The sequence below is a fragment of the Sinohyriopsis cumingii genome, chromosome 11, assembly GCF_028554795.1.
Source record: "Sinohyriopsis cumingii isolate HCF-2022 chromosome 11, ASM2855479v2, whole genome shotgun sequence".
NCBI lineage: Eukaryota > Metazoa > Mollusca > Bivalvia > Unionida > Unionidae > Sinohyriopsis > Sinohyriopsis cumingii.
Window position 1 is genome coordinate 36,610,500 of NC_142971.1, and position 235,971 is coordinate 36,846,470.

A 235,971-nucleotide genomic window follows, 5' to 3' on the forward strand; every position below is an offset into this window, starting at 1 on the left:
ATCCATCACCCGAGTCAACAGCACCCTAACATCGAAGGAGACCGTTTAGGACCCTGGACAGACGAGCATCCCGACGACAAGATTTTAAGTTTCGTCAGTGGTGGTCCCAAAAATTACGGCTACGAATACCGGGACAAACAATGAGAAGTGCACACGACGTGCAAAGTGAAAGGACTGACTCTGAATTATCGTACCAGTCGAGTGGTCAACTTTGGGGCATTGAAAGAAGCCTTGCAATCGGGAGAGGATGGAAACTTTAAAGTGACCACTCACCAACCGAACAAGATTGCACGTTTACCCACTCACCACATCGTCAGTCGGCCCTTGGAAAAAGTCTATCAAATCGTGTACCAGAAGCGAGTTCGACTTCCCAATCATTTCACCTTACCGTATGGACACGTTGGTATAAAACATTGGTTGTAAGAGGATAGTCACACGCTAGAAGGATGACTTCGCTACAGCAAGAATCGAGTGAGAAACCCGATGAGAACTCCAAGTTCAAACTATACCATTTTCCAGTCTTCTTACCTGACTATTGTGATTGTGCCCGTCGATTGGACACGTTTCAGAAATGGCCTACGGATAGGGAAGGATTACCTTCTTCGCATGTTTTAGCTAGAACAGGATTTGTCTACTTGGGATACGAGGTACAGTGTTTCGCTTGCGGACTGAAGTTACGAATGGATCTATGTATCTATAAAGATTCAGCGATTCTGGAACATACTCGATGGTCTCCGCACTGCCCTTACCTTTCTATGGCCTTTCCACCCATCACACTACGGTACAATGTTGACGGTACCTTAGAGAACAAGACATAAAAAACATAAAAAAGGAAAGATGTACAAGCTGGAGACTGCATTGCGACTAGTATAAAAAGGGGGCTATGGTCAAGATCGATAGTTCATTGGGACTATCAAGACCGAGCGAACAAGATGAATACTTTCAGAGAAACACAAAACAAGTTGTTTAGAAAGGCACAATTCAAGTGTTAGGCTTCTGAAGTGGAATGCGATTGTGAGCCTTGCGATGGGTACGATGCTGTACGTTGTGACCTGAGCGATGCCGTAAAGCATCATGGGAACTTTGTTCTCACTACCCGTATCATGGAAAGGGATGCTGTGCGTGTCAAACCTGAGGGATGCGAAAGTGATGCCGCTCGTCCTCTTGGACATTTTACTGGGTTTCGTTTTAAAGAGGAATGTTCACCTTCACGTCTACCCCCCCCCCCCACGGATGTCATCCAGCCCTGAGCAAACTCCTGCCCATGTCACTCAACCCTCATCGAAACGAACCTGTGAAAGACGAATATTCGTTCCCTGTGCGTTTGTCGGAATACTGAGACTTTGAAAATCGTCTTCAATCGTTCAAAGGAAAATGGCATAAGTATCTGGGAGGACCGACCCCCGAAGAATTAGCCAGAGCCAGATTTTTCTACTTGGGCGAAGGAGATAAAGTCAAGTGCTTCAGTTGCGGTGTGTCACTTCACCACTGGGAACCGCAAGATTCGGCCTACGTAGAACATGCTCGATGGTCACCGAATTGTCATTACTTACCCTTAGTGGGACCGAGACATTGAAGTAACTTACCATAATCTGTTCATGGATACTTTACAAGAGAACATTCGTGCTTTGCCTGTGGAGTTGAGAGAACGCATTTACCGAGAGCTGGTGAAAATACAAGTGAAACGTAAAGAACAATTGCATCCGTTACGTCACCGGTGTTTGAACCACTGGTACCTGAAGGCTATACAAGGACTGATTCAATTGAAAGTGTTCCATTGGACAGACATTGATCAACGATCCCCTGGTTTTAAAAAGGATTGGTTTGTTATGGACGATTCTATCTACTACATCATTGTAAACTTACTGCATCGAATTCCAGAGGAAGAGTTAACGAATTACCAACATCTTGAACACAATGCCAACTTAGTGAAAGAGGAAGCTTCTGAACGAATTGTAATGTGTAGATTAGTGACTAAACGATTTAAATTCGACACTGAAGTAAAACCATGTTTGTGCAAAGAGTACATTTCTTGTGTCAGACCAAAGAGGATTTAGTATGACCTATTCATGGATACTTTGCTAGAGAACATTCGTGCTTTGCCTGTGGAATTGAGAGAACGCATTTACCGACAACTGATTAAAATACAAGTGAAACGCAAACGCAAAGTTATTCAACCGTTTTTAAATTATGCTCTGTTCCGAAGTACAAGAAGACTGATTATGAGTGGATATTACACGAGGCACAAAGTTAAACGAGGCTATTGGCCACCACCCAACGATTCCAAAAACAGTGTATATACTTATGGATACTTTACAAGAGAACATTTTGGGCTTGCCTGAGGAGTTGAGAGAAAGGATTTACCGAGAGCTGGTGAAAATACAAGTCAAACGTAAAGAACAATTGCATCCGTTACGTCACCAGATCTTTAACCACTGGTACCTGAATGGTATAAGAAAACTGATTCGTCAGAAATTGTTTCAGTGGTCAAGCATTGTTCAAAACTTTGAGGTCGCCAATGATGTACATGTTCATCATTTTGGTTACTTCGACATTCACTTACTGCAACGTATTGAGGAAGACGAGTTAAAGGATTACCAACATTTGTTACGTGGAATCTGCTTAGCGGAAGACGAAACTTCTAAACGAACTCTGACGTTTCGGTTACAGTATGTAACATTTAAATTCCCTACTGGAGAACGAAGATCTCTGGCTAGAAAGTACGTGTATTGCATCCGAAAAAAAGAGAATATAAAAACAGGCTGCCGTGCCACGACTTATGTCACATGTCATTGAACAGATTCCGTGGAAGGAACTCAATGACCATATTCAAACCGTGGATCATTACCATCGATTATTACAAGAACTGTATCCATTCAATTTGGGTCGACAAGTGGTGTGTGTCTTAGTGACTTGTTTTCTGGGATTTCGTTTACCAGCCGATTCCTTGTGGACTCTTTACGATCAGTACTTACCACCTCAATGGCCTTAAATGGTCACGAAAAACTCCTTTTGCTCAAAGCCTTGCGGTTTCATCTGGATACTTCTCGACCTCAACAGGAAAAAAAGATTCGTCAACTTTTAGCTACCCAAGACGTGTATGACGATGTGTGTGTAGCTTGTGACTTACATCCCCATTGGACAGATGTCCGTGCCTGGAAAGAATGGGGTTTTGAGGCTTGGACCCAAGAAGTGGCCCACTATGCACGAGAGTTGTTCAAGGAAAAAAGTTACTTTTCAACCCGTGTTAGTGACGGTGCCAGAAGAACCCGTCACCCAGGACAGGACTGTCGTGGACAGGCCTGAAAGACCCTTTCGGGAGGACACTTGTGTGACCTTACCTCCTACTATAGAACTGGTAAGAACATTACCCAAAACATGTTGTTGTACAGACACTTGTGTTTATTCCACGTTAATGGTTATCATGTGCCTTTTATCCTTGTACTTAAGCCTTTGGCTTTTATGTATTTTTGTCTTTCGTATTTATGTTTGAAAAAACATTCAATAAACGTGTTCTGAAAAAAGTATATAAACTCTTGTCTTGTTTGTTTTCGTGTCACAAGTGACATTTCTCACACTATGGCTACCTCTGCTGTCTCTGCTCCCTCTTCCTCTACTGTCAAAGTCATCGACGAACACTTAGATCGTGCCAGTTGGGAGGCTTTGTATCTTCGCCATCCCTTTAACATGCTCATTGCTGGACCTAGCGGTTCAGGCAACACCGATTTCGTCAAACGTTTGATCGAACATAAACATCATTTGATCGATCGACCACCTCAACGGATCGTGTGGTGTTACAAAGAGTGGCAATCGGCGTACAGCCTCTTGCGAGAAAGTCAAGGCGATTCCATCGTGTTTGTGGAAGGCATTCCTAAAGAAGACGACAGCATCGTCTCTGACTCCCGTCAAACCCATTTGGTCATTTTCGACGACATGTTAGGAGAAGACGAAGAAGAAATTAAACTGTGGTTCACGCGCAAAGGGCATCACCGTAATGCCAGTGTCGTTTACATCACCCAAAATTTGTTTCAACAAAGTAAAGCCCATCGCACCATCAGTCTCAATGCGCATTACGTGGTCTTGTTTAAAAGCCCTCGAGATAAATCGCAAGTGCAAGTCTTAGCCAAACAGTTAGGAACGCCTTGGCTGACTCAGGCGTACGACGATGCCACTCAAACACCACACGCCTATTTACTCGTCGATTTGAAACCTACGACCCTCGAGGATTTGCGATTTCGTACCCACTTGTTTCACCACTGGTGCCAAGACGGAGGGCCTGTCCTGTACACGTCTCCGTCCTCGACTTAATTTCACTCCACATAAAAAAATCTATAAAAACCTCAGACCCTTTTTCGTCTGTCTCACACAGTGTGAACATGACGTTCCTTCAGTCGCATCTTCCCGTCAAATTGATTCGTGCCTTGTATTGCATCAGTCGAGAAAAAAATCCACAAATACGAGCTCGTGTCTTAGAAGCTAGTCTCAAAGAAGTCTTACGATGGTTCACGGTGACGGCACGTCAAATACTCCAAGGAATCATTCAGATTCCTCATCAAACCAAACGCTTTTTCGATCGAAACAAAGTCGCTTTGGTCCAACTGGCCGATCCCCGCATCGACACTCAAACCAAAAAACAAATCATTTTGAAACCTGGAGGGAGCGGTACTCTACGAGGGGTCATCATTCGCTCTCTCTTAAGATGGGATCCTAATGCCCCCAAAGTTATACCCAAGAAAAAAGTCCAACGAAGCCCCAAGAAGAAAAAGACCAGGTCCCCAAGAAGAAGAAGAACTTCTCCAGTGGCGGGACCCTCCTCTGATCAGACACCACCACCCCGGAAAAAGAAAAGAAACCCCCAGAAAAAGAAACAGAGAAAAAGTCCCCAGAAAAAGAAAAGTCCACAGAAGAAAACTAGTCGCAAGAGAGGCACTTCTTCTTCGGCCAGGACGCAACCTTACACTCGCAAACCACGACCGGCCACGGCAGTGACTGCGTCTCCGGCATCCTCACGTTCATCCACTTCTCCGTTGATGACACTAAGAACTGAAGAGTACTTGGAGACGTTGATGACACCAAGAACGTCTCCGTTGATGACCCCCAAAAGAACCTCCCCAGTGGCAGGACCCTCCAATTTAGTGGCAGTGGCTGCTGCTCACAAAGTACCTTCTCCCAAAATCAAAGTCCAAGAAAGATCGGGCATGTTACAAAGTTTACTGGATTTGTCCAAGCAAGAACTGGCTCGATTTAGTCTGTTACGTACCCCTGCACGACGTGTCATGCCTGTCCTCAAACTGATACGACGTAAAGACAATCAGTGGCGACGCGTTCCAGTATAAAAAAAGGTGTGTGACCAAGTAGGGTATCAGTGTTTTTTGGTGCTCCTGAAGACTCAAAGATGTCACCCTCCAGAAAACCCCCAGGAAAGAAAAGGAAAGGACTACCACCACGTTTAGTCAAACATGGAGACATGTTATCTGTCCTGTCCAAAGCTTCTCCACCTTTACGAAAAAAACTCATTCAATCGGCCTCCAAAGAGGTCATCGAAACCGTGTGCGAATGTTGTTTGAACGTTTTGAAAGGCACGATCCCTTTGTCCAAACACCAGAAACAATGCTTAAGCAAACATCGTCACGTTCTTCGCCAAATGGTTCAAAAGAAAATTCCCATTCGTCAAAAGAAGAAGATGTTGGTCCAACGTGGAGGCATTTTGCCTCTCTTGTTAGGCCCCATACTAAAATGAGTCTTGGGAACCATGTTGGGAGGACTGGTGGGAGCAAGATAAAAAGGCCCTCGGAAGTCCCAAAATCTCAGAATCGACCGCTGACAACCCATGGAAGGACGAAAACTAGCTTTAGTGCCTTACAAACGATGGATGGAATACCATCGGTGGCAAGAACAACGCACCCCGCATTTACCTCCCAATCCCAATTTGAACGAGATGTCCCAGTTACAACACGAATTACAGTCCTTGATGGATCGCCAAGATTTGTCCGAAACAGAAAAATCGCAAAAGTACGGTCAACTCTTGCAACGACTGCAACTCTTTCACCAGAAAGCTTTAGACGAAACAGCTCTACCCACTCTGAAAGATTTTAAGACCTTGATGAAAAGTTCAGCACCATCATCACTACCACCACCACCACCACTACTACCATCCCCAGGGGTCACCAGAGATGCTACCCCACGAAGGCCTGAGGAAGAAGAGACGCGAGAAGTGTTTCAAACACCGTCAGCAGCTCCTATTTCGAGTAAGATTGCAGCCTACTTGTTGACCCCGTCCCCCACACCCCAACGAGAAGAAATGAAAGCTTGGGTTAAAAAGATGATGTCCACTCCTCCTTCGACAGAAGTGAAAAAGAAAGAAGGGAAACCAGAAGTGAAAAAAGAAAAGAAAACCAAAGCCATTCCATTGCCACCTCCACCACCAGCTCCACCACCACCACCACCACTACCTTCGACTTCTACTCCCGTAGCTCATCGGACACGTAAATCCGTTTCTAAACAACCCTTTCGACCCACCCAAAGTAGCATCACCGAAGAGTGGGTGACTTATTAACACACCAACCAACACAAAAAATGGAAAAAGTCTTAGCCAGCATTTACTACGATCCCTCCCATCCTGCAGGTTACGCAGGAGTTCAAAAATTGTATCGTGCTGCCAAAAGTCGACTGAAAAGTCTCCGTTTACCTCAAGTGCAACGATGGTTACAAGAACAAGCTACCTACACTTTACACAAACCCATTCGACGCAAGTTTGCCAGAAGTCGCACCCGAGTGGAAGCCATCGATCATCAATGGCAAGCCGATTTAGCCGATGTCTCTCATTTGGCCAGCTACAATCGTGGCTACAAATATTTGTTTTGTGTCATCGACGTCTTTTCCAAATTTGCCTGGGTCGTACCCTTGACTTCCAAATCGAGCAGCGAGTTAGTGCGAGCCCTGCAACGGGTGTTGAAACAAAGCGGTCGTCACCCTCTTCGATGGCAAACGGACAAAGGCACCGAATTTCTGAACCAAGCTTTCCAAAAAGAATTAAAGAAACGTGACATTCATTTTTTTACCACCGAGAATCCCGAAACCAAAGCCAGCATCGTGGAACGTTTTCAACGCACTTTGAAAGAACGCATGTGGAAATATTTTACGCATCACCACACTCTGAAGTACATCGACATCTTACCGCACCTGGTGCAAGCGTACAACCAATCTTACCATCGAAGCATCGGACGTGCCCCGCAAGAAGTGACTCCCGACAACGAAGTGTTGGTGTTTGAGCGCCTGTTTGGTACGTCCCCGACGAGGGCTGTCCCCAAGAAAAGTGGAGAGTTGGCCGTAGGAGATTGGGTGCGCATTGGCAAAACCAAACGCACTTTTGACAAAGGTTACTTACCTAACTGGACGACCGAATTGTTTCGCGTCACTGGACGAGTGCATGGCCGTGATCCTACCGTCTATAAATTGGAAGACATGAACGGAGAAGTGCTCAAAGGAACGTTTTATTTGCCCGAGTTACAACGTGTCACCAAAAAAGAAGACGACGTGTACGACATCGAAAGCATTCTCGAACGCAGAACCCGTAAAGTGGGCAAACGACGTGTCAAAGAAGTCAAAGTACGTTGGAAAGGATATCCACCCAGTTTTGATTCTTGGATCGACGCTTCGCAAGTCATCGACTATAAAAAGAAGTGACCATCATGCCCTTTCACACAGACGCAGCTACGTCGACCACTCCTCCTTCACCTAGTTCTTCTGTGCAAGATTTACAAAAACAACCCTTGTGGTTGTGGTGCGGAGAACGTGTGCCTAAAACGCAAATCGTCTTTTTCTGCCAAATCTTCGTGGTGTATTGTGTCATCGGGGCAGCCATCGCCAATTTGAGTTTGCAACAAGGAGACAAACAATTGTGGACCATTTTATTGAGCAGTTGCATCGGTTACCTGCTTCCCAATCCCTCCCTGAAATTCTCTTCCAACGGGAACCAGGGGAACCTTGTGTCCAGTGCCAGTGCCAGTCAACACTCCAACCACAACCAGAACCCCATTTTGGGCGGAGACACGCCTCTGACGTCCAGTAACCCCTCGGACAGCCACAGAACTCTGGAATTATGAGTCACCAAAACCAATTTTACTTAACCTTACCCAGTGACAGTTCCATGGAGGTGTTTCCCCACAACACGTTGTGCTGTTACACGGCCAAATTACCTTACGCCATCCCCTTAGATCACGAAGCCCATTGGGAAGTGGCTTTGGTAGAAATGATTCACCCAACACAAATCAAAAACATCACTGAAACTCAAAACACTTTTGACGTCGAAATTTTGGACCCAGCACTGCAGCAAACCATGACGTTCAGTTCTCAACATAACTCACATTTTGCAAAGGAGCTATTACCCCGCAGCAGTGACTCTTCTCCTCCTCTTTTCGTTTATCGCTTTAAAATTAATTCAGGCCATTATTTTAGTGGTCAACATCTGGTGGAGGCCATCGCTGACAAATTCTATGCAACCTTTGACAAAGTTCTGACCAAAGTAGATAAACGTGTCACCATGGAGTACCACAAACAGTCTCACCGTCTACTCATCAAATTTCAAAGTGAGGAAAAAAGTATACGTATTAAATTTTGCCCTGGATTGTATGACATTTTGGGTGGAGACCTCAATATGATCACGGATAAGCAGACCAAAAAAATTATTACAATGGCAGAGATTGACAACGACATGCATTTTGCAAGGTATTTTCGTTTCCCGGTAGAACTGAACCAAGGACTGAATTTGATGTTCTTGTACTCCGATGTGGTGGAGTACAACGTAGTGGGACACACCTCCGTGCCGTTACTGCGTGTTATTCCTTTCAAAGTAAATTCTGCCACGGCCACTGACGAGGAAGGTGGAAACACTTACCACGTCCACCGCGAATTTGTCCATCCTCACTATTTGCCTGTCAGCAAGTCTTATTTGGACACGGTCAACATTGCTATAAAAGGAGATCTGGGACAAAATATTCCATTCACCAAAGGAAAAGTCACGGTGAAACTCCATTTTCGAAAACGGTTTTCTCACGACTCGTAAGTCATGTATCCAGTGTACCGAGGGGTTGCACGACAGCGAGGACACGGTTTAGGAGATATGTTAAAATCGGCCTTTCGTTCGGTGGCCCCAGTGTTGAAACCGATGGTGACACGCGGATTGCACGCCTTGAAAGATGCGGCAGTGACACAAGGCAAAGAATTTCTCCAAAATGTCATCATCGACAAACAAAACCCTAAAGAAGCCTTCATGAGGGCAGGCAAAAATGTCTTGCTGCAAACGGGCAAAGACATTTTGGGTCGCCGAGACACACCTATAAATGCCCTGCACGCTACCGAGTCAGGCATTCAGCAAGGACAAGGCAGAAAGAGACGACGAAGAAAACACTCTTTCACCAGACTTCAAGCGAGAAAGATCAAGAAAAGAAGAACCGTTCGAGACTTAGACGTTTTCGATTATTGAGAAAGAACAGAACAAAATGATGCACCGAGAGTCTTGCGCCTGTTCCAAGACGGAACCGGATCTGTTTGCCATGCCCCCCACGATGATGACGATGCAAGAATCCCAATGGGTGGAATTTCATCCCGTCTCCTCATTGGCCGATTCCGCTCCCATCGAGTTTGAAATCAAGGGACAGCCCGAAGGTTACATCGATCTGAATAGCAGTTACTTGTACTTGAAAGTCAAAGTTCTAGATAAGGATAATGGTGCAGTAGCAGACACTGAGAATATAGCTCCCGTCAACAATTTCATGCATTCCTTGTTCAGCTCAGTGGACTTGTACTTGAATAACAAACTAGTCAGCAGTAGCATGGATACTTACCCTTACCGTGCCTACCAGGAAAATCCCTTGACGTACGGAATAGATGCCAAGAATACTCATCTCAATGCTTGTGTGCTGTGGGAACCTGACGAAGCGAAGGCGTTTGACGAACTAGATAAAGACAATGACGGCTTTGTGGAAAGACGAAGCAAAATCCTAGGTGAACAGAGTTTAGAACTGATGGATCGTTTGCATTTGGACATGTGGTTGCAAGAGAAATATTTGCTGAACGGGGTCAATGTCCGCTTGAGACTGAATCGTAGCAGTGCCGCTTTCCATTTGTTGGCTGATACTACTGCTGGCAATCCTAAAAGCAAAATCGAGGAGGCCAAACTCTACGTACGACGCGTGGAAGTGTTACCTAAAGTAAGTAACGACATCAGTCAGACGTTGAGCAGAACGACCGCCAAGTATCCGATACGACGCGTGGAAGTGAAAACGTTCACCATTCCCGCTAACCATCATTCCATGATCGAAGATCATCTGTTCCAAGGACAGTTACCCAAACGTTTAATCCTTGGTATGGTCTCGAATGAAGCCTTCAACGGAGCTATCGAGAAAAATCCTTTCAACTTTCAACACTTCAAAGTGAAGAAAATCTAAGTCAGTCACATGGCAAGACCTTGTGTACCCGACCTTTCGAACCCGACTTTGACAAGAAGAATTACTTGAGATCGTACTTGTCCCTGTACGAAGCCACCGGTCAGTTAGGAACCAACACCAGTCACGGCATTACGTACGAAGATTACGCAGGAGGCTATGCTTTGTGGGCTTTCGATTTCAATCCAGACCAAGGCAGCGACGAGGGACATTTCCACCCTATAAAATCCGGTCAGATTCGTGTGGAACTTCAGTTTGCAGAACAACTGTCAACAACAGTGAACGTCATCCTGTATGCAGAATTCGATAATACCATAGAAATCAACAGTTTGAGAGAAGTCATTCTAGATTACTAGAAACCATGGAAGATTGTTATCTCTCTTTACCTAGTGGAGAAACTTTAGACATGGAATGTGAGGAGACCGTGGAAAAAGAAGAAGTGATCATGATGAAGTCGAGATGGCCAGAACAAGAAGCCCATTTAGTCTGCTGTTTTGCCAAACACTTGGTCGAAAAAATGACGGAATTGATCAAGACAAATTGCTATGGATGTCAAAACGATCATCCCAGTCAAATTCAACACGATAAATGCCTGATGTTAAGTCAAGAAGAAAAATTGGACGAATATCTGGACGAAGCTTGGAGTCTCATCTCGGACGAAGACGTGTTGCACCAGTGGTATAAAGACTTGCGTGAACATTCTTGTCCACCATTAACCACTCAAGAGATCCATCGTATCGAAGCTCTCCTGAATCAAAGTGAGGAGACGAAACGAAGAAACGGTTACTTGTCAGACATTTTCAAGCAAAAAGTCAGGATCGAATTGACGACATATTATTACCTGTGAAGAAGAAAAAAAAAAAAAAAAACACACAAAACATGGATACCTGGGAACTTTATTACCTTTTGAACCACAGTTCGTATACGTCTTCTTGGAATCCTGTCGTCTGTGCTAAAGATGAACTCCCTCATCGCAAACCTAAAGATCATCAAGCTTACGTGATCAACACGGACGACAGTCATCTCCCAGGAACCCACTGGGTAGCCGTCTACTTTCCTCAAGAAGGATGTGTGGAATATTTCGATTCGTACGGATTGCCCCCTTTGGAAGACGATATCATCGACTTTATGAGAAGAAATGCTCAGACCACACGATTCAATAATGTGAAATTACAAAGCACAGATTCCTTGGTGTGTGGACAATATTGTGTGTATTTTCTGCATCATCGCAGCCTGGGCTATTCCTTAGAACATTTAGTGACTCATTTTGATCCTCGTTCTTCTTCAAGAAACGATGTGAAAGTAGATCGATGGTTTTGTGACCATTATGCTTATCTTTTGTCTCAAGCTAGGAAACGTAGTGTCCATCAATGGCCTAATGACTTCCAACAGTGGAAATCACAATTTCATTCACAACGTTGTCAGCCCTGTTTAAAGTAGACTGTCAATTGAGAAAAAAAATGTTTGATGTTATAATGTTGGATTATTGTTTAAAAAATGTTAGAGTTGTTGTTGGTTAGTGTTAAGTGATTATTGAATAAAAAAATGTTGTGCTTTGAAAAAGAAATGCCTTTGTGGTTTGTTTAGCTATAAGAATGTTTGATTCATGCTCTTTCATTTCTTACTATCCCTCTCATGACACTCATTGAACGTGGCGACTCGAAAACGGTGTGCGGGATGTTTTCCTTCACGTCCGCGCTTTGACTTTAAGAACCGGGGTTGTTTCCAGTCTAACCATCCATTGTCGACTCATCCTCCTACGAAGATGTGCTCCAAACTTGCTAAGCTCAACGAAGCCTACGTGAATTTGCATAGGGTCAGACACAGTCTGATACCGAAGCCAGAAGAAATAGAGAATGTGAGAATGTTAAAAGTCACTGAAGACCTGATAGAAGAGCTCTTCAGAGAAGAAGTGAACAGGGAGAAAGAAGAATGGACAGAGAAGTACAGACTTCAGAGACAGCAGCAACAGCAGCAACAGCAACAACAACAACAACAACAGCAGCAGCAGCAACCTGAACCTGACAGAGGCTTTGTCGATAATCGTATCGACACCAAAGAGTTCTTCTTCTCTTTCCGAAGAAGCAGACCTATCGCCAGAAAGTCTATCCTCAGAGGACATCGCATTCTTAGAAACTAAAAAAGATTGCCATAGCAAACAAACAAAACAAAAAAAACAGCCCTTTTCAGGGCTGCCCCAATACTCTAGAAAAGAAATAACCATCAATTTGCCAATGTGTAGGTAGAGTAGTGTGAAAATAAACACTAACTATTTTTTAAAAAATGTGAGGGTATGTGTTTGTGTATAGGATTGTGTGTTTGTAAGTGCTCAAGTAAGTTGGTGTGGATAGTAGATTAAAATAATGGGTTTTTTTATGCTCGACGTGTGGGAAGAGTAGATTTGGGATTTGATTGGATTGCTTTGCGTATGTAAATAGTCTATTGAAGTGATTTTTAAAAAAAAATTAAAATAGTGATGGGTAGCATAAAAAAGTGAGTGAGTGTTTCTTTTAGGTCCGCGCGTTGTTTTTTTTTTTTGGTCATGATCTAGGTAAGATCAATTTTATGTTTGTTAGGGTGATGTTTTCCTTCACGTCCGCGCTTTCACTATAAATTGAAACTCGTTCGGCAGTCTAGCTACCCTTGTTGATTGATCAACACCAAAATTGAACACGAGACTGGCGAAACTGTTGGAACTTCATGTGCATCTGGAATATGCCAGGCGCATACTAAATGAACTGGCCGCGGAAGCCATTGTGGAAGAGGGAAGGATAAGAGAGGAGGAGGAAAGAAGAAACAAAGAAGAGGAGGAGAGAAGATACAAAGAAGAGGAGGAGGAGAGAAGAAACAAAGAAGAGGAGGAGGAAAAGGAGAGAAGAAGAAGAAATTTCAGAATCCCAGAAACCGAAAATTGGGATTCTGAAGCCACATATCCTGCCTCTGCTCTCTCCCCCGAAAAAGTAAAAAGTAACTGGGGAACAAGATGTGTATGTGGCGCCAGGCCTGGAAGGTGCCACCATTAACCAGGTGTCCATGAAGTTCCAAAAAAAACCCAGCCCTTTTCAGGGCTACACAATACTCAAGAAAAGAAATAACTATCAATTTGCCAATGTGTGTAGGTAGAGTAGTGTGAATATAAACACTAACTCTTTATTAATAGTGCGAGTGTTTGTGTTTGTGTTTGTAACTGATCAAGTAAAGTTTGTGTGAATAGTAGTTTCTTTATTGTTTCTTAGCGTATGTGGAGAGTATAGTTTGGGTTTTATTATATGAAATGAGAAAAGTGGGGGATGTTTTCATTCACGTCCGCACGTTGTTAGGTCATGATCTAGGTAAGATCAATTTTATGTTCTAGGGGGATGTTTTCCTTCACGTACGCGCTTTCAGTATAAGAACCCACAGTATTCGTCGTTCAAACCATTCTACAAAGAAGATGGCTTCGAACCAACTGGACAAAATGGAAAAATTACAAGAGGTTTTAGACAATTTAGGAATGATGGAGCAGATGTTAGTAAGACTCAACGAAGACCACTATTCCTATAGTCCCCATCGTGTAAAGATGGAAATTAATAACGTAAGAAAAGGAAAGGACATAATAAGTGGTGTCATGAAAGAGATAAAGGAGGAGAAGGAGGATGAAGAGGAAAGGATAAGAATAAGAAAATGGAATGAAAAAATTGAAAAAGAAGAAGAAAATGAGAAGAGGAAGAAAGAAGAGGAGGAAGAGAAGAAGAAAGAAGAGGAGGAGAAAAAAAAGAAAGAAAAGAAGAGAAAGAGTGTAGGAGAGAAAATAAGAAGTTGGTTGAGAAAAAGAAGAAATTAGAAGCAGAAGAAGAAGAAAAACCAAAGGCCCTTTTCAGGGCCAGCCATATTTCTCGAAAAGAGAATGACTTTTCAATTGCCTACCCCTTTTTTTAAATTTTTTTTTTTTAAAAAAAAAAATCCCATGTTCAATTCCCCTTGTCCCTAGACAAGCCCAAACTCTATTCCCCCATGTTAATTTCCCTTGTCGCTAAACAGACCCACACTATAGTTCCATGTTAAATTCCCCTTGTCGGTAAAAGTGACCCACGATTTATTCCCATGTTAATTCCCTTTGTACGTAAAGTGGCCCACGATTTTTCGCCATGTTAAATTTCCATTGTACGTAAAGTGGCCCCGGGGGGGGGTCTGTAATGCTAATTCCCATTGTACGTAAAGTGGCCCCTTTCACTACTAAAGTAAATTCACTAATATGTTTCTTGACTGGATGGGATTTATATGATTGCTTGAATTCCTTTAAAAAGAAACCGGATCCAACTTGAAAACAAAATTTAACTCTCAGATGGGCATCCAAAAGACTTCGCATTTATTTTCCAGCCACTTGCGTCACGTATACTTTTAAATAATCGAATTTTTCCAGCTATTCGATCTTACGTTGCGTCAATTTATGATATCATAAGCGACAGCGAATAAATATTGCGGAAACAGATCAGATACAGGCATATAGGAGCTCACGTCATCCACCAACCCACTTATCTGTCACCTCAATGTGTGGTACATAAAGGTACAGATATATTTTGTGCAACGTCTCCAGGAGTGTCACTAACTCATTTGCTTTCTCACAACCACCCACTGCGGTGAAATAATCCCGAGTTGAGAAGGTCTTCGGACAAATTTAATGCTAACCAGCGATGGATACGTTACTTTTTTCAGTTTACTACAGGGAAAGCCTAATTCATTAAGGCTGGTGCACAACGGACACCCAGTATGGACCCTGACCTTCTTTCCCGAATCTCGCCAAAGCGTCTCTACACTAGGGATAATTCCTTGACAATGTGTCAGTCTGATGTCGGATTGCATGGGACAAGCCGACGGGCTGTACCCCGGTTGATACCAACACTTTTGTTTGTTTTGTTTTCGTTTCTGGAAGAATCCGCGTTTTATTCGTTGTTAAATAGTCTGTATTTCAGTCGTTGATAATATTTTTATCTGTGTGCAGCTGTCCTACAAATGACTTTGAAAGTGTTAGTGACATATTATTGAAAATATATATTCAAAAGAGAAAGATATCAGGATTTAAACATATACTTTGATGGCGTTAGCGATGCTGCAAGGAATACTGAAGAGTAAATATCATGGCGAAAACCACATCCATTGATGCAGTTCCTGCAAGCCTAGAACACGGTTGAATATTACGCCCAGAGAACCACTTGCCCATTAACTAAGTGCTGTTAATCCTACACTCTGAGAAAGAATTGTCAGATAAATCATCAGGGGAATCTCGAAGGCTTTACTTGCTCTTACTGGTAAATAGCGCGACACTTGGAGGTAAAACACATTGATATAATAAACAAACACGCACAAGAAGAGCTTAGTTTCCGAACGGGTTATATCCAAATATATTACAGTTCCAGCTGTTATTGGAAAGTTGAAGTTGCCGTTGAAACATTAGAGAGTGCGGCAACTACCACCATCTGGGTCTGCTCGAGAATGATTGGCAAAACAAATATTGTGGCAAATTTATTACCCGTACCAAAAAAGATTTCCCGTGGCTGGTTTGATGTGAGAACACCTAACGAAATTGATATGGCTGATCTTTTGTCATTCTTTCATGATTGGTATATCAAATGGCTTTATACCAACACTGTAAAAGTCATGTTATTATATATATATATATATATATATATATATATATATATATATATATATATATATATATATATATATATATATATATATATATATATATATATATAATTCTTGTTAGCCACGTTTCAGATTTAATTTACAAACCTTTATATTTCCCTGATCGTGTGAAGGAACTCAGTCTTTCCGATATTTAAAAAGAACAATCTTCTTGATAAAATTAACTATACACCTGTCAACTTTCTTCCTATCATGACCAAAATGTTTGATAAATCAACAGTCAGTTAACGTATATTTTTGAGAACTCTTCAACACATATGGTCATGGTTCCCAGACAACTCCTTTACATTTACTTGAAGGCTAAAGAAGTTCCTTGACGAACACAAACATGTAGCAGTTCTTGACGATATCTCTCATGCTATCCCAGGTTGCAAGTTAAGGAATTATGGTATGTCACAAGGCTAAGAAGGACTCTTACTGACCTATCAGTCAAATTAAAATCAGCAAATTGAAATCTGTCTTGAGTAGATCGATTGCATTGCAAAAGGGATTCCTTATGGGTCAATCCTGGAACCTTTACTCTTCAATCTTTTTATCAATGATGTTTTTAATTTATTAAATATTACTATTGGTGTAACTAAGCTGATGATAATTTCTCCTTTTCCTTAGAGGACTTTGCCACTCTGACTGACCCACATAAAAAGAATTCTAAAATTGTTCTCAGTTCTACGTACTCTTAGAATGATCCGAGCGGTTGTGGTTTGAATTTTCAATTTATTTAGTAGATACTAAGAAAAACCAGATAAAAGTGAATTACAGTAGCCCAGTACAATGGAACTAAGAATCTTTTAGTGGCATCAACTGAAAGAAAATTGCGAATAGAGCTGATGCGTCCCAGCTCCAGATATCAGCCTTGCATAGGTTCATGACATGTTGGTGTACTGAAAGAGTAGAGTCGAGTGACACCTAGGTAGATAGGCATGAGTGGGGTTTGAGAATGTAAACCCGTGTTTCATCACCTGTGACAATCGCACTCAAATATATCTGAACATTCTTTTCATATTTGGCGAGAAGTTGTTTGGCATATTCGACCTCAGTCGTTTTTTGTCAGATGTCGACAAATACAGGACCCAAAAGATGCTTTAATATACAGCTTTAAGAACAACTGACGAATTAATATCCGTACTAATGGAAATATCTGTCATTTAACTATGTTAAATCACACATATATCTGAAAGTGCAGTGCAGTGTACTTTTTAGAACGTTATTTTGTCGATCAGTCAGTAAAACGTTGATTGACAGGTTCAAAGAAGGAAGCAAATTATTCAGAACTGTTTAAATAGCCCACGTACAGAGACAACAGTTATCCATGCGCTATCGTGAATCATGGGTACCCGCCTAGTACCATGGAATACCATAAATACAAATCATGTGGAAACTTTGTAAGTTCGGAAACGGATGCATTGATGATATATATCCCACCGAGATACCCCCACCGAGATACCATCATCATACCTTACTAAGAATTCCTCATTAAGTGCTGTCCAGAGCATTTTTTCTAACAATCCTTCCAGAGCATTTTTTTTACATTCCTTCCTTTTATATATAGTGGATACAGGAGATATAGTGCATTACAGTTCATTTCAATTCTTTACTGTTGAGACACTGCTCTATCAGTTCACACAACACCAAAATAATTCAATAATGATGTGTACTAGTATTATGGTCGATTTTGATATTTACAGTCCGAGTCCGGTAATTATATTAAATAAATTGGCAGTAAATAAATTAACAACTTTAACAATTTGAATATCTTTTCATTTTAAAATGGTCTTCTTATCTTTATGCTCATATGTTTTCTACAGGGTTAGTATTTCTTTATAAGAAAATGAACTGAATGAAAGTTTTGAATATAGTTGAAATAAAGGACCCTTAAAGGACCTATCTTGATCAAGCCCATAGGCTAATTAGAGAGCCCCTAAAAACAGCGAGCAATAAGCGAAAATGGTGCTATGACTCGGGTACAAACTTTAAAACGTAACAGACTGGTGATGCTTTGTGCGTATAAACCAAGAAAGAGAAAATTGAGATTAGTCCTAAATTACAATCAAACTGGGATGGCCTCTATCTCATTGTGAAATATCTCAGTGACTTTGTATGACGCATTCAGAAATCTCCAACAAACAAGCCTAGTGTAGTTCATTATACCCGACTAAAGCCGTCCTTCGGCGACTGTACAAATTTATTGAAGGACGATGTTAACACGGAGAAGGAAATCGATAGCAGCGCTTCTAAAGATGAAAGTGATTTCGACAGGTATGAGAGTGCAATGACATTCCGAAAGTTATGGAGTACGGGCGCGGCAAGCGGGTACGACACCCAACGCAGAGATTTGACTCTGGAATGTCGAGTGATTTTGATATTTTCTGATGGAATTAAATAATTTACCGCCGAGTCTCCTACAAAGTGTTCCAAAGCCGTCATTTTTTAATTGCTTGTGTTTAATTTATAAACCAATAATGAGCGTTGTATCCTGTTATTGTTAAACCGGTTTGCAGTATCTTTAGTAATTTATGTATTTATCCACATTGGAATTTTTATCAAAACTGGGTTTCATAAGAAGAATAAACATGCGGTAGATTCCGCAAGACTTTGCTAAATTGGAAAATACGATCTAAATGATGAAACAAGAAAACAGAACACAGAAGCAACAAGCATATTGCAACCGTCTTCACACATATTTACATTAGTATTTAGTAAATTAAAGGTCAGCAGCAGCATTTTTAATTACTTTTCTAACATTGATGTTAATATTACCAATATTATTACTACTACAATAACATCAGCATCTACTAATACTACAACAATAACAACATCTATTGCTGCCATTGCTGCCATTATTACTTATATTTATATATCTGGACCAGTCAACATCAGTCAAATTAACAGTGAAAGCTAGCATAATGGTTGTGCCTTCTATTGTGAAACTAACCATTCTTCCACCTCATCAATATATAAATAAGAGCATTATCGGCGCTATTCTACCCAAGGTGTCTGCGAAAATGTGATGGACGCGAGCAGAGGAACAATTCAAATTATTCTGGCATTTTCTTCTATAAAAAGAAAGAAAATTTCAAAGTCTAAGAAGTACGTGCAATTCTTTTTTTTATCTGTTTGCGTCACTTAAGCAATTTATATTTAAATACATCCATGCTTAAAGTTGAATGCACGCCTCAAAACAATTAATAAAATACGAAATACTAAGACTGGATTTCCGTTGACTTGCATTTTTTTAACTTTTACTCCTTATTCATACCCTCTCAGCGTGTGGTGACTGCAATTTCTCTAGTCGCGGAGTTTTCAAAATAAAAGGAGTGTTTGCATTCTTGACCACCAAATATATTATTTCATCTTAAGTTTTAATAAGAATATTTCTGTTTCGATTAGTATTTCCATCCACATCATGCACACCTCTTCTTGGACGATATTACCTGAAGCATTCCGAACATGTATTTTCAAACATTTCACTTGCGGATGAATATACAGATGTCTGGGCCGAGTAGGTGGATATTAATGTAAAGGGTGCAAACAAGATAAAAGCCTGGGTTGTCGGGAGCTGTTTAAAGTGGGGGTCATATTTCGTGCCCAAAACACTAAGCACTATTTGAGGCAATACAGGACTCCTCATAATTAAGTGGAGTGAATGTATTAGCTACCTTTGATAAAGTCCTAAATCAAAGCAACTCCCACACTTTGGTCATAGTATAAGTAGAGCGTTTCTCTTCTACCAAAATCAGTGTCAATCCTCTTTCGTCTGCTTTTCATCGACAAGAACGTTTTCATTGCTTAAAGTAAAGAAGATGAATTCCTTTTTCCAACTTGCTGTTCTAGCAGTAGTATGCTTGCACGTTTTGTCTAAGCCTCAGTGTGAGTCTGGAGTATTCAACTTGATCCCAAAGGATGACTGCTCAGGGTACTATCTTTGCAACTGGGGCAGGGCCATAGAGATGCCAGACTGTCCAAAGGGATCCCTCTTTAGCACAATTAGCCATTCCTGTGTTCCTAAAGGGAGCATATACGACGTTTGCTCTTCAAAGTCGACACACGGGACCAGTAGCAAGAGTAATCTCTCTCTCTCTCTCTCTCTCTCTCGCTTGCTCGCTCGATCTCTCTCTCATACATACATACATACATACATACATACATACATACATACATACATACATACATACATACATACATACATACATACATAACAAGGATGACCCCATTTCTGCATGGATCTTATGTTCCCAAATACTTCGTTTTCCTTCTTTGATCCGGTGGAATCCCTTTGACTTCTGTCTTGACGTAAGAAGTATTTTCATGGTTACAAGAAAAGTGCACAATAACTGAGCGGGACTTGCGATAGTTATTTGTCTCCAACATATCAGTCTTACTTCGAAAACTCCCTTTAATCTTACCAGATATTTGCCTTTCTAGATGACAATGTTCACAAAATAATGTTGTCCATGATTTTGACTCCAATGGTTGATTATGATATTATCAGCCATATGAGAAACAGAAAAAAATAATATTCATACATTATTGTTCATACTAATTTTGCTTGTTTCTCTTGTTATCAACAATGCGTCAAATTTGGCCACATGGTACGTTACAGACGGTTTATTAATCTCGCATGTGACTTTCTCTGTGGAGACTTTTCAGAACCTGAGCTATATTTAATGTCTGACATTATTTATTTTATGTCTTGTAGGAAAGTAGATTAGTATATCTTTTATGGACAGTATTATTCTGTTAAACAAATAACATTTTTTGTGTGCAGAAGAACCTGAAACCATCGAGGAGAAATGCCTGACTGGTTCTAAGGTCATACCACATTTAGCTGAGTGTCAACTATACTACAACTGTAGTGTCAGGTACCAGACAATTCCTCGCTACTTTGAACAGCACATGGATGAATGTTCCTACCCCAGGCTGTTTTCAACCGTTACTAACCAGTGTGAGGACTTTGACAAGGTTGTTTGTGGCGAAAGAACTGAACATAAATCTGGTTGTAAGTAAATTGAATAAAAAGTGTTGCACATTAAAAGCATTGATATCCGTGTATCAGTTTACATCAAAATGAATTAAGGATTATCGCTGCTGTGTAGAACTAGTATTTGGTGCACATTCTTGTACTATACTACTTTGCAGTTCGATTTTAATGACAGCAAAATTATGAAGAAGAAAATTGAAATGTGTGCACATAAACCATTATGGATATGACAAAAGTCACTAGTTTTTACTACTGCATATCAAAGCATTTAAGAGTGATTATGGCTTTTGCACTTTCCAACACGTAAGCACTAATCGCGAGCATGGAAGCCAAATTTTTTTTTACACGGAAGTCAACAATTTGGTCGTAAAAACGTCAGAATATTTTATATATATTTTAAGATATTTTTAATGTGTGTTAGAACAACTGAGAGCCATCTTATAAGATATTACCTGGGGGGGGGGGGTCTGGAGTTCATGAATGCTGTATTTTTTCAGGTACCATTTATGGAGACTTTTGAAAAATTCTACCTCTACAAAAACAAAATTATAGCCTATCCTGTATCAAAGTGTAAAATCAAAGAATTTCAAGGTTAATGTTGTTGAAATGTTTCACGTCGCGTCCAGAAATTACTTTCTCATAGATTTTAAACTTTCTACTGGCTGATAAACCAGAAACAACAACATAACGAAATTGGTAGAATTTACTTACTCTGGAACATCTCGAAACTTGTAGGCAATGATATAATCGGAGGGGTTTCCATCGCATGAATTTTAACTCAGCTGAAGCACGTGAGACTGTTCTGAACAATGTAATACTAATTTGCAAAGTGTTCCACAAATAGTAAATCATGCCAATTTCGTTATGCATCGGTCTCTAGCGAAGTGGGGCTAGAAAGTTACGTGATTAATATCATTTAAATATGTGTGTGATATACCGTGGAATTTTACTAATAAACTTCTTTTTATATTCTTGTCATCACCAATCTCTATTTGTTTCTTAGGTGACTATCGTAAGAATAAATGCTCGGCCGCTAGTTGTGTCCCCTGTAGCTTGCGTTTCCCGAGCTGCGAGAATCTTCCAGAGGGTCCGAATGTGCATGAGCAGAAACTGTGGAGCCCCTTTTTCGTACATTGCTACAAAGGACGCACCATGGTTGAGAGCACATGCCCAAATGATCCTGAGGGGCAACCCCAGATTTTCCACCCCGAAACAAAGGAGTGCACAAGTTTGGATCGTATAGACAAAGCGCACGGAGGAATGATGCCAGACTGCACGGGAAAGCCAGATGGATTCTATTTGGACGATTTTGGTCGCTGTAACCAATACGTTGTATGCAAAGATGGCAAATTTCTTAACTCTGTTAAATGTACCGCTGGAGAGGTGTATGATTCTAAACTCGAGTATTGCAGGCCAAAGAAAGAAGCATGCAGTCCATGCGGGGAGAGAGTCGATTGGTAAGTTAACGAATCTGAGTAAAAGACTAAACGGTCTAATAATAAAAAAACTTGGCATGAAAACGAATTATAAAGATCGCGGAGAGTGATGCCTTGACAAGACCATTGGAACGTAAGAGAAAACAGGGTCATGACAAAATTAATCACAAATTTAGTTATTCTGTATGCTGATTTATTACATTTTTAAGTGTAAAACAGAGAAAATTATCGGTAAATTGGTTTATATTTATAAATTCCTATATATTTTCATAGGTGAAAATATTAGATTTCTCATCTTACCATGCGACGCATGATTGTGTGTGCCTATAGAAGTATTACCTGCAAAAGTAAAAATGAGCTTTTATTTATTTATTTATTTATTTATTTATTTATTTATTTATTATTATTATTATTATTATTATTATTATTATTATTATTATTATTATTATTTAGTTTTGTTTTTAATTATCAGTCAATAAACGCGATTAAATTTTGTTTTTTTTACAAAAGGGTGGTGAAGGTCTGTGCACAAGACTAATAATAATCTTCAAATCGCTTGGAAACAGAAACAAGATTGTTATATTTTAACAAATTTGGGGTATGCGCCATTTGTATATCCCTCTCTATTTTAAGGATTTATTAGACTTTTGTGATCACTTGTTTAATTATGGGAAGTCGGTGTTCGGGAAATATTCATTAACCCGAGTAATTATCCAATTGCTAGAAACAAACGTCAAAGAGTGCAGTGTTGATGAGAGTTCATGCTACACAAAGCGTTCTGTTTTAATTTTTCCTGAATCTTGAATAATTAGTTAGAACTGTTTAGGTATGGGGGTAGCATGCCCATGAAATTTAAGTTCATTTTCCTCTCCTAAGTAATTATTATGGGTAAATAATTTATACAAGGGAATTACTTTAAAGTTTCCTTTTGAACGGTTATGTAGATGTTTATTAACTTTCAATAATCTGAGATCTTATGTTGCTGTGTTCTATGTACTGTCGTTCTTATTTTAGTTCATTTTTCATCTGACCTATATAAAAGCTTAAAACCATTTCACACAAATCGGTGCATAAATCACATTTTATTAAAAATTGCAATCTATGTCATGCTTAACTATAAGTATCTAACCAATTTAAAATTTAATCAAGTTTCCTTATATTACCTTCAAATATGTTTTGCATCTACTTTTACAACATTTAGTTACTCAAGCTTTTCTTTCAATGAAGTTAAATTTAGACTTGGACAGATTTTGTTTCAATTTTTTTCTGGTGTCTCTTGCTATTATTAATTTTCATTCGTTTCAAAATATTTCTCATTTTATCACTACGTCGAATTAATTTTTCAAATGTTTGTACCATCAGGAGACATCATTGCTCCGTACGTTATTAGATATAATTAAAGGAATTTCCATTTGATGACGAGTTGACGCTTTTACGGTTGTCTCGCTTTATTTGTCCCTATCTTTTCGCCCCAGTATTTCTTGATTGATAATTTCCTCTGGATGTTTTTTCAAGTTCAGATATTGTTTTACTTCTGCAAGTCTGCTCTTGTCTATGTTTGTCCGTTGCAACGGATACCACTCTTGACGAAAGATTAAAAGGAATTTTCGATTTTATATGTTTTGCATTAAAAAATTTAAATCTGGGACAGCTATGATTTCCAAATATTTGGACGAGTAGGTCCGAACAAGGAATATTTATTTATCTGTCGTAGTCTGTGAATTGTATAGATGGATGTAAGTTATTCAGTTTCTGGAAGAATACTTAGGCTACCAGTTCAAGTGACTATATTATAAATGCTGTGATTGAATTGCGAATATATGCCTTCCATTTTTTGGCTTAGCGAAAATTTCTATTCCAAGGTAACATGGAATATTACTGTATAGTTTACTGTATCAAAAGCTGTTCATGTTCTGTTTTCCATAATTTTGCTCATTAAAATATCATACTTTTGTAAAAAGCAATTAAATGAATCCGATATGAACGTAGGAAAAGAAAAATATCCTCTATGTATACCTGAAGAGCATCCATGATGATGATGTGAAAGATATTAAGAATAAAAAATGAATATCTTGTTCAATTAAAACACACACACACACACACACACACACACACACGTATGCGGCTTTACAAGTGGTTACGGTCAGGGTGATATAGCTTTCTGTTTCTTTATTTCAGTTAAGAGTCAAAACATCGGAAAGACGGATGCTTCAGTTTCTGAAACCATATTAGAAGACTCAAAACAATTATTCATTCAGTGGATATAAATGACCAATGGCCTGCGCATTACGAGGAAAAATGAACATGTAATGTTATTCCGCTTTCTTGTCATGGACATTTATTTAGCTCGTAAATTTTGGTTACTTATGTTAACTGCATGTCGTAGCTTAATGTTGTTGAAGAATACACGGAAAATCGGTATACAGCACAACCGATCCGATGTCTATAAAACCGGACTTTCGACAAGTTTATAAATAGATGATCGTTGTGTGTTTTTTCTGTTGCCGATGATACCGGCTTATCTTTTTTCGTTCAGGTAATGACCTGTTTTAATACGGTGAATTGTATATACAATTAGTCAAATACATGCATGTTGATTTTGATTTATTACATGATTACCTTTGAAATTTCTGTAATATTTGCTCACAATGTCGAGCTTTTGGAATAAAATTGGCTAAACTTTAACCATTTAATCTCTTAAAATTATTATATGTCTTTCATAAACTTTATGAATTTAGTTGGCACTAAGATAATCCCTCGAGATCAAGGAAATGATCCACACAGACGCCTAGTGTATATATGTCTACCATTGATAAAGACTAATAAAACCATAAAGGGACCATTGGGACAATATATACAAACGCAAACTGCGTGGGGAAGTTATCAGACACTTATCATCAAAGGTGGCCCTCACTATAAACATGATGCTGCCAAAACAGATGTGCTCCAGACTAGTAAATCAGAGTCGCATTAGAGAGGTAACTTAGTCACCGCCAATATGATTAAATAAATCCGAAAGGGTGGGTTTGTCAACTTCTTCAATCATGCTGGTTCAGGACTTCAATAAGCCACTCTTTAAAAACGACAGCATATTGCTTTGAGATGGCTAGGATTTTGCTGATAGTGTCAAAGAATTTGCAATTAGTTTTCCCTGTCCGTTTAGAAAATTGGATCCGATTATCCGTAATATTGTGTTCCGTGATAGTTGACTTTGGAAACGTTTTAATACATATCAAATAATATAATCATTTGTTATGCATTTTCCTTATATAACACAGAAAATGAAAATCTCGCTGATTAACTCGTTCATTCATTAGGTAGCGCACACGACGCTACACCTACTTCGTTTTGAAGCGGTAGGCTTGTATAAATATGTACCTCAACACACGCGGACGTCTGTGAAAACAAAACAAAACAGCCTCCTTATCGCATTTAGTGTTGATAAATATACATCTTTATATACAAGAAAATGTACAGTACAAATTTAACATCTTTGTAAGTTTTATGAGTTTACTTTAACATAATTCAACAAAAGATTGAAGTATATAATGTTAGTTTTTAAATTAGCACAAGGTGATTCAGGATATGAAAATAGCTATAACATCTTTACTATGATCCTGAAAAACTAGCTTCAGAAACAGATATCAGCCAAATTGTGGCAAGAAATTACACAGGGCAAGAAGAAATGTAAATATCCTGAATTGAAAGATTGATTAACTGAATAATCTACCTACACATTCCACAAGGAAGCGAGATCTTTCTCTGCACAAGAATGCATGCAGGTTTATGAAATATACAACACTAGATGTAAGTACATTTTAACAGTGATGTATATTATCCCAAAATATGTTAGGGCAGAAAAGGTGAAAACTCAAAATGGTATATGGCAGCTTGCGAAATTGTTTGGTCAAGGAACAGAGTTCTACAACAGCAAAGTTAAGATTCTGCTTAACATGCAAACTTTTATGCTATCTCTTACTTAGATAATAAGCATATGTAGCAGAAACGTTTGACAGGAAATGTATGACAGATTGTGGAATACTTTCACTCTAAATAAAATGGAGCAACACTTATCACAGATAAATGGGCATGACCAGTCATAATCTTCTTTAAAGATCAAGGCAATGTAAAATTAAATTTATTGTACAGAAATATAACAAATGCAAAGAGAGTTTATTAATAGCATAGCTGTATATATTCCCCGTGCATTTAAGAGATGCAAGAAGTCAAATAATTAGTATGTATGTATGTATGGTTGTATGTATGTATGTATGTATGTATGTATGTATGTATGTATGTATGTATGTATGTATGTATGTCTATATGCATGCATGTTTGCATGCATGCATGTATGTATGTATGTATGTATACATGTATGTATGCATGCATTTTGTGGGTTGGTGGGTAGGTAGGCGCACATATACCAGATTTGAGAGATGCTAATATTATCACCCTACAAAAACAAGAATGACAGGAACGATTGCAACAACTATCCCGGCATCTACCTCCTTAGCATCATGGGCAGTGTGTTTGCCTGGATTATCCTGAACAGAACTCTTACCTTTGCGAATGGAGTTTACGCTGAGCCACAGTACAGCTTCAGAGTAGACTTGTTCACCAACGACTTGATTTTGTTATTTAGACACCTGCAAGAGAAGTACATGAAAAGAGAAGACCCCCCTAGATATCCCTCATTGATTTCACAAAGGCATTCGATCTTGTCAGCGGGGAAAAAATGCTCAAGCTGTTGGAAACAAATCAAATTTCCCCCACATATCCATATCATGATCCAGTCGTTCTATCAAAACATGCATGGCACAATTCAGTTTGGTGGCTTAGCCTCATGGGCGTTTGAAATACGCTCTGGAGTCAACCAAGTATGTGCGCTTGTCCCTACATTGTTTTGATATTCATCTCTCTCCTACTGAAACACTCCTTTGGCTCATCAACTGAGGGAATCTGCCTTCACACTAAGTCAGGTTTAAAAGTGTACAATCTCGCACGACTTAGAGCTAAAACCAAAATCCGCAAAGTTCTCATTCGTGACATATTGCTTACTGACGATTCGCTAGTGACAAGCCACACAGAGGCTCATCATCAAAACCTCATTGACTAATTTTCACAAGCTCGCCAGGACGTCGGGCTTACCATCAATCTGAAGAAAAAAACACGATACCTATTGGTATTGCTGCTGAGGAGACACCTTCCATCGACATCAATATTTACGAACTTGAGGTTTGTCAGCAAGTTCTTTGGTCTACCATCACTGACAACGTCTCTCTTGATGCAGAACTCATCTCCAGCGTTGAAAAGGCCGCTTTGGTGAAGTCTAAAGGGAGCAAGATGGTCTGGAGCTCAACGGGAACCTGACAGAGCAAACCAAAATACGAATGTACCAAGCCTGCGCCATCAGCACGCTTCCTCTTCGGCAGCGAGTCATGGCCATTATTCTTACATCAAGAAAAAAGGTTAAACAGCTTTCATACATGCTGCCTTTGATGCATCATCGACATCGTATGGAAGGATAAAGTTTTCAACACAGATCTTCTGGAGTGTGCACATATCCATAGTATGTTCACACTGCTATGACAACGTCGCCTGCGATAATTTAGACATGTACACCGACTGGATGATGGGCGCATTCCAAATTATATCCTCCACAGCGATCTAGCATCTAGCAAAAGGCAGCCAGGTTGCGCACACCTGCACTTCATAGACATGTGCAAGAGAGACGTCATGGTTTAAAAATAAATAAATATATATATATATATATATATATATATATATATATATATATATATATATATATATATATATATATATATATATATATATATATATATATATATATATATATATGAACAGCTGGGAACCAAGTGCACATGACCGAAGTTGCTGGAGGCATCAGCTCAAGAGGAAATTTCTTATGTGCGACAAAGAACAGTTGCAATTAGGACCAACAAAATGGGAGAACCCAAGACACCACCTTTAAGTGTGGCTGATGCAACAGAGACTGTCACTCCCTGGTGAGTCCGTACAACCACAACAGACTATTCTCGTGAGCTAACTAGCTGAGTGCTTCAGTGCGGAATTTCATAGTCGAAAAGTTGTAGTAATAGAAATAATGTTATTATTCATAATGAATATATGTTACAGGAAAAGTAGATCATGAAGTTGATTTGAAAAATTCATCATCATTAATTCTTTTATAAAACTGTAGTTTTCAGAATTGTTTCTTTATTGAACTAGGTGTTAAAGGTTCTGGACCTGAAACTTATTTCGTTTTCTTCTTTCAACACTCAGTTATGAAATCCCGGATATTATTCTTACCTATTTTTATATGGAAATTATTTGTGTTTATGACCTTCTTGATGAATAAGCTACTGTCATAAGAGGACAAGTTTTGAATAAACAGTTGTACGTATTTAAAATATTTAAATCCAAATCGCATTCTTGGTATGCTGGGTGTATATACTTCCCTGTTAAATTAGTGTGGTCTCCATTGTTGTGTTTATTTATTTAACTCTCAAAAATGTGATATTTACGTTTCTTCAGTTATCTATGGGAACACCATAGAGTTTGCGTTTCTCGGTCTTAATTGTCAATACACTAGTTGTGCAATTGTTCCCAACTCATAAAAAATACTTGAATTCCACTGCAAACTATTGATTTATGTCTCTTGTAAGGTTAATTTGAGATTTTAAAAAATAAAGCATCTTAATGGAATGTGTTTGTGTTTCATTGTTAAATATTCAATAAATGTCAGGCGTCCATGTTGCCCTTTCGCTCATTTCCTGTCCAGATTGTGGTTCTTACAATATCAAGTAAACCTCTAATGGCATTCTACATATCGTATCTATTCAGCATATTACTTGATCTGGTCCTGCAGTGACATTGCTGTATTCAAATTATTTCCACGCGCAGACGCCATTTTCTCTGACATGAAACACACTAGCTGTTAAATTGAAAGCGACATGTTGATCTCACGTAGAGAATTTTATCTCATTTCTTTATGTCGTTAAGCATTCTTTTCAACACTTAGTCTCAGATTTAAGCTTTGTGATGGATATGTTAGCTTAACAAATAATTTACTAGGAAAGCTATTGAGGATGTTTGAGTCTTTCACAGAATTTGTTTATAGAAGATTATTCTCGAACAATATTTCTTTCAGATTTCTTTATGACAGTATCACCGATCTTTGACCTTTATACCTATACACACATACATACATACGTACGTACATACATACATACATACATACATACATACATGCATGTATACATACATACATACATATATACATACATACATGCATGCATGCATGCATGCATGCATGCATACATACATACATACATACATACATACATACATACATACATACATAATCTTCTTAACGCAAATGAACTGGTTCCATTGTACGCAAAATGCATGGTAAAATCAAAGCGTGCGATTATCAAGACCTTGGCGATGAATGAGGAGTACTTTCCTCATTCATGATCTTACTGAGTTGGGAATCAACCAAATGTAAATCATTCATCACGACAATTATTCATTGCATTGTGGTCAGTAATGAAATTATAAAATAAATATAATACGACAAAAGACTAAAACAATTATACGACATCAAGCTTTAATTCTTCAGCTCACACAGATTGTGTGGGTGCCCTTGTTGTTGTCTACGTCATTGCAGTGCAATTTCCATTCTCCTCCCAGAAAAGCATTATTCGACCATCTGGGTCAGTAGGGCACACGTGGACACTGATTAACCTTGATTTATAACACTCTATATAATAGGGGCTGTCGCGTTTCATTGGATGGGCATGAAATCCGTCAGAGAGCCCCTCACATTTGGGGTAGTATATCTCACAAGGCTGGCAGTTGGGTCCATTGCATTTGTTCATGGTGTAATCGCCTGTGTGAGACAAATAATAATAATAATAATAATAATAATAATTGTGACCTGCTGTATATTCGGTGTGCTTGTGTTCCTTATTTACTCTCTGTAAGTTGACTTGACGTCAGTACAATATTAATATGTATTTCTAAAAGTCAATGATTGTCATAAAAGATCGGAAATTTAATAGCAGGACGACATCATGAATAATGGACCTTCGATACCAAAACACAAGTATTCCAGGATTATTTTCTTTTTCAAGAAATAATACCTCACACATATGTGGTCTCCTGGCCGTGAAAACGTATATTTCTGAAATGGGAGGTTTATAACTAAAATGTGTCTCATTTCAGACCAAATACCTATAACGTTATTATGTAGTGTCCACTATCGACAATGGAAAATATGTGAAGACCCCAAAAGTATCCCCAAAAAAGGAAAGCAAGGACAGATTTCCAAACGTTAAGAGGTATATGTGCATGCGTAACGTGTTCAGACACATAGGCACAGGAGATGTAGTCGGATTCCTAACTTTCGTCAACGTATGTAGATTTTACTTTTCTCTGCTTTCGTTTTCTCTTCTGTCTTTGCTATAGTTTTGGGTTGTTTTACGTATTTATCAATACGTTACATGCCATTGTATGACGATCATGTAATGGGTTGTTTTACGTATTTCTCAATACGTTATATGCCATTGTATCACCATCATGTAATGGTAAATGTGAATATTGAATTGTCATCTGAACTATAATATGAAATTATTGTACTAGGACAAAATTATTAAACTTTATAACAGTCCAAGAATACTTGCCATATCTTCGTACATATAGGTAATCTGCAACGTTAATATTTTCAGAAATAAAATTATCAGCATTTCCCAAGTCATTTTTATAGATTGCACAAATCTCACTCTGTTTCCTGAGATTTTAAATATTCTATAAAAACTAGGGGAAATCTGTAAAACCCTTGAATCGGCGTTTACTCTGAAATCATGCATTTATTGCATTCCGTTTGCATACACGCATACATATTCAAAAGTCTAATTCTGAAACAATCATCTTGTTTCAAAGTTTTTCCAATGATATTTCTTTTAAAATTAGGTTTCTTTTGGAGAATATTTAAGCATACCTTCTAAACCTTGCTATACTGAATTACATTTGAATCGGAGTTGTCTTACATATTTGGGTATAATGCGTACGAGCAACATAGTTCCAGACATGACGTGCTCTATGGGAAGGCACATTTAAGTCTGTGTTATTCGCTGTTGGGTTCACGTTATGTACTGCTATATATTTTACTTACACTTATTGACTGGTTCTATTCTGTCTGCACATTTAACCGTGTCAAATGTCTCACACTGGAAAGTTTCCTCTGAAAACAGATTGGGATAGGGGCACTCCGCCTGATGTTGTTCCAGTCCTGGTGGAACCTCATTGTAGACTACGTTACAGTCAAAGTACATCTGACAATGGATGGGGTCGGGAATTCTTCCTGTTCCTACCGAAGAACACCACTCGCTTGCAGAGAAATCGGGTCCTGTCGTAAAAAGTTATTTAGTTACATTTACTAATGAAGAATAAGGATCGTTAATCCCTTCAGCACAAAGAACATGCAATCGCAAAATAAACTTGCAAAAGAAACGTACTATCGCAAAGAAACATCCAATCGCAAAGAAATATGCCAGAGCAAAGAAATATGCAATTACCTAATATGTGTGTTGTCAGGCAATTAACATGATGGAGCAAATCTCTGAATATCTGGAATACTTGATAATATTTACCTCGTTTTGATAACGTCAGTATCTCCACCTTATGATCTATATGTGCGATACTTCCGGATGAAATAAGTTTTATCTCGGTTTTACACATTAAGGCAAATTCCGTTTAGCCCCTTTACAGAGCTCAGAAAGTCACAAAAAAGAAAAATCCATGACAAATAAATGCATACGATTAAACATTCAGTAAAGAGTTTGTCCCGAATGTTTACTTGTTGAATAATCTGTCACCTGCCGAAAATAGACCTTTTATGAATGATCAAATAATATTAGTATATTATGGGGTATCCGCCAGAGAAAAAAGGCAGCTTGAGTTTTTCACTCTTACGCCTTGGTTGTAAACAATTAAATCACTGGAGTAAAGTGTGTCACTATTAATGTATGCAATGTTACATGCCGTGAAAGGTACATGCATATTTTATCTGTTTTATGCTCAAATTGTACACAACTACATTCATGTTTAAAGGATCCGTTATGATTATATATATATATATATATATATATATATATATATATATATATATATATATATATATATATGAACATAAATGTTTTTTGAAAAACGTTGGTTCATGAAGTTATCTATTGGCATGACTAGGTATAACGTTTATCTCTTTGGATGACTCTAGTGAAAAGAAAATGCAGCAAAGCTCGAGTTTCCGCAACCTTTGATTTTCCGTCTTTTTTCTTCTCAAAGGAAAGTACACAAGAAAACAAGGGACAAGAAAAAGATTCGCCACTGTCGGTTTCAGGCGAGTTTTTCATAATCAAGATGGGACCTTGGAAGTTTCCTGCTGCTGACTTTTTACACGTATGTACACTATATGGCAATAGAAGGAACAGTGAAATAAAAAGGAGGAACTGAAGAAAAAATACAATTTGTAGAATTGCTTTCATAAATAAAGAAATGTATTGTGAGGGAAAAGAATATAGTGTATTGTGCTTGTGTTGAATGTATGTAAAAGATTGAAAAGGCTGTAAAAGTAAATATGTGTTCATGTATCTGACACAGAAAAGAGACAGAAGAAATGGAAAGAAAATACGAAAAAGGTTAAATAAGTTTGTAAGTAACTCTCAAAGGAAGTAGTCTACACTAGTATAGACTCAAATATTGTTCTAGTTTATCATAAAGAATTTCTTCACATTTTAACTCAAAACTTAAAACACTCTCCAGTTATGTACCTTTATGTAACGATTAATAACACTCTTTTTTATCCTTAAGCTCCGACGTTGCGAGTAAAGAAAGTGACTTTGATGGTAAATTATAAATAATGCGTGTGTAAGCAAATGCAGTGTCGAAAAGAAAAGACCAGACGCAGTTGTATTAATATAACACTTCTCAATCCATTCGCAAATGGTATAAGAGAAAATAAATTTCATTAAAGGTGGCGCAACGTATTGATGTGAGAATCAATCAATCAGTGCCATAGAGGGAGAGAGACAAACAGTCAGAGAGACGACAGAGAACAGGGAGAGAGTGTGTTTTGGTTTTGTTGTTTTTGGCTTGTCGTCAAATTCTGTACACTATAGGCAATACATGGCAGCATGTATAACTCTTGGAGGGAACCTGGTAAAAACACGGCAAGAACCAAGGACCCACGGGAATCTACTGGCAAGCTTTCTCACATACATTGACCAGGATCTAGATACTTACCCATACCGACAGAGGTGACTTGGAAGTGATCGGTTAAGCAGAGCGCTTTCACCAATCGGCTATCCGGGGCAGAGGGAGACAGACAGAAAAACAGAGAGCCAGATAGACAGAGTTACTTTGTTTTTGTCTGGTGCGTATATAATTCATACAGATAAAAAGCAAATTACACATTCATAGACACATTATATTCAATAGACAAAGAAACAGTTTTGAAACTATAGAACTTTTTTTTATTTATGTTGGAAAGAAAACTTCACCATGTACTAAAAATTCCACTGTTGTTATTAATGAAAAGATGAGGCATAGTACAAAAAGAAGTACAAACTTGTATGGTACATATGCGTCAATTTCAAACAAAAAATAAGAAGCATGCATAGAAAGTGGAAGAAATCACTTGAAACTCGTTTCACTTCTGCCCTTTCACACAGGTTACACTGCGTACCATCTTTTGATATATTTTCCTAACGCCCTTTTTATACTGGTAATTTATTGTTGCAAGTCCACAATTTCACTCGAGAAATTTATACCGTTTTGTAAACTGCAAAAGTCAGGTATTGCTTGAAAATGTTATAGTTTCTTCCGTTAAATTGTTTACCTTCGTTCTGCATGGCAATCATTTATATGCATTACATTCAATTTTTTTACAATTTGGTTTAAAAGATCTTATTGATCGACAGAAATCAATATGTTTTCCTGCACCACCATTTGAATTGTTAAATGTGATTTTATACAAAGATGTAGGGATATTACGGACTTTTGCATCTTATTTTTAAATCAAGAACTCATTCATGCTAGACTTTAAATACATATCAACGTATTCTATTCATAACTCACTATATCATGTAAATGCGTTTCCTTTTTTTGAGTTGTGCAATGATTCTTAGAAATTACTTACTAGCTAGAACAACGCATTGCGCTAAGAGAAGCGTGATCCACTTGCTTGACTTTCGAATTTAAAATCTGTGCACAAATGACAGTGTCGAAGTAGAACATTGAATGTTAAATATGACAGAATGAAATGATTCCCAATATTTCTGTCCGATGCAACTATATACAACTGAGGGGAAAAAAACTTGACAACGTGCAAAAATTACTTTCCTCCCAACTGGATAGCTTCACAACGCGCGAAAACTACTTACTTCCAGACTGAATAGCTTGACAAACTGCAAAAATGACTTACCTCCCAACCGGATAGCTTGACAAACTGCAAAACTTGCTTATCTCCCAACTGGATAACTTGACAACGTACAAAAACTACTTACTTCCAAAATGGATAGCTTGACAACCTGCAAAATTAAAAATTACTTACCTCCCAACTAGATAACTTGACAACCTTCAAAATATTCTTACCTCCCAACTGAATAGCTTGGCAACAGACGAACTTCAAGAATTAGGGTATCACTTCAACCCCAACAATTAAATTCAATAACAGTACATTCATAAATACTCACGATCAGACATGTGTGTCTCTGTATAGATCCATCAATGATGCAAGCTTCTGCATGGAAAAAAACCATACCAGCCCCAATTCTACAACTATTTTCAGTAATAAGTGTATCGAGTCTGTTAACGGACTGAAAATGAATAAATAGAACATAGTCTCTATTTTTAATTACAAGTAAGATAAGCTTTAAAAATATTCTTTTACTAAATTTTAGACTTTTCATTATCAGTCTATCATAACCTTCCAAACCTGTAATTTTATGTTCATCCAGTTTATAATGTGTAAAGAAAAAGACAGTATATACATGCGATTTTACAATATCATAACCTCTTTACTAGCGGCTCACTTACCAGAAATCTCGGTACCAGCAAATACCCCGGAAAATGATATGGTCAGTACAATAATTTTGTATGCAACAAACATTTTTGCTTAGTATAGGGTGCAAATTACTCCGTCCTGCAGCCTATCACATTTGAAACGCATCAAAGTAGATGAAGTATTAATACACCCTGCACAATGCCCTATAGCAATTATAGTTTTTTCGTAGTCTCGCCAACTCTGTCAAAATACTGACTGATGTAGCTGGCGGCAGGCGATATTGTCCCTCTAGCGTGACCATCTGCTACCAATGCGCAACCAGTGATCTAATCATTTAATATTGTATGCTGAATAAAGGAAAAACCTATCGCTGAATTACCAATTATGTCCAAAAGTTCTTTAGCGGGCACTTGAAGTACAAGAAAAGGGGAAAATTTGTATTTTGACTTCACTATGAAATTGACTTTTTGAGAGATGCGCCCTGGTATGGTACTGCAGCAAACAATGATATACTCTTTGTCAATACTTGTTTCATAAAATATCAAAACGGTCCAAAAGTTATAGACTGGTGGACATTTTAATAATTGAAAAGTTATAGAACTAATACAAAGAATGTTGTCGTACGAACAAACAGACTGGCAGACAGATGTATAAGGTATCCTAGTGCTCCTAAACCTTCATATCCTGAATCATAATAAAGGTGGAGGACTGTTCTAAATAATTATATCCAGACATATTTCATGTTTAGATAAGTTACGAAACTAGTTTTGTCAGTTATGCAAAATTAATTAACATTGTGTATGTGCTTGACTTTTGTCCGTGATTGGGGATAGAGTTTTGTGGTTACACGCGTCATGTTTCGATGTTATAAATAAACTGTTTACTGATATTTAAGTTCAATGTCTAACCTCATTTAAGAACTAAGGACGTTCCAGAACCCTGACCTTGTTTACAAGTTAGCGAGATTTTCTAGAAAATATGTATGCGTCAGGCGACATTTAGTATATAAGAATGAACTAAACAAAATTATAAATTCCTGTTTGCAATATCAGTCTTTATGAATCTATAATCAGAGATTTTAGTTGTGTTCAGATATTATCTGAGAGGAATCACTTATTTGCAAATTATGCATTGGAAATACAAAGTTATCATTGACATTTTTAACAAGAACACTACTTTGGGATTATTGTGAATTCAGTCAAAGACATTATGGATTATATCATTGTGATTATAGATTATATCATTGTGATACATCAAGACTACTGATGCACGAGCTCAAATAAGACTATTGGCACTTCAACACATTCAAGATAATTGGAATTCATTCAGAACATTCTATACTTTTGGATAAGTTATAGAACATTTAGGATTAGTTGGGATTAATTCACTATGCTGTCAGTTCTTTTTAAATTTTCACGTTGTAAGTTAGAAAAATAATTTGTTGATTGTATTTAACTTGTTGGCTTTGCTTTCTTCTGTTGCTTAGTTTAAGGCCATAGAATCGTAACACGGTGTGTGGATCAATAAATACGCACATGATGTCTGATTTATGCAGAGGTTTAAACAGGCTTTTGTACTGGATAAAATGTTTTCACACTATTTTATAGTTTTTTTACATCCATATTTGCTTTCAGAGACAGTTGGAATGAAAGTGAATTTCAGGCGAAAAAAATGTATGTTTCCTAAACCAGGTCAATTAGCAAAGCCAACAAATTAAGGAATACATAAATAAATTTCCGATGGAAGCTTTCAAGAAACGTCTAGATACGTATTATCTCCATGCTCTGTCAACCCGAACAGAAATAGCTGCCACAATTTATTATAATTAATCCATTAAATATTTCATCTCAGATTTAAGTTATTTCTGCATTAACAATCTCAAATGATTGACCATTTTTGAAAGCTAGTTTTAAAATAATGCTTCTACTCTCAAAATCAAAACATTCATATTTGAGTTAGATATAAATACAAGCGAAAGTAAAGCAAAATCAAATCGGATGGCACACTGAAGCACTCTGTTCTTGACACACTACATGTACTCGAGAGAAGAGGGAAATTGACTGAGATGATATCATTTTCTCAAAGTTTATGACCCTTCGGCAAATAAGTGACAAAGTCATTGGCCATTCAGCGTGAAGCACGTTCCCAGCTATGTGGAGTGTGTAGCCCAACCATTCAGAACATCCTCGTCTTTTTCGAATGCAAGTCTAATAAATTTGACAATGAAAGAGTCTCAGAGGAAGTTGTAGTGATACTTCTCAAATTGGTGTGTCTTGGATGGACGAACATCCGGCTAGATGTACGAAGACCAGAGTATTATAACATGCTAGGGCTTTTAAATAAACACTTGTCATCTTTTCAACAGTCTATGGAATACCTGTACATACAGTTTTCAATGTTCTTCCTGAAACTTTGTAATGAAAAATTCGAAGAACACATCCGGTTTCGATTGTCTGTAGCTACTGCTTAGTGATGACACATGATCTATTTCTTGTAACATTATGAAGTTATTATGACATAAAAACAACAACAGGATTGAGGGCAGCTCAAAGCTGTCATTATTTAATTCCGAAGTTATTTCTTGCAAAGAATGGAAAAATCCGAGGATGTTACAATGGTAGACTAACATCAACATTAGCTAGATACAAGACACAAGAGGACATTTATTTAATATTGGTGTGCGATTAGGATTGTTAACGTAGCTTTAACAATTGTTCAGTCATATCGCTACGATGTCTGCAGAGTGGCAGTTTATAGCGTTGGCTAGAGCACTGGGACATCATGCTGCAGACACATTATCCTGACTCTAGGCCGACCAGTCCTAACACTAACCTCTTAATGCTGAGCGCCGAGCGAAGCAGCTGTTAGTACCATTTTTGTAAGTCTTTGGTATGACTCGGCCGAGGTTCGAACCCACGACCTCCCGCTTCCGAAGCGGACGCTCTAAGCACTAGGCCACCGGAGGGGTTTTAATGTTGGTAGTCTGTGTAACTTAATAACATCAGCTCTGGACAAGATAAATTTACCAACGCGAAATAAAACGGCTACTACGTATTCAAAACGAACAGATAACAGCTGGTAACATATTTGCAATAAAACAGTACATATCGATTAAAATGTCAATCTTAACACGAGTTTAAAAATAACAATATATATAATATGTATATGCGCATACATTTTATTAATAAATGTATGTATACGTATGATTCATCACAAAATGCAAACATGAGAACATTTAGATAAGAAATATTACAATATTGTCAGTAAAATGCATACACAAAGACCATATCAGTAATTAAGATATCAAAATATCCGGTGCTATGATCCAATTTAAATTTAAAATAAATAAAGAAATAAGAAAATTACATAATAGTATGAGAACGGATTTAAAAGGGAAAGAATTCTTCGTCGAACTTTACACAGCTGATTGCCACTGTCCGCTAATGAAACGACACAAAACAAATTTACAGTGAGACGCTGACCATGTTCGAATCAGTCCGTTGAACTCTTTCAAAGCAGAGATTCTTCTTAATTCGTTGGTCAGGCTGTTTTATGCTCTGGAGGCCTCTAGTGTACTTTGCTTGGCAGGCTGTTCCAAGCTCTAGAGGATGTTCCAGGCTCTGGAGGCTTCTAATTTAATTCGTTGGAAGAACTGAGCTTTTGGGAACACTAATTTAATTTGTTGGTCAGTTTATTACAGGTTCTGGGAGCCTCTTATCTAATTTGTTGGGCATGATATTCCAGGCTCTATGGGCCTTTAATTTAATTTGTTGTGCAGGCTAGTCCAGGCTCTATATGCCTCTAAGTTAATTTGTTGGGCCGGCTATTCCAGCCTCTGTGAGCTTCTAAGTTAATTTGTTAGGCAGGCTATTCCAGGCTCTGGAGGTCTCTGATTTAATGTGTTGGGCAGGCTATTCCAGCGTCTGTGAGCCTTTTATTCAATGTGTTCGGCCGGCTATTCCAGGCTCTACGGGTCCGTAAGTTAATTTGTTGGGCAGGCTATTCCAGGCTATATGGGCCTCTGAGTTAATTTGTTGAGCAGGCTATTCCAGCCTCTGTGAGCCCCTAATTTAATGTGTTGGGCAGGCTTTTCCAGCCTCTGTGAGTCTCTAATTGAATGTGTTGTGCATGCTATTCCAGCCTCTGTGAGTCTCTAATTTAATGTGTTGGGCAGGCCATTCCAGCCTCTTGGAGCTTCTAAGTTAATTTGTTGGGCAGGCCATTCCAGCCTCTTGGAGCTTCTAAGTTAATGTGTTGGGCAGGCTATTCCAGTCTCTGTGAGCCTCTAATTTAATGTGTTGGGCAGGCTATTCCAGCCTCTGTGAGCCTCTAATTTAATGTGTTGGGCAGCTTATCCCAGGCTCTGGAACTTCTAATCTAATGGTCCTTATTGCCTCGTTAATGTAGCAGTATAAAAGTTATTATACGGAAATGGCTTAAATTAGCCATGGTATCAATTAAGAAACCGATCAGTTAAATGTTTGTATTTAAAGATTCCCAAGAACAGCATTCACTTTAAACCTTTTTTTATCTCTCTGAAAAATGCAGTATTTTGATAACGTTACATAGGCAGCCAAACAAACAAATGTTTGGCTTTATTTGGTTATGATTTCACAGCACTGCAACACTTTTAAGTTTTAATGTCATGTACCATAAAAAAAGTACAAGGATGATAAAAATGTTATGCGACTATATTTTGTTCAGTAATGTCTCACTGAAGCTTTTCTTACTGTAAACGGGAATCTATTTTTTGCAAACTCGGATTCTCATGGTTTCTATTTCAGGTATTCACTTATCTGTAAATGTAAGCCTCTGCTCTCCTTGTACTCTTTTCAAAATACCGGAGTACATCGGCATATGTGCTGGCTTTTCCACCTGTATCGGTGAACCAATCAGACGCGATTTCGTTCATTCGAAATGGTTACTTTGGTTGTGTGACTCGAAAATCTCTGAATTTGTAATTTGACTGTTAATTGATGAATATCTATAAATATAATTAATGTCACTGTTCAACAAGCGTCAAATTACAAAAAAGTATATGAGATTTTAGTAAACCAAAATTAAACCGATCACCGAGTCTATGTCAATAATTGCTGATTACCTTATGTCAATCATATAAGAAAATGAACATAAGATAACATGAAAGGAAAACAACCCAAAAGCACGTTATCTAACAAAAAAGTACACAATTCTTGATAAAAAGTTTTTCTTATGTCGACAGAGGACATTCAAACTAAATATGATTCAAACATGAGTGACATATTTCTGATAGCGTTAACAACACGTCTTACGAGATAAAGTGTATCACACACACATACACACACACACACACACACTCATGTGCACAAGTGTCACATAGTCACAAAATCATGAATATCTGTAACTTTGAGAAAAAAATTAAATTCTATAATTCTATAAAGTCCTTTGAAAGTACAATAAATATTCTCCTTCGAAATTAAGTCTACATATAAAAATGGTATCTCAAAATGTAGTAAGTACGGTGACAAAGACATCAGTATAATTAGCACTTTATAAATATGATACTGAAGTTAAGATCAAGCAATGTTTAATATAAAGAGGGTGAACTTGTATTATCCAGTTACCGACGTATGCTTCTTTTGAAGAAAACATGATCTTTGTTTTAGCATCATACAAATCATACAACGCTCTCTCTTACGATACTAAAGATACGTGTCATCTGATATAACCCTTCCTCTCTGTATGTCATATAATAAGCAATGTTATATGCAAGTATAAGGCAGCCACGAAAAGGCGTTCTTAACTCGAAAAACATTAATATCGTTCATGGATGGCGGCATATTCAATTAGAGTTACTGGAGACCTCGCTCTTTTTTGAGCTTTTCTTTCTGGTTCAGGCGTAGGTGGAAGAAGAACTACTTCATCCTCTGAAAATGAAATAGTTTAAAAGCATTTTAGCAATCGTCAGGCACTGACATGCGCACTGGTCTTTCTATCTACGAATTTGTCATAGTTCTAAGAAATTATGAAAATAAAACAAGTAAATTAAAAGGCAAACTATTCCAATAAGGTAGGTATGTGATCGAGTAAGTAAAAACATGTATTAATAGAACGGTATGTATGCATCGAACAGCGGTTATGTACAGATATCGTGTTTATTGGTCTTTTACTTAGTAACCTGATAGAAGCCAGTGTACCGTATACGGGTCTTACGTTTTCTATTCTGCTCCTGAACCCCTTGAGAGCCAAGTGCCCATGGGACTGGAGAATAGTTCTGAATTCGGGCGTGGTACTCGTATCTTGCTGCATCAGGTGACGGAGACCTCAAGTAACTGCCAGGGATAGGTGATGAAACGCCTTCTCCAATGCTTAAGATAAAATAAAAGTGGAATAATATACAATGGAACGTAATTATTTTTAATACAATCAACAATAACAAAACAAATTAGCAATGAAAAACCACTGTAAAAATGAAATTAAGAATAATTAATTGCTACTAAAGACGTGACTGATACATACAAATATTGTTAAACTTTCAGCTTGCAAAGTCTTTTTACTGTTATCATACTATGTTGATGCTTGTTTGTGGATTCTTGTGTGCTTTTCGATAGTTACGACAGGAATAGACAGACTTTTAGGTTTGGTGTACATTCGGCTGCAATTAGCATCATTATTTTGTAATTTTATTTTATTTATTTTTTCACTTGCGGTTTGCTGTCGTTGTTGAAAGAAGTTTACATGTACTTGGTATTCCCACTACAACATCTAAGAATTCAAATCAAGATTTGTACATGCCAAAGTATATAATTTAATAAACTTTGTATCAGTGTCATCACTTTCGTTTTCTTCTTATTGTTATGTTTTTAATAATAATAATAATAATAATAATAATAATAATAGTAATAATAATAATAATAATGTTATGGGGAGGAGTTGGATAAGATACGCACGTATGAATAGTTTGCTCTGCCTAAGCAATAGTCCTGGCCTCGCACTCCCCGAGAATTTTGAACACGAAACTTTAGATCAAGCTCAAAGTCCAAGAGTTTTAACATTCACATCTCCGAAAAGGAGTTACGTTAAAATCAATGAATTTTCATATTTTCCTCAAGTAGCGTATGAGCCATAAATGAAACGGGAGCAGTAATACAGCACTGGGAGTTTGAGATGTTTTCAGTGATCAGGGTCCGAAACTTCGTTACCCCACGATTTTACCATTATTTTTCAAACACGTGTGCAGCGCGGGAGTTACTCTTGAGCATACAAACACGGGGTCGCTCGACTTAGCGAACGGGTTAACTATGCATCGTGCAAGCACGATATCGGGTAACGGAACTGGTAACATTTTGTAAGGTTCAGAGCGGGTTTACAAGTTCAACCGTTCAATTCAGAGTTTATGAAAACCACTATGAGTTTATAACAGGTGCGTCAATGACCATCATTCGGCCACCCGAGCCCTGCAACAATAAAGTCTTGAGAATCAAATCATGACATCTATAACTGGCTCCAACGAAAAGTAATAAATCAGGTACAACGTAGTGAAGTCTTTTCAGGAAAATTTGCAGAGCTGTGTCGCTGTTTTGATCCTGGCCCGTGTATGACCACAACTTGTGATATGCACGTCATACTTCATTGTTCTTGAAGTCAAGCAAAATTACTCCGGAGGACTCCATATGACATCTTAACCACGGAGAAACTTCAGGCACTCCTAACCGGACTAATATCATCGCACAACTGACCTGTTTGGCTCAGAAAACAGCCTTGTGGACATCTCTGCAAAACCCAAGAAATCGCACACGAAAACAGCAATGTGTTTTCACGAAGTTGTGCTAGGTGCTAACAGCAATGAGTTTCCACGAAGTTGTGCTTGATGCTGCGCGAATCCATTGTCATACAAATCGTCATTAGCGACAAACAGTGTAGAGTCATCGCCAATATCAGGTATGCCGGACATACCAGGGTTAGCTGGTTCACTAAAGTAGGTTGTGCAAGTTTACAAAAGATATGCGAGCAATGATCTGCATTATCGACTTTATCCTTGAAAAATATCATAGTTGGGTCAGCAGATATCGCATAATCGTTGCTGTATATTGCGAGTCCGATAATTGTCGTGGCAACGTCAACGTTTTCCAAACGTGTGTTTCTATCTCCGTTCCGTCGATGAGATATTGTGCGCTCTTGAAAAACACCACGGTGTCGTTGTTGACAAATCCAACTTTGGTACCTCGGGTGTAATGGTTACCTTGACCTGAACAAGTTTTATCCCAATTTCCATGAAGTCCTCATACGGCAGAAAATACCTACACGTAAGCGCTTATACGTAATTCTATTCGTTGTTGTTGATAGTGGATCCTTGCTGCATACGAATAATACTGAAAATCTTGGATGCCTCAATCTCGCAACAGAGGCACATCCATGTTACACGCGGGACTGGATACATCTTTGAACTGAATCATCATTAATACATTATCAGTTTCGCTTAATACCTTTTTCGTAGCCATAATACGCTCCCCATTGCCAGATTTTCAACGCTCGAATCAGTACTGGCTTGCATTAACTCAGCCAGATGTCGCTGAGAAGCTTCACAAAGATTTATACTGACCGATACGGGTATTGCTGCCGTGGATGGAAGCGTAGCCACCTTTGGTTGCCGTGCTAAACGTCGTAGTCGAGATGGAATTAACAAAACCGCCTGCTCTCCCATATTTTTCGACCGACACTGTCAACGACACGCACTGTGACTTATTTAGCAATCAGTGCAGCGCACGAACCCAGGCCCACAAGTAGTCTTGGCGTGACTCTGAACAATCCCCAGATAATATAGCGGAGAAAGTTTTGGAAAAATATTGTGCAAAATGAGGTTTCTCAAGCTGACAACACAAGTAATTGTCACAGGTATCGTACAATCGTCGTAGCATACATTAAATCTCTGGTCGATCTCAATGTATAGTCATATTGTTAGAGTCTCCCAGCGCAGGTCTAACACGGGCTGAATGTGCCAGTGGTCGGTAATTGTATATTCACGTGAATTAATTATAATTCCTCTCGCACAAATGCTCTACTCGGTGGTTTTACCGCTCGTTTGCCCAATTATGCCAGATAACAGCGTGTTCGTTGCCCAGGAATATCAATCCGGTATGAGGTCGTAAACTCATCAACAGACCATACCGGGTAAGTGGCATTAAATTGTCGCCTCCCAGTTAACCAGGTACAAACACGCACCAAACCAAATTGTATCGACCAAATCCAACGCAAGTGGCAGCACCAACAAAGCATCTTTGCAATTGGAGGTGGAGCCTTTGCTTACAGTTTTCTTCCGCATCGCGTTAGCGGGCCTCAACCTACTCCCACTTGTGGTCTCGGTGTTCAACCTGCTATGACCGACAGAAGCTGCGTCACCTATTCTCGGAAGTGATCGTGAATAAAAATTCCTGTATGTATTAATGCGCAAAAAATCGTTTAGAGCGTGTGCGGTATAATCATTTCATAATGGCCGTGTCCTCAGCATGTCTACGGCAAACTCCCACATAGTGTTTTGTCAATAAAACAAGAACGGCTCCGAGAAATGTTTTACCTGGAACAACCTGTCCAAAAGTGGTCATGTTAGCGATCCACGTGAACTCGTCTGCCACACTTCTGAATCTTTGCACATCATCGGTTCAGTTTCCATATACCATGTTCCAGCTTTCATGTTTATTATCTCAAGGCTTTGTTTCCAATGAGTGGACTTTGACAACCGAAAACAATCTTTGCCTACATGCCTTCGTTGACAATCCATCTGGCGATCATTTCTTCGACAACTGGTTCCACGTTTGCGTTAAATTCATGGATGAGATTTGATTTGATGTCATTGATAAACGCATATATCTTAAGATGCTTTATATGCGAGATGATGTCGGAAACATGCAGTATTGACGCGGTTTACAGGTTCTGGTCCGAGCTTAGGTGGGTTATCATGCATGCCCGCAGAAATTGTTTCCAAAAATATTTACACCACAGCACCAAGGATAGTTTTTTTAATGCAGCTGCGATATCACTTCTGATTTTTTTTCTACGTATGAACATAATCATTCCTTTTGGCTCCACACCGGGCGCAACTTTAACCGATATCGGCTTTGTTATTAAGCGTTATTGAGGGTCTAACGTTGTTCTCGCGCGCGTAGTTGACGGCTAAATGCCTTCGAAGGACAACGACGAACGCAAGGCCTCAATCGGTAAGAACTTGGTTTCATTTTCCTCTTCACCGTTGTTGGCTTATACCTCAATGACGTCAACAACATTTACTACATTCACGTTGACAAGTTTGAACCAGCTCGCACAATAATAATCACGTACAGATCCACATGGTCGGCATAGCTGATGACGTGTCTTGAAACCTATGATATTTACGGTATTCGTAATAGCATGTTTGGCTGCAAAACACACGTTTTCCAATCGCCGTTGATTTACCTCATTCTGTGCATACGGTGGTACATAAATGATTAGGCGAGGCAGATATTCTAGATGATACGTTGAAATTTTATAGAGTCCATCTAGCCACGTACCACATTTTTGTATTTGAAGTTGTAAATCAGGATTTTGTAAACAGGTTTCTTTGTTTCCAATCTTTATAACAGTGACCTGTAAACCAGAACAGAATTTCCATCAAACCGGTATCGGCCCAGATGAATTCAAATAACGCATCACTAAGTACTGCACCAACACGAACACAGCCAGACTTTGTACGTTTGTATACAGCAACATCTCACGTTTTGGAGTGCTTGTCTAACTCAGTTATTGGTTTTGCTTTATTTGGACATAGAAATGGCTTCTGAGAATTCTCCCAAATTTTCTGCGCTGCTTTGCTTATGCGGTGGTCAGTTAATGAGTAACATTTATATATTATAGGTCAAAGGCATTATTTAACTGACTTGCACTTGGTGATCTTCGCTGCCGTTTCTGATCATTTTGATACCCTTGCTGTCTTCACTGCTCATTTTCTAGCACAATATCATATAATGACATTTCACACTTCCAATTATATTCTTCTCCGAGTTTTCGTCGCACGCGCTCTAAAGTGATTCCTAACTTGATTACTTGATCAAGATGCTCCAGTTACGTAATTGAAAAATCATACAGCACCTTTGAGTCTCTTTCTTGAAACGAGATGACGCATTCAACTTTAAACAGTGATTTCACCTTTTTCGTGACTGCTTGAATGCAGTACTGAATGGACGATTTAATTCCCCCAAAAGCTACACACTCAAATTTTTTCACAATACCGATTGCAAAGTCGAGAGATCCCGTGTTTGTATGCTCACGGGTATTCCCTGCGTTGCACTCGCTTTGGAAAAAAAGGGTTAAAAATGGTGGGGTAAAGAAGACTCGGACATGTTCGATAAACAAAATATCAAACTCCGACTATTATACTACTGAAGCACACAGATTATCATATTTGCTGTTTGGTGGTTATAAGTTTGATCTCAAGTTTCTTGCCGATAAAGTTTTGATAAAACGGTCACAAACGTACTAGAGCCTCCTGCTGTAAAATAATCTAACACATACATGGCAGTATCTCATACGCTAGGACATTTCAGAATGTCGATTCCCAACTGTCACAGAGTCTTTTGTCTTCCTTCTTATAAAACATGAGCATCCTGGTGATTTATGACTGTTGTCATCATCAAACCAGTTACCGTTATGAAAATATATTTAAACCTTGTGCTAAAATTTAAAACTAAAATATTAGAAAGCTCCATGATGTTTGTCCCCATTCCGATGCTTGACGTACATCTTGGTGACCTAGACTATGGACGCAACAATAAACATAGGATAGGCACTTACTCTCTTGCCATGGAGTCTTCCCGGATGTAATCTTTGTCCATCCTGTACCTGGCCCTGTAGAGCATGTACAGATCGTCAGGGTCAATCCGAGTCCTGTGACTAATTTCGTCAGTTGCTACTGGTTCTTCCTTCTTTTTCTTTTTATTTCCAACTCTGACAAATAAGAGCGATATAATAATGCAGTTATGATGCAAAGAAGTAGAACTTGTAAACACAGATCTAATTTTAGTCTTTCTTCTGAACATCTACATATCAACACAAAGTCTTTCGACCCAAATGTAATATAAATTTGTCCCGATGTGTACAACAAATTCATCATAAATCAAATCAGGTCAAGACTAATGCTACAAAATGTAAGCAGATCAGATCGAACTTAAAAGGTGCAGAAAAGAAAGGAGTAGGGAGAGAGATAATCTTAAGGGTCACTACTTGGATTTTTTCAAACGAATGCGTACCCTATCATCATGGCCGGCCGGAGACTTCAAAACTAACAACCTCTGCCAAAGATACCCATGTTGCTCACATGGTAAAATGAATTTTCAAAGAGTGAATCATTATGAAATTCATAAGTATACAAAGGTTAAAAGGGTCGGAAATCAGGTTTCTTGCATATATATACAGATTTTAATTGGATGGACCTAATAAATCTATTTACATTGTCAGACAACATGAAATAGTTCTAAATGCCTCTATATTTTAGACGCAATAAATATTTTCTTACGCAAAAGAAGCCGATTATAAAGATAGTTAATAGCAACTGCAGATTCCTGACCTCAGTTTAATAATCTATTCACAAAAATTTCGACATATCTAAGAGAAAGGTTTTGACACTCAATATTTATATGTCAGGATCAGATAATATTATCGACTGTAATCTCAGATCAGTTCACTAAAGTCCCATTTGTGCATAATTTGTATCGTAGTTCACTAAAGTCCCATTTGTGCATAATTTGTATCGTACTTTGAAAGATTTAAACAAAATTAAAGAGATCATACTTTGTCGATCGTTGTCTTGAAAACAGAAACATGAGCTCAAGATTGATCAACTGAAGTCTTGGACTAATAAACAACTATTTACGCTGTTGGAAGATAGATCTGGCATCTGAGATCTCGGACTAATTCAATTCATTTTGCAAATGTATGATCCGTGATCTCGGTTGCGTCATTTTAGAGAAGTTCCGACCACTAAAATGATGTATCCAATTTTGATCAACCGCGATTTTAGGCCATTAAGATGGTACCCCTGATTGGTGTAAACCTCTGACTCTCCCAAGCTGCATAGGTCTTCCCGAGGTACTGGAAGTAATCGGTATATTGTTGTAATAAAACAAGATAATTCAAGAGTATTAACTTAACGCACGAGCCCACATTATCAGACAAAAAGTAACGTTCGCCCTTCGGGGGTTTAAAACTGGCGACATATTCTGTATAAAACCGCTTGTGTTTAAAAAAAAAAACAAATTAATTATGTTATTGATCTTGACGACAGGCAGCATATGCTAAATTCTTCGCCGTAGGTGAAATGCAATGTCAATACTTATGAGCAACGTAAACAAACAAATTATCGGTAAAGTTATTTAATCGAACTGGTGTATGCAGGTTTAATTAACAGCACATACAAATACATCTATTGCGCAGCAACTGCATGAAATTACAGAGGATAAAAAAATAGTAAATGTGTATTTTAAATAAATTCATACCATGACAACTACCACAAACATCTCCATCTTTTCCAACAACGACTCACAGGAGCAAGAATCATTTTATATATATATATATATATATATATATATATATATATATATATATATATATATATATATATATATATATATATATATATATGATCCCGTCAGAGATATAGTTTATACAACAAAAAGAAAGAAAAGAAAAACGAATGTATAGTCTTTCTTTCAATAATGTCGATCTGACAATATCGCTTGCCCCATGACCTGTAACTCTGACCTATCTCACAATCACGGAAATTATCTTATGTTCACTGGAAGTATTTTCAACAAAAACAAAATACAAGTTATTAAAGAGAATTAAAACATAATCATATTTGATGAGGTGAAATAATTTTAGATCCCAGATGGCAAACGGATCATAGAAATTGCAAATGGTTGCAAACGTGTCGCAGGAAAACAAACACATGTTGACTCACCTCTTCTTTTTCATGTTTCTGATTCTCCACATTTCACCGGCATGACAACAACGGAGAACCAGACAGGTAAAGGCGCCAACCAATAAGGCCAACACCACGAATGCACCAACGGATAGCAGCGTCCATGCCGTTGTAGTGCATAAAAAGCATGGATTGACTCCAATAAAGATGTTGACGTATGGCGGGCCAGTGTAGTTGAAAGTAATGCTGTTATATATCGTGCGCACGGTTGTTCCGTTATCTGACACAGTTATCGTGATGTTAAATGCGATGTCGAACGTGATATTTATTTGAGCTTTTAGCGAGACTGTGCCGTTGCTATCAACTTGAAAGTAGGTGTTCCCATACCCGGAACCCACAATCTCGTAACTTAGCTTGGCATTTTCCCCGCTGTCGATATCGTTGCAAATGAGGTTCAAAAAAGTGGTGTTGGCTGCGGTCTGGTATGAGATGTTGAAGAGATTAGTAACCGGGAAACAAGCGGGATCGTTGTCATTGACATCAGTAAAATACATCGTCAATGTTTCGTCATCGTATACATTGGAATTGTCGTAACACCTGATCGTAAGATTGATGGAGGTAGGGAGATTAGTATCATAGTCCCAAGTCTGGTTGAAAGACAGGTCCCCGGTACTTGATGAAATGGTAATATAAGACGAATACGCGCTGGAAAGAATGGTGTATCGTCTAGTATCTCCGTTTGGAGAGTCGGGGTCGGCACAAAGGGCAGAAATAGTACCAATAGAAGTTCCAGCCTGAAAATCGACAAAATTATTTAAGCTATCAAGGAACGAAACAAGTCTCACTTTTCGCTCATTTTGCAACATATACGTTTTGTTTCTATCACACATAGGGTGTTGTAAGTTTGTAAATACAATATTACTTTATCTGGAAAACAAATAAAATAAAAACAAATTCAAACAATATGCATACAATAAATATTGTGGGGGAAAATATAATTATTAAGTTTTGCTGGTTTGTCTTTCCTTAAAAGTAACAAAACTATGACTTCAGGCACATCCACTACTGTAAAAGCGTCAACTTTTACACATTTGTTATAGACTTTGTTCCTTTTCTTATACAGTTATTGTCTAAATTGTCTGCTCATTCATTTAAATGTCCAATTAAACAGTGCATACAGTCATATTATTACGTTTTTTATTACAAACTTTAAAACCATTAAAAGGTGAACACTTTAACACAGGAATATAAACCTCAAGGGAACGAAATGTTTCATCGCGAAATATTATAGAAATGTACATGAGCTCCGCCAAAAGTCTAAGACCAATTTTAATTGAACATTCTTTCTGTACTACTGAACTTTCAGTATTGGACTAATATAATCTTTTTTGGGGTTTGGACTGAGACAAGGAAATCCTAGTTATCGAGTTACATTATTTGTCACCCCACCCTCCTCTGCAGAGCTTCGTGGGGAGACATAAAATGTAATCCCGCGACTGGGATTTCCTAGTCTCTGTACAAATAATGACATAGATTATCTTTTTCACCCATTTTTTTTCCATTTAAATTAAAACAAACCTGCAATTTTGCAACATGGTTAGCAGATTCAAAACACAGTATTCGTCAGATACTATTACTGCCTCTTACACTGTGTAACTGTCATCAGGTTTTTGCACTCTTTTATGAAAATCTGAATAATTATCTAATTAGAATCAAGCTATATATATTGCTCTTAGAAAACAACAAATTAGCAGAGAAAAAAAGGTATAATTGTTACGTATTACAATTATTGCATCCTCGCAAGGCGCCCAGCATTAAGAGGTTAGTGCTAGGCTGGTCGGCCTTGCGTCAGGATAATGTGACTGGGTGGGACATCATGTTACATGTCTGCGGCATGATGCCCCAGTGCTAGGTATCACTATAAAATGGCACACTACAGACATCGTAGCGATATGACAGAAAAACTGTTAAAGCTACATTATAAAACCTAATCACACACACACACACACACACACACACACACACACACACACGCGCGTATTGCATCGTGAGCGTCTCTAGTCACGTGCGTTTATTATGTAAACGGGCATTAATACGATAATATTAATAAGGGCAATGGGATGACCAGTCGACTCTAAGTACACAAGTTGTACGCATGAGAAAATAGAAACATAAAATCATTTAATATAATTACTGTATTATCACATTTAATTTATGGATGTCATGTGAAAATAACACTAAGAAATAAATATCTTTTATACAGATAACCTTTAACTTAAATCAGTTCAAATTCGGAAAGAATTCTACGGTAGGCAACGGTACGGTAACAGTTCAGTATAACAAAGGGTGTAACGAAAGTGAGGAGATTTAAAATGCATGATATTCTTGGATATGTTCTGTCCTTGAAATACGGCAAGTGTTGCTCTTACTGGTACAGTGATACGCTGCATTGAAATCTTCTTGTGGAATAGCGAGTGGACCAATGAATAAACCACTCTGAATGTTAAGTGCAGGAATTTTCATTTGTTTACAATGTTTGATTCAGCTGGGGCTGGTTGGGAGTGTTTGACAAATTTTGAAGAATTAGATACTTTCAGCTGCGTTTAATGACCCTAACCTGGAACTTTACTAATTTACAGATATGATAAAATTCGCCATGATGTGTGTAGTTTCTAGCATAATACCAAATAACTCAACTTCATATGCATGTATGTGTCTCGCTCAAAATTGTATGGCGTGTTATCAAAGTAAGACACCTTAAGTTGCTTTATGAGTAAATTTCTTTTTGTTATCTATCTGTTGTTGTTGCTGTTGTTGTTCTTTTTGTTTCATTTTATAACAACTCCGTCGGGTACAACAGAAGACAGCGGGGTTTTTTTCTTCTACTTCTTCATAGTTCCCAGCGCGAGGACTCAACGAATGAGACGAACTGTCTGAGGCAAACTGATATAAGAAAAGTAAGGTTAGAAAAACAGCTAGATTTCCCTGTAGCATTGGTGAGAAAATTGTAATACATGTTGACTTTTTTCAGATGCAAAACCTGGCAATAGCTTGAAGTGTTATAATTGATTGTAATATCTGACTTTATGCATGTACTTTAATTTCAAAAGAACATAAAATCAGTTTAATCGCCAATATCGATTTCATCTTTTAAAAGGTCTTTGCACATATTTCTATAACATCGAGGCAGAAGAACATATCCCAAGTAAACATATTCCGTGAACTTGTGCAAACCAGAGTTCAACAAGGACGCAGCAGTTTATGTGCTACATCAAATTATAGTTCAACAAGGATGAAGCAGTTTATTTGGTACTTTAAATAAATAAAGAATCATGATCATATTTCAGAAGGCACAAAAAATCTAAAGCTCCAAATATAGTTAGGGAAGATTAATCGTAGTAGACACACAGACCGACATAAAAATTATTGTGCTGTTTGTCTTCACATATATATTTTCTGTGAATTTTAATTACATTGCGAGTGCTTGTCCCATTTTTCTCTCCTTTTTTGTAGATACACTTGCTACTTTATAGAGAATCTATACATTTTACCGCAATACTACAGTATACTCACTTATAAGTCGAGCCAAACTGCAAACAACAAGATCCTGATCTGACGTAGCATAATGCACCTGCAGATCTGGGTCTGTATTGTTTGTTCTTCTGGTAACTCGTATCAAACTGTATAGACCAATATCTGCCGGCGCATTATTCACAGATTGCAGTTGAGCTCGAGCTATAAACGCGTATATACGGACGTGCTGTGTCTGAAATGTTTTACTGATTGTAGGAAGATGGCAAAACAGTTGTCTGAATTAGCATACGATGTTTTTACTTTTAAATTAAGCAATAAAAAGACACGTTAATAAAAGCAGCGGTAGCTCAGTAGGCAGAGCGTCTGATTCGTAATCCAGTGACGCAAATTCAATACCTGTCCAGACCATCCCTAAAGGGCATCCTTGGTTTATCCTTGAGAAGGGAACATAGCTCCAATTTGTTTCTTCGACATGATATAGCAAATAATATGTTAAAAATTGCTATTTAAAATAACAAATACACAAACGAGTATCGGAAGTATCATACTCATCGTAGTGTGTTTGCCGCCCCCTCTCCTTTTTTTCACACGGCAGAATTACAGGCAAGTTGAGGAGTGTGTTGAATTGAAACAATGTTGACAAAAGTTCGGTGGTTCATTTGGTTTTTTCATTTATTTATTAGGACACGAGATTACTGTGATTCTGAAAGTGGCAGACCGTTGGTCTTTCGAAAATTATGGTTACGTTGATTATTGTCAGACAATAAAGTTTTTGCTGTTTCCCTCGCTAAAATTATGTTATTGTTTTTCAACTGAGCAAAATAAAAACTTTTTCTTTTCCTTTAAAAATGAGGGAAAAATTACAACAAAATTCAGAATTATGGCCACCTACAGAAAGCATTGTTTTCAAACAAAAACAGACAACGCAGACTAAGTACATGGAAGTCTTCAGCAGTTAAAGTAAATTTCAACATATCTGGAGCCCGTGAAGAAAGTACAAATATGAATTAAAAGGAGGATTACAAGACAGAGGGTAACTGGCAGACAGATTAAAAGCACATTTTTGGACTTCGTTTGATTATATGAGCAGGAAGAAACCAAATTAAGTAAGAACACGACTACCAATTAGAGTCTATTAACCCTAGTGCATGAATGAAGCAGATATTCATCTCTGAGTGTTGTCATTATACTATGGAGGCCCCTAGTCCTTCTGCCCAGATCGAAACAAGTTGAGGACACCTCAGTCTTCTCTATCTTCGAAATCCAGGTAAAGAACTTACGAACGCTACAAACTAGCCTTTTCAACTGGATGTATGAACACTTAACGTCTTCGACTTTCTGTGTCTATTTTATGAACTTGTTGAACCGATTCCCAACAGATACATTGCTACTTCCTTGAAATAAATACGACTATATAAATCAAATATTTCAAAGTCAGACTTACGGCTCCTTCTGCTATGGTAATACTGTTCAATTTTGACGTAAAATATGGTGCCTCGTTGACATCCAGGACGTTCAACGTCAACGTAAGAGAGCTGGCTGTCATGCTGTGAATTCCGTCACTGACTGTTATACTGATCGTATAACTGGACAGATTCTCGTAGTTTAGAAAATACCCGTACAATAAGTAAATCTCTCCAGCTGAAAGGGATTATCTCTCAAAATTAATATAGTAAGCACTGAGTCCTTAAAATAACCAATGAAAACCCATGTAAGACAAATTCATGAAACATTGGAGTACCAAAGATACTAATGACTCTAACCACTTCAACTACTACAATAGTATTTATTTCGATTTCTCGCCCATCAAAACTACTTAATTAGAAGTTCGCCCTCTTGACTCGTCATCCATTTTGCAACTTACTATCATCGTCAAATAAATAAGTGAAAAAATATGTCCCAGCTACGTTTATTTTCGGTTACTATAAATTAACTCCGATTTCAGTTGTGTTTAAGGACAGCAATGTAGTTACCAGTGATTAAAGGTAACGAGATAGATAGATAAAAGCCGATGCAAACCCACCAAAAAAACTTTATCAAGGTTTTAATATTATCTTTAACTATAAGATGGTAGATGACATTTTGCTTATTTTAACTATCGCTTGTTCAATGCTGATAAAGCACCGTTATTTACCCTAATATTTTCAGGGATCGTCCTGGGCTTCGCCAATGTCGCAAATTGCGATTTTTTTTCCTTATTGGCGACAAAAATATCCCATTTGGCGATTTTTTTGGCGACAGACTTTTTGGTTATTTAATTGGTACATACAATCATAGATTTGGACTGGAAAAATTAAAAGGGAGAACGAAAGGAAGCCACAAACTTGACAAACAATGCATTGGAATCAATCTGTTACACAAACAATCCTTTGTTCGTATTGACAACCCCATCTTTACAGTGCATTGTTACATCATAATCTGCTTATGCTGACATCTGGACAGAGTACTGTATGCTGTGATACAGTCAATCATGCTACCGCACTATACCTACAACTGACCGACTTCTGAAGACGTGAATAGAACAGATACAATTAATTGAATGGCTAAATCTTCTGTTGGTTTTTTTTTTTTTTTTTTTTTTACATATACCAGTACAATAGTTTTGCTGAACCTGCATAGAAAACCGATAACCTTTGAAGTACCGACTACTGTGTATAAATACAAAGCAAATGGAAAAATCTCAATTACATCTATGTCTGTCGCCAGTGCAGCATTTTACTCATTGATCTTTTCCTTTTGCCATCAATCCGTGTTACGGCTGCTGAGACTTAAACTCCGAAACAAGAAATAGCACAAAAAAACCAACAACGAGTTTTGCATAATTAATAATAATTATTTATTTCTCAAAATACAAGAGTGAAAGAATCTCTAAATTGGGTGTGAATTTATGCTTATATATACGGTCCAATATTGCCAGGTGTTGACTCGTGTAAGTTTCATTCGTGGGAATGGAGATCATATTTTGTTTGTCGAGAAAATTTATACAGCATTCAGTGATCATTCTTGCGATTTAGGAAGCAATTCACTACAAGCTTTGTGAAGCTAGCCATGGGGGGGGGGGGGCTGCTGATAGACTACTGGTGCCACCTGTCAGTGCTGTTGACTGTGAACGTGGATTCAGTAAGATGAACCTCATAAAAACTGACATCAGAAATAAACTCTGCATCTCGTCTCTCGAGAATTTCATGAGAATCAGCACGTACAGATGTGAAAAATTAGACTTTGAAACTGCATTCAACAAGTGGGCAGCCCTAAAATTGCGACGGATCTTCATGTAACACTTTGTAACATTTTGTTAATGTTTGTTGTAATTAAAGAATTAAGTAACCCATCTTTTGTCATTTTCATTGCCTGTTACATTAATAGACTAAATTAACACTTGGAAAAATGTACACTACTTGTTCTGGCGACACTTTTTGAAAATTGGCGACAAAATATTGAGGTTGGCGATTTTTTTGGCGACAGCTTTTTAAAAGCCAGGACCATCCCTGTATTTTATAAAATCGTTATGGATTAGACTTATTAAATTCCTCTCTTGGTTATTTACAGTTTTGTTATTGTTTTTATCACACATTTCCTGATACGTGTACAAACCTTTGCTAATCAGGAAGCTAAATGAATATAGCTCACTTTACCTTTAAGACCACTAAAATATGTAACAGTCACATACTGTTTATAATTCTTAGTTGTAAACAAAGTTAAACTTTCTTTTTAATTTAATGAAGACCAAATATGTTGTCTTTCTTGCATTCGCTTGCGTTGTAAAATTGAATATTATCCTGTAAGTAACTGCAAACGTTATCTATCTCTATAAAGGTACACGAAGAACTTGTACAAGTCTTTGGCAACATCATTTTATTACTATAGTGGTTAATTTGTTCTTACTGTAGCAATCCTTGTACACGAATTTGCTGTATAAATCTAAATCAATAAATCCGCCATTTATGGTTTAGACTAATGTAATTTTCTTATTTGTCAAACTGACACTTAAGTCTTTCTGATTGGTTGTTTTGCTTGCAAATGATACATGTTTCTGGTATTTGCAATCGTTGCTTTCATAATTGTATATTCTTACCAGAGTCCCCATTAGGGGATTTTCTATCTGTTTAGGAAACACAAAATATTAGAGAGTTTGAAAAAGCCTGTTTTCCAAGTCATTGGTTGCTATTTGTCTCAGACAGGCATTCCATTCAATGTAAATATGTTAGCTATTGTTTCTGATCAGACTGCGTCACTCGACGTATCTAATTTAGTTTACAAACCTCCTACCTAAACATACAGGCTCAGTTTTCATTATCAATGACTTGTTTCTCTTTGTTCTTTAACATGTACAACAACTTAGGCAATTTATGTTTCCTGTTCTTGTTCTCGTCTATGAATTGCTTCTGTAATGGTGATAAATCACATTTTCGTGTAATTAGTTTGTCAGGCGCTAATGGGCGGTGTTTGGAATAGTTGTGTAATTATGTTTGTGTATTTGAAACTATTCTAAATCTTTAATTCCACAATAGTGATGATTGTTTCCAATAAAACAATCAACATGTCCTCACGAGTCTTTTTCTCCTTCTGTCACTCAAAATGGTTTTATGAGTCTACTTACAGTTATGTAAATGAATTCATTTTCATATTTATTAATATTGTCCTTTTTGATTATGCATCTACATAAAACAAATTACCGAATGCCTGAAAGGTTACATTTGAAAGGTCTATATGAATGGCATATCAGAAGGCTTAGCATAAATCCTACATGATAAAAGAAAAATATATTACCCTTCCTTGATTATTAAGACGGGCAATTTTCTTTTCACCATTTCTGACAACTCTCTGCATACTCTTCCTCTCATTGGTTGGTACATATCTACATAGAACGTTAAACGGTCTATTCTGCCGAAAGATCATTTATCTTCATTTATTTCGGCTCAAATTCTGCTTTTAGAATTTAAACGGATATCATCTATATTTTACATTTTAATTCTAAATTCTAATTAAGATGTTTATAGCCTTTATATGTGATACCGAAACGGGAAAATAAGTGTCACAGTTATTCTCGTGCCGAATGTAATTGTCAGATCCAGCTGGCCATTTCAATGACCGAGCTCTTTAAGTCTTCTATTAATAATACACAGTTTGATTGTTCCTCTGTAAAGTTTTGAATTCTATCCATTTTCCTTGGAATTTGAATGCGGATCAAAGGGGTTATTATTGTTGGCATCGGTTATAGTACTAATATATATATATATATATATATATATATATATATATATATATATATATATATATATATATATATATATATATATATATGTATATGTCTCTGTGTGTGTGTGTGACTACGAACAGTGCAAAGCTAGTATTATTTAGCTAGCCTAAGTGCTTTCGACTCTTAATGAGTCTTTTTCAAAGGCAAATACGAAACATAGTTGTAATTACAAAATAAACTTTTTGTAGCCGGGGCATGTTCTCTTTTCAATGATTCTCTAAATTTGCTTATTAGTCACTTAATAACCTATAATTACAACTATAACAATGAAATATTCAGGATATATTTGCGCGTACATAAATTTACATAAAATAACAGATGACGCTATGGTTCATCGATTTCTATGTCAATATAAAATATCTTTCAGCATCCGCAACAAGTCATAGTCATGTAAAGTTTTACAAAGACAACGGTTTGTCTGTTTTATTTGTTTGTCTTGTCTATGTTTTGTATTTGCCTTAATAACCTGGCAAGATACTAAGCCTGTATTCTTCTGCATTATATTATAACGTTCTTTCCCATACCTGTTTTTATCTACTTGCAAACGTCTGATCCGAAATATTCCAATTTCCGTTAGTTGGGGATTATCGATATTTAGACACTGTATGCATCTCTAATTTCCTGATATTTTTAAAACTTTCTTGCAAAATAACGATGATCACCTTTTAAAAATAATTAAAATGGAATTGTTTTTTCAATTTGTATTTCAGACATTTTATATAGTCTTTACTTAAATCTTAAATGTTCTTTATTACGTGTATATAGGTACAACGATACATAGCTTTATTGTGATGACAAAACAATTTATGGAAAATACTTGCATTCTTTACCACCATAATATGGTAAGCAATCTACATAACACTAATAAAAGGCACTAATAAAAATGCGTTAGCAAAATAATAACATTCCACACGAAAAAAACGAAGTAAATTTTGTTCGTATTCATGCAAAATCGAAATAGGAAGCATTACATCCCTTTATTATCTCCCCTTGCCTAATATATGCAATCTGCTTTCTGGTACCATATCTATAATTAGCATGTTCAACAAAATCGTCCGGGTCAAAGCAAATTTTATATACACTTAAATCGGAGTAAATTTACAGTAACCAAACTAAAATTGGCCAGAATTTTTTTTCTCCATTGTGAGTATCCATTTATTTATCAATCCATGACGGTAAGTAGTTAGACGGATGATAGATCAAGATAATACACTGCTGATTCAGTATGTTAGATTGTTTTCATATCATAGCAATCAGAATAAACAGTAATGTATTATAATGGTTGAAGCGGTTGGTTCGGAGTTTTCATTTATTTAACTTCTCACTGGCACTAAAGGTGATATTTGAAGAGTGGCGAGGATGAGTAGCCTATATCACTTGACTGTCTTCGGCTTTCTTCTCTATGCAAAGGTGAGATACACATTTTTTAAGTCAACTCATTGAAGCGGCTTTTCGATGATATACCACCAGATACAATATTGGACTTTCTATAGAAAAGACAAGCGTGAGCGTATATGTTAAGGCACTTGCAACAGTAGCAATGTTAGGTCTGATAGTATTAATAGTTGTAGCAAGAGTAGTAATTGTCGTAAATATTCTTTTAATAATAATAATAATAATAATAATAATTATTATTATTAGTAGTAGTAGTAGTAGTAGTAGCAGTAGTAGTAATAGTAGTAGTAGTAGTTTTTTAAGTAGTAGTAGCAACAGTAGTAGTAGAAAAAGTAGAAGAATAATTAGAAGTATTATCAGTATTATTACATTAAATTGGACTTGAAAATCCATTGTTATGAAATACCAACTGTATTAAGAAAACACTTTTGTTGACAAATGTCAATTCATTCATTCATTCATTCATTCATTAATTCATTCATTCATGCAGACATTTGTAAATCAAGGCAACATAGCCATTACTAAATTCTACAATTCTTTAGTTAGACATGTTCTGAAATCTTACTGCTGCCTATGATTTCCATGTAGCTGGAGGCAATTGTCGGAGTCCACGACACGACACTAAATTCATGCGAGTCGTGCTGATCTGCATCGTACACGTCGACGTCGTAAATAAGGTGACGTCCTGCCGTTAGCTCCGGTAGACTCAAGGTGTGCGGCAAGTTTGTTATAGTGGGCCGATTATTTATATCTGCAAGCAGTCAAAATAACCTTATACGTATAGAGTTGGTTGTAAAGAATTTAGATTCGAATAGGTTTTTATCGTTTGTATTTGTATCTCCTGCAGCAAGAAAAAAAATTCCCTTAAATATATAATTTATTTTCCAAACCGCTCAATCGATAACCTTGGCACCCGTGACGAGATAGTCAACTCAATTGCAAGAGTTGTTACCCTTCAAATACTACTTTTGCATGGGCATTTAAACACATCAGAAGTAAATTTATTAGTCACATCCCAATGGGGTATAAGCTATGAAAAGTCCAATAAAAGCTAACATGTAATACATCAGTTTTAATATTCAATTTTTTTTATATTGAAAACCAGCATTAGTATATTCAATCACTTCGAATGCAAACGGACACGATAGTCTTGGTATGGAAATACTCGTAGTTAGTTTGAAAATTTGAAATATTTGAAATAATTTAGTCATTTTATCCAATTTCAAGCGATATTATGCTTTTGTTTAGCCAGAAGTATTCAAAGGACAAGGGTACAATGAAAAGTGTTAAAGCAAACACATATTTAATTTTTCAGTGTTCTTGATTGAAAACTGACTCAAAAATATATTTTCAATATTCGTCTTCTAACTCATGTCATATTTGATGGAGCGTATCCTATATGCAGTATTCATCCCTAAGAATGTAAACATACCCACTTCTTGCAAAAATAAAAATAAAAAGTAAACCCACACTAAGTTAAATTTTATCCTTGGTTAAATGTATTAAAGACCTAAACCGTTTGATTTTCACAGTTATCCCTTAACATTTCACATAGTTAAAGCTCCATTTTGGACTTCTGTGTTTGCTCTTACTCCATGTGCCTAGATTTCCATTAAGCAAAAGAATCATATGTGATTTCTTTTTTATCATCGAAATTCAAGCGACTAGTGTCTCGTTGTGTAAATAAAAGTATTACTTATGCATGCAGAACTGATGTTGTCCCTCAAGATCAGCTGAAACAGCCTATTCAAATTAATAAAAATTCGTATTAAGATTATAATCAGGAAATCTGCGTTATTTACTGTTTTAATTAACAATGTTTACCGATTCAAGACTCTTTATTGTCTTCTTTGTAATGACATTTAGTTCACCTTGGCAGTGCTACGTTGTTTACTTGGCGAAAATAACAGTGTCCTGTGGACGCATTTGTGGTTCTTTAATTCAAACATTTAACTGACATTTAGTTAATTATCACCAAGTCTTGTTTCTAATTCAATTTTCAACATAACGCCAAAAAATGTAATATACATTCAAGCCATATTCATAAATTAACACTTACTAAATTTGTGCACATACTTCAAGTAAGTATGACTTTACATCCATTCAGAAAATATAAACTTGCATTTTCGATAGATAGAGGGATGGATAGACGAGGAAACGCAAAAGTGATTGTACTTTACCTACACCTACTCCAGACTGTTCCACTAATTCTCCTCCCACTTTACACCAAGGCCATCCCACCCCTATAACACACCAGAAAACTATCCGCGTTAATCCACCACAACACCGGATCACCAGACACACATAAATGGTACGCCACATAAAGCACGGAGCTAGCGAACAATGGCGGCAAGTAGAGTGGGTGAGTATTTCTTACACATTTAGGGAAATTACAACCAGATTGTGATAATAAAAGTGGATTTCTTTAAAGCACTATATACTTTGAGTATTTTTTATATCTAAATCTACTGCCTGCGTCAATGTCATAGATACAATGGATGCTCATTGGATTGATCTGGACTGTTAGCATTCAAAAGTTTAATCAATACAATTAATCATGTATATTGTGCAACAGTTCTTGGAGAAAATGTATGAACATTAATGTCTCACATCTCGTAGACTTTATTAAATGTTCATTTTTCAGAACAAACGTCCAGCTTAAGTAGCCACTCGCCAAGAATGCAAAACGGTAACGCAGAAGAAACTATAAAAAGTGGATCAAACACTGACGCTAAAACACGGAGTTTCAATTTCCGTTTGGGGGTATAAAAAAAGCAAGAGGTTTTTATTTCTTTTCGTTTCGTTTATTGAATATATAACCTACATACCGCATAATATAAAACTGCAAATGTTGGTACATTTTAATACACAAAAAACCTACATGCCTAGTCAGGATCTTAAACTTGATGCAATGCATTCAAGTTGAACGAAACACGCATCACTTACCGCATGGTGCATTGAAAGTTCAAATCAAAACAATTCACGGGCTATCCCAAAACGTTATACAGAAATACTTTTTTCTTGGAAGACGCGGCATTAATATGGACATTTGTTTTCCAGTGTACCTTGGCTTAATATCCTGATTAGAAAAACATTTAAGGTATGCAATATGCACTTGAAAAGTACAGCATAGAGCTCCGTTGTCATGACGTTGCTGTGTCAGAGATTATTGACTACTGTGCTTTAAATAATGTTTTGTTCAGTTATTGCGGGTGGGCTGTTGACTTAATCTGTAACCTGAATGTTTTCATAAAATCCAGGGAATGTTAGCCCTTGATGTTCACATAATTTGGACAAGAATAGTCACACAACGTTCATTATGATTTGCTTTTAATATGCCTATTTTTAGTTTATATTTGTGGACGCTAAAAGTCAAGATCAAATCAGAAAATATCCAACTGTAATGTCTAATGTAGCCTCAAATGCCTTCTTCAAGTGAGTCTAACATGAAGATTATCCGTGTTTTGGGGGGGGGGGTTGGGGGAGGTGGGGGGGGTAATCTGTTTAAGGTCGTGCCTAGGCAATAGAGGACTCACCCAGGACTCACAACGTTCGGCAATCAATGTTGTAGCTTTGAAACTTAAAAAAAAATATTATGTAATAATAATAATAATAAATAACCTCGCTGTTTAACAATAAGTACTTTTATGGTCCGAGTGTGGTCCATACATGCCTAGAAATGCAAAATTTAACAAAAATACATACATATATCATATCCTATTTGCAACCATTATTACTTTGTTTAGTGGTTTTTATGGATCTCCGTTTATCAACTGTCTGGGAGCCCGGTGTGACTCCAGAAGGTCTGAAAATTAACAGATAATTACTACCCGTACACGTGTTGATTTCACATACCATAGATATACACGGTGACTGACCGTTGGGTGACAGTGTTTCTACCGTCTGAAGCATCGATGGATATGGTGTACTGGGACGTCTCAATGGCGGTGAGATCTGTTGTAGCTTTTATAAAATCTGCAAAACATGGGTGTAATCTTATTAATATGTAAACTGATACGCTATCCAGCAGCATGCGTGCTCTGAGTATGTGTATGTCCGTATGACTTTTGTTACGGAAAGGAAAAGTGGCAAATATAGATAGATGGCAGCAAAAAGTATTAATGAAATAATTGTAGTCACAGACGGACAAACTTAAACAAAACAAGAAAGCCTCTCTGGTTATATGTAGAGACATGTGGGAACAAATACATAGCTCGGCTACATGAAGTAGCATTAAGGAAAACGATAAACAAAGTGCACGGAAAATGTCGGGAAGCGATAAAATAACCTGTATAAATGCAAACAGACGAACCTATATTATAATACATCTGGCTGTCAGGGCCGTAGAGAGCGATCACGAGCCCTGGGGTAAGAAACACCCGGGCCTATCCTAGTTCTTTTTAAAACTAAATTTTTCTTTTATAAAATTAAAAATTGTTGTTCCGCCCGGGCCCCGTTACGGGCCCGGGCCCCGGAGATATATCCCCAGTTGCCCCCACCCTGCTGGAGGTAAGTAAATCTTGATTATAGTCCGAAATCCCATAATGCCTAAATCGAAGTGATCAACTTTGAAAAGCACCAGAACTTATGAAGTTTGTCGAACATGGGCGCCCGCACATTAGGGCAAGGGGCACTGCCCCCACCCCACCCATCAACCCCGATTTCACCGCTAAACATATTTTGATCTACATCCGTAAAACTTAATAGCTAACCATTATATGATTGCCTGTGGTCGCCCCTGTTGTCGAATGAGTATATATTGAACAAGGACAACTTTGAGAGCACGTAAGCATTTGAAATAACACACATACTGAAACTCTTCATTCCATCAGGAATTGTTTTATATCAGCTTTTTTATTAAGATCTAAATATTAGGCTAAAAAATCTGCATTATTTGTAACAAACCTCCCGTCATTGTGAAGGGTCCTCCAGAAGGAGATATGCTGCTAGTATACGTCAGCGCGTCACCGTCGACATCGTTATAAGAGACGGTGAAAATCACGTGATCAGCGCTTGTTGTCTTAGCTGATATATTTACTGTACCTGAAAAAGAAACAGTTGTATCCAAATGTTGTAATTAAATGGCATGTTCAGTTCTTTGATTATTGCTCAGTAGTCGACTACCCCGGCCGAGTCATACTTGTAAAATTGGTACTAACAGCTGCCTCGCTAGGCGCTCAACATGAAGAGGTTAGCGTTATGTTACGTGTTTAGTCCCAAATAAACAGTAACACAGAAAGAGTGAAAACAACAAGCTTTTTTAAAATTTAACAAAAAATTTATTTTCCTGGAAAATTCTGTAAAAATGAAAAAGGGAGAAGATCTTATGGTTTCAAGAATCAAATCCAAAAATAATCTAAGAATAATCCACGAATTAATTTGCAAAAGTCCCAGTAATAAATGTTCTAATAATCTCAAATTCGAATCCTGCTGTAAATTCCAAGATGGATGATGATGACCTATGCTGTAGTCAGTACTGTGCTTATCTACAGTTCCTTGTAGAAATACAAATAATGGTACTCCTGTGTTGGAAATCCAAATTAAATTTGTAAACAATGTCTTTCCAAAATATGTGTAAGCAGTCTTCAAATATTTTCAGAGAATAAAGAATTAATCTTTTTGAAATCCAAATGATCTGAAGATAATTAACTCAGAATCTGGCAACAACAAAGAAAACAACTTGATACCAAGTGTAAACGCCCGAAAACTGAGAAATCTCACTCTACACATCTCTATTAAAACTAACAAATTCGTAGTTGTGAAAAAAAAACAGAATTGCGAAATCAAAGGGAGAGTCACGTTATCATGTTTATATCACGTTCACAGAACATGGCCTTGATTAGACCAATCATTTTCTCTAAAGTGAAAAAAAAATAGAAAAAGCTGTTTACATCTTAAACCATGTAGGCCCATCATGACCTTGGAAACAATGAATCATTTTAAAATAAAATAGAACTTTGTTTACTAATTTTGAATCAAGGTCAAAATTTAGATCAACACCTGGTGTTTATGAAACTAACAGTCAAGGTCAAACAATTTTCTGAAAAAGTATCATCTCTAGTGAATAAATTTAAAGCAGTTAGGACTGGTCGGCCTGGTTTCAGGATAATGTGAATGGGTGGGATATCATGCTACATGTCTGCGGCATGATGCCCCAGTGCTAGACATCACTATAAACTGTCACACTGCAGACATCGTAGCGATATGACTGAAAAATTGTTAAAGATACGTTCAAAATCCAAATCACACAATCACTCAGTAGTGGACTAGTTTCTTGAACATATGATGGACTTGATTATCGCTGTAAGGAAGACATTTGAACCATATTTACTTTCATGATGGTTCTAGAAATTCTTGTACTCATAAGAGTTGAAAAAATGAAATTTAAGATCGTGAACAATATAGCCTTTTTCAGCTGAGCAAATGAAAAAGCGCAATCCGCCATGGTGGAAATAAAGCGTATTGTCTGGACAAAATATCAGATAATTGTCCTTTTATACACCATTATACAATAAGGTATTCAATATATTAATTACAATGTATATATATATATATATATATATATATATATATATATATATATATATGTTTAAAAGATATGACTGTTTTGTAGCCGTCCGCATCGCAGCTCATTTATGTCACCTGAGTTTAGCTCGCCTTCATGCAAGTTCATCAGTGTTTATGTTACAGCCCTTGAGTCGAATTAGTATCGGTAAGAATACACACCTTTGTATTTAGCCAGTTTCTCAGACACCATTGCATATACACATCATAAAACTTTATACATATACAACCATCCTGTGGAGTACTAGAATAATACACCAAAATGTCAAAAGTAGATAAATGTGACCTGCATTTCACACTCAGTTATCATCTATCATCTACCATTTTTATGTTTGGGTTAGTTTCTGCAAAACTATTTCTTGTTAAGTCATGAAAGTAGATATAAGCATGTATCATCATGCAACACTATACTAAAAGTAGGTCACTGTAACCTACTCCAGCTATCATGTACACGTTATAAGTGTATGTCAGTTTCTGAAACACATTTCTTCTAGAAAACATGAAAACAGATATACACACGCTTCTTGATGAGCACTATACCATTATATAAAAAAATACGTGAATCTGGTCTGCTTTCAAGCTTCGGTGATTTACACTACGGTTATGTCAGTTTCTGGACTAATGTTGCTGAAAAGTCATAAAAACAGAAATCTGAATCCATCTTTAGGAATACTATACCACCATATCAAAATGTGTGTCACTTTAACCTATTGTTTACCTGCATGACACATTTTACGCTTACTTCAGCTTCCCGAGCAGTGTTGTTTGTACCAATAAGAAAAAAGGTATATATATTCAGTCTAATGACACTAAACCATGAAATACATGGTTGGTTGTTGTGACGTACTTGTCATACTCCAATAATGATGTACTTCTTTAATGTTTAGGTCAGTTTATATGACAATTGCTTGCGCATTCGTGAAACTTACCACAAAATTCTTTCTTGAAGCGGACTTCACATTTTTACCAAAATTAGGTTACCTGGACCAACTTTTCAGGTAATAATTAGATTATATACCTTTTATGTTTAACTGGATTTCTCTACCACTGTTGCTTGCATAGTCATGATACTTGATATGTGCACTCATCACGAGTTGTACTAAACCACGATATAAACATGGGCCACTGTGACCTAATATAAACAAATTCAGTGATTATGAACACTTTTGCTGCTTAGGTGAGTTTTTTGTACGATGTTGCTTTTACAATCATTAAACTGGACATCAATATACATTCTGCGACGTACTGAATCACCATATCAAAGAAACATCCAGTGTCTGAAAAAAATGCGTGCATGCGATTTTTCGTCTTTATTACAGCTTCGTCTCTATTTAAAGTTAGTGTGGATATTATCAGTAACGTGTTTTTTGTTGTAAATTTTGGGAGTCATATGATGTCGTATGAATGGCAGAAAAGCGCTTTCTGCAGTAAATGCTTTTGGAGCGTTGTAAAAGCCGTAACTTAAAAATTCTCGCTTCTTCTATATTTGTTAGTATTATACTCTCTCTCTCTCTCTCTCTCTCTCTCTCTGCATCCACTTGTTTTGGCACAATATAATCTTTAAAGTGTTGCTGTTGCATAAAACACCCATCCACCAAAACGAACAAATCCTATATTATCACATCTGTGGGTACGCACCTGGCAGGTTCGTAAACGTAGGGGCAGTGTTCTTTATCAAACTGACCGTCAGCGTTCCGGTTGCCGTCAGACTGGGCGAGACGTCAGTTCGCGTTGCTTGTATTACCAGCGTATACGATGGCATCGTATTGTAGCTCAGGGTGCCAGCTGTAGATACTCTCGTGCCTGTGAAAATACGAATACACAAAATCAATTCTTTACACTCGTAAGAACCAGCAGTTGTCACTACTTATCAGGTGCATAAAAATCTTTGTTGAAGGTCGTACGTTAAATTACGAACATACACAGAAACAAAAGTCTACAAAACATACAACAGGAGTAGTGAAGTGGGTCACCCTAGCGACAATGGGAATTAGCATTACAGACCCCCCCCCCCCGGGTCACTCTAGCGACAAGGGAAATTTAACATGGGGAAAAATCGTGGGTCACTCTAGCGACAAGGGGAATTTAACATGGGAATAAATCGTGGGTCTGTCTAGCGACAAGGGAAATTAACATGGGAATAAATCGTGGGTCTGTCTAGCGACAAGGGAAATTGAACATGGGGAATTGATCGTGGGACTGTTTAGGGACTAGGGGAAATGGAACAGGATCGGGACCCTATTTTAAAAAAAAATTTAAAAAATTGTTTTTAAAAAAGGGGTAGGCAATTGAAAGTCATTCTCTTTTCGAGAAATGTGGGTGGCCCTGAAAATGGCCTTTGGGTTTATGTTAATGTATCCATTAACATAAAGGGCATCTGCGGCATCTTCTTGTCCTCAAGCTGCGTCTTACTCGAGGGCCATAAATCAGTGTCCTCTTGAGGCAACCTTGTCTTTCTACGTACACTCTTCGTATCCACAGACTGGTGTCTGACTTGTCGACAACGGTCCACTTGGACCGGACATACATGAGCATGTCCGTCCTAAACATCACTGAAGACACAAGGGTGGATGATCCGACTGTGGTCCACATCTTGAAGCGACGAGAACAGGTGAATCAATGCAGTGAACTGCGCTTATTTATAGGTAGAGGAAGGATTGAAACGGATTGAGTTCATTCACCAATCCGAACACGCGTTACAAAATTCAGTCAGCCCGCATCCAATCCGAAGAGAGCAGTCTGTGACGTCACGTAGTCTAAATAGATTCGCTAGCGGTTGTGTACAGTCAATCTATGCGACAGTGATTCAACATGACGGAAACTCAGAAAACGATCCATTGGGGTGCACCAGCAAGGGAGACCTCCCAAGGGAACCCGGACTTACTTTCAGAAGAGGTGAACTGGGATTTTGTGGATTTTCTTACCTCGCAAGAATTTGTTCCGGAACCTTCGTTACCTTCTTCCTTACCGCAAGTGGAGAATTTTAGACAGAGACAGAAAGAAGAATTGGAGAAATTTATAAAAAGACAAAAAGAAGCGGAACAAGCTTTTCTCCTACAGCAGCAGCATGAAGAAGAGGTAAAAAAAACAACAGCAACAACAGCAAGAAGAAGTAGCAGCAAAGAAACAAGAGGGTGAAAATCAAACGGTCACGGTACTGTTGGACATTTTAGCGGAGTTAAGAAGTCTGAAACAAATGTATCAGACTTCTTTATTACGACCGAAGAGAATACGACCTTCCCGAGCTAAACACGTCAACCCTGTGACTAAGCCTACCGTACCACCCTTAGTGATTTCAACCCAATCATCATCAACAGTACGCAGTCCAGAAGTAGGCCTTGGCCGTGGCAAAGGCTTAAGGCAGTTAAAGTTATTTGCTTGAACTCACCCCTGCACCAAAAAAAAAGGCCCTTTTCAGGGCCACCCACATTTCTCGAAAAGAGATAGCCTTTCAATTTGCCAATAACTCAAAAAAAAAAAAAAAAACATTTTACCCCCTATAGTACGTGTTTTTATATGAGTGCGTGAGTGTACGTTCTTATTTTAAAATCAAAACTCAAAGACACTTACCTTATATAATTAATTTATTCTTTTATCCATTGTTACAATCCAATTCACAATTCACAACACAACACTTTAATTAAAAGTTCATTGACTTCTTCTTTCTCCTTGTTTAGTCTCTCTGTTTTTTTAATCTCTTCACCGTCTTTTCCTCATTTTTTTCCCTTCTTCTTTTCTTCTCCTGTTTCTTTGCCTCTTGTAAATAGAATTGTCTTCTTTCTTCCTCTTCTTCCTCTGAAGAATCCCTCTCTTCCTCTGAAGAATCCCTCTCTTCTTCTGAAGAATTCCTCTTTTCTTCTGACTCCTCTTGTTTCTTTTTTGGGCAATCTGGAGACCAATGTCCTTTTTCTTGACAATAACAACAGGTATCTTGACTTTTGTCTTTTTTAGCCCCTTTTTTTTCTTTTTTGACGGTCTGGACACTCTGAAGACCAATGCCCTTTCTTCTGACAGATATAGCAAGTATCTTGACTTTTATCTCGAAAGGAAGGAGAGTAGTCCGTCGGCTGGTCTGAAGAGAATTTTCTAATGACCCCTCGCAAAGCTCTGATGAAACGTTCGATTTGGCTAGTCTCTTCCATCGTTGTACTCGGTTTGAGAGTGAAATGAATAGTGAAAGGACAAGACACACACCCTTTTATATACGCTGGTCTGCCATGACTATAAATTAGTCTATGGTGTTTAAACTTGAGTCATTTGACGTTTTGCACTCAAGATGAAACGATCCTATTCATTCGAGAAGAAAGAAGAAGAAGAAAGTAAGAGGCAGAAACGTGATCTATCGCCTCGTACCAGAGCTGAAGTCTTGGCACAAATTCATGCCAGTGATTTTGAAGAGGAGATGAGTGAACCAGAATTTGAACCCTCTAAACCAAGTTCGTCACCCTTAGTCAACCCTGAAAAGTACTATTTCATTCGAGAGACGGAAAAGCGCTCCTCTAGAAAATTTAGAACCACGGCTTACAAATACACGGTGAAGTTTAAAGATTTCAAGGCTGAAGTGCCGTTAGAGAAAGCAAAAGTGTTCATCACTGGGGTGTGGGATTCTTTGCTCACCGCACTCAAGCGACAATGTCAACCCAAAGAAGACGATCGCTTGAGACTTTCCATACAACACGACGGTTTGAAATCCCCTGTTTGGATCGAGTTTAGCACCCTTGTAGAATTGACCGCTTCCAATGTCATGGACAAGATTCAACACGTACAACAATCTAATGACCAGTTTGACATCACCGATGGAAAAGCCACACTGGACATGACCCACGTCTCTCCTCCTCAAGGGACTGGACGTAAAAAGATGTTATTGGTGGACGACCTTCGCAACACCAAAACAAGTCTCGTCCGAATTAACAACCCTCAAGACCAGATGTGTTTAGCCCGTGCCATCGTGGTGGGACGAACCTATGCCAATAAGAACGACACGGTAGAATGGAAAAGAACCTGGAAAACTATTCAACGATCCGATCGAGCCAAACAACGAAATGAAGCAGAACTCCTGTTACAACAAGCCGGACTGTCCAAAGACACACCCTGTGGCATTTCTGAGATGTCCTAGCTCCACGATACACCTTGAAAGTGCACCCTCAAGAAGTGCGCGGGCCTCTGTTGTTTCGAGACCAAGATTTTAAGGACGGAAAATACATTCATGTTTATTATCACGATGACCATTTCGATACCATTACCAGTATCACCGGATTCTTGGGATATATTTATTATTGTGAGAAATGTGACCGTGGTTATAATAATCGAGAGCAACACAAACATTGTGGATCGAAATGCCCAGGATGTTTGGCCTCTCCACCCTGTCTGAGAGAAGGACCAGTGCCTTGTTCAACTTGTCTGCGCACGTTTGTCATCCCTGTCTGTTACCAACAACATTTGAAGACGAAAGGTTCACAGAAGAAATGTGCTTGTCAACTCCTGAGATTGTGCCCTACGTGTGGACAAGGCATACTTACCAATAATGCCAAGGCACACGTATGTCGAGGAAAGAAAAAATGTCACATTTGTCACCACATCGTGGACTTGGAACACCAATGCTACGTGCAAAAATACCAACCTCCACCAGAGAAAGAGGACGGTCACAAGAAGAAAGGCAATTTCATCTTTTTTGATTTTGAATGCATGCAAGAGACCGGTATTCACATTCCTGCGTGGCTCATCGAGCGTGCGAGAAGTGCATTCAAGAACCTATCTTCAGTCATTGCCCTCACTGCAGCAAGATTCCCGGAGGGCGTGAAAAAATATTTCGGGGACCGAACACGTTAGCCGATTTTGCCCAATGGGTCTTAGACCCCGTCGACAAGACGTGGAGCCAAGAGGACATCGAACGTTACGGAGATTGTCATCGTCATGCCACGGTGATGGCTCACAATTTCTCCGGATACGATGGACAGTTTCTTCTCAGATACTATACGGAACAAGGCACCGAGCGTCCTAAAGTGACTTTGAACGGAGCCAAAATCATTTTCATGCAAGTGGGACAAGTACAGTTTAAGGATTCGATGAGTTACTTGGCCATGCCTTTGAGCCGAATGCCTAAAACGTTTGGAATGACAGAAATGGCTAAAGGGTACTTTCCACACTTTTTCAATACGGAAGCCAATCAACACGCCGTTCTACCCCATTTACCTGAGGCTCACTATTACGACCCCGACAACATGCGTACCGAACAACGAGAAGCTTTCTACGCTTGGTACCAGGCTCACGCCTCCGACCCTTTCGACTTTCAGGAAGAAATGTTAAAGTATTGTCGTTCCGACGTGGACATTTTACGACGTTACTGTAGAAAATTTCGAGAACTGTTCATGGAACACGGAGGGGTCGATCCTTTGAAAGAAGCTTGCACCATTGCCAAAGCGTGTTCCTTAGTGTATCGACAACGATTCATGCCTGAAAACACCGTGGCTGTCATCAGCCCTCAAACGACCAACTATGTCAAACGTCAATACTCGGTCAAAGCCCTACGTTGGTTACATTACTTGTGCGACAAGGAAGACAAGTGGATTCAGCATGCCCGCAACGGAGGGGGTGAAAAGTCCATCGGAACGTATTCGGTAGATGGCTGGGACTTAGAAAACCCCAAGATCGTGTACGAGTTTAACGGTTGCTTATTTCACGGATGTCCCGTCTGTTACCCTGATCGTAGTACTAAAAATCAGTTTTTACAACGAACCATGGAAGACTTGTACCAGGACCCTTGTCAGCGGCGCCTAAAGTTGGAACAGGAAGGATACCAAGTGGTGGAAATGTGGGAACACGAGTACGATCACCGTATGAAAACCGATCCCGAGTTTAAACGCCTCGTGGAAAGTTACCAGTTCATGGACCCGCTGAACCCGAGGGATAGTTTGTACGGAGGAAGGACCAATGCCACCTGTTTGCTGTACCAAGCCGACGAAGAGAAAGGAGAAGAAATCAAATACTTGGACGTGTGTTCGCTGTATCCCTACGTGTGCAAATATTGTCGCTTTCCTGTAGGGCACCCGCAATTGTTAACGGAACACATCGACCTGAAAAACATTCGACAATACGAAGGCTTGATCAAGTGTAAAGTTTTGCCTCCAACGAACCTATACCATCCCGTCTTACCTCACCATTGTCAAGGCAAACTGATGTTTCCATTGTGCCGTACTTGTGCCGAAACGTGCAACCAAGACCAACCTTGTCAGCACACCCAGGAAGAACGTGCCTTGACGGGAACCTGGGTCAGCGTAGAATTGTTCAAAGCTATGGACATGGGATACCAACTGTTAGAAGTGTACGAAATTTGCCACTTTCCCAAGACACAACAATACCACAAGGGTGATCCCAGTCAGAAAGGCATTTTCGCCGACTACGTGGATGCCTTTTTGAAACTGAAACAAGAAGCCAGCGGCTATCCTTCCTGGTGTCACACTCCCGAAGACCAAATACAATTCAAAGAGAAATACTATGAACAAGAAGGCATCACTTTAGACCACATCGAGAAAAACGAAGGCAGGCGATCGTTTGCCAAAGTGATGTTAAATTGCTTGTGGGGTAAAATGGCACAACGACCGTGTTTACCCAAGACGGAATATTTGACCGAACCTTCCCGCTACTTCCAGATGATTCACGACAAAACCAAATACATGAAACACGTGGACGTCGTTCGCGAGGATTTGATCTTGGTCAATTACGAAGAAGATCTAGACTTTGTACAAGACGACCCTTTTGGAAATGTCATCATTGCGGCTTACGTGACAGCTCATGCTCGCTTAAAATTGTACGAAGCTTTAGAACTGTTAGGAGAACGCGTCCTGTACTTTGACACGGACAGTTGCATTTACATCCATCACCCGAGTCAACAGCACCCTGACATCGAAGGAGACCGTTTAGGAGCCTGGACAGACGAGCATCCCGACGACAAGATTCTAAGTTTCGTCAGTGGCGGTCCCAAAAATTACGGCTACGAATACCGGGACAAACAAGGAGAAGTGCACACGCAGTGCAAAGTGAAAGGACTGATTCTGAATTATCGTACCAGTCGTGTGGTCAATTTTGGGGTATTGAAAGAAGCCTTGCAATCCGGAGAGGATGGAAACTTTAAAGTGACCACCTATCAACCGAACAAGATTGTACGTTTACCCACTCATCACATCGTTAGTTGGCTTTTGTAAAAAGTCTATCAAATCGTGTACCAGAAGCAAGTGCGACTTCCCAATCATTTCACCTTACCGTATGGACACGTCGGTATTGGTCTGTATGTAAAAAGGAACCCTAGGCAAGATCGATAGTTCATTGGGACTACCAAGACCGAGCGAACAAGATGAATACTTTCAGAGAAACACATAACAAGTTGTTTAGAAAGGCACAATTCAAGTGTAAGGCTTCTGAAGTGGAATGCGATTGTGAGCCTTGCGATGGGTACGATGCTGTACGCTGTGACCTTAGCGATGCCGTAAAGCATCATGGGAACTTTGTTCTCACTACCCCTATCATGGAAAGGGATGCTGTGCGTGTCAAACCTGAGAGATGCGAAAGTGATGCCGCTCGTCCTCTTGGACATTTTACTGGGTTTCGTTTTAAAGGGGAATGTTCACCTTCACGTCTACCCCCCTACGGATGTCATCCAGCCCTGAGCAAACTCCTGTTCATGTCACCCAACCCTCATCGAAACGAACCTGTGAAAGACGAATATTCGTTTCCTGTGCGTTTGTCGGAATACTGCGACTTTGAAAATCGTCTTCAATCGTTTAAAGGAAAATGGCCTAAGTATCTGGGAGGACCGACCCCCGAAGAATTAGCCAGAGCCGGATTTTTCTACTTGGGCGAAGGAGATAAAGTCAAGTGCTTCAGTTGCGGTGTGTCACATCATTACTGGGAACCGCGAGATTCGGCCTACGTAGAACATGCTCGATGGTCACCGAATTGTCATTACTTACCCTTAGTGGGACCGAGACATTGAAGTAACTTACCATAATCTGTTCATGGATACTTTACAAGAGAACATTCGTGCTTTGCCTGTGGAGTTGAGAGAACGCATTTACTGAGAGCTGGTGAAAATACAAATGAAACGTAAAGAACAATTGCATCCGTTACGTCACCGGTGTTTGAACCACTGGTACCTGAATGCTATACAAGGACTGATTGAGTTGAAACTGTTCCATTGGACAGACATTGATCAACGACCTCCTGGTTATAAAAAGAATTGGTTTGGTATGGATGATTCTATTTACTACATCGTAAACGTACTGCATCCAATTCCAGAGGAAGAGTTAACGAATTACCAACATCTTTTACGCAATGTCAACTTAGTGAAAGAGGAAACTTCTGAACGAATTTTAATGTGTAGATTAGTGATGAAACGATTTAGATTCGACAATAAATTAAAACCATGTCTGTGCAAACAGTACATTTCTTGTGTCAGACAAAAGAGGATTTAGTATGACCTATTCATGGATACTTTGCTAGAGAAATTCGTGCCTTGCCTGTGGAGTTGAGAGAACGCATTTACCGAGAACTGATCAAAATACAAGTGAAACGCAAACGCAAAGTTATTGAACCGTTTTTAAATTATGCTCTGTTCCAAAGTATAAGAAGACTGATTATGAGTGGATATTACATCAGGCACAAAGGTAAACGAGGCTATTGGCCACCACCCAAGGATTCCAAAAACAGTATATATACTTATGGATACTTTACAAGAGAACATTTTGGGCTTGCCTGAGGAGTTGAGAGAAAGGATTTACCGAGAGCTGGTGAAAATACAAGTCAAACGTAAAGAACAATTGCATCCGTTACGTCACCAGATCTTTAACCACTGGTACCTGAATGGTATAAAAGAACTGATTCGTCAGAAATTGTTTCAGTGGTCAGACATTGTTCAAAATTTTGAGGTCGCCAATGATCGACATGTTCATCATTTTGGTTACTTCGAGATTCACCTAGTGCAACGCATTGAGGAAGACAAGTTAAAGGATTACCAACATATTTTACGTGGAATCTACTTAACGGAAGAGGAAACTCCTAAGCGAAGTTTGAAGTTTAGGTTACAGTTTGGAGCATTTAAATTTCCTACTGGAGAACGAAGATGTCTGGCTAGAAAGTACGTGCATTGCATCCGAAAAAAAGAGAATATAAAGACAGGCTGTCATGCCGAGGTTTTTATCACATGTAATCCAACAGATTCCGTCGAAGGAACTCAATGACCATATTCAAACCGTGGATCATTACCATCGATTATTACAAGAACTGTATCCATTCAATTGGGGTCGACAAGTGGTGTGTGTCTTAGTGACTTGTTTTCTGGGATTTCGTTTACCAGCCGATTCTTTGTGGACTCTTTATGATCAGTACTTACCACATCCCCCATGGCCTTAAATGGTCACGAAAAACTTCTTTTGTTCAAAGCCTTGCGTTTTCATTTGGATACTTCTCGACCTCAACAGGAAAACAAGATTCGTCAACTTTACGCTACCCAAGACGTGTATGACGATGTGTGTGTAGCTTGTGACTTACATCCCCATTGGACAGATGTCCGTGCCTGGAAAGAATAGGATTTTGAGGCTTGGACCCAAGAAGTGGCCCAGTATGCACGAGAGTTGTTCAAGGAAAAAAGTTACTTTTCAACCCGTGTTAGTGACGGTGCCAGAAGAACCCGTCACCCAGGACGGGACTGTCGTGGACAGGCCTGAAAGACCCTTTCGAGAGGACACTTGTGTGACCTTACCCCTTACTATAGAACTGGTTAGAACATTATCCAAAACATGTTGTTGTACAGACACTTGTTTTTATTTTATGTTAATGGTTATCATGTGCCTTTTATTCTTGTACTTAAGCCTTTGGCTTTTATGTATTTTTGTCTTTCGTATTCATGTTTGAAGACATTCAATAAACGTGTTCTGAAAAAAGTATATAAACTCTTGTCTTGTTTGTTTTTTTGTGTCACAAGTGACATTCCAGAAACTATGGCTATCTCTGCTGTCTCTGCTCCCTCTTCCTCTACTGTCAAAGTCATCGACGAACACTTAGATCGTACCAGTTGGGAGGCTTTGTATCTTCGCCATCCCTTTAACATGCTCATTGCTGGACCTAGCGGTTCAGGCAAAACCGAATTCGTCAAACGTTTGATCGAACATAAACATCATTTGATCGATCGACCTCCTCAGCGGATCGTGTGGTGTCACAAAGAGTGGCAATCGGCGTACAGCCTCTTGCGAGAAAGTCAAGGCGATTCCATCGTGTTTGTGGAAGGCATTCCTAAAGAAGACGACGGCATCGTCTCTGACTCCCGTCAAACCCATTTGGTCATTTTTGACGACATGTTAGGAGAAGACGAAGAAGAAATTAAACTGTGGTTCACGCGCAAAGGGCATCACCGTAATGCCATTGTCGTTTACATCACCCAAAATTTGTTTCAACAAAGTAAAGCCCATCGTACCATCAGTCTCAATGCGCATCACGTGGTCTTGTTTAAAAGCCCTCGAGATAAATCGCAAGTGCAAGTCTTAGCCAAACAGTTAGGAACGTCTTGGCTGACTCAGGCGTACGACGATGCCACTCAAACGCCACACGCCTATTTACTCGTCGATTTGAAACCGACAACCCCCGAAGATTGGCGATTTCGTATCCACTTGTTTCACTACTGGTGCCAAGACGGAGGGCCTGTCCTGTACACGTCTCCGTCCTCGACTTAATTTCACTCCACATAAAAAATCTATAAAAACCTCAGACCCTTTTCGTCTGTCTCACACAGTGTGAACATGACGTCCCTTTAGTCGCATCTTCCCGTCAAATTGATTCGTGCCTTGTATGGCATCAGTCGAGAAAAAATCCACAAATACGAGCTCGTGTCTTAGAAGCTAGTCTCAAAGAAGTCTTACGATGGTTCACGGTGACGGCACGTCAAAATACTCCAAGGAATCATTCAGATTCCTCATCAAACCCAACGCTTTTTCGATCGAAACAAAGTCGCTTTGGTCCAACTGGCCGATCCCCGCATCGACACTCAAACCAAAATACAAATCATTTTGAAACCTGGAGGGAGCGGTACTTTAGGAGGGGTCATCATTCGCTCACTCTTAAGATGGGATCCTAATGCCCCCAAAGTTATCCCAAAGAAAAAAGTCCAACGAAGCCCCAAGAAGAAAAAGAAAAAGACCAGGTCCTCAAGAAGAAAAACTTCTCCAGTGGCGGGACCCTCCTCTTACCAGACACCACCCCGGAAAAAGAAAAGAAGCCCCCAGAAAAAGAAACAGAGAAAAAGTCCCCAGAAAAAGAAAAGTCCACAGAAGAAAACTAGTCGCAAGAGAGGCACTTCTTCGGCCAGGACGCAACCTTACACTCGCAAACCACGACCTGCCACGGTAGTGACTACATCTCCGGCAGCCTCACGTTCATCCACTTCTCCGTTGATGACACCAAGAACTGAAGAGTACTTGGAGACGTTGATCACACCAAGAACTTCTCCGTTGATGACCCCAAAAAGAACTTCCCCAGTGGCAGGACCCTCCAATTTAGTGGCAGTGGCTGCTGCTCACAAAGTACCTTCTCCCAAAATCAAAGTCCAAGAAAGATCGGGCATGTTACAAAGTTTACTGGATTTGTCCAAGCAAGAACTGGCTCGATTTAGTCCGTTGCGTACCACTCCACGACGTGTCATGCCTGCCCTGAAACTGATACGACGTAAAGACAATCAGTGGCGACGCGTTCCAGTATAAAAAAGACCTGTGACCAAGTCGGGGGGTATCAGTGTTTTTTTTTTGGTGCTCCTGAAGACTCAAAGATGTCACCCTCCAGAAAACCCCAAGGAAAGAAAAGGAAAGGACTACCACCACGTTTAGTCAAACATGGGGACATGTTATCTGTCCTGTCCAAAGCTTCTCCACCTTTACGAAAAAAACTCATTCAATCGGCCTCCAAAGAGGTCATCAACACCGTGTGCGAATGTTGTTTGAACGTCCTGAAAGGCACGATCCCTTTCTCCAAACACCAGAAACAATGCTTAAGCAAGCATCGTCACGTTCTTCGCCAAATGGTTCAAAAGAAAATTCCCATTCGTCAAAAGAAGAAGATGTTGGTTCAACGTGGAGGCATTTTACCGCTATTGTTAGGCCCCATACTGAAAGGAGTCTTGGGAACCATGTTGGGAGGACTGGTGGGAGCAAGATGAAAAGGCCCTCTGAAGTCCCAAGATCTCAGAATTGACCCCTGACAACCCCATGGAAGGACGAAAACTAGCTTTAGTGCCTTACAAGCGACGGATAGAATGCCATCGGTGGCAAGAACAACGCACCCCGCATTTACCTCCCAATCCTAATTTGAGCGAGATGTCCCAGTTACAACACGAATTGTAGTCCTTGATGGATCGCCAAGATTTATCCGAAACAGAAAAATCGCAAAAGTACGGTCAACTCTTGCAACGACTGCAACTCTTTCACCAGAAAGCTTTAGACGAAACAGCTCTACCCACTCTGAAAGATTTTAAGACCTTGATGAAAAGTCCAGCACCATCATCATTACCACCACCACCACCACCACCACTACTACCGTCCCCAGGGGTCACCAGAGATGCTACCCCACGAAGGCCTGAGGAAGAAGAGATGCGAGAAGTGTTTCAAACACCGTCAGCAGCTCCTATTTCGAGTAAGATTGCAGCATCCTTGTTGACCCCGTCCCCCACACCCCAACGAGAAGAAATGAAAGCTTGGGTTAAAAAGATGATGTCCACTCCTCCTTCGACAGAAGTGAAAAAGAAAGAAGGGAAACCAGAAGTGAAAAAAGAAATGAAAACCAAAGCCATTCCATTGCCACCTCCACCATCACTACCTTCGACTTCTACTCCCGTAGCCCATCGGACACGTAAATCCGTTTCTAAACCACCCTTTCGACCCACCCAAAGTAGCATCACCGAAGAGTGGGTGACTTATTAACACACCAACCAACACAAAAAAAATAAAAATGGAAAAAGTCTTAGCCAGTATTTACTACGATCCCTCTCATCCTGCAGGTTACGCAGGAGTTCAAAAATTGTATCGTGCTGCCAAAACTCGATTGAAAAGTCTCCGTTTACCTCAAGTGCAACGATGGTTACAAGAACAAGCTACCTACACTTTACACAAACCCATTCGACGCAAGTTTTCCAGAAGTCGCACCCGAGCGGAAGGCATCGATCATCAATGGCAAGCCGATTTAGCCGATGTTTCTCATTTGGCCAGCTACAATCGTGGCTACAAATATTTGTTTTGTGTCATCGACGTCTTTTCCAAATTTGCCTGGGTCGTGCCCTTGACTTCCAAATCGAGCAACGAGTTAGTGCGAGCCCTGCAACGGGTGTTGAAACAAAGCGGTCCTCACCCTCTTCGATGGCAAACGGACAAAGGCACCGAATTTCTGAACCAAGCTTTCCAAAAAGAATTAAAGAAACGTGACATTCATTTTTTTACCACCGAAAATCCCGAAACCAAAGCCAGCATCGTGGAACGTTTTCAACGCACTTTGAAAGAACGCATGTGGAAATATTTTACGCATCACCACATTCTGAAGTACATCGACATCTTACCGCACCTGGTGCAAGCGTACAACCAATCTTACCATCGAAGCATTGGACGTGCCCCGCAAGACGTGACTCCCGACAACGAAGTGTTGGTGTTTGAGCGCCTGTTTGGTACGTCCCCGACGAGGGCTGTCCCCAAGAAAAGTGGAGACTTGGCCGTAGGAGATTGGGTGCGCATTGGCAAAACCAAACGCACTTTCGACAAAGGTTACTTACCTAACTGGACGACCGAATTGTTTCGCGTCACTGGACGAGTGCATGACCGTCATCCTGCCGTCTATAAATTGGAAGACATGAATGGAGAAGTGCTCAAAGGAACGTTTTATTTGCCCGAGTTACAACGTGTCACCAAAAAGACGACGTGTACGACATCGAAAGCATTCTCGAACGCAGAACCCGTAAAGTAGGCAAACGACGTGTCAAAGAAGTCAAAGTGCGTTGGAAAGGATATCCACCCAGTTTTGATTCTTGGATCGACGCTTCGCAAGTCATCGACTATAAAAAGAAGTGACCATCATGCCCTTTCACACAGACGCAGCTACGTCGACCACTCCTCCTTCACCTAGTTCTTCTGTGCAAGATTTACAAAAACAACCCTTGTGGGTGTGGTGTGGAGAACGTGTGCCTAAAACGCAAATCGTCTTTTTCTGCCAAATCTTCGTGGTGTATTGTGTCATCGGGGCAGCCGTTGCCAATTTGAGTTTGCAACAAGGAAACAAACAATTGTGGACGATTTTATTGAGCAGTTGCATCGGTTACCTGCTTCCCAATCCCTCCCTGAAATTCTCTTCGAACGGGAACCACGGGAACCTTGTGTCCAGTGCCAGTGCCAGTCACCAGTCCAACAACAACAACAACCACAACCAGAACCCCATTTTGGGCGGAGACACGCCTCTGACGTCCAGTAACCCCTCGAACAGCCACAGAACTCTGGAATTATGAGTCACCAAAACCAATTTTACTTAACCTTACCCAGTGACAGTTCCATGGAGGTGTTTCCCAACAACACGTTGTGCTGTTACACGGCCAAATTATCTCAGGCCATCCCCTTAGATCACGAAGCCCATTGGGAAGTGGCTTTAGTGGAAATCATTTACCCGACCCAAGTCCACAATGTCCTTCCAAATCAAAATTTTTTTAAGGTGGAAGTTCATGACGAGCAAGTGCAAAAGTACTTGAATAATGTCAAATATGACAATAAAACCTATAATGAACAAACTCAAACGTGGACCTACAACTTGTTTATTCCCCCAGGCTATTATTTTAGTGGTCAACATTTGGTCAGCACCATAAGCTCCAGGTTTAATGCCGTGTTTCTGAAAGCTTTGGAGCTTGCCCAAAAAAAGGTCACGATGGAGTACCACAAAGCAGCTCTTCGTTTCTTGATGAAATTTGAGCCTAGTAAAATCGTGTGCATTGTATTTTGTCCTGAATTGTTTGACGTGTTGGGCGGGAACATGGAGCTGAGGAAGAAAGTAGAACAAGAAAAAACGAATTACCAGTCATTTACGACAACGAGTCTTTTGCCCAGTATTTTCGTTCCCCGTTAGAACTGAACCAAGGACTGAATTTGATGTTTGTGTACTCCGATGTGGTGGAGTACAACGTGGTGGGACACACCTCCGTACCGTTACTGCGTGTCATTCCTTTCAAAGTGGACAGTACCACGACCAATGACGAGGAAGGTGGAAACACTTACCACGTCCACCGCGAATTTGTACATCCTCATTATTTGCCGGTCAGCAAGTCTTATTTGGACACAGTCAACATTGCTATAAAAGGAGATTTGGGACAAGATATTCCATTCACCAAAGGAAAAGTCACGGTGAAACTCCATTTTCGAAAACGTTTCTCTCACGACTCGTAAGTCATGTATCCAGTGTACCGAGGGGTTGCACGACAGCGAGGACACGGTTTAGGAGATATGTTAAAATCGGCCTTTCGTTCGGTGGCCCCGGTGTTAAAATCGATGGTGACACGCGGATTGCACGCCTTGAAAGATGCGGCACTGACACAAGGCAAAGAATTTCTTCAAAATGTCATCATCGACAAACAAAACCCTAAAGAAGCCTTCATGAGGGCAGGCAAAAATGTCTTGCTGCAAACGGGCAAAGACCTTTTGGGCCGCCGAGACACACCTATAAATGCCCTACACGCTACCGAGTCAGGCATTTAGCAAGGACAAGGCAGAAAGAGACGACGAAGAAAACACCCTTTCACCAGACTTCACACGTCTAAAGCGAGAAAGGCCAAGAAAAGAAGAACCGTCCGAGACTTAGACGTTTTAGATTATTGAAAAAAAAACAGAAAACAAATGATGCACCGAGAGTCTTGCGCTTGTTCCAAGTCGGAACTGATCTGTTTGCCATGCCCCCCACGATGATGACGATGCAAGAATCCCAGTGGGTGGAATTTCATCCCGTCTCCTCATTGACGGATTCCGCTCCCATCGAGTTTGAAATCAAAGGACAGCCCGAAGATTACATCGATCTGAATAGCAGTTACCTGTATTTGAAAGTCAAAGTGATCAAAACGGACAACACCAATCCTGGAGCCAATGATAGAGTAGCGCCCGTCAACAATTTCATGCATTCCTTGTTCAGCTCAGTGGACTTGTACTTGAATAACAAACTGGTCAGCAGCAGCATGGATACTTACCCGTATCGTGCCTACCTGGAAAATCTCTTGACGTACGGAAAAGAAGCCATGAATACTCATCTGGATGCTTGCGTGGTATGGAAACCTGACACGGCCGGTGCAAACACGTTTAACGACACAGCCCTGACAGAAGAAGGGAATACTGACAATGTGGGGTTTAACGCACGTAGAAATAAAATTCTGCAAGGGCGAAGTTTAGAACTGATGGATCGTTTGCATTTGGACATGTGGTTACAAGAAAAGTATTTGCTGAACGGCGTGGATGTCCGCCTGAGACTGAATCGTAGCAGTGCCTCTTTCCATTTGATGGCCCATGCCAATGAATACAAAACTATCATTCAAGAAGCCCGACTTCACGTGCGACGCGTGGAAGTGTTACCTAAAGTGGGAAACGACGTCAGTCAGACGTTGAGCAGAATGACCGCCAAGTATCCGATCCGACGCGTGGAAGTGAAAACGTTCACGATTCCCACTGGACAGCGATCCATGATCGAAGATCATCTGTTCCAAGGCCAGTTACCCAAACGTTTGATCGTTGGTATCGTCAGGAATTCAGCCTTCAATGGAGTCCACAACGAAAATCCTTTTGAGTTTCAACACTTTGGCGTGTCCAAGATTGAAGTCAGTCGCGATGGCAAGACCTTGTGTACCCGACCCTTCGAGCCTAACTTTACCCAGAACAATTACTTGTCCTTGTACGAAGCCACGGGACAGTTAGGAACCAACACCAGTCACGGTATTACGTACGACGATTATGCAGGAGGCTATGCTTTGTGGGGTTTTGATTTCACTCCAGACCAAGGCAGCGACGAGGGACATTTCCACCCTATAAAATCCGGACAGATTCGTGTGGAACTTCAGTTTGCAATCCGAGACCCTGCTAATCGAACGTTGAACGTCCTCCTGTATGCAGAATTCGACAATACGATAGAAATCAACAGTTTGAGAGAAGTCATTCTAGATTACTAGAAGCCATGGAAGACTGTTATCCCTCTTTATCTAGTGGAAAAACTTTGGACATGAAATGTGAGGAGACTGTGGAAGAAGAAGTGATCATGATGAAGTCAAGATGGCCAGAACAAGAAGCCCATTTAGTCTGCTGTTTTGCCAAACACTTGGCTGAAAAAATGACGGAATTGATCAAGAAAAATTGCTATGTATGTCAAAACGATCATCCCAGTCAAATTCAACACGATAAATGCCTGATGTTGAGTCAAGAAGAAAAATTGGACGAGTATCTGGACGAAGCTTGGAGTCTCATCTCGGACGAAGACGTGTTGCACCAGTGGTATAAAGACTTGCGTGAACATTCTTGTCCACCATTAACCACTCAAGAGATCGATCGTATCGAAGCTCTCCTGAATCAGAGTGAGGAGACGAAACGAAGAAACGGTTATTTGTCAGACATTTTCAAGCCAAAAGTCAGGATCGAATTGATGACATATTATTACCTGTGAAGAAGAAAAAAAAACACACAAATGGATACATGGGAACTTTATTACCTTTTGAACCACAGTTCGTATACGGCTTCTTGGAATCCCGTCGTCTGTGCTAAAGATGAACTCCCTCATCGCAATCCTCAAGACCATCAAGCTTATGTCATCAACACGGACGACAGTCATCTCCCAGGAACCCACTGGGTAGCCGTTTACTTTCCTCAAGAAGGATGTGTGGAATATTTCGATTCGTATGGATTGCCACCTTTGGAAGACGATATCATCGACTTTATGAGAAGATATGCTCAGACCACACGATTCAATAATGTGAAATTACAAGGCACAGATTCCTTGGTGTGTGGACAATATTGTGTGTATTTTCTGCATCATCGCAGTCTGGGCTATTCCTAAGAACATTTAGTGACTCATTTTGATCCTCGTTCTTCTTCTAGAAACGATGTGAAAGTAGATCGATGGTTTTGTGACCATTATGCTTATCTTTTGTCTCAAGCTAGGAAACGTAGTGTCCATCAATGGCCTAATGACTTCCAACAGTGGAAATCACAATTTCATTCACAACGTTGTCAGCCCTGTTTAAAGTAGACTGTAAATTGAAAAAAATGTTTGTCATTTTTTTTTTTAAATGTTTGATGTTATATTGTTGGATTATTGTTTAAAAAATGTTAGAGTTGTTGTTGGTTAGTGTTAAGTGATTTTTGAATAAAAAATGTGTTTTAAAAAAAATGCCTTTTGTCTTTTGTTTGGCTATAAGAATGTTTGATTGATGCTCTTTAATTTCTTACTATCCCTCTCATGACACTCATTGAACGTTGCGACCCGAAAACCGTGTGGGGGATGTTTTCCTTCACGTCCGCGCTTTGACTTTAAGAACCGGGGTTGTTTCCAGTCTAACCATCCATTGTCGACTCATCCTCCTACGAAGATGTGCTCCAAACTAGCTAAGCTAAACGAAGCCTACGTGAATTTGCATAGGGTCAGACAGTCTGATACCGAAGCCAGAAGAGATAGAGAATGTGAGAATGTTAAAAGTCACTGAAGACCTGATAGAAGAGCTCTTCAGAGAAGAAGTGAACAGGGAGAAAGAAGAATGGACAGAGAAGTACAGACTTCAGAGACAGCAGCAACAGCAGCAACAACAACAACAACAGCAGAGACAGATAAGTACAGACTTCAGAGAGAGCAGCAACAGCAGCAACAACAACAACAATAGCAGCAGCAGCAACCTGAACCTGACAGAGGCTTTGTCGATTGTCGTATCGACACCAAAGAGTTCTTCTTCTCTTTCCGAAGAAGCAGACCTATCGCCAGAAAGTCTATCCTCAGAGGACATCGCATTCTTAGAAACTAAAAAAGATTGCCATAGCAAACAAAAAAAAACAACAAAAAAAAGCCCTTTTCAGGGCTACCCCAATACTCTAGAAAAGAAATAACCATCAATTTGCCAATGTGTGTAGGTAGAGTAGTGTGAATATAAACACTATCTCTTTTTTATAGTGTGAGGGTATGTGTTTGTGTATAAGATTGTGTGTTTGTAAGTGCTCACGTACGTTGGTGAGGATAGTAGATTAAAATGATGTCTTTTTTGGTGTTTGAGGTGTAGATTTGGGGTTAGATTGGATTGCTTTGCGTATGTGAATAGTCTATTGAAGTGATTAATGAAAATTCTTTACAATAGGAATGGGTAGCATAAAAAGTGAGTGAGTGTTTCTTTTAGGTCCGCGCGTTGTTTTTTTTTTTGGTCATGATCTAGGTAAGATCAATTTTATGTTTTTTAGGGGGGATGTTTTCATTCACGTCCGCACTTTTAGTATAAATTGAAACTCGTTCGGCAGTCCAGCTACCCTTGTTGATTGATCAACACCAGAATGAACACGAGACTGGCGAAACTGTTGGAACTTCATGTGCATCTGGAATATGCCAGGCGCATACTAAATGAACTGGCCGCGGAGGCCATTGTCGAAGAAGCAAGGATGAAAGAGGAGGAGGAGGAAAGAAGAAAAAAGAAGAGGAGGAGAGAAGAAATTTCAGAATCCCAGAGACAGAAAATTGGGATTCTGAAGCCACATATCCCGCCTCTGCACTCCCAAGAAGAAAGGTGAAAGGAGACTGGGGAAGAAGATGCGTGTGTGGCGCCAGGCCAGGAAGGTGCCATCATTAGATAGGTGCATCTGGAGTTCAAAAAAAAACCAACAGCCCTTTTCAGGGCTACCCAATACTCTAGAAAAGAAATAACAATCAATTTGCCAATGTGTGTGCGTGTGTGTGTGTGTGTGTGTGTGTGTGTGTGTGTGTGTGTGTGTGTGTGTGTGTAGGTAGAGTAGTGTGAATATAAACACTGACTCTTTATTCATAGTGCGAGTGTATGTGTTTGTGTGTTTGTAACTGCTCACGTAAGTTTGTGTGAATAGTAGATTATGGGTTTCTTTATTGTTTCTTAGCGTATGTGGAGAGTATAGTTTGGGTTTTATTATATGAAATGAGAAAAGTAGGGGATGTTTTCCTTCACGTCTGCGCGTTGTTTGGTCATGATCTAGGTAAGATCAATTTTATGTTTTAGGGGGATGTTTTCCTTCACGTCCGCGCGTTTCGTATAAGAACCCACAATATTCGTCGTTCAAACCATTCTACAAAGAAGATGGCTTCGAACCACCTTGACAAAATGCAAAAATTACAAGACGTTTTGGACAATTTAGGAATGATGGAGCAGATGTTAGTGAGACTCAATGAAGACCACTATTCCTATAGTCCCCATCGAGTAAAGATGGAGATCAACAATTTAAGAAAAGTAAAGGACATAATAACTGGTGTCATGAAAGAGATAAAGGAGGAGAAGGAGGATGAAGAGGAAAGGATAAGGATAAGAGAATGGAATGAAAAAATTGAAAAAGAAGAAGAAAATGAGAAGAGGAAGAAAGAAGAGGAGGAAGAGAAGAAGAAAGAAGAGGAGGAGAAAGAAAAGAAGAGAAAGAGTGTAGGAGAGAAAATAAGAAGTTGGTGGAGAAAAAGAAGAAATTAGAAGTAGAAGAAGAAGAAAAACCAAAGGCCCTTTTCAGGGCCACCCACATTTCTCGAAAAGAGAATGACTTTCAATTGCCTACCCCTTTTTTAAAAAAACAAAATTTATTTTTTTAAAATAGGGTCCCGACCCTGTTCCATTATCCCTAGTCCCTAAACAGTCCCACGATCAGTCCCTCATGTTCAATTTCCCTTGTCGCTAGACAGACCCACGATTTATTCCCATGTTAATTTCCTTTGTCGCTAGACAGACCCACGATTTATTCCCATGTTAAATTCCCCTTGTCGCTAGAGTGACCCACGATTTTTCCCCATGTTAAATTTCCCTTGTCGCTAGAGTGACCCGGGGGGGGGGGTCTGTAATGCTAATTCCCATTGTCGCTAGGGTGACCCACTTCACTACTAACAGGGACCACTTGTAACATCGGGTGTCCTATTTTAGGACTTTCATACATCGTTTGATTAATCTGTGTATTATTTCCTTTCTAGCAGAAGTAAAGGTTTCGATGTATAGAGGATTTATATGGGTGCTCATTTCGTATGAACGACTTCAATGATTTCAAATCCAGAACTTGTTGAGCTTAAAATTAATATTAATAATTGAAATGAGCGGAAAGGTAAGAATATATTTGTCAAGTTACGAAAATATGTATGATTGTATTCAACATAACTGAAATATATCGAAATGACTCTGACAACCAATCGGATGCCTCTGACATTACAGACTTATTGCACATGACGTCTTTTTGGCATTTGTGACATCATGACATCTATCCAATAAAATATGACGTGGTTCAAATATAAACTTAGATAATAATGTAGTCGTGTTAAACACCCTGCTTGAAGAAGGTTTGTTCCGAAAACACTTTCTGATCAAAATATTAATAAAATATCAGGAAAAACCAGAGCAATGTTGAGCAAACTGCTCATGTAAGACCTAAATATATCCCATCAGACCTCACGTAAGGTCTAAATATACCACACCTAGCCTCTCCAGCATCATGCCTCAGCGCCCTTGATGTAAATGAATATTCGGTACTCTGATCTATCGCCACATACTTCGTCAGCAAATCAAGTTCTATGCTGTTTTTTCCACTGCTTTCACTTAACAAAATGGATAGACCAAGATCTGCACATAATGCTCCGGCAGATCCGGGTCTATGCAGTTTGTAGTTGGGTTCGAGTTATAAGTGAGTATTGTCGGTAAACAATATTCGCAACTCCGCATGATTGCCATCATATACTCCTATATATCAATAACAGTGGCAATCAAGATTGTGTCTTATCGAAAGTGGGTAATAACAAGCTTAACGACTGGTTAGTGTGAACATCTTCATACGAGAATCATAATATATTACTATCACTTTCAGGAATAATTTCATAATCAGGGTCAAGAAAGCAAGAAAAGAAAAAGTAGCAGTTGTAACATCTTCCCTAGCCATGGTTCCGATATGATAGCCCTATATACAACCTGGCGTATCGAGTAGATATATTGGTGTTTCGTCCTAGCGACATATATTCGATATCATAAGTTGCCTCTCTTAGTATGTAATGTCAACTAACCAGTAGCGTGGTGCATTGTACATAGGCTGAAAATGTGAAGGCAATTGACTTAAAAAGCATAGTTTGTAACATCAAACGAATGACTACATACCAGAGGGACGCCATTACATGTCTATTTGAGTGAAATGTATTTGTGCAAATATTGATTGGCAGTTTAATTTGGATTGAATCATGTGGCTTGCCGCCGCATCCAATGAAATTCACATACCCGAAGCACAGAAATATCTGCTCGATCCGCCTATGTGTAGACAGGGTTATCATAACGGAATCTTGGTTAGCGACGATCCAGTTACAAGGGCAATCAGTTTTGTATATAGTTGTGATTCATGAGGTAATCAATAGAACATAGAATTCCAGCGATAACAGCCTACCGAGCTAATGCAACACAACACTGAGGTAACACACACAAAACAGACACATATTTATACGGATATATATCCATTGGAATACAGGGATGGCTGTGGCAGGCTAATCGAAACATATACTGTCCTCATCACTTAACGATTCAGACCTTTTTCAAATGAAACAAAATTATGCTTTGTGACATCTTTAACACGTTTAGGAATTTAGATGCTAAAATTATAAACTGGACACTGTTCACTAGCATAATGATCAGTTTGGCACGTGATACATCTCACGATAAAAGGTGTAGAACTTGAACTTTGAACTTTCTTTTGGGAAGATGCTGATGACTGAGAAGGGAATCAGAGGTAGAATTAGTATGGTATAAAATAGATTAGGTGAAGCAAATCATCACAAATAATAAGATTAGATATAACAATAATTGGTATGGTGACATTCAAGTCACGGTGCCAAGCGAAGCTGATAAATGTCGATGTCATAAGTATGTACCTTTGTGCTAAACATTGTAATGAGTGGGTCATAAGCCAACACATGCAGGCAAATAAATAACTTTTACGGGGTCATTGATAAATAAATTAGATGGGTAAAAGAAAATCCATTCGAAATACCAGATGATTATACATTCGGCACACATGCAAACATGATACTGGCTGCATTCAAAAACGGCTTTGGATATTGCACTCCACTTGCATCACCTTTACACTGTTCAACCATTGGCTCCAAAGAAATTATTTTCAGATGAAAATTTGTTAATCAGATACTTGCAGGAACAATCAGTGAAAGCAACTGTTATGCACAGTTAAAAAACAAAGGAAAATACAGAAACATAAGGTATTACATGCAGCTGAGCTTAAACCTGAAAAGACAAAAAGCGTTTTCTTGTTTGAGCAACAGCGTGGCCTAATTATATCATTGAATTGAACTTAAGCTTGAGACAAAAAGTAACAAACGTTTCTGAAAACTTGATGATTAATAGTACATTATGTCAACGGACAGGACATATTAGGCAAAGAAAAGTAAAACTCTGCAAACATGAAAACGTTTATTCTAAATGGCATAAAGATCTATAATTAATAAGAAAATCAACTAGCTTACGATGATTTACAGTGGCAGTTATCTAAATGACTAATGCTCTTATTTTACTGCAATAAGCTCAAAAATAAATAAAATGATAGAATTTAACTGTTAATGTCTGATACCGATTATGTATGTATTAATGTCAAGATATATCAATTTTACAACGTCTTGAAATATGGCATAAACTTCTATGATATTGGTGACGTTCCAAGTGACTTCATATTTGGTTTATCACAAATGAAGACGAAAGATACTGGACGTTTCAATGATGAGGAGTTGAACATCGTTATCAATCAAGAGCTTTGTGGGTAAAGACGCAAATTGTATTCATTTAGAACGAAAAAGGATGGAGAGAAAGTTTATGAAAGAACATTAACAATTCTAGGTGAAAAAGAATTTAAAATTCGAGATATACAAAGACTGTTTATTAATATATAAGGAATGTTATCAGGAAATTAATTTACTTCGATCTCATACACGTGATGAGATGTATAATGTCAAAAAGAAAACAGAAGCAATGAAAGTTTGTTATTGTTGTATGGGGTTTTCTTGGGGAGTTGATTGTGGTTTGCAATATATATATATTCGATGCAAGCATTGTCTTTCCACAATAAGTCATTCTAACAAAATGAACATAATATGAGCCTCAGTATATTTTAGTATGCTAAAAACAAATGCTGTAAACTGCATGATCCATGACTAAAGGATAAATGTATTGCTGACTGTTTTCAGTGTTCAAACTAAATATGCATTCTTTAGCAGCTACATTTGATTTCCTCTGACATAGACTAATTTAGCATTTCAACCATCAATTTATTATCATGGGTAAGTTTCCAAATACAGTGTTATCGGCTTGAAAATTCTTAAATACTGATATTAATAATTTATGTTAATATTTGTTGTTATTAGGATTTTAAAATATTTTTGCTTCTGTCACTGTTGTAAAGGGAAAACTTTGGAATAAACCATATATGGGTCACATAATATAGTCATGGAGATTTTGCTTCTATTGCTAGCTGTACAATTATTTTTAATCACTTTCTCCACTTTTCTATCACAGTATCCAAACACCCTTCATGCTGATTAGGATAGAAAAAAAGGCCGAGATTCATTAAAGTTGAAATGGCTGCTATGTCAATATTTCCTTCGTAATATTGGTAAAATAAATCAATTCCACATCTAGGTTTGTCATTTACCAATTGCTCAACTTATTACATAGTGATCATGTAATATTGTATTAAAATGTTGTTTATAATCACCTTAAAAGATTTACTATGTTTCTGCAAGAGGTGTAAGCACATGGATATAATTAACAATGGTCCGTTCATATCTGAATGTCAAGTGTTATTGTAAGCTTCTTTTATACACGTAAAACTGTCTGGTTTCAGTACCAGTGATAGTTACTTTGTCATTTTGTACTTGTGTTTTAGTCATCCAGCTTGAGCAAAATGCTCACTACTACATGATAGAGTAAAGTGATTCACAAATATTCAAAGCAAATTGATTATTACCGAGTTATTAGCGGCTCCGGTTACATTAAAATCTAACGATACTAAGATACTGGCCGGTACAATCAGTATGTTTGGGCTTTAGTTTTGAAATAGCTATCTGTCAAAAGTGTTCGGGTTTCACTTTGGTCTGTATGTATGTTATCAGTGTGTGGCATTGATGTTCTTGACTGCTGGAGGTATATTTTCCTTTATGTCTCCTACAATATCTTGTAGAAGAGTTTCATAGTGATAATGCCTTTGAATTATTTTTTCTGCGCTATATCGGTATGAATGGCTTTGCTTAATCATAGCTTGAATGAATAAATGTAAACTGATGTTGCATCCAACGGCATTACCCATTTTCATAGACGTGTCGCTAGGCAACAAACAATACTGTAACCACTATTAGAATAGTTTATTACATCTTGAATTATGTATTGATAAAATTGTATCATTATGTTTTCCTCTGTCTTATAATCTTGCTTTCCTAAAAGTAATAGTACCATTAACTCTTTAATAGTGCAATATACATTATAATGATAGTCAATAACAGAGCCATGTTTTGCACGTGTGTATCAAAATGAGATCACATAGACCAATCGTAATAATTGTATGCCTTATAACCATTCCATCACATGTGTATCTAAATGAGATCACATAGACCAACCCTAATAACTGTATGACTTATAACCATTCCATCACATGTGTATCAAAATGAGATCACATAGACCAACCCTAATAATTGTATGCATTATAACCATTCCATCACGTGTGTATCAAAATGAGATCACATAGACCAACCCTAATAACTGTATGCCTTATAACCATTCCATCACGTGTATCTAAATGAGATCACATAGACCAACCCTAATAACTGTATGCCTTATAACCATTCCATCACGTGTATCTAAATGAGATCGCATAGACCAACCCTAATAACTGTATGACTTATAACCATTCCATCACGTGTATCTAAATGAGATCACATAGACCAACCCTAATAACTGTATGCCTTATAACCATTCCATCACGTGTATCTAAATGAGATCGCATAGACCAACCCTAATAACTGTATGACTTATAACCATTCCATCATGTGTATCTAAATGAGATCACATAGACCAACCCTAATAATTGTATGCATTATAACCATTTCATCACGTGTGTATCAAAATGAGATCGCATAGACCAACCCTAATAACTGTATGCATATAACCATTTCATCACGTGTGTATCAAAATGAGATCGCATAGACCAACCCTAATAACTGTATGCATTATAACCATTCCATCACGTGTGTATCAAAATGAGATCACATAGACCAACCCTAATAACTGTATGCATTATAACCATTTCATCACGTGTGTATCAAAATGAGATCACATAGACCAACCCTAATAATTGTATGCATTATAACCATTTCATCACGTGTGTATCAAAATGAGATCACATAGACCAACCCTAATAACTGTATGCATTATAACCATTTCATCACGTGTGTATCAAAATGAGATCACATAGACCAACCCTAAAAACTGTATGCCTTATAACCATTCCATCACGTGTGTATCAAAATGAGATCACATAGACCAGCCCTAATAACTGTATGCATTATAACCATTTCATCACGTGTGTATCAAAATGAGATCACATAGACCAACCCTAATAACTGTATGCATTATAACCATTTCATCACGTGTGTATCAAAATGAGATCACATAGACCAACCCTCATAACTGTATGCCTTATAACCATTCCATCACGTGTATCTAAATGAGATCGCATAGACCAACCCTAATAACTGTATGACTTATAACCATTCCATCACATGTGTATCAAAATGAGATCACATAGACCAACCCTAATAATTGTATGCATTATAACCATTCCATCACGTGTGTATCAAAATGAGATCACATAGACCAACCCTAATAACTGTATGCCTTATAACCATTCCATCACGTGTATCTAAATGAGATCACATAGACCAACCCTAATAACTGTATGCCTTATAACCATTCCATCACGTGTATCTAAATGAGATCGCATAGACCAACCCTAATAACTGTATGACTTATAACCATTCCATCACATGTGTATCAAAATGAGATCACATAGACCAACCCTAATAATTGTATGCATTATAACCATTCCATCACGTGTGTATCAAAATGAGATCACATAGACCAACCCTAATAACTGTATGCCTTATAACCATTCCATCACGTGTATCTAAATGAGATCACATAGACCAACCCTAATAACTGTATGCCTTATAACCATTCCATCACGTGTATCTAAATGAGATCGCATAGACCAACCCTAATAACTGTATGACTTATAACCATTCCATCACGTGTATCTAAATGAGATCACATAGACCAACCCTAATAACTGTATGCCTTATAACCATTCCATCACGTGTATCTAAATGAGATCGCATAGACCAACCCTAATAACTGTATGACTTATAACCATTCCATCATGTGTATCTAAATGAGATCACATAGACCAACCCTAATAATTGTATGCATTATAACCATTTCATCACGTGTGTATCAAAATGAGATCGCATAGACCAACCCTAATAACTGTATGCATATAACCATTTCATCACGTGTGTATCAAAATGAGATCGCATAGACCAACCCTAATAACTGTATGCATTATAACCATTCCATCACGTGTGTATCAAAATGAGATCACATAGACCAACCCTAATAACTGTATGCATTATAACCATTTCATCACGTGTGTATCAAAATGAGATCACATAGACCAACCCTAATAATTGTATGCATTATAACCATTTCATCACGTGTGTATCAAAATGAGATCACATAGACCAACCCTAATAACTGTATGCATTATAACCATTTCATCACGTGTGTATCAAAATGAGATCACATAGACCAACCCTAAAAACTGTATGCCTTATAACCATTCCATCACGTGTGTATCAAAATGAGATCACATAGACCAACCCTAATAACTGTATGGATTATAACCATTTCATCACGTGTGTATCAAATTGAGATCACATAGACCAACCCTAATAATTGTATGCATTATAACCATTTCATCACGTGTGTATCAAAATGAGATCACATAGACCAACCCTAATAACTGTATGCATTATAACCATTTCATCACGTGTGTATCAAAATGAGATCACATAGACCAACCCTAATAACTGTATGCCTTATAACCATTCCATCACGTGTGTATCAAAATGAGATCACATAGACCAACCCTAATAACTGTATGCATTATAACCATTTCATCACGTGTGTATCAAAATGAGATCACATAGACCAACCCTAATAACTGTATGCATTATAACCATTTCATCACGTGTGTATCAAAATGAGATCACATAGACCAACCCTCATAACTGTATGCCTTATAACCATTCCATCACGTGTGTATCAAAATGAGATCACATAGACCAACCCTAATAACTGTATGGATTATAACCATTTCATCACGTGTGTATCAAATTGAGATCACATAGACCAACCCTAATAATTGTATGCATTATAACCATTTCATCACGTGTGTATCAAAATGAGATCACATAGACCAACCCTAATAACTGTATGCATTATAACCATTTCATCACGTGTGTATCAAAATGAGATCACATAGACCAACCCTAATAACTGTATGCCTTATAACCATTCCATCACGTGTGTATCAAAATGAGATCACATAGACCAACCCTAATAACTGTATGCATTATAACCATTTCATCACGTGTGTATCAAAATGAGATCACATAGACCAACCCTAATAACTGTATGCATTATAACCATTTCACCACGTGTGTATCAAAATGAGATCACATAGACCAACCCTAATAACTGTATGCATTATAACCATTTCATCACGTGTGTATCAAAATGAGATCACATATACCAACCCTAATAACTGTATGCCTTATAACCATTCCATCACGTGTATCTAAATGAGATCGCATAGACCAACCCTAATAACTGTATGCATTATAACCATTCCATCACATATTAATATGTTCTCATCTTGCATAAAGAGATAAGGCCAGCCATTAGGTCCATCTTTGTCTGCCACATAATTCATTTCCTGAACTGACAATGTTCTCCAGTATTCTACAGTACCTTCTCCAATTTATATATTTGCCTTTGTAAATGACTAGCCCAATAACAGGTGTAAATAACCCCAAAACCTTGTATAGTTTGTATTCTACTGGCCCAATATTTGGTGGGGCTTTGGTTTGTTCCCTTGAGGTAACTACAATCTAAACAGCGTTGAAATTTTTAAATTGTCGCAGTTCGAAAGGAATTGTTTCATATCTGTGTTATTCGTCTTTGAATTTATTGTGTCGTATCAGGTAAATGTATTTCACATTCAGACAGCAGTTTTCGCTTCTGGAAATACAGATAAAATCTGTAAACTACCTTGACTAATTATGTTACTTGTTTGTTCATTATTTATCAGTAAGAAATCAACAATCAGATGATGCCATAAACACTGAATTATTTAGTTGATTCTACCATAATTTCTTGTCACGCTATAATCTGTACATATTCATAACCACCACTGAGAAATTTTAAAACGTTGTTATCACAAATGTATCGTGCCCTCTACGTGAAATATTGAGTTTCAGCCTATTAAATATTTATTCCGCTAAAGTATTTGCTATATTACTTTGTTACGGTTAGTTAATCAGTTTATTGTACTACACTGGTTAGCAGATAAGGTGCTACAAAAGTATGATTTTTAGCCAATCCAAAGTTCATTAATTAAAGTTAAAAATTACTGTGAAATTTTCTTTTATTGTGCAAATAATTTGGTTTCTATTTTACTGTTTCTCAGTATTCAAATGTATCACTTTGTAAATTTCTCTTTCTAGCTTTTTTTACCCATTTCAGCCTTTGTAATAGTAGTTCGATCTTTTCATCTCTACTTTTTTTGTACTTCTTTTTCTTGTTTCCTTTTTCATTTTGTATCTTTGTTGCATTTGCAACATTTTTCTACTAGTTGCACCTCTAATTCATGTAGGATGTCTCGGACACCTTGTCCTTCGGAACACCTCGAACAATGTGTCTCAATTATTGATTGTGTTATTTGTTTGTGTAGCATACTTTCTTCTGCTACTACTATATATCAAATGAAAAGTTCTGAGAGAATAAATGCATATTCAATATCTGTATATTCACACATAGTGAAAGGAGTACAGGATTTCAGTTCATTTATATAGTTTGTAAAGTCCTCCCGTATCAACTGATCTTGGTTAACTCTGCGGGAATATTTTGTGATTTCAAGTTTGATAGATCCGTTGAAATTGTGTATAGTAAAAACAAATATGAAAAAATAGGTATCTGGTTGTGTACTTGGTGCAATTGATATAACTTCTTTGAATGAAATTGGTGAGACATTTAATTGTTTCCTGACTGCATGGAATGTTTGTGTCATTTTTCATTAACCTTTTTGTTCAAATCTCAGAGACTCGCAAGTTTTAAGATTGTTTGGGTTTTTCAGCCTATTAGAGATGTAGTTGGAATCAATTTTATATTTTAAATGTGGCGTCTTTCATTGCTTCTGTAATGATCATGCGTACAGTCATGTTGTTCCATTTTATTTCTCACAGAATTTGTTTTTGGATTTTCTTTCTTTGTATTCTCTCTGATACATCATATATCAGTTTTGTTTTAATTCTATAATATTCTAATGCACCACATATTCCACATAACATTCTAGAAGTTAATTACCTTTCAAAAACACTAAACAGTTTCAGTGATTCTTGAAACTGCTATTTATATATTGTTCTTCGATGATATTCTTAATGGAACAATAATTTTACCTTTTTACCAACTGTTAAAAACTTAATTAAATGTTGTCCGTTTTCAGAAAAACATACTCTTTGTTTTCAATATGTTTTGAGCTTTGTATATATGATCTAATTTGTCATATTTGTCATATAGAGCTAACTCTTGTTCATAAAACATGTCATCTATATCCTCCCCCTTCAAATATTCCAGTACATGATTGGTCACTAGCCTTATTTTAACTACGGCAATGTTATGAGGGAAGCCTTTCTCAAGCATTTTTTTTCTCTTTCAAAATTCGAATTATTTCCCAGATTTGACTGTAAATTTAGATGTTCCAAATATATCAGTTATCACGTAATCATAAAGATTCATCCATACTTCTGATGTTTCTATTTTGCTTGCTTCAGCTGGAGTCATGTCTATTGATCTATTGATCTATTATACGTTTACTTGTTCTCTAATTTATTAAAACGTCAACCAGATGTCATATCATGTTGATTTATACAGCTGCAGATGTTGTTTTGTGTGCGAGTAAATTGAAAGGTAATCAATGCTTTCTGTTGACAACGGTTCATGCACATTCTTTTTGTAAATTGTTTTCCTTTAAACTGTATATTTACAGGTTTTGGAACTTCAAAGATTTACACAAAAGGAATGTGGATGTCAGTTTCCTTTTCAGTTTTTTGTCAGTCCAAGAGTGTATACTTCTCTCTCTACATCTGTTTGTATCCATAGTGTTATGTTTCAATATATTCTCGTTTCAACTATTTTTGCCTGCCAGTGCTCATCCAGGTCACTAGAATACATACTTCTGTATGGTAATATTTTGTGTAAAGTGTGGGTAGTCTGTTAGATTAACCATTCTTTCCATTCAATTCAGCGTAGTTTCTCTTTCTTTCTCGGCCATAATTGACTGACGTAAGCAAATTCGACTTTCAAGATCACAGTAAAGGTGTATTAAATAATGTTATATATCATTTAAAACGGGTATTGAAGTACCGGAGAATAATTTATATTCTATAAATTGTCCTTAACTGTTATCAACAAGCCAAGCGCGTACAACGAGTACTTTTTCTTTAAATAATTTTCAGCAGTTCTTTTATCCTTTCAAAGGTATGAATTATTTCATACTTATGTCAATTTTGGACATTAATGGTTGGATCTATGACAGCAAGTTCATATAATGCGACACTACGTGCTGTTTTCGTTCGAACGCCGTTTGTCCGTAAATTCTACTTGCCATTTGCTGAAATCGTTGTAGACTGATCTTGTAAACATTACAAGATCACGACGTTGTACCATAAATTTAGTAGAAATCAAATTTGTATATTTATTTACATCAAATACGTCACTTGTTCCTTCCTCACACCACAAAAGCATCTATCTATCGTGCCTGGTAATATTTACATTCGTGCTCTCATCATTAATTGTAACATGTAAATGAACATATGTTCAAAACTATTGCATGATGAATTTTATGTTTTAAGGCAACACATTATTAAACATTAGTATTCTTTCGTATGGGTTTTCTTGTTACGGTTTGCTTTGGTTCTTTTTTGGTGGGAGGCGGCTCACAAAATAGTTAGCTTTTACTATACGTTTACCAAACCTAAACTTGTAAACAAATATACCTTATCTCTTGTCACTGACACGGCTGCTTTAGCAGCAGGGGGGGCGAATCGGACATTTTGTCCAATCGTTATTTTGCTTAATTATTACTTTCTGCACTCAGCGGATCCGGTGTAGTCAGCGCTGGTAAAAAAAAAACGACGTCGGTCCATCCTACACGACGGTGACGTCATTTGGTTTAATTAATACTTTCTGCGCGCCGATCCCAGCGTCGTCAGCGTCCGGTAAGCACAGCGACGACCGCGTCGATGTCATTCCCCCCCTGCTGCTAAGTGGTTATTTACAATGATTTTACAAACAGAGTAACCACTAACTCCTCCTCTTGTAGATCAATTAGGTTATTTGACTGATCGGTAAGTCTAAAATTAATTCTCGTTAAAAACCGATTATGGCATCGCATATAGACCGGATTAATCGGGCTCTCAACGATTAAGAATCCTGGAGGGGCTGTTGGCGAAAATGAATAAAGGATATACCCCTGTTGAGCTTGATTTGATTGCTTGGTATTTACCTGGTAACTCCCTTCGATAACATCACACACTAGATTGATTGCTATCACCGATGCGATATTTACGTTGTATGGAGCAATATGCCTACCACCATCTCCGTTATCGTGTTTGAGGATAGTTGATGGACCGAGAAAATCATTAAGAGACTTTCTTAGTTCTGGCGCGTTGTATCCTGGAAACTTGAAATCGGGTAAATCGGCTTCTGTGATATTATACTCGGTTAGGAATTTTTGTTTATTACCATCGCTGTTATCGGATATTATTTTAACTAATCGTTCATTGATATATTCCATGTCTGATATAAGTTGATTTAACATCTCAACGTGTTTTCGTGCTTTTGTTTTCCGTAGTTGTTCTAGTTGCAATTGGTAATAATGATTAATCTCGATAAAAGCATTAGTGATATCATTTAAAATAATTGTTAATATGACTTGCGATTCAGGAGTTTCCTCATACTGAAAAAACCACTGTATGATATTCCTGTTTTGAAATAAAAACTCGCTGGGTAATAACGTGCTTTTTATTATAGACAAATCATCCAGATAACTGGGATTAATCTCATGATACGATTGCGCATTCGTGTGCAAATACGCGGGGATTTCATTAGGTGGATTCTTGGGCCAACCTAGTATGGTTCTTATTGAACTGTTATAAATATCAACCATATACCCCGGTGTGCTTATTTCAATCGTCGACGATAACGTCGGTTCATGAACCGTAATAGCGATTTTTGATTCTTTTCCTGTGATCGATTTTATCCTGCGTTGAAATTCTTTATTGATTTGTTCTACTTGGTATGACCCAGTTGGTATTGTAACCTCATTCTAGTCTGGGGTCCCATCGGGTTTATTTGTCCATGCAAAAACCAGCGAGTTATTAGATTGTTGTCCGTTAAATGCTTCCGCTCGGATATTAGGCCAACTGTGATATACTCGCAATTTTGCCAGCGCTATTTCCTTTACTGGAACCGGTGATGGGAAGTTTACACTGAATTCTGGCTTCGTTGATGTTATCGATATCATACTTGTTTGTGCCGGAGTGGTGTTCTCCGCGATCCGTTGAAGCAATTGAAACCCTTCGGGGTTCAGCGACATTATTATTATTCGTCGTTTCTAGTGTTTAATATTAACAACCTGCTTGTTTTAAGCCCATTGAAGTTGTTTCAGCCACGTGGTTTCCAGCTTCCAGTTGAAAAATCCTCGATTTTTGACATCGCGGAGTCATACAACTGGACCATCGTGGAGAATTCAGCATCGGATATAAACGAATTATCTATCGCCAACGAGATCAACCCGGATAATTTCGAGTACGCGTCGGATACTATTTGATGTTTTACTGTATACTCGTTGAGTTTTTTCTGAGCACACGATGATATCTTTCTAGTGATTGCGTTGGCGACTCCAGCAATTGTTGTCGCCGCGGAGATAGCGATTGGAACAGCGATCGGGGCTATCATGGTCACCGTGGATAAAATAACACCGGTACCGGCTACTATACCCGACACCGAGTACACGACCGCGTCGATGACGGTTATTTTTCGACGGTATTTTTTTATTTTTACACGGTATTGTTCGGAAAGCGTTTTCAAATTCGCGGAGAATTCTTTTACGGTATTGAATCGATATTGATGTGACGTCGGTGATACCTCTGATTCAATTACCTTGGTGGTCATTTTTATTTTAAAAGAGCTAGTGTTTTTAATTACTTAGATCCGTCACAAATTCCACATACCATGTAATGTTTGACAAGGTTAAATTTCTATCAACGGCTCTAATTGTAAACTGTTCAGTTGCGCCCTTGTTTATAATTGTTGATATTGTATTGTTAAACCCGGATGAACTCGACGATAATATATTAAACTGCATCATTGAAACCAGTGTCAATCGATAAATACCCTTAACAGTTGCGGTGATATTTACTGTATTATTCGTAGGAGTCCAATCGAATGATTCATGCTGAATCGTGTATACTGTGTTGATGGTGTTCTCATGAGGGATTTTTATTTTTTTCATTTCCTGTAGTCTGTCTTTGATATTTGTAACATCAGTTATGATTGTTTCTATTTCCCGTGTATGCACGTATAAACCCCTTTTGATCGCATCAATATCAGTTTTGATTGTTACTATTTCCCCTGTATGCGCGTCTACATTATTTGTGATCGATGAAACACTAACGAAGATTGTTTCTATTATCCGTCCATGCGCGTCTATATTCCCTTTGTTCGCTGAAACATCAATTTTGATTGTTTCTATTTCCTGTCCATACGCAGTGATATCATTTATAGTTATTGTAATTTCTTCCGGTTTGGTATTTTTTTTACCAAAGAATTTATTAATGGCGTTATCAGCCCTGTTAAAATTTTTTCGTAACGTGTAAATTTGGCCCGACAGCGTTGTAAACTCCGAAATAGTATTTTTTAACGAATCCGACACGGATATATAATTGTTGCCAAGTGTACTTATTTTTCCATTTATCGTCAAGATGGATTCACCTGATTTAAGTCGTCCATCGCCGGTATACAGCGCGATAGTGTCCTCGGAGGCATCATTATTTCGTGTTAAAACGTCATTCAGCGACACATTACTGGATTTCAGTTTACCCTGGCGGTCTTGAAATACAACTATTTCGCCCGGGTCAACACTGGTTAAATTTAACGTATCAGCGATTTCATCCTCAATTAGTTTTTTTATGTCATCGGTGGCGAGCGTTTCCGTGGGTTTTTTCAGCGCCGAAACCGGTCGTCCCCAGATATCAATCATTATTATTGTAAAAAAAAAAACAGCGTTTCTAATTAACCCGCCGGGCCTCTACGACCCCACTAGTGTATTCGTTTACAACCACATGAGGTGGTTTCCGCGATGATGAAATCGCCGCGAGTACGTTCAATACCTCACGGCCGCATATCGGTGGGTCACTTAATTGTTGTGTTGGCAGCGTGGAATAAAAAACCCGGGCTGAACACGCCCGGGCTGAACACGCCCGGATATACCGCATGAACTCGTTTGGCGGGGCTAACCCGTATGAATCAAAATAGACGATCGCACGCGGATCAATTGCGTATGCAACCCAATGAGTCTCCGCTCCGGAGGATTTATCGAGGTTAATTATACCGGTCTCAATATTCCTTGGTTTTGTCGGTAATTGATCCCTCATGAAAACACCTCTGAAGTTTTTTATCGCTAACGCGTTTGCGGCATCTATTAAATCAAAATTAGACATGGGAGTCATTGACTCCTGAGTCATTAAACGGTTCCCGGTAGTCTTAGACCCTTCCCCGAGTACCATGAATACGGGGTTCCCGGTAGTCTTAGACCCTTTCCGGCTACGGGTCGTTTTTTTTTATAGCCTTTCCCGGTTGCCTTCTTCAATGCCATTCCCGCCGCGGTACCAACGGCTCCTAACGCCGCCGCCTTCGCCACTGCTGGGGCCTCCGCGGCAATCAACGCTGGAATCGCAGCTAACAGCGGAAATATCCCACCGGTCTTTTCCATGTTTTTAATCGCTGCGGCCGAAAAATCTATTTGAACACCCTTTTTATTCTTCATCGCATTATTGAAATGTTTTATTTGACGCGCCGTCAACGATATCTTATGATTACCACCTGCCATCTGTGACGGCTTCAGCGTTATTGTGGTTCCACATTGTTTAGCCGACTTTGATCGTAATTTCTTGACTTGACCATCGGTCAACTCTACACTGACGACACTATACGACATTTTATTGTAAACGCGTTTATGTTTTCAATTACATGTTTTCCACTGGTGCATCAACGATTCTCATTCGTCCACCAACGCCTTCCAACAGCATTGATTTATCGCTGAGAATGACAGCAACCGCTCTATAATCAACACCACCCGGGGCTATACGAGCTCTGAAGTGTATATCAACAACGGATTGTCTCGTTAAATCAAGATGTTCCAACGAAAAATAATAAATCGGATACAGGTTTTTAAAATCAAGTTGTGATATTTGCAGACCAGTGTCGACGTTTTGATCACGACCCATATATGACAGCAATCGATGATACACACGTGCGACATGGTTGTCACCGTAATTAAGCTGTATATCCTCGGATGGTTCCTGTTGTCCGTTTATTCTCAGCGAAACCTCCCTGACTCCTAATCGATCAAATATCATATGGCTGCGTTCTTGATTACCCAATCGTTCCCTATTCTGTAGCGCTATGAATATATGACGCGGGGCTGAAACACCCTGTTTTGATGCCAGGTGCCATGTAAACGTATCGGCGACGTTATCCTCTTTAGCATCAGTTGTTACCGCTAGCCAACTCAACAACGATTTTCCTCCCTGTTCCATAAATGCTAACAATCGTGCTTCCGTGGTAACTGATGGAGTCAACACCGGCATCCACAATGCCATTTTAGTTAAAACGACTTTACCGGCAGCGACGCCAGCAGCATGCCATATTGCATTGTTATCATCGCCCCTTCGCGTCAGCGCGATTGTATGCTTGGCCCCATAGATAACTTTTCTAACATTTCTGCAGAATCCAAATATGTGATGGAGTGGAATCGCGCATGAAAACTGCCGGCGTGGTCTTTGCAACATCCCTACTCGTGTTGCGAATCCTAGATTGTAATCATTGTTGATACTCTTTATAATATTGAAATTAGCGCCTGGTCTTACTCTGCGGTCTGGGTTATTTGCTTCAGCCTGTGGGTCAACTGCGGTATCTCTTTCCACCAGCACGTTAACGTACTGAAGATGATCAGCGTTATTAGTGGTGTCCATCGCAAACATCATAGATGGACCCGCCGATCTTGTATAATCATCTGAATACCTCGCTAACCCAATTATCGTCGTTGCAACATCAACCTCGCGTTCTATTGATTCAATTTCTCGCCCGTCAATAAGATATCTGGCACTCTCAAATAACGCCATGATACCGTTGTTAACGAAGCCAACTCGAACACGATCGTCATCTGCGTACGATGTATTATCGGCAGCATTTGTCACGAGTTCTCCCTCGATTTCGATAAACGCTTCACACGGCAAAAAATATTTACTGGTATCTTGGACCTGAAGTTCAATACGCGATCGTAGGTCAGGTTGCGCTGCATAATAAGAATAATATTGATAATCACGGACAGAATCATCCCTGCGCACTGGGGCATCCATATCAAACGCGGGGTCAGCGGTTCGCGCAAACATTTCTATTATTATTCATGTCGGTGTTTTCAATTGAAATCCATCAACGTCGTTTTCGTCGTAGACCACTCCCCGCTATCGCGTTCATGAGCGCGTTGGTTGCCGCATCGGTGGATGGCGATGTCGCCAACGACGGAGTCGTCGCCGCCAACGACTCTAATTTTTCTTCCACGGCGTTATTTATTACTTTACTGACATTCGCAGGCATCACTGTCGTTGATGGCATCTGTTTTCTTTTTCGTGAAAATCCTTTGGATTTTACCAACGACATTAATTTGTTCCGCGCGGCTGAAAGCGCCTTTCCGGCAACATCTCCAATAGCGCTGATTCCCTTATCACGAATAACATCAATTGCCTTCATTCCTAATTGTTTGGCTAACGGCGCTACTTTTGGAGCCATTCTTGTAAATAACCCCGCAATGGTGCTACCGAGACCATCTCCATAGTACGCGCGGTAAACAGGCAATCGCGAGTTTACCACGTAGACGAGTACTGGTTTATCGTGGTTGTAGTGTATGATCATCCTTATTAAAAACACCAGTTTTCCAATTAGTGATTGTGATCACCAGTGATTGACCCCCTTCCCACCGCCGTGTGGAAAACCGGAATAAATTTTATCAAAATTTCCTTGGGTTTTTGCCCTCGATAAAAATCCGGTTTTTAGTCATTTTTGGTTGCCTATAGTCGTTTTTTTTCGATTTTTCAGCAAAAACATCGATTTTCTCTAAATGATTTCCTGGGGTTTTTGCCCTCAAAAAATTGCCAAAAACGGTCAAAAATCGACAAAAAACTGACAATTTTATAATTTTAATCATCCACAAGTTCGTCTATGAGCGTTCGATATGCATTAATGTCCATGATACCGCCTGCAAATAACCGCTTGCAAATATCAGCGGCCTCATTGATTATTTCCGTAGAGTTATTTCCAGCTCGTTTTCCTCCGATTAGTACTTCCAGCCGTGATATATCACTGAGAACACTACCAGGACAGGTAACGCCGTAGGATTCTTTACCAACAGAGTATCCTTTTCCCTTTTTTGGTGTTCTACTTTTAACTTTCTCGAGGAATTCATCGTAATCGGGATCACCACGATGTGGTAATGCGTCTCTATGTTTACTCGCTAAATACACTATTCTTGCCCAGTTCTCCGTCGAGGTTATTTTTTTCTTGTAACCTTCATTGATATACTCATCTCGAAGGCTCTTAGTTGATGTTGTAACAACAAAATTAATTAATTCTTCATCGTCGTCGATGTCTCTAATTTGATCTATTGCGGACTTTTTAAGAACATTACGGGGTATATTTCCCTCTTTCGGTGTTTCTTTCGGTGTTTCTTTCGGTGTTTCTTCGGGTATTTCTTCTTCTGGTTCTCTTGCGGTGGCGCCTAGTTCTTCTTCGTCGGCCATTGTAACATAAGGTTCTTGTGGTTCGGTTATAGCGAGTGGTGGTGGCCTCCGTGTTGTAGCAGCCGCTATTTTTGCAGGGAGTGTTTCCAGAGACTTTTTTGTTTGTTTTGTCTCTGCCGCTATCTTTTCAAGCGCATCGAGAACGGGTACAGTTGCCGCTGTAACATCCTTAGTCGCTTTAGTTACCGGGGCAAATAACTGTTCACTTCCAACAGCAAAATCAGTTTGCATTTGTTGTCGCGTTTGAAGTTTCTCTCTCACTCTGTCTCGTAACGGTATAAACTTTCTAAGCGCTGCTAGCCGCTCTCTGGCTAGCCGAGTAGTAAGTGATTCACCTACCATTATTGTAAATTGATCCGCGATTTCAAATAAAATTTTCCGCCGGGTCTTTCCATGGTGGCATTGTACATCACATGTATATAATGTTACATTGGTATGCTGACTTCGTCACGCGACGTGGGCACAGGTAACTTCAAGCTGGGGTTTCGTCTATAATCCTCCTAATGTTTTTATTCTTACTAGAGATCTCGCGGCGTTTTTCATAAAGCTGCCCGAGTTTTTTTCGTATTGTTTCAACGGCAGTGAATAACCCAATGAATACGCTTACGTCATTACCATACAGGTTCTCATTAATTGTATGTTGTAATCGTTTTATAAAAGAATACTCGCGGGCTAGCGTAAAACGCCCTCGCTTCGATTGTTCGTTTATAGCCTCATAATCGGATAATATTTCCTCGCTGTTGAGCCTATCAGATAATACAATTCCTTGATTTTTTAATTTTGAAATCTCAGTTAATATATTATTGATGTCTTCAAAATCCATATTCTTATAAACATCTTATTTCTAATATCAAAAATTTTAATAAAATTATTGGGGTCATTTTTGACCCCGTTTTTTGTATGGACAGTACAATGCCGTAAATCTCCACTCGAGTGTTGTGGCAGATTACAGGCATACAGGGACAGTACAATGCCGTAAATCTCCACTCGAGTGTTGTGGCAGATTACAGGTATATACATATACTTAATTAAGGACAAACCCCTTGGGTGCCTTCGCATCCATCTGAGCCCAAGGGAACCCCAAAACATACATCTCCGGGAGGGAGGCCTAGGGTGACAAACGTCATCGTAGACCGCCCAGAAGATATGCTTGGGGGACATCACTACATGTACTTAATTAAGGATAGATATATTTACAATGAAATGATTGATGGATGATGGGACGGCACAAGACAGCACAAACATAAAACGGCGGGGCGGAACTCTACGGCCAATTCAACCAATCAAAAGCAACCCAATTAAATTAACCCGGTTGCATGATTGTGAACAAAAGACAACCACACGCCCGGGTCAAGAGCGTGGGTTAGTTTTGATTAGTTGAATTGGCTTTCGAAAGCCCCAGGCTTATAACGAGTCATCTTATATATAAGGTGACTAGTACAACCGCGTCAGTCACAAGGTGTGTGTTAATTTGAATTCCCTTGAATCGTTGAATCCTTAAATACTTATTAATGGTGTTTCACAGCGTTTAAATGAAACCAAATACTCAAATAAAACACTAAAAAAAAGAATACAGCTGTTAGATAACAGCGTGTATTTCATTAGTTTTCATCGTAAAATGATTAATTAATCGTAACATTAATTGGACTTCAAGGGACGTAACTCTTGTCATGCGACGCTATCACAAAACGAGTTATCTCCCTTTGATGTTATATATGAAAATCGAATTCTGTAACCCGTCTTTTTTGAGATCGCTGTTTGATATACTCGTTCTGCTACTTTTCGTACTGAGGGCATACAAATATCAAAATATCTACTGGCTTCATTCATTGACTGAAAAGTTTTTTCTTCGTGTGTTGTTGTATCAAATGATTTTACACTCTTTGCTTTCTTTGAGTATTTACCAGTTCCGCCTTTTTTTACTATTTTCACTCTGAGAGATGGCTTGCAGATTACACAGTCTGTTATTTTGAGGACATCCATCAATGTGATCAATAACAAGACCGTCGTTGATCAATCCGTTAAATGCTTCATAGATTATTCTATGAACGTAATAGCTTTTTTTCCCGGCACCAAACACCAAATACCCGTGATTATTTACGGCACCAACCGGCTTCTTCAGTCTACAATTTCTAACAACACCGTCGCGAGATGCCTCGTAATTAACGAGCACGGGATGCGGCTGAAATTCTTGGTTCATTTGTATAATAATACTACTTGTCTAATTCATTATTTGGTTTAATTATAAACCTTGCAATGTAGTCTTGAGGAGTTTTGATGACGAAGTCTGCGGTGGGGTCAATGACGGCATTTTTTATTCGCTTGTCATAATAGCGTTTTAACTCTCTGTATCGCTTTTCGCCACAATTGATACACAACTGTGATTTTCCTCTTACACCAACGTGACAAACCAAGCACGGGAGGGGGCCAAGAGAACCATTACGAACGCTTTGTAAATGATAGCTGCAGAATTCACCTTTACATGATTTATTGCACGGGGTTATCGACCCAATCATCAACCATTTGCATTTATTCATTATACTATATTCTTTCATTTAAATACTTGTTTTAATTATATGGATGAGTTCGAGAGATTAGCAGCAATTAAGCCCTGGAAAAATATTAAGTTCAATCTCGATAGAGTCCTCAAGGACGCACCAAAAGCGTTAATAAACGATAGAACCCTGTTGAATAAAATACGCGATTGTATTAATGAATTCAAGCGTGATGGTGCATCTCATAGTTGGTCAACATTTCGAATTGATGGTGTTGATGCAACCATGAACGACAACCGCGCAGCAATGATAATATCACAACTTGACGGTAAAAGGTATTTCTTCAGAGTAAAATTCATTGTCCGGGTGGAATCAGGTAATTGGATCATACGTGATAAATTTGAACCGGTTCTCAGCGATAAGAAAACAGTCATTGTTAGCCGCGACTCCAAGCCAGGGCTGTTAACCGGAATTGACAGACCATACTATGAACGAGCGTATCCTGAAACAGCAGTTGTCTATGGAATATACCCGTTAAATAAGAAACCTGATATCGGAAAACTAGCGCCGATGAAACAGTCAACGGGGATAAATTGTGTAGCAGAACGAGTAATAGAGCATTTTACAAATGCGTGTCGAGGAAACAAATTGACTGATTTACGACGTAGTAAAATAAACCAATGGGAGAAGACAGTGCGTGAGCGAGGAGCAACCATCAGCGACATAGCGAAATTAGAAACGTCGCTGAGATTTCCAATAACCGTTACAACGATAACCGGTGAAGTATTATATGAATCAAAGTATAAATCAAAGGGAGCCCCAATCAAAATTATTGATCATAACGAACACGCGTGGACGCCCGCGGTCACAATATTTCCACGGGATAGAACAGTAAAGTATATCCCGGGGGAATTTATACAGGATGGTTTTCTCGCGGAGAGGAAACTATTTGATGCTATTGCCTGCTTGTGTAAAAACGACCCTGTATCAGTGTGGTTACTTCGCAGCGCTGAAAACGACATGGATACCTTTGATCAGTTTGTAAGACCAAACGGTGAATTATATCGCACTGAAGCGTTTCACAACAAGATGAAAAAAACCGCCATGGAATTTGAAGAGCATGATGAACAACTGCTAACAAATTGTTTTACGATTCCATCGGTTGCGGCTCATGTTGCAGCAAGGAAAAATGCGTGGAGACCAACGCGCAAGGAATTTCTACCGGATGTACAATCCAGTTGTTTGGAATATTATCACGGTGGACTATGGAACACTGAATACAACCGCGACGCTATGATTTCCGTTGATATGGTTGCCTGTTATCCAGCGAGTTTTCTCGGGTATGGATCCGCCGCTGAGTATTTCAAACGATTTGGACACCCCAGACATGAAATGACTCGTGTTGCTATTAATGGACCACTGCCTGATTTTGATTTAACCGGATTCGCTCGCATAGTATCATTTGAATTCGCGGCAGGACTTCATCGCTGTTGTTATATTTGGATCGGTAGACACATGGCTGAAAAGAGATGGCTTCCAATAGCGCTGCTACGGTTTATGATTGATTGTAGCATGCTAGTTTCGTTGATTGTTAGTGACGCGATTATATCATACCGGGCGCAGACTGAAGTCTGGTTACCAGAACCAGAGCGTCTAGATAGCATAATTGATGAATCCAGAAAACACATTGATGCCGACGAGGAATATATCATCGAATGGTCCAAAAAGATATTCAACCAACGAAACCGCGAGGCAAAAGATCTCGGTAGAAGAATAATCGGTAAGTTCACACAAGGTGGAAAAAACCACGACTACAAACGATATTGCTCACGGCTGATTATAGATGACGCAGAATATGATTTCGTAATCAAGGACGCAGTGGCAAAAAATAGATACGTGAACTGCAAAACAGCTTTCTTGTCCAATGGAACAAAGTTGGGTACAGTTGTTACCTACTTTGATGGAGACAGCCCCGCGTATCCACATTTGAGGGCGTCTATGTTGGGTTACGCCGCTATCAATTTATTCTCGATGATAAATAGATTTCCCGACACCGCGGTTAGAGTAGCCGTTGATTCATTTTATATAGACGTAAAGTACAAGGAAAACATAACCAAGTTTACTAGTCCGGACGAGAGTTGGGGTATATGGAGAATTAAAAATGAAATACGACGCGATTATTCCCCGTCAGCAGATGTCACCGTTGAAAATAATTACTTACGCGGTGATAATTTATCAGAATGGTCTAATGCACCACCGTGTTCTGATCCAATTTGTAGATATAAAACAGTTTATTTAAGCGGCTGTGGCGGGTCAGGAAAGACGACTCGGGCAATTGAATTATTTCGAACGCGGGCAAGTATAATCGTGCTTACACCGACCCATAGACTAGCGCGAGAGATAAAACAACGAAATGTTGACGCCGTTACTTATCACAGCTTTTTTCGATACAGCGGCGGTGAGTGGACTCCTGATCGAATGGGTGAAAAATTTATTCCTGAGGTTATCATCTGGGATGAGATATGTACTGTTTCGTTAGATACTTTACAAATGTTTCTTGAGTGGTTGCTGCGCGCGAATACAGCGGTAATCATGTGTGGCGACCATGGCCAACCACCACCATTTGTCGGCGAGGGTCCACATGATTGGTTAAAGGGTTTTGTGGACTATTATGAAGAAACCGATACTGATTACCGTGCACTTGATGAACAACTGCGCGAGGTTAAAAAATTAATCAGATTACAGCCGGATAGAGTTCAATGTGAAATAATCCGCGAGGTGATTCCGGAAACGCCGTTAAATGAATTCTGGGAAACATGGAGACCAAACGATTTGATTGTAGCGAGTAGAAAGATAGTCAGAGACACACTTCAGCGGAAGTTGTTTGCGTTGCATAAGGAAAAGTTTCCAACGCGTCCAGTGCCGTTGTGTTATAGACCCGCTGACACACGGCGGCAGAACATTGAAGTTGAAATCCCGGGCCTGACAGAAAAACAAATTCTCGTGCTGAATGATATCGTGCTCGTTGATATCAGCGTCGTCGAGGACGCGCTACGTGCTGATAAATCCCCGTGGACGCTAGGATACGCAACAACAATACATTCCTCGCAAGGATTGACTATCACGGATACAATTGTTTGGATGGTTGATAATCGCATCGAATGGTCGAATCTAGTCTATCTCGCAGTGTCCCGAGTACGGAGGATAAATCAGCTTCGAAGAATTGTTATTGACGAAGCCACCGACGAAGCCGGCGACAACGATGACATTATCGATGCAAGCGTCATTGATAGAAAACTCTCGGGTTACCGCCAACAGGATAAAAAAAAACAGCGGCGTTTTGATATTGATGCCGAATTAATAATTGCGTTACGACAACAACAGAATAATCACTGCGCGAGTTGCAATTGTGTAATGCGCTGGCGTTATTCGGATAAAGACGCTCGCCAATTTACCGTGGATAGGATCGATAACAGTCTCGGTCATGTCAAAAACAATGTGAGGTTAACTTGTCTTGAGTGTAATAGACGCAACGGCGCTAGTTAAGACCACGCGGGGGCAATTGAGTATCGTCAGGTATCACTTGTAGTTGCTCGCGAGTAAATCCGCGCTGAGGAGCAGTTGAATCCAGTCTATAGATCGGTGGTCTACCAGTTGATCGTGTTATCGTTGATATGTTATGTGTGGTAACACTCCAAATAGGATCAGTAGCTCTTTTTTTACCGCCTTCAAGCTCTCCTGGTTCATACAGATATCTGACAGTGACATCGCCGAGAATCGGCTTGGAAACGCTATCTATTTTTGATCTTCCGGGTATGTACTCGTATTTAATCGCGTCGCTGGGCTTCATGTTGATTGCTCGGGTAATCTCGTTATTTAACGCTCCAATTACGCCTGGTAACCTTTTAACCCATTCACGAGATCGTTTTTCTTGGATGAATTCCTTCGCGTATTGATACCCAAATAACCGTTCAGCAAGAGTCAGATTGAATCGTTCAACAATTGCCTGATCACGATGTAGCGCAGTATGACCTCGTCGTATCGCGACGCTATGATGTTTCAGCGTTGATAAAACAGCGCCGCGAAATTCACTACCAGGATCAACTTGTAATAGATTTGGCCAGCGCAGAGGACCCCTTCGGTAAATCCGCTCAAACGCATCGGCTACTTCAGTTGCTGACTTTGTTTTTAACGGCTCCGCTTGTTTGTATCGACTCGCAACATCAACTACGGTTAGCGCGTATTTGTAACCGTTGTCATGCGGCAGAAATAGTATATCAGCCTGATGAACTTCATTAGGTACGCTGACATCAAAGCGCGAAAAGTTGATTTGTTTAGGCGGTGGTAGATAGATTTGCCATATAGCCTGTTTGGATAACCAATTAGCCGCGGTGGCCTTTGTTACCTTTGCAGCGCTTGCGAGTTTACCAATTGCGGCCTTCCCCTTCCAGTATCCTCTCGGAGAATAATAGATGGATTCCATGTTGTTATTATAAACGCTAGCGTATTCAATTACCAGCGCGAGAAGCTCCGCTTCCAATCATTAATTTACCTTTCATAGCCGATTTTACCAACCATGAGGCCAATTTTTCTTTGACGGATTTATCAGGAATAGCATTTAACGCGTGAATTAATTTTACATCCGCGATATGACGCTGTTGCAGATTACCGCTACGATAAGCTATATCATGTATCCGACATGCTTCGTCGATAGCGTTTATTGGATACTCACCGGGTCGCGGCTGATTTTGATCACCGAGTCTGATATCTAATCGTGTTCCGGGGCCACAGTAGTTATATCCTGGGAGGTGCTTTTCTCCTGGATACTTTGCCCACGGTGTTCCGGGGAGTTTTGATAACTTGGCTGCAATATCACCTCCTCGCTTTTTTTTAAAACGTCTCCGGGTCTAGCAGAAATAAATCTAAATTTCTTTGTACCGCATTGTACACACTTACCAGTAAGCGCCGATCTGTTATTTCTTGTTATAACGGTTGTCATATCATTTGTGCCAGTACGCACTCTACACTTCACACAATATAGATCCATAATTTATGTATAGATATATGGATATAATTGATTTTTCGGCAACTAAAACGAGAGAACCAGTTAAGCATGTTGCAGCGTTACCAAACTCGATCCGGATGATTATCATCGGACCATCTGGATCCGGCAAGACGCAATTGTTACTCAATTTAATAATGAGATGGATGAAGTGGGATAAGTTGTATTTAATCGCCCCTAGCGTGGATGATCAACGATGCTACGAGGTGTTGAAAGATTTTAACGAGAATGCATCAGCGATCGCTGAAAAAAATGTTATTGAGTTTATTACAGATATCAATGATGCACCGGGTATTGATGATATTGATGGCGACGTTAACAATCTAGTCGTGTACGATGATGTTATGTTAGACAATCAAAAAAACCCAGCTAGGATATTTTCCAGAGGCAGGCATAAAAACACCGACGTGATATATGTCACTCAACGATACACTCAGATTCCAAAAGTAATCAGAGACAACTGTAATATTCTTGCTGCATTCAACGGCGTTGATACACACACGCTACGAAATATTTGGCAGACATGGTGCGGCGGTGACATGGACTTTAATGGTTTTCGAAACTTTTTTAGTCATGCTCAGTCGACCCCACATGGATTTGTAACGATAAATTTACATGTTCCTCGGACACGATATCGTATCGGACTTGACCAAATATTCGGTTAGTTGTAAATAACCACTTAGCAGCAGGGGGGAATGACATCGACGCGGTCGTCGCTGTGCTTACCGGACGCTGACGACGCTGGGATCGGCGCGCAGAAAGTATTAATTAAACCAAATGACGTCACCGTCGTGTAGGATGGACCGACGTCGTTTTTTTTTTACCAGCGCTGACTACACCGGATCCGCTGAGTGCAGAAAGTAATAATTAAGCAAAATAACGATTGGACAAAATGTCCGATTCGCCCCCCCTGCTGCTGCTTTCAAGTCAAGTTCATGCAATATTTTACATCACCTTCTTTCTAAAAACTGTTGAATTCAATGCAATGTATGTTGTGCTATTATTTATAATGTGTACAAAATTTTAAACTAGTGTTTGTTACTTGTTTTCTAGGTCTGCGTGGTTTAGTAATTATAGTGATCTTCAAATATCCCATAGTAGTGCTGGTATAGTGATTTTTAATGTTCTCGTATCCTCTTGCGTGATTTAGGAAAACAATAATGATTGGTATACTGGAACGTACTCTACAAGAAAGAAGTCACTGGAAACAGAGATCAGTTGCCTTCATAAGATTCCGTCAAGCTCTTCATACAGCTGCAAGTCACACAGAGCAATACTAGCATAATGACCAATAGAAATGTACATCTTTAGATGATGACCACGGATGTGTATAAAGATTATATGCAATCCGTCCAAAGCTCTGTGTGTGTGTGTGTGTGAGAGAGAGAGAGAGAGAGAGAGAGAGAGAGAGAGAGAGAGAGAACTATATGTGCAAACCAAAGTCATATCGGATATGTGTATGCAGAGATATGTTTTCTAATAATTTAATGAAGCTTTTTCCCTTTCTAATCAGAAACACATAAATTTAGTATTCGTCGTGTTCAAAATAAAACTGACAACATTGTAAATAGATCATAATATCGGAGACTTAGCAATCACTCAAAACAGGACGCATATTTTTAATGCAACCTGCCAAAATGAGTTATCACTTTTATAAATCACCAAATAATCTCAGATTTATGATGGTTTTGAAATGTGTATAATTAATTATAGTACGATGACACACAATTGCGTTAATTTATACTCTGTACGAATACTCAATTACTTTAGGGGAAAAAGTAGTAGACATCGATATTTTAAGGAAGCAATAAAAACAGTTCAGCATACAGTTTTAATAACTGAAACTTCCATAAGCTTCCGATGCGAAATAAGCAATTTGTTTCTCACAAGCATTCATACTCTAGGATCTGTCGTTCACCTTTGTATTTGTGTTTGACCAGAAATATACTAAATGGTTAAATGATTATATTGTTCAATATTTAAGATAGAATTCAGATAAAAACAACATCTTTTTATATTTTTAAAGCGTATCATTTTAAGATAAGAGTTTTGAGATTGGTAATCTCTGTAAAACCGGACAAGTATATCAATATTAGCAGCAGCAAGCGTAATCAAAGAAATGCAAACCGTGTTTATCTGCATAACATCTACACAACTAAAGACTGCATATACCTAGACATATTGTCACTGAAAACATTGGAAGATAAGTTTATGTGTTTCGTTAATATAAAGAACAGCGTGGATCCCAAATCTACTAGCTTGACGGCAAATCTGAATCTACGTTATTCAAAGTTTGTTGACATACGTACATATTTCAAATCAAATACGACAGCAGCAGTAGAGACTACAGTCTTTACAACAACAGTTGTAATTATATTAGGGCGGAAAATTTGGCATTAAGAATCTAAGGACCTAATCTTATTTAATAATTGATTGATGGATGCATCGACGAAGGGACAGACGGATTGATTGACTGGTGAATGGATGGACGAATATTTGCCACTAGGGATGGATGGGGGTACACGGCCCGGCTACCCGAACCCTACTGGGTTTTGCACTACCCGGAAATAGCCGGCACGGCCAGGTTTGAACTTGAAAATTTCATCTTGCTAGGTCGGGTTTCACCACCCCGTCTTTCTGAATGTCATTAATAAAATAAATGAAAGAAAACCCAAAACCGTTGTTTTATGGTTTACAAAAGTCGGGTTGAGAGGGGTGACCGAACAAAATGGGAGTGGAGAAACTCAACCTAATGCAAAAAACCCGACCCACCCAGGTACTCGGTAAAATTTCCCAACCCGTCAATCCCTATTTATCTCTAATAAGTATCATTTTGTTCACTAATCCTGGTGTATCTGTTTTATTATATAAATAGAACATTTTCCAAAATGCGCATAAATAGTCATTTTGAAAGTATCTACTTAAATTGTAAATGGGGTAAAATACAATAGCATAATACTTACACAAGTAGCAGCATGTGTGTGTGTGTGTGTGTGTGTGTGTGTGTGTGTGTGTGTGTGATTTGGATTTTTAACGTAGCTTTAACAATTTTCAGTCATATCGCTACGATGTCTGCAGTGTGGCAGTTTATAGTGATGTCTAGCACTGGGGCGTCATGCCGCAGACATGTAGCATGATGCCCAGTCACATTATCCTGACACCAGGCCGACCAGCGAGGCAGCTGTTAGTACCATTTTTGTAAGTCTTTGGTATGACTCGGCTGGGGATTGAACCCATGACCTCCCGCATCCGAGACGGTCACTCTAACCACTAGGTCACCGGATAAGTCACAAGCAGCAGCAACAGTAGCAGTTGTAAAGACGATGATGGTGTTCTTCATCATTATTATTATTATTATTATTATTATTATTAATATTATTATTGTTGTTGTTGTTGTTGTTGTTGAATTATGTATTCAACAAATGCTTCACGAGTAACCTACCTCCAGTGAGAGCAAACTTGCCGTTTGCCCCTGAGGTAATCGACGTTGAGTTGTAGGTTGGATAAACCAGGAACGTAAAGACTGACGTAGAGACTGCCGTATCCTCGTGTAATTGCACTGTGGCTGGAAGGTTTGTAATGAATATAACCTCTCCTTCCGCTGAAATAGTAGATAATAGGTGTGGGAGCAGAAAACATACGATGAGAGTCAGAAACATACTTTGGGGGTAAGAAACACACAATCGGAGGAAAAAACAAAAGATGGGGAAAAATGCTTCCTTTCAAGCTGTTTAACATTTCTTGATCTCAAAATTCAAACTTTTCGAAGGTACAATTCCGAATTCCTAATTCGAATCCTGAAATTCCACTTTTATTGGGTTCATTTACTTTGAAATTTGTATTATGTAACCTAAAGTCTGCATGATACTATCAGTCTGAAGCTAGATGACTCTAATTATTCAAGAGAAAAGAGAAACAAGAGTCAGGAAATAAAATCATTCAGAATATAAATTGAATGTACAAGGTGACGTATATTTTCTATTTAACATTTCTTAAGTTACGGTGTCAGTAGTAGCAGCTCAGCAAAAGGGTGAGAAGCTGCTCTTTTCTTTTTCTTGTAATTTATCATTGTAATAAACATTGCCAGCGTTATCGTAATCTGGTCAAAATCTAAGCTGTGCTTAAACTTTCACATATTTAGCCTACACTGATTACAATAGAATTTCGTCTTTTAATGAACACAGATAAATGCGTTAAGTATCTCACCTGTGAACCAGCAAAACATAAGGAGAAACATTGACCGTTGACTAATCATTTCCTTTACATAAACTTCCAGCTTTCAGAGTTAGATGCCATAGTTTTTCATGCTAACAAACTAACCTGGCTGTCTAAAGTGTATGCCATTTTGAAACAATTCGAGCGATAATAAAAATACAATATGTCTTTGTCTTTTAGTTCATTGAAGATCTCTGAAATGGAAAGTGGGACACGATGATCTCTAATAGTTTCTAAAAACAAAAACGTTTGTGAAATGTGATATTGCCTTACGAAGTTATTGCTTAGTATCGGGTCAACTCAGCTGTGAGAATTGGGCGAATGCTTTAATATATGTTATTTCTACTGGACACCTTGTTATAAAGTGTGCTCATTCGTGCCTTTAGGTGCACTTTTTGTGTCATCCGTTTTAAAAGATGTTGCTAACAAAATTAACAAAACCTGGGACTAACATACAGGTTGACATAAAGTGACGTTGTGTAAGCAAATTATTTTTCTAGTCATTAATTATGACTGTTTAAACATTAACACTGTATTACTGGGATATTATACACGCAAGCTGAACCAATATTAATTCAGCTGTGGTTATCGCACTGGGAATGAGAGGTCTAGACTAAAGACTAAGCCAACACATTTTTATTGCTCTTCGTTTAACGTGAAAAAAGCTCTAGAAGAAGTGGTAGGGCTGACGAATATACTGATGTTATCCAATCACATTCTTGGAGGATGAGGTAGCACATGTACCGTTTAATTCTAGTAAAATAACTCTTAATATATCAAATCTTGCCGTTGTTGTCATTGTTTTTTTTAAACAACCGTATCAAATAATCTCACCAATATCTTTATTAATGTAATTTTTAATCCATATCCCTAAGACTGAGCATATCTTGATAAATCCTTCTACCACACCCCCTTCCACACACACACACACACACACACACACATACAGACACACAACTTAATTTTGTACCCTTTCCAATAAAAGAAAAGCTGTTTAATGGGAATTTTGTGGCACGGCTTAGCCTGTCCCCACCCACCCAAACAAGCAAACACACGCACCTGCAGGGGTTGATAGAGCGATTGATACACCACTGCCATTTCTAAAAACAACAATTTTAGTAGTATGAAGATTCATCCTGTTTCATTGAAAGATTCGCCAATAATCTAATTTAAAGTTTTGATTTATCATAGCATTTTCACAATTAGCAACATCAACATACAATTTGACAATAAAGTCATGTACATCATGAAAAACAAACTCTCTCTCTCTCTCTCTCTCTCTCTCTCTCTCTCTCTCTCTCAATTTGGTACTTAAATCGTGTTATACTTTGGTCCTATCATAAATAAAACCTTTATTCCTGTACCCCTTTTCACTCAAAATATAATGTTTTGAGTGACCTATCAAATCGAATGCCTTGGAAAAAGCGATGAAGAGAGAGTAAAATCTGTCATCAGGGCCCGGTTTCCGATTTCAATACATTTCTAAAGAAAACGTTCCATAAATTGAGATTTTGTATTTCTTAGTTATCATGTTTCTAACACTATTGGGATTCTTGTGCAAAGCAGATACGATTTGAAAAAGATTAAATAAAAATTACTTTTAAAATTTTACAACATGGAGATATTCATGAAAAACAAGCCGAGAAATTCATCAAATTTGAGGAATTCCTCTATTTTTCTTCAGAGACAAAACAATAATAATTTCAGAAAAATGTAGGACATTGTGACTGTATTTTAATGCCTAACGCATGTACGCAACTTAATAAAGAAAAAGCAATAGCCTGAAGAAAGAACAAAAATCATATATAAGGTCTATTTTATAGTAGTATATGTAGGTTCGCGCTGGCTCCTAAGTCCCTCTCTCTTCAAGCAGCACCGCCAGATTGATTATTTACAATATTTCTCATAACATTTAATGATTATAAGCTCGTTAGACTGTTAAAAGTTGAAATCTCAAAGAATCAAAACTTGCAGGTCACAACCGCTGTTATTAAAATCTCCAGACGACATCAAGTTTTCGTCTGGATAAGCACTAAACATTTTCATATAGTTTCCTATTGATATGGCAATACCAATTTAATTTGATTTGTAAACAGATGGTCATTTAGCTGAAACGTATGCAAAACATAAAATAATATAGTTTTCAAAATCAACATTTCACAATGAAAATTAAAACAATACAATTAATAAATTTTGGAAACTTTTGTGGAGTAATTTCGAAATCGAAGAAAGACGAACCTTCCTCCAAAATATCTACCTTTTTCATAGAGATTACTTCTTAGTGAACTAAAAAATTTAAAGCCGTTTAAAAATACGTAAACTTCAGACACAAAATCCCCCAAATGTTACACAAAGCGCAAATGTCATACTGATGTACAACGTTATGCATTTGAGTATTATCATAGTTATGTAAGTCCTATCAATATTCAGACAAGATATGTAAATATTACTTGTATTGCATGCAGGTGACTTAAGTTCAACTTGTCTACAACCAAGTAGGTTTCAGTCCATGATTAAGTTCAACTTGTCAACATCCAAAGCTTCGGCCCACGACTAAATTCAGCTTGTCTGCAAAAAAGGGTTTCGGCCATTGATTAAGTTCATCGTGTCAACAATCAAAGCTTCCGCCCATGACTAAGTTCAGCTTGTCTACAACCATGGCTTCGACCGTTGATTAAGTTCAACTTGTCTGCAAACAAGGCTTCGGCCTAGGATTAAGTACAACTTGTCCACAACCATGGCTTTAGCCCATGATTAAATTAAATTTGTCCACAACCAAGGCTTTAGTCCATGATTAAATTGAACTTGTCCTCAAACCAAGGCTTCGGACCATGAGGTTAGTGTTAGGACTGGTCGGCCTGGTGTCAGGATAAATAAGACTGGGGGGGGGGGGACATCATGCTACATGTCTGCGGCCTGATGCGGCATGATGCCCCAGTGCTAGACTTCACTATACACTGCCACACTGCAGACATCGTAGCGATATGACTGAAAAATTGTTAAAGCTACATTAAAAATCCAAATCACACACACACGTACGTACGTACATACATATGAAATAAGCATGATAGCCTGGTGGAAATTTGAGAAATATAAGATTACTGAAGATGTTACATTCGTGTATAACAAGGACAAATTAAAGTCATGTTAAAAGAGAAATACAATTTTTTTGAAACATGTATAACGGAATCTTCTAAGGGTTTTTAGGCATGGAAAAAACCCACGTATTAAAGTTGGATCATGTGACACCCGGGGACAGCCCTCATTTGTTTCAGATGGGATTCCGTTGAACCATATTAATGGCGAAAAGCAAGGTTGCAGCCAGTTTGGATGATTGGCATTAGTTGGTCATGGTCATTAGTAGAGTGAACAAAACCAGGTAATACATTGCATTTAAGAGAGATAACTCTGCTGGAACTAGACAGTTATCTAGTCACAACAGAGTTTTAGCCATGTGTACCACATTATATATAAAACAAAATCATACAAAATAGAAAATATGATCTAAATATGAATTAACATAATCTTAGATGTTGCCAAGAGGCACAACTTTTTAAGCCTAAAAGAAAGTACAACTCCTACATAATGCACCAATCAAAGCTAGTGTTGTTCATTATTTCTGAATAAAATGTTCCTACACCTTAAGCTCCACCGACCTGCACTTGCGCAGTTGGTACCGTAATACCTGTGCTATAGTTTGGGACTGTACAAGTAACAAGTGTACTTAGTCTCGCTTGTCAAAAACAATTTTATGGGGCATCAAGCTGTCTTGTATTAATGTTGTTGCAATGGTTGTTTTAGCTATTTTCAAGTACTGTTTTCATATTTGAGCTTTACTACCAAACTATCTTTTGGGAATAAAATTAATTGTTTTAACTATGAGTTGTATTTTATTCACATCAGCACTTATTGAACTTCACATGGGTGATATGGGATAAATCACATTATATCATATTATCTAATAACTAGGTCAAAGGTCAATGTACCAAACAGTATGTGCCGCTCCTACTTCAAAAAGTAAAATTCACCTAAAATAAAAGACTTTATATTTGTTTGATAGATGCAGAACTTAACATCAGAGTCAGGTGGACATGACCCAATCTTTTTATAAAGTATAAGCTTTGAACACTTTACACTGTCTGTAGATACATGAGGTCACTAACCCCACCCCCACCTCCCAGTCCTCACATAAATGTCAACCTACCCATCCTCTTAGTCATACAAGTAGACAGCTTCATCCTTTGTGTAGTGGATAAAACTGATGTAATAAGCCAATCTGACACCTTACCTTGGACAATATATGGAGGCAGTGCCCCATAGGTCAAAGGACAGCCCAAAGGCACCTGTACTATAACATCTCTTACGGCACCAAAATTTCAGGTGAAGTGGTTTTCATTCCCATCTAATATAAAAGGGTGATTAATGTAGATAATATAGATGTATATGATTTATATTTCTTCTACATAATAAGTTAATAATAATGTGCAGAAAAATACCTAAACCAAACAAAACATACTTTATCAGTTTTTAAACTTAACAGTACTGTGAGAAATGATTTAATTGCTTCTACTTACAATTGCATCAAGACTGTGGGCTAAATTACAATACCTCACAAATCTTCTTTTTATTTTTAGGACCAATCACCGAAAATGTGAGCTTTGATTTCTTGAAACATTATGTATGGTATAAGGGAGATAACTGAATGATATACATAAGGTGGATGATTTTTATTTCCTCCAACATATTATCCATGTAATAAAGCTGAGTTCATGAACACGTGTATTAACTTCAATGCAATTAAATTATCCAAAAATACGTTACTGATAAAGTGAGAACCTAAAATTCAAGCTTCTATATGTAGTGGAGACCTCCAGAATGATGTCATTTTGCTTTGTGATATTATGTGACTTTTTTTATATCACATAGTTATTGTTCCCTACAGTGCCGGCATGTGGAGTGCAGATATGATCCCATGCCAATTTGGATTTTTGCGATGGGATGCAAAGTTTGAAGAACAGTGTGAATTTGAATGGAAGGAATGTGCCATCTGTGACTAGTATGGTTATCACTCAGGAATATTTAACCTAATATGGAAATTCCATATGAACAGCTGGACAGAAAAAAATAGAATTAATTGCAAGTCAATAGTAGGTTATAACTGGGAATATACAAGTGTCAATGGGAAATGCTGATTTAAAGAAACTGCTCTTGTATGTTGGTATTCCCTGTTACTTCAACAAAAGGAAATGCAAAAGAACTTATCTAAATAAACTGCATGAACTATTTCAAGGCAGGAAAGTGTACAAAAATGGACAATTGGAGCAGGAAAATTAAAATCAAAGTGGGAAGGAATACCATATCTTTAATAAATTACCTAAAATTACTCATACCAGAACATCCTTCATGGTACAAGTGATCTATCTACAATTGTAGATAGAGTGTTCTCTATCCTGGCTTATGGCATGCCTTACAAGAACAATATAGTTGTTTTTGTACACATGATTTTTCATCGTTTGCGGGTAAAATAGTCAATATTTGGCCAAAATCAACTATATTATGTTTACATAACTTATTTTGTTGCATGTATTCCAATCTAGCAGCTGACAACACAGACATAAATGCATCAGGCAACACAAGTCTATATCTATCATAGCTATAGTTATCAAAAGTCCCCATCCAAAGCCAACTTGTGCTATTTTCTAAAGATTTCATACCTTTTATTCTTAAAGGACTTTCAGTATTTGACCAAAACTGTTCAGCACCCACTTGTTTTCCTACATCAAACTAGTACAGTTCATAAATGCCACCCACATGTATGTGTTTCTATGCATACACCGTAAGGCTGTTCTTCCCTTTAGGTATCACGGTACCAATTGTTTTTCCATATACCTCAATGCTAATATTTTGGGAAATAAATATACTTTCTATTCTATCAAAGCATGCATGTTACACACTGTCATAGAGAACAATGCCAGATTGTCAATCTGATAATGAGACATTACCGATTTTTCTGTACTCGAACAAACATGCTTCTACGTAAATTCAAGAATTGTTCATTGAATATCAAAATTAGATTATACAAATCTTATTGCTGCACCATGTATTGTGCTCCTCTGTGGACAAACTTTAGTGAATGTACAAAAAGAAAACTAGTTATTGGTTATAATAATAGACCTCGTCTTCTATTAGGTCTTCCTAGGTGGAACAGTGCCTCCAACATGTTTGTAAATTATAATGTATTCAGTTTTGATGAAATAATGAGAAAGTATATATTCTCAATGGTGACAAGAATATCTAATAGTAAGAACTGTATATTGAAATCTCTTTGGGACTATGACATTCATTTACATTCTTATATTATTAGTAGATGGAACAAATTACTATGTAATTGTGTCATTTAATTTCATTCTTAACAATGCATGGCGCAGTTAATAGTTGTAGATGTATCTGTATACTTGTATGTATGATATATATGTTCTTTTATATTTACAATGTTTTAATTTATATCTATATTTTATATTAGAGGTATGGACTTTGTAGTCTGAAATAGAGAATTCTTATCTTATCTTATCTTATGTACTCCACTGCATTTAAGAGAAATAACTCAGCTGGAACTAGACAGTAACCTAGTCACAACAAGCACATTTTCAGCAATGTGTACCATATTTTAATTAAAAAATCATACAAAATACAAAATATGATCTAGATTGAAATTAACATAAACTCACATGTTGCCAAGAGGCTCAACTTTTTTAAGCCAATCAGAAAGTACAACTCTTACATAATGCACCAATCACAGCTAGTGTTGTTCTTTAATTCTGAATCCATGGTTCCTACACCTTTAGCTCCGCCCACCTGGACTTGCACGGTTGGTACCGTTATACCATATCCCCTGTTGTCCCGTCCCGTCTTGTCGGCCGTGACCATTCTAGAACAGAAAATATAATGTTGACTTGAAACAACTTTGTTATCTTTCTTTTTATATTTATTAATATGAAAATGTATATTCAGAAAATATCTACTGGATTAAAGATGTGCTTTAAATAAAATATTTTCAGAGGTTTCAAAGGCTAAGTTTACAATGAAAATAAATTGAAAGATAACAATTCAACGATAACATAAGAGAACAAATTTACTGATAAAAGTGATGTCCGTTATAGTCATCAATAACATTTTATACACGTTTTAGTGTAAATATAGTGCAAAGATAGACAATCTGCATCAGAAATTAATAAATGCATTTGGTCAATTTAAATGAATTAATGTTTGATTGATACTAGCATGAAAATTAGCTGCGTATTTTCTTTATTGTAAACATTGGAAGTTATTTTGGATAAAAAAAAGAGTCGAAATGCGACAGCTCATATCTATTTTATTCTGATTTCGACTAATAACTATCTGACGTAAAACCTGAAAATGAAGTTTTACCTTGTCTTATTATGTTTGTGAAAACAGCAATAACTACTAAAATAAACCAGGTCTGTGTGTTTCATTGCTTTTATTATATTATTTCCCGTTGTCCGAATGCCATAAAATGCAGAGGTTATGGGGGAAAAGGGAATGAGTGAGATTCGTATATTGCAATAGTGTTTAAACCATGGGTCGCGACTCAAAAACTTGGTCGCCATGCTGTTTTTTAGTGGGTCGGGATCAACCTTAATTTTAAATTTCCTACCCAAATGTTTTTTGTTTTTTTATATTTTATTTTTATTATCGTTTAATAGGTGGCGAAGCTAACACTATAAACCTAATCTGGGTCGCCACCCAAAAAGATTAAGAACCGCTGGTCACTGATTAAACACAAAATTTGTTCTCTGCGCTACATTTCACTGTCGGACTCTAGTCCAAGATACCTATCCGACCTCACCCATGTGTTCACACCAGCAAAATACTTACGCTCCTCTTCTGACAATCGTATATTCATTATTCCCACTATGAAAACAAAGTCATATGGATAGCGTTCTTGCATACCAGGTCCCAGCAACGTGGAATGAATTGCCCGCTGAACTTAGACACAAAGACACGGGGATCACATTCAAGAGTGCTCTCAAAACTCACTTATTTCGACTGCAATAAAAAACTTAAAGACCTAATAATGTTTCCTACCTTAAATATTCTCAGCATGTTTTTTAAAAATGTTTTCTAATTTCATGGTGTTTGTTTTTGTAATCATATCATTATGGTTTTTTTTATCTTATAGGTGTTGTCTAATGTTGTTAAGCACTCAGAGCTTTTAAAGATTAGGCGCTATACAAAGTCCTCGTTATTATTATTATTATTATTATTATTATTATTATTATTATTAAAAACAGGATTGCAAACCTAAAGATAAAGGGAAGTTAATGCATACATTTCATCATAGTGTTCCGTCAGGATCATTTCCCCTGAATTTTTTTACCGGTCCGACCAAAAAGGAAAGCAATATGCAATGTTACCTTCCATTATTACAAAAGATAAGCAAATAAATTATTATGAAATAACTCCACATCCATCGTGTCATAATGTATACGTATATATTTTATTTTTATCACCTGACTATTTCCTACAGTGCATATTAGTCTCATGCATGTCGTCGGTGAATTGGGGTGCTACCAGAAGAAAGGGGAGAAATAGATTCTACAACAACAATGGCGGCGCCCATGAACGATAAAAAACTATCTAAAGCTTTTAAAGAGCGATTAGATGTAAGACTTCATCATATATGCATATTTTTATGCTTGTCTGTATGGTCAGGCAGATAGAAGGTTATCCATTCAAAGTTATTTGCATCGGTAGTCTTTTCTTTTATAAGTTGACCTACTGTAAACTTGTTGATGAGTCGAAACTTGTTCCTTGAATGATCCTTCTCCTACAATATAAGACATCGACCTTGATATTTATGTTTTTGGGTCGCCAGAACATATATATCAGGATATATGTCTTACACTGTAGGACTATGAAAGGCCTCTGCATACAAATAATAGTAAATAAGCAAAGATAAAGTTTAGTTCTGAAATCTGATTTGAACTCGTGTTAAAAGTAGACGTAGCTTTGTATGGGATTATGGACGTTTCGCCCCATGGACGTTTCGGCCCAGGACATTTCGCCCCATATCAATGGAAATATCGGACATTTATAGAAATTCACAAGCATTACACCAATCTATGGCTTGCTGACGACGGGTAACTGGTTTTCTGCAGTAAATGCACGAAGACATTGTTCGATCTATTGATTTACGTGATATTAAAACAACTAGTACCAAGAAAGAAAAGAAAAATACAATTTATAGAGCCACTGATAAATTTCCATGCAAACACATGCATGAGCTTCTATATCTGTCGGACAATGTACTTGAAGAATCATAATTTTTATCCTAAAACTCAGATTTTGATATACTAAGATCAAACGTTGTTTATTTATATGTCATTGTTTTTGTTATTAGTGAACGCCATAACACCTGTGCTAAATTGTAATTTCCTTTTCATAAAAGCTTATACGACTTACTCAAAACCCTGGCTGCAGCTTAATTAACTTGATACCACATTTAGTAGATTATTTAAATATGAAGATCAAAGAAGTTACCTGGCTGTAATTAAGTCCTTTTAACACTTGCTGGGAGCAATAGTGAATGCCAGAACATTTTTTTCTTTTTATGACACCAGACAGATGTACCCCTACGTATAAAAAAATAAAGTTGTTTTATACGTGCATGTTTTCTCCAAAGGTATGTCGTTTGTTTACTTTATAAAAGATTTTCGAACGAAAAATTTAAAAATTTTGTCGGGGTATTTATGTATTTCCCTAGTGTAATCTATAGGGTTGCTCATCCTCGTCCGTTTTTTTTTCACCTTACTCGAAATCCCTCTCCATAATTTCAAGTTCACTGTGGCTAGAGGAAGGGACAGCCACTAAATCAAATTATCCATGTTTTATTATTATATTTTCTTATTGGATACAATCCATCCAATGATAATTTTTCATTGTTTTATTATTTTAAATTTAATTTGGGATTTTTATTTTAAATTTAATTTGTAATTTGGGCGAATAAACAGTGTATTATATTTAAACGACAAATACACCATATTGTTTTGTATGATTGATGATGTGTGTCGTTTCTTGCATTACCATCATACTGAGAGTGAGAGTCCATACTTTATTTAATTGTACTTCTCCCCACTGGAGCAGACCGTCTCTTTAACTATTTAGAATAATGCCAAAGAATTCAGATCACATGGGACACTTAATTATATTTTTGATCATTTTAAAGTAAAATGAAGAACGTGGTGTAATGCTGATGAATTTCTATAAATGTCCGATATTTCCATTAATGTGGGGCAAAATGTCCTGGGCCAAAACGTCCATGGGGCGAAACGTCCATGTACCATGTGGGGCGAAATGTCTTTGGCCGAAACGTCCATGGGGTGAAACATTCAGGTACCCTTTGTATGATATGGAATGTATTAATTTGCATAATGCACTTTATTCCAGTATCTTGATCTCTCTATCGACCAACAAATAGATATCTGGCTTTTTTATGTGTGTTTATTTTGTTCCTGACATTACTGGTGTCGGAGACCACTGTTGCTTGGCACTATTTGTACTTCAGTTTTCCGCCCAAATAGAGTCGAGCTATAGGCCGCTCACTAGTAATTAACAAATTTATTTTGACTGACCTTTGTATGTGCATAGTAAACAAAATCCCTCATCATTTGAGCCATGGCATTAAATTCTTCAGAACTCTTACTCTTTTTAGTACAATCCTTGTCAGAACAGAACACCTGTATATCCATTGGTTATGGGTTGTTTTCACAGACATCATGATTGAGTATGCAAATACCCACAATGCAATGCGCGCGCACCTTGCGCCGCCATTTTGAGTCCCTAACAAACCTTTGTCAACATTGGTCATCATGTATATTCAAGATAATAATCTGATTTAACTGTCGATAAGGACATTTAATTTGTTGAAACAATACATAGATTAAACTTGAAATTAAGTGCCCTATAGAACGAAAATAAAAATAAGGCTGGAAGTTCCCTTGCTTTTATCAAAAGACAGAATAGTGAATCTGAACCGTAATCATGTATATTGCTATCAAATAGTAATGTATTCTTATTTTACAAACAGGCAATATTGACATTTTTAAAAAGCGTGTCGTATTATATCCCTAAGCTTGTCATCTTGAAAGAGAATTTCCCGACAATGATTTTCAGGATACAATATCAGTTACGAATTAAAATTTCATAGCATGTGTTTTATGCCAGAACTTTTATGTACAAATACTTTTCGCGACAACAGGTGTTTGTGCCAAAGATAGTTGACAAACCAGTTTAATTAGTATGGTCAAATATTGTATTTGTTGTGGAGATGATGGACGTAGGATGATAGTGAATGAAAGCAATAACCGTTCAAAAAGACGTTTCATCTTCAGTGTATTTAAACGTAACACGTGCAAAACGGAACATGACTTTGTGTCGAATGTCAAAATGAAGTATTCCTGAAATGCTTTTAGAAATATGAAATTATATATTAACAATTGGCTTTTTAACTTGAAAGAAAACCAAATGATTGATTTCAGCCCATGAAAATTGAAAATCATTAAATGTTTCTACTTGTTTGTGTATACATTTGTGTATGCATTTGTTTATCGATCGATCTATTTGTTTATGAAAGAATAACAAAGATGGTTGAAATTTAATGTTTGACTTGAATAAAACAAGTAGAAAAGTCAAGCATTTGATCTCGTGCAGTTGACGTGCACAACAGAATGTGATGTATTATTATATTATATTATTATATTCTTACGCACAAAATGAGACGTGCCTTCGTAATTATGCGGGAAGAACAGTGTTATTAGGTGCCGATTAGAGAGGCTAGGGACTCAAAATGACGGATAAGGAAGTACACGCGTTTTGTGACGTCACCTGAAAACAACGGATTGATCATAACATTTTTAAATTGCTGATTCATGCATGGGAGTTGGCAGCCAGATAGTCTGTTAGAGCTAAAGACTGGAAACTGCAGCACAATTAATGCTAAGTATTGTTGGTCTCCGCCACCAGTAATGTCAGAAAAAAGCAAATATCTACTTGTTGTTTTAGGTCCCTCAGGACCTCATTTGAATACTTATTATAAAATTTTGTTTTGGTCATCTTTGGCGGATTAACATGCTTTCTTAGTCATTTTTGTTCAGAGCTCTAATCATCGTTTTTAAATCTTGATTCGTTTAACCAGAAAAGGCAGATTAGTGTGTAATGTATATCTGATTTAATTTGTCTGATGTTTTATTTTTTTTTAAATTTCATTATATGCTATTGTAATGTAACTTTGTTTACTGGATTTGACATTGTCCAGAGATTCAGTTCAGTTCTGTTTTATCTGTTATTTTTCTTATTTATAAAGAACTAATGATAGAAACATTGTATCTCTTTCCAGACCTCGTTCCAAAATCAGTAATTGTTTTGGTAAACAACTTTTTCTTTTATAATTTAAAATTCTTTCTCAGAGTAAGACTTATTAAGTTAAGACAAGGCCATACCTGGACTACATGAGAAATAGTATGTATCAAATGTTACAAACTTCTATTTTTTATAGAAGATTGACCCTCATCCAGGAATCTGTTTTGTGTCTTATTAGCATATAACTGTTGTTTCTGATAGAAGTTTGTCAGTTGGGTTTAAAACACTTGATATGTTAAGTTGTATTTTGTTATGACCTGTTTGGGCTAATTATTTTATTTTCTTAAAATTATTCGACTTCAAGTGATTCTTTTACCAGGAAATAGATAAGTGTTTCTACAAAATTCTTGGATGAAAATACTGATTGGATGTTATACTGAATTCAAAACATTAATAGTATTTCCTGTGATTCAGCAAGAGACTGTTGACACTGCAGCACTTTGCTGACTATTAATGACATCATCGCCTTCCATCTTGAATTTCATTGGGATTTGAACTGAGATTCACTTAGAACTTTTTATTACTAGGACTTTTGTCTTTTAATTCTTATATTATTTTTGGATGTAATTCATAAATTTTAAGTTCCTTTTTCTCATTATTTACTTTATATTCTAGGGAAATAAATTATTTGTTAAATTTTTACAAAGCTTGTTGTCATTATTCTTGTCTGCTACTTATTTTAAGAGCATGGACTCATGACAAGTATATATATATATGGTAGTCTTGATAAATGTAAATATGGTGTTCATTAGACCAGGAAATAGTTCTCTGCCTTTTTTTCCCCTTGACATTACTTGTGTAAAAGACCAGTGTTGCTTGGCACTATTTGTGCTGTGGTTTTCTGCCCAAAAAGTGTCAGACTATCAGCTGCTTGCTACAAAGTAATAAATTTATTTCATCTGACCTTTGTATGGAGATGGTAATTAAAATCCCTTTTTTTTTTGACCTTTGGGATTAAATTCTTCTGAACACATTTTTTTGGTAAGATCCCAGTTAGAACAGAACACCTGTGTATAGCAGCAATCTACTTGCTGTTTTAGATTCCTCAGGACCCTATTGGAATAAGTTCTGTAAACTTGTTTGGGTCATTCTTAATGGATAAACCTGCTTTCTTAGTATTTTTTTTAATGTATAAATCTATTCATCTTTTCTAAATATTGATTATTTTAACCAGAAGTGGTTAGATTAGTGTATATAGTAGTCTTGATAAATGTACACATGGTGTTCATCAGACCAGGAAGTAGTTCTCTGCCTTCTTTTCCTCGTGGAGACCAACAGTACTTGACGGCATTTTGCTTTCATTGGCTGTTGGGTACCTTGCTAGTAATTAATAAATTTATTTTTACTGAACTTTGTACAGCTGTATGTGGATGGTAAGTAAAATCTTCCTTCTTTTGGTCCATGGCATTAAATCAGTCAGAACACATACTTTCTGAGTATTAATCCCAGTCAGAACAGGACACCTGTGAATCCATCAGTTATTGACCTGTGATGTAAATTGCTGATGTAAGCATGGAAGGCAGTATCACTCCAAGGTAAGACATCACTCCAAGGTAAGAGTAATATCAGCTCCACCCCAAGCATTAGTTCATTTTTAGTGATATAATACTCTCTGTGTGATATAATACTCCCTGTGAAGATGGTTTCCATTTGTTACTCTTTGGGCTTATGCTGCCTTCCAAGCATGCATCAGAAATTTAAATTTTTTGATGCTCCAGCATGCACAGTTGCTCTCTGCCACCAGTAATGTCAGGGAAATAAATAGGCAGAGATCTGCTTATTGGTCTTGGAGTTTGTAAATTGTCCTATTGGTGGGATATGTGTTTTGGTATTTTTGCAACTTAATGCTTTTGTCTTACATGTGTTTTATGTCTGTATTAGAGTTGCTATAAAGTGGAGGAATACACAAGAACAATTGTTTTAGTTTCAACAGTTCTGTGTGTAAACTGCTTAGATCATTATATTGCCTGTAAACATATACAAAATAATTAATCATGTAAATGAACATTCACAAAGCTATCAGTAATGCTGAAACTGCTAATTCAGATTAAATGATATTGTTTAACATCTCTGCTGATGAGGAATGTTTTTTAGATGTTACTGTTCATTCTTTGAAAGAATATATGATCTTTTCACAGCAGTTGCTATGAAAAAGAATATATTTTTGAGAAATTGTAGTTTTCTACTAATTGCATTGTTTTTTTATACTCCCTTTGCACAAACTGAACTTTCTCAGTTATCCCAGCATGTTCTTGAATCCAATGCAGCCATTAATACAAGCAGAGAAATAGGGAAGTCCCATGTCCTTAGCATTTCCTGTGCAGACAGTCTGTCAAAAATCTGTTATACAGATCAATGTCGGTTTAATTAAAGAATATTTGTTTTAAGTGTTAGTTATATAATGTTGAATTTTCATTTCTTTCATTATGCGGAGTTAAATTATTATTCATTCAGTCAAGGAATTGAAGAAAAGTCAGAATTAGCTTACAAATGATGTATTTACCATTATTCTACAAAAGTGCATGGCTTTTATATATGTTTGGCCATAGAATAGATATAATATATAGGTTCATGTTTGGTTTCTTCAAATATGGCTCCAAATGCTAACATCCAAAAAGTGTTGACAGTATATAAGTAGTGATTGCTCTTATATCGGAGCCATCCAGTTTAAAGTTAATAAATATTTATATCATGAAAAAACTTCATTAATATAGATGCTTTATAATTCATACACAGTTCAATGATGTGAAATAATGGCCAAAACATTTTAAGCTTGTTATTGTTGTGTAAAGGATCAATGGTCTTTACCTTAGCAATGTTTGAAATAATGACATACCCAATTGACATTTGGACAAGATAACAATAAAAAAATTCTGAGAATTCACAGAGAATTGCAGTTTTAATGAGATATAATAATGATTTCCAACTGAAACCAGACTGGGAGATATGAGAAGCTAAAAGCAAAGGTTGTCATTGAATATGAGGGTCTTACCTCTGTTTCTGGTGAGTTAGCAAGAACACTGTTGATGGGATCAAAACGATAAAGGTCAGAGTCACTTTGGACAATTTTTTGTTGTCGCTGCTATAACAGTATATTGATAATATAAATATACTTACAACTTTTCCTGTTAGAATATTACCGTACATCATTAAGTACAGTATTCTTACATGTAAGGTAGAAAATATATAACATAGTATATGTGTCTAATTTTTAACTGCTTTCTTAATTTAAAAAATTTTCTCCTCTTTTTTCAGGCTTTGCATTGTCCCTATACAGAAGATGTCGATGAATCATGGATAACAGAGCTTATTTTCAAGCCTGGGGAACCTAGAATAAGATTGCTACAGTGGCTCCTCTCAACGTAATGTTAACTTACCTAGAATATGATTCTTACAGTGGCTCCTCTCAATGTAATGTTAACTTACCTAGAATACGATTGCTACAGTGGCTCCTCTCAACGTAATGTTAACTTACCTAGAATACGATTGTTACAGTGGCTTCTCTCAACGTAATGTTAACTTACCTAGAATAAGATTGCTACAGTGGCTCCTCTCAATGTAATGTTAACTTGTACTCATAAGAATTTATGTTTAACATCTAAGCATGATTAATATATGGCTTATCTTGCAACTGTCTCTTGATGTAAACCTTTAAATATTTTGTAGTGCATCATATTTCATAACAGAAATTTAATAATAAAGGTGAATGTTTTTTCAAAATTCTTTTGCCAAGTAAATGCAAACAAATTGTATCAGTCTTTTTCTGCCTACAGTTAGTTTGTTTAATCATTATGTCATTTTTTTTCCATAAGTATTAGCCATCTTTACTTCCAGATTTGACTCAAAATTGGACGAAGAACTAGACCCACAGTATGCATCAATGGAATCAAAGATGGATTCACGGATACAAAGTGAGTACAAATACAGCACTCCCTCATTATAATACACATTGTTTTAATGCATACTAGATATAACAAGGTAATGCTATTAACCCTGTGGCCCAAATTATGAAAATATTATTTTGTTTTGTTTTAGTTTAAAATTTGTAACATATGTTGACTACAAATGTAACATCAAAATCACTGGACTTGATTTGAACATGACCAGAATGTATTTTGACAGTCAGTGTTTCACTCTAATTGGCAATGTTATATTTGATGTCACATATTGTATTCCAAACAGGGTATAGCACAACTGAAATCACCAGTGCCTCTAATTTGCCACTATTGTTGTTGTAGGGTCTAACGCCATTTTTCAGCACATGATAGGCTATATATGGCAGCCAGTATTAATGGTGGAGGAAGAACCCGGGAAAACCCCGGAAAATACCACTGACCCATGAGAAGCTACTGGCAAGCTTTCTCACATACCCACATTGGCTGAATCCAAGACTTGAACCCATGCAGACAGAGGTGAGATGGCAGTGATCCGTAACAGAGAGCGCTTTAGACCACTCGGCCACTCAGGGGGGCCCCTGCCACTATTGTAATTGGTCAATGTAAACTATTGCATGTTGGTAACAGTACATGAGACTGTCAAATTTCTTAAAGGGTTTAGCACTAAAGCAACTCAAGCAGAGCAGCAACTTAATCTATGTAAACATACCTTGTCAATCTTACAAAAGACCAGCTTGTTATTGGTCATTGTTTATTTACATTTGGATGGCAGCACATTATAGAAAAGATTACTGGTGACATGTCTTACATACATACTTCTGCTTTCTGTGATCTGTTGCCATCCAAGTGTGTGTAAACTATAACCAATATCTTTTTTGGTACTTCCCATTCAAAACTATTGGCTTATATGCATCCCAGGGTATATTATCCAATACCAAGAAAGAAATAAACAATCAGTGATAATTCTGATTTGCATGTTTGCAGAAATAAGGTACATTAAAACAAATAAGTGTCACTTTGTTGTGAAATTAGTTAGATTTAGGAGTAAATTCAGTATTATAGTTATTGACAATTGAATTAAGACGGAAACTCATTTAAATCACTTGGATAAATAGTGATTTGAGTCATTTATTCTGTCTTTGAAAGATAAGTTTGATATTTTAAAGCAATTTAAATCTGGCAAAATACAAAGTCAACTTTCAAAAGACTAAAGTTATGCTAAGATAGCATTTGAAATTACTCAACATTCAGCACTGGATCAACATTACTCAGGACTACCCCACTCGAATGTGAGATTGATAATGAAAACATCTAGTTTTTATGAGGTGACAAAAAAACAGAAAACAGAGACCTTGATCATCAGGAGATAGATTCTATTATTGACATTGATGAGGAGGACCCTTGGTATGCTATTGACATTGATGAGGAGGACCCTTGGTAAGCTATTGATATTGATGAGGAGGACCCTTGGTAAGCTATTAACATTGATGAGGAGGACCCTTAGTAAGCTATTGACATTGATGAGGAGGACCCTTGGTAAGCTATTGACATTGATTAGGACCCTTGGTAAGCTATTAACATTGATGAGGAGAACCCTTGGTAAGCTATTGACATTGATGAGGAGGACTCTTGGTAAGCTATTGACATTGATGAGGAGGACCCGTGGTAAGCTATTGATATTGACGAGGAGGACCCATGGTAAGCTATTGACATTGATGAGGAGGACCCTTAGTAAGCTATTGACATTGATTAGGAGGACCCTTGGTAAGCTATTGACATTGATGAGGAGGACCCTTGGTAAGCTATTGACATTGATTAGGAGGACCCTTGGTAAGCTATTGACATTGATGAGGAGGACCCATGGTAAGCTATTGACATTGATGAGGAGGACCCTTGGATAGCTATTGACATTGATGAATAGGACCCTTGGTAAGCTATTTCCAAACCATAATTGGTTCAGAGAACAGACTGATGTGACTACAAACCCAGGCTGCTGAATCATTGCAGATTATGCAGCTTTGAATATTGTCGACTTGGCAAAAAGACTAGAATGTATAGGTCTCAAAGAATATAAAATCACAAAATATTTCAAGTAAGGAATACACGTCATGTAAGTAAACCGTGCTTGTTCTATATGGATTAGTACTTTTTGTGAATAAATATGCTCATTTTGGATATTATTGGATTTCAAATTGGTTACATATTTAAATTAAATTTGTTATATCTGTTATTTTTGTAGAATTGCAAAAAGCACACTGCACATGGTGTGACATCATTAAGTTGCAAATCAGTGTATGCAACAGATGCTTCAAACTGAAGTTGACAAAAATGACTTTACATTACCCATTGCACTTTTCTGACACGATTTTGAGGTCTTAATTTAAAAAGAATTACATTCTTAACATCAGGATATGTTGGCCTCAGAAATTATTTATAAATTTATATTTCAAAATTGACTGTGATTTTTAATCAATTCAGATCACTTTAAATTTGATGACAATGCAGCTGTAGATTAGAAATGAGGAGGGGCCGAGTGGTCTAAAGCACTCTCCATTACGGATCACTGCCATCTCACCTCTGTCTTCGCCGGTTCAAGTCTCGAATTCAGCCAATGTGTGTATGTGAGAAAGCTTGCCAGTAGCTTTTCATGGGTCGGTGGTTCTTTCCAGGGTTTTCCCCGAGTTCTTCCTCCACTATTAATACTGGCCGCCATGTATAGCCAATCATGTGCTGAAAAATGGCATTAAAACCCAACAACAACAACAACAGGAATGAGGATTGCCATGTATGTTTATAAACAACATGAAGCTTTTTATTACATCATTATTTCTTTTATTAAACATTATTTTTGAACAAAATTAAATTTACCAATACCGTGAAATGAGAAAAATCCAATTTTCATAAACTGAAATTATTGCTCTATATTTTGATTAGCTTTATTTCCCTCCCCCCTTACTTGAACACACATACACACATTCATATAATCTATCGTTTTTGTTATATAGCAGTTTGATATGTAACACAGTTGGTAGTAATGTTTACCCAAGTCCTTGCATTACAATGGGGGAGAGTTGTAATAAAATGGTTTTTAATTTATCTAGGGATGCTGTATATAGTAGCAAGAATGAAATGAATGCTTCACCTCAATTTTATGAAAACAATGTGAATAGAGATTTAAATTATTTGTCAAATTATGTAATTAAGGATCTTTATGATGGCACAGCTAAAAATGAAAATTTTGTTAGTAAATCCAACACTATTTAATACTCTGAAACATAGGTAGAGGCTTATGAATTTTTCATCCATTTACTTTCTTTATAGAATCACATCCTGTCATGCTCTTATTTTTGACAGGACATGCTAATTACGAAAATATTTTGAAAGGCATACAGAAGAGTTTATGAATTTAGTATCAGTGAAATCATGTAATTATTAACTAAGGGAAAATAAATAACGTGAGGACAATCTTATGTGACCATGACAGAACCTGTAACCCTGATTACTGTTAAAAAGCTTTTACTGATCATGAAACTGCTTGTTATTAGATCATGTGCTGAAATCATACTGTTATGTAACTGATATTTTACATTTGAGCAGTGAGAAGCTTCAGTTTGTTATCTAGTTTTCAAAAGCATTTTTACAATTGTGCTTGATGATGTTGTAAATGGTGAGAATCTTTTTTGTTTGATGGCTTTATCCCTGTTGTTATGTATAGTTCTGATTCATATGACATTGTTATGGTAAATGATCACTGTGCAAAATACTGGAGATAAATTGTTGTAAGTTCTATTTCTAATCATTAAAAGTTATTTATATTTATTAAAAAATTGTAGACATATATTACTAATATTAATACTCCTACCTCTTTCATTGACCTATCTAAATGTCAGTCATAGCTTCAGTATCATAATTAATACAACTAGTGTGCTAAGAGATTGGTGTAGGTGCAAATCAAGTGTGCCATTTCTACCATTTGATCTGTGTATCTAAACCATAGTGACTTCATTGGGATTTCAAAGTACATAGTACATTTACCTCTCTTTGATCAGATACTGTGAATATGTTCATATCAAATTACATTTGGGGTAATCTAGATCAGTTACCTCCCTTGTATCTGATTGGTAGTACTACTGAAAACCTGTTCCAGCAAAGAACCAAACAGAATATTATGTCTTTGTTAAAGTTATGTATTTCTTGATTACAAAGTCATTGTACAAGTAAAAACTATCACTTCTTGGAATTAATGATGTTTAATTTAAACCAAACCAAACACAAACATGAGAATTTTCAAATTAGTCCAGCTGTATATTCTTCTTCTCTACAATTTCCTAACAACAAAGTCTTTCCAACCTCCAGGCAGACTGTCCCGTAATTGTTCCTACTAACGTTAAGTTATTTCTTGTTGATTCATTTATTCGCTCTTTTGTGTTATACCATTTTAGTTAGTAAGGAATGTGTATCTTTTGTAAAATATTCATTCATTCATAATTATTTTAATTTTTGGATGAAACAAATTGTGTTTGTTCAGTAATAATAATGATAATATTAATAATAATAATACGGTAACAATACAAAGTAGGAAAAGGAAAAAATGATGTATGTAGATACTCATAAGAGGATGAAATATAAAGTTTGTTACCTTAATTCGATGTTGATTCTGATTTGTCAGATACATAGGGGATGTGTTTTATGCGACTTAAATTCATTCTAAATGCAAGTATGTAGTAAATTTCAAATTAAGCTATATACTTAGCATATTGGTTGTGAAATTTGATGGTAAAGTTACAGCACTAAAATCCATGTTTGGTATAAATAATAATTTATTGATAGAGATAATCTGATCAGTATGGTCTAGCTTTTTCATTGGCACCATCGAGTGAGAGATAACTGAGCAATGATGGCAGTTTGATTTGTCTATTAAGACTAGAGGTTGTAGCCCTCTGAAATGACCCCTCGGGCCATGTAAAGTCCATATGTAGAATATCAGTGAAATGTTGATACATATCGAAGCCAGTATGTGGTTTGCTAGTCAACAACTTTCCCATGTTCTATTAATAGCCAAGTATCAACTTCAACCTGTATTCTATTAATAGTAATATACTGTTTGTGCCATTGCATACAAGTAGTGTAGTCAGCTAAGTACGGTATCTCTGTAATTGGTAGGCACTTGTATGAAAGAGTGAAATTTTTCATCATTGTAGTTGATCTCCTAAAATACAAAATTCTCATTTGAATGCTTATTACTGTGAGTTCCATTTGTGTTTAAAGGAAAGTGGTGGAAATAGTGATGTTCTTCAAGTGATATCAACAATACAGGGCTTTTTTTTTGACCGATGTAAGTGGTTGAAATAGTGATGTTCTTTGAGTGATATCGACAATACAGGGCTTTTTTTCACCTATGTAAATGGTGGAAATAGTGATGTTCTTTGAGTGATATCAACAATACAGGGCTTTTCTTGACCAATGTCAGAACCAGCTGAGGAGTGAACACATACTGAAGTGCCTATCAAGGCTTTATCAAGGAACACATACCCCATTGTTTTTTAATAATAGATCAGTCTCATCAAACACCGACAGGTATTAATAACACACAAGTTTCTGATGGATATCATTTCTTCCATTACTATTAAATAAGTGCATTTTTTTTCTATTATAGTGAAGGGAAAATAACATATATTTTATGTACATGGTTTTCTGTTATAATTATTTGCATTTTCCATACCTATCTACACACACATACACACACATATGTATATTAAAATGCATTGATCCCAAAAGAATAAGAATTTTTGTAATCCATTTGTAAATGAGAAACAGTTTGATGTTAGCTTCATCCTTATTTGATTTTTGCCATAATGATTCCATTCCGCAATACATCATTTTAATAGATTATGGTAGGTGGTGGGTGTAAATATGTAACATGTTAGTACTTTTAATACCATTTGTTAATATGGATTCCATGTATTTCTGTTGCAGGGTTGCTGTTTGTAACATCAGCTCTTGGACTTTGCAGATATGATGATGTAGATCTCATAAGAGTATGTAACTTAATTGTCAAACTGACTTTTTTATATTCCTGCGGTATGCCTTTATACACCTGCAGTAAGGTTGCGTGTTATATTTTGATGTTGACTTTTATATATGCCTTCAGTATGGCTTTATACACCTTTATAAGGTTGCATGTGTTATGATGTTAACTTTTTTATATGCCTGCAGTATGGGTTTATATGCCTGCAGTAAGGTTGTGCTTGTTATGTTGTGATGGTGTCCATCTGTTACCTATTAAGTTTCTGCACAGTAACTTTAGTTACCCAAAATCTACATTTACCAGACTTTATGGATCATTTACACTTGTGATAAAAAAAAGAACCAAATGATGTTCGTTGGTCATAATGTCAAAGGTCAAGGCTACTTTAGAAAAATAGTTTCCACACAATAACATGAGTTCTCCACTGTCTACATGTACCAGACTTTGTAGATAGTTTCCACTTGGCCTCAAAAGGTCAAGGTCAAACTGACTGAAAGAAGAACAATGGTTTTTGCAAATTAACTTCAGTTATCCATCCTGAACAGTTATCAAACTTTGTGGATGGCCTGTACTCAGGGTTAGGAAGTAGCCTGTTGTTTTGGGGGTAGAAAGGGTAAAAGTCAAGGTTGCTCTAACTGAAAGAATAAAAATGGTTTCTGTGCAACAATTTTAGTCATCTACATGGAGGACTGTGAGACATTGGGTGGGGTATAATGTGCTGTTGATGGTACTCTTGTTGTGGCACTGTATTACTTATAATATGGGGCCCAGAGTGGTCACATGGTCTAAAGTGATCTCTGTTCCAGATCACCCCCATCTCCTCTCTGTCTGTGCAGGTTTGAGTCTCGTGCCTTGCTAATGTGTGTACATGAGAAAGCTTGCCAGTAGCTTCCGATGGGTCGGTGGTTCTTTCTGCAGTTTTGCCAGATTCTTCCTCCACCAGTTATACTGGCCACCATGTATAGCCTACATTTACTGAAAAATGGTATTTAACCCCATAACAACAATAACTTATAATGCATATTTCAGGTTCATTGAAAATTATTTGTGCATTTTTGTGCATAAAACCTCTTAATACAAAAGGGAAGCTCTACTACATTGTGTACCTGTCCATCAACAGTTAATTTCTCATAAATACCTGGACCAGCTTTGACCAAATTTGGCTGGAAGCATCTTGGCAAATTTGTTCAAATGAAGCTGAGCCACCAATAATATTACCACTGTTACTACAAATAGGAAAACCTTTAAATGAGTTTTCAAAATCCACTCAACAAAATGTGACACAAAGTATCATAGCAGGAAGACCATTCATCTTTGTTCAAATGATTTATATCAGTTGTCAGATATTGTTGCCATTACAAAAATATTAAAGCCTGTTTAAACAACCTTACCACAAAACAATGTGTGTGTGATTTGGATTTTTAACATAGCTTAACAATTTTTCAGTCATATCGCTACTATGTCTGCAGTGTGGCAGTTATTAGTGATGTCTAGCACTGGGGCATAACGTCGCAGACATGTAGCATGATGTCCCACCCAGTCACATTATCCTGACACCAGGCTGACCAGTCCTAACACTAACCTCATAATGCTGAGCGCCAAGCAAGGAAGTACCATTTTTTAAGTCTTTGGTATGACTCGGCTGGGGATCAAACCCACGACCTCGCAAAACTATGTAGAATTTGATCAAAATTTTAAAGAAAGCTTACTAGCATTGAGGGCTTTCAAATTTATACAAATGATGCCATGCTACTAAAGGTCCACAGTTACACTAGTATACTGGTTTACTGCAGTACTTATTTTCAGTGGTATTTATCATGGTACGTTTTCACAGTACCTTTACTTCGGAAGTTTCTGTCAGTAAGGAAAATAAGGAAATTCTGGGTTAATCTTGTGAATTTAATGATGTTAAAAGCATGTTTTCAATTTTCGTGACCAAATAATTCCACTAATTTTTTAAATACAAAATAATTTGTTACAAATTAATTTAAAATGTTACAAATATTATTACATTTATCAACCATTGATCACACATTTGACAAGTGTCAAATATGCCAACATGGTATCCAAATGGAAGTTTGTGAAAGATATTTGGGCGAAATCTAACTTTTTGAAATATTTTAGATCAAAATAGATTTAATGTTAATACATATATATGTACCATCAGGTAAATTATATATTTTCCTTATATTCATTTCAAATCTGAATCAAGATGTACTTGCAACGATAGAGCTCTTTTTGTATTCATTGATCATAAAAACATATACATTGCTTAAACCAAATTGTAAACATTGTCATAAATGTATACATTTAAACTTTGCTAAACCAGCTTCTTTTTAACCTGATGAATGGGTACATACTGTGGTATTATAAATTTGCGTGGGGGACCAATGTTTATGGTTTTCATTGTTGCCCAAACCATGAATTTAAATCCCCAACAAAATATGAGCCAAGTAGGATGATGACCCACACACACACACCGTTTTCTTACAGCGTTTCATTCATAGAGATTAACACAGCTACTAGTATTTGATAAATCAAGGTCAATACTGTAATCTGGTAATTGAATATTAGCTTTTACATGTGTATATTTTATTTTAACCTTTTGAAACAAGAATTATAGAACATTTTATATCGTTTTAATGCATATGTTCGATAAGGTATCTGATAGTTTAATTTTCCGTTCACTGCCTTAAATCGATGTGTGTAAGTAAGGATAGAGAGAAAATAGAGAAAAGGCATAAGCATTCAAACAATGGTAATACTGAAAATGAAAGAAAAAATAATACAAAATAACAGTATATGAAAAGTAAATTTAATACTTATTCAAATCAATACTTCATTCGAGTACAACTGTTTTTGAAACATTTAAATCTTTCTGAAAGCACATTTCATTTTATCCATGCATTTTTAATCCAGAAGAACAACAATCCTGTAAAATACTTTAACTATATCTTGAAACACTCTTATTAATGAAACATTAATACACTAATTACAGCAGAGTATTAAATCTCACACTTCACAGATTTTTGGACAAAGCTACTGTATCACATCATGTCAGTCAGGTCTCATGGTACTCACAGATGCTTCTCAGGTAAATAATCCCCAAATCGCTGAATTAAACAAGTACAGATTTCTCAAAAACACTGATAATTAGGTCCGATCTTTCACTCGTTGTCATGTGAGCTGCAGTTATCCATTCAGCGTGAATTGGCTTGATTAATGAGGTTGCAAGGTTTACTAATACTGTGCACTGATCATCACCAGTAACATCTTTTTCCATAATGGCGTCCATGACCTGTGGAAGTGTGACTTTAATTTTTCTTTGTACTCTTTATTTACTGTCGAGTCTAGTGGTTGAAGTACGTCTGTACAAGAGGCAGGCACAAACAAAGGAGTGATTCCACTGTCTTTCAATTTAGTTAGCATCTTTGCACTTTCATGGGCTCTAAACGCATCAAATATTGATGGTACAACTTGATTGACAGTTTTTTAAGTAAGAGATCATTCATTTGAACTTTAATAACTCATTGGCCTAGTTATTGGCTGTGTCGGCTTCCTTTGCTGTTGAGTACTCAAACAAAAACATAACGAAAGTGATTAATCTTGACAGATGTTTTATATATGCTCATAGAGATGGAAGTATTGTTTTAGTGTTGTTGGCGGCATTGGCTTCGACTGATGTTATTCACTTGGTCAAAAACATGGTGTAAGTATTGAACTTGCCAGGTCTTTGATTTGTGCTCATACAGGTGTTAGTATTGTTTTAAACATTAAGGTGACCTCTGTTCATGTTGGCATAGTTTTATTCTTTTGTATTCTTTATTTCGGGTATTTGTTGAGGTTAAACCATGAAATTAAATACCTACTAATATGCAAATTTTGAAAGACAAAATTTTGAATTTAAGTACCCACGAAAATGCTTACAAAACCATGAAAATTTAGCCCAACAGAAATAAATGATACTACAGTATTTTGTTTGGTCCCAGTAAGGCCATTCCTTATACAGTCATACCTCTTTGCTGATTACTTCTGTGAAACAGCCAAGCTTTTGATCCCATTATTAGCTGGTTTGGGAGTGTTCTACTGTACAATATGTATTACTTGGAGAAAAGAGTATTTTAAAATTATCATGTAACGTTTATACATGTTGAAAAAAAAAAATATAAACAGTATCATCTGACAATTCTAGCATTAAAAGGATAGGACAAGTTTATTACCTATTTATTCATTTTTAGGTCCAGTCAAACTGCAAGCAACAAAGATCCTGATCTGCTGTAGAATAATACGCTTGTAGATCAGGGCCTATGTTTGTTCTACTGATCACTCCTAATAAACTGCAGAGATCCAGATCTGCTGATGAATTGCAGTTGGACTTGTCTTATATGCGATTATGAATGGTTGTTTTCATTTTGATATCAAAAAGTATCTTTTACAAAAGTTTCATATATAACTTGTTTGATTATATATGAATTATAGCTCTTGAACCTGTATGATTATATTTGTGTCATTCTGTGTCAACTTCTTTTGAATAATTATGTATCCATGCATACAAGGACCTATGGTGATTTAGTGGTTGGTATGTTGGACTCAAAACTGAGAGGAAGCAGATTTGAATCTTACTGTCAGACAAGTCTGGGTCAGCTATTGTGGTATTTCCATGGGCAAGGCACTTTACTCTAATTGCCTCATCATTAAATAACCTACCTGTGATGCTGTGTTGTAAATTAACAACTGATACAGACATACAGTGTGGAGCATTTTCCTGTTTTGTGCAATGGTGTCTGTTTATAAAGGTAATTTTTCTATGCAGAAATCGATTGGGTTTATGCATGTAGGTTGTAATAATTTCCGTGTTTCTAGCAAGTTGGCATCTTTGTACATCAAACCCTTTCTCTCAGTCTAATTCTATCCATTTTGTAGATGAGTGCACTGCCAATTATGCTGGTGTATAACAGCTAGCAAAGGACACCATTACTGATGATGCCAGTTTGATTCCTGCTAGGAATGAATTTTAATCACTTGTTTCAGTTTTTGCACATATACATGAAGAGATTAAAAGGAATTTACTTCCTGGATTTGCACTCACTTCATGTTAGGGTCATTATGATTGGTTTTGCACATCATTCCACCCTCAGCTTAAACCACCATTTTTACATGTTTAAAATGTTTCTCAAAGCAAAAAGTAAAAAATTAGAGCATCTGAACAGTTTATTCTTTTGCTCTTTTTGTCATAGTGTTAAGCATATGAAATAGTGTAACTCAGGATATTACAAATACTTTTCTTTGGTGTTCTACCATTTGAGCTGTTTGAGTACTAACTCTTAACTGGCTCCAGCATCACTTTTTTCATATTCTTTGAGAAACTTCCCAATATCTTCTTTTAATCATCCCTGTTGACACACAGACACCTGCATCCATGTAGACCCCCAGTCAACTGTATCCATGTAGACCCCCTACTCATCTGCTTCCATGTAGACCCCCATCAACTGCATCCATGTAGACCCCTCTGCAGACAAATGCACTCATTGGTAGCCATTTTTCAATACATGTTCTCATGATGATTGCAGTTTAGGAGAAAAAAATGCTTTGTTGTGGCTTGTATCTAGAACCTCTCTAGCTCTAGATGGGTACCAAACCATCTGAGTTACCATGCTGATGCCCCTGACTGGCTCCCATGTCTAGCATTATAAGACAACAAAAAATAAGCAGTATCACCCCCTTCTTGGAGCAGGAGACCTTCGTGACCTTTACATAAAGTCTAGTATAATTCATAAAATTTCCATTTGTTATGTAACCCATTGAATTAAAAGGATTTATTAAATAACCTATAGTACCTGCACACTTTCCAATTTGTATGTACCTCACTGCTGACTTCATAAATGAAAAGAATCATGGAAATAAATTGCAAATAGGTGCAGTACATAATTTTCAGTTGGTCAATGAGCGCGCAGTATTCCATTTATCACGTTGCATTTGAATATTAAACTGGCACAATCATGGCCATACCAAGCAGTAACATGGGAAAATGGGTTAGAAGAAAAGTACAAGATGCAACAATGTTAGAGACTTGTGGGGAGAGTGGTGTTCTATATCCAACATGTACCGTTTGACTTTCTGTTAAAAATATCACTAATATCTTGCAAATATGAATTATATGAAAATATAAAGCAGTGACATGAAGGTACTGATAAGCAAAAAACTTGGATATGTGACAATGTGAAATTACATTTTAATTGGTTCAAATTAGGCAGAAACTAAAATGAAAGGAAAGTCGCAGAGATTAAACAAAACACTCAATTTCATGGGAATCATGATAATACCTGCAGTAAAAGTGGGGCCATTTAAAATTAAACTCCCTTTTTTACAGTCAAGTTTATTGACTTTGTATTAAGCAAAAGAAACTATACTGTATTTCTTTTCTTTTTTGTGGCCTCATAGTTAGGGTTTCGTCACATTGTTCATTGTATACTTTTATGACTTAAATCTTTTACTTGCCTAACTGTATTTTGCCTTTACCAGGGTGTTACATCAGCCAGCAAACAAGCAGCATTCATGGATCATTTGATAGATATAGTACTAATTGCTGCATCAGCTGAAGATCCTCACAGCAAAGCTCTCCTAAGTCCAGGAATTGTCAGGTAATTATGCTTCAGGAAGTAGTTCAGGCTCATGCCCAAAACAGGTAATTATGCTTCAGGAAGTAGTTCAGGCTCATGCCCAAAACAGGTAATTATGCTTCAGGAAGTAGTTCAGGCTCATGCCCAAAACAGGTAATTATTCTTCAGGAAGTAGTTCAAGCTCATGCCCCAAACAGGTAAATTTGCTTCAGGAAGTAGTTCAAGCTCATGCCTGAAACAGGTAATTATGCTTCAGGAAGTAGTTCAAGCTCATGCCTGAAACAAGTAATTATGCTTCAGGAAGTAGTTCAAGCTCATGCCCCAAGCAGGTAACTTTGCTTCAGGAAGTAGTTCAAGCTCATGCCCAGAACAGGTCTTTTTGCTTCAGGAAGTAGTTCAAGCTCATGCCCAAAACAGGTAATTTTGCTTCAGGAAGTAGTTCAAGCTCATGCCCAACAGGTAACTTTGCTTCAGGAAGTAGTTCAAGCTCATGCCCCAAACAGGTAACTTTGCTTTAGGAAGTAGTTCAAGCTCATGCCCAAAACAGGTAATTTTGCTTCAGGAAGTAGTTCAAGCTCATGCCCCAAACAGGTAATTATGCTTCAGGAAGTAGTTCAAGCTCATGCCCCAAACAGGTAATTATGCTTCAGGAAGTAGTTCAAGCTCATGCCCCAAACAGGTAATTATGCTTCAGGAAGTAGTTCAAGCTCATGCCCCAAACAGGTAATTATGCTTCAGGAAGTAGTTCAAGCTCATGCCCAACAGGTAACTTTGCTTCAGGAAGTAGTTCAAGCTCATGCCCAAAACAGGTAATTATTCTTCAGGAAGTAGTTCAAGCTCATGCCCAACAGGTAACTTTGCTTTAGGAAGTAGTTCAAGCTCATGCCCAAAGGTGGCGCTCACCAGATAATATGTACTTTTGAGAGAGTGGCGTATGTAAGGTGAAGTAGTTTGCATTTAAAACATGCACAATGGAGAGAATGTTGGCATACCTCTATGCTACATTAATGTAATGTGGATGATATTTCTTTTGGATATTGTACTTTTGGAAATTTTACATGATTTAAGCACACTGCTAACTAAAATGACTGCTCCCTTGTGTTAAAAAATCAGCCTGAATTAGTCTGAAGTACACTATACATAGCAGCTATTAAAATAGGGAAAATGAATTTTGCCAGACTAGACAATACCAGCTTCTAAAAGTGCAATGAATGAATTACCAAATATGTAAAATGTAAAAAAAAGTTATCGGCTCTTTTTTATACAATTTACCTTGGAAGTTCAGGAAGTGAAAATGACCAAGTAGAGCTAGCACTTTTTCAAAAGGTTCACATTTGAAGTAAGGCCAAGCTGTAAACTCTATAACCCATAGTACACCCATCAATCATACATCAAAATAAAGGGAATTAAACGTTCTTTTAATTATACCCAAGATATACAAGGTCCTTTTTAAATAGCCAGTATAACCAGTGAGGAAAGCTGGGGAAATTCTTTCTCTTTAAAATCCTAACCCTATGCAAAATACGAAACTGTAGAGTGCCACCAAAACAGACTGCTCATATTTAAAGTATTCCTACATGATACGAATTAAGCTGACTAGGAGATCAACCAATACTATTAAGATGTTGATGATGCTAGCCTCATTCTGGTTGCAGTTATAGAATATCAAATTTGTTTGGACTTGGAGTTTCTTGCTTTAAAAGTTTGAGAATACATGTCCAAGATATCTCTCTAGGTACTAAATGTTATCCTCATGCTATACATGAAAAACTCTTTTTTTTTAAACAGCAAATTTGATCAAAATTTACAAAAGAATAGAATCCTATGCCAATCTAAGTCCCTCCTTTTGCCTCTCCAGATCACCACAAATTCCTTTCTAAAACTACTGTTTTCTGTGAATTCCATACAGTTTGTGTGTTTTTTATTATCATGGTAAACATATACAAATGTACTTTTGTCTGGTGGGGTTAATTATAACAAAATCAAGTCCATAATTTAATCATTGTCAGTAATCCCTGTTGATCATTACGAAAAGTAGCCAGAAAAAAACCTTCCATATATACTCTGTATAGTTTTTGAATAGTTCAAGCATTTTCAGAACATGTTACATGAGAGAGAGAGAGAGAGATTCTGAAGATATTTAACTGCAGTCCTCTTTTGTATTGAAATCAGTGATGCCTCCCCTTTGGATGAGCAGTTTAGCCAGAGCTGTCTCTACATTGATAGTCTGGCCAGGCAGGAGAATTTAGACCTGGTATACAACCCCAGACTTGACCTGCTACCTCCAGACATACAACGGCAGGTGGAGAAATCGTGGGCAGAGAAAGGTCATGATAAAAACAAGTAAGTCAACACATCAAGGGCTGATTGGATCACAATGTCCAGCCTATAAATACAATGAAATCCCTCAAAACTGAACCCCAGGTATACTGAAATCCCTCAAGATTGGTTGCTCCAGATTTTTCCTTCATTTTAATATGATACTGTTTTTTCTTCAGTAAAACTAAACCCCTCAGCTCTGGAAACTCAAATACATTTTTGGTCCAAAATTTAATTAACACTCAAAAACCTTACAACTAAAAGTCACTTCAAATGAAGAAATGTATTTTAGCTGCAAAATTCATTACACATACAGTATATATTTTTAAGAAATAGCTTACAGTCATGCATTACGTAAACCACAACTGACACACATTGGGTCAGATTATTTATGGTTAGCAAATACTTCAGTGGGAAAATGGGTTAGTCAGTGACCTGGAAATGTCCAGAAGGCATGTGACATAAAAACAATGCTCAACATGCATGCTTATACAGATTAATGAGGACAATTGGCTAACTTGAAGTCTTGGCACATAAAAGAATAGCCAGTTTTTAAGGTTCATTTGTTATAACTTTTGAGTATGAGAAATAGTGTGTAAAACGTTTATTATCATTTTGGGGAAGAGTTCGCATATGAATTTGATATAGCTTCTGAAATTTAACAATTTCAACAGGTTGTTGAAGTGTTTTGCCAAAATAAACATTATCGGAAATGTTACTTATTACTGATCCATGAGTAAAGCCAGAAAGTCGTCTTTGTGATTGTTTTCAATTAATTCTGTATACAGTCGTTGGTCAAACAATAGCCAACATGTGTTTCTTCTTTAAATGTATACACAACCAAGCAGCAGATGATGCGGTGGTTGATAAAAGATTCTCACAATTTAATAAACATCAAAAAACGAAAGCCGCCAATATGTTTGCTGGGCTTGGTGGTGTTAATAGACACAATCAGTTGACCAGTAAATAATGTTCGCTTTATTAGCTGGAAATTGAAAGGGTATGAAATTGTATGTGCATTCAGCTTTAAAAAATGTATAGAAGTGACTCATGACCAATGCAGGCCTACTGCACTTAGTTCTTGGGTTTTACATGTGTATGGTGTTTGTTTATGAACTCCTTATTAATTTCTTATTTTTTATAAAAAATATTTTATCATTAAGGAAAAGCAAGTTCACAAACACAAGTCATTCTCTGCTCTTTGCACAATGATTAGTATAGTAGTTTTCACACTTTTCTTTCGATATTTCCAAAATCTGAAGTAAACGTTATATTCATGCTGAAAGCATGTGTTGATTGGTAATTATTCTTGCTGTAGTCATTCATATGAATAGGCATACAAGCATTAATTATTGGAAATTTACAATGGATAAATGTACACGGAAACGCATATGAGAAAATTTTAGCGGTATGAAATTATTACAGACACTGTAACATAATGAACTGTACACATGCTTTGTCTTTCTTAACCTAATTTTGCTGTTAAGTTTTCCCACTGAATTCAGACACATAATGATCTTTGACAAAATTATTGAATAGTTTAAATATATATGCAATTTTTGCAATGGAATTACACGTATTATGGATAAATTCCAAGCCCCGACGGTACGATATCAGATGGCAAGTAAACGGTGTTAATACTCTGTTCATGATATATATTAGACGTTGAATTCAGACACAATGATCTGGGACAAAATTATTGAATATTGTAAATCTGTTTGCAATTTTTCAATGAAATTACGTGCATTGTGGATGAACTGCATGCCACGATGGCCAGTAGTAAATGGTGCTGATACCCTATTCAGCATATACATTAGACATGAATACACGTGTATGTGCCGATGAGTTGTTCTCTGTTCCATAAAAGTAAGATACTGTAAAACCTCGCCTTAACGCGATCCAATTTTTGGGACCCCAGTTATCATGTTATAGCAGGGTTACACTGTAGTTTGTTATATGCAGATTCCATTTTATTTTCATTAGGGTTTTTGAGAAGAAATGTTTTTGAGAAGAAATGTTTTGATTATCTTTTAACATCATAGTTAGATAAGTTAGAATAAAAGGCATAACAATTATCTCACATACAGTTGTTACTTTACTTTTTTCTTCAGACCGCCCAAACTAGAATTAGTAGCAATAGCCAATTCTGCTATAGAACTAGCCAAAAGTTTAGAGAGGCAAAAGGAACTTTTACAGGAATTAAAAAATAATGTAAGTATGTTTCCTGGATATGTATTCTCAAAATAGAGTATTCTAAATATAAGGGACTCAGCTGTAACATGCTTCCTTGGGACACAAGTTTGGATTTATAACACATTCACATTGGGGCTTCCTTCTTTTATGTTCTGAGTCAAGGGTCTCAAACTCAAGCCACGTTGAGGGGTGTATGAGGGCATTTTTGATGGCCTAAGGGCCTAACCACCTTTATTATCTATCATGACACCTTGTGACACCAGTCATTTTGTGGGCCATGGGATATGGCTTGGCAGACCACATGCAGCCTGCAGGCCACATGTTTGAGACCCCCAATTGCACCACTGTTTAGAAATTCATTGATGTTGAAAAACTACGTCTTCAGCAAAAATTCTAATCAAGCCCATCATCAAATCTCAATAATTAGTTGTAATGTACTAACAGTTCAGTAACTGCCAGCAGTTTTGCAGGAGTTAGGTTAATTTCTACTTTACAAAATGATTTCTGCTGATGGTTTATTTGAATTGTGTGTGGAGTTATATTTTTAAGTAAAAATATAGGCAAAGTGTATTTGTTGGTAAAAACTGGGCTGCATTAGTTGTTATTTATTGCCACACTCAATTAACATGTTTGTCAACTTGACACGACGGGCCCCAAGTGGCTGAGAGGTCTACAGCACTTGCCTTTACCAATTACTGTCATTTCACCTTTGTCTGTGTGGGTTTGAGTCTAGGGATTGGTTAATGTTGGTAAGTGAGAAAGCTGCCATTAGCTTCTTATAGGTCAGTGGTTCGTAATGGGATTTTCCCAGGTTCTTCCTCCACCAGTTATACAGGTTGCCACATAATAGCCTATCAAGTGCTGAATAATGGCATTAAACCCAAAACAACAGTCAACTTGCCATGACACGGACTCATGTTTGAAGATGGAAATGGGCTGCTTGCCAAGATCCTGCAGACTTGGATGTTAATTAAAAGTGAAATAAAATGGATATTCATTTATTATGTGTCTATACCTATGCAGGGTGCTTCAGTAACTTTTCAGTCACAATTTATATTTAATGTGCCTTTTCTACTGTTAAAACTAGAATAGATTATGCAGTGTCCTTTTGTCCATCATCCAGAATCTGTCATCTGTTATTATATGTGGTCATATGGAAAATCTTGTTATTGTCACTCGTCCAGAAAGGATGGTTTTATTGGGCGTGGGGTGGGATTTCCATTAAAAGACTTCTTTTGTCATCTTGGTCCAAATTGAAAATACTACTTCTCCTAATCAATTGATCATACATATTGATTGGAATTTCAACCAGTTCTCTACTTGAAAAGTTGAGAAGTTCAGTCAAAAGAGATTCAGAACTGCTGTAATCATGATATATGCATGATCAAAGTGTTTTATGTAAAACTTGTTTGACACCTACAGGGCTTGAAAGATTTGTATCTTTCTACTCACCTAAAAGTGAGTGCTTTATAAAACTGCATAAATGTTAATATTTTTTCCTTATATTTCCGAAAACAGTCGGGTTCTGGAGCTGCCAAACAAGGTTATTTTGCTAGACAGAGATCAATTCATAGGAAGTGGACAGCTAATTTGACAGTTTTTGATACAGCTTGCTTTCATTGAGTCAAAAGTCAAAATTTACATTTTCAGACAAATCATTACCTTTTTCTACAGGCTGATTTGTGTATAAACATTGCAGCTAATTTAAGACACTTAAAACAGTAAACATTCAAATTTCCACATAAACATTAATCAATGAACTGAAAATTCAAGTAATGAAAAGTTGGGCAAAACTAAGTTTAATTGGTCTTTACCATGATTTTAGTTCATTAAGACCCCAAATAACATAACATTCAAATCTTTTCTTCCCCAGTTTGATTACCAAGAAACAGACGAATCTAAAACTGAGAAGGTCTGCAAAACACTCAGTTTGGTTTTATCTGAACTGTCTCAGCTGGTTACTGGTTTTTCCTACTGCTATGAAAATGAAATGTCCCACTGGTGTAACAAGACACCCCCAACCCTTACACAGCTAGGACCAGCATTCAAGAGAGTTCATAATTTACTTCAGCAGTTTGTTCAGGTAAGAATAAATCCTCATGCTATGCTTATTTATACAGGTAAACATATGTATTAAATGCATTTTTAGAAATTATCATCGATCAGTTTTCTTGTGCTCTTTGAATAAAATCAGCAAAATTTGTGAACATGTATGAACAGTACTCCGTGGAAGTCTGAGTATACCTCCTTATAGTGAGATCACATTATAATGAATTACATAACACACATTATAATGAAGTACATAATACATATCAGTTTTCCATAATACTTATAATTTTTCTACCAATTAGACATTATACATTTCAGTTTTCTGTAATACCAATTAATGAACTGGCATCCCTGGCCATACATGCCTTGTACCAAGGAATAGGGTAATACAAGGTCTGTATAACAAGAGAATACTGTATGTATTATTGTATTTGTATTGTCACTCAGCTGCTCTAGAATTGTTTTTGGTTGCACTGAGAATAACGGGTTATTTACTTATCATTCAAATTATTATAAATCCTTTGAAATTGTTTTTGGAAGAAAAAATGGCAGCTTGTGATTCTGCCTGCTTTTTGGTGTAATGTTATACAAATCCACACCATTCAAAAAAATGATCCATTAACGTATGATAGCTGAAAATGTTGCAAAAGTGTGGGGTAGGGCTAATTCGTGAAGAAAGCACGAGTACATTAAGTCAATTTTCAATGTTACTAACTACAAACTATTGCTTTTCATTTGACATGTTCATGAATGTGGAAATGTGTTACCAACGTCTCCGTGTAAATCCATCTCCAGTCAACATTTTGTGTTTAGGTCTCTGAAGCAGATCATTCCTGTTTCATTAACATATGGTTGGCTGAGTGGTCTAAAGCGCTCTCCATTATGGATCACTGCCATCTCACCTCTGTCTGCGTGGGTTCGAGTCTCAGATTCAGCTAATACGGGTATGTGAGAAAGCTTGCCAGTAGCTTCTCGTGGGTCGGTGGTTCTTTCCGGGGTTTTTCCTGGGTTCTTCCTCCACCATTAATACTGGCCGCCATGTATAGCCTATCGTGTGCTGAAAAATGGCGTTAAACCCTATAACAACAACAACATCATTAGCATATTTCTAGTTTTGTTACGTTTTTGTTCCACAAGAAAGGAATTCACCAACAATTGCCATATTTAACAGCTACATTGACAATACAGTTTCTTCTTATATTGTTTTGTACCAAGGGTCTAACTCCTAATGCTGTATGGTAGTTATTATTTTGAAAATATCTTAGAGAACATCTTTATTTACAGTAAGAAGAAGAAAAATTCTGATAAATCTCATTTTATTTACATGATTGATATATTTCTTTGAAATACAGTCTTGCTGCCTTATTGCTGCCCAGAAATATTCTAAAGGGAACTGCTTTATTGTTACCAATACAGTATTATAATAACTTGATACATTACATTTTCCTAATCAGTCACCTGTACCTCCCATGATTATGATGATTTACTTAGAGATTTGTGATAGTACTTTAGAAACTTCAGCATTGTCAGTTTTTTAACAGATGGTTTGCAGTGAAATTGTCATTAAAGGACAATGAAGGAATGTGCTACATAGTGATTGAAAATGATAAAATCAAGAAAAAGCCCCATCTATATTTGTTGTCTTTGTAGTCCAATATGAGATTTCTTTTACATGGAGGTGTCTGCTGTGATAGGTTTTACCATTTTGTACAGCTGTAGTGGCTTGCAGTAATTTATGACACTCATGCAATGATGTAATTTTGCAGTAAAAAATAAGCTCCATGATTTGGTGACACCAAATTGTATGGATTAAAATCAAGGAAATATTCACTTGGAGCCCCGAGTGGCCGAGTGGTCCAAAGCGCTTTCCGTTATGGACTACTGCCATCTCACCTCCGTCTGCGTGGGTTTGAGTCTCGGATTTGGCCAGTGTGGGTATGTGAGAAAGCTTGCCAGTAGCTTCTCGTGGGTTGGTGGTTCTTTCTGGGGTTCTATCTCCACCATTAATACTGGCCGCCATGTATAGCTTATCGTGTGCTGAAAAATGGCATTAAACCTTACAACAGCAACACTTGTATCAAATGGTATCAGTGGTATATAATCAGTAATTAATTCAATAATTTTGTATTGACTTGTAGAATGGGTGACATTTTTTATGGCATTCATGAGTATAGCAACATTGTGAAAGACTTGTTTAAGTAGAAAACTGCACAGATTAATTGCATAAAGTAAGTTCTTGTTGCTGCTGTTGTTAATATTTCAGAAAAGTGATTTAAAGAGGGGATGGAGGGTCAAATTAGTTTCATTATTCGGGGCACCATTACATTCATTAGGAGTGTGCTGTGAGGTGTTTTACCTACTTCTTGGATATATATTGTAAAAAGAAGAAAATATTTACTTGTATTTTGAATAAATCTATGTTAACTTTGTCCAATGCGTGATACAAGTTTAGGATTACATCTGATATCAAGCTAGATGACAGATAAATATGACTCCTCAGCCATCATTTATACTAAAAATAAATCAGTGTAGTGGATAAATTTACTGATGATCTTAGTCTGGTTAATTGACAATTCTCCCTCTCCACCCCCACGTCCATTTACAGGACAGGCATATTATATGTAGCCATCTTCATCTTAAAATTTGTGTTCTTGTAAATTGACTTCATGTAGTATTAAAAAAATAAATTAACTAGTATTTTATTTTGTATGGATTCTTCTGTATCCTGACAATTAAGGTAAATGAGTAATTTTCGGTGTCTCAGATAACTGACATTACTAATTGTCCAACTGAAAGTAGACTTCCAACTTGACTTTTGTTTTCTCTGAAAATTTTAATTTCTCTTTTTCAGCTTCTCCAAGGTTTGAAGTCCATACGAAGCTGTTACACAAATTTAAGCAGAGAAGCCAGCCAACAGATACCAAACCTAATTTCAAAGGATGATAGACTATCAGTGTTAGGTAAGGCATAAACATTCACTTAGTCTCATTGAAATGTTCAAAGGAAATATAGCTGGAAATTCATAGGATTTATTAACTGGAATTTTTTCAAGGTATTACCATAATGAACACATTATCAACATTGAGTGTTGAAAAATTAATATTAGACTAAATTCCTTCAATCAGAGATTATCATAATAAACATACATCCCATCATAAGTATGCACATACTAGAAAAGTTAGTTCCCCTCGTGAACTGAATAACTCTCCAATGTGGAGATTCAAGCTCTGTCCCAATATGGTTGTGCCCATTCAACATATGCAAGTCCATTTTTGAGGCTAATTTAACCAGAATATTAAGGGCAATGCTACACCAGAGATACATGCAGGAAGGTTGTAAGAAAGTCCTAATGTTTCAGAGTAATTTTAGCAGTTGCTTCCCATGCTGAGAATAAGAAACGTGTCTGTGTGGCTTGTAATAAAAGTTAAAACTAAAACGAGGGGTGTGCACCTATGAAGACATTTGTGGGTATGACACAAAATACAGTGATTTGCTCAGCTTTTTTATCCTTTAGATTAACTTTCTTGCTTTATTAACAAGAAATGTAAAATCTCTGCATTCATCATTGTATAATCACTTCAGCACAACATATAAGGCCAGATCAGTCTCCAGGTGGGTACAAGCATATGATTCAATCCAATTTTACAGTGCAAGTTTATAATCTTTTTGAAAAAATTAAAGTTTGGAAGGCATCCTGAGCTGTCACCTAATTTTGAAACCATTTCAAGAATTTTGGGCTGCCAAACTTGTACCTCTTCACAAGTTAGATATATACATGAAAAGACTGCAAGATTTAATCTTAAGTGTCACTTGTAAGGTATATGTTAGATCTTATATAACCAGAGTGCCATTTGTATGATAAACATTTAGATCATAATATTAAATGATTGTAGTATTTAATCCAAAGTGCCATTTTTAAGTTGTATAATAGTAGTCTGGTTCCCTGCTTCGTATGCTTGAACTGTAGGTGTCATGTACAACGATATATCAATATCGATGTAAACTGGATCAATGAATATCTTAGATGATGTGGTGTGAAGTGTTCAGAATTTGCAAAAAAATATGTTACCCTCACCCTCCACGTAAAAGAGGTTTTATATTTTTGTCTTAATCTTTGGCAATATTTAGGCTGTCGTAAATCATATCAATTTCATAGTAAAATTTATAAAGGAATAGATTGGAGAAGAAATTTTTTAGAAGACGCTGTGTAAAATGTACAATATTAATAAAATATCATTCTGTGTACCCTTTTCCTTCATCTTAGCCTACTTTTAAAAATGTTTGTAAACATAATTATGACAGAATTGGTGGTTGAGCTTGAGATAACGACTACTTCAGTTCAAGGCAAAAGTATTACTTAAGTACACACTGTGTCACTAAGAACAGAATATTAAAGGAATAAATGTGCCAAGGTTAGATTAACTAGATCTCTCCATATAAGACCATTTGTTTTGAACACGTGACAATATGGCATCGGCATTCCACTGACATCGTACAGTGGAGTGCATTGTAGGGAGCATACAAAGCAGGGAACCAGACTATAATAATAGATAAAAATATTTATAAGAACATTCATTATTACAGCAATCGCCTCTTAAATCAATTTTCCATAATAATAAAACAGAACTCACTCTGGTTTTGTAGACTTCAAAAGATGGATAACTCTTTGCTCACCTCATTTACTTGTTTATTATGGTAGTTATAGTGATTCTTCATTATAAAATTCCTCACTATTCCGGGGCCCCACTTTTACTGCAGGTATTATCATGATTCCCGTGAAAATGGGTGTTTTGTTTAATCTCTGCCACTTTCCTTTCATTTTAGTTTCTGCCTAATTTGAACCAACTAAAATGTAATTTCACATTGTCACTTATCCAAGTTTTTTGCTTATCTGTACCTTCATGAGGCTGCTTTATATTTTCATGTATTTCATATTTGCAAGATATTAGTGATATTTTTAACAGAAAGTTAAACGGTACATGTTGGATATAGAACACCCCTCTCCCTACAAGTCTCTAACATTGTTGCAGCTTGTGCTACTTTTAACTCATTTTCCCATGCTACCTCGATATGGCCATGACTGTGCCAGTTTAATATGCAAATGCAACTTGATAAATGGAATTCTGCACGCTCATTGACCAACTGAAAATTATGTACTGCACCCATTTGTAATTTATTTCCATGATGCTTTTCATTTATGAAGTCAGCAGTGAGGTACATACAAACTGGAAAGTGTGCAGGTACTATAGGATATCTGTTGTTGGCTAAGGCAAATACATTTTACTTGTAGTATCTGTGTTATAGTTTGTGTTATCAGGTGCATATGTACTACTTGGTCTTACTCCCCCTTTGCCCCCATATGCAGACTTCAAAACCCCTTCCTACTTCATCCATTTGTACTAAATGGATGGCCTCTAATAAAATTGACGATAAAAAAAGCAGCATTTTTTCATGGTTTACAGAGGTTTCAGAAACACTTAATTGTGTGTATTTGGATGTAAATGTTTGATCTGGGATGCAGAAAATCACTTACAAAGGAGTCCTCCATATGCACGCAGTAGATGGACAGCAAATTCAAAGGCTTGCTAGTCCTGCTTCAACCACCTGCTGAGGGAGGAAAATTATGTTGATCAATTGATCATTTTAGCTGTGTTGATATTTCCAATGAGAAAATTCAGTGGCTGAAAGACCCACAGATGTACATGTTGCCATTGTAAGAGTACATCAGTCAGCCTGCAATCTTGTTGAAAAGCACCTCATTCTAATACATTGCTTGTAGATTAACTTACCTGTATGGCTCTCATAAAAATGGTTTAAAGAGGACACACTTTTGTTCTGCAGCCTTCATTATTTGATCACACTACTAACTGATAATACTGTTCTCTTCAGAGTCTTTGGTTTGAGGTTAGAAAAGTTTTAAAACTATCTGCACCGAATTTTGCATTCTTATATGATTCCGAGAGTTTCTGCCAAGAACATGGTTAAACTGCAGATCATAACCTGTCTGTTGTGTACAAATGACCCAAACAGCTCATGTGGCATCTAGTCATACATGAGCTTTTGCCAATTAATAATGTAAAAGCACTAATTTGGTAACATTGTTTGTCCATCGGAAATACTATGAAAATCGCTAGTGGGATGATGAACATGAATGTTCATGTTTGATTTGACGAGTTATATATTCCCCTGTGACTCAACACAATAACTGCTTGTAATATATTAAACTTACAAGTTAAATCTAGTCATTATTTACTGAAAGAGAGTTTAAAAACTTCACAAGACTTTCATTTATTGATCACTATTTAATAGTTTTAGATTTTCCACCATGTTGTGTAATATGTATCACAGTACACAGACCTTTATTGCAATATATTGTAATACTTGAGCAAAATCTTGGTCCAGAATCTTGCTAAAATATGAATAAAGAATCAGGCATTGATTAACAAATTAACCCTTATGCAGTGTCAGCTTACTTAAATTATATCAGGCAACAAAGAAAAACCTCCCCCTCAAAAAAAAAAGGAATGAATGAAAAAGACAACAAAATGTGATGGCAATATACAAGTTTAAAGATTAACTGAAGCCATATTTATTTTTTGATTGCTTTTACAGATATCTATTAAGAAAATATGTACACATGGCAGATATATTTAACATATATTTTGATCATAGTAAATGATTATTTGAAGAAATATTCTTTGTTAGAGTAGTATTTAAAAATATGTCCTTTGTTAGAGTGACGTTTCCTAGGTTTTTAATGTTTTCTTTTACATTTTATAATTGTTGAAAGTTGCAATATAAAATATGTGTTTTACTACTGTCATCCATCAGTAATATGGTGTCTGCAAGATAACTGTACTGGAAAATGTCAGCCTTAAATTTTTCATTTCCATGCCTTAACTTTACCAATGATTATTTAATTTCAACCAGATTTGGAATTTGCAGATCTATATTTATGAAAACCCAAGCAAGTTAAATTCCCAGCATTCCACGTTGTAACTGACATCGTCTAATGTACCTCACCACTATTTTTGGAACACTCCCAAAAAGGAACAGAATTACAAGCAACTTCATTGAATATTTGAATATCATTTAATCCTAACATCTTGATTTTTTTAAAGAACAGTTTGTCAGATAGCTTTTTTAACAAATCATTTCCATCATTCCAAACATCAGATTGGAAGAATTGTGAAATTTATGATAACAGTGGCATTGGAGCTTTGATATTGCTATAACTGTAATCGGGCAATAACTGGAACATGTGCTAACAAGATTGTCATATGCTATGTAAACATACCTGCCAATTTCTTGGGCTGTATAAGCATAACCAACGTAGCAATAAGTGTAATCTAAGCATAAAAAATGTTATCTGTATATTACATGACATAATTACAATAAACTTTAAAAAATGTTCATTTAATTCTTCTAACTTGGGTCTGTAGCTTTTAAATTCCTGTCAAAGTTGGGCACAATCCATGTGGATTAGTACCAGAATACAAACACATAATGAAACAGCACTCATTTGAACTGGTTGACATGTCTGACTTTTCCCGTAAAGTCGACAAATTCTACAAGGAATATGAGAATCTTTTCAACCCATGTGCTGTATTACATGACTTTGTTCCTTTTAAATTTGCAAAGTCCAACTTAAATGTCCTTTTCCTGATCAAACAAGTTTTGAACTTAAAAAAGATTCTCTAACATTTTTCATCTGCAAGTCACATGAATAAAGCCTGTTTCTCCCAACATTTTGTACCATTTGCCTTTAAAGTATAGACTTGTTGACATGTACATCTTATGACTTTAATATTTATGAAGTTTCCAAACTCGACAAAGCCTGTTGTATGGACAAAAATATCCTGCTTGGGTGAAAATTTCCCGTCCTGCAATGATAGATTCTGTTACCGTCTATACTTAATTATAAGTTAATTTGACTGCAAGTTGCCCCACCCCCACTTAGGGCTTTAAAAAGCAAATTTCCCCAAGTCAGGGTGCAGTTTGCAATTCAGATGCATCTGAAGGGGTGACTTGCCCTCAGTGTGTGAAGAGTTGCACTTGGGAAAAATAAACAAGCCAACCTAAATGGATAGATAGATAAGAAAAAAAATGACAAAACCAGTGTGAAATACAGTTATTTTATTGAGTGGAATATGTATCAAATAAATCCTCAATTCCTTACATTTTACATGTTTATATGATAAATCCATGAATTTAATTGGAGGTAGAATACCAGTATAAAAATAGCAGCCCAGAATGCTCTCATTCACAATATCCCATAACATGTTAATTCCACACGTCTTAAAAAATAAAGTATGAAAATTCAAGTCCACACTTGCGAGTCACAGTGTGCTATAAATATCTAATGTCATGTGGTGCAAAGCCCAAACATTCATCCCCATTGAACAAGTGACCAAATAAAGTTCTGAAATTCTCCATTGTGAAGTCACTGCAAGTATTTTCCGTCTCAGATTCCACGACTTTTAATGTCATATCAAGTTGCTCATGTGGAGACTGAGTGTGGACTCCGATACTTCAGTCCTCAAGTCTGTGAAATGATATAATTGTATTTCACGCTGGTTTTGTCCTTTTTTTTCTTATCTATCCATCCATTAAAGTTGGCTTGTATTTTTTTCCCCAAGTGCAACATATGTCATTTGTGCAGTATGATTATTGGGTGTTCAAATACCCACCACAGCTTGATCAGATGGTTGTCACATGGGAAAACAAAGAGGGTCATTAGTGATTAAGGTCAAGTACATACATGGAGTTATAGGACTCTACTTGGCACCGAACAAGTATTAAATTCACAACTTGATCATAAGTATTGTCAACTTGTAAACAAAGTCTCTGTAACTTTTACAAGTCATGGGCTTTTTGGCTGTCATGACTGGCAGATAACCTGTAAAATAATACTTGGGAATTATATCTGGCTTACAGAAGAAGACATAAAACAATCAAAGCTTTCACTGCATCTAACACAATGTTTAAACAGTGAAACACATTTGTAATAAAAATACAGGTTGTTTAGACTTCCACAGCATAGAGTGTGTGGGATTTGGATTTTTAACATAGCTTTAACAACTTTTCAGTCATATCACTATGATGTCTGCAGTGTGGCAGTTTATGGTGATGTATAGCACTGAGGCATCATTCCGCCGACATGCAGCATTATGTCCCACCCAGTCACATTATCCTGACACCAGGCCAGTCAGTCCTAACACAGACCTCTTAATGCTGAGTGCCTAGTGAGGCCCCTGTTAGTACCATTTTTAAAAGTCTTTAGTATGACTTGGCCGGGGTTTGAACCCGTTGACATACTGCATCCGAGGTAGACACTAGCCACTAGGCCATGGGAGCAGTCTCCACAACATGGAAGCAATATACTTTGTTGTAAACACCCATGCTAAACAACACTAATGGACACTTCACTTTATTTTCAAATTTTTATAGTCCATATAGCAGTAGATACAAGTGTTGTGTAATGAATACAGTCGTGAAATAGATAAACACAGCTCATGCCAAATGTGCATTTCTGAATGGGAACAGTGGCAAGAAAACGTAATAATATCTGAATTCTCTTCGGACACAAAGTAACATTTCAGTTTACCAAGAAGTCTGATTCACAAGGATCACACAAGACAAGCTTCTTTATCATTCTGTTTATTTTACAAATACAACATGTACAGCATTTGCAAATTTTTTACAATGCAAGAGATTTACAAGAATGAACAGTAGCAAATTTAGCGCAATATGTTAATGTTAAACGCAGAATTTATAAATGAAAAGCCTGCAAATAAATGGAGATTTTTTTAATGATGAAAACCCATTTGCTTATCTTAGTTGCCTCCATTTTTACCCATCATATCCTTTAAGGTAAAAATTCTTTTCATGCTGTAGTGAATTTTGGTCTTTAAAGGAAAACAGGACTTTTTAACAATATTGCTTTATATATCTTAATACCATTGAAATTGCATAATACAGTGAAACTTTCATAAACCAGACACAGATGGGACCAAAAATTGCTGCCATTTTACAGAGGTGGCCATCATATGGTGATTCAGTTAACATTATACTGGCTTTTGTGGACCAAAATGTTTGGTTAGTCTACCGAGGGTCCAGTTTAGATAAAGTTTCACTGTACATGTATTGGGAATTATGGCCTTTATCAAGTCATTATGCATGTGTACTACTTACCTCAAGTCATACCCCATAAAATGCTCATTTGTACAAACAAAAATCAACTCATCCTTTTTTACCACAATTCATAAAATCTACAATGGCAATAAACAGTACGTCTATGTAAAATTTGCATTGGACGAAATTCTGATAATGGTATTCTACCTACCTGAATAATGTGCACTTCATTAAATCTCATGTGAATGGTTATTTTTAACCTGCCATCTTAATTATGTTACAGCAGCACAGATCTTCATTTCTTCCTGTTTTTGGATGCTAACCAGTCTCCAATATTGATGAAAATGTACAAATAAAAGCTGGTAGACCAGAAATAGAATCTGTGCATGCCATCAAGAGAAAGCCCCAACTCATTGATTTACATTCAACGGATGGTTATTTTCAACTGCGCCAATTTTCACAAAAATGTACACCAAAAGAAGGTCATTGCCAGTTGCTGCACATACTAACTTTACTAGAGTAAAGTTTAACAACACAGACAAAGAGATTTAAAATTTGGTTAAAGTTGATTTCATTTGGGACAAATTAAATACCATTGGAAGACTTTTGGTGAAAACCACATTTTGATATGGCCATACATTCATGAGATAAAGTAACAAGATTTTTCAGTATGTTCATTGCGACCGACGTATTAGAGGCGATAGATTAGCATCATTTTACCAAAGTCATTCATGATCAGCTAGTTTAATAATTAGCCTTCGGGTGAAAAACCCATACTGATATGACTTTACATTCTTAAGCATTAGAGACAAGTTTTTCCAGATGGCAGTCACATTAGATCTCAGTATTTTTGGTGCAGTTTTTGTTTCAGACAAGAAAGCCTTTTATTGAAAACCCCAAGTTGATATAACCACAAGATTTTAAAGATAGCTAGGAAGGTGACCACATTAATGACCAAGGGAAACCATTTTCATTTAGGACCAACTCAACATCATAACAAGTCTTGTATTGAAACCCCTATGTTGACACACTGCCATTTATTTAGGACTTGTACCAACAAGATTTTCAAGATGGCTGCTGTGGTGGCCATGTTGAAAGTCCAAGTGCAACAGTTTTTCTTTTAGACCTAACCAGACACAAAAATTCTGGTGAAAACCCCATTTCAGTACGACTTTCTCTTCATGAGGAGAAGTGACAAAAACTTCAAGATGGCATCTGTGTTTCATGTCTGAGCAGCACCATTTTTATTTAGGACCAACTAGACCTTGGGATGAATGTGTCAAGTTTCGAGGCAATCCTCCCAGTAGTTTATAGCCAGTATGCTACATAGTTCTTAAGATTATTCTGATTACAAGTAATATAACATGTAAAGACAAACTGATCTACAAGACCATAAACTCAATAGCTGCCAACCCTCACGATTTCGGCATGAATTTCACAACTTTTTCAGCGATTCACGGATTCATACCACATGCAAAATAATCACAAATTCACCAGTTCTCAATTATTGTAAATCTTTAATAAAATAACTGATTTCCTGTTAAGCGCTAGTTGTGATATTGGCAGTTGCCGAAACAATCCATTACCATTTACTGGTTGTGATATTAGTGGAACTATAGCTAACTGGGACAGTTGGCCCGGTAGCAAACATTTTAGCGTATTTTTATCTATATGTATAAGAATAGTTTTACAAATGCTTTTGAGACAAACTGGGGCCTAACCAGAATTTTGCTCCACGCATGCGCCACAAACACTGACTTGAATTACCATTTCAGCATTGCATCGTGAAAATGTCTTCACTACCAAGGAAAATGAAATGTACTGCACAAAAAGTGAAGATTAATTTGGAATATACAAAAAATTGGCCGTGCATTCAGCCATCAAGCCGATATACATCATGATCATTGCACGCAGTGTGCCACAAATTTTAACATTGGGCATGGTGGTGGAGACAATGTGAGGAAGCACATTGGTAGCAAAAAGGACATAGAGGTTGGGAAAATTAAGAACTCACAGATTTTAGCTCTGGAATATTTTAAGCCATTGACAGAAGACTTGCAAGCTACCAGCACTGAAGCATTGTTTGTAAGTTTTCTTGTTGAACACAATCTACCTTTATCAGCTGAAGACAATGCTAAACATTTGTTCCGACAAATATTCCCAGACTCGAAGATCGCTTCAAGAATTCATGAAGGGTTGGCAAGCTACGTAAACTGGTCCAAAATGAAGGAGACAAAACCATCAAAAACACATGAAGCCCATAATGTGTGTGTGTGCATGTGTCCAGGAGAATGTTCTGCCCATATTCATTCCAATAAAACATGCTGAATGGTTCTTGAACTATGCTGATTACAAGTAACATACCATGTAAAGACATACCATGTAAAGATATTAATTTCATCACCATAGTATTCTGAGTTTCCTCTGAACCTTCTAACCCCATTTAGAAATTTTTTACATTTATGCTGGGGTGTGGGGATGGAGCCAATTGCCAACCAAAAAGCTGGAATCTGGCAGCCACCTCCAAGTCAATTCTCAAGAGACCTAACAATTACAATGGATTTAACATGACAGAATCCATAAAAGTCACATAAAAAGTACATAAGAACTGGCCTTGAAAGATCATCCCCATAGCCAGAAATTCATGGCCTCTCAAGACTGGCTTGGTCATTGTAGTGGTCTTTTAAGTCACATTTTACTGTATAGGAAGTGATGTGTGCACCAAACTGCATCAGAATATGGTGACTGGTTGATGAGCTATATGCTAGCTACAAGCATCAGCTGAAGTGTATGTAGAAATTTAAACAAAATTGCTCCATTAAAAATGACCTACCATGATGACATTCTTAAATTGCCCATCTACAAAAAGCATTTTACTTACCAAATGGCACCCAACTAACAATGTACAATGTTTGCTGAGCTTTGGTGGTTACAAGTGTAAAAAGACAAAAAAGGTCATTCTATGCCTTAATGAAGGACCCCAATTATTGCTATGTTCTGTAGTTACAAGAACATTAAACCACTGCAGTAGCTAATAAAATCCTAATCAGGGTCTGGCTATACGCAGCTGCAAATGGTACACTTCACATACAATGTCATCCCAGGTTAATTAGTGTTCTACTATAATGCATGTCAACTTGGCTATATAGGTATGCGTAATCAAGTTCTAACAAATTACACCCATTACTGAAATGAGCCAATGCTGAATGCCAACATTACTTGTAATTTAGCACTATATTTTAAGAACTTATTTTCCCCACAAGTTTAACTCATTCGGCCCCCGAGGCATTTGTCATTTTTGCCTGAAATGTGCATAGGAAAGACATGGGGGGGAGGGGGGGCTATTTCTGAATACATCATAATACATCGGCTTTCAACCGATTTTCCATGAGACTAATGCCTAGTTGAATTAGAAACATCATTTTCCATTGGTTATTTTGCTTGCGCATGAGCAGAAGGGTAAAAGCTTGAGTTCTTTTTTTATTTGCTTAATGGACCCATCATTTTCATTTGGAGACTGCAATTTATTCCAAATGCCCACCTTATTCTAGTTTTTGCAAAGAATCTCCCGTCTGTGTGCAGTTAAGACCAGTCTGCCTTAATTCTGAGGCCAAAAGGTCACAAAATCGCATTCCAACCTTCAGCGGGGGCCCGGAGTGGCCGAGTGGTCTAAAGCGCTCTTCATTACGGATCACTGCCATCTCACCCCCGTCTGCGTGGGTTCGAGTCTCGGATTCGGCTAATGTGGATATGTGAGAGAAAGCTTGCCAGTAGCTTCTCGTGGGTCGGTGGTTCTTTCTGGGGTTTTCCCCCGAGTTCTTCCTCCACCATTAATACTGGCCACCATGTATAGCCTATCGTGTGCTGAAAAATGGCGTTAAACCCTACAACAACAACAACAACGACCTCGAGCAAATTTTGCATGAAAAAAAACAGGTCTAAAAAATGAGGTTTTTCCCTCTGTATTTTGTAGTGCAACTAGAACTTCCAGATTATTTGGCATCATTTTAGAGCTATATCTGCTTTTTTTTAATGCCACCCATGTTGGTCTATCTTAAATGACCTTGATGCTGCAGAGCTTGGAAGTAGGGTAATGTAATAAGTTACTAATTATTTCATTCCTGAGCCTCATGTGGCTTGCATCAAATTGTACCAACTTGCTTTAAAAAAAAAAAAATCTGACTGTGTATCAGGGTCTATTTTTTTTTCAGTTAGACTCTTACACAAGAGTATATACAGCCCTCTTCACTGAACTTTTAACAGAATATATGTGTTCACACAACGAGATTATATTTTATGAACACTTCCTTCTCTGTCTTTGTCTTCTGGCATTCGAAGGTGACATTCTTACCACCAGGTATTGGTTTTTAATTAACTCCAAATAAAAATTTGGAAATTAAAAATAATATAAACCAGGGCTTGTGTTCTTTAAATTTTGGAGCCTGGGTTTCAAATTCAGAGATCAACCTAAAATATAACAAATGATTACAGCACTAAACCTTTGCAAGCATATAGGATAATTTAAATAGGAAAGTTCTTAAAGTTGTATGATCCCAATTTGATTTATATCAAAATTACAGATTATCAGATTGATCCCAAGCTTAACTTTTTTGCTCAAAAATGTCTAGAGAATATGGGCCTAGGATCTGCTATTGAGAAATATATAGTAGATTGTCTACACTGTTTATTCAACTTAGGAGTTGCAAACAAAACATTCAAAAAAAGCAAACAGTAAAGAACAACATCCATAGGTACATGATGCAAAAGCAGATCCGGCACCACATTCTTGACATTTCTTTTCTGAGCGATAAAAAACAAGCTCAAGCTAAAAACCACAAATATAAATAATTGATGTGATTAATTAAATTAAGCTTTCTGTTTGAAGGACCCTAAGTTATGAAAATCTGATATTGTATGATTCAATCATTCATACTAAATGAACCTACAAACTGCCATCACTTTCAGTGACTGACATTCAGCTTCAGTTACATACTCATCAAGTTTTAAGAATACAAGCACTAGGTCCAGGCCATTTTATGTCTGCTCTGTGGTCTACATGGGTAAAATATAGTGCATGGTCATTTAATAAAAGGAACCACAGTACAATGATCATCTGAACTAATCCTTAATCGACATTTGTTCTTTCAGCCAGTGCTGGAGAGGCAGCCTTGGAAAGCTTTCAGGAGTGCCTGGGAGTCCTTGACGAGTCCATGCAGCGCCGGGATGCAGATATCAGCTCCAGCAGCACCTTGCACAGCTCCATTCTTAAAATGTAAAACCACGTGTGATAAAACATACTCCTATAAAGATTTCACAATCAATAAAAATCTGTATCTGTTTTTCATTGTTTTATTCCTGTATTGCTGAGTTATGTATACACAACAAGTTTAAGAAAGCAGGACATAAAAAAACAAGTCTACACTGTGTATTGATAAAAAACATAAATGTTCCCATAAAGCATTCCAATTCAAAGCAGCAGTAATTCCACCAGCTGATGGTGTGGAAAGCTTAAATACATTCATAAAGTCTGGTCAGTATAAAATGCTACCCAACAGACATACCACATACCAATAAGGGAGTAAAGGGAATATAGTTAAGAGCCAAACAACTTATTTTACAGTTCTGGCAGATGTTATAGTCCTCTCAAGACACAAAAGATCTATCCCAGACTCTGGGAACTAAATACACCATGTTGTGACACAATTCTTCCTGTCAAGTACATGTGTTTTGAGTATCATTAAAAATATGTGTACAGTTTTACAACTAACCCTTTCCCATATATTGGATTGCCCCTGCCACATTTTGATGTCCCTAACACATTTCATTGTAAGCACAATTTGATGCCCCTGCCTCATTGCATTGCAAGCACATCTTGATGTCACTAACACATTTCAGTGTAACCACAATTTGATGCCCCTGCCTCATCTCCATATAAATACTTCTTGGCAATCTTGTAAACAACATCCATCTGCATTACCAATTTGCAATACCACCTTACAGGAATATCCCCTCTGGTTAAACAAGCTTTCTGGAAGTTTCTATGACATCATAGCACGTGGTAGTGTATTAGATGAAATTTAAACAGCCAACCAGAGTTAAAAGAGCATCAGAAATTCCCCAAAAATAACAGCTAACACTATCTTCACATGTAGAATCATAGAATCCTATCAGATCAACTTCTGAGGATTAAATCTGTCTCAATATCTCAGTAGTAATCATGAAAACATTTTTAAACAAAAAAGAAATCAAACCCAAATGCCATACACTGACAATGATATTGATACTCGACAGTATAATCAATTTACAGTACACTAAACTGGGACTCACCACTTGATGTACAAATAACCAAAACTGTTGATTTTTTATCGTTTTGTTACTGTAGAATGTACAATAAGATACTTGATATTTATATTTACACTTCTAAAAATTTAAACGTGCAAATATTTCCATTTTATCGCTGCCAGCAATATTGGCATTGTATAAGGATATCAAGACAAACATTATGTTTATTGTATTGCTTTGTAGCAAGCCAACTTCAGAAGCTGACTTTTATACTTTTAAGCTGATTTTTTAAAAAGGATATCAATACAAGGGTTATTCATGGAAATTCTGAAAATAAACTGAAACAATGGAACAATTTTTAAAGCGACACAATATAGTGCTTTGTGCATGGACATCAATGACCCAGCTTAGCCCAAAAGATTGGAGAAAATAAAATAATTAGGTGAATTTGTTAAGGACATGAAAAAATGATTTTGCCAACAACATGATCATTAACATGGATGAAATTCCAGATAACTTTGATCTCATTCCTGGAAGGTTTGTCGATAAGATGGGGTTCAAAGTGTGAGAATTTGTGTGACTGGAAGATTTTTTAAAAAGCTGACTTTAATCTTGCAGTTTCTGCTTCAGGAGACGTGTTGCCTCCAACGATAATTTTTCACAGCATAAGAAAGCTAAAAAAATATTAATGTACGGAAACAATGGATCATACATGTGCACGAGAAGAGTTGGGTTGACGAGATGCTGCTGCAGTGGACTGAAGAGTTTTATCTAAGAGTACACAGTCTGATATATTTCAAAATAACATTTCAGTTGATTACATTTCCAGACATACAATTTTCAAATGATTTAAATGGTGTCCCACAATTACGACTCAAAATATGTCTCTCAGAACATCCAGTGCACAAAACAATTACTTAAAAAAATACTTTATGGTGTCCCATCATGTACAGTAAATAAGGTAGATATCAGAAAATGTGTTAATGAAACACCCAAGATGAAGTGACCATCCTTTCAGATCTACCGATAGCAAAATTTCAAGATGGCCACTATATCTGCCTTATTAGAAGTCTGTGCAGTACCATATTCATTTAGGGCCAACCAGACCATGGGATGCATGTACGTGTCACGTTTTATGTCAATCCTCTAATAGTTCTAGTCTATGAAAAATGGCTACCTGATATGATGTGTGCCAATCAAAACATGGTGTGACAAGAGAGATGCTGTCAGAAGAAATTGAATAGTCACCCCACTATAATTTATTTGCAAGCAGTCTTTTTTTGTGTGTCAATACTCAACATCATCAATACTTAACAACCATGAAGATAAACAAAGTGGTTGGTGAAGATCAGTTTTTTTTTCTTTTACAAGTTTATGCTCCACTTCTCAGGCTGGATTTTTAAAACCAATTTGATGACTACAATCAACAGTCCGAAAGTCCAAGAAACTTGCCTAACATCAAAGGTGTAAAAAGGACATAGTAAACAATGTTTATATCACTGACGAAGTACACCGTATGCATGCATACATGTCAGTTACCACGACTGTACAATTAACAGCCCAAGAAACTTACTTGCATGCAACTAGCGTAGTCTCTGTAGTGTAAAAAAGTAGGTCATTGTGGTCTACTATTTAATATGGTTGTGTAATTGCATGCACATTAATTAATATGGTTAATACAAGCACAAGTCTATAAAACTGACCACACCTCAATGTACCATGCAACAAGACTGATGTCCTATTTGAGTAAAAGGTTCTTGTTCTGTGATTATAGGCCGGTATATTTTTAGCTGTTGCACAAAGCCATGTTCCTTTTATAAAACAATCCCTAAACATATTCTTTATTTATTCAAGCTCGAAAAATATTCCAAACAACCTTTTTGAGCAAATGTTTTCCAACAAATTTCAAACAAACCAAAACAACTCGTCATGATCTCATATCAACATGAAACTGACATCTAATTTCAGAAATGGCCAAAGCATGATATACTGTAGGCTAGCTGAAATAAAGAAATGAATTGCATGAACTGATAGTGATGTCAGAAACAGCAAATTACCTTGACCAGCTGGTCTGGAGTTAGGTCCCCTTTCTATTCAGGGCCTACACTCTCAAGTGGTAGAGCTGAAAGAAAAAACCACCATTATCAACTTGAAAATTTAAGAAAAACCACATTAAAGTTCAAATTGATTTTATTGAATTTAAACATTACAGATTTAATGTTCAATTTAATGTTAAAGCTACATGTACCAATACCTTACAGTGATACATGTGGTCAAGTCAACTTAAAAATCCTAACAAATTTTACTTCTTCGTGCAAATTATATTACAATTATCATAGTGCAGACATAGGACAAGACTAGAATATGCAAATAAGACTTCATTTAAAGTTAAATTATGGCTTCTATAATTTCTTCACAATTCAAATTTGTACTCCATGAAGAATTACTCTCATTAATTGAAAATTAGAAATTGCAATGAACATAAATGAATCTTGGTGGATTTGCCCACAAGACAGTTGCACCTGCAAGTCGTTCTTCCCTCAAATCATATTCTACACATTTTAATTTCAAAATCAAAACTTTTTGAGGTGATATATTAACCAGTGATAGTGATTTCTATCTTCACTTCATTTCAATTGTGTGATCCTGTATTGCAATAATTTGCCCCATAACTTGTAATATTATTGGCTTAATCAACTTTTGCTTTTGTCTATAGAAATAACATTTACTCACTGAAAAGCAAGATTTAGCACAAGCCTATAATCTCTTGAAAATGTACACAACTCTGAATATGGGGCAATACGATTACCAACAAAAACACTAGAAACTGGTTCGTTTCGTTTGTGGTATTTAATGCCATTTTTCAGCATGAAAAAATGTGTGGCAGATAGTAAATTTGAGGAAGAAACACAGACACATAGCAAGCTATTGGCAAGCTTTATCATATACCCACAATGTGTTGAGACTCAAACTTATGCCGATGTGTGAGGTATGCAAGTGAATCTACAAATGCAAGCACCTTACAGGACTGTGACCAAGGGCCCCAGGAGCAAACTGACTTGTGGGTGAAATGACATATACCCTCAAAACAGATTCAAAATACAAGAAAACACAAATCAGTTTATCAAGATTATTCAATGTACACATTCAAAAGCAATTAATTTTCCTATAAAATTATTTTTAATGATTCATTAAACCATATGAAATAATTCCTAACAGAATGTCAACTAAAAAAATGTAACATATTGTTTAACTGAATAAATAAAACACGTACATGTAATTTAACAGTATAATGCTAGGGAAATTTAAAAATGATCATTTGCAAGATCCTGGTCCACATTTGATACCATCAATAGCATTTTGCAATCTTTTATTTTCCTCCTGTATGTGCTGGTTTACCACTTTTATTTGGGAAATCCCACCCCTTTGCTTCTCAGGTGTTAGGGCGAATGTAGAACTATTAAATTTATCTAACTTCTGTTCCAGTTCAAACAGTGCCTGAATCAAGTCTTCCCTCGACATTTCATTTAGTTCATCTTCTCTAGCAACACGAAAAACTTGCTCAAAATCATCCTGCATAAATTCAGCAACACTATTATCAAATGATGGGTTGTCATCCTGCACATATGCTTCTGGGACTCGATGGACAAATTCATGCCCCATCATTTCATCAAACAAATCAACATCCTGGTCAGCAATCGAGAGATCACAGTGGGGCGCATTACCAAATTCTAAGGGCGCGTAAAGAGATGGAAAAAGATTTAGATTTGCGCAATGATCATCCATGATAAACTGTGTGGAATTTTCTGGGGCCTTTGGACTGTAATAAGGTCGAAGTAATCTCCTACGTGTCTTTCTAATTTTAGAACAGTCGCAGCTGTTCTCAGCTGTTGAAGGTAAGTTTTCCAAATCGCTGACACGGTTTCCCAAAGACAGATCAAGCGTAACACAATCTTCCAATGACATATCAAGCGTAGTTGCAGCAATATTCACCAACCCTCTGCGTTTAGGGCGCTTTTTACCCCTCCGAGTGCGTTTTTTCTTCACAAAGTTCTCCATTTCTTGATCAAGTTGACGTGCGCATAGCTCGACAGTCATTTCAATCGGTTACTGCAAAATGACTTGTCAAGTTGTTGAAATAATAATGAATACAAACAAATGAATCGTATTTTCGCAATATCAATGTATCCTGCTCAGTAAATATAACAACTGTCAAATAACATCTATTACGTACTTCCTTACTTGTATGCTGTCGCAATAAAAACATACAGTGCGAAGTCAGTCTCTTATATAGAAAAATACCACGTGACTAATTCGTCGTGACAACGATCAATGACGTTTCTTGAATGGTTCTTAGTAGCAAATCGGTTTTATCTAAAACTAAACAGTGTGTGCGTCGGTAATGGGAACTATTGATAATGGGCGGGTGGAGATTATTTTCTTTGATGGTATTGTTAACTGTGGGTTTTCACCCCCAAAATAACTCTTGATAGGATAGAAGCATTTTTTGATTTATTGACAAACCTATAATTAATTATTATTGATAAGTGTATCTTGACTAGATTATTTGCCTGTCCTAGGACGGGAATTTAAAAAAATATTAAACAAAATTGGGATAATAATAATAATAATAATGAGGAATTTGTATAGCGCCTAATCTTTAGAAGCTCTAAGCGCTTTACAACATAAGACAACACCTATAAGATAAAAAAACATATAATGATATGATTACAAAAAACAAACACCATGAAATTAGAAAACATTAATAAAAAACATGCTGAGAATATTTAAGGTAGGAAACATTATTAGGTCTTTAAGTTTGTTCTTCCAGTCGAAAAAGTGAGTTTTGAGAGCTCTCTTGAATGTGAATGGCATGAGCGAGCTTTAAAGAAAGGTGGAAAATAAAATTACCAAAAATTAAGTATTTAACAATTTATGATGCCGCCGCAAGTTTCCAACTCACGACCTCTAGCCTGACAAATGGGAGACACATAAAGAAAGGCAGAAAGACAAATGTGGGTGTTTATATATAATACATTATTCATTTTGCCTCTTTTTGAACACAAAACTAACATGTTTAAAATTAACTGCATTCAGCTTCCAACTGAAAATAATCCAAAATTCGAGATTAAGAAGCAGCCGTCGTTACATTCATGTTATATTTGCCAGCTTTATTACAAACTGCAAGGCCGCTCCGGAGGCCCAGTGGTTAGAGCGTCCGCCTCGGAGGCGGGAGGTCGCTGGATCGAACCCCGGCCGAGTCATATCAAAGACATAACAATTGCACTAACAGCTGCCTCGCTAGGCGTTCAGCATTATCAGGCACATAACGGAGAGGCTGTCAATTACGGGTGGGGGGGTGCTTGGGTGGAATGGGATTTTCATTCGATAACGTCATAACATAATAGCGAGCTGGATTTTTTAAAAGCAAAATTATGGTCCTCTGATAGGATGAATAAAATATTGCTCGGATATTATTTTTTTTAAACCGTAATATATCTAATATATTAGTTGAAAATAATAAATTATATCGAGGGAACTGAAGAAACCAAGTCTGGTTTGAAGGAAACCCCCATTCCACCCCAGTCCTCCAGTAATAAACAGCTTCTCCGTTATGCCTAACGATTTGTGACCTGAAAACTTTTCTAATGTCTGAAGACATTCGTGCGATTTTTGCAGTTATATCTTTTATTGTCCCATTTGTTTATTTGTATGACACGGGTTAGGGTCAATGTTTTATTCTAACGCAACTTCCATTTTTGAAGTTAATAAGACCGTTTGAAACGAATATGATAACATGTGAAAGTGTCTGTCTTTGCCGTTACTGTATGGGTTTCGTGTAATTTCTCTCTGCTGCTCTTAACTCTTCGATTATTTTACAACCATTTACAGACATATCAAATTCTTTTAAAAAATTCATATTTAAACTCAACATCGTTTAAACCAGCAGGAGAACCTGTTCAAATTTTATTTTATGCTCTATTGCTTGATCACTTGGCAAAGTTATGCATATATTCTACTGCATAAAATTAACATGTTTCGTCAGTATGTTTTTACATTAATGCAAGCTTTGTTCTAATTTGTACCCATGGAAGCCAATCTCTATACAAGATTCCAGTGTGCTAATGTTTCAACGTTCAATCCTATCGAAGATCTATTTCATTCCTTTGCTTATTTCCTACTAAAACTTTTGGCTTGTAAAACTGTTAAATAAACATTCAGTAGTATCATTCATTCATCTCTGTTTATCAGATTCTTTGTCTTGAGCAATGGTAAAATTCTCTCTACTGAACAGTAACGGTCTTAGCAAACGCAGGGTCCGATTTGGATCGTCTTAGAGGGGCTCCCTGGATTTACGTGCAGGGCCCCTTGTGAGCAATGGTAGTTTTTTTCAAGTTAACACACGAGTCACAACCACACATCTTTTTTTGTATTAAAAAAATGAAATGATTTTTGAAACAATCATTACATATACTATAAATGTTCAAGTATACTTTTATATTTATATATAACTTGTCTATTTTAAATTGGTAGACAATTATTGATTGTTAAAATCTCTCAGTAATAGGAGAGACAGTATTCGACAAGCTTCTAGCTTTCTACAGAATGCCTATATAGATTATATCACTATAATACATGAATATGCTTTCCTGAATAAATACTGTTCAAATAAACAAAAGTTATCTGAAATTGCATTTGTTGTTGTGTTTTTTTTTGTGTGGTTTTTTTTGTTTTTTTTTTGTTTTTTGTATACAACCAGTGTGTGATCTTAATTTAATATTTTGACCGTTCCTGTGAGCTAAATGGTTTGATTGTCCGCATGGAAAACGGAAGGTCGCGTGTTCAAACCCCCGCCGAGTCATACTTATAAAAATGTTACTATAAGACTGGTCTTCCTGGTGTCAGGATAATGTTACCGGGTGGGACATGATGCTGCATTTCAGCGGTATGATGCCAGTGTTAGATATCACTATCAACTGCCACACTACAGACATAGTAGCGATACGACTGGAAAATATGTTAAAAATCACACACATTCATTTAATATTTTCGTATTCTTTTTACAACATTGTTAATGGATTTAGTGTTGATATCATGTGACTATTGTACCTCTGATGTCATGGACACGTGGGTTGCGAGATTTGTGTAGTCGTGTGACTAGATATGCATATGGCGAATACAAGGTCAAATATAATCCATGCTGTTGTTTCGTCTCATCTTTCGACTGATTAAAGACTTAAGGATTAAATACTCTCAATTTCTATTAAAATCATTTTCCTATCTATTTCAATGAGGTATGACTTGATGTAACATTGTTTAAGTTTGCTAGGCTCGCTGGTAAGCGACTACCGTAACTTTACTATAGGCAATTGCCTCAGACCTAATACACCAACATAAATATCAAAAATGGGGTGGGAGTTGAATTAGTACAGCGAGTTATCAGGGCCGGATCAGATAACGTGTGTGTGTGTTTCATAGTTAAATGGGCCCTGTCTTCCATCGAAAGGTCACCAAAGCAAAGGTATGTGTGTCTATCTTATTCAAAGTGTACATGATACCCAATAAACGTGCGCAAGAATAAAACCATGGTCAAATTTTAAGTGGCAAGTAACTGTACGTTTTTCTTATGTTAACACGGGGGGGGGGGGGGTGCGCCTGATCACCTTTCGGAAGAAACCACGACAAAATTACCTCAGATTATCACTATTTTGTCATTCGGTATGATTATTTTTTCTTCAGGTTATTGTTGTTTTGGTGGTGTTGTTTTTTTAAACATTAAGCTCGCGTCAGTCACCTATGTCGGTCACTTGTAATGATTTGCATTCTCGTCCGCGCACTACACCAACAAGTAGATCTTCGCTTTTTTCTTTTCCCTCTGACATTGTAATGTAAGAAGAAGAAGAAAAAAAAAGAGATCTTGTTGGTCTAGTCCGCCACATTTTGATAAATCATCTGATGCCCTTAACTGGGCGACCTTCCAGTCGTATTGAAATGCTCGCATTTGCAGTTTGGTAACAACTAAAACATGCTGACCTATAACGAAACTCGTGACCAACCCTGATCAGGAAGGTATCATAAGCTGATCGCCGTTTCCTGAATGTTATAATACCTGGATACTCAGTATAAATTAATTGTACACCCTTCTGGTCGAGTCTGAATACAATCACTTAGATGTTTGAGATGCTATATAGAAAAAACATTAAGCATCTAACTGATTTAGTTATGTTACTAATTTAGGTAATTTCTTAGCCTGGTATCAAGGCTTTGAAAGATATTTCACACTGAGCAAATCATGTGTGTCACTAGGATACCAGGCTAGCAAATTTCTTTATTCGTCCTTGAACTTCCTATTCGGAGAATGTCCATGTGGCCTATCCAGATTTCCTTTTTATATTTACCATACTATGCGTCTGATTTTCATATACGAAGGTTCAAGTGCTTAGTTAGATTTATAGATTTTAAAGGTATAGATAGTTTTGATAGATAATGCCAAAGGGAAAGAAAAAAGGTAGGTGTTTAGCTGTGTGTTACAACATGTTTATATGATATTGCGTCACGTACAGTCAAAAAACAGGAGGCATAAACATGAATCTGTCATACCCTGAAACTGATCGCGCAGAAACAGAAGGTTTCAAAAACATTTATGTCAAAATGTTTATTTATGATATTTTATTTCATCGAAAAAAGAAAGGGAAATAGCGTGATCATATATAGACGCTGTATTTTGTGTGTTGTTGGCGGCACGGCCCTTGTATAGTCATACATGTAAGACTTCGACGCTGATATTTATGTTGTGGGCGTTAAGGTCTTACAGCCTAACTAACGGCGCTCTGTAGCGTGTTTTGATGTCGACTGACATCTTTACGAAAGTCAAATTTTCAGGAATATTTCACACAACTGACAGCTAAAATAAAGACGCTTTTCTACAAAGTAAAGTCATTGTTTTAGTCGGACTTTACTTACTCTGATGTCTTTTCTCTAAAAAAAAAATTCAAATTCTCACAAAAGATATGGAAGTGTTTTCAAGTTTCATTGGCCTACATTTCAAGAAACATATCCCCAGCATGTACCTACTTGAAGTTACTTTTTTGGCATACCTCAACTACCGTCACATTGCAATAAATTTAAATGTCTGTCAACGGAATGTGAAAATGCATCCATTTGCTACTATCATATTTTCATTCTGCCAGGATAAAGACAGTACAGTAAGTATATTAATTGCACATAAATTAGTGGAAGAGTGTCGATATAGGCTACCAAGTGTGTGAGTTGTGTTCCTGAAACTTTGACTACTCATTCCAGTGTCAATGACATCAGAACACACTACACAGGGCCATTATTTCGATAGTAAGACAGCACTAAAACAAAAACAACATGTGCTATGTCTTACATTGTATGACTAATTTAAGGAATGTTAGGCCATTTTCCCACACTACCACTTCACATGGTCCTTAACGCGCCTGCTTAATATGCAAGTAAAACTGCTGAATGGGTCACTGTCCTCTCGTTGGTTACAATAAAATTATGTCCTGCATTTATTTATTAACTTATTCTCAGTTGGCCAATGAGAAGGCTGTATTCCATTCAGCGCATTCATGCATATGAAGCTGTCACGATTATAGCCATGCAAAGCATTAGTGTGGGGAAATTGGCCTTTCATTCCTTAAAGGTATGATAGTAAGCCAAACTTCGGAAACACATACTAAGTTGAATGCCAGAGCTAAACACTGGTACCAAATTTGTTATGCTACATGAAAAGTAACATGAAATGTGAGAGCTTATTCTTAAATAGGTTGCATGAGAAAGGAGAAAAGCGTCCTCCATTGTAGTTATTAAATAGTACATGTATGACAGGTCAATTGTAAGCAATGATACAAGCCCCTCTGGTTCGCAGGTCTTTCACAATTGGTGATCACATGTTTTAGCAACAGGTGGTGAATTTTCCAGATTGTTAAAATAAATAAAAATGGAATGTTTTCTGCATAATTTCAGTGTGCTGAATAGGGCTGTCAACGGGTACTCGGGTACCCGGGTACCCGACCGTATTGAAAAACCCGGGTATTGAAACGTAAACACGGGTACCCGTAAAAAAAAATCGCCACACTCGCCAACCACTTCAAACAGGTGTGACAGCTATGGCTTTAATTAGAAACCAGATCCCTGCTTAATATAAATAAACAATACATCAGAGAGTCTGTTTGGATTAATAAAATTCATTGGCATTGTGCAACAGGACAAACAGTTATCCCCGAGGCATTATATACCATGGTTAAAACATAGCATTGTTCTACAGGTAATAAACCTCTTTGTAGACGATAACTATTGATTGTGGGTGCTAAATGATCGGTACATTGCGTGCTCTTTTAATGAAATCCAGATGGATACCTTTGATTTCCGAACACACATGTCGAAGAAATCCCACAATTTATATTATGAACAATTATCACCTAGACACCTTGAAATCTTCGTACACACACACACACAAAGACGGTTTTAACGCATTACTCTTGACATGTGGTAAAGCTGCTTTACACGCATGCGTGGGTAATTCAAATCTGCGGTCAAAAGCCGATGAATAAACGTGGTCTGTTCTAACAAGGACTTATACTTTAAAAAAAGGTGAGTGTTCTAAAGGATTTAACGTGGCTGATCACAGTGATCATTAAAAGTTGGATTATACCTACCATCTGTGTACAAAGGTCATTCTAAATAAATTTATTAATTAATAGCGTGCGGTCAGATCATTCGCAGCTACATCGGTGCGGACGCATCAGACCGAGTAGTGCATTACACGGTTAGCCTCTATCGCCATATAAAATATTAAAGAAATGGGGATAACAATTAGTTGGTCTACGGTTGTACATGTCATTCATGTGCTAACGGGTACCCGTTAAATTTCGCAACGGGTACCCGGGTTGGTTTTTCGTGATTTTTGACAGCCCTAGTGCTGAATCTAAAAATGGACTCATATATATGATATCTTTTCAGATAAATTCACAGGAAGCATTTAAACACATGTACTGTCCAACATTTTTAATATTGGTCTTAGTCACTTTTTGCAAAACCTTTACATCATGTTATTTCAAGCTGACATTTGCATGTTTTTCATATAATGGTTATCAAGAAAAGTTGGGTGACCAATCAGCCATAAGAATAAATAGACTTTTCCAGATACTTTGGAAGCTTTCTGTGCCTTTTTATTAAGCCCCCCCCCCCATCTTTGTGTGAATTAATATATTCTTGAGTCATACTTGTTAAAATCATATGTTGCTCTTAAAATGTAATGTTTTATGCATAGTTTGTGTGTGCAGAATTCAAAAATTGAACTCAACTTTATGATATTGTTTCAGATCACATCATGCATTCAAATACATGCACCATCCACTATTTTAGTATTGGTCTTTGGTCACTTTATTTTCAAAATCTTGACCTCTTAGTTATTTCAAGCTGAAATTTGCATGTTTCTTACATATGGTAATACAGAGATGCTTTGTGAACACTCCGATGTAATAATAAATTTCCTTTCTCATATTTTTGGGTACTTAAGCTTTTATTTTTTGGTATCTTTTTTTTAAGCGCTTTCCCCCAATCATTTTTTCTTCATAAAATACCATAATGATGAGTTAAACATAAGTTGAAAGTATATTTTACTCTTAAAATAGTGTATGATCAATATAGTAATCTTGTACATATATATGTTCCACTGAAATCACAATTTAGTAAGCAATAATTGCACCTTTTGAATTAAGTTATGAGAAGATAGTTTTTAAAATTAATGACAAAAATAAACAAACGGAAAATAACTTGCATTAAATACTTCCACAATTTTTACAAAGAATGTCAGTAATATGGACAAAATTCATGAAAAATTCCACTCTTTCAAATTGTACAACTTTTCCACTAATTTATTGTTACAGTAAATATGCATTTCTATGGTGTAAATTGTGTATGTAATGCAACATTAAATTTTGGATGTCAATTTTGTTAATACTTAATAATTCTATTCAATTTTGAACAATATAATACAATTCATGAAGTAGTACAGCATTCTTTTGCATACCAGGGCCCAGCAATGTGGAATGAATTGCCCACTGAACTTAGACACAAAGACACAGTGATCCCATTCAAGAGGGCTCTCAAAACTCACTTATTTCGACTGCAAGAACAAACTTAAAGACCTAATAATGTTTCATACCTTAAATATTCTCAGCATGTTTTTTTTATGTTTTCTAATTTCATGATGTTTGTTTTTGTAATCATATCATTATATCTTTTTTATCTTATAGGTGTTGTCTAATGTTGTAAAGCACTTAGAGCTTCTGAAGATTAGGTGCTATACAAAGTCCTCATTATTATTATTATTATTATTAAATTGTAAAATCAGAGTGCAAGAGAAGGAACTGGCACTTTGTTCTTACGAAATATTTATGATTTTTTTTTATATAATAAAGTGATACGGTTATGGTACAGATCGATAGTTTGTTCTTTATAATGTCAATATCCAGAATAGATTGATATTAACAATAAATACAATGAATTGGTTTTCTTTTCTCAAAATAATTTAAATTTTACCTCTTTTTGCCCATACTAAACTTGAAAACTTCATATCAGATTGGCCTACCAATGTCTCTAGATATCACCTGTCATTGGTAAATAAAATTACGTATGAGTCTAACCTCAAAAATACATTACACACCAAAAAGTGTACCCAACGTTTTTAGTTGTTGTTGTGGGGTTTAATGCCATTTTTCAGCACACGATAGACTATACATGGTGGCCAGTATTAATGGTGGAGGAAGAACCCGGAAAGAATCACCAACCCACGAGAAGCTACTGGCAAGCTTTCTCACATACCCATATTGGCTGAATCCGAGACTTGAACCTATGCAGACAGAGGTGAGATTGCAGTAATCCGTAACGGAGAGCACTTTGGACCACTTGGCCACTCTGGGCCCCACATTTTTGAAAAATGATACTGTCATTTTTTCCCACCGAATATTTTGTACAAAAGGCCCAGTGTCACTAAATGTAGACATTTGAACTTTAAACTATAAATACATTTGGATGTAATAATGCCGGCTTCTTACTTAGGAAGCAAAGAAAGTACCAGGGGTATTGAGGTTGCCATTTTAATCAAATCAGTTCAGTCGTGATTGTTGAATGCTCTGCATTTTAAATGTTTTAAATGTCATTGAAAAATCTTTCACATAAAAATAGTTCATCCTGTGGGTTTTACAGGTACTAAATTGGGTCAAAGAAAGATGACATCAAATATTTGTTCCTGTTTTGTGGTGTAATGCCATTTCACAGTGCAAGATAGGAAGTATATGGCAGCCAGTATAAGTAGTGGAGGAAAAACCACTGACCACCAGGGACATCAAATATTTACTTGCTGATAATAAATTTATCAAATAAAATATTTAATTATGGTTAGTATTGAGAGAAGGAATAGGAGACATAATTTTCCTCCATTTTAAAGCAGTATTCCACTTTTCTCCTGATGAGAACAACTTATTCTCAATGTAGTCCATTTTTTTATATTAGCTTTGATCCGGTTTGTAAAATAAAAAGCACATCCAGTCCCATTCCTCAGTGATCTTTGTAAAGTATTCATTTAATATATTAGTTAACACACAATTGTTTGTAAAGAGTATTCTGATTGGTCAAAAGTTAATACACATCCAATGAATCATCATGTAATGGAAACTGATGGCAATGGATAGAATAAGCATGCTTTTAAGAGAGAATGTTGGTTAAATGTTTAAGAAAAGTATGGAAATTGCAATGGCTGAAGCAGAAAGTTGATTGAAATGTAGTTGGTCAGTTCATTGGAAAACTGAACACAGAGGACTGGCATTTTGCAATCTTTGCAAGAAAGATTTGAATCAGGCTAATCTTGCTTTGAAGAACATGGAGCAGAAATCAGAGACAGCACCTGCAAATAAAGCTGCATACAGAGAAATTTAATATCAGAAGCAGAAATGCCAGCCAATAAGAGGAGGTGCTTGAAAGGATTAAAAAAATCCTTGTTGAGAAAAAAGAAAAGACTGAACATTGATCCAAAAATGTCAGTGGTGTCAGACAAAAAGGAAAGCAAAAGAAATCTTTGCCAAGACAGGCATATCAATATCAGCAGGTAGTGTCCAGTGGGGGACACATGAATTTATGTGATTTTTGGTATATAGTTAATGTATTTGAACGATTTATTCAACAGATTTTTTTCAGAAAAGAGGAAAGTGCAAATATAAACAAATTTATTGTGCCTGAATTACTGTATGAACCCTGACTAATGTTATTGGAGAAGTTGATGTGATAATGAACACTGAAATTGTTGAAAGTTTTACAAGTTATTATTTCAAATGATAATAAGTTCCATCAGGATCAGTGTACGATGCATTTTTGGCCAAGATCCCCAGATGAGGGGCACTGCCCCTTCAGGCCCTGTTGGGGAGGACCCCAACCACCACTCATTTTTCAGTTTTGTTTATGGAGGACCAAAATAATGTATGGAATAAGGCAGAGCAAGATGGGAAAAATGCAGAATTTTATGCTAAAAAATAAATATTTAAGAATTCGAAATGTTTGTTTGTGCTTATCCTTTCTTAAAAAATAATATCTATTTAACTTGATTAACATAGCAATCCTTGCAGGGACAGACGTTTTAAACTTAGAATTCTGAAAAATATTTACTGTTGATGCAAAATTTATGGTACACATATATGGAAGGGAAGTGTGACTGTTCTGATTTTACATGTCAGTGCATGTTTATAATCACAGTAGAAATGTGCTGCCTTCAACTTAGCTCACAGTGGCAGGGTAATAGCAGTTTTAAAATGTTGATTATGCGTATATAATGGAATTAATCTGGGATTATTATTGTTTTCCCACAATATTTCTATTGCAAAATAAATAATCAATAAAAGAAAGAGGCATGGACTAAGGACATTGAGATGACCGTTGAATAAAGAACACATCCATATTAGGATTATATAAATTATGGACCAAAAGACCAGTATTAAATGGGCCAACTACATTACATGGGCTGAGAACATTAATGGGTTGACTCTGCTGTGGGCTGAGTAGTCCTGGAACCAGCATAAATGAGAGTCAGAGGAAAAACTAACATGTTCACTTGGCATTGGAATGGTAAATACTACCAATTGCCACCATAAATTGGCAGGCACATCTTGTATCTACTATAACATGCAGTGTCATATGAAAAACACCATTTCTTTTTCTCAGATGCTCCTCACAGAGTTGTGTTGAAACTAAAAACTTGTCCATAAACTTAGAAAGAAATAATTATCAATACATTATGACCATCATTGTAAATGTTAATAGCATGTGTTCTGTATAAACAATCCTGCTGAGAGCCAATGTGAAATAATCCTCTGTGCCGTTTATACAACAGATCATCATAAAGGCAGTTAAACAGTATAGTAATGGGATAAAACAACCACTTTGACTGATTACTTAATTGTCAGAATAGCTAGGGTGAAGCCATGTTGACTTCTTTGAAGACTGCAGTGGGATGGGCTGATTTACACAGGTGAAATGGAACAACCCAGTTCAGTTGAAGTTATGTAAATCAATTATATGCATGCTGAAAAGCAAAAAAGTTGTTACACATCATTGCCCTGAATATACAAGAAGAAGGAGTATTATATTTACATACACTGCAAATACAAGAAGAGAGTATTATTTTTACTCACACTTCATATGCAAGAAGGAGTATTATATTTACACACACTGCAAATACAAGAAGAGTATTATTTTTACTCACACTTCATATACAAGAAGAAGGAGTATTATATTTACACACACTGCAAATAAAAGAGAGTATTATTTTTACTCACACTTCATATACAAGGAGTATTATATTTACACACACTGCAAATAAAAGAAGAGAGTATTATTTTTACTCATACTTCATATACAAGGAGTATTATATTTACACACACTGCAAATACAAGAAGAGAGTATTATTTTTACTCACACTTCATATACAAGGAGTATTTACACACACTGCAAATAAAAGAAGAGTATTATTTTTACTCATACTTCATATACAAGGAGTATTATATTTACACACACTGCAAATACAAGAAGAGAGTATTATTTTTACTCACACTTCATATACAAGGAGTATTATATTTACACGCACTGCAAATAAAAGAAGAGAGTATTATTTTTACTCACACTTCATATACAAGAAGGAGTATTATATTTACATGCACTGCAAATACAAGAAGAGTATTATTTTTACTCACACTTCATATGCAAGAAGGAGTATTACACACACTGCAAATACAAGAAGAGTATTATTTTTACTCACACTTCATATACAAGAAGAAGGAGTATTATATTTACACACACTGCAAATAAAAGAGAGTATTATTTTTACTCACACTTCATATACAAGGAGTATTATATTTACACGCACTGCAAATACAAGAAGAGAGTATTATTTTTACTCATACTTAATATACAAGGAGTATTATATTTACACACACTGCAAATACAAGAAGAGAGTATTATTTTTACTCACTTCATATACAAGGAGTATTATATTTACACGCACTGCAAATAAAAGAAGAGAGTATTATTTTTACTCACACTTCATATACAAGAAGGAGTATTATATTTACACGCACTGCAAATACAAGAAGAGAGTATTATTTTTACTCACACTTCATATACAAGAAGAAGGAGTATTATATTTACACACACTTCAAATACAGTTGTACCATGTCAGTATCAGTCATTATAGAGTATTCATTGTTGACATAGCATCAGCAACCAGCATATCTGACAATGCCTCAAAGCAATGCAGATTCAGAAAGATCATTTTCTATGCTAAGACAAATTCAGCAAGATGTTCAGGCCAGTTTGAACAATCTTCCAGTTCTTCTTGGTTGGATCATGTTAGTCTTGGATCATGCATGCATTCCCTCTCCCCCATCTCTAAACAGCTTTTGAGTATCCAAAACCCCAACACTATATTGGAATGTGGCAGGTATATGTACAACTCTGCCACATGGCAGGTATGTGTGGAACTCCATAGCAGAGGGGCCTGGTTGACAAAACTGACCTTTGAATGGCCAATGCTAGAAGAAACCCGTGGAAAGACAGCTGTCAATAATTTGCAATACAGTGGAACCCCGCTATAACGCGCCCCGCCATAACGTGAATTCGGATATAACGCAGTCGTAGCATGGCTCCCGAAATTTCGTATATTCATTCACACATGGAGAAAAAAAATTTGGAGAAAAGTAAAAAAAACAAAACAAGAAATTAACTTCATTTTGGGCATGAGATTAGTTGTGGCTTTTAAAATAATATGATCGTGGCATGGTTCCTGAAATTTGAAATTCATTTACGTGTATTTTTATCGGATCGTGAAAATATTTGTTTAACGTACGAGAAATAGTGTGTAAAACGTTTATTATAATTTGGTGGAAGAATTCGCGTATGACTTTTAATAATAAACGATCGGAACTTAACAATTTATCCAGGTTCTTTAAGTGATTTTGGAGAAGTGATCGTGTATGAATTCTAAAATAATACGATATATATAACGTACGAGAAATAGTGTGTACAATGCTTGGCTTCTGAAATTTATCAATTTGAACAGGTTGTGGTGAAGCTCCGTATTCTACTCTAGAAGAGAAAACTGGTTTCATTAGGTTTTTGAATTGGTAAGCCGAAGTAAACATTATCGGAAGTGTTACTTATTACGGATCCATGAGTAAAGCCAGTAAATCGTCTTTGTGATTGTCTTCCATGAATTCTGTATACAGTCGTTGCTCAAACAATAGCCGACATGGGCTTCTTATTTAACTGCAATCACAGCCAAGCAGCAGACAAAGCTGTGGTTGATACAAGAGTCGCACAATTTAATAAACATCAAAGGACGAAAGCCGCCAACATGTATGCTGTGCTTGGCGGTGTGATCAAACAACAAACAGTTGAAAGTAAATAATATCCAATACAGACACCGTATGTAGACCCGGGAATAGCTGCATGGAATGACCGTACAATATCAGACGGCAAGTAAATGGTTTCAATATTTTGTTCATCCTATATTTTACACGACGAATTCAGACTATTACAAAATTATTGAATATTTTAAATCTGTACGATTTTCAATGAAATTACATCCATTATGGATGAACTGCATGCCACGACGGCACGGTAGCATACGGTGTTGATACACTTTTCATGATATAGTGATAGTCTGGTATTATCGGTCAATCTGTATTATCGTTCAAACAAATAAAAATTAGTAAATGTTTTTAATGCACAGTAATAACCTATAAATATATTAACCATCGATTATTTTGAATATATCTTAATTAATGCATTCCAGTTAATATTCATCTGATGATAAGCCGACTTTTGATAATTGTACATGTATACACGTATATGTTCTCGGAAAAAGGTTAAATATTGTAAAACCCTGCATTAACGCGACCCCGCTTTTAACGCGATCCGATTTTATGGACCCCGATCATCGCGTTATAGCGGGGTTCCACTGTACCATTTGAAGAATTAGCTGTTATTATATAAATGGACAATGAAGGGGAAAAAACACTTCAGAAGAGTCTACTGTATTCAGTAGTGTGTGTTTAGAATAGTTGATAGGTGTTTTATGCAATGCTTTGTGGTTATTCCCGATTTCAATCATGTGCATTCCCTACATGGTGTAAACAACATAGTATCTTATTTGAGGATTGGTGGGAGGTATATCACTGGCACTTCTTGCAAACATTTCAAATTGTATCTACTTTTTGATTCTGCAAAGGAAAAATAATCTTGTGCAGTATCCTGGTTTAATTTTTTTTTCTCAAGTTTGAAAATAGGCAGTCTTGTAGTCAGACTGAAACAGCCATTGATATTAATTAATTTGAGCCAGTGTATGACAGTTCAGTGATGAAGGAAGAGTTATCTTAGTTTCCTTCAACAGCTCACTGAATGCTGACCTCAGATGACTTTAATTGTCAATTTTATGTTTCATCTCAACTTCTCTCTATAGTTTTATAGTCTAGATTTCCCTTTGAATCACGAAACACAGAATGTCTTCTATCGGCATTAGAATGTGGCAATGACAAAACAAGCCTGCTTAGCCTGGAAGAAAGCTCAAACTTGAGTTTTCCTGTTTTGGGTCATTTATGGTTGCTGACTACTCCAGTTCTCATCCAAGCCAAGTTCATCCTGAGGAGAAAGTTTATGAGTTGGACATGGTTTCATGCTTTTGTAGTGTTTCTTTTACCTCAGGCAGATAGCTTACATTGTGTCATTTTAACTGACATCAATTATTGACATATAACAAGGCTGTACATGATCCATCATTCCATGCATTATATAAAGCTATGTGTTAATGACATTGTCACATACTTGTAAAGCACACAGTAGCGAAGTGCTAGCGCTTTGTTGATTTGAAAAATTTAATACATAAAATAGTCCTGACCCACACGGAATGTTAATTTTGGACATTTATCTGGACATTTCTCAATCTCAGGGCACCCTACCTGCAGTATATGACTACACAAGACATGAGTTGTTATTCAGCTGCAGATGTGAAATTTGTACAATCTTCCTTGGCAAATGAAAAGCATGATGTACAAGATAATAAACGAGGACATCTCACTGCCATTAATCATCCAGTCTAGTTTAGTGTTAAATGCAGATATATTGACATTTTTGTATGTAAATATGTCAGACTATATATTGATGGATATTGCACATAAAATGTGGTGGTCATTACACTCATTCTTGACCAAGCAAGGCTAACATGTGATATGGAGGAAGCTACAGTTTTATTTATTGCTACACCTGCTAAAAACAGGAAGGAGTGGGTGTGGTATTACCAATTTGTTCATGTGTAATGTCAGGCTAAGATAGACTTCTAACATTACGATGTAATTGTTGATGGTTGATAGATGTTCACAACAGTTTTTAATTTAACTATGCTTCAAATTTCAACATTTCCACTTCCCCTCAGTAGACGGCTTGAGAAAATTGCATGCTTTTCAAGTAGTAAGCATGGTTATGGATAATGTAGAAATGGCAGAATTGTTCTCAAGTGTTCTTTTTTGCTCCATTTATCCTTTCCAGAAGAAACTAGATTATTGTTGCTATCTGGTTTGTTGGGAACTTGTTGTATTATATGGTATTTATATTAAATTGTATCCCAATACACTGTTACGGGATTTTTTAAAAATATTTTGAAAAAATTATGGTGACCAGATTTTGTTCAGAATGTCTATCACTTGCTTTTTAGAAAATTCCAATTTTTTTGTAAAGTTGACAGAGTTAAAATTTATTGGTCATTTAATTAAAAATGCTTAGTTGAAAAGTTACATATATGCCAAAGAACATATTCAGTAATAAGCTGTTGCAAATCTGTTTTTAAGATATTGATTCGGTCACAAATGTATCATTTTATTCTCTTTCCTGCCATTTAAATGACAAAGTATATTTTTATCTACAGGAGGGCGAAAGGCCGACTCACGGCCACCAAGTGATGAAGAGTATGATACTGGGGATAACTGGAGCACAGCCAGTGTTCTCTCGGATGATCAAAGTGGGAGCATACCAGAAGAAGGTGAGTCTGACTTATCCAGTGTTTAATTCATTTTTAAATGTACACTTGAGATTAAAGTTCAAGATATTTTTCCTGTTAATTATCCCCATAGTTTTGGGGTTGAAATTATATGATCTGCACATATATGTGTTGGGAATGTTGTACAACTCCTGTACAGTTAAATATAGAGACCTTAAATTTTGGGGTATGATATGGGTGGTTTGATGTGTTCAGCATTTTAGAATTTTGATGCACCTTGATTGGATAAGGGGAAGGTTCATAAATTTTAAATAACTCCTAAATTACGAGAACAACCACATATATCTGAGAAATTTTGGGTTTGGTTAACTGACCTTTGCGTCAGTAAATGTCAGATTGGGGGATTCAGACTAGACGTCTGGTCCATTCCCCAGGAGCCAGGAGTTGTGGCTTCTTTGCACATAAATGTTAAACTGTTGAGGTACCCACTGTATAACCAGATGTACACTTAACTAGGCATGGAAAGACAAATTTGTACATGAAGCTGACATTGACCATGGGGCTAATCCTTATCATCAGGAATTGGCCTCTATGTCACATCTTGGAAATTATAGAGAATCCGATCCAATGACTTTGTAAACATTGACTGGGAATTAATAGATTATTTCCAGTATGCAAATGAAATTCACCCTTCTGTTCACAGACTTTGGAGATGGGTGGGACAGCGAGAAAGGTTAGAGAAGTGTTGTATAAACATTGCTAATATTGTTACTTGGTGTAATAGATTGATAAGCATATATTTCAATAGCCAAACAAAACATTCTAAATATGCTGTTCTGTGATCAAATAAGAAAAGAAAATATTTTGTACACAAAGATTTTTTTCAGCAAAGAGATTTAGTTGGCTTAGGTTTTTTTATTTACAGTCCAAGTATAAATAAGTTTACTAATACAGCATTATTTAAATCCGAGTTGCATTTTCCACATTGTTGATATAATAATTCTAGAATTTTAGCTCACCTGGCTGTAAGGCCAAATAGTCATTATGGTTTGTTGATTTGTTGTCTCTTCATAGTTGCTGTAATAAAATACAAAAAATGTTTAAGAGAGTTTTACCACATTTGATAGAAAGCATCTTGGCTTACCACATTTGACAGAAAGCATCCAAGCTTACCACATTTGGTAGAAAGCATTCTAGCTTACCACATTTGGTAGAAAGCATCCTGGCTTAAATTTGACAGAAAGCATCCCAGCTTACCACATTTGACAGAAAGCATCCTGGCTTACCACATTTGACAGAAAGCATCCTAGCTTACCACATTTGGTAGAAAGCATCCCAGCTTACCACATTTGGTAGAAAGCATCCTTGCTTACCACATTTGGTAAAAAGCATCCTTGCTTACCACATTTGATAGAAAGCATCCTTTCTTACCACATTTGGTAGAAAGCATCCTAGCTTACCACATTTGATAGAAAGCATCCTGGCTTACCACATTTGATAGAAAGCATCCTGGCTCAAAACTCTTTAAAAGTTTTGCCACCATCACTAAAAGAAAAACGTGTGTTCATCAACTTTTCAGAAATCACTTGACATAATTTAAAAGAAAACATCAGGACTTGATTTTCTTTAAAGACAATGATTGGTCATCAGAAATAGCCATGATTACTAAAAATAGATACACCTTTAAATGCCCAAAAGATAAACACCATTTGACCACATTTTTAAAAAATGCGGGAAGTCGTAAGTTCTATCCCTGGCTGAGTCATACCAAAGACATAAAAATGGTACTAACAGCTGCCTTGCTTCGCACTGAGCATTAAGGGTTTAGTGTTAGGACTGGTTGGCCTGGCGTCAGGATAATGTGACAGGTGGGACATCATGCTGCATGACTGCAGCATGATGGTTCAGTGCTAGACATCATTATAAATTGTCACACTGCAGACATCATAGCGATATGACTGATTTTTTTTTTAAAGCTACGTTAACCTTTTACCTCATGCAAGCTTCTTTGGACGCCTCTACACCATTTGCATGGAAGCGTCTTTTGACGTCGGCTGTAAACATCAGCCATTTTAAGCTGGTTTTCGTAGCGCCACCTTCAGGGAAAAACCCTTATTAGATACTACATTCATTTCTGCTAATGACAATTACATCAGATCACATGGTCACTGTCTGTGCACTGGTCGATATCTGCCTTTTAAAGTAACTAGGTCTTAATCTCCACTCTCCAAAATGGTGGTTGTGGATTTCATTCAGTACTTAACAAAGTTTTCACAATTAGAATCACAACTATGAAATATTCAATAACTTAGGTAAAGGCTCTGATATTGATGTAGACAGCAATTAGTTTTTATAAATTATCAAATTCAGATGACTTAGTGATGTAGACGCAGATGAAAAACTTGTACATTTCAAGTATGAGTAATGGCAACTACGGTTGGTCACGCTGCCAATTGCTGTTAAACGTAACATACACTACACTGCTTAACAGGCAACCGTATGCATATGGAGTCGAATAGATAACAGGTGTTCTGTTTATAGCGCGCTGCACTTTGTAACTATGCTCTGTGAGGTAAAGGGTTAAAAATCCAAATCACACACACACACACATTTATAAAAAAAAGCATTCAGCTGTGAAGTGCTTTAAAATGTGTGCAAATTATGCATAATCCACCACATATGGCTGCCATTACTAAATTGATTTTCACAAAGACTGCTTCACAGAAATTGAGCAAATATGACATAAAGCATTCTGGCCAACAGGGCTCTCTGTAATGTAGAAATGATGCTAATCTTCCATTGGAAATGGAAACTGTTGCGAACAAATGAGAAACATTTAATGAATTCTCTTTAAAAACCTCTCCATATAATTTTACCAAACTTTACAGAAAGAATCATAGCATACATCTCTTTCAGATTTGTACAAATAATGTCAGTCTGCCATCAAATACAGCCAGTGTTACTAAAAAGAGAAAACCCCTGTATCTTCTAAGAAATTGGCAAACTGAAATTTCCAATAGTTTGACAAAAAGTACAGTGTGGCCCCACTAAAGCACACTCTGTTAGAACACAAATTTGGATATAACATGATCATAGCATGGCTCCCAAAATTTCATCTGCATTTTAAAGTATAAAAAATAATGTGTAAAAACGTCTACGTTTTGGGGAAGAGATTTCTTATACAGGACAATCATGTTGTGGCTTCTGAAATTTCATGTACATGTATTTTTCTAAAACACACAAAAAAAATTCTTCTTAAAATTATGAAAAATAACTTTATGTACCCAGAAAGAAGTTTTGCTGAAACTTTAAGAACACCGATTACCTTTGAAGTACTCAATATTCTGTATAAATACTAAGCAAATATACAAAATTTAGGTCATAGGGTTATTCAGTATTTGACAGATGATATTGTGCCCTCAGAAGATACAAGTTGTTTTCATAATATATGAAATCAACAGCATGGGAAGAAATTTCATCAGGAAGCACCCTACTTGGTCATTTTGTTTGCATTTTCTACACATGCCAAATGTTATAACTTGGATCACAGGTTTTTCTGACATACTAAAATTAAGCAGTGGTATTATGAGAATTGCACGCATCTTACACCATCACAGTGATGCAAGAGTGGGAGCCAGTGATGACATTCCTTATACAGATGGCTAGCCCAAGGACAATATAACTCAGGGCTTGAAATTAGCGGTAGTCCGCAAGCCCAAGGCTTGGCAGATTTCCTGTCAGACTAGTAACTTTCATAATGTTAATAGTCCAATGGGCTAGTAAGTTTAGGTTATCAATAGGCAGTGTTTGTTTACGCCATTCCCTAATAAAGACTTGACTTAGCAGATGTTCTGTAGAATCAAAGCAGTGGCCATTGTAAACAGTCATAAAATATTAGCATGAGAAGATGAAGTCAATTTCTGCCTCGGAAAGGTGCGTTTCTATAACAAGAATCCATCCAATTTTGTGCATTTCACTTAACAGCGCAAATTATGGTCCCATCATTAACAACGGAAGTTTGGTAATTGATCCAAATTAATCTGAAAACAAATTAAATGAAAAAATGCTGTGGTATCACACTTGATTCACTCGACCACATTAACAAACTTCAAAGCCATATCCTACACAAAAGAACATAGCAAAAACTATTCAAAGAAATTAGTTTGCACTTTTTTTTGTTTAAGGTTCTTTTTTGTTCTTTGCTCGCTACCCAAACGCTCCAAGTCACAAACAGGAAACATGGTATTTTACATTTTTATCAAAATAATTATAAGAATTGGATCAGTTTATTATGATTACGTTATTGACACATCCTTTTCATACTACTTTTTCTCTGATGATAAGAATAGCTTTTATATTTTTCCCTTACAAGAATGAACAAATAATTGAATACACGTGGAGATATCCAAATGGGCATCTAAGATTTGAAAATTTTCCACCTTATTATTAATTTCAACAATACATTGAGGTTCGATTAATTGCCAACAATTACCAAACTTAGACTTATGATACCGTAATTGGAGCAGTTAAATACAATGCACCAAGTGTCAGATGGCTTCGTTTGATGGGAATACACCTTTTACAAGCTGAAACTAACACTATCTTCTGATGCTAATATTATAACAGTGTTTACAATAGCCACTGCTTTGATCATGCGGAACATCCACTGAAATTAAGTTTTTGTTATGGAGAGGCCATTTAATTGTGAGAGGGGGGCAAAGCCACGTGTTTTGAAATGTGTTTCTTGCTCTGACTTTTTTACATAAAGGACATTGCCATTCCTTTTCTTGCTTTAAATAATTCGCATCGCTATACTATAACACCTCGTATTTCAAAACAAGGCACAATTCCCTCCTTATAAGACAGGTAAAATGTGGCATTTGATAGGTGTTCAGCCATGGGAAAAAAAGCAAAAGTTGAATGAGAATGATGAGGAATAATTCTTATGATACGGAAAAGCATAATGGAAAATTTCAGAAGAAATGGACAAAAGACAGGGAATGGCTGAATTATGACGAGGAACGTTATGTGGTGTAATTGGTGTACACAATTCGCAAAAACAAACACACAGAAAACATCCTATTTTGTTGCGGGTTGTTTGAACTTTATAATTGAATCGGTAAACGTACATAAAAGCTGTGTGGCCTTGTTTTGTGAACAAGACTAGTAAAGATTTGGCAGGACTAGTAAATTTCTCAATATATTAGTCCTTCTGGCTACAAAGAAATTTGTCTTAAATTCGAGCCTTTTAACTACACATTTTTATGTTCTCAACCAAGGATTTTATTAGGAGCTATGGTGACCAACAGACCAAAACATAGACAGAGGGTATCACATAATCTCAAATGATTTTGTTTTTATTAAGGCATGGTGGATTAATAATGAATATTGTATCATCGTGATTAAAATGTCCAAGTGCACAGGTTTTAAGGTCAAATGATAAAAGTTGTCATTGATTAGACATTTTTACAGTAAATTGGCCACATGTAATAAAAGAACTTTTGGATAATTTTCCCATGTATTGACTGAATAGGCGCAGATGAAGTAGATGAAGTCAGTGCACAGGAACAGTTTGAGGAAAAGCTGAAGGACTGTATAGATGGTTTATCGCAAAAAAGGTAAGTAGCTAAATATATTGATCAGTGTATGTGTATTTTTCATAACAATTCCTAGATTTTACACTGTCATTAGATTTTCGATTTAACAAGTTTAGCAGTAGTAGCGGAAGTAATTGTAGAGTTTGAGTCAACACAATACTAACTCTGTGGTGCTGATTGTTACGACTCTGTGGTCATAAACTTTAAACAATCCATACTTAACCATGTTCATAGTCATCCATCTAGACTTTAAGCCCATATTGCTCATGTTCAGTAGCTGTGGTAGAGAACATTTGATTGATGAAGATCATAGACTGGTGTTTCATATATTGCATACTAAATTTGCTACTCTTTAGTAACAATGTACACCACGGTCTCTCACTATCAACTGACTTCTACCTACATCATTGCACTTTTAGGATTCTTTTGATTTAAGGGTTTAAAAGCTTGTGCTCTTCTGTAAATATAAACAAGTAAGTCATATTAAAGGTCTGGTGGGCTAGTGCTGCTAAGGGGGGACCTGACCAGTTATTATTTACTTTTGAGAGAGTGATGTATGTAACGTGAAGTTGTTTCATGCACAGTTGGAGAGAAGGATGGCATACCTCTATGCTACTTTGATGTAATGTGACTGACATTTCTTTGGATACTGTACTTATGGAATTGTACATGATCTAAGCACACTGGTAACTAAAATGACTGCTCCCTTATGCTAAAAAAAAATCATCCTGAATTAGTCTGAAGTACACTATCTTTATTATCTATTAAAATAGGGAAAATGAATTTTGCCAGCTAGACAATGCCAGCTTCTGAAATTGCAATGGATGAATTACTACATACATTAAATGTAAAGAAAAGTTATTGGCTCATTTTTACAATTTACCTCTGATGTCCAGGAAGTGAAAATGACCATTGTTTTTAACAGAAATCCTGTCCAAAACTTGCCCATGGTATTACACATGGGGGGTGTTTAATTTTTTTAGTCCAATCAGATTCGAGTTATGACTCTGGATGTGTTCACATCCAAACCTAATAAAATAAGTCATTAACCCAATATTTCATGCTGTTAATGACTGACAAGCAGAATTTTCTACTAGTTACGCTGTTGTTGGCAAACTTTTGACTGCTATTTAAAGCTTGTTTTCTATTTTCTATTTTCAAGCTTGTATTTTAGACCATCCTATAAGCTCTTTTGGTATGTGATCTGTAGAGCTAAAAACTAATATAATTTTCTCACACAGTTTAAATATTTTAAAAATGCAAAAATTACTGAAATGAAGTAAATGAAAACATGATCAACCATTTTGATCATTTCTGAATTTGGAGTTTAGTCATCTTTTGTTTTACTGATAAATATCTTCAGATTCACAGTATAAACAAATTGATGGAATCATTATCATCAGCATCAATTTGACCCATTTCCAATGCAGAAAGCTCACCAAATTTTCCCTATTTGATTTTAAAATTTTGCCAGTCAGAACGTTTCAAAAAGTTCATGCCTCGTACTACATGGAAAAGAAATCAGTGAGTGACACTACTAATAAAACTACTAATAAAACAAAATAGTCACAGTAACCATGACTAAAATTACATGGTCAGTGCTAGTCTTTTGGCAAAATGATTATCTCCAGTCTGAATAGAGTTTTTGCATAATTTTGCATCAGATGAATAAAATATTGATGAAATGCTATTAAAGCATTTGGAAAATAACGACAATTTGTTATTTTCCTTCACCACAGTTGTCTGTTGACAAAGTTTTTCTTTTAATATTTTCATTTACTTAAACATCTATATCCTAAACCTGGTGATGGTTTTTCACATTATTAACCATTAGCAATACTGAGTTTTCCAAGCATTTGCACAAATTGAGACCCACAGCAAGGAATATAATATAATGTTATTGCTGAAGTTTACATGCAGCAACCACTGTATTTTTGTTTTCTGGACAATCTTTAGTGATGTGTAGATTATTGGTATTAACATTGTAAGGTTAAAAAAATCCCAACTGCAAAGATACAAGCAAAATTGTGTGTTAAAAATAGTTGAAGTATATGAATGGCTTCATTGTTTGGGAATAAATTGGAATACTTCATGAAATACATTGCTCATTTTATTTTTCAGTGTACATAAGGAAATGAATTACTTTTCTCCTACAAAAGTCAGTAGGCAGTTTTGACTGGTTCTGTTGTCATTATGCCCATGATGTAAAATATGGTTTACTACTTTTATATAACAAAAATGACCATTAAGATCTAATTAAAATAAAGAATAAACTTGGTCATTACTCAGTAAACTCTTTTATATTTTTTTTTAAATTTAAAGGTAAAATCTAAAATACAGCATGCATTTTAGTGTTATGTTGAAACATTTTCTGTATAATTTCTTTCATCTTTTTATTTAAAAAAAGGTTTAAGAAGATAATTTTGCATTACTCGATCATTTTATGTAGTAAATTTGAAAATGTCAAGTCAGACATGAATGAATATGATTAAACAATGAAGGAGAAAGAGACTTCAAATATCGAACACATTAAAACTTCTGGTCATGTTCTTTTTATTATTTTTGTAATTTATGCATTTTCATAGCTTAAATTGTGTGTTACAGTTATATTGGGGGAGGGGTTTGCATTAAAATGAAGTAAAATTTTGTTCCTGTTTTGGGTGCTAGTGCATGTACCTTACTTTTGAACAATATACATGTATGTCCACTATGTTATTTGTTATTGCCTTGAAAATGTAGGTAGGTATTTGCCGCAAGCTGGTTAAGACTTGGTCTCAATGGCATAAGTTTTGTGTTTTGCAGTATTCACAGAATATCTCTTGCTACTGAATTTCAACAGACAGAATTAGTTCCACATCATAGAGTAAAATGCCCAATTCATTACCTTCTGGTCCAGAGTTCTGCTATAATATGTCTATATTTTGAACAAAATGTTGAACAATTCTTCACATCATATTACAGCCCAGGCATGATATTTTGATAGCCTTAGGGGCTCTGGGCACATGATTTGCTGGATTCTACCCAAGGATCAGAGAATTATTATGTATTTCATAAAGTGTTGAATTTGTGTACAAGTATGTAGTAACATGGAACGTTGAAAATAAGAGACAATTAAGAGACTATGTAATTTTGTGTTTTGGCAGGTGTCCTTTGTGTTGAATGTGAAAGTAAAATGAAGAATTGTTCTTTTTAATACTGTTAATATATTTTTGTGTTTTTGCAAAAATGAAATTTTCATTGTTATTTAAGTATGTGGATTGGAGAAGGGGTCCTTTTGTACCTATAGAAGGGTTATTTTAATTGAGTCATTTAAATTCTTGGTTTGTCGCCACCATGAAATCCACAGAAGATTGGTACCCCATAAAAACTATTTTCAGAAATATTTCTAGTGCAGCAACAATGAGTTCTTGAGTCCATCATTTTCAGATATAGAATTTGATCAGTTGTGAAGAAAGGTTTCAGGAGTAATTTTCTACAATTGGGAACTTAGCATGATTTTGAAATCTTTTTCATTAAAGTCTGGAAACTATTTTCAGCCACACAAGGACCCCTAACAAAAATCCCTGTCTTTATACTGGCAGCATCTGCATAAACACATTTCACTGTACAAGATGCACTAGTATTGGTGAGGCTTCATTCAAAGTAAACAATAAGGCATGTCAATTTTTTCATGTTACTAATGTTGAAATCATTTTCCAGAATGGAAATGGCCTTACAGTTCACAACTTGTACTTAAAGTATATGCAGTATAGGTCCAAGCTTATTTTTACATGTAAGATAAAGTTTTTTTTTTTTTTTTTTACAGTGCACAGGGCAGAAAGACATGCTTGGAAGGAATCATCAAGGCATTTTCTAAGAAATACTTGTACGAGTTCCTGCAGGACAGGTACTAGTTGTTTTTATAATTCTGTCTGTCTGTGATCCCTCTTGTCTCTCCCAAACAGTTTTGTTTCTGGATGCATAAATCTCAAACCAGGGTCCCCGCATGGGTCTGGATTTCTGGTGAATGTTTTAAATTTGAAAATGGTTTATCCAGAACTTGAAAAGTTCTAGAAAATTTATAAATGACTAAAACATTAGAGAATGGTCTTAAATTTTCATTGTTTCAGAAACTGGAAACCAGAAACATGACTGCTCTTTTCAGAGCGCTTCAGGCGTTACTGTAGAACGCAACATTTCAAGGTGCGTATAGCTGATAAAATCGTGGGAGAAGGCCTCACCATTTGGACTGGTGTTTGCTGACTGGTTGAGGATTAACCTACATTTTCCATTTCATGGATTATTTCATTAAGTTTTGTGTTGTGCTGGAGAGTTCATTTTAATTTCATTGAAATTTATTTGATTTGACATTCTTGAACCAATCTTTGTGTGTGCCTGTGTTGACCTGATATATAAAGAATGCCTGGACATTGTATTTATAACCCTTGTGGGAAGAAGCTGATGACTTCAAAGCCAGGATAGGGCCTTCCAAACTTTAGCATCCTGTCGGCTATGCAGGAAAGAATTTGACATTTCCAACGTGGGGATTTCAGCTCTTAAAAGCCATATGAAATCATCAAAATACATCGAAGCTTCCTCAAGATCAGGTTCCATTATTTCTGTGTTTTTGTTGAAATCCTCTTTGCTCACAGCTCTCTCTAAATACATCTGCTTTCCCCACAAGGTGTTTTTCACCCCTGAAAGTGTCTCCATCCAATTTGAACACCTGCCCATCTGCAAGCTACCCAATAAAAAAAAACTAGCCACAGATGATGTCAACAGAGCAGAATTAATATGGTCTCTAAAGTGTGTGACATTGCATTATTCATTTAAAAGCATGGATGACATGTCATCAATTCTGACATTAATGTTCCCTGATAATGAAATTGCTAAAACAATGGTCATGTGAGGAGAACAAGATATCATACCTGACAACATATGGCATTGCCCCTCACATTGTACATGCAGTTTTAAGTATTTTAGCCTCATTATGTCAATAAACTTGTCAGTTGGTTAGGTCTGGAAATTGTAATTGTTTTGGTCTGGAAAAGGTCTGAAATCTCATTCTAAACTTGTGGCAGGAACCCTGTCAAACTGATATGGAGATTTGTTTCCAACACTCAGAGATTGTAATTTTGATCAAACGGATCTATGTCATCAAGATCTTGGTTGAGTATGTGTGAAACCCATGCATACTCTTTATGTGACTGTATCTATTTGATTGAACTTGTCAAAAATCTAGGAGTTATATTTCTGATCTGAGTTGGATCAAATTTATTTAATAGCAAAACCTTTAAATAGCTTCTGAAAAACCATGCAGCAGAGTTTGACCAGATTTGATAGAAAATATCATTGTATGAAGAAATTATAAAGGCTTTCAAGTATAGATGCCATTTACGAAAAATAGAAGAAAACTTTAAGTGACTTCACAGAAACTGGAACTAATTTTGACGGAAAGCATCCTGGTCTGAAGGTCTTTCACATGTGAATCCTCCATCCAGTAATGCTGTCATTAGTAAAAGTAGACAAAAATCTTCAGTGTGAATTCTTCTTTAAAAAAATGTCGAACAGAATTTGACCAAATTTTACAGAAAGCATCCTGATATAAATTGTTTTCAGGTTTGTATAAATGATGCCGAACTGCTAAAATAGTAGGCAAAAAAAATGTATCCGGTCAGCCGAATTGGGAAATTTTTGCTGAAAGCATTCTCACCAGAAGGGCTTTTAAAATTATACAAATGATAGCAATCTGTCATCAGACGCAGTTGCTATTAATAAAAAAATTTAAAATCTTGTTTAACATATAAATAACCTTTGGAAAAAGTTAGACCAAATTTGGCAGATAGTTTTATAGCTTGAAATTCCTTAAAAATATATAAAATGAAGATGTAGGAAAACATTTTCGCAACTTTATCTCCAATAATTGCTGAGCAGAATTTGACAAAGCATCCTTGCATAGGAACCTATTAATATTGGACAAATGATGCTAATACACATTTTTGGGCCAATTACTCATGCATTTCTCAATTAGGCAAATGTCAGGTGAGCAATCTGAGCCCATTAGGGTCTCTTCATTTGTATTTATTGTTTGTTAAACATACCAGTACATGCCAGTTTGAGAGAAACAATGTTAAAATGGAGTACTTTGTTCAGTATAAAAACTTACTGTAGATAACTGTGACATAAATATTGTGACAATACATTGATAATCCCAATTTCTTTTTTTTAGGAAAATGACAGTTTCAGATGCCTTGATCCGTTGCCTGAAAAAGGGGAGTGGAGATGAGCAGGCCCTGGCAGCCAAGTGCTACAGTTTGCTATGTATTCAGCTTGGTCCGGAGGCTGAAAGCCTAGTGATGGAACTACAGCCGGTCCTATTAACCATCATAGCTGATAATTCAGCTTGTCTAAAAGCAAGAGGAGAGGTGAGACATTTTATAATGGGAGGTATTCAGTACAATTATTAAAGACCAATGAAAGCATACTTCACCCAGGTATTAGCTTCACCCTGTTTGGGCTGTTTCATAATGGACCATTTTCAAGAATCTGGCAAAGAAGATTGGAAAAAGCATAACCCGACCTATACCATATAAGTTGAGAATCTTAAACCACAATGATGCCATCATATTCAGGGCAAGTGAATAAAGAAACAAAGAATGTCAGTATTTGTATGACTGCTTGATACATGAAGTAAATATAGTTTTCTTTTTAAAAGGCAAATACTGTCTTAAATAAACTGCTTAATCACTCAGATTTGATTTATATTGTCTTAATTTATTAGTGTACAGATCATAAACCAATTTTTATAAAAAAAAATTTATTACATGTAAATAGATTTTTTTGAAAATGATTTAGAAGGAAAACACGAATTTCCACTATTTTTTGCCTGAAAAATAACTTTAATTTTAATTTCAGTGTGCAGTTACAGTTGTCATGTGCGTTTTTATTGCAAGTAGTGATATTGAGGTAAGCATTTATCAATCTTAAGTTTTATTCCCTCAAAACTTAATTTTTCTTTGTGTTTCTCATTGAATAAATCCTCCCAAAAATTTAAATTTGAGCTCTTGTCGGTGTTCATCCCAAAATCGACATTTTCCGAAGAATATTTTGTACTTATGTGCGAGTTCTTTCAATAACAAAGATATATTTGTACATTTTTTCAACTTTATTATCAAATTTTAAAAGTACAGTTGTCTGTAGTAAGAGTTGATATTTTCTCTGGTCCATGGTCCTCTACTCCCTGCATTAAAGTTTGTTCATTCATCGAAGTAATTTGGCCTGCCTGTGATTTACATTCTCATAATCCTAAATATAGCCTGTTAGAGGTGCAGATAGTTCAGATTGTAACATTTTGAATACACGAGCCATGTGACATAGCACATTATGTCATGATGTCATCTCTCCATCAACTGGGTCCTGAGTGGCCGAGTGGTCTAGAGCGCTCTCCGTTTCGGATCACTGCCATCTCATCTCTGTCTGCAGCGGTTCAAGTCTCGGATTCAGCCAATGTGGGTATGTGAGAAAGCTTGCCAGTAGCTTCTCATGGGTCGGTGGTTCTTTCCGGGGTTTTCCCGGGTTCTTTCTCCATCATTAATACTGGCCGCCATGTATAGCCTATCGTGTGCTGAAAATGGCATTAAACCCCACAACAACAACAACTCTGTGGATTGCTTGTACTTTCATTAAGGAAAAATTGTATTGGTCTTGGGATCAAAAGATCATGGTCACTGTTATTGCAAGAAAGAAAACAAATTCCACACGATATCTTAAGTTTTCCACTATCTTCAGTTACCAAACTTTGTGGATGGTGTGCACTTACAATAAGGAAGAACCATATTTATTTTGAGCACCAAAGGTCAAGATCATTTAGGCCAAAAGAAGAAAAATGTTTTCTACACAATAACTGGTTCATCATCTGCGTTTATCATACTTTGTGGACGGATTGCAGTTTGTGTCTTTACTTCATGTTTCTGGATTTGAACTGATACATTAAACTGTTTGAAAACCTGCTATATTGGTCGTCTGTTTAACAGCCACCTTCATGTTATAATCAGTTATACTAAGTTTCATCTAAACTTGACATTTCATACCTGCTGGCTGCATGTGGCCTAGTCCTTCACACTGTGTAGTCTGTAGCTGTGTATACAGTCCTTTCGAAAATATATATTTTAATAATATGCATAATAGTGATAAGGAACTGTTGATCATGTGGCCAACAATCTTAAGGATTTTATGTTTTGGTCCCAGACACGCCTGATTGAAATCATAGTGGACATCTATCTGTATGATGAGGTGTTTTTTTCTTTTGAAGTTTAATGGCATATCAATACCTGTAAGGCTGTATTGTGCTGAGGCAGTTGAATAATGGTCCTTTCTGCTAGATATAACATGGCAGCAGACCCAGCCTGGTCAGGGCAGGATTTGTATCGGCACCCTTCTGGTAATGAATCTGGCTTTGTAACCACTGAGTCATAGCAACTTCTGTATGTAGTACATCTGTTCATAAAGAATAGTCTATGCAATTCCACTTGCATGTGTTTTATTGATATGTTTGGTTGTATACAATTGAGTATGCAACTAATATTAGTAACCAGAGTTATTCTTCCTCCTCTCATAATTTCAGCAAGTGGCTAAAGTGCTGGAAGTTCTGGAGTGTGTTTTTAAGCTGTCTTTCAGGAAGGGTGATGGGTCCATCCCTAACCACAGTCTAGAGTTGTGCAAACTCCATGCTCACTGCCTGCAGGCCTGGAGCCTGCTAATGACCGTTGCATCTTCCAATGTAGTTCAGGTGATGGTGGAAAAGTGAGTACATGAGTGTATGTGTATACTGGGAGCGAGAGTTTTTATAGTGCATTCACAATAACAATGCAAAAATTATAAATGTTAACAGGGCTTCCATCATTAGGGTGTTGCAATAATGCAAGAACTGTGCATGTGTTTGCCTAACTTTTGGCATGCTTTTTTTAGCTAAGGAATTGTTATGTATATTTAAATTGTGTTGTTAGAATTTTCTATCATTATGTGATATATGTAATTTTACTTTACAATTGACCGTGTCCAAAATCAAATTCATTATGTACCAGCCTCTGTTCTTTCATTCTGTAAAAAAGAATACATAGTGTATATTTCTCTGTGGATGTAAGTTGAACATTGGTATTCTCACATAGCTGGACTTGTTGTACCTGGTGTTTACCACATTATTATAATTTTAAAAGCAGATGTTTTCTTTTTGGCAACATAGAATTTTCTAGAAATGAACTTTAGACCTGGTTTGGTTTTGTGTCTTTGTTTTTTATATAATCATGTTTACATGAATAATTACTCATTCTTGCAATAACATCTGAAGCAGAATCATTTGTATTGTTCAGTTTTTGATTTGGATTTATTCAAATTATTATTCACTGGATTTACAAAGTGCTCAATATTATTCTTGGACAGAGGCATTAACTCGGAATTGTAGTGATTTCACATCTTGGATTATATTGTGATTCATCAAAGGACTGATGGCACATCTCCACATCACAGTGGCCCACATGCACATCAACACATTTGGAGTTGAAGCTTTTTTGGAACGTCACTGAAATTTAATTAGAACTTTATTGATTAGGACTGGTGATCGAACTTTTTGGACATATTTGGGATCTGTTTCACAATACTGTAAGTTCTTTTTAAATTTTCACTTTGTATTCTTGTTAAATAAATTATTTGTTGAATTTTCCAAAACTTACTGGTGTTGGTTTTCTCATCTTTTCTGTTACTTAGATTAAGACCATGGAGTCGTAACAGAAATGAACTGTTCTACCCCTTACAGATGATAGGTCGAATCCTGAACACTCTGCATGGATATTTTGAAGCCACTTTATTATTATACTGTAACTTTTGTCCATTTGCCCAATCATCTATCACATTTTGTTTTAAACTACACCTTAAAGTGTAATTAAATGATGTGGTAGTTTATTCCTGTTCCATTAATTCATTTCTAGTCTTTCATTGGGGTTTACAAGGTACATTTTATGAAACAAGTTGAATATGGTCATATAATAAGAGCAGCTTGTAGCAGGTGATAGGACTCTGTGGTTCATAAATTTCCTGTGTAATAAATTTATTTGCAAGGATCGATTTGCCAAATTTCTGCAGTCTTTTATTTCATGGTGTTATTTTTTGGGCATTACTTTATGCTATGTTGCAATTTGTGTACCACATAACTGAATAGTTTGTGCTTTTGTTACAATGTTACTCTTTTATTATCTGATGTTATGTTGAAATTTGATATATGGATATCCCCACCCCCACCCTTCCTTCCTTATGCTGAAAAATATCTGCTATATCCATCTTTCTGTACACTTTTTTATTTCCATAGTATGACTCTAAAGTATTCAAGATATTTCAACCAAATTTTGTGCAAATGTCAAACAAGTAATGTAGAGATGCATTTTCTTCCTGAGACTTGTATGCATTTAATATCTTTTGAGCCCACCTTGGCAGAAGTTCAGCCCCATAAGCACTTTGGCATTAGCATGTTTTTATGTTTGGAATGAAGAGTTGCATTAGTACATAAATTGGGAGTGTAAGATCATTGGGTCTAGCATAAATAGTATACGAATTGAGAGTACTGGATTGTGGGGTACAAGTCCTTATGTTAGTAGGTGACTATAGGATATGTCACCTCCAGATGACTCATTTTGGGGTTGTATGGTTATGACACAAATAATTATGAACCCTGTTTGATATGCATTTGTTTATTTATGAGACATTTTTGGGTGTAGGGACTAAGTGAGAAAGATTTGTTCACATGTTGAAAGTTAAAGAGACTTGTTTTAGTGAACACTTTGCAAGGACAAACAATTTCTCTTACCCAAACCCCTCTTAATCAGTAATTATTGCAATGACAAAATTGTTGAGTTCTTGCACAGAAAACTTGCATTCATTCCAAAAAAAAGGCAGTTTTTAAGAAATGTTTCTGTCAGCATATTATTTTCATATTAACTTGGAGATCTTATATTCTTGGGTGGCTAACTTCTTGTGATTTTTTAGAGCACATCCAATTTTCATGCCACTAAACAGTGCTCATCTTTACTCTAGTAAACCACCATCTACAGTTTTCACACTTTATGGATGACTTGCACAAGAGGTTAAAAAGAACCCGATTGATTTTGAGGTCAAAGAGGTTAAGTTCATTGAATTAAGCAAGAAAAATGTTCACAAAATTGCTAAACTTTTCCACCTCCACAGTTATTTAAACTTGTTGATGGCTTGCACTTGAGATTTTAAAAAACCCATTAATTTTGATGTCATAAAGCTAAGGTCACTGACTGAAAGGGAAAAAATAGTTTCCACACAGTACAATTTCTTATACAGTTAAAACTTGGCTGACAAATTTTTGGATGGCTTGCACTTGGTTTAAGGAAGAATTCTATATGTTTTGGATTCAAATGGTCTCATTGATTAAGAGAAGAAAAATGGTGTCTGCACAAACCTTTCTGTTATCAGCCATGCACCATCACTGAAGTTGGTGGATGACTTGACCATTGGTAACAAAATGCCTATGAATTTTGAGGTGTAAAAGGTCGACAGTCATGGTCACTTTGAAAAAAACGAAGAATGTTTTTGCTCATCAACTTTAGCACTTTGAACAAGGTTTGGGGGCTTTTGTTTAGAGTGGAGGAAGCCACAAAGTCAGAGATCATGGTCATTATGTCTAATGATGTTTCCTGTACAGCGAGTTTTGTTCAAGACTGCTAACTTGACTGTGGGTGGATTTCATTGATATGCCTTGGTCAGTAAAGTCCTAAATCAATCATGCCATACTAATACCAACACAGGGTCTATTAATAATACTATGGGCATTTAATATGCCATTCATGGTTCTCTTGTTTGCAGTTGTTGTTACTTTCCAAGAGTAGAAGTTCTATGTTCAAAGGCGTATAATCTGATATTCATCTCCTTGTTTGGATTTTTCAGTTAACTAGTCCAATCAGTGAATTTAATTATGCTTCTGACTAGCTTTTTAGTCCTAGAAATTGAAGTTTTGATGATTTGTTGAATATATCATAATAAAAAACATTTTTTCTTCAGATATTTGGCCAAGTTCACAGATTTCCTTCACAGTCCAGACTTGGAGTTGAGGATTGTTGCTGGAGAAACAATAGCACTGATCTATGAGCTGGGAAGAGATGAGGAGGAGGTATGCATTATTAAAATCTGCCACTATTTTTTTTCAATTACAATTCAGTCTCACCAGGCTGTTTGACCAGGTGAATGTATGTTATGGTGTATGGTCCATCCTGCTTTGTCTGTTCACACTTCTCTTCAGATTTTGACATGAAGCATCCTGGGTTAAATTATGCCAGTCTGCCCTTTGATGTGGCTCACGTTACTGATAACAGAAAAAAAATTGCCAAATTTTACAGAAAGCATGCTATCTTGAATGTCTTTCAAATTTCTTCAAACTATTCAGATCCACCATCCAAAAATGCTGCAGTTTTTAAAAACAAACCAACCTTTAAATTCTTCTCAGAAATGTTCAAGCAGAATTTTACCAAATTAGAATGCATCCTTGTGTAGAGGGCTTTCATGTGTATACAAATCATGCTGATACACCGTCAAAAAATACTGTTACTGAAAATATCCTTTAAATTCTTCACAATAGCATTTTAGCAGAATTGGACCAGATTAGTCAGAAAACATCCTAGTATAGAGAGCATTCAGGCATGTATGTATGATCCACTGTCAGATGTAACTTTAAAAAAATGTTCAGTAGAACTTGACCATAATTTGACAGAAAGCGTCCAGGATTAGACAGTTTGAAAGTTCCCATAAATGATTCATAATCTGTGATCAAATAGGCTAGCTTCTTGTCAACACCGTTGAACAGAACTTAACATATGCAGTCTTAAAAATATAAATTCCTTTAAATGTCAACTTCTTAGAAACCATTTTCTGCTTTTATTTGTGTACAAATAATTTTAATCGGCCATCAGATATAACTGCTGTTACTAAAATGAAACGATGAGATTTAAGAACTTTTGATGATAGAAGATGCTAGATAGAAACCTATTTTTTTTTTAAATTCTGCAGAACTGACCAGATTTGACAGAAAGCATTCTGGCGTGAAGGCTTTCACTTTGGTACAAAATGACACAGATCCACTGTCTGATAATGGTCACTATTATTAAAAAGAGAAAATATTTGAATTACTTGTTAAGAAAATGCTCTTCAACAAAATTTAACAACTTTGTCAAAAGGCATCCTTGGATAAACATCCTTAAACATTGGACAAATGATTCTGATGACTACCTGTCTAGTCATACTGTGTCAGTCTGAAAACATGATCTTACACTGCCAAAAACATCTGATTTCCAAAACACAAATTCCCAAATATGCATAATAAAAAAAAAAGGAGAAAGTGGGATATAGGGGTAGGGGTATTATCAAATACTAGAAAGAATATCTTTATTTGTTAGGTGCTAAATATTGCCTTCAGCAAGGTAAATATTAACAGGTTTTGTGGGTAATTGTATGTATGAAAATGCACAGCAGCAGCTATTAAAAGCACATTCAGTTGGAAATAAAGTGAATTTTTGCCAGAAAGTATAATGCTGATCTAGAAAAAAGTACAGAATTATATCTGGTACTAGAATAAGGTCATTTCTCATTTAGAAAGTAAATAAGACAAAATGAAAAAGATGAAATAAAAATGTAAGGGTTTTTCTATAAATTAATTGTCATAAGATTGAACAAGATTAAACAATACAAGTTGTAAGCATTGATATGGACAAGGCGTTTTTGTTAATGTTAAGGACGAAACAGTTTTATTTCAGCGTATCAAATTATTATTACTATTATAATCATCCCTTACATTTAAAATTTCATGTATGTAATATTTAGTTCTATTGGTTATAGACCAGAAGAACTGATGGTATGGTTTGTTGTCCATTGTGCATTCTTTAACACAAGTTTGCTTTTGCTACTCCTTCTAACTACTTTGAAGATTGCCATAAGACTTTACACACAAACATTCATCACATGGTTTTGTTGGTTCTAAATAAAATGGTACTGTTAAGATATCCAATGTTATTGCTACTTCACTAAAAGACTTAGTTGGTCCTAAATGAAAACTGCCACTCCTCTTTAATAGATGGTAATAATAACATAGGTTTTCAGCATATGTTTTATGATTAATTGGTCCAAATGGTACTGGTGTTTTTATGGCACTCCTACTGAATGGATGGTCATATTGATGTGGGATTGTAAAGAAAATATTTGGTAAAATATCGGATTGGTCCTAGATGAAAGTTGTGCTCATTTTCTATTCAGTAACCATCTTAGAGATTTTTTTATCGCTTAAGAATCTGAGAGATGGTTTGAACATTCAGTAGTCACAAAGAAGTGTATTGTCTGTGGGTCCTAGAGGAGTACTCTTGTTAATTAATTATAATGTCAGTTTTTAATTAGTACATGCATAATGACTTCAAAACCCACCCCAACCACCCATCCTTTCAACCACAAAATACTTCAAGCACTTCTGAGGTCTGAGAAACCCACCACCACTGTCTAGAATGTTGGTATATATGTGGTGATAGAGCTACAGAAAGCTTAACAGCTGAGTTTATAATGAGTGCAATCAGTAGCATTATGCACAATCCTCTATATATGCTGGTTACAATGAAAATGGGGGATGAGCAAAACCTGCCATTTACCTCTCAAATCTTCATGCAGATAGTAGACCTGGGATCAGTTACTTTTTAATGTAATTAATTGAATTATAATTACTTTTACCATTATTACTAGAGTCACATTTACATTTTAGAGTGGAATGAGTAATTTTTGATTACTTTTCATTCTGATTAAATGTTAAATTGCATTTATATTTCAGTTAATATATTACACTTTTTTAAGTTTGACCCATGTCCTTATTACTAAACATATTTCATATTTAAATGAAAACTTCCTCATTAATAGTTTTTGTTAATAGTTTTTGTACTTAGTATCCCACTCAGATGCTGTTTTGTTTTATATAAAATGTAAGATAATATGTTTGAAAAATACCATATGTACCTATAAGCCAATCAAACTGCAAACAGCATACTCTGATTTGTATAATGCACTGGCAGATCAGACTGTTTGTTATCTGTTCTGCTGATTATTTCTAATAAACTGCATGGACCCAGATTTGATGGCACATTATGTAATAGCCTATCTGGGTTTCAGACGAACTCCACATGCAAGCAAGTATATACACTAGGTTTTAATGAAAATGTAATATATAATCGGCAGGTTATATTGATTACATGGTATTTGTTACTGTAATGAATTGAATTATGATAATATGTATGAAAAAATGTGATTTCTGATAAATTGTGACTACTTCCAAATTGGTAATTGGTTACAGGTAGTTCCACTTACGATTATAATGACCTCACCTCCGGCAGATATTTGTTATTCCATTATCATACAATACAGAATTTTTGAAAATATAAATCTTTGTTGCACATAATCATAAATGACATGAATAAATTGTCATGATGTGAAAATGCTTATCAGTCTTTTAAAGATTTTACAGCTATAGATGAATGAAAATTGAAGGTGTTCTTTTATTCCTGGTCATAATTACTCCACTGTATTTGATATCATACCCTTTTTAAAGGGTGTTATTAAATACTCCTTCTAAAAACACTATGTTTTTACTGTGGAATATGTTATTACGTGTGACAGAAAATATGTTTGAAAATCAGAGAAGGAATAGGGTAAAAATTGCAATCAATTATAGATCACTGATCAGTAACTCTGTATGTATATTCTGTACAGGACTTTGGAGCGAGCCTTTTGGATGATTTATGTGAGATCTTGAAGAACTTGGCAACTGACTCCCACAAGTACAGAGCCAAACGGGACAGGAAACAGCAGAGGTCAAGCTTTAGAGACATTCTGCGAGCAGTACAGGTAAAAAAAAAAGAAAAGAACCTGAAGAAACTAAATTGATGAAAGGTTTTATGAGCTTACCTAAGGCCAGTGAGTTGTGACTTTCATCCATCTTACGGTGTCTGTCATACATCTATTGGATCATGGTAACTTGATGTTTCTACTTTTGATGACTGGCCAATTTCTGGCTGATGACAATATAGTGAACATGCCCGTATGTTTTGTTCATCAAAATTTGTTTGCCCAGGGGGAGCAATTTTTTTTCAGATTTGATCTGTCCATTTGTCCGTCTGTACACAGTAAATTTAGTTGTCTACCATCTAGTTACCAAACCTTTATGGATGGCTTGCATTTACAGTAAGAAAGAAGTCTATGGAGCTTGGGGTCAAAAACTTGAAGGTGAAATCACTGAGACTGAAAGAAGTGTGTGTTATTAATTTTTAACATAGGCTTTTTTAAAAATTCTGGCATATTGCTATGATGTCTGCAGTGTGACAGTTTATAGTGATGTCTTGCACTGGGGTATCATGCCACTGACATGTAGAATGATGTCCCACCCAGTCACATTATCCTGACACCAGACCATCCAGTCCTAACACTAACCACTTAATGCTTAGCACCAGGCGAGGCAGCTGCTTGTACCCGTTTATAATTCTTTGGTATGACCTGGCTGGGGTTTGAAACCTCGACCTTTCACATCTGAGGCAGATGCTCTAACCACTAGGCCAATAGAGCAGTTGACTGAAAGAAGAAAATAATTTCTGTGCAATAACAAAAGTTCTCCACCATCTTCAGTTACCAAACTGTTGTAGAGGGTTTACACTTTGTTTAAGGAAGAAGCTTACTGATTATAAGTGTCCAAAGGTAGATTGGTTTGTGCACTGCAGTTCTGTTGCATTTGGGATGAAGAGGAACGCTTTTAATGTCGAGGTCACTCAAGACAATAGTTTATGCACAATAACTTGAGTTCTCCACATCTTCACTACCAAAATTTGTGCATGACTGGCACATGGAGTAAGGAAGAACCCTGTTGATTCTGAGTATATGCATGTCAAGGTAACTGTGACTGAAAGAAGAAAAATTGTTTCTGCACAGCAACTCCAATTGTCAACATTTAACAGACATTATGGATGGTTTGCATGTGTGGTAAGGAGGAACCCATTTTATTTCAGAGTCAAAAGGCAAGGTCACTTCACTGTGATTGAAAGTTTCTGCATATTTAAGTTGTGCCCCATCTTCATTTACCAAACTTTGCGAAGAGCTTAAAGTTGGGGTAATGAAGAACGCTATTGATAATAAGTGTCCAAAGGTTAAGGTCATTGTAGGTGAAAGAAGAAAATGGTTTCTGTACAATAACTCCATTTTCCCTCCATCTACATTTACCAAACCTTTTAGCTGGATTGCACTTGGTGGTATGGATTTGGTTTGGTATTTTGGGGTTTAACACTATTTTTAGCACATGATAGATAAACTGTGTATGGTAGCCAGTATATTTGATGGCAGAAGAACTGCCAGTCCACAGAATGCTACTGGCAAATCTTTCTCAGATACCCCTGTATGTTCAGCCTGTGATCTGTAAAGATGATTGCTTCAAAGCACTTTGTCATCTTGGGTGAGGAAGAACACTATTAATTTCTGGGTCAGAAGATCAAAGGTCATGTTCTGCAAAATAACTCTAGTTGTCACCATATAAAGTTACCAAACTTTGTGGATGGTTTTTAGTATGGAAGACCCTGCTTGAGGGCCCAAATATTACGGTCATTATAACTGACAGAAGAAAAAATTGTTTTCAGCACAAAAAATCTAGTTCTTTTCTATCTGCAGTACCAAACTTTGTGTATGGCTCAATCGATTTTAAGGGCAGAAGGTCAAAGATGAAGGTTGCTGGAACTGAAAAAAAGATAAATGGTTTCTGCACAATAACTTGAGGTCTCCAAACTTTTTAGTCAGCTTTGCACTTCAAGGAAGGAAGAACTTTATTTATTTTAAGTGTCCAAAGATCAAGGAAGATCAAGGGCACTGTTTGAAAGAATGAAACGGTAACATTAGTTTTACATTACATGCTTCAACCAAACTTATTAACTTGAAATTGGGGTAAGGATGAAGGCCATTGATGTGTGGGATCGAAATCGGTGATTGAAAGAAGAAAAATCGTTTCTGCACAATAGCATTTGTTGTGTGATACAGATGTGGCCTAAACTTTGTGGATGGCTGTCACTTTAGAGTAAGGAATAAACCTATTGATTTGGGGGTAAAACTGTCAAATATCAAGAAAATTCTAACAGAAAGAAGAACTCTGTTTTTTACACAAAAGTTAAAGTTTTCTACACAGAGGCATATAATGGTACTCCTGTTTTACAGATTTCCATATTAAGAGGATGATATGATTAGAGCATATTACTACAACTTGTTCTAAATTAACTCCATTAATGTGATAGTTGGAAAAATCATCACGTCTCAGGATGTTTAAATCATCATTTCACAGAGATGTTTTCATGATATTAAAATGAGATTAATATTTCATCCTTATCTGTGAGAGGCTTAGTAAACTCGTAAAGCTCCTCTTTCATAACCACACAAGGCAAGTATGAGACTTTGGAATTGAATAACTGAAAGTTCTTAGCTTTGTTGTCATTACAATTTTTTGGCCAATCTAGGCCATTGATGGATTGATATGAGAAGGTACTAATTTTCCCCCAAAAGCTGGTACTCTATGTGACACATGATGTATTTTGTGTAAGAACTGTACGTATAATAAATATCCTTTTGATTTAGAATTGCCGTTTACTTCCAGTTTCATCCTGGTTTCTAAGGAAATTTTGCAAAATGCAAGCTATGATTGAAGTTGACATTTTGGGCAAAGTCTGTATGCCAGAGTTCTATGCATATATTAAGCCTGAAGTACATGAGAATTCTGTACTGTACTACATTCAGGCAACTGTAAGATTGTAAGTGGATGAAGCAGATGACTTTGATGTTGTGAGTAAATTATAGACTTTCATCAGCCAGGTCAAGGAAACTGTTAGGTAGATTAGGGGAGGATTGGGAAGTGGCTTGGCTGATGGAGGATACAGTAGGAGCCACTTCTGAACTTATTGTGCTTCACCAAAACTGTTAATGTTACACCAACTGACACTTTTTGGGTGATAAACTATGGGCAGGAATTTGCCAAATTAGACATCTGTTTGTAAATGTCTGATAAAAATATCAGTGCCTTCTTAATATTCATCTGTTTACTTTGAAATGGCACTTGATTATCAATTCTGATTTAATGCATTTATTCATTATGTTAATGGGTTCTTCCAGATCAGCAGGAAGAGACATGTTATGGACCTGTTTCTACCAGAGTCCCAAAATTTGTACATGGAGTTTTAAAAACTTAAATTCTTTTTCTGATGAAATCAACTGTAGTGTCCCCATCGGACCCAGATAGTAACCCTGCTGAAAGTTGACATCCAGTTTATATATATGTTACATTTCTGATTGTAGGATATGGAGGCCCCTGAAATGGCTGTACGGTTTGGTCAGGAACACCTGGAAATCTACTCCTGGATTGGGAAAATAAAATACAATGCCTTCTGCCATGCTCTTACATCAGGGATGTATCAGCATCTACAGGTACATTTTGTTTCTTCTTCACTTAACAATTTCACTTTTCCTTAACAAAGTAAAACAGCTTTGAATAGAATCATACTTTTAATCTCCACTGGTAGACGAGCTTACGTGATGGGCTGCATCTCGTATGTGTTTGCAGTATTTGGAGGAAAGTGTTGAATGCTTGGCGTACTATTTCATCCTGTAATCTAGTTGGTCCATCATGAAAATCCTGTTTTTAATAGTTTATCACATCATCTGTTATTATTACATTGCTTTAATTTTTCCTGGCTATTCCCCAATCCAAGGTGAATTCTTCCTCCAGTTATAGTCCCAGTGCATCGATTTTTTCTGCTTTTCTCTCTTTTTAATAAACCTTTATAAGTATTCTTTTCCTCGTGTAATTTTTTTGTGGCACCATGCAATCCTACATTGCAGGTGTGCCATAACACCTACAATCAATCAAAATGGTAAAATTCTTGGCAGCAAAGTTGAACAACAAGCTACCACTTGATTTCTCTACAGTTTCAGACTAGAGTACTAGGGTGGTGAATGCCTTCCAAGTGTTTAGAACAATCACTGAAATTATTCAGAGTTGGAGCTTATCGTACAGTGGCCCCCAACAGTCATGGCCACAATGGCTGAAACAATCAACCTATGTCACATGTCAATACAATTCAGAATGTAGCATACTTCAATGTTGTTACTTTAATGTACTGTGGCTGAAAATTGTTTGAAAATTGACTTTTGGTAAATTTAAATGATTTAAGCACACAGCTAACCAAAATGGCTGCTGACGTGTGCTACAAAAGTCAGCCTGAATCGTTCTAAAGTGCACTATCTTTATCAGTTATTTTAAAGGGGAAATTAATTTTGCCAGACTAAACTATACCAGCTTCTGAATGGACAGTGAATGAATTATAAAATAGGTAAAAAGTATTAAAAAATGTTATCGTTTTGGGGGGTGCAATTTACCTTTGAAGTGGGAATTGAAAATTGCCAGGCATAGCTAGAAGTTTTTCTTATTGGTGCATCTCTGAAGTAGGGCCTAGCCGTATACATAATAACCCAAATTACACCCATCAGTCACACACCAAAGTAAAAGAAATGTTTTGTAACATTACCTAGGATATACATGGTCTTTTTTTAAATTACCAATGTAACCAGTGAGGTAAACCTGGGAATTTCTTTTAACCCTATGCAAAATAAAAAATTTAGAGTGTTACCATGACATCCATTTTTAAATCTTGTTATTGCTGTTCCATCTGAATGGATAATCATATCAGCATGGAGGTTTCACTAAAAGACTTCTTAAGATGTCTAGTTAGTATGAAATATCTAAGTTTAGCATAAGCCACCACAGCAACCATCTTGAAAATCTTGTTATTGCTATTCATCCTGACCAGATGGTTTTATCAACATGAGGTTTTCGTGAAAAGACTTCTTATGGTCCAAAATTAACATGGTGCTGATATGTCTGATATGGCCACCATGCCAGCCATGCTCACATTCAATATGGCCACCACAGTGTCCATGTCAAAAATCTTATTGCTGCTTCTTCACAGATGGTCCTATCAACTTGTGGTTTCACAAAAACACCTGTCAAGATCAGTCACTTAAACTCAGTAACAAAGGGAGCTGCAGCAGCCAACGACACGGAGCCTATCGTTTATTGATGTACATGTGTATGTTCTCTTCTTTAAAACACCATCCATAAAGTTACATTATCGGTACTTTTGAAGACCTTGTCATTAAGATGGTGGCTTTAGTGTGGTTAAATTCAAGTTAGATCCCTGTTGATTTTGATCATGTAAAACCAAGCACGTCACCAGCTGCCCCTTGTATACAGATTGCAGTGTCAACAGTTTTGTGTTTAGAGTGAAGACGCTAACTAAATTTGGGAAAAAAATGGAATTGCTCCTTTGTTTGAACCAGCCTCATCTACGGACCAACATCACTAGACTTTACAATAAATACAGACTACAGAGGATAATTAAAATCATGTTTTCACCACTGGTATACTTAAAATCACACTGAAGAGTCCAATTGTTGCTGAATGGATAATTGCATTTGAGGTGAAAATGTGGGTAAATCTTCCCTAACTACCTGTGACTTTGAGAATGATAAGACCCGATGAAGGCACTTCCACTTCGAAGTTAATTTTTTTTGTGCTCAGAGTCTCCTGGCATTTTTTATAATTAAAAAAAACTTGCTTTCGTGGGTACCATGAATGTTGAAAACAGCCCATTCTTAATTGAATAATTTCATGATTATTTACCTGACCAGAGTTTGATCAGATCCTTTGTCTGAAAATGTGATAGATTTAGTAGTCAGCTGTAATTAGTGTATATAAATAGTGTTTCATTAATGATTGTACTTCAGGCATTAGTTCTAGTATTTCAGTCATGTTCATCATTGTGAATAACCATGCATGGATAAATTGATATGCTTTTGTGAGGTTTAAATTTATTGATGACATTTTCACTTGAATGAAGAATCAAATAAGTATTAAATCAGATTTTCATTCACTAGTATCATATACTGTTCTTTCATTTTCAGTAATTATAGTGTTTGAATGACTTAGGTTTTTTTCTCTGTCCTTGCTTTACTCAGAACATATTACCAATTTAAGTATGCAATGGCAGCCAAAATTTCAACTTAGAAATTCAGTGTGGATTTTATAACCAATAGATAGATTTTTCAAAGAAATAAAAGAACAAAAAAAGATGTCTACCCCATCTGGTTCAAAAGTTGAGGGTAAAAATATTCTTAATAAAATGCAGCGATTTTCCACAAATTTGTCAAAATTGCATAAATGGCCAAATTAAGTAGTTGATATTATTGAAACTAACTGAAGTTTAGGTCTGGAACTTTCCAGATCTCTTATTTTCTATACACTGACTGTTCAGTTTTTTGGGAAATGAATTCTCTGAAATAACAATGTAGCAGACCCCCAAAATTAAAGATCTTCACTAAACTGGTCAGCGGTAAATACAGCCACAAATACAGGCAAAATATTTAAAAAATCTATATCTTGGCCATTTATTTATCAATTTTTAAAATATCAAGTGTATTGTGTTCAGATTGTTGTAATCTATCTAATGATTCTTTATTCTGAGGATTTAAAACATTTTTTTTTAGCATCTCCCCATCCCCTGGGCAGAATTCGCATAAAATCTGTACTGTGCAGAAGAGCAAAACCAATAACAATATTTTATTGAAATGTAAAAAGCATTTTATATCAAATTCAATACCAAAATTATCATGTCTGTTTGGAAAATCCCCATTCAACATTGCCTAATATCAAAGCTTCAGTTCTAACATCATAAAACAAAGACAGCAGGAAAACCTTTTTGAAGAATGTTAGCTAATTTTCTAACTTTGCTTCTGCTGCAGCTCTCAGTGCATGATGTATCTCCTTTTGCAAATTTGTATGCCTAAAATCATCTTGACATAAGGCTGAGCAAATCGTTTCAAAAAGTTATTGAATTTGATCAGAAGTGACAGAAAATTTACTTTTAAGCTGATTGAGCTAGATCAAAAACATGTAGGTGATGACATCTTGCTCTTGGTGCTCAAGGGCTGTTTATCTCCCTTTGCCCTTTCTAATCAACCACCTAGGCATACAGTGGAAGTCTTCATTCTCTGTAAAAGTGCAAAACAGCACAGTTAATAATTTATAAGACCTGTATCAGTGAAAGAATTGGGAAACTGATTTATTTTTTTCTTCCAGTTTGAAACTTAAGATGTATTGTTAAAATATTTATCAAAATTTTAAGTTATTTTTGTATATTCTAGATCTTCAGGTCATATAATTTTAGATGTTTTAACTTTGTGAACACATTTTGTTTTCTTTTGTTTTACGTTAAAAAAATGTTTTTATATATTTATACATAATACCAAATCATGACACTTAAATATTTTGATTGGGAGGATGTAAATGTGTTTTTTATTATTTAAATAGCCAAGAAACAGACAGAGATTAATTACTATTTGTGTATGATAACAGTGTACAAGTGTTGATTTCCCAGAGAGACCAACTAAAAATAACAATGAAACATCGACCAAGAAATATTTTTATGAAAACAACAGAAAGAAGAGATACGTCGTAAGAGAAACCAACTTCTGGTTTATAAACATCCAATAACTGTAAAGGAAATGAGCAAAAATACAAGTACTGCACAAAATATTTATGCACAGAATGATTAATCATTCATTCATTTTACTAATTCATCGAGACAATATAGGTAGTAATTTTTTATTAAGATTAAATCACTCTCACAGTCTCGGAATGCAGGACATGCTAACATGGGGTAATTTTGAACTTCTTGTTGCAGTATACACACACAATTTATCGAAGAGTATCTTATTTAATCCATTAAAATATATTTTAAAAAATGCATACAAAATATTCATAAATGTTTGGAAAAGCACAACAAAACAATACTACCAATGTGCTGTTGCAATATCTCACACATAAAACCAAAATCTGGATCACTTGTCGATGTGAAGTCAGCCATTTGGAATCGCCTCACAGTGCATGACTTGAGAGATTTGAATATGACCTTGTGGTCATTAAATTCAGCAAAAATTAGGCTTTCCAGTGCACATAGGTATCATATATTCATTTTTAAAAATGGCAGAGAAATTTTGCCAGAAAAATGAACTTATTTTTCTAAAGCTTGCCAAAAAAAATAATTTAAATATATATTTTTCAAACTTATATGAAAATAAAGGCTGTTCTCTGCTCTACAACGTGGTGCTATTTTTAGGTGTTGACCCAGTGGCTTTGGAGTTTGAATGGAATTTCCCTAGAGAATTCTGTATCTCTTACTTTCACTGTGACCACTCTGATGGCCTAGTGGTTATAGCATGCACCTCAAATGCAGGAGGTCATGGGTTCGATCCCAGGCCGAGTCATACCAAAGATTTACAAAAAATGGTACTAACAGCTGCCTCGCTTGGCGCTCAGCATTAAGAGGTCAATGTTAGGACTGGTCGGCCCAGTGTCAGGATAATGTGACTGGGTGGGACATCATGCAACATGTCTGTGGCATGATGCCCCAGTGCTAGACATCACTATTAACTGCCACACTGCAGATATTGTAGTGATATGACTGAACATTTTTTAAAGGTATGTTAAAAATCCAAATCACACACACACACACTTTCACTGTGAAGCTCTTCTGCTGACTGAATCGTGCCCAACAGTGAAACTGTCTTTTTTAGATGCAAATTACTGTTCATTCACTTATTTTCATCAACAAACCAAACAAACAGTTAAAAAGAGCAAGAAATGAACTTTATTTCAGCATAAATTGTAATGTTGGTCATGCATCTACAATGACGATATGTCTGGTAGAAAATGATCGTTTTTATGGAGCTCTGTTAAAAGTGCTACACGTCTTAAGGGACCCTGCCAGTACCTAATTTAAGGCAGTAAGTGGAAATTACAGATTCAGGATATCATACAGATACACATTGATTGGCATAAAATGCTTTAACATTCTTTTTCTTTTTTCAAAACGGTCAAAATAAAACAAAAACCTGAAAAAGCTAATACTTGATTACCAAATTCTATAAATGACATTGCTTTATAAAATAGCTTCATTGATCTCTAGCAATGAAACATGGTTTTAAAAAAAGGTGCAGGCTTTTTAATGTTTTTGTTGGGTATTTAAATTCATGGTTCAGAGCAACAATGAAGGTCATGAAAATTAGTACCCCACAGAAATGAGTGATTACTAGAGTAAATGTTTGAGAGGATCTTATCATCTGTAATTTTCCTATTCCAGAAGAATCCTTTAGTCCGTGACGTGTTTGAACTGGGAGAACCCATCATAGTTGGAAGTAATCCAGCCCAAAAGCAGTCCAAATGGGAGAGGGTATGTAGTTGTGTATTCAGTGAAATCTGCAGTAGATCACCTCAAGGCATGTGTCCATCTGCCTGTCACCAATAACCCGAGTTGTCCTGCACCAACGGCTAACACATCTTAAAGAAGAACTATATTGATATCAGGGTCAAAAGGTCCAAGCTGAAGGTCACAAACTGAAAGAAAAATGGTTTCTGCATAGTAACTGAAGTTGTCCACCATCTACAGTTAATAAACTTGCAGATGGCTTGCAATTTGGTCAAGGAGTAAATGTGTCAGTTACAGGTCTTTCCAATGCTAGTTTGCCAGGTTGGGAGGCAAACTTGCTACTAGACTTTGTGACTGTCATTGGTTAAGTGGACACTCCAAGAGAATGCTCTATACATTAGTTTTCTATGAATTAAGGCCATTATCATCCGTCATCTATCAGGTCTACAGTCTTTGGGTCTGACTGATGCTTGACTATTCAATGATGAGGCGGTATAACAAACTATGTACCTTCGTCTCTTCATTCCCAGGCTCAGAAGCATCCGATATCAGTGCCCTTGCAATCAGCTGTGAGGGACTATTCTTGACTTATGCAATTGCTCCATTGGTTCTAATACTGAAATTAATCCAGAAAGTGAGGGTTGGGGCTGACAGTATGACAGATCCTGTATCAACAATCTGTTCGATTTGGCTTCAAACATACCCAGGAAACTTGCAGCAACCACATGCAGCCAAGGTTTCCATTATTCCATCTGTGTCCAGAAAAACTCCTCCTTCGCACTTGTCTCTTGTCTGGGATGCCCTGCATGAAATGGAGTAAAACACTTAGATTGGAGAGAGAATTGCAATAGATAGATGACCCTCCACTTTGATGGCATACAAGGGGAGCACATTTTCAGAGATTAGTGTCACCCTAATAATGTCGCACCACTCTCAGCAGCAAGGACCTTTCTTTCTGATTTGTTACCAAAATGAAACCTCTCCTGAGTGATTATTTTGCTCAACTTGTCCAAGTTAGAGCACTTTTGAGCCTTACTGTTATCGTACAAAGCTTGCTTCCAGGTAGCTTCAGCTTTCAGGTGAGTGCACTGCATGCACTATCCATGGCTCAGAACTACGTGCAGTTCTGTTCCAACGTCCATTTTGTACTAATCATGCAGCATGATTTTGTTTCTAAAAAGAGGTTTTAAAAAAACCATTATAAATATTTCTCCTTTGTCTTCATTGATCATCTAGAGAGAGAAAGCTACAGCACTTGATAGATATCCTCATATGCTCTCTGAGTTACATTGAGAATGTGTGCAGTTACCATGATAGGTTCTTCCAAATGTGTGTCAGATGTATAATGTGTCATTCATAGTACTCTTGTTGGACTTTGTTTTATTTCTTAAGGCCAGATTTTAAAAAATGTGTGCTTCTGGTTTCATTGCATAAAAAAAATATAGGTTGTCTGTGCAGATTTTGTTTGGTTGTGGTGGACAGCTTTAAATGAGGCATAAACTGGAAAATAAGCATTGTTCTCATCATGAATGGTAGTTGCATGTCTTTGTTTACTTTTTCTTCTCCCAACATTTTTGAGAGAAAAAAATTCCATGTTTTTGTTTTTTTTAAAAGAATGTAGGGTTGACAGGAAAATTAGGGTTGGTTGGGTAACCACAACAACACATACTTTTTATTTGGCCTAAAAAAGTAAAACCAGATGAAAGTTCTGTCTTCTAAGATAATGGAACACAGTTTCATTTGTTTTTCATAGTATATAAAATGTATGATATTTGTAGAATGAGCTCAAAAGTGTAATATGTCATTATATTTGTTAGGTTTTTTTCTCCCCATAATAAACTTTGTGTGTATTTTTATTCTGTCTGCTTGAGATTCATACACGCATGTGTACATATATTTGCATGATTTATAGCTATATGTTGTCTGTCTGTTTGCATAAGCATGCATGAATGTTTGTGAATGTGTATTTGAACCATTTACTGCTATAAGTTTTATGTCTGTGTGGGCATATATGCATACAGTAGTCCCCCTCTTGAACGTGCCCCCCCCCCCCAACCAGCGGCCACCCACTCCCTTACGGCCAGAATCCGTTGGCACCAACGAGTTTGTGTTCAAAAGTACCCCTTATGAAAGGCCACCCAGCTAACGCGACCAGCAGCCAACATATTAATGCAATAATATAAAATTTACCCCTCACAAGCAGTCACATTTTATTTGAATATGTATCCAGAACCAGTATTTTAGTCATAACGTGTGTTAAGTAATCCGATTTCTGTTTCCGGATGTCAGGTTTTCGTATCTGAAAGAAGTGTTGAGTAAAGTACATGTACCACTAAGGTTAATAGTATATCATTTACGCCTCACGAGAAGCCAAATTTATTCCATAAAAACCAAGAAAGACTCAAATTTTAATCCATACAAAATGGTAAGTACCTGTAATCCAATTAGCCTTACTGCTGTGTTATCACAAGATGTCCGGCTTAGTCACTCTTGATAATTGTTAAAATTACAATTATTGAACAATAGTAACAGCTGAGAAGTAGCAGTATCGATGTACAATACACAAGTCAGCAGGAAAATGGTTTGATAGTTTTTATGGCTTCCTTAGTAAGATGTTGAGCTTGTTCACTTTGATAATTAGTGGCTATTTCTACTGACAATAATTGTCAAAATTACAAATCCTAAAGGCCACGAGGTCAAATCTGCATGATGTTAATGGTACATATCGAAGCCGTTTTGGCTTCTCTAACTTAGTGTAAATAAATGTATAAAAACAATAGGGTGCCAGACTGTGACTAACGAATCACAACAAGATCGCTTCCTTTAAAAGCACACGGCAATTTGTTTAGATGCATACAAAATTGTTTTATCAGTATTGTAGTTGGCAGCATGAATAACTAACTGCAAAAAGATCAACATGTCATCAAGGAAAAGAAAAACTCTTAGTTTAGAAGAGAAAGTGAAAGTAATTCAACTGACGGGGGGTGAGGATCCTTGCAGAAAACTAATGGCGGAAAGACTCGGATAAACAATATCATGAAAGATAATGAAACAATTCTGCAGAAGTGGGAAGGTGAAATGGACGGAGAAAGGAGAAAGATTGTTTAAGCCAGGAGACGTTTGTATCCTGATTTGAATGACAAGAAAAAGCAACAATTTTGTCATTTGAATTGGGATATGACGACTTTACCACAAGTAATGGATGGTTGCACAGATTTCAAGTGCGACACAATATTAAGTGTTCTGTCCTTAGTGGAGAATCAGCTGATGTTAATAATGAAGTTGTCGAAGATGGGAACAAAAGACTAAACGATATATGCAGGGGATATGACAGCAAGGATATTTTTAATTGTGACGAGACTGGTTTGTTTTTTAGACTGTTACCAACAAAGTGACAGATGATGTGATCTGTAACATAATTATAAAGACAGTTTTAAAACTGTATCAATGGTTATTCATAGCATTCTTTTGAAAATGATGAAACAGTTTGTTTTACATTTATTTTGCAACATGCATGTGATTTTTTAATGAAAATATTAAATGTTTTAGAATTAAATGTACATGTGACTTTCTTATGTATTTACTATTCGCATTTGTCATCACCCTCTAGAAAGGCCACCCTCATTATAAGGCCACTTCCCTGCTGCATTAGGGGTGGCCTTATAAGAGGGGGACTACTGTATATTTATATGCTTTACTGGTAAAAACCTCAAACCATTAAATACAAATTTGGTTGAAGCAAAGATGGCCACATCTGTCAGAGTGGGGTACGTGAATAAGTGAGAGTGGCTTTGAGACAAAAATCAGTTTTCAGTAATTGAAATATTCAGTATATTTTAAAGAAATACTTTATTAAACAGATTTTTTTTTTTTTAATTACTTTCTCTAAGCTGTTTGATTTCTCTTTCAGACTATGTATAATGCTGCAGTTTTCAAGGCACGCACAAAAGCCCGATCCAGATGTCGTGACAAGAGGTCTGTGACTGCCAATGGTGGAGACTGAAGAAAACAAAACTCTTGCTGAAGGATCTAAAAGATGTTACATCTTTTGGGATTTTTCAGAAACCAAATTCTATATTTTGTTCCCAAGTTTTATGCAAGTAATTGTTCTCATTAGTTATTGCATCTCTGGTTTTAATGAGAACATGAATAGACTGCTTTCAAATTCTTATTCTGTGATTGTATATTTAGATGTAGGAACATATGACTTTGTTTTGAAAAAAATGTTACTTTGAATGGATTGTCTGTGAATGGAAATCACATAAGCATACATGTTCTTTTTTTAATTCTTTTTTTTTTTGTTGTCTCCAGATAACCTCTAATTGCTGAATTTTGTCATTTACATACCCTTCATTTTACTGATATGTAACTCATGGGAGGGTTTGTTGTATTTATTTTTAATATGAGATTTATTAAATTATTTCAGGGCAGATGTACATTTTATAATGTTGGTGTCATTGCAGATTAAAACTCCACTGATGGGTATGCTAGACTTTACCCATTTTTTTACCTTCATTTCCAAGTCTTGAATTAAATTTATTCTTGAGTTTTTCAAAACTTCTAAAACTTAAATCTAATCTGTGACTACCTCAAAGATACAAAATATTTTAATAGTATCATATGAAAATGCTTATTAAAGAAAAATGTAGCACAGAAGGACTCCTGCACTGGAGTTCCATTGACTCTCAGAACAAGAACATTACTCTTAACTGTTAGTAAAGCTCACCTGATGTAAATCAGCAATTACAAATACAACAGCGAATGTTGATTGAATAGTAGAATGAACTTCAGATAATTACAGAGGACTGTTGTGACCTAACTGCACCAGGTTCAAGTCTTACATCCACAATAATTACTCATTTCTGACTCGTACATGAGAGGCTTCTAGTCTTATATCTACAGTAATTACTCAGTTCTGACTCGTTTCATATTTAGAATAAAATAATACGGCCTCTTATTCCAAAAAGTGGGTCTTGTGTTTACAATAATATGGACATAAACACATTACAGGATTTTTTTTCAGTTGACTCATAATTACATTAGTGGATTTATATGTTTAGAGCAAGTACCCAGCTGCATGACCCAGATCTTCTGGTGCATTATGTGGTAGCAAATTGGGGTTCTTGATGTACACTGCAATTCTTACGTGATCAGATTGGTTTCAACTGTATTTGAGCATCAGAATTCACTTGAGCCCATCCTTTTTTATATGCTGAAAATCTTATGCTGATGATGGGTTAAAACTTGCTTAAGTCTAGTGGTGCGCAATATTGACTTACCATGTTACAAACTGGGCAATATAAATATTGCAGTGTTAATTCATTTTATTCATATAGCGCAATACTTACAAGACATTTGCGAAGTGTTCTTATGAAACTTATTTTGTTAAATTATTGTTATTGGCATTTCTAATTGACACAAGCCTAATTTAAACAGTTTCCATTAGTTTATTGGTAATGAATAAGCACTTTGTTGATGGTGACCACTGACCTTGGCTTTAAGCTACAAGGTAGGAATAATGGAGAGCATAGCTGAGTATGATCATAGAGGACAGTGCATGCTATTGCAGTGTGTACGAGAATCCTATTTTTAAAAAAAAATCATAAAGTCAGTAACCTCAGGCTCCATTGTATGGCTTTGTAAAAATTTCTTAAATAGTACAGTCGGCATTGTGGACTCGAGCAAAACAAATGGAAAGATCCATGAGATAATTGCAGTATGCTAGGGTTAAGTTTTCTGGTTGGACTACAAATGACTTGCATTGCATGAAGTCTGATTTGTCCAGTCAGCAGTTTTAAGGCAGTTCAGTATCTTAATATCTTTTTTAGCTATCATTTTAAATATTTTGTTAGTGTTTACAATCATAATTTATTTTAACAAAATAAGAACTATCTGTTGTTTCTTAAATCCAAATATTGCATATAATTTTCAATTCACTAACAACTAGCAGGCTGCGGTGCAGTCAGAAAAAAGTGGCACATGCACAATTGTGCGAACGCTACTGTAATTAAACTCAACAACAACAACCCACCAGATTTACTTTGAAAAGATAGAGCTCTAATGTCACACTGATTCAGAATGCTGTTGCAGTCAGCATTTTGCAAGTTCTGACCAAGATAACATAAAGAATATGGAAATAGGGCCAGTCTGTGACATGTTACACAATGAAAATGGAATTAAAGCCCAATCTCTATAAGACATTCATACCAGAAAGAATATGGAACTAGGGCCCAATCTCTATAAGACATACACACCACAAAGAATATGGAACTAGGGCCCAGTCTCTGCATGATCTGTGCAATGTAACTGATGGAAGATTTCCTCTCTTGTAACCAATTTTTACCTTGCTTACTCTTCCCTCAATAACTTGAAGTTGATTAATTGTGCTTTATTATTTGTTTCCTGGCATGTTTAATACTATTTGCATTGGATCTGTTGCTTTTTGGCACATGTTTTTTTAAGTTGCTTTAGCATAAATGAATTCAGTATTTATTTATGCATCCGTTGCCATAATAATAATCTTTGAAATGAAATATAAATTAAATTCTGAGGAATATTGTCTTCAATCAATGTATCTATTTAATTGCTTGTGTTAAATTTTCATAATTCCCAAAGTGTAATGAACTTCAGTGGTTAGCATGCCAAACTCACAGCTGTCTTGGTGTGTCCTTGGACAAAGCACTTTCTTTGCTTCTGTTGCCTTGGTACTCTATCCTAGTTTCATTGCTGCACCATAAAAGAAACCAAACCAAAGTGCTAGTCCACAGGAGATTCATATGATGAAGTGATGGCTTTTTCCTGTTGTTTTTTGTAAACAAGTTTTGTTAGTGTCTTTCCGACTTTAATGCCATTTTTCAGCATTCAATTGGCCATTATATTTGATGGAAGAAGAACATAGACCAAATAAGCAGGTACAAAGTTAATATTTAAAATTGTGTTTTACCTCGTAGTTTTGAACAAGGAGGTTTCTCCAAAATTCAGTAATGAATTTTCCATACATTGTATAACACAATTTGTGATATAAGAATCACTCTTATACATCAAGATGTTTAACATTCCTTTGATGGTGTATATAACAGCTCAGTGACAAGGACTAAGGTGTGCTTTATTATAATTACTGTATTTGATGAGTGACCCGGTACTGTCATTGAAAACATGAACCAAACAGTTGAAACTTAACACCAGTTGCATAGTACATCTTGATCAAGTATGTCAAAATGAAACATTAACTTTACTTAGGTCATTAAACATAAGTACACCATTTTAGACTCAACATTTAATAATAATGTGTACATTGAGCACATTTAATAAAATTAATTTGTTTTTACTTAGTCTGTTTTCACATTTGTGTAGCTTGTCTAGAGTGTTGTAACTTCAGTTCGTCATAGCTAGAATTTGTTTTTTCCCACCGCAGGTTGCTTTTTAATGATGCAATGGTTGCAGTAAAACCTGTCTAGAGAGACCACCCCTTTTTGACAATAAAAGTAGTCTCTTGAGATTGGTGGTCTTTCATCAGATATCATGCCTGTATAACATAGTTGATATGTGCATCAAAAGGTTTCTTTCATCACTGGTGGTCTAATAAAACTCTGGTCCTTCCAGTCAGGTTTTACTTTACAACAGGGTGGGCAAAATATAGATTATTGGGTGTGGCTTTAAAAATCACTTATCGGGCCATGCCCTTAATTAAGTTGCCCATGGCTTTTCAACAACCATTCTAGATGTAGGCAATGAATGACTATAGACTGACCTTGCCCACATTGCATTCAAAATGTACACCTGTTTTACACTCATTACTATAGATTATTTCAATCTGATATTTAGTCTTTTAGTTTTGGGGAGAAATGTCAGGAATTTTTTTATATAACTAGAACCCAAACAAAATATATTTAGTATGTGTCTGAATATTTATTACTATTTATTCATGAGAGTACATATGATCTGGACATATATATATACATGTGTCGCAAATTTTTGTGGGTATCTATTTTCGTGGACTTTGTTATTACCCTCAACCACAAATTTAAAGACCCAATGTAAAATGTGCCACTTGATAAAAGAAGTTCCCTTACACACACACCGTTTTTACAGTGCCATTCCTAGAGTTCAGTACAGATATTTGATAAAATGAGCATGATTTCTCTGATCTGGTATCAAATACAAATTTTTCCATGTGTGTATTTTATTTGATCATCAGTGTTCATATATCTTACTTTATCTAGTAACTGCAAATTTCCGCTCACTGCCTTAAACCAGTATGTTGTAAGAAACATAAGGATAAAGAAAAGTGAAAAAGAATAAGGTTTTCAAATGCTGTTTTTACCGAAAATGAAAGAAGGAATAACAAAATTATGCTATAAATGAAAATTTTATTTAATACTTATTAACATCAATTCCTGATTCAAGTGAAACGGTTGAAAAAATTTAATTCTCTTGAAAGCACGTCATTTTATCCTTGCATGATTAATCCCCGTGAAGAACATGACTGTCCAATACTTGACCTATTGCTTGAAGCATAATTACTAATGAGCATTGTAATTACACTAAATACTAATGAATGTTGTAATTGCACTAATTACTACAGATTATTTAAGCTCACTCTTCAGTGTTTTGGACAAAACCACAGAATTGTTGTAATGATTGAAGTGACCATTGTTTTTTGTCACCATAGTTTTTTTTCTTTATTCTTTATTTTTAGTATTTTTCAGGATCATTGCCTACAAATTATATAGACTTTGACAGGAAAAACCATGAGCATCCGGGTTTTTTTAAAAACAAAACCACGAAAATTGAGACCCACTAAAATAAATTATACTACATTGTATATATATTGTAGATGTGCACGTTTGAATGTTTCAGTTGACTTTTGAATACTTGTACATAAGAATTTAGAAGCTGAGATATACTTGAAGTTCTGTTAAATGAAAATTATTGCTAAATGCACAACAGCTCCAAGAGAAATAAAAAAGGTTTCAGTAATGTTTTTCTTATAATTTATTTCATTTCTTTATATTTCCTTCTGTTCACTATACAGATTGACCACACAACCAAGCATGGCTGCCATCAATCTCTTCTCACAAAATAGCCACTCCAAACCTTTAAAACAATTCTCGATCCTGTGTATTTGATTTGGTTTGGCAGGATCCCGTCAAGACACCAACATAGACTTCACTGATGCAATATTCCAGTCTTTATAATGTCAACATTCTTGCCCAATTTCCATTAAATTTTCAGTGAACTTTAATAGAACCATGTTTTTCACTACTATTTTGTTTTTTAAACTGAAAAACGCTGATGTTTAGTTGAATAGTTTAGTTAATTTATTAGGTGGAACATAGTTCTTTCACCTTTTAAATTTTTTTTTTACAACTTTTCTTTTTTCCTGAGAAACCAGTTGGGAAGGTTGATGGTTCGTGAAGAAGGTAGAATTGACCATTGTTCTGATCACAGGTAAACTTGCACTTTGAGAACTCTAAACTAAAATAATACATCTCTATTGAGTGTAAGTTTTGTTAATGAAATAATGAGCACCTGTAGTTTTGATTGGTTTATACGGTCATGATGTGGCTTACAAATTGTATTTTCTGCAAATCATTCAGAAATTGAAGTATTTAGATTGACACAACATGAAACCTACTGATTGCTTGTCATTCAGATATATATATATATATATATATATATGGGGGGGAAACGTTACAGAGCAGATATTTGGCCCCAAAAATATGGAATTATTTTATCTTTTAATTTAGTGACAAGGTTAAATTTTAATTTTAACAGAAGGAAAAAATGTAATATCTATTAATATAGGGTACTTGATGTAGATCTTGACTTTTAATCAGATTAAATGCCACTGAAACTCGTACAAGTATTCCTAGAACCATCCAGAATTGTTAAGAGATGATGCTGAAATCTATTTTAATCATTTGTAGCTCAAATGTTCATTGACAAGATTATGAGATGGCCTGTTTGTCATCCATGTGATGTTTGCAAAATTATTTTTGCTACACCTCATAATTTTCATGGACAATTGCAATGAAAGTTTACACACACATTCATCCTATGGTCTGGTTGATCCTAAACGAGCATAGTGCTATTCAGACGTTCAGTATGACCGCCAATATGGCCATCTTGAAAACCTTGTAATTACACGCGAATGAACGGTCATATTGAAATGGGATTTTCAGTGGAAGACCTCTTAGAGTGTCTAGTTGGTCTCGATCTGGAAAATCTTGTCGCTACTTGGAAGATTTTGTGCCAGAAGGCTATTTTATTATATGCTCATTGTTTTCTCCATTAACTTTACATTGTCAGAATCGTGCAATATTACCCGATACTGAACTCGCGTACAAATACACATATTGCATTCACGTGCATAAAGGAACTACTTTGTATTGTAAACAAATCATTGGACCAGCCGCCAGCACTTTTAATTTATAAACAAAGCATGTACACTCGTGTAGTAGGCGCTTTACGTTGTGGTTGTTTAAATTTGTTTCTGAATGAAGTAAAGCAGATGTTTGGTGGACTGCCACATACCAGCTGTTTGGGCACATTCCGCGTTAACGTTTTTGATACAATATTTCGGATTTAGGCTAGGTATACAGCAGACGCAATATAAGGTCCTTACAAATAACATACAAGTGACAAGGCATATACTGTCTTCTTTAGCTGGTGATAAGAATGGCAAAAAATATACCGAAGTTTTACATCCTGAATTTTCTCAAAATGTATTTTCGTAGTTCTCTGCAAATCCGAATTACATGAGCCATGTCATATGTTCTCAATCTTGATTACACATTTCGAAATTGTACTGTAATTTCGTATATAAATGCAATTACATTCCTCCTTACTGCACTCAAAATGAAATAAGCATTAAATTCCATTGCGTCTTTTTGATAATTGCAACTGAAAGACTTCATATTTTCCCCACATTATGATTTCAAACATTCAGTGACAGAAACGGAAACACTTTTGCAGATGTCGACACGCTTCTTCCTCTCTTCTTGAATCCGATGTATTTCATGTGGAAATGTCACATATAAATCCAGTCCATAATCGAAGAAACAAAATACCAAATTCTATTCATTCCAGATCAAATGGAAAAGTTGTTGCAATGCGCATTCATTCAAAATACGACTCCAACTTTCATTTAACTAGACACGTCTTTATCTTTCGAAAGTTATTTCGAGCGCGCGACTAACTTCAAATTTAGCTAGGCGGAGTTATGTGCGCAGTAATAATGTTGTAGTTGTGTAATACGGCATACATTCAGTTACTTTGTTTCTTGTAGTGTATTTTGTTAATATAATTAAGCATTAGGTAGAATAAAAAATGAGCATATAAAAAGTTTACTGCATTTGTATGGGAAAATATGAACTCGTTTTGTCGGATGCATATACCATTCTAAAAACTCGTTCATACTTTCCCACACAAAGGACGATTTGATCAATTAGTTTATTAATTTTTCAAATGTTCTTGTTTTAATATCAGTCTGCAGATGAGGTTAATATTGTGTTTAGATATAATTTGAGAGAAGCATTTGTTTGGATTATTCATTGGATTTACAGAGTGCCCGTATTACTGTTTGGACCAAAATATTATTCTGGGACTATTGTGAATTTATTCTTAGGAGTTCTGGACAATGTCATTGTGATACATCAAAACTGTTGGTACATCGGCACATTCGAGGACTTAGAATTCTGAATATCTCGTTTCTTTTTGGACTTCTTTGGATTATTTTAGATTTAATACATAATTCTGTAAGTCCTTAAATTTTCATTTTTTAAATTAGATAATTCAATTATTTGTCAAGTTTTACCAAACTTACTGGTTGGGGGGTTCTGTTACGTAGTTTACGACCATGGTCTTTAAAAAAATGCTCGTATTTGGCAAGAGATGCTCGACAAATTTTTCTGATGTCTTGTTTACACTTAATTAAAATTGTGACGATCTTACATCAAATATAGCCACCACAGTAGCTAATTTGAAAAATTATTGTTCAAGACCGTGAGAGATGGTTTCTACACTTGGCGGTAAATAAAAATAAATGATCTCTTTATTTCTTGTAATTTCTTTTCAGACTTTAACGTCCGTCCCTTTTAAAGATTCATGTTTTATTTTATTTTTAAATCTTCTACATATGAATTTTTATGTTTGATGAAAACGATTGACATCGTTTTGTGGGTTGAACGCCATTTTTGCAGTACATAATAGCCCATACAGGATGGCCAGTATATTTGATGGCGAAAGAACCCGAGAAGAACTACCAATCCAGGGGAAGTTACTGGCAAGCTTTCTCAAATACTCACGCTGAGATTCGAACTCACGCGGACAGGGGTGAGATATTAGTGATCTGTAAAGGCGAGCAGGCTAAAGCACAAGGGCATTCCGGGCCCCGGGATGAAACCGAACTGTATTAAGTATAGATTAACAGTGTTATGTTAACCCATGTTTACCAAACAATAACAACGAGTTTTTGTTTAATTAAATGTGGGCACAGTGTTGTTTGAAATAATTAATATATGGTTTAACTTATCAAAAGCAATGTTATCGGTGCAGTTAACATAGATTGAATGTACTGTATGCAACACATCCTTCCTTTTCAGTCCCCGAGACGAATATGATGGGGGTGGGGCGTATTGTGTTATACTTGTCCGTCTGGTTGAGTTTTGCGCTCAATTCCACTTTTAGGTAGTATTTGAATAAGTGTGTTCCATTGTCACATGTATGTTTCTGTAAAGAGCCGTGTGAAGAATGTAATATGATACCTTTTACCCTTTTTATTCAAATGGATGACTTTATCATCAGTCAAAAATGTGACCAAAATATTGTCTCTTTTTACCATGTCAGCGCTATAACCAAAGTAGAAATGGCGCAGTCAATGCCTGAAGTAGTCATTTAGAAGTGTTGGCAGGCACTTACACTCAATTAACTCGGTGATTAAAAGCTTTACGTCAAATGCGATATCAGATAAATATGGTGCGAACACCTGGTGAATAGACATGCATTGCACGTTCACACTATTTTAATTTAGGTTGTATGCTTTAAAAATTTGAATTATTTCTCGCAGGTGAGGGAAAATCATGAAGTCCTTTAATATTTAGTAAGAATCAAATGCATTCTTTAAGCAAATACTGAGATTTGATTGAATCTTATATCTATATGTCTTCATTTGATCTTCGTTGTATCGCTTACTTTTCTTTAAAGCACGCGTTTTATTATTTATTTTATGTGCTTCCTGCTTGTATATCTCTTGTTAGTTGTTTTACAATATTACTTGGAATTTTTCGTTAGGTTTGGAAACTTGCTTAAAAGATAGTTGCCTGGCCGTCTATCTAGTTAAGAAGCTAATAGATCAGCTGAAGTCCAGTTGTCGAGAGATGGTACTTTAATACAACAAAGCTGTAAATTTTCTTTTTCAGTTTTCGAAGCCGATTTTGCAATGTGCGTCCCATAATCACAAATATCACACACACACACACACACACACACACCTACATAAGTATATAAAATTTGAATGATCTATATAATAGGTCATACCATTTTGCAGTAAGTCTCTGGGCCACATGCATTTAATATACTGTAGCCCAGATTTAGGAAGCTGGTAGCCTATGTTTTTGTTTTGTTTTTTGGTCACATTTGCTTCTATATAAAATTTGAATGATCTATATAATAGGTCATACCATT

The 235,971-nt window shown here is 36.7% G+C and overlaps 6 protein-coding genes across 10 annotated transcripts; 3 read left to right on the forward strand and 3 right to left on the reverse strand.

The window, feature by feature from the left end:
* The first annotated feature begins 19,836 nt into the window (after nucleotides 1–19,836).
* LOC149787919 (uncharacterized) lies at nucleotides 19,837–25,232 on the forward strand. The gene is made up of 4 exons (XM_089974169.1): nucleotides 19,837–20,195; nucleotides 20,899–21,129; nucleotides 22,115–22,568; nucleotides 24,726–25,232. The coding sequence occupies exons 1-4, from the start codon at nucleotides 19,934–19,936 to the stop codon at nucleotides 24,727–24,729; spliced, it is 951 nt and encodes a 316-aa protein (XP_089830295.1). The 5' UTR covers nucleotides 19,837–19,933; the 3' UTR covers nucleotides 24,730–25,232.
* A 4,928-nt stretch (nucleotides 25,233–30,160) lies between these two features.
* On the reverse strand, nucleotides 30,161–35,821 carry LOC149787920 (uncharacterized). The gene is made up of 3 exons (XM_089974171.1): nucleotides 35,664–35,821; nucleotides 31,744–31,977; nucleotides 30,161–30,459 (listed from the first exon to the last, which is right to left on the reverse strand). Exons 1-3 carry the CDS (start codon nucleotides 35,734–35,736, stop codon nucleotides 30,224–30,226), a joined length of 543 nt encoding a protein of 180 aa, XP_089830297.1. The 5' UTR covers nucleotides 35,737–35,821; the 3' UTR covers nucleotides 30,161–30,223.
* Nucleotides 35,822–38,166: 2,345 nt separating this feature from the next.
* On the reverse strand, nucleotides 38,167–118,913 carry LOC149787921 (cadherin EGF LAG seven-pass G-type receptor 2-like). The gene is made up of 11 exons (XM_089974170.1): nucleotides 118,800–118,913; nucleotides 118,036–118,194; nucleotides 67,950–68,114; nucleotides 64,653–64,790; nucleotides 63,603–63,722; nucleotides 60,313–60,498; nucleotides 54,537–54,733; nucleotides 49,598–50,352; nucleotides 47,434–47,586; nucleotides 41,824–41,978; nucleotides 38,167–41,537 (listed from the first exon to the last, which is right to left on the reverse strand). The coding sequence occupies exons 1-11, from the start codon at nucleotides 118,846–118,848 to the stop codon at nucleotides 41,425–41,427; spliced, it is 2,190 nt and encodes a 729-aa protein (XP_089830296.1). The 5' UTR covers nucleotides 118,849–118,913; the 3' UTR covers nucleotides 38,167–41,424.
* An 8,474-nt stretch (nucleotides 118,914–127,387) lies between these two features.
* Nucleotides 127,388–169,824, forward strand: LOC149787922 (HAUS augmin-like complex subunit 7). Its single transcript, XM_089974173.1, has 10 exons — nucleotides 127,388–127,492; nucleotides 134,502–134,608; nucleotides 135,081–135,157; nucleotides 141,119–141,180; nucleotides 147,693–147,811; nucleotides 149,963–150,133; nucleotides 152,221–152,320; nucleotides 154,176–154,385; nucleotides 157,203–157,311; nucleotides 169,634–169,824. The coding sequence occupies exons 1-10, from the start codon at nucleotides 127,436–127,438 to the stop codon at nucleotides 169,759–169,761; spliced, it is 1,140 nt and encodes a 379-aa protein (XP_089830299.1). The 5' UTR covers nucleotides 127,388–127,435; the 3' UTR covers nucleotides 169,762–169,824.
* On the reverse strand, nucleotides 163,996–175,094 carry LOC149787923 (uncharacterized). 3 transcript variants are annotated; one of them, XR_016424122.1, is made up of 3 exons: nucleotides 175,002–175,094; nucleotides 172,825–172,889; nucleotides 163,996–169,749 (listed from the first exon to the last, which is right to left on the reverse strand). XR_016424122.1 is itself a non-coding variant. In XM_089974174.1 (3 exons), exon 1 carries the CDS (start codon nucleotides 174,863–174,865, stop codon nucleotides 174,083–174,085), a length of 783 nt encoding a protein of 260 aa, XP_089830300.1. In that variant the 5' UTR covers nucleotides 174,866–174,995; the 3' UTR covers nucleotides 163,996–169,749; nucleotides 172,825–172,889; nucleotides 174,042–174,082. The 3 variants fall into 3 exon arrangements, 1 of the variants encoding a protein (XP_089830300.1); XR_016424123.1 differs by having other exon boundaries at nucleotides 175,010–175,048; XM_089974174.1 differs by lacking the exon at nucleotides 175,002–175,094 and adding an exon at nucleotides 174,042–174,995.
* A 4,002-nt stretch (nucleotides 175,095–179,096) lies between these two features.
* LOC149787924 (interferon-related developmental regulator 1-like) lies at nucleotides 179,097–231,264 on the forward strand. 3 transcript variants are annotated; one of them, XM_089974176.1, is made up of 12 exons: nucleotides 179,097–179,276; nucleotides 191,262–191,375; nucleotides 196,867–196,951; nucleotides 200,736–200,816; nucleotides 203,139–203,334; nucleotides 203,825–203,875; nucleotides 205,533–205,711; nucleotides 208,985–209,093; nucleotides 212,717–212,851; nucleotides 216,320–216,448; nucleotides 222,220–222,309; nucleotides 226,196–231,264. In XM_089974176.1, exons 1-12 carry the CDS (start codon nucleotides 179,255–179,257, stop codon nucleotides 226,286–226,288), a joined length of 1,284 nt encoding a protein of 427 aa, XP_089830302.1. In that variant the 5' UTR covers nucleotides 179,097–179,254; the 3' UTR covers nucleotides 226,289–231,264. The 3 variants fall into 3 exon arrangements, with proteins under 3 accessions (XP_089830302.1, XP_089830301.1, XP_089830303.1); XM_089974175.1 differs by lacking the exon at nucleotides 179,097–179,276 and adding an exon at nucleotides 179,331–179,396; XM_089974177.1 differs by lacking the exon at nucleotides 179,097–179,276 and having other exon boundaries at nucleotides 196,867–196,950; nucleotides 200,734–200,816.
* Nucleotides 231,265–235,971: the final 4,707 nt, after the last annotated feature.

Excerpts from the sequence above, each read along its gene's own strand:
- LOC149787921 (XM_089974170.1), bottom strand. The coding sequence starts at position 118,848 with ATGATTAGTCAACGGTCAATGTTTCTCCTTATGTTTTGCTGGTTCACA. Across the intron at positions 64,791-67,949 it reads TACGTTTACGAACCTGCCAG|GTACAGTAAATATATCAGCT; the intron begins GTGCGTACCCAC and ends TTTCTTTTTCAG. Across the intron at positions 60,499-63,602 it reads AGTCACCGTGTATATCTATG|ATATAAATAATCGGCCCACT; the intron begins GTATGTGAAATC and ends GACTGCTTGCAG.
- LOC149787919 (XM_089974169.1), top strand. The coding sequence starts at position 19,934 with ATGAATTCCTTTTTCCAACTTGCTGTTCTAGCAGTAGTATGCTTGCAC. Across the intron at positions 20,196-20,898 it reads ACACGGGACCAGTAGCAAGA|AAGAACCTGAAACCATCGAG; the intron begins GTAATCTCTCTC and ends TTTTGTGTGCAG. Across the intron at positions 21,130-22,114 it reads AACTGAACATAAATCTGGTT|GTGACTATCGTAAGAATAAA; the intron begins GTAAGTAAATTG and ends TTTGTTTCTTAG.
- LOC149787924 (XM_089974175.1), top strand. The coding sequence starts at position 179,354 with ATGAATCTGTCATACCCTGAAACTGATCGCGCAGAAACAGAAG. Across the intron at positions 191,376-196,866 it reads TGGGAGCATACCAGAAGAAG|GCGCAGATGAAGTAGATGAA; the intron begins GTGAGTCTGACT and ends TTGACTGAATAG. Across the intron at positions 203,335-203,824 it reads GTCTAAAAGCAAGAGGAGAG|TGTGCAGTTACAGTTGTCAT; the intron begins GTGAGACATTTT and ends TTTTAATTTCAG.
- LOC149787920 (XM_089974171.1), bottom strand. The coding sequence starts at position 35,736 with ATGTTTGTTGCATACAAAATTATTGTACTGACCATATCATTTTCCGGG. Across the intron at positions 31,978-35,663 it reads TGCTGGTACCGAGATTTCTG|GACCCGATTTCTCTGCAAGC; the intron begins GTAAGTGAGCCG and ends TTTTTACGACAG. Across the intron at positions 30,460-31,743 it reads AATAGAACCAGTCAATAAGT|GCGATTACACCATGAACAAA; the intron begins GTAAGTAAAATA and ends TGTCTCACACAG.
- LOC149787923 (XM_089974174.1), bottom strand. The coding sequence starts at position 174,865 with ATGACTGTCGAGCTATGCGCACGTCAACTTGATCAAGAAATGGAGAAC.
- LOC149787922 (XM_089974173.1), top strand. The coding sequence starts at position 127,436 with ATGGCGGCGCCCATGAACGATAAAAAACTATCTAAAGCTTTTAAAGAG. Across the intron at positions 150,134-152,220 it reads AAAGGTCATGATAAAAACAA|ACCGCCCAAACTAGAATTAG; the intron begins GTAAGTCAACAC and ends TTTTTTCTTCAG. Across the intron at positions 152,321-154,175 it reads TACAGGAATTAAAAAATAAT|TTTGATTACCAAGAAACAGA; the intron begins GTAAGTATGTTT and ends TTTCTTCCCCAG.